General features: G+C 40.7%; 1 protein-coding gene across 5 annotated transcripts; it reads right to left on the reverse strand.

Moving 5' to 3' along the window:
* Positions 1 to 9,611: 9,611 nt before the first annotated feature.
* Positions 9,612 to 149,671, reverse strand: FAT1 (FAT atypical cadherin 1). 5 transcript variants are annotated; one of them, XM_063664389.1, is made up of 29 exons: positions 149,302 to 149,671; positions 129,145 to 132,427; positions 85,172 to 85,486; positions 61,469 to 61,530; positions 58,306 to 58,635; positions 57,746 to 57,956; positions 55,454 to 55,593; positions 50,137 to 50,412; positions 49,805 to 50,015; positions 40,188 to 44,255; positions 39,487 to 39,683; positions 36,575 to 36,728; positions 35,494 to 35,727; positions 33,756 to 34,145; positions 32,315 to 32,529; positions 31,699 to 31,836; positions 28,578 to 28,721; positions 26,282 to 26,479; positions 25,082 to 25,883; positions 24,804 to 24,935; positions 23,195 to 23,352; positions 21,821 to 22,283; positions 19,811 to 19,964; positions 19,518 to 19,628; positions 18,374 to 19,005; positions 17,522 to 17,659; positions 16,973 to 17,023; positions 12,165 to 12,200; positions 10,927 to 11,028 (listed from the first exon to the last, which is right to left on the reverse strand). In XM_063664389.1, exons 2-27 carry the CDS (start codon positions 132,407 to 132,409, stop codon positions 16,983 to 16,985), a joined length of 13,179 nt encoding a protein of 4,392 aa, XP_063520459.1. In that variant the 5' UTR covers positions 132,410 to 132,427; positions 149,302 to 149,671; the 3' UTR covers positions 10,927 to 11,028; positions 12,165 to 12,200; positions 16,973 to 16,982. The 5 variants fall into 5 exon arrangements, with proteins under 5 accessions (XP_054340216.1, XP_063520458.1, XP_054340217.1 ...); XM_054484241.2 differs by lacking the exon at positions 16,973 to 17,023 and having other exon boundaries at positions 9,612 to 11,028; XM_063664388.1 differs by lacking the exons at positions 16,973 to 17,023; positions 149,302 to 149,671 and adding an exon at positions 146,634 to 146,815 and having other exon boundaries at positions 9,612 to 11,028.
* Positions 149,672 to 288,358: the final 138,687 nt, after the last annotated feature.

Genomic DNA, 288,358 nt, shown 5'->3' on the forward strand with positions numbered 1-288,358 from the left:
AGCCTAATGCCTTTCATGAAGAGCCGTCAGAACACATAGGGAATGCCAGCTGGCCAAAGAGAAAGAGCCCCCGCGTTGACCTTCAGAAAGCTACTGACCCAATGCAGTAGACTTGAGTCAAAGTGGGGATTGTGGTGACAGGGGAGCCCATCAACCAGAAGAGGACGGGAGGTGGCACGTGGGGGGGCGGGAGGGTTTTCCAGTGGGCCTGATGGACAGCAAACCTACGCCTTACATTTACCCGAGTCACTGAGAATTGAATCCAAATTAAAGCAAATTTCACAAAGATGATTCCATTCTGGTCTAGACTGTGTTTTTCATGGAAAAAATTCACAGGCTGGGCGCAGTGGCTCACACCTGTAATCTCAACACTTTGTGAGGCCGAGGTGGGTGAATCACCCAAGGTCAGGAGTTCAAGACCCGACCTAGTCAACATAGTGAAACCCCATTTCTACTAAAAATATAAAAATTAGCCAGGCGTGGTGGCGGGCGCCTGTAATCCCAGCTACTCGGAGACTGAGGCATGAGAATCGCTTGAACCCAGGAGGCGGAAGTTGCTGTGAGCTGAGATTGCGCCACTGCACTCCAGCCTGGGTGACAGAGCGAGACTCTGCCTCAAAACAAAAGAAAAAAAAAAAAACACCAGGCACGGTGGCTCAGGCCTGTAATCGCAGCACTTTGGGAGGCTGAGGTGGGTGGATCACCCGAGGTCAAGAGTTCGAGACCAGCCTGGCCAACATGGTGAAACCCTGTCTCTACTAAAAACACAAAATTAGCTGGGCGTGGTGGTGCCTGTAATCCCAGCTACTTGGGAGGCTGAGGCAGGAGAATCACCTGAACCCAGGAAGCGGAGGTTGCAGTGAGCTGAGATTGTGCCATTGCACTCCAGCCTGGGGGACAGAGTGTGACGCCGTCTCAGAAAGAAAGAAAAAGAAAGAAATTCACAGGAAGAGACAGGGAGGCAGGATTATCCAGAGCTGTCTATAGCAGAGCTTCTGTGCACACAGCCTGGTGCTCCAGCCCTCCGGGCCGCTGGAGCAGACTGGGCGGTTGGGAGGAGCCCACTGTAACCACACTACTCTGAAATCCCTGGTTTAGAGCAGCCTAGGGCCTTTATGTCATCCACGATGCCATAAAAAAGTTTTCTACATATGCCAGGACATGGAAAAGGTGGAGAAAACATCGGCATGGAAGTAGCAGCAGAGGACTACATCAGTGTTAAGGAAATCTGAACACAATCCCGAGTTCCAGTGCTGCAGTTCTAGAATTTTGTTATGTGATAGGTAGTACTTTGAAAACAAATAATCCACACATCTATAAATCTCTTCGGAAGAGGGACAAAAATGAATAGACAAAGATGTCATTGTTGTGAAAAAATTTAAAAAAATCTTCAAAGTAGCAAAATAAAATAGGTAAATAAGTTATAGTAAATTCATGCTATGAAATAGCATACAGGTCTTTAAAATGGAATTTTTCTGAAAAGGACACGTACTTTAAGGTGAGAAAAGCAGGGCACAAAATTGGATACAAGATACAGATTTTGTAAACCACACTCAGAAAATAAAATCAGATTACTGCATGCAAAATAGTGTTTCTGGGTGATATGATTATAATCCTGTATTTTTTCAAAATAGTTTGCTTTTTTCAACTTAAATATAAAATAAAATATAAAAATGAAAACGTGATAATTTATTCAACGGCAGTTTTAAAATGTAGGATTGCTTGTATCCCAGAAATCTTAAGAAAATGTGTCTAATCATTTTGTTTCTACTTTATATACTTGTAACTTACATGGTTGGGAATACAGTATGGATGTCCTTTTCTAAAAAATTAAAATATATACAACACCATGAAGGACTTCCTTCTAGTGCAGATGACTGACAAAATGAAGAGAAGATGCACCTGTTCCAGTGATGTCTAGTGATTTGAACAGAAAGAAACTGTGAAGAACCGGGAATGTCATCCTGAGATATGAAGGGGACTGTCTGAAATCCATGTGCCTTTTTGAGATAGTTTCGTATCATCTCCTGCAAGCAGAAATGCTAAAAAGCAGTGGAAGGAAGCTGGGGTTTTCCCCCTCGTTGGGGAGTTTAACGTTGTCCCCAAAGTTTATTTTTCCCCAACTTTATTAAGGTATGATGGATAAATAAAAATTGTGTGTATTTAAGGTGTACAATGTGATGATTTGATATGCATATACATTGTGAAACGATTACATAATCTGTCTAATTAGCATATCCATCCCCTCCCATATTTACCTTTTTTCCTTGGGGAACACACTTAGATCTACTCTCTCGGTAAATGTCAAGTATGCATTATTACTAACTATAATCGCTATGCTGTACATTAGAACCTGCTCATCTTATCCTTTAACCAACATTGCCCCATTAGCACAACAGATTAGAGATTCAAATCTCTTATAATGCTTATATTTAGACATTTTAGAACTCTAAACTTAAATAAAAAAACAATTCTGCTTAATAAGAGATTTATCCCCGGATTATTTGAAGACACCAGGAAGACAGAGGTCAGGGAAGGGAGTGTGGCCCAGGGTGAAGGTTCAGTGAACACCTGCTAGATGCATGCAGGAATGAACATGCCAACAAGGCTTCCCACTGAATGCACCCAAGTAGAGGACATGAGAATGCATTCTCTGTCCGCAACATTCTTGGCTTAACTTGCCACTGACTTTAGCAAGCAGCCATGCATTCCAGTGATGCAGTTTTAATGGCCTTTCATTTGCTCACATTGGCTGAGCTCTGTGCAGAGTGGATGCCACCTCCTTCCTTCAGCCCTGCCATCATGTCCCCAACTGTCCTCCCCCAACCCTCCTCCACTCCTGTCACCTCAGTTCCCACAATATCCTTCCTTCTCTTTTTAGCAGGGGATGGTGAGAGTTTTTCCCCACCCCATCTCGAAACTAAGGACTTCAGATTGCATCTTGGCGTTGCAGTTGAAACATCCTAAAGCTAACCTGTAAGCTTGTGGCAGCTCCTGGGAGGTGGCATTTCATAGCTCGGTTTATTTGCCGAGTTCCCTACACTCTTAGGTATCAAAGAATCCAGATGTTCAGTTTCTCCTAATCCCTGTTGATACCCTGCCTACTTTTTTTTTTTTTTTTTTTAAATAATAGCTAGCCCTGATTCCTATATGTCTGAGGATTACAGCTATTTTTTAAAATTTAATTTTTAAGGTTCTACTAGAGATGGGGTCTCACTACATTGCCCAGGCTGTCCTGAACTCCCAGCCACAAGTGATTGTCTCACCTTGGCCTCCCAAAGTGCTGGGATTACAGGCATGAGCCACCATGCCCAGCCCTGATTTTGAGTTATCAATTAATACCAGCATTAAAGTAGGTGAAATTCTATGACAGTTCATTTGGCAACTCAAAGCCCTGCTTTCCAAGAGCTTATTCCAGCGCTTTCATTAAAAGGGGTAAACTGAAGCTTTTGAGTTCATGTCACCCACATTAGCAATGTGTGCGTGGGCGCAGCCTTCTTCAATCGCTACCTTTTTAGAATGAGTCCCTTATTTCCTAGGCTAATGCTTAGTTTCTTTGCGAAAGTGCATTCAGACTGAGGTAGCATCCACTTTTAATGCTTCTGTGCATTAAAAGTTGTTGCAGGAAGTCAGGGACCCCGAACAGAGGGACCAGCTGGCACCGCGGCAGAGGAGCATAAATTGTGATTTCATGGACATTTATCAGTTTCCAAATACTAATTTTATAATTTCTTATGCCTGCCTTTAATCTCTTAATCCTGTTATCTTCGTAAGTTGAGGACATATGTCACCTCAGGACAACTGTGATAATTGTGTTAACTGTATGAATTGATTGTAAAACATGTGTGTTTGAACAATATGAAATCAGTGCACCTTAAAAAAGAACAGAATAACAGCGATTTTTAGGGAACAAGGGAAGATAACCATAAGGTCTGACTGCCTGTGGGGTTGGGCAAAAAGAGCCATATTTTTCTTCTTGCAGAGAGCCTATAAATGGATGTGCAAGTAGGGAAGATATCGCTAAATTCTTTTCCAAGCAAGGAATATTAATATTAATACCCTGGGAAAGGAAAGCATTCCTGGGGGGAGGTCTATAAACAGCCGCTCTGGGAATGTCTGTCTTATGCGGTTGAGATAAGGACTGAGATGCGCCCCGGTCTCCTGACGTACCCTCAGGCTTACTAGTGTTGGGAAAACTCCGCCCTGGTAAATTTGTGGTCAGACTGGTTCTCTGCTTTCAAACCCTGTTTTCTGTTGTTTAAGATGTTTATCAAGACAATACGTGCACTGCTGAACATAGACCCTTATCAGTGGTTCTGCTTTTGCCCTTTGTCCTGTTCCCTCAGAAGCATGTGATCTTTGTTAGACCCTTATTAGTAGTTCTGCTTTTTGCCCTTTGAAGCATGTGATCTTTGTACCTACTCCCTGTTTTACACCCCCTCCCCTTTTGAAACCCTTAATAAAAACTTGCTGGTCTGAGACTCAGGTGGGCATCACAGTCCTACCGATACGTGATGTCACCCCCGGTGGCCCAGTTGTAAAATTCCTCTCTTTGTACTGTCTCCTTTATTTCTCAGCCAGCTGACACTTATCGAAAATAGAAAGAACCTATGTTGAAATATTGGGGGTGGGCTCCCCCAATAAAAAGTGGCCCCCAGAGGCTAATGCAGCTTATGGAAAAACATTTGCTGTTTCTGGGCACTGGGAAAGTCTACCTCACTTTTCAGCAGGTTGAGTAGGATGGCTCCACACACTCTAGAATAAAAATGAACATGACAAGCACAATCACTTCAATTTATTCTTCCCATCAGACAGACAAAAACAAAAACAAAAACAAAAAAACCCCCTAAATTTTAGAGGTAGAATTAAGAAAAATAGAAATTTAAAAGTTTAAATATTTACTAGCCTTTTTTCTGTATATCTCTTCCTTTAAGCTGAACCATAATTTCCAAGGGTACCAAATAAAGATTGTGACAAATAGTTAAGTGGTTTTGAAATCTAGTGTGTGCGTGTCTCATAGAATCCAGGTGAAACACAGGGACATCAGAACTCGTTCCTCTTGTAATTGAAAGTTTGTAACCTTTAACCAACATTTCCCCATTTCCCCCAAGGGATTAAAGATATTTAAATCTTTTATAATATTTATGTTTAGGCATTTTAAAACCTTAAACTTCTTAAAAATGATTCTGCTAAATAAGGGAATTATCCCTTAGAAAAAGAACAAGGACTGGCCAGGCGTGGTGGCTCATGCCTGTAATCCCAGCACTTTGGGAGGCCGAAGCAGGCGGATCACCTGAGGTCAGGAGTTCAAGATCAGCCTGACCAATATGGAGAAACCCTGTCTCTACTAAAAATACAAAATTAGCCAGGCGTGGCAGTGCATGCCTGTAATCCCAGCTACTCGGGAGGCTGAGGCAGGAGAATCGCTTGAATCCGGGAGGTGGAGGTTGTGGGGAGCCAAGGTTGCCATTGCACTCCAGCCTGGGCAATAAGAGCAAAACTCCGTCTCAAAAAAATAAATAAATAAATAAATAAAAATAAAATAAAATAAAACCAAGAACCAATGAATAGTGCCAGTTTTGGTAGGTAGAAATTTAAGATGGCCTCAAAGAACCCATCCCTGTCCTGGGGTACATGGTGTAATTCCCCCCGCGAAAGTGAATGGGACTTGTGAATGTGATGGGAATTCCCATGGCTAGGTTACTAACCAGCTGACTTAGTTACTCAAAGCGAGACTTTATGTCCTGGGTGAGCACCTGACCAAATCACGTGAGCCTTTAAAAAGGGATCAGGCCCTTCCTGAGATCAGGAAGCAGATGAAGATGTGAGAGGGCTGAGGAGCTAGGAGCTGACTCAAGAGAAGCTGTCAAGAAAGTGGGGATGGGCCGGGCGTGGTGGCTCACGCCTGTAATCCCAGCACTTTGGGAGGCTGAGGCAGGTGGATTATCTGAGGTCAGGAGTTCAATACCAGCCTGAGCAACATGGTGAAACCTCATCTCTACTAAAAATACAAAAATTAGCTGGGCATGGTGTCGCATGCCTGTAATCCCAGGTACTTGGGAGGCTGAGGCAGGAGAATTGCTTGAACCCGGGAGGTGGAGGTTGCAGTGAGCCAAGATTGCGCTATTGCACTCCAGCCTGGGTGACAGAGCCAGACTCCATCTCAAAAAAAAAAAAAAAAATTGGGGCCAACAAGAAACAGGGAACCTCTGTCCCACAGTTAGCAAGAAAATGAGACCAGTTCTACAACTGCAAGGGACTGAATTCTGCCAAGAGCCTCGTGAGCTCCCCAGACTCAGATGAAACCACAGCCTAGCTGACAGCTTGATTCCAGCCTGTGAGAAGCTGAGCAGAAAACCTGGCCATGCCATGCCCGGGGGTTTTCATCTCTGCAATGAGAAGTAATAAATGGGGGTAATTTGAAGCCGCTAAATGTATGGGCATGTGCTGTGGAGCAATAGAACACTGATACCCCAATGTTCTTCCAAACACTGGAAACCGGTGGTGCGAGCACATTCCAGGCTTCCAGGTTCAGATGGCGGAGGGCTACATTCTAGCCCCTTTCTTCTGAAAATCAATCAAACAATAAATGTTTAAGTAAATAAAACATTATTTTAAAAAAGGAAAATGAATCTGAAACAGGAAATGGGGGAAAAAGTTAAAAAGCAACTCCATTGTCAATGCTTTTAAGAGGCGTTGTTAACTGTAAACCACGCTCCAGCAGACGCAAGGATTGGGCAGCAGAGCCTGGAGGCCACGGGAACAGGCCCCTTTGTCACACACGGAAGGCAGTGAAGAATGGGGTGAGTGGCAGGGACGCTGTCTGAACTGCGTTCAAGCTGTTAGAATGCAGATTCTCAGCTCTATCCTGAGCTGCCTCGATGATGAAATAGACAAAGAGAAAGAAGCAGGAATGTTCTCATAACCCAGAACTAGAGGACTAAGGGAATGACAAATCTCCAGTCCCCTTATGTGGCCAATTTCAAAATAAGAGCAATGATATTTCCCAGGCTGGAAACAGAAGGTCCTTCCTCGGAAGAAACTGAAACTCTTCAAAGACAAGACAAAGAAACTGACAAAGCAAGCTGGCCCACAATGTCACAGAGAAGTCCAGGAGCTAAGGAGCAAGCCACGGCTTTCGGTCAGCTTGGGTGCCTCATTAGGCTCAAAATAAGCCAGAGGAAAGCCTGCAAGGTGAAAGGGGAGCAAGCCCTCCTGAAAGCAGTATTTAAAAGCCGCCCAGGGGAAAACCAGGCAAAATGGAAGGATTTATTCTAAAATACATTTAGCAAAAATGAGATACTAGGGAGCTTCAAAACAGGAACAAATGCCTGTGTAATATAGAAAAGGGACAGTCAGGACCAGACCAGTCTCTTAAACATTAAAAATGACAGCAGAAATAAAACTGGTAACAGAAGGAACAGAAAATAAAAGTGGAATGAATCCCAGAAGGGGAATAAAACAAAGATGGACAATAGGAGTTCAATCAAAAAATGAGAGAATTTAGCAAGTCAAGCAACCTATAGTTATGAGTCTTGACAAGAGAACTGAGATCACCTCCTTTGAGAATTAGAAGAACTGAGAAAGCAGAAGGGAAGAAATGATCAAAGAAATAACACAAGAACAGTCCCCACAACGTGGGTTTTCATTAAAAACTGAGTAGCAATCCCTGGAAAAGGCCCATGCCGAGACACATCAGCAGGAAATCTCACAATGTTGTAGAAAAGTAGCATGTCCCCAGAAGAATAACCCCAAAGATTTGTGAGAGTAATATTAGGCCACGAATAATGAACTGGGACTAGGAATGACACTGGACTTTTCAATGTTAACATTTGAAGCTGGAAGACAGTGGGTTCCATGACTTCAAGATTCTGAATGTAATTTACCTCCAAACCAGAAATCTACACCCAATCTATCAAGAGTAGAATAAAGACACTTTCAGAAACACAGTCACAAAAAATTACTTCCCATGCAACTCTTTCTCAGATAATAACAGGATATGCTCTATCAAAACAAGAGTTAGGCCAAGAGAAAATTATAGAGTCCATGGTAAGGAGAATATTCCGGAACAACAACTATAGATGCCGAAGAGAACAAAAAATGGAGTCTGGGCCACCAAGCTGAGGGGTTCCCTGAGGAGAATGACCGAGGCAAAAAAAGGAGCAGACAGACTTCCTGCTGTGACCATGTACATGACAGGCTGCACTTGTGTTTTTCTTGGGCGTTCTCACACTCCTCCCTTTACAGTAGCAGCTCATCTGTCTGCCTGGAACGGTACCCAGAGAAACCACGTGGTATTCTTCCTCATCAACTTCAGGGTTGGACTCAAGTGCCGCTTGCCACTGAGGCCTCCTGTCTTCTCAGAATGTCCCTTCCCATCACAATCTCACACATTCCTTCCTCAATCACAGTCTCTCTCCTCAGAACTCACTACTCTAAACACTACCACGTATTTCCCGATCATCTCCTCCCACCACCTGTCCACCAAATGTAAATTCCAAGATGACAGAGGATTTTTGTCTGTCTGTTCAGGCAAAATAATATAGTATTATTGAGGGAAAATGTTTTCTGAATACACGAATAGTCACAAGTTTAAAAAATGAGTAAAATAAAAAGACAATTGTTAAAGAAAAGAAAGTTGCTAAGTAAATGAAAATAAACATCATATACTGCTTGGCAGAGCAGTGAATACTTACATAATCAAAATAATGGAAACACTGTATATGGATTAATCCAAAAATTCTAACTGATGGTAGAAAAACAAGATCAGTGGAGGTCTATTAGGTTACACGGTCTTCCTCCAACATCATAGGGAGCCAACAGGCAATTTCTAAATTTAGTGACTCAAGAAAGAATAATATATACATTTGAAAATATGAAACGAAGAATGAGAAAAACAGCTTAAGGAGTTGTAACTGGGTGCAGCAGGTTGCATGGGACTGCTGTTTTATTATATATATTTTAGCTCTCTTTGATGTTTTTAAACTATGTATTTATATTATTTGACAAAAAGGCATTTACTTAAAGGGAAAACATGTTTCTCCAAAGTTCTAAGAAAGCTTAATTGTTTGTCATTCATATCATAGTGGTACATAGTAAGTACTCAATAAATGTGTTGGAAGTAGGGATGGATTTTGACTGTATAAAAATATATAAAAAATAGCTTCTGGATCTCACATTAAATCATACAATACTGTGTAAGTTGACAACAGAAAGGTATAATGCTTCATAGAGAAGCATTTTTGATACAAAACATTGACAAAGGTGAAAAACAGGTAAGCATTAAAATTACAACCGATAAATTCATACTAATTAAAAATGTATAAAATTTTCTTGGTTTTGTTTAAAAATATTAAAAAGTTATGCTTTTTACTTTTGTGGCTATAGTTTTGAGCCGTATCAAGTAGCTGTATATTGCCACCTGGTGGCTAGCTCCGCATGGACAGCCCGGCTTTTGGTCAGGGTAGAGAGGATTTTCACATTTACGCCTTGTCCACTAAAAGCAAATACATCAATATCCACCCTTCCATTCATCCATTCTTCTATCTCAGCCATTGAATCCTGAACAGGAGTATCAATGGGAAGGAAAAAAGAGGCATAAAGCTCAAGTATTTTATTAATAATTTATTGTCAGTAAGAAAGACTGGCTAATGGTAGTTTTCATTAAAAACCTTTACAAGACCATTGCATCACAAATATACAGACACTATAAAAACTGTGTCATGGTGGTTTTGGTTCTAAACAGGTATGCAGAAGGTCCCCGTTACACTTTCCAATAATGAAAAATGTTTGTAATTCTAAATACAGCAACCCATGTAAGACACGTTCATGTATCTGATCTCTCCTTCACCCTATGTATAGCTAGAAATGAATGACTACACTGAAATGTACTAACAAAATGTCATACTTCAGTGGAAAAAGACAGAGTGAAGCCCTGGTTACAGTAAAAAAAAAATCAGGGTGCTAGATAATGGCACTAACACCACCAAAATTCAGTTGAAAGAAATGCACAAAATATCTTGGAAATCTAGTTAAAACTATGAAAAATCAAATCTGTACATAAAATTTACAAAAAAAGAGGAAAATTAAAATAATCAAATCTATATAAATACATGAATCATGCTGACAACACAGGACTGATTTTTCGTTTGATTATTTTAACACAGACAGATGTAAATCCCAAAAGACGTTGGAAAATGGCACAGCCGATGAAAACCTCACGATGACAGTAGTTGGGACACTGGAAATGGCTAGCACGTCCAGAGGCGCAGGATCCAGCGCAGCCATGCCCATTCGGCTCACCAAAAAAAGCTTGGAAGCACTGCTGCAAAGAACAGCGCTGATTACTCGTATCATCTCTAGGTTCACTAAAGTCAGGCACTTTGGGGGGAGTTGACAGTCAGACTTCCGTGTGCTGCTGGGAATCCAGGGGCGGGATCGTCAGCTCTTCCAAGTGGCCGTCGTCCCCGCTCTCATAGTCACTCATCATGACCTCGGACTCCACTTCGCAGCAGGCCGACACGTCGGAGCAGGAGGCCGTGGAAGCGTACACAGACATGGGCATGCTCTCGACAGCGGGCGCCTCGAAGTGTCTTTGATACCCTGGCGGGTAAGGGACATGGGATTCTCTACAAGTACTATTCTCACCAGTGCCTTTTGTTTGAGGTTCAGACATATCGAGGGGATAAAAATTGGGCAAATACTTATTCAAGTTGAACCTCTGCCGGTTTCTTGATGAAGAACCCAAGCTACCTGCGGCAGGCATGTCTCTAGGAGGGTGGATGGATTCAAACTGATCGCTGAATTCGGGCGGTAACGGTGGTAGCTCATCAGCTGCGGGGAAGTCTTCTGGGGGTGGAGGAAAATCACTTTCGATGTCGTAGCCTCCAGGGTAATAGTCTGTATCGATGGCGTTTGGATCTGCTGAGTACAGGGGTGTCTGCTCATCAATCACCTCATAGTTGGGGAACTCTTGTATGTCCGGCAGAGGAACGCTTGGCATCCAATCTGATGTATCCCAGTGATACCCTTGGTAGAAAAGAAAAGAGATGTCAGTGTGTTTTCTCCTAAGCTTTTGTGCCATGGAAAGAGAGCTCAGTGTATCAAAGACACAAAGATGCAACTGCATTTATGCCTTCATTCAAAGTTCACCACTGGAAATTCCTTGTCTTTGCTTTGAAGACATCCCCCAACCCACTCCAGTTTAAAGACCCCTAGGAACTAGGCTCTATTTCTAAAATGTGGACTTACAGTTTTATGTATGCAACTAACATTCAAGGAAACAAAAGGAGTCCTATGAGAAATGGGATGCTAGCATCTAAATTATATACATTTTTCTACAAATGATTCTAACCATCCTTTTGACTTTTCTTCTGTAATGTAGAACCCATTGCTCTACAGGAAGAAAAGTATTGATCCAGGCTTAAGACATTAGTGAAATATCCAGTGTCACTTCATCTGTACTACTTCTCATTAAAAAAATACTGCAACTTAAAAAAATTTTCATTTCTATTTTTTGTAGAGACAGGGTCTCACTATGTTGCCCAGGCTGGTCTTAAACTCCTGGCCACAAACAATCTTGCCAACTCAGCTTCCCAAAGTGCTGGGATTACAGGTGTGAGCCATCAGGCCCAGCCACTGCAACTTTTTAAAGTAATAAAAGTAACCTTTAACATGCTAAAGTTTAGAAAATAAGCTTCCTTCATAATAATGTAGCAAGTTTAATATTAAAATTACTATTTTTCATTAACCCTCAGGCAACAAATTAATATAGGTATGTATCAAAGCATGCCAATTCAAGCAAAATACAATTGAACAAGCGTTGCAAGATTGTAACAGTCTCTGATACACTGTAACAATCAATCTGTGTTACTTCCAAAAGGGCTGTGATCCTTTTAGACTATATAAAGCATCACTATTTAAAAAAAAAAAACCTTCCAATTTTGGAATAGTTTTTTTTTTTCCTCCTTAGGATTTAAAAAATCCTTGGAGAGGCGGGAGGTTAGGCAATCCGTGCTTCGAATGCAATGCACACACACATGCAGCCGTGTACTTAGTTACTGCTGCAAACACTAGGCGACCCAGCGTAGTCAGTCGGCACTGGGGCAAGGCTTGACCCATTGTTTTTAGTGAATATCAATGAATAACTGGCATGCATAAGTCACCTCTTGGTTTGTTGAGGTCAGGAGCAGCCAAAGATTCTTTTGGTGGCAGAGTAGAAAAAAAAGAAAACATTTGTAATTAAAACAGACGGCTGAAAAGGCAATAAAGGTAAGTACACAGAACAATGAAAATTGCTTACAAAGGCCCAATCAGCCATACAGCATGTCCTTACGCCCGTATCTATGACAATTCCAAGTGGCTGAGAAATGTATGTACCACAAATAAAATGGAATATGGAAGTGGAGGGAAAAGACCAACGAATGATGAACCAGAGATTTGGCCAGAAAACTCAAATATTACTTTCTTTTCCTTGTTTCTGACAATCACAGCCTGAAAACACAGAATTTCCTTAGGAATAATTAAAATAAAACAAACAGGCTCTAATAAAATATAAATTGATCAGATTACATAGGTGATACTCCAAATACATCTACAGCTACATAATGCACACACTTTATAGCACATTGCAACTTCAAAGGACATTAAATTCAGAGGAATTCATAGGCAAACTTAGATACTTAAAGACAGATGTACAAGCTGAAGATCTCTCCAAACTGTATGTATTCTGAATATGGTTTAATATTTACACTGTGAGCCATTCCCTAAAGAGACCACAGCCACACTTACCCCCATGTCTGTAATTACACTTGCCCTGCCAGGGCCCCGCATCTATACACAGAAGCCCAGCAGGAAGTGTAACCAAATGCACGTAAATCCCACTATCAGTTAGGGCCATGAGACGCCGGCCCTGGCCCTGGCTAACCTTCAGGTTCTCTCTTTGAAATGGGGTGAAAATCCCTTAGAGTTGTTAGGAGGATTAAACAGGATAATGCAGGTTAAGCACTGTTAGAAACTATCAATAACTGTGAAAGTAGACATCACAGTAGAAAAACGGTCACATCTGTGATTTTTTAAACAAGGCTTTCTATGCATTCAACAGTGTTATAATTTGGGACAAATATTTGATTGATAGTTCACTTCTAGAAATTTCAATAATTTTAAAAGACTGTGGTGTCTCTAAAAAATGAATATGCCAGCATTTAGGTAACATGTATCTACAGAATCATTTTTAAGTCTAGTAACAAAAGCAGCAATTCCTTTAAACAAAAAAAGATCAACAACTTTTGTTACTTAGGCACTAGTAATAGCTTTCAACTTTAAATTCAATGTGTACTTCTTGGATATGCCAAAAAATATTTTTCAATGAAGGAGATTGCAATGAAGGAACTGTTGAAATTCTGCTTCTATAAACTTCAATAATATTTAAAACGCTGAAGGTCATCAGTTTAACAATAAAACTTCACTAGACAAAATACAGATACGTTTCTGATTCGCCAAGTAAAAACATGGTACTTCTTAGGAAAAGAAATGTAGGCGTCATCAGTAACTGTAACGATGAACACTGGAGCATCTAAGCCTCTTCTGCCTGATAGCAAATGGGGCCCAGAGCTATCCTCCCTCCTCCTCAACTTTGACAGCGTCATGTCCTAGCATGAAGGATCCCCCCGAGCTCTATGATGACGTCTGTGTACTCCATGGCCTCTGTAAGCAGCTCTCAAGTGGGATCTCTAGACCGGTACCATCAGAGCTACCTGGGAACTGGTGAAAAATGCAAATTCTCAAGTCCCAACCCAGACCTATTGGATCAGAAATGCTGGTGCTGAGAGCCAGCAATTGGGCTTTTAACAGCCCTCCAGATGATCTGATTCACATTACAGTTTGAAAAGTGCTAGCCTGTGCCTTCCCCATGTGATGAATTTCAGTGCACTAATGAGGGGCTATTTTAATTTAAAATAATTTGGGGAAGGTGCTCAATGTCCTTCTTACAACTCTGAGCAGATAAAGCTTCACATTAAATAATTTTCACTAAAAATAGGAAAACATGCTTTTACCATGCTTTACACCCTTTTCTTTGATCATACTCAGGGAAAAACCAAAAGTGAAGAGTCTGTTACAGGTTAATTATGAAAGCTTTACATTATTCAAGTCTTATTCCTGTACATATGAAAAAGAATTTTTGTTTCAAAAAAATTTTAGGTAAAATTACTTCTGAACTTTTTTTATATTGCACCACCTATAGATAAGCTCTCAAGATCTCACGGTTACTTCTGATGTCTGTAAATCACTATGAATGGTAAAAAGGAACAAAGACGTAACATACATCGAAATATTTTTTGCAAAGCACTCATATTACATATATACATACCTGCATAAAATAAAAGGACTCAACCTCAAAACCTCAAACTCACAAACTCAAAACCACAAACTGTTTTTTCCTACCATTGCAATAGGCAATACGGCCGTGCTCTACGACACAGCTGCTGCAAGACACAGACACAAGCACGAGCACTTACAACTGTACCTTCTGTGCTCACCGTGTCAACCACAGCGTTGACAAGGTGCATTACGGTCACTATGGAAGCTTGCAAAAAGGTACAAAAGCAGTCAATTAGGAACATCTTCAGTTAGTTAGAAAACAGTGCATGAAATAAAGTTTTGTATTATACCATTTCTACCTCAGATTCAAACCGATGAGCGCTTTAACACAACTACATAATGAGGCGTGGCCTCCTCACTGTTAGTTGTGTGTCTCAGAGACTTTTCTAATCGAGCTATATATTTGTTATTATTAATCAAAGGAATAATGTAAACATATTTTATTGGAATTTAGACAAAAAAAATTTTAGCTTTAAATTTTTTCACAATTACAATTATGGATCATGCCAGGCCAAAACGATTCTCATTTTAACATCTTACAGGCAAGACTCGACATTCCAAGACTACAATCTGTGGTTCGCACTCTTCTGGCTGCTTAATCACTCACATATTGTCCTCAAAAAAAAAGAAACTGAGGAGAAACATATGCAATCTAAAACAAGAATGTTTTTGTCCCTGTTCTGATTGTTTTCCCTGCAAATTTCTCCTCGTCTGTTTGCAGATGGACTAATCGCTGGTGAGCTAATGTACCAGCAGAGGAGGACACTCTGCCCGTCTGTTTCCTGTGTAAATTCCCTTTTCATTTGTGTATCAGATTGTTTTAAAATAACTATGCCAAGGTAAATATGTACGCATGTGGTAGGCAGAAGGCTGGCCCTCAAATAGTCCACGTCCTAATCCCAGGAGCCTGTGAATATGTCACTACACATGGCAAAAGGGACTTTGTTGACACAGTTCAGGTAAGGAAATTGAGATGAGGGATTTCCCTGGATTATCTGGGTGGGCCCAATGTAATCATAAGGGTAATTTTTCCGAACAGAGGCTTTCCCAGTTACGGCTGGGGGGAGCTCTGCTGACAGAACGGTAGTCAGTAAACACTGTGTTGCTGTCTCTGAGAGATGGAAGAAACCAAGAACCAAAGAATGTGGGCAGCCTCTAAAAACCAGGAAAGGAAGGAAAACAGGTCCTTCCCTCGAGCAGCAGAAGGGAATGCAGCCCTACTGATCGCATGATTTTAGCCCTGTGAGACGCAGGGGTTGGGCTTCTAAGCTACAGAATGACAACCACGCAAGTCTACATTGTTTTAGGCCACAAAGTTTGTGGTAATCTGGAACAATGGCCCTGGAAAACTGGGAATACGACGCAGGAACAGACTCCCAGCAGACTTTCAGTTTACAACTGATAATTACATTATGGTAATGAGTAAAATAAAAACACTCCTGTATATATGTTTTTTCTCTGCATTGTATTATCTGGAAGCTAGTTTTCATAACTAATTTGACCATAACTTATTAAAAGCACTTGGGATTTTTTTTTTTTTTTTTTTTTTTTTTTTTTTTAAGACAGAATCTCGCTCTGTCACCCAGGCTGGAGTGCAGTGGTGTGATCTCAGCTCACTGCAAGCTGCGACTCCCAGGCTCACGGCATTCTCCTGCCTCAGCCTCCCCAGTAGCTGGGAGTACAGGCGCCCACCACCACGCCCGGCTAATTTTTTTTATATTTTTAGTAGTGATGGAGTTTCACTGCCAGGACGGTCTCGATCTCCTGGCCTCGTGATCCGCCCACCTCGGCCTCCCAAAGTGCTGGGATTACAGGAGTGAGCCACCGCGCCCGGCCAATTGGGACTATTATTAAGAAGACTGATGTTTCAACAACAAGAACTAGAAAGAAAATGCTGATAAAATTCTGAAATGTATTTATAAAGAGCATTTAGGGGCCAAGATATAAATTGTTACATAAACTGGAAACAGGAACTTCTTAGAATTAAAATTGATAAAAGGCATAATTCTATCCTGTTGGTTTAACAAGCAAAGCTATGTCCATACACTCTATTCCTAATCAACACAGGTATATTTTGATATCATATATGGTTGATTAGTAATATATATACGTACTTGAAATCAGAAATGATAGCACATAGTTATAGCTATCTTTAGTTTGAAAAACGACTCTGCAATAGATAATGACTATATGGATTATGGACTATATGATACATTATGGACTATATTACTCTGGATTGAATAATTATTAGTGGGGTTACCTTTTTCCACCAATAAAATATTTGAAATATATAACATATTAATATGTTAACATATTAATAATGTATAACATATTAATACATGTTTAATAATAAACATATTACATGTTTATACAATAAAAAAATTATCATTAAACTTACTAATTCTGAGATTCAAAAATTTCCACTAAAAACTACATTGTATTACTGAATATTGACAATTTTCTCTACTGGTATGTGTTAATATGGCAAAGCTAGTTATCAATGCAATTTACCCTATAGGGAAACCAGATCAACATAACTGGTGGCAAAGATCCCACTGTCAAATTTCTTCATTAGAAATATAATCAAACTTACTAGCAATCTCTTAAACTGTGCTCTGGCAGTACGTTCTGATCCAAATGGGAGCTGGGGCCGCAGTGGGGTTGGGGGAGGAGACAAATAAAACCTTGTAATACCAAAGGTGCTACTGAAATCGAACATTTCAGACTATCACATCTCTTCTAAGAGGGGGTGTGTGTGTGTGAGAGAGAGAGAGAGAGTGTGTGTTTGTGTGTGTGCTGCGTGGTTAAGAAAGTTGTGAGGAGGATTTCTGAAAAACCCACAAAACTGGGGTGATATTTACTTTGTGTAAAAAAAGCCAATATAAGATTAGTCAATCAGATCCTTCAACGAATATGTTGTTCTCTGTTACTGACAAGTTCAAACATCTATTCATTACGAACAGTTTAGCTATTTTTCCCAGCAGACCTTTATGCAAGTATGTATGGTATTGTTTAAAAGTGGTCCAAGAAAAATGAAAATATGGTGAGGCTTTTAAGGGTAGCTAGTGCGTCTACATTGTGAGATAACACAGTAACACAACAAGCAAGCAAAGCGCAGTGTTGCAGCACACTGCTGCCTCACCATTGTCATCGCACGATTCAGACTGGAAGGAGCTCAGGGACTGCACTTCAGACAGGCTTTCCCGGGCACTGTACGGCTGGGAAGGTTTTTCCTCTAGAGGCTTCTTGGAAAGACAGGGATCGAGATCCACCACTTTTGCTAAAAGGAAGGATGACAAACAGTAAGTATATGGGCCAAGACGGTTTTGTTCATGGCTGACTCCTGAGACACACCATGCATTACCCAACGATGGCCTGAGATTTACTGAATAAATGAATGACTGAAGGAAAAACAGAAACACCTTACAAACTCAAACGAAGAAATAAAAAACACCTTGCACAGAAAGACCTCCACATCATCTTAGAGATTATTCATAGAGTAGAAATCGCCCATAAGCATGCCTATGGGTATCATCAGACAGTAAAGGCTGCTAAAATTTTGTTTTAAAATAATATGTGCAGCTTTAAAAAAAAAAGCATCAAATATAGGTTAGGTCACTAATATAAATATTTCCACTTCTCCAGGTCATATTTTTAAAAAACCTAGCATGAAAATGCTCCCGATTATTTTTCTGACATATTAATAAACTCAAAAAAATTATAGATGAGAACCTTTATCAATTATAAAATGAAATGATCTCTCCAGAATATTAACTATACCTGACTAGATTCAATTTCTTAATTAAAATAACATCAAAGCCACAATGCTAAGCCAGCAATCAGGACATCCAAAAGAGTTTCAAATCATCATACGGATTTCAGTCTGCGCATACTTGTCTCTAATGAAGAGTACACACATTTTGACTGGACAGAACTTGCAACCTCACTGTTTATCTCAAGTGACATTTTACTGAGATGAAAAAATGGCTCTTACTGTCATAGTCAAAGTCCCAGCTAGGCTTCTGGATGGAGTCGCTGTCAGAAGGGGAGTTTGAAGGGGGTGGGGGAGGCAGGTTTGGCGCCACGCTGCAGACCGCCACTGCTTTTCGGTGCCCGTGCACAGACTCGGGGTTAAAAGTGCTGAATTCGGGATGCTCTGGGATAGCAGATCCTTCGAAGGAATTTCGGTCAAGATTGTTTCTCGAGTCACTTGGAATACTCGGAGTGTAGGAAATAGGCCGGACAGGCACCTGGGGTGGTATGTCTGAGTAAATGTTCTTATTTAGCTTGGAATCAAAATACGGTCTTTGCAAGAAAGCCGTAGCGGGTCCCAGGTGCTTGTCTTCAGGTTCAGCCTGATGCTTCTTTTTCCGACTAATCATCTTACGGCAGAGAACAAACACCACCACAAGTAAAAATATCCCTGCAATAAACACAACGATTCCGATTCCTTCTGCCAACCCAATGTTCCACGGCGTGGACACGTATTGGTTGGGCGCAGCATCCTCGCAGTGACGTCCCCTGTACTCGTGGCTGCAGTTGCAGTGATAGGAGCCATGTGTGTTCTCACAAAGGGCCCCGTGCAGGCAGGGGTTTCCAGAGCACTCGTCGATATCACTCTGACACCTGCCAAGAAAGTCAGGAATGAGGAGAGACCTGTGTAGCGTACGCCAGCGTATGCCAGGCTCAATCCTTAGAGACTGAAGACTAATCCCTCCTTGATGAGCTATGTGAAGATCACACCCAGATAAAAGACAACTAAAAAATGTAACGTTGACAACCACGAGAAAAGACCTTCTGTGGAGAAAGCAATCATGTGATCGCATGCTTTCGACGTGGATTTGGGAAGGAAACATATCAAGCCAATATTAATGGCCATTTTCCTAGGATCCAACACACTACTACATCAACCCCACTAGCTAAACATTAGTTTTTTTTCAAGTATTATATATATTATATTCATCTGCTTGATAATTCATTTTAAAGAGTGAAAAGATTATGAATTATATAAGGGGCCAATATGAGGATTATCAAAATCTGACATAATGTAGTTCAAATCACTGAAGGTCTGCTGCATCTGCCAGTCAATATGACACTATGAAAAGGTATGAATCTAAATTTTGAAGGAAACCATTTACCTTTCTCCCCTAAAACCTGAATCACACTGACAAACGGCGCCATCCAAACTGTCAAAGCATGTTCCACCATTCTTACAGGGTTCATCTTTGCAGTATGGACTAAGCTGACACCTGAAGAGTAAGGAGAAACAGACATAAACCTCACGATCCTATTACAAATAAATACAGCAAAACAGAAAGCAAAATAGAACACATTAGCAAATTAACGTGGAGACTTTTTACATGCACCATTGTATGTTTAAGAAGAATTTTATACTACAATTGATTATGAATGTTAAGAAAAATACACATACCTCTGACCAGTATATAATCCTCTACACTGGCAAACAAAGCCTCCGTTGTCGACAACGCACGTGCCCCCATAGAGGCATGGGTTGGAGGAACACGGGTTCACGCTTATCTCACAGTGGGTCCCTATGTACAAGGCACTACATTTGCAGTAATAACCTAAATCGGCAAAAAGGAACAAAAAAGTCCTATCACTCAATGACTCTGAAACCTGGTCTTAATTATATTGCTTTTTATCTTTATTCTCCGAGGTCTGTAAAAGCTCATAGAATTCTCACTCTCTCTGGGAAAATAGTTGGCTACATCTTCCACTGCTGGTATAACCAAAACACCCAGAATTGAAGAGAGAACTCAGTTAGCTTTAGTTCATCATAATCTGCATTAAGATCATTAGGTCACACATATAGAGGAGGAAAATACAGTTCTTTACTTGAGTGACCATGTACATAGATAGCACCACTTAACATCTCAATTTGCAATTCACAAGCATTTAAGGATTAAATGAGAAAATAATGAATGTGAAAAGCACTTTGAAGACTATAAATTACCTTTCAATATTTTTACTTTTTGAGACAGGGTCTCGCTCTGCCACCCAGGCTGGAGTGCAGTGGCGCAATCTCAGCTCATTGCATCCTCAAACTCCCGGGCTCAGGGATCCTCCCACCTCAGTCTCCTGAGTAGCTGGGACTAGAGGCATGCCACACGCCTGGCTAATTTTTTAAGTTTTTGTAGAGATGGGGTTTCCCTGTATTGCCCAGGCTGCCTCACTCCTAGCCTCAAGCGATCCTCCTGCCTCAGCCTCTCAAACATGTAGATTTAAGAAAGGAGATCATCACATCTGTTCAAAGCAGTACAAAGAATGTCGACTCCACTTTGTCAAGTCTGTGACAGGTGGTGTGGCAGATCTTCTAACTGCCTGCCTTGAGGGCATACCGCAGCACAGTGCTTCCCCGCCCCTCCAAAGCTGGCGTGGCTGTGGGTTGTAGTGTGGCAGGCCACTTCTAACTGCCTACCTTGAGGGTACGCCACCACACAGTGCTTCCCCGCCCCTCCAAAGCTGGCGTGGCTGTGGGTTTTTCTCAGGATGAAGAACTGTGGTACCCTGGGCCAGGGCCTTTAGGAGCCAAGGGCACGGCTGCCACGCTCCTTTACTCCTGCTTTGGGACCATGGGAGTACATGTCAGGAAAGCACCTCTCTCAGCCTCATTCCTAAGTGACAAAATGAGGACGGCTTCCTTGCTAACCTGGTTTGGACGTGTAACTAATATGAGCACAGTATAAACCAGAGTGTTTCTGTGGGGATGGCCTGGCCCACTCTATGCACACAGAATGCAAATACACTTTCCTGAGAGAACAGCAGAAAACTAAAGCTTTGGAAATCCCACTTAATGACAGTATTATTTTTGCTCTGTTCATTATACCAAACTCTATTTGACATGACAACTGTCATTTTCCTAACTGCACCCTATTATTGGTAAGTGGGCCTAACAGAAGTCCAGGGTGCAAAAGACACAGAGTACCCCACTATGCCAGGGCTTCAAGACAGACAGATATGGCAACACTTCAGAAGGGATCCAGGGCCTTCTGGAAAATCATACTCCCAACTATTATTGCCAGCAAGAATCTAGCAGACCCTCTACGCTGAGCCATTAGATAAAAGGTGATACAAATAACAAAGAAGGGCTAAGTGGTACGAATTCTAAATTCCCCTGGGTCGATGACTATGGAGTTAAAGAAGAGTTCTGAGTCACTTGGGGTGCCTCCTGCTCGGGCACTGGGACGGCACTGCAGGCGCTCAGCAGCGGGAGCCACGGCACCTGCAGCCTGGGCACCAGAAGAGCACCAAACCCAGCTCTGCTCCCGTATGAGGGATGCTGCTCAATTCCAACACTGAATGCAGTGTCTGACAAAATCATCTGAATCAAAAGAGAAAAAAACAAAAAAAAACCTGGGGAGCTTCCCCTTAAATGTATACACGTGCACCATTTTAAAGATGGCAACATTACGGAGCCTACCTCCAGCAGGTGACAGACTGCAAATGCCTCCATTCTGGCAAGGGTTGCTGGCGCAGTCTTCCGTAGCCGTCAGGAAGCAGCCTGGAGACACATCCACCGACTCTTCGATGTGTGCATAGCTTCTGGGTTTGCTGTTTAAAGGGAGCTCCTGCCCATTCAAATAAATGGAGTCCAGACAACCCCTGAAACCATTACCAACTTGAGGACTTCTTCCATGCCTTGTTCCCTGCTGACGGACATGGCCACCAAAAAACACATAGTTATCCAGGTTCAGGGTTTTCAGAGTCCCTGGGGCTGTGCCTGATGCAGTATGAACTTGGTCTAGAACCAAGCGAGCATAGTTTCCATTCACTTCCAGGGCCACTGCGTGCCACTGCCCATCATTGACCTGAATGCTCTGAACAGAGACAATTCCAGGGCCACTTCCACAGTCAAACTTGTACTGCAGCCTTCCATGATGAATCTAGGATAAAAACAATGACTGTTCACATTACTCTCATAGAACCTTCAGTGAGAGTACCTGATCACAGATCTACAGGAGAGGGCTTAGGGAGTGAGGGTAGAAGTCAGGCCTTGCATTGACGTACTACAGAGCACAGATTCATTTGTCCACCGCACAAATCATTAAAATGCGTCTTTTAGGAATATCAAGTTATCATGCACATCCACAAAGCATCATGGAAGCAAATAATTAACTATTAACTGAACACATAAGCATTAGGTAATATCAAAAGTCAAAACTGAATAATGTTTTTAAAAAAGGTGGGCAAGATACGTAACACCTGAAACACATGTAGGATGTCTCTATAAACTATAACAGTTTTTTTTTTTTTTGGAGACAGAGTTTCACTTTTGTCGCCCAGGCTGGAGTGCAGTGGCGTGATCTCAACTCACTGCAACCTCTGCCTCCCCTGTTCAAGTGGTTCTTGTGCCTTAGCCTCCCGAGTAGCTGGAATCACAGGTGTCCGCCACCAAATCTAATTTTTTGTATTTTCAGTAGAGAGCAGGTTTCGCCATGCTGGCCAGGCTGGTCTTGAACTCCTGACCTCAAGTGATCTACCCGCCTCAGCCTCCCAAAGTGCTGGGATTACAGGCATGAGCCACCACCCCCAGCCAACATTATTAAAATGTGGCATCACCTAGAGTTTGAATGTTAACTGTCACATGGACCTAAATCTCTACGTCATGGCAGAGCAAAAAGAGCTCTTCATCCCACAAAGTCTACAACTTGTACGGGCAACAATGAATTATTTAAATGTGGAATTCAACCATTTCACTTACTTTATTATCTGTGCAAATTAATAATCTGAATATAAAATGAAATTTGTGGTTTGAAAGTCTTCCACTGAGATGCAATACTGTGGAGAAACATACCTCCAAGATGCTATAGTCAGTTCCTCGAGCGTACATGACAACTGCATGCATGGAATACGTTCTGAGCCTCATGGTCAGTTTCATCTCTAATTTGTTTTCATTTTCCGTCAGACGGTATTTCACATAGCTGTTTCCAGTCAGGGTCATAGATGAACTCCCTGTGAATCACAAAGAGGAAAAAATAAACCAGAACAAAGTTTAAGCATGTTTTTTAAAGTATGACTCCCCTGCACCCCTCGAGACTGATTTAGGGTTTTATTTAAGATGATAACATTTTACTATCCAATTCTGTGGGAAAACGACTATTTGCTTAATGAAAAGCCCAGCATGACTGGCTCTGTGTTTAGAAAGAATAAATTTGACAACTGCATCACAGAGAAATGAATTCTAAAGTAATGAAAGATTAAATATAAAATTATTAGAAGAAAATTTCAGAAAATAGTTATACATAGCCTCAAGGTGATTTAAGAAACCTTCTCAAGCAAAATAAAACAATCCCCATTCCCCAGAGAAGACGCAAATGTCATCAATCTCCACAGATGGCAACTGTTACATAACATTATGTAGGACTGACTAAATAACAATTGAATTTCAAAATGACAAGAGGCATACTTAACAAATCAAAAGATAATGTAAATACAAATGATATAAAGACAGAGGTAACTGCAACACTGTGAATGTTAACACTCCTAATACACAAATAACTCTACACGTCGATACTAAGAAACAAATAACCCAGACCATCATACCACACCAACAGGCAGAGACCACAGCAGCGGCAATACTGATAGGAAACAAACAAATGAGATGAAAACTTTTAAAGTAGCCAGAGAAATGCCAATTAAAATAATAATTAGATATCACTTCACACCCATCAAATAGATGGTGGGGAATTCGTTTTATAATCGAAAATGTACAATGATGTCAAGAGAATGGAGAGTGAAACCTTCATACATAACTGGAAGAAATAAAAATACGACTTTTTGGAAAACTAATATAGTGATACAAAAAAATTTAAAATGTCATTGATGTTTGATAGCAAATTCTAGTTTTATAATCTATACACTGTATAGAAATGAACGTATCAGTATATAAAGATACATGTATAAAGATTTATCTGAAAGAAACAGGACAACTTGAATCTTTACACATAAGAACAATGTTGAATAAGTACAGCCATGCTAGAAAATATTATCCAGCTATCAAAAAGAATCAGGTTTACAGGTACTGGCTCAGAACGATATGAAAGGTGCTCTTTACCATACTGCTAAGTGGAGGGAAAAGGCAAGAGGGAGAGAACTGTGTGAGATATGATCACTCTTGAGTTTCTAGGAAAATTAAACTGCTACATAACGGCGCTGCGCTGTTAGCTATATGTCTATATAATCATTGAAGACACAGGAGGAGGAACACCAACTATGAACCAAGGGGTGTGCTGTAATAAGAGGAAGCAAAACTTACTACTGTCATTCTTTATTCATCTCCACATCTGTCTTCTTACAATAAACATACTTTGCAACATTTTTAGACTCCAATAAAGAAGAAAATGGTAAGAAACAATGAAACTGATTTTTAAAAATAAAAGTATACCCAATCATTCAACTCTCACCTGGGCACTGACCAAACCTGCCGCCGGGACAGACACAGGTGTGTTTCTCCTCCCGGGGATCAGACACACATTCGGATCCCTCAGGGCACGGATTATCTTCACAGCCATGGTGGACAGGTGGGCATCTTCCCTCTTCATTCAAAGATAAGAGGGGAGAAAGGGAAAAGATAATTAACAGACATTTCAAGAACATCACCTTTCATGTATAGCCATCAAAGGCTTCAAAGGCCATCTGAAACAATCTGTGACACCGACTTTCATACACTCACGTGCAGTACCTTTGCAGAGACACACCGCTGCCCTGTGGTGGCGGGGAGTCACAAAACTCAGTCTGGCTGTGCTGTGTGTTGACATCACACTTTCATCCACAGACACCCTTTCATCGCAGAACTTCCAGGGGCAGTCCAGTCCTGCGCAGAGTTTCTGGAATACATTCAGTATCCTAACTCCAATGATTTCCTCAATGTCAGTCACAGAAGAGTTAATCTTGTGCAGAAGTTGTTTTGTTGAGATCTGAGCACTACCTGATTTCTCTACAAAAAGTAAGACGTCCAGATGTGGGTGAGGTTCAGAGGACTGCAAACTAACAATCTGTATGTCACTCCTCCTCACACCCAGGATGTTCCGTAAAGCTCGCTGGAAGTTGCGCCAGTAGTCACCAACAAATTCTTCCGGAGTGAGGTTGGCAAAGCGGATAGCGATGGTGTGGTTCAACATCTCCTGTGTGACTTGTCTGATATGCACTGTGATGTCGGCCACCGTCGTGAACTTCCCATCCGTTACGCTGACATTGAGAAGGTACTGCCCTATGTCTAGCTTTTTGTGTGCTATCAGCTTGCCCCCTGTGCTGGAAACAGAGAACAGGTTGTCCATCTGAGGGTCGAGACTGTAGGTTAGAGTATCATACACGTCCTGGTCTGTGGCATGGATCTTCCCAATGACGCCACCTGAGTATTCTTCTCCAGAAGCGGTGATGAAAATCTCTAGGGGCAAAATCGCAGGGGGATAGATGCTCTCCTCAATGACCCTAATGTCAATGTATGTCAAAGATGACAACTGAGGCTTTCCATTATCTGCCACCTGCCAGAAAAGAAAAACAAAATCACCTTTGTCTATGGCACTGTTTATAACTTCTTTAATAAAAACATTTGTAGATACCTATTTCTCCACACAAAAAAACTGGTAGATACCCATTTCTCCACACAAGAAACGTATCAAAGAAAAGGACGAATTTCTTTATAACACTTCACTAATTCACACTGAAACCCAGCTCTGTCAATAACTATGACAAAATAAACAATGAGCTCCTTCAAACACAGCGGGATAAAAATGGAAGGTATGGCAAAAAACAAAGACAGCAATTCCACCAAAGTTTGTTTTTGTATGAAATGTAAGCTGTTCAAATAGAAGAGGGGAACCACGCCAAGCAGCTCTTCTCTATGAATCCACAACCAAACCATAAAGAAAGCCATTCATACCTTCACCTGCAGTAAGTAATGATCTTTCTCCTTCCTCTTGATAGCAGACGAAGTCAGGAGGACTCCTTGCTGGTTAACTTCAAACGCCTTCTCATCATTTCCAGTTACAATAGTAAAGAAGAAGGGTGGACCATTATGGGAAGAATCCTCATCTGTTACTACCAGCTGTAGCACGCTGAAGCCCACTGGCTTATTTTCCTGCACAAGATTAGAAACAAAATTAAACAAAAATCCTGGAACACAGCCAAATCTATATGGGACAGACACATGAGTTTTCTATAATATAAAATACATACAAAACAAAGCCTTACTGCTCTATCCGAAAGGAAGAGAAGAGAGGTGGAGACGGGAGTGTGGTGGTGAGGAGGAGGGAAAGGAGAAGGGGTGTAGCAAAAAGGGAAGAAAAAGTAGGCTGAGGAAGGAAACATGGTAAGAAAGGATGTGTGAGGAGGAAGAGGGAGGAGGGGAAGCAGAAACGAGGAGGAGTGGGGGACAGGAGGAAGAGCAGAGAAGAGTAGGAGTGTAGGAGAAGAAGAGAACTGGAGGAGAAAAGGAAGAGACGACGCCAGGCGTGGTGGCTCACGCCTGTAATCCCAGCACTTTGGGAGGCTGAGGCAGGCAGATCACCTGAGGTCAGGAGTTCAAGACCAGCCTGGCCAACATGGTGAAACCCCGTCTCTACTAAAAATACAAAAATTAACCGGGAGTGGTGGCGGGTGCCTGTAATCTCAGCTACTTGGGGCTGAGGCAGGAGAATCGTTTGAAGCCGGGAGGTGGAGGGTGCAGTGAGCTGAGATCGTGCCATTGCACTCCAGCCTGGGCAACGAGTGTAACTCCATCTCAGAAAAAAAAAAAAAAAAAAAAAAGAGGAAGAGAAGAAGGAAGAGGAGGAGTGGGGAGGAGGAGGAGGGGTGATGAGGAGGAGTGGCGACGAGGTGGAGGGGCGACGAGGTGGAGGGAGGAGGAGAAAGAGTGGAGATAGTGAAATGGGGAGGAAGTGGAGTAGGGAGGAGGTGGGGGGAGGAGGTGGAGCAGGGAAGACGTGGAGTGGGGAGGAGGAAGAGGAGGAGTGGAGAAGAGGTGGAGGGAAGAGGAGGAGCGGGGAGAGGAGTGGGGAGGAGGAAGAGGAGGAGGAGGAGTGGAGAAGAGGTGGAGGGAAGAGGAGGAGTGGGGAGAGGAGTGGGGAGGAGGAAGAGGAGGAGTGGAGAAGAGGTGGAGGGAGGAGGAGTGGGGAGAGGAGTGGGGAGGAGGAAGAGGAGGAGGAGTGGAGAAGAGGTGGAGGGAGGAGGAGGAGTGGGGAGAGGAGTGGGGAGGAGGAAGAGGAGGAGGAGGAGTGGAGAAGAGGTGGAGGGAGGAGGAGGAGTGGGGAGAGGAGTGGGGAGGAGGAAGAGGAAGAGGAGGAGTGGAGAAGAGCAGGAGGGAAGAGGAGGAGTGGGGAGAGGAGTGGGGAGGAGGAAGAGGAGGAGGAGTGGAGAAGAGGTGGAGGGAGGAGGAGGAGTGGGGAGGAGGAGTGGAGAAGAGGTGGAGGGAGGAGGAGGAGTGGGGAGAGGAGTGGGGAGGAGGAAGAGGAAGAGGAGGAGTGGAGAAGAGCAGGAGGGAAGAGGAGGAGGAGGAGGAGTGGAGAAGAGGTGGAGGGAGGAGGAGGAGTGGGGAGAGGAGTGGGGTGGAGGAAGAGGAGGAGTGAAGAAGAGCAGGAGGGAAGAGGAGGAGTGAGGAGAGGAGTGGGGAGGAGGAAGAGGACGAGTGAAGAAGAGCAGGAGGGAAGAGGAGGAGTGAGGAGAGGAGTGGGGGAGAGGAGGAAGAGGAGGAGTGAGGAAGAGGAGGAGTGGGGAGGAGGGAAGAGGAGGAGGAGGAGTGAAGAAGAGGAGGAGTGAAGAAGAGCAGGAGGGAAGAGGAGGAGTGGGGAGGAGGAGGAGGAGGGAAGAGGAGGAGTGGGGAGAGGAGTGGGGAGGAGGAAGAGGAGGAGTGAAGAAGAGCAGGAGGGAAGAGGAAGGTCAAGATGGGGAGGAGAGAGCAGAGTAACAGCACCAGCGGCAGCAGGTCTGATGAAGCAATAAGCTCTTAGGAATCCTAGAACAGTGAGAATATCCCAAAAGTCAAAGCACGGAAAGAAAAGAGATAAAAGCTTGGCTTTATCTTTAAAATGCTCATCTTTTAATATTGATAGAGACTTCTTGAATTCTATGTTTCCCATTTTTCTAAAAAGAAACCTTTGGATAAGAAAGAGAAGCAACAGAGGCCAACGGAAAAGCTCATTTCAAAGAACCCCAGGACCCCCTCGGCACTCGAAGCCCACCTGGATAATGACACTGTAGTTTCCCCTGGAGAAGATGGGCGCGTTGTCATTAACATCGGACACATCGATGTTCACAGTCGTCGTGTTGACTCTGGGTGGACTGCCATTATCAGAAGCTTGAACCGTGAGTGTGTAACCTGAAATCTTTTCAGGCAAAAGACAGAATGCACGTTCATTTTCTCAAGGCCGACAGAGCTCCAATGAGGAGTGTCCTCCTGAGAGTCCTGAAGGGCAGGTCCCAGTGAGCTGCCACTATCTGTTGCATCCTGCCTGTGGGCGATGCCCTAACCCCCTACAAACGACTGCATGCCAGTAACACACATTTCCCAACAGCAAGAATTACCAATAATGATTAGATTCTCTGATGCCTCTTAAATATGTACTTGTTTTGTAAAAGTGTTTCATCTTGCAGTTCTATTAACAGAAATTAAGACATAAAAGTAATACAAATGATTAGGACAAAAAGTTAACATATCTCAAATGCTGTTGCTTCGGTAAAATGGCAGCAGCCTTCCTTAGGGCCCCAAGTTTGCTCTCAGTGGAAGTAGACAGACAGGAGCTGCCTCCCGCACCTTAGCACTGACTCATTTCCAACGCCTCAGGACACTCCAGATCACCCTCCCCCTCAATTCCACACTCAGATTATACCCAGCTGTCTAAATCCCTCAGGATTAGCTTGTCATGACCTCCTACAAAAGATAGAAAGTGAGATAGCTTCTTTTTCAGGGCAGTTCCCTATAAAGCTCTGTCTTCTAGAATGAGTTGTGGGAGAAGCCGGAAAGCTGGCTAGATCCCAGAGTATGTTCTACAGAACGTTAGTCCTGCAAGACGCTCCAACGAAAAAGAATTCTGCTGGCACATTAGCTTGGGAAATACCACAGGCTAGCTCCTTTGGTATCTCACAATGGACAGAAGTATATTAAAGGATCTGGGTTTTTCAGTCAAAGATACTAAATTTATTCTGCCCCACAGTGGGGGCAATCCTAAGCATGCCTCCCAAATCCTTAGAAAGTCCCTCCTCAACATTCACACATCAAAAGAGAAATTAAAGAATTTAATGAGGTATCTCATCACTATCTCCCCCCAAATTCCTTTAATCTTAGATACACCCATTATTCTTCTGAAATTTCATTCTTTGTCATCACCAGTATCCTTCTCATTCCCAAACTGAAGGCTTCTTTTGGTTCTCCTTCACAGGCCTACCTCTCTGAGGTAGTTCCTGCTCAGCTTCCCTTCCTGGACATAAGTCTGCACAGATGAGTGAATGGATGGATGAATGGATGGATGGATAGATGGGTGTTGGGTGGATGGGTAACTGGATAGATAGGTGGGTAGATAAATGGGTGAATGAATAACTGTATAGATGGCTGAATGAATGGGTAAGTGGATACATGGGTGGGTGGGTGAGCAGATGGGTAACCACATAGATGGGTAGATGGATAGGTGGGTGAGTGGATGGATGGATAACTGGATAGATGGGTGGTGGGTGGATGGACACGTGACTGGATAGATGGATGGGTGGGGTGGACGGATGGGTAAGTGAATAGATGTGTAGATGGGTGAGTGAATAGATAACTAGATAGATGGGTGGGTGGACAGGTCGGTGGGTGGATGGATGGATAACTACAGATGGGTGGGTGGATGGATGGGTAGGTGAATGGGTGGGTAGATGAGTGGGGAGATGCATGGGTGGGTGGATAACTGGATGGATGAATGGATGGATGACTGGATAAACGGGTGGATGGATACTGGATAAGTGGGTGGGTGGATGTTCAGCCTTGCTGCCTCTCCTCATTCGTTCATATTTATCTCAATCCCTCATGTCACTTCTATCAACATCTCCAAGGGCAAGTACCATATCTACACTTAGGGCTTTCTAGTCTCTAAATCTGACTAAAATCTCCACACACTGGCTGAGTAATTCTGCCTGAATATGCTATTTCCCTTTAAAAACCAGCACACTGAAAACCACATTCATTAGCCTCTCCCATCCCTTACCCGTTTATACCTCATAACTTTTCTTTAATGGTACTACCCAGTCAAAGCAAGACCAAAAAATCAGGCTGCCTCTGACACCAATGCTTTCTACATGGAGCCATATCTAAGCTTTGTGGATTCTAATTTTTCCTTTGCAAATAGTTTCTTCATTTGGTATTCATAGACACCAAAATCCACAGGTGCTCAAGTCCCTGATATAAAATGGTGTAGTATTTGCACATAACCTATACACATCCTCCCAAACACTTTAAGTCATCTCTAGATTATAGTACCTAATACAGTATCAATGCAATGTAAATGGTTGTTATACTGGGGGTGGGGGTTGTATTTTTTGTTGTTGTTGTATTGTTATTTTTTATTGTTTTTCTTTCTTTTTCTGGAGGCAGGGTCTCACTATGTTGCCCAGGCTGGTCTTCAACTCCTGGGCTCAGTGAATTCTCCCACCTACGCCTCCCACGTAGCTGAGACTATCGGAGGAGGCCACCACACCCGGCATTTTTTCTTTTCTAATACTTCTCGATCCATGGTGGGTTGACTTCACGAATGCAGATAGAGAGGAGCAACTGACCTTCCTCAGCTCCCAAATGCTCATACCCTAGTGCCTGAGGCATCAGGTCCAAACCTCTGGTCCTGGTTTTCTATGTGGCCAATACCCTGTGTGTAAAATACCTTCCTATTTTATCTCACTCTACTTTCTTCGTATGATTACTCCAATACAACTAGGTAAAGTCCCCTAAATATATTTCTTGGCTTCTATCTGCATGCCTGTGTCCATGCAATTCCTCACTGGAAATTCCCTTCTCTCAACCTCTATGATTTTCCAAACCTCTGCTATTATTTAAAACCCAGCTTCTAGCTTTATGAAGTGTCTCAGAACACTGGAACCAACAGTAATTCCTTCCTGAATACAAAGCTTTGTTATCCAAACTTCATCCTAGCATGGAACACATTTCTCACATTGAGATCTTCACAGTGTCATTGCTTTTCGAGTGTTTACATGTTGCCGTCAGTTCTTGAGGCGGTCTGTCCTGCTCATACCATGCCCAGCAGACAGGAGCACAAGGCATTTCTAGTTATTGGTGTGGTGATTTGTAAACAATGTCAATCAACCTTTTTCACTTACCGTTTCTCGGTCAAGAAGTTTGGTCACTTTGACTTCTCCCCTGACGGGGTCAATCGTGAACGAGCTTCCCTGGTTGCCGTCTACAATTGAGTAGTGGATGTGGCTGTTGGCAGGTCCATCGGCATCATCGGCCATAACCTAGAACACACCATACTCCTGTTTAGGAGACAGCTAAGAAAAGGCCTAAACCTATTACACAAAATTTGTGATATTAATAGCTTAGCTGTTTCTTTTTTTGTTGTTTTTTTTTTGAGATGGAGTCTTGCTCTGTCGCCCAGGCTGGAGTGCAGTGGCACAACCTCGGCTCACTGCAAGCTCCGCCTCCCGGGTTCACACCATTCTCCTGTCTCAGCCTCCCGAGTAGCTGGGACTACAGGTGCCCGCCACCACGCCAGCTAATTTTTTTTTGTATTTTTAGTAGAGACAGGGTTAGCTTAGCTGTTTTAACACAATTATTCATAACAAAGTCAGCAATTGGTTGGCCTAACAAAAGACACTTTCAAATCTCCAAAATATTTACAAAGGCCGCTACAAAAACTAGATTGATTTTACTAAAAACTTTTGCAAAGATCCAGAAGATACACAGTTTTCACTGTAATGGGGATAAAATACACACCGTAATGACAGATTGCTCAAGAACCGCATCTTCACTGATGACTGTTGTGTAGGTGTCTTGGCTGAACACAGGGGTATTATCGTTGATATCTGTTACATTAATGTTCACAGTGGCAACGTCACTCAGTGAAGGCGTGCCTCCATCAGTGGCTTCTACTGTTAGGTAATACTCATGAGAGCTTTCATAATCCAGATTCTCAATGATAAATACGGCCCCTGAATAGAAATCAAAATTACTTCCAGCATTCTGCAATGCCACCACATTCTTCCACTATGACTGAAATAGATGAATGCTTTTGAGTACATTTAGTTTTCACTTCAAAAGTTTACTTACCATTTATGTATGTTTCCTATTTTCTTAATTCAACAATTAAAAACTATGAATCTGCCCATCCCTGGATCTTTCTCTTAATTTTCATGATATTATTCATGATATTTAAATTGCTTTCCCAGTCAACACCACCTACATCTCTGCTTATTATAAACATGATGATTGTATCATCCCTTCCATACCATAGCTCACTCGACTTCACTCTAGTTTAATCAACAAAATAAAAACGTAAAAATTCTATTGTGTCTTTTAGTTTCATTTCCTGTCTCATCTTTTTAAAATATTTTCCTTCTCATATTTTTAAAATGGAGATTTATATCCTTTTAACTTCTAGATAACCCTTTATTTACATCCTCTCATTTTTAAAAATCCCTTTTTTAACAATTCCTTTTAAGATCTTTCACATCATTCTAGTCCTAAAGAGCCCTAAAAATAATTTTATTATATTATAAATATAAATTTATATAATTTATATTTATATAAGTATAAATTTGAATGGAGCAACTTTTTACACTGTTTTAAGACTTAGAACTATTTTAGGCCACAGGTTAGCAAGATGATGAAGCATTCATGCAGCAGGAGTCAGCAGTTCCTATGCCTTTTGAGCTTGTTGGCAGTCTTTCCCTAAGCGTGATTCAAAGTACTCCAACTGTTATAGATAACTAGCATGATAATGAAGTCAACTTAATATATTATCAGAAGCCCACTACAGAAACTAAAATAAAAAAGACTGGAATTACTATTTCACTTGGGAAGTTACCATCCATGAGTTTGATTACATAAGGACCTCTACTATCCCCTATTCTTATCTTTACTAACTTGCTATACCTTACATCTCAACTAAACTAATAGAACATGCCGCTTTGATTTTCTAAGTTAATTTGCTTGTATTTTATAATGAACATGCCCAAAATGCATTAAGTAGAACTATAATCTGAAGTCTTCCAAACAACATTCAATCCCACTGTAAACAACTAAAAGAAAACTTGATTTACCTTTTTTAGAACATCTACTGACAACACAGGGTCACTTAATATAAGGCAACATGGTTAAGCAAATCTAGTCTTTTTGGTGGAATGAAGGGTTTCCTCTCAGATACATGGTAGGTTACCTGTTTTAGAATCTATGCTGAATTTCCCATGTTCATTTCCACTTATTATTGAGTAGGTGATTTCTGCATTTGCTTCAATATCCCGACTTGCTGCATACACTTGAAGAACTTCAGTTCCAACAACAATGTCCTCAGACACGGTGGCACCATACTCACGGTACTCAAACACAGGGGGGTTGTCATTTATGTCAAGAACTGATACAACCACAGTGCCAGTGGCAGTCAGCCTCCTCGGCAAGCCTTGATCCACAGCTTTCAAAGAGAGGGTGTATACTGCCTGGAGTTCTCTGTCCAAAGGTTTTTCTAACTGAATAATTCCAGATAATTCGTTAATGGAGAACTGCCCATCAGCAGAGTCAATCAGTGAGTATAAAATCTTCCGATTTAATCCTATGAAGACATAAAAACATGTCAAAAGATTTTAAATAAAAAAGTTAAACACTTTTTTTTTTTTGAGATGGAGTCTCCCTCTGTCGCCCAGGCTGGAGTGCAGTGGCATGATCTTGGCTCACTGCAACCTCTGTCCTCCAGGTTCAAGCAGTTCTCCTGCCTCAGCCTCCCGAGTGGCTGGGGTTACAGACACGCTGTAATTTTTGTATTTTTATTAGAGACGGGGTTTCTCCATGTTGGCCAGGCTGGTCTTGAACTCCTGACCTCGTGATCCACCCACCTCGGCCTCCTAAAGTGCTGGGATCACAGGCGTGAGCCCCCACTGCACACAGCCAACACATTTTTTTTTTTAAGAAAACAAACAGGTAGAAAATTTTTTTAGAAGGGTAAATGCTAACATACATTATTTGCAAATTTGTATGACTATGATCTTTAAAAAGTAAACTTTTTAAATTAACAACTTACTCTGTTAAAACAGATGTAAATATAATTTCACGGGAATCTAGCTTCTTAGACTATTTCATATAGGAGCCAATACTATAGTACCTAACAAACCTTTACAAATCAAATCGGTTTATCATTTAGCTTTGGTGACAAAGATCTGAAAAGCAACATTTTTGCTATTCTTCTGAAATTTCTCAGAATCACAAGATGAGTATCCCTAAACTGAAAATCTGAAATTTGAAATGCTCCAAAATCTATTAACTTTTTGAGCGCAGAACCGATGCTTTTAAAATGCTCATTGGAGCATTTCGGATTTCAGATTTTTGGAGTTGGGATACTCAACTGATAAGTACATAACGCAAATATTCCAAAATCTGAAAAATATCCAAAAATCCAAAAATACTTCTAGTTCCAACTATAATAAATAAGGAATACTCAACCTGTGGTATGACTGAAGAAGTTATTCTCTGCTATCAAATGCTACAAATATACATTCTATAGTCCAATTTTCTCTAAAAAAATTTTGAAAGATTTGTAAACCTATAACAATAAAGCATTTGCTTCCATTATGTTCCAATGATGCTAAAAGCTCTGTCACCAATGGTTTATTTACAAAATAACACATCACTAATTAATTCAATGGGATACGAAGATCAGTTAATATTCAGTAACCAGAATTTTAGATACCTCACAGCAGTAGGTTCACTGGGCACAACTCTGGAACTTTAAATATTCATTAAAAATTAATTAATTATTCTAAAGATTTCCTTCCACAACGAGGAAGGGCTATGGAACTTGCATGAGGTGGAGTGAGTGGCACAGGCTGAATCTGGGGTGTGTTTTGAAACAGAGGCTCCTAGGATCTCAGTGAGCAGCGTCGGGCAAGAGCATCCCCGGGAGATACCTGTGTCAGCATCCGTGGCCTGCGCTCTTGTCAGCAGCGTTCCAGGCTCTGTGTTTTCAAACACGGTGACGGCATAAGGATCGGCAGAGAATTCGGGGGCGTTATCGTTCACGTCTTCTAGCGTGAGCACAATACTGGCTTGGCAGAATCTTCCTCCTCCATCTGTGGCCCTGACGAGAAGATGATAAACAGCTTGCTCCTCACGATCAAGGGGGGTTGACGTTCTCAGTTCACCTACAAACAAAAACAAATGGACTCACTTGTAATTTAAGACATGACCTGCAGTTGTACATCTTATTTCCTCCCCTTTTGTCTTTCAATTACTTAGTCTGAGTATTCACAGCCTTCCTCTTGAGACCAGTATTATCAATGACAGATTCAACAGCTGCAAGAGGCAGTGAGCTCCAAGTCTCTAACCCTGCCAGGTGCTAGCTCTTTAAGTCCTGCAGATCTGAGGCCAGGGCCTCTCACCTTGTGTATAAGATTGCACAGGTGAAACCGCTACCTAATTAACCAAAATTTAAAAAATGTTTAAACTGACTCAAAAATTAGATTCACATGTTCACAATTAGTTCTTTAGGAAGAAAATAAAAAGGCTTAACAGGAAACCTGGTCGATCCCAATTTTACCAAAATACAAAAGGAAACAACTCTATTTTAAAATAAATAAAATACCATAAATCATTTTGTTTATGAAAATTCTAAATTATGCTAAGTTATAAATTTATGGTCACCAATTCAAGAAAATATGCTATTTAAATAAAATGGATAAAAAGCAGAAAGCTTGAGTTATACTTTAACTTCTGAGGGTTTTTTTTTTAAACAAGTGGTATAAATGCCTTCTAAATTTTAAATCCTTCGTTCAATTAGGTGATATTCTTGCTGTTTTTTTAAAAAATCTCACCTCGAATTTTACGCACTAAATTGCTGGTAAGATTTCTAAGAGAGGTCAACTTCAGAGCATCAGAATACATTTGAAAAGGGCAAAATGTAATTTCAAATTTTGTATGTGATCTAAAATCACCCACATATATGATACTGTTGGAATATACAATTTATTTTGACCCAAACTCCATCATTACCTGTGTCTGGATTTAGTTTGAATTTTTCTGCACCTGAACCCAATAACGTGTAAGTAATTTCAGCGTTAGAGCGGATGTCTGCGTCTGTAGCAGAGATCTGCATGATCAATTTTCCAGGAAGGACGTCTTCAGGAATAGTGTCTGAATATAAAGTCTGCAAAGAGTTGAAATAAAAACGTTACATAAAAACATTAACAGGCAGCACAAACATCAAGGGAATAACGGAAAAGAAATCATTCATCTTTGACCACAGAAAACATGGGAAATGACTAAAGATAAAATCCCAAGAGCTTTGAAAACGATTTTTCTCATAAAACATAAAACACATGTGAAACAAGGAGGAGTCGTGGAGCAGCCACCAGCTCCACATCCCTGAAAGAGCCTGGCCTGACGTTTAACCTACAAAATGCTATTATATGTCATTAAGCTGATTTCATATTCAAATCCCTATGAGAAAACGTAAGTACTAATTGAAAATATAAGTAGTGCTCTGTATTTACCTAAAAACTACAGAGAATAAATACCTGTCATATCATAGCTGCTTATTTCCAAATACAGGAATTTATTTTTTGCAAATGTTCCTAACATAAATAACTGCAGTTGAGAGAGAAGCAAGTTTCATGTTACAGGAGAAAACAAAGATTCTTGAAGACCACAGAAGAGACTCTGATGAAGGCTCAGCCCCTTCTACTGCCCTGCGTGATCCTGGTGCCCTGTCTTCAGCCCCTTCTACTGCCCTGCGTGATCCTGGTGCCCTGTCTTCAGCCCCTTCTACTGCCCTGTGTGATCCTGGTGCTCTCTCTCCTCACATCTGCCCTCATGCTCAAACACGGTGAACAGTTGTTTCCAGTTCCAATTATTTAGAAATCCAAGCCATAAATTAAAACCTAAGACAAAAAGATTAAGATTCTGTTGATTTTCTTAATCTGAACTCAGCTACCAGTGAAGTACTCATAGAGAAGTACTCCATGAAAAAGGACTCAGGAAAAAGGGTATTTCATAATAGGATGAATTTAAAGGCTCTAGTGTCCCAGTCTTATTCCTGAAGATGATACAGTATTGTATCGAAATAATATCAAAGGACTAAAAAACAACCAAAGACACTTAGTCGCTGTAAGAGAGAGAGAACGTCGCACCCCTCCTGAAAATATAAAGTACAAATAAGAACCGGAATTAACTTCTCATCCCTCAGAAGTTCCCCTTCCCCTCATGACTGAATGTAAGCGTTCTTCCATCTTAAGTCTTTCCCTGAGAACAGCCCTATCACTTTCCACAGCCACAAGCATCTCAGACTCACAGAACCTGTGGTGGGTTCCAACTCCTCCATCCTCTTCACAACCACATTCCTCTCTACCCAGCCTTCTCCTGGCCCAGCACATTCCTCCTCCCTGTCACTCTCAGCCTTCTTCCCTGTGCAGGTCTATTTCTTCATCACTTTACTCTCTGATCTGCCATCAGGCATCCATCCACATCCTGCTACCGAGACCGCCACCTGCACAGCATCATGGGACCCAAATGGTCTGTTTCGCATCCCAAACATCCCAGCTCCACTCGCCACCCTGCCTCCCCAGAGTCCTCTTCTCCCCAACCCAGGGTGGCACTGCACTGGTGTCCTCCTCTTCCTTCCAGCTCAGCCCCCTTCTCCCTTTGGAAATAGCTCTCTCTTCTTTTTCCCCTTTTTGTTAGTATCCTCTCAAATGAAGTCAATTTTCAGCTATCCAGAGACAACGCCAAGTTTCCACACCTTTCCCTAATACCCATCCAACATCTCACCATCTCTCAATGTCTAAAAAACATGGTCAATTGAATGTCTCATTACCTTAGCAAACTGGAATTGGAACTCAACACGGAACTCCTCTACAACCAGCCCCCGGCTCAGACTCCTCTTTGCCACGGCCTTGGTCGCTCCCCCTACTCATGTAGAAAGTCAGGTCAGGTTCGATGGCATGCTGGACGGCTGTCACACCAGATGGTCTTCCTCGGTGGTGGCTTTGGTCCTTTCACTCCTTCCCCACCTCTGCCTTTCCAGGGCCCCCTTGCATCCACTCCTCCCTGTCTAAATAACAGGCACGATGCTTCCAAACTAAGCTTCTTAAGGAACTCGTCTCTTGTCATCTCTACCTTACCGATATAAAAGGCTCCAAAGTCCCTATTTTCTCTAGGATCAAGTTCAAATCCCCTGGAACGACCGCCACCGCCCACTGTAATCCAGTTCACCCTTTTCCAAGACTCTCAGCGTAGACTCCCCACTTCTGGCAAACTCAGTGGCTACTCCCACAATCCCTCCTCACACCCCACGGCCCCTCCCCACCCATTCCTGACAACCCAGTTACTGCCCCCCGAAGCTCAGCCAGCCCTTTCTCTGGGCAGCCCTTCTCACCCTCTGGCCCCAGGGACCACCCCTGCTCGAGCCACACGGCCCTCACCTAACTTGGAGGGAGCAGCCCTTCCTATGTCTACTTTTAGTTCTCACTGAATGGTGAGCCATGCAGATGCAGGAAGCACGCTGTCCACCTCTGAGCTTCTCTAGCGTGCAGAAGAGCAGATGCCCCCAAAACAGTGTCTCACGGCACGTCAGCACTTTGTTTCCCGGCAGATCCTTCCCCCAAAACAGCTGTATCCCCATATTAAGAGAATGCCCTCATGAAAGTTTACAGAGCATTTTCAGTGTTAGACGCAACTGGAGTCCTGTCCATAATTTAGTTTTCTAGAATGAGGCTTTTGATTTATTTAGCATTCCCGCAAATAGTTCTGAAGCTTTTCCAAGTCTTACCCCATTTAACACCTCTGCTTAATCAGTAAGTGATCATAAAACACATGTGAATTACACCACAGCGCCAAATGATGGTCTCATTGAAAGAATTAAGAAATTTAAATTCATAACACGCAAATATAAGGGAAGAGTTGCTTACCTTTTCACAAACTGGACTGTTGTCATTTGCATCCAGAACTTTCACTTCAACTATCGCTTTTGAAGAGAAGGTGCCATCAGTTGCTGTGATAGTAAGAAGGTAATTGTCCCTTTTTTCCCTGTCTAGAGGTTTCTTCACATATACCTTCCATTCATTCTGTATATTTTCAACAGCGAACTGTCCTAAAGGATCCCCTCCTATTAAATCAATGGAGGAAGATGATAGTCAAATTTGTTGAAAGGATAAAAATAAGTAACAGAAAAAATAAACTGTACAAAAGATGTATAATGTTATCATTTAAAAGAATTGAGTATTAAAAGAATTAATTTGGCATATATTAGCCTTCCAACTTACAAAAACAAGGGCAGCATTAAAATGTATAAACATAGCATTAAGACTACTAAATAATCATTTAGCCTGCATTAAAACTATAGATGTTTTTAATTATATTTATTATACACTAAGTATAAGGTTCAAAAGAATGAGTCACAAAAATCAAACAGTCTAATGAAACAACTGGTAGCTTTGCTCAGGTAACAAGCTTGAAATGAGGCTCAACAGATGTTATTTCTAATTATTATTTTAGATATTTTTAACTAAAATCATCCCTTAAATCCCCAATTTCCATACAATACAGATCTTATACTTTATGCTTCTAAAAATCATTTTAAATTAAACCGTTTGGTTTGAATTTTTTTTACCTGTTATGAAATATGTAACTTGTCTGTTGATCTCTTCAGAATCAGCATCCGTGGTACTTAAGATGGCAATCACCCCACCTGGGGGGTCATCCTCACTCACAGTCCCTTTATAGATCTCGGCCGTGAATCGTGGTGGACTATCGTTGACATCGGTGACGGTAACGTCCACAATGGCTGTGGAGGATAGCTGAATCTTTTCACCATGATCTGATGCAACCACTTTAATCTGGTAATTGTCTCTCTTTTCATGGTCAAGTTCCTTTAAAGTTGTAATCCAGCCCGTTTCCATGTTAATGGCAAAGGATTCAATGACTTCCACACTTTGTGACTGATCCAGGCTATACATAACTTGGCCGTTGGTTCCTGAGTCAGCATCAGATGCCCTGATCTGAATTACTCTACTTCCCCCTGGCAGGTTTTCAACAATGAATGCCTCATATGGACTAGATTCAAAGACCGGGCTGTTGTCATTTGCATCTTTCACTTGGATACTAACATCTACAGAAGCCACCATCTCATGGTCATCTTGAGTGCACCTGGCCAGTATGGAAAACTGATACCACTTAGTTGTCTCATGATCAAGACTCTTCTCCAACTTCAGTCTCCCGCTCTGTCTGTCAATCACAAAGGACTCATCCCTATTGCTTTCTGGAGTCTTCCCTTTGACCAGGCTGTAAAGAACAGTCCCACTATGTTCTGCTTGGATGAGATCTATTTCTGTTCCAATAGGCATGTCCTCTGACACTGTATAGCTATAGAAAGGTTCTGAAAATTTTGGAAGCTGCCTTTCTGGTGGAAGGATTTTAACATAGACGGGAACAACAGATTCTTTTGATGGAGACCCATTATCCACAGCTCTAACAAAGAAAGTGAAGAATTCATTTTCCAAGCCAATGAGGCTCTCCTTTGTAGTGATTACGCCAGACAGTTTGTTAATTTCCAAATTCTCTTTTACACTTTCAGAGTCTGCTTCAATGGCATAGGTGATGTCGGCATTGGAGCCCTCATCGGCATCACTTGCAAGAACTTTAATGACTGAAGTCCCTTTAGCAGCACTGGATCCGATATTCACTTCGTATTTGGTTGCTCGAAATTGTGGTGCATTGTCATTGTCATCTGTAAGGATGACATTCACGGTGCAGAAAGCAACTTTTCCTCCAGCATCCTTAGCCATTAAACGGACTGAGATCACTTTCTCCGCTGGGGTTTCTCGATCAAGTTTTTCCAAAGTAAATATCTGTCCTCTCTCATTTATGTAAAATCTGTCTTTGGCAAAGTCATTTACAATATGGTAAGTAACGTGACCATAAATACCAGAATCCCCATCCGTAGTTTTCACCTCCATCACCAGGGTATGTAGGGGAGCATTTTCAGCTAGTTCCACTTCATATTCGTTCTGAAGAAAAGCAGGACTGTGCAAATTGCCTCCAATTACAGTTACATGAACCTGGGTGGAACTTCTAAAAACTCCATCAGACACTGACAGGTTAAGACTGTAAAATGGCTTCAGGGCATGCCGGCGCAGGTTGGAGAGGGTGATAATCCCTGTTGCACTGTCAATGACAAAATGTTTATGATCACTGCCAGACAGAATGGAATACTGCAACTTGTCTATGTCTGAACTGTCTGCATCATAGGCTTTTACACAGGTCACAAAATGCCCATGAGGGGCGTGCTCGCTAATTCTGGCTTCGTAAATCTGTTGTTCAAAGAGTGGTGGATTATCATTGAGGTCAGTAACGTCCACCGTGACAATCACATCACTGCTCAGCGGGGGCATACCACCATCAACAGCCCTCACAAAAATCGTGTGCTGCCGGGACTGCTCGTAATCCAGGGTTCTGAGTAGTGAGATGAGGCCAGTGCTGCTGTCTACATGAAAATGATCATGACTCTTGCTGAGATTCCCAAACATCTGGTATGAGATTCCTCTATTTGGTTCTGAATCAGAATCTGTGGCTCTAACTTGAACAACAGATGTTCCAATTACAGATGCCTCAGACAGGGTTGCCGCATAAGACTGCTGAGCAAACACAGGAGGGTTATCATTGATGTCCTCTACTATGATGTCCACAAATACTTCAGCGTGAGCGCCCGTCAAGGAGTCAGTTGCGCGTATGCTCAATTTATATGCCGGGTGGGCCTCAAAGTCCAGAGGAGCTATGACGTTGATAACTCCAGTATTGAAGTTAATAGTGAACTGGCCGAAAGGGTCTCCGTCTGTGATGCTGTAGAACACTTTCAAGCCTTCCGGGCTGTTAGCCTGCACGTGGACCACAGGGCTGTGCACCTGGATGTTCTCTGCAATCTCTGCACTGTAGAAAGGTTTTTCAAACACAGGCATGGCTTTATTCATGACAGTGATCGGAACGATAACTTCTGCTGAAAAGGCCGGGTTCCCTCCATCTTTTGCAACCACTGTAACAAGATATTCTTTATTTAAGGTGTCAAGTTCAAATTGCTTTTTCAGTGAAATTTCACCCAAGGGTCCAATTTGAAAGTGTTCATGATGTTCCTTGAGGGAGTAATGCACTTCCCCGTTTCTGCCACTGTCTCTGTCTACAGCAGTGACATAGCGAATGACATGGCCCACCTCAGTGTCCATTTTAACAACGGCGTAGTAGGGAAGGTTGACGAACACCGGTGCATTATCATTTTGGTCTTCTACAATGACCTTCACGACAACATGGGCCACTGTGGTAGGCTTATGTTCCTCTGTCACTTCTACAACCACATCAAACGCCTCCTGCTGCTCACGATCGAAGGCTATACCAGTGGTTGACAGAACTCCTGAAGTGCGGCTTATTTTAAATCTGCGATCTGGGTTGAGGATGTGATAAAACAAAGGCTCATTGATTGGATTCCCAATAGCAGTAATGACAGCTAATGTTTTGGCCTCGGTGGAATTCTCTTTCACTACTGCAGAGTAGACATCCTGGGTAAACTTTAGGTGACTTTCTTTGCTTTCTTTCACATTAATTTTGACAGAGGTAAGGCCGGCAAACCTGCCATCGGAAGCTCTAATGGTTAGCTCATAGCGGCTTCTTAACTGAGTTGTGTTTTGGACAGTGAGAGTGCCAGTCTTGTAGTCCATAGAAAACTTCTCCCCAATGTTGCCTTCGGTGATGGAGTAAATCAATTGTGAGAATGCACTTGAATCGGCATCTGTAGCATTTACTGTGATGACTTTCACTCCTTTGTACGTTGGCAACAAAAGAGATGCTTCATATAACGGCTTGGCGAACACGGGAGGGCAGTCATTAATGTCAATTACATGTACTGTTACATTAGCTGCATACTCAGCAAATAAACGTGGGGTTCCCATGTCATGCACTTGGACGGTGAAGTGAAAAATACTTGTTTCTTCATAGTCCAGACTTAGTACTGTATGAATAGCACCAGTGCTAGAATCAATAGCAAAATATTTATGTACAGATGGTTCAACAATGTGATATACAAGCAAAGCATTTGAGTCTTTATCAGCATCAGTTGCTCGAATCACCAGTGGGATATTCCTGTCTGTTAGGACCACGCTGTTAATTGAGGCTGATTCACTAATGAGTCCTGTATATTCTGCCTGCATAAAAACTGGCGAGTTGTCATTCTCATCCTGCAGGTGAACTAGAACCGTTGTATTAGTGGACAAACCAGCCATGTTAGTTCCTTGTATTATCAATGTGTAAATGGGCAAAGTTTCAAAGTCCAGGGCTTTCTGAGTGATGATAGTTCCAGAATGTGGATTAATATCAAAAGCATCCCCTATATTTCCATCTTTTATTTCATACACCACTGATGACTGACTATGGGCTGTAACCATCCCAACAAAACTCCCAATGCTGACAGTTTCACTAATTTCAACAGAATATTCTTTTGAGGTAAACTTCGGAGAGGCGTTGTCAGCAATTGTGACAAAGATACGCACAGAAGTTATTTCACTCATCGGTGGACTGCCCTTATCTGTAGCTTTTACCATTAAATCATACTCCACTTGGTTATTTCGATCTAATTCTTTAGCAGTTTTAATAGAGCCCAAGACAGGATCAATCATAAAAGAATTTCCAATATTTCCTGGAAGGAGAGGAAAAAATACATGTTAGAGAAAAATACAAGGAGCAATAGTAGTAGTTAGAGAAACAGAAACAAAGGTATCCTCAAAAATTATATTCTGAAATTAAGCAGAAACTCAGGGGATGTCAACATTTGAATGGAACCTTCAACTTGTTTTATTTTTATCCACCTAAAATCATGTATACTTTACAGAATTTTGTCCATAAATGATGAAAAACAAAAAACAGAAGAAATAACACTCTGCTTAGCGAAGCCAAAACTCCCTCTCTGGGCTGCACTGGGAATGTGTGGTGGAAAGACAAGGCTATCCTTCCACAAAGCAGTTGAGTGAGTCACTTTCCAGGAGTCCCTCAAAACATTTCTGGACCACATGTGTATTTTCAACGGTTATGACTTACAAATTCTTAAGATTTGCATTCATTACGAAAGATTTTGATTCAATAAGAAATTGACATCAAGCTTCAAGAGACAATTGTCCATGGATAAATGTGTGTAACCCACCCCACTACAGGTTTTGAAGATTGCAACATTCCCTTCTTCTCTTTTTCAGGTCAACTTATCCTCTAGGTCAGTGGTTTTTCCCTGGGGGCGATTCTGCTCCCTAGGAGACATCTGGTAATGCCTGCAGACATTTTTGGTTGTCACTACTTGTCAAAAGAGGGTGCTCCTGGTGTCTCGTGGATGGAGACCAGGGGTGTTGTTAAGCATCCTACAATGCATAGGACAGCCCTGCACAAGAAAAAATATCTGGTTCCAAATGTCAGCAGTGCTGAACCTGAGAGGCTGCTCGAAGATAGAGTGTTTTACCTCCTTTCTTTGGACCTTTTCAGGCTATACTACATGTATCTTTAGCTGCAACCACAACTCCAGAATATTGTACAATTTCGTATCATCGACTGAATCTTCAAGGAAACAAGCAGTTCTCTACAGCCCTTTTGGATAAATCAGGGTGGCGTTGCAGGCTCTCAGGTTTAATCCATCCACGAGCCCCCCATCCTTTTTCTGTTTCATGAACAAGCACCCAGAATTCACCATCCCTGTCATAGCACAGAATTTATTTTCCCCAAATGAACTATTTATTACACTTACCTAAAACAAAGCTCACTTGCCACTTAACTGCTTTCTCAGATTCTTGCTCTAGGTTTGCCATGAGTGTGGCATTTCACAGACCAGAACTACTCAGTGTGAGCTGCACACCAGGGATTCACCAAGCACTTCGTTCTCCACATCATTAACAGTAAACACTTCTTCTACAGTCTTCATTTCCTTCCTTTCATACATTTTCCAAAAATCCACGGCCATTTTTTAGAGACCAGATCCAGCCTGGTTTTCATTAAATCTCACTGGCTCTGCATCCAGGCCCCAAGGCGGCGCCTCAGTCTGCAACAGGGCGGAGGCCCAGGATTTCTCGAGGCCCTGACGCTCTGAGCTGAACCCTGGCCGAGAACTGGGTCCTGCTGCCTCTGCCAGGCTTTTGAGACACTAATTTCCGGCCTGTCTGTATTTATGAGTCAGTGATCCTAGGTCCTTCCTGATTGCATTTTTGGCCGTCGTCAGAACGCCAAGATCCTTTTCTCATCCCACCTGTACATTACCCTCACTGTCTAAAATTGTGACAGACTGCCTGGCCTGACACAGGAGACTGGGGAAGCCACGGTGACTCTCTTCATCCCCGCCCCTCAGACTTCCCTATGTCTGTACTCACCAGCCGACCCACCATATTTTATATTCATTCTTCTATACCCATTTCTCTCTTATTTTGTACAGGATAATCTTATCTTGCCAATGAAGCTTCAAATATGCAAGGCCTCATGTGGAGGAATGAACAGACTATCTGCTGTGGAGGAGGCTGGTGGTGCTAGAACACACTGCTTTCTGCAAAACTTGCTCCCTGCCCTCCAGCCAAGTGGGCATCCTCAATCAGGAGAGCACACTCATCTCAGAGCCCCAGTGTCTGATGCATCCTCTCCTGGAAGAGTCTTCTCCCGCTATTCTTACTGTTCCTGTCTGATCGCCCTGTGTTTTTTTTACAGCATGGATTACAACCTTGCTCTTTATCGGCCATGCAAGATTCAGAAACATCCTTTATTATCTGGGGCACCATGACTGATGAACACAGCTTGAAGCATGTCACTGATAACAAGGTTAAACAGGAACCCAGCTCGTGATGTGATATATGAATCCCACATACATATAGATTAAGGCAGAAATCATCAGATTTGCAGACGGGAAAGCAGCATCGTGTTTATGTGAAGAAACAATGAGGGCTGCTGAGTGACAGAAAGTGTCCCTGCCTGGCCTAACAATAGGTACACAGACACTGAGATGCACTGGTGGTGTTGAACGACTTCCTAAGGTGGCAGAAAAGGTCTGTACGAGGCTGGGGGCTTATTCACTGACTTTAGCTACAATATGAGTGATTTTTAAACAACTTTAAATTGTTCCCTGTATGGGAACAGGGCAATTATCTAGACAAACAGGCTAATCTTTACTCTTAAGCTATTAAGTATATTACACAGAACTGTGAAGGGGAGTCTGTTTCTTCCCCTGCGGACACACTCTGGATATTCAGCTGGGGCCCGCTGACTGGTAGAGTGGCACCCTCTGTTGACTCTCAAGGCAATTATATTTAACTTAAGTTTGGGGAGGAAAACCAATTCTAATCAATAAGTATATTTATTTATGGAGTGTCTTCTATTTCCAGGTATTAAAATGGTTTAGAAGTAGTGCTCTAATAATCTACTTTTTTAAAAAGATGTAAGAAGAAAACACACAGACCAGAGTATGGCACTGACATGTCTCCAGCATATAACTCAACGGTTACTGAAAATATCTCTTAATTAATTCCTTTTTCCCTGAAGACTCCTAATCAGACCAAACCTTTTACTCAATTAATTGCTGCTAATTAAACATGCAGTGTTACGTACTGAATTTATAACTAGTCTTTTTGAACTTTAAATGTAATCTGACACAAATTAGAAGCAGATAATTATGAATAAACTTAAATGAAAGGCATTTGTATGAACATTTTATAGTTTGTACTATTCCAACAGATATCCACCTCCATCTCCAACACATGCACACACCCCCTCCACAAAATTCTACTGCATTTTAATGGTAGTGGTCTCCTACAAAGTAACTGCTGAGCATAATTTTTATATTACCAAAACTATAAAAATAGCTTCTTAAAAGTCCTAATTCTATGCCAGAATAGGCCATTGGTATTATCTATTCATGGAGGAGGGAGTTCCATTCTCCAAATACCAGATCCCTAATCCTCTCAGTCATTAGAAGCATTCAAAGAATGCACATGCTTCTACTGAGACACCAACAATCATATTTTAACCACCCAGTTGTTGAAAATTATGTGAAAGCTAAGGGGAAGTTTAACATTTTCTCCTACATAAACCCAGTCAGTTTGTCTATGACAGAATTACTTTATTGAAGTACTCAGGCATGCACAAATGGAATGCACTGTTTTTCTAACTGCAAATTTCTCAACCAGTGGAAAAAAACTTCATCTTTACTCAAGGCACTAACTACACTACATTTTAACACTGCAATCACAGGCAGTGTATGAGATATTTGTGACTAATGAACTCAATTTGGTTATCTTAAGGGAAACAAATGAAATTTCAAATATGTTAAACAAACATAGTTTAACCACCTAGAACACATCAGTAAGTTTTTTTAAATTACTCTCCATTTCCTCAAATTTTGATTACATGATCTATAGTTAATCTATACCTGTACCAATTCTAATGCCTAGGAGAGACAATTTCTAAATATGTAGAGCTACAGACTTAAAAAAAAAACAAACAAGTTAAATGGAATATTTTAATTCTCTAAACTTGCTACGAAGAAGACTCAAAGGGACTACATTCCTTGTACTAACAATGGCACTGAAGAAAACGGAAAACTGTAAACTGTCTTCTCAACATTTCATCAGTTTCAGAGGATCTGGCATGAGCAGGAACAACCTAAATCAATGTGACTTCTGACTGTACAGATTGTATGCTCTAAAGCAGAGCCCTGTTTCTATCAGGGGTGGAACTTTTACAAGACACGCATTGTGGACCCAATGGCAACGCCCACCTACCATGCCCAGGAAGAACACTCTCAACATGGCACCTGGCACATAAAGTGAGCTTCACCAGCCCACAGAATGAATGAATGAATGAATGAATGAGGGACCAACATGGCACCTGGCACATAAAGTGAGCTTCATCAGCCCACAGAATGAATGAATGAATGAATGAATGAATGAGGGACCAACACGGGACCTGGCACATAAAGCAAGCTTCATCAGCCCACAGAGTGAATGAATCAATGAATGAATGAGGGACCAACATGGCACCTGGCACATAAAGTGAGCTTCATCAGCCCACGGAATGAATGAATCAATGAATGAATGAGGGACCAACATGGCACCTGGCACATAAAGCAAGCTTCATCAGCCCACAGAATGAACGAATGAATGAATGAGGGACCAACACGGGACCTAGCACATAAAGCAAGCTTCATCAGCCCACAGAGTGAATGAATGAATGAATGAATGAGGGGACCAGCACAGCACCTGGCACATAAAACAAGTTTCATCAGCCCACAGAATGAATGAATGAATGAATGAATGAGGGACCAACATGGCACCTGGCATATAAAATGAGCTTCATTAGCCCACAGAATGAATGAATGAATGAATGAATGAGGGACCAACATGGCACCTGGCACATAAAACGAGCTTCATCAGCCCACAGAATGAATGAATGAATGAATGAATGAGGGAATGGCAGTGGAAAACAGACCAAAAACATCCTGCTATTCCAGGACTGCTTCCTGGTGGTCCCCCTTGTTATCCCGACTCTGGATCTCTTGGCTTCTGGGTCCCAGAATCGTCCAGGCCCACAGCTCCAGCTGTTTTTTTTTCTGCCCTTGCTGCCTCAAGCCCCAATCCAGCAGGCCCCAGCTCTGGGGTCTAGTCCTCAACCCAGTTCCATGAGGGAAATTCACCTGTTAAAGGCGAGTGGCAATAATCCAGGTAAATGTGGAAGGGGTGGGAGGGGCATGGCACCTCTTTCTGAGGTTTCAGCCAATTACAATGAGATGAGTCAACACTGTTATGGAGCTTCCTGCTCTGCTCAAGAGAAAATACTCGCTGACAAAAAAGTGAAACGTTAAATTACTAGGCAAGCATCTTCCTAAGTGTGTTTAATTTAACCAATATTATAGAAGAAAGTGTGGTTAAAATAATTTCAGAAATACTGAAATGGTCAAATAGTTTCCTTTACTATGGGGCTTCTCAGAGCCTTGAACTGTGCTAATACTGTGAATCCCCCAGAACTTTCCCCAAACTCTCTGATGGGCTAAAAGTTAAAAAAAAAAAAAAAATTCCTCTTTCTCCTAACATGTAAAATTGTATCTAGAGATCAATTTAAGCCATTTTTGCAGATACACAGAAATGCTTCAATACCCAGAACTGATTTTGGAAAAGTAGAAACAGACTTTTAACAACTGCAAATTTAAAATGCCACTGAATGCTCCAAAAATACCTGACTCGATCGAGTACAGCACTTCAGCATTTTTCCCTTTGTCCTTGTCCAGAGCCGTCACCTGCAACACAACTGAGCCAACGGCTGCCGATTCATAAACCCGCCCTTTGTAGGAGGAAGCGGTGAACCACGGGGCGTGGTCATTCGTGTCGCTGACATTGACCACAATCCTTGCAAAGTTGCGTTTTACAGGCACATCTTGATCTCGCACCTAAAAGAATTGACACATTATCAATCCCATTGGTGTTTTCCTCATAACTAATTAAAAATCACACTCAAACACACAAAGCCTCAGGACCAAATGGTGGGAGGAGAGCGGGTAGAGGGCCTACCATGACTGTGAAGGTGTGCTGGTGAACGGCTTCATGATCCAGTTTCTCAGAAGTATAGAGAGAGCCGGTTGCAGGATCAAGACGAAATTTCTTGAGACTCAGTGGATCTCTACTGCTCTGCAGAGTGTAGATTAGTTTGTTTTTCTCATCCTGATCCACAGCACTGATTTGCAAAATTTCTGTTTCTGGTGCTGTATCTTCAGGAATAACAACTTCATACTTTGATGTAGAAAACTGAGGACGATGGTCATTTGTGTCTATTACTTTGATGAATACCTGTAATGGATGACAAAATGACTCATACAATATTTCCAATTATGATGTTTTAATACTTAAAGAATCATGAACGAAAGTCACGTACATTGAAACAATGATACTGTGGCAAAATAAAATACAAATATGAGAAAGGCGACAAAAACCTAGAATCATACATTTCTTAAAACATTTCTCATTGGTATATTACTTATCTAAATATGAGTAAGATAATGATGACCTTTCTGCATTCTTATAACTAACTCTGGGACAAAATATGTATACTTTTCACACTTGCCACATCTTTACGTGGGCTTAACTTCTCTTATGCCTCCACAGAGAAGGTATCTGTAGATTACTCATGTACAGGTAACAATTTACTTTACCAGGATTTATAGAAGACTAATTTCTTAAATCAGATTTGAATCTGCAACTACCAACCCACTGAGGTAAGATAGATGATTACACTATCCAAATTTCTCATTCTCATCTTTGACATCCCAAGCCCCTGATCATAGGTTTTTTTAATACATAAAAAGAAAAAATAAGAAATGTGTTTAGGAATCACTGTATTTCTGTGATCATAAACCTACATCTATGTAGTAAATACGTTTACTCCCTAAAAGCAATTTAGTCAATAGATTGAAAAAATAAAATCTCTTAACTATATCTACATAAAGTAAAAACCTTTAGAGGAAAAAAAGCAAATGTTAAACTTGGTACTAAGCTAAATTAGAAACAAACAAAACTTTGACAGTAAGAGGATTAATTTTCATAATGAAAAGACCTATGGATTTGGCACAGCGGAAATCACTGCTAATTATAAAACATGCTTTAGAGTTTAAGAAGAAGAAAACTGCGCTTCGCGGGGGCATACGGAACAAAGGGATCTGCTGGTCCAAGCGGCACAGGGGGCCAGGGTCCCAGGCAGAGTGGCCAACCACATGGTGCAGGCCATGGACAGAGGCCTTCCGTGAGGGCTACATCCGTGTTCTCACAGAAGACCAAGATATCAAGGATGTTTTAGTTAAATAAAACATAACATTACATTTTGTATGAATTCTAGATGCCTCCACCAAACCATGGAAAGGCTGCATGTGAAAGCTATGTAAACCTTTAAAACTACAGATGCCTCACTTTTACAGGTCAATGATGATCCAGAAGGGATGGCTATAAGGGCAACTACCATAAATTAGATTATATATTCATTTCCACTATAAATGTAAACATTACTTTTCCCATGTAGTGGGTACTGAGCAGAGAAGTTTAATCCTGCTCCAAGCTCAACCATTATTAAGTAGAAAGAACTGAAAGTCAAAGCAATTCAATTGAAACACACTGATTGTGCATTTCCATGCCCAATGCTTGCCTGGGTGTGAAATCAGCGTGCAATAGTCTCTGCCCTCATGGAGCTACCAGGCTCACCAGGCAATGTTCTGCACATGCACAGCTTAACCATGTCTCATATATTTTCAAGTAAAGTTTTTAAGAGTCCAGAGACTGGCTGAGATGTTCAGAAAGCCCTTAAGAGGCAGATAATGCTTTCCTGGGTACATTTTTGGTTGGCAGGTGAGTAAGTATGAGGAAGGGCTGTGTCAAAGACATGAAGGCAAGCAGTGGGACGGAACATCCTGCCTTTCAGAGGTTGGAGAGGACTTGGAACTAAGGGGTGATACAGTAAAGGAGCAAGAAGAAGGCAGAGTCAAATACGCAGAGCCTCTACTCCAGAACTGATGTGGGAGGACTACACAGCTCCTTTTGGTCAGAGGAAACTCGCTTCCAACAAGAGTGGCGGGGATGAAGAATGGCGACTGGAAGGTGAATTGAGTGTCAGTGGGACAAGAGCCCAAACCAGTGCTGATGTGCAACAAAACTATGGCTTTCTGAGTGCTTACTGGGTAACAGGCTCTCAGAACGTGAAGAACAAGCACCCTGCGGGTCACCTCATCAACCTTCCTAAGACCGCCAAAAGGATGATTACCACCACCCCCGCTTTGCAGATGAGAACATGGACACACAGAGTTACAGCTATTTGCCCGTGGAAAGGAGTACAAGAGGTGGAGCCAGGATTCAAACCAAGTGATCTGCTCCAGAGGCCACGATGCTGATGCTCAAGAGGAAGTGAAAGAAGGTATGAAAGCAAAGTTGTTTGAATGAAAGAAAAGAAGGTAACTGGATCTGGTAAGTTACCTGGAGATACAAGATAAAGCCAAGTGACTGGAATCAATGGCGGTCAGCATCCTAAGCGGCACACGCAGGACAGGAAAGCTGGAGAAGAGCTGTTTCCGCGGGGCACTGGCAGTTCTCCCACTGTCCTGCCGCCTACCTCTGCTGGAGGCTGCCCACTTGACCCACCAACACTCACCTAAACCTTCTCAAATTGGCATCTGCTGCCCCTGACCTGCATACACAATGGCTGCTCTGTTGACTTCTGAGTGTTACTTCCAAGCCCCAATCCATCCCCGTGGTATCCTAGTGTCTTACCTCCCAGCTGATCCCTCTGCTCTTCAATCCATCCCTGCGGTATCCTAGTGTCTAGCTGCCCAGCTGATCCCTCTGCTCTTCAATCCATCCCTGCAGTATCCTAGTGTCTCGCTGCCCAGCTGATGGTATCCTAGTGTCTTGCCGCCCAGCTGACTCCTCTGCTCTTCAATCCATCCCCGTGGTATCCTAGTGTCTTGCTGCCCAGCTGATCCCTCTGCTCTTCAATCCATCCCTCTGGTATCCTAGTGTCTCGCCACCCAGCTGATCCCTTTGCTCTTCAATCCATTCCCGCAGTATCCTAGCGTCTCGCCACTCAGCTGATCCCTCTGCTCTTCAATCCATCCCCGCAGTATCCTAGTGTCTTGCCGCCCAGCTGATCCCTCTGCTCTTCAATCCATCCCCGCAGTATCCTAGTGTCTCGCTGCCCAGCTGATCCCTCTGCTCTTCAATCCATCCCTGTGGTATCCTAGTGTCTCGCCGCCCAGCTGATGGTATCCTAGTGTCTCGCCGCCCAGCTGACTCCTCTGCTCTTCAATCCATCCCCGCAGTATCCTAGTGTCTCGCCGCCCAGCTGATCCCTCTGCTCTTCAATCCATCCCCACTGTATCCTAGTGTCTCGCCACCCAGGTGACTCCTCTGCTCTTCAATCCATCCCCACGGTATCCTGGTGTCTCGCTGCCCAGGTGACTCCTCTGCTCTTCAATCCATCCCCTCTGTATCCTGGTGCCTCTCACTGCCCAGCTGATTCCTGTGCTCTTCTCCAGGTGACAGCTGCTGCACCTCCCACCCGCCCCCGCCCAAATTCGTATTTCCAGGTTCTCAGCTAAAGAGGAAAAATAATCTAAACACAAATCATTCCCTTTGTCCCACACCTTAACAGGTCAACCTGGGCTCACTGTTCTCTTATAGTCTGACTGCCTTTCTCTGCCAGCAATTAGGATAGCATCTAGAGCCTATGACAATGGCCCAAAATAAGTTACAGAAGTATAAAGGAAGCAATGAAATTTAAGATATTTTGTGTTTCCAAGAAGGAAAACTAGAATATATTTCCTGGGTTTTATAGGAATTTTAGTTGATGCACATGATATTTCATGCTAAACTTTTAACTGCACTAATTAAAAACATAATTATTGGGAAAGAGGTGCGCTGTTTATTATCCATTGATGTATGGTCTTTAGCAATAAGAATGCTTGGCAAAGAGGGACATCTCCACTGTTTATGAAGCTCCTTTTGTTAGATTTCTGGGTAGTCGATTCTGTGAACTGGTCTACAGTTATACCCCTTAAATCCTTCTCTCAGAATTATCCTATTAGATTTATTACAATTTATGATGTTTTTATTCTCATTTTTGTGCTCTAAAATTTTACAAGGGCTTATGTTTAGAGAGAGAAAATCAATAGATTTTGCTTGTCTCTAGAATGAGAACAGCTACCAACTAAATTGAAATTTTAACACCATACTAGAACTTTTACAAGACAATCTCAAAATGACCCCAAAAGCATACAACGTACATGTATCAATTTTATATATACTAAAAATCACAAGCATTTGGAGAAATATTTTTGTAAATGGCTTTAAATTATCTACCCATTTATTAATCGAAAAGACATCACAGACTATAATTTTTATCTTTTAATGCAGCTAAATGAGTTAGCAGATGATCTATCTTGCTTAGTACTTAAAACTGTATAATCTAATGCTAGAAAATTGAAACTCAGATGCACCTTGTTCTCTGACATTTAACTTCTTTCTTTTTCATTTAGGCCACAGTAGGTTGTAAACAAGCCTTTAGCTTCTGCCATCCTAGTGTAAGCTCCAAGAGGGCAAGATTGTTGCCTCTTCTGTTTCCTACTATTCACCTTCCAGAATGGTACCTGGTGTGTAACAAGTGTTCAACAAATACTTGGTAAATAAATGAGTGAATGACACTCTGCTTGCTTCTGAAACCTCAGGATGGTTCTTCTATCTAGGAATATTCCTTCTGTACACTCCAAACGGCCCACACTGAGAACCAAAGAAAAGTAATAAGAAAGAAGAGAATTTAAATTTCACTTACAGGATTTTAACACTTAAGTTTGAAATCCCCATAAGCTGGCCATCTCAATTACCAGATAGGAACAAATAAAGGTGGTAAAGGAATTATTAGAACAATTTTATTAGTTATTTTATATAGCCAGGAGGAATCCAAAAAAAGTGATTTAGAAGATTAATCACTTTAACCAGTTTTACTGAAAATGATTTAAACAATTCATTCTCAACAGTGATGTACTTTACATTAATATACTTTAAAATGAGTATAAAATTTGAAGATTTTGATGGTATAACGTTGGTTTGGTTTGGTTTTGTTTTTGAAATCTTCTCTCAAAATTCTCAAAACTGCTTGATTATATGCAAAACCTAAATTGGGATACAGAATTAATTTTCTTTCCCTAAATAAAAATTCTTCGTGTGCATGTATGTAAACTTCTGATTTTTAGACCCTCACAGGGCAGAATCCACCACTCATATTGCCTGTGGACCCCCAAATCAGAACGTTATCTCCATCCTCCTCTGACAAGCACGTCATTAGTAATTCACTTACCTGAGTGAGGATAGTGGTGGTTCCATCTGTAGCCTCGACTGTGAGGTTGTAGTTTGACTTCTGTTCTGCATCAAGAGGTTTGGCAACAATGATGGTTCCAGTCCCCTTGTCCACATCGAAGTGACTGTCGTAGTTGCCACCTGAATTGGGACAAAAAAAGTAAAAACAGGTCACAAGATAATACTCTGTAGTTTATTTTGTGGCTTTCTCATACTTAATGGCACTGAAAAAACTTCCAATATACTAGCAAAGAGCTTCCAAGGAGGAGCGTTTTGAAAGAAAAGAGTGGCCAATTAGAAAGGCAATGCTTGTTAAGGCAAAGTGAACCCTAATTGTCCAGGAAGCAACTAAATGAAAGAAAGCAAGAAAGCAACTCTGAAAACAAAGACATTGCTAATATTGCCAATGAGTTACTTTCAATTTGCTTTTTCAGGGGTTCTGAATTTCTCTTCAATTTGTATCTCAGTAGTTATATGAACCATCACTGGGCCGTTTAAAAGTTTACTTACAAAACTTTTTGATACTTCGAGCAAATTGGCCTAATAAAATAGTTATTAAAAATCAATGTTAACTCTAAAAAAAATTGTGGTTGTTAACTTCAATTAGTCCTGGCTACTATAAACTATTTGAAAAGAATTTTTTTTCTCATTTTTGACAAACATAAAGCCTAATGAAACAAAAGTTTCTATCCTACTAATATTATCCAAATATTTTTGATAAAACTCTCTTTTCAAATCCATTGACCTAGATATAAAATGAAATGGGATGAAAACAGAGGTTTAATGTCATGATGAAATTCTACTACTAAATCTAACCAAGAAACAAAACAACACACACGACATCTTAAGAGAAACCTAAAACCACGGAGCTAGGTGAGCATTACGTGTCAACATGCTGGCGAGTGGGATGGGTGACCATGCGCACACTATGAAAAAAAAAACAGCGATGGAAGATAGTCATTGGAAACAAAAAAGTTAAAAAAAAAAAAAAACAAGGCTTTTATTTTAGATCTCATAATCTGAGGCAAATTATGTGATCTCAGCAGATACCTTCTGCTGTACAGTTCAGGTCACAAGTCAACTGAAAGATGCAAAAAACTTCTCTAGCAAGCGTGTCTCCTGGCACAGCCAAAAAGAAGCAAGCGTGCATGGAAAGCAAGCACAGAATAAGATCAATCAATCAAACCAGGTCCAAGCACAGCAAGGTTACACAGCGAGGTCAGGTACTGCACAGCAGCAGCCTGTTGATCTGGAAATGTGATAAAAGTTAACGGAATGCAAACAAACGGTTTTGAGCATCGTTAACTATGAAAATAGTCTCTTTTTCCCCTTCCCTTGAAAGTATGCTGTAAGGGTTTCATAGGTGCTGATGACATCAATTTCACACAATCACCAAATTGGTAACACAGCCAAACCATTTAGCATGAAAGTTCCAAAGGTAAGGCCTGGCCTGACACGCCCAGTGGTCTGGGTCCATCAGCTGCAACTTTTGGGGGCTTGGGGGTAACATGACTAAGGGGCAGAAGAGGAAAAATGGACATAAAGTCCCCCCTAGAGAGATGAATTGCAACAGAGACTCTTGTTCTTAAATACCCTTATAACTAAAATGTGAGGAAACAATAAAAAAAAAATCTAAGATGCCAAACTCTAATGTGAAATTTAAAAAATATGTTGAATAGGGTATTACACTCAATGTCTTATCTAAACTACATGACAAATAAGAAGAAATGGCTTTAGCAAGTAAACTTTATTGGAGGATGAAATAATCTAATGAATCCTCCTTCCTGTTGAAAATGAGGTAATATAACACTAAAAACCCATAGCTGGTACCGTAACTTTAAAGGTATACAAATCAAAATTTGTAAGCTTATTCCCTATTAAATATTGACATGTGACAGTCACACAGGCATAGTTATTTTAAATGTTTCAATCATATTCACTAAAAATAACAATGTGCCATAGGTTATGTATCAATAAATAAACATTAAGAAGCTGTGCTTCTGGACCAAAACATTCAAGGCTTTTGTCTGTAACTCTTTGATGAACTTTTAAAAAATTTTATTTTTATATCAATAACTTGGTAGAATAGAGCACCTATTTTAAACAAGTTTAATATATGCTATATATTGTGAAAAATTTTGCAATCAAAATATTATAGTTTAAAGCAAATTCTCCACCTGTCGATCTTATTCCCAATTTTAAATCCTGAAATGTGCCCAAAACTCGTCAAACCGTATGCAGGTTCTCCTCAGTGTAACCCATAAGGACAATGAAAACAAGGGGGAATGCTTACCAGTGATGTCAAACCAAAGGGGTATGCCAGGAGGCTCCACAGATATTACTCCAATCATGTGAGCAACGGGGTCACTCTCCATCACAGTAAAGGTAAAAAATGATTCTTCAAATGAAATGGGCTCCGGGGACGGTTTGGGCTTGGAGATCCATTCAATATGGAGTCTGGTGGTTGATGACTTTTGAGGGCGACCATTGTCAACTGCCTTAATCTACAACATTTAGGCAGAGGGGATTAAAAACAGCAAATCAGGAGTTACAACCCAGAAATGAACGAAGCACAGACTGGTTTGGTCTTAAACTGAGCCAATTTCAAACATTTCACATTTGTATACTGTGTATTGAATGCCTGATAAAAGAACAACGATTTCATGACCACATTCGACATAAACAAGAAGCACCCTGATTCTTAAACATTATCCGGCATTGCCTAACGGGCCCATTAGGTCACAAACACTTCAGCCGTTTGCAAAACAGAAATAAAGTTACTAAAGAAGAAATACAAAATAAGGTTTACAGTCACAACATATGAAAAATTACAGTACTACAATCTTAACTCACTGAAAGAATATCATATTCTCCAGCTGCTGAAAACCTCTTGGACGACACCACTCCAGTTTTTGGTTCGATGAAAAATTTGCCGTGCTCATTCCCGTCTTCAATGCTGTAGGAGATTTCTGCATTGGGGCCTTCATCCTTGTCGGTGGCTATAACGCGATAGAGGGGCTCCCGTCTGGCATTTCTTTCTCGGTCTGGCTTTTCCCGCTCAGGGAGTCTGATTTTGTAGAACTTTTGCAGAAACTGAGGTTTGTTGTCATTTTCATCAAGGATTTTCACAATGACTCTTGCAATGGTTGATTTGGGGGGACTACCATTGTCTGTCACAGTAACCTGTTTTTTTAAAGTTAACAGATTAACATGTTAAGATATACTATATAAAAAGTGAGTATCTTCTTCCTAATGCTACTCCGCATGTGTGTAAAGCTCTACATTTCGCAGGGCACGATGACACATACACAGCAGCTCTTCCCTCCAACAACAGCGCTGTAAGAAGGTGAGGCAGCACCTCCCGTCTCTACAGGGAGAGAGTCAGGGGGCCGGGCATAGCTAAGAAAGAAACAGCCGCACCCCTGCGTGCCCTCCTGACCATGCGGGCTCTCTTCCCGCACTACTGTAAGTGGAAAGTGAACCTCACCCAAATGTTAAGGTACCAAAAACTTAATACCTTTAGGCCACAGAAGAGATACCTGAAGATTCTGCTTTACATATTTAAAAATTCTTCTTAAAAACAATACACTCTACATACTTAAAAATAAAATTTCCATATATCATGTTAAAAATGTTAAACTTCATCAATAAAATACGCTAAATTGTCATTTTAAAGTATGTGTTAAATAAATAGTACACCTTTTAATACTAGTAATCACCATTTTATTTTGGCTGTTTTCCTCTACATATGTTTTATAGGAGTGGACCTAAACATTTATATTTAAGACCAACTCATTAAATAAGATTTTCAGTAAAACGAAGGTAAAATAACTTTCATTTTAAGTAAACTATCCATATGTTCTTATATTCTATTTAGGAAAAAATATCAGAGTCTTGGGGACTGCACTGATGACTGTTTCTATATCCCTAAGAGACCATTTCACCCTTAAATCAAATGTTCACGTTTACGTCAATAGGCACATTAAATGTAACGACATTAGTAATGCTTATTTTCCCCTCATCCACACCCCCACCTTCTTCCCAATGAATTACCAAAACACTAAAAACAGTCAAGGAGACTGAAGTCTGGCAGTTGTAAATCCTGTTTATTAATGTGTGACTATATCCCGATGGTGCTTGTCAAAAGTATTTAAATAGTTGCTTTACTTTATATTATTTACCTTCCTAAGCTTTTTCAAAATAAAAGATTACTATTTTAATTTTAAACTCTCGAAACATTTCCTTTTCATCAGTTTGCATATGAGTTTTAGAAAAACAAGAAAGAGAAATACAAGCAAGCACTATGTTTTTTAGTATTCATCACCAAATTGTTCCTAACTTTGGGTTCAAGAACCAGTAGCTAGTCACAGCTTTCAACATGTAATGGAGACAAACTATCTTTAAGACAGCCAAATCAATGCCAGCACTGGCTCTCAAATACACCATCCCAAAAGGACCCTACTGAAAAATACACTAATTATGTATGTTGAAGGGAAAATTTATTTCCCACCAATGTCCAAACATTACTTTCAAAGTGCTATATATCTGGTATCTGCTTCCACCTAGCCTTTGATATTCACTGAGAAAAGAGGGCTCTGGAGTGAGGTATGCAATTAATGTGAAATTTGAAAGGACTGGAGCAAAATGTCAATGTAACTACTGCTCTCCTATCTTCCCATCTGTTTATCTTTGTCAGTAACTGCATTCGCCCCTTCTGTCAATCCTTGTAGTGACAGAATGAAAATTCAAAACTCTGCTCTATCATAAAGAAAATGAATTCAAGGGAATTTTACACCCTATGAACTAAAAACTCAGATGTAATACATGAAGCAACTCCTAATGGGGATAGCACTGTGGCTGTGAAACCACCTTTTCCAGAGGGTATTCCCAGTTCCCAATGCGCACACACACACACACACACACACACACACACACACACACACACTGCACAACTATATAAACTAAGTATTTACTGACAACGTTAAGAAAATTTGACCAAGGATAAAATGAAATTAAGCAAGCAGCATTATAAACAGCAATATTAAGAGAAATTTTCAAAAGTTACAGTTTAGAATTTTGTCACTTATACTGTTAGAGTGGAAGAAGAGCACTGATAACTCAATTAAACAAAGGCAGGTGGCCTTTTCCAAGGCTGGCTCTGATAATGAATAACAGCCTTCCACACAGGACAGACGGATGTCTCTACGTCCCCTCTCCGCGGTCTGCCTGTCTCTCGACCGCTTCCTGATGACACGGCCCAGAGATCTCATCAACCTGATGTCCATGTTACACTCCACCTTCCCTCTCCAAATTACTCGTGGTCTTTTTCTGCAATGTATTTACTGTTAGCCAAAAACCAGGTGACCAATACATGATAACAAGCTGTGGGTTTTCTAAGGACTAAAAGGCATTGTAAATTATCCATGAGAATGAGAAGCCTTATTAGAACTTTCTAGAAGAGCACACCTGAGCCTTCAATCTACTTTTACTTTTGAGGTATTTAAGAAGCACAAACTAAGTAATTCATAGTTTAAAGTGCAAAAGTAATGCAATTGTTTAAGAGCAAAAAAATGAATCTGGAAACAAATTACCTCTAGTTAAAAAGGTTGAAATAGATCTATAAATACCAACATAAATATATCTCAAAAACATAATAGTAAGGGGAAAAAAGATGTATACAGAAAAATGTCACTTATGTAAATGCAAATGAATTCCAAGTGACACTGTTTACAGTTCTGTTTGCCCCCTGTGTGTGCGCAAGCATAAAATACAAAGATCTGAATGGGGCTCATGACAGTGGCCGTGTATTCTGGGAATGGTATTGAAGGATAAAGGGCACAAGAGCTATATTCATTAACAATTTCTTTATATTCCTTTTTCCTAACAACCAGTAAATAATATTAATACAACAAAATATTAATAGCTAAGAATACCGGTTAATGGGAACAAGATTGTTCTTTCCCATGATACTTATAACTACGAATCTTTAAGTATTAAAGATAAAAAAAATACTTACCTCTAATATGTGTTCATCTTGCTGTTCTCGGTCTAGCTTCCTTGATGTAGTTGTGATGAGACCTGTAAAATGATAACAGTTCATTAATCCTCACAAAATAAGGTCAATTACAAAATATTGCAATTAAAATCACACTCTTGGCCAGGCATGGTAGCTCATGCCTGTAATCCCAGCACTTTGGGAGGCCCAGGTGGGTGGATTACTTGAGGTCAGGAGTTGGAGGCCAGCCTGGCCAACATGGTGAAACCCTGTCTCTACAAATGTTAGCCAGGCATGGTGGCGCGTGACTGTAATCCCAGCTAATTGGGAGGCTGAGGCAGGAGAATTGCTTGAACCTGGGAAGCGGAGGTTGCAGAGATCACACCAATGCACTCCAGCCTGGGCGAAAGAGTGAGACTCCATCTCAACAATAAAATAAAAAACAAAATCATACTCTTGTAAAAGTCTGAGCAAATTTCTTCTCAAGAAAAAAAGAAGAAAGAAATTTCTTACTAAAGAAATTTAATTTCCAGGTATGGTTATTTTGTCTACAAACAACAACATACTTTATACTTTCTCACTTTAATGACGCATACACATATTGGATAAATGACAAATAGTAATAAAGTGGAAAAACTCAAATCAGTTACATTTTCTATTTGTTAGTGGTTTCAATACACATTTTGTCAGAAAAGATTTTTTAAAAGTGAGATGAAGTTATCCAGGATTTCAATCTCATCCATCCCCTTTAATTGCTTAAGAGATAACTGAGAGTTGACAGAAATAACTTCTATAACTATATTAATAAGGGCTATTGAAAATAAAATGTTAACTCTCATTTATTATCTTTGAATTATCCACTCTCATAAATAAAGAACTGTTATAAAAAGTAATGTAATTTTCCGGGTAATCTTGCTCATTTAATTTCCCATAAAAGAAAATTAATGATTCTCAAATTCCATATTCTAGGAAAAAAATTTCCTATCAAACTAGAATATCTATGAGTTTTGACCTCTCTTGAGAACTTTAATAACTGCTCAACTGTCAGCATATGTTGGAACTAGAAGGCAATTATAATTTATAAAATGTATTCTTATGCTTCACCTAAACCACAAACAAAATTCCCCTAACCACTAAAATGTCATCCCCAATCTGTGTTGACGGTGAACAGGTGCATCCAGGATGATCTGCACCTCCGACCTTAAAATCAGGTGGAGGCTGTGTGGCAGGACAATCACCAGGGCTGAATGTTCTCCACCCAGCGCTGTGGTTTTTTTCCCATATGGAAATACCTCAAATAATTCACATTTAAGAACAGACTTTATTAATCTCATTTATTTTCTCCCATAATCTTAACTAATTTCACAGAACTATCACTTAAGGGATACTCAAAATGTTTCTCTGCAGCAATAAGTGAAAGGCTTGTGTTTTCACTTAATTCAAAGGTTTCTTTTTTCCTTAAGTAGTTACTAAGAATCTAAATCAACATTATTTTCCTCACAATTCAACAAAACAGTGTTCTCTTTTTAACAAGGACAACAGAAGACTATATCATACCTCCACACTGGGGTTTTCCCAGATCATACGCATAGATTAAAAGGGGCTAATGGGAAATGCTTCACACTGCTTACGGGTGTAAAAATGATGCTTAAATGCGGCACAAGCTTAATTTTCATTAGTCAAAAACCTTTTAAGTTAATCTCTTTTTTTCCCCTATCAAAAATGTACCACCCTCTCCTAACTGTGGTTGTAAATAGTTCGGGAACGACAAGGAGCCGCTTGATTAGTCCCACATCTAATTATTGTAATGCGTCCACCACGAAGTTGTGATCAATGGTAACATCATGTGGAACAGCAGCTTGACACGTTCCCAGGAAAATAGTATTCTTCTGTAGAGCACTTAATCACTCACCAACAGCACTGCGCAAATACTTGTGAGCAAATACAACTCCCCACTTTACGATTTACTTACAGCACGCAAGAAGGCTAACGAAAGCCGTACCTGTGTCCATACTACCAACTCCACGTAAAAAGGCCGGGCGTGGTGGCTCACCCCTGTAACCCCAGCCCTTTGGGAGGCTGAGGCAGGCGGATCACCTGAGCTCAGAAGTTCGAGACCAGCCTGGCCAACACGGAGAAACCCTGTCTCTACTAAAAATACAAAAAGTTAGCCGACATGGTGGCACACACCTGTAATCCCAGCTACTCAGGAGGCTGAGGCAGAAGAATCGCTTGAACCTGGGAAGAGGAGGCCACAGTGAGCTGAAATTGCGCCACAGCACTCCAGCCTGGGCGACAGAGCAAAACTCTGTCTTAAAAAAAAAAAAAAAAAAAAAATCCACATAAAGCCAAAAGGCTACCTGACCACCTCCTTCCTGGGTCTGAAATTATTTGCATGTTCTATATGCCTCAAATTAATTCTCCTCCGTTAACTCAGATGGACCTTTAATTTCATCCCAATGCAATGAATGGTAATACCCCTTTCTTTCCACTTCAGCCTGACTGCCCTGAGTCACTGCCTCACCCTTCAGTTTAAACTGATGCGGGTTTAAACTTTTAAACTCACTGCGGGGCCTGGCGTGGGTTCCTGCTGCTGGATTCTCCAAGTCCTAGTATTTCTTCTATCATAATATTACTCCACAGTATTACAGCCCCTCATTTAAAAATTAGTCTTCTTTTCTGTACTGGAAAACTTAGGAGGACAGAGGCTGTCTTTCTTGCATAGCTTGCTCACATAGCTATCTCTCCGTCATCCTCAAGAAACACTTAAATGTGTGAACATGTGAATTTCTCAAAACTACGAATGAGCAGAATTAAAAATATGTGCTAGAGTGACAGAGATCATAAACTACTGTAAACCTGAAAATGATACAAATTCACAGCCCCTAAGTGAGACAACAGTGAACGCGTTAGTACATATTTATAGGCACGGTGTGCCAGGTGCTGCGATGGGTGGCTAGGTGCTGCCGGCACCCTGCAGGTATTTAGAAGCACAGACCTGAAGTGCAGGGAAGAAGCTGTGGGCATACAGACAGGTGTGACTCAAACCACACCCACAGAAGTGAGTATAATACTAAAGAGGACAGTGGGCCTATAAAAAAGGTAAAGAAAATAGCGGGCTGATCTTCAACCTAGGAAGCAATCTGCTGGAAGAGAAGCTTCGTGTCCCAGAAGCCCAAGGCAGACGATTTTAAGGAGGACGTACTTTGGAGAAGCCTGGAAGAAAAGAGAAAGTGGGGCAGGAAGTAGATCAGAAGTATTACTTTTACGAGAGGAGATTGTCTCACATGTAACTGTAAACTAGAGAGAAGATGAAGATATAGACTTCCACTAACAAATACAGTCACCACTAGCCTCCTGAGACCAGTGGAAAAAATTAATTAAAATTCAGTAAAGTTTACACTTCAGTTTCTCAATCACACTAAGCCAAATTTCCAGGGTACAGCAGTCCCCAGGGGCTGGTGACGACAGCATGGAGCAAGGCAGATGCAGAACGTGCTCCCCATGGCAGGAAGCTCTGCTGGACGGCACCGGTCTACACAGAAGGCACAATTCACAAATCGAGATCCTGCAAGAAACCCTGCAAGGTGGGTTTACTTTTCTGCAGAGAACACGTAAGATATTTCAGACTGACAAAAACAAACAAACAACAACAACAACAAACTTTCTTTCTAAATTCACAACACTTAGCAAAAAGAATCTTAGCAAGGCTGCCGTAGCGCTTTTCCCTAATGCCATCTCCAGAGAGAGGCCGTGCATGAGTGTCCTATGGGGGTAGCACCAGGTGATGCACCCCCTCTGTGAAAAATTACGATAAAATTAGGGTTCCTGTGGGATTTTCATACAAAAGGAAAAGAGAATTTCCTAATGACGTAATTTAATACTAGGCATTCTGGATGTCTTTTAGAGGTGCACTTTATCTTACAGCAATCAACCACACTGAGTGCCCAACCCCCAGGAATGCTACCCGAACCCCCTGCACTCTGGCCACGCAAAACAATCTACTGAATGTGTTCTGTGTTCACGCTCATTCATGCCTCTGTGAGCATCACTCCTGCTCATCATCCCTCCGACCCCCGCCCGCTTGAAACATCTACTTCAAACTTAACTCCAAAGTACAACCGCTCCATATACCCACTACACGTTATTAACCTAGTAGGTAGTAAGTGTCCTAGTAAGTATATCCACTTCTTTCATTTTCGACATCTGTGCTCATCTGCAATATTTTTTGCCAAATCCCAGAAAGATATGTACTTAAAGGAAACTGTACAGAATTTCAGAACTAGAGAGAAACCTTTAAGATTATCAAGTTGAGCTGCCTGAACCAAAGAAAAGTTAAAATTTTCCAAGGCCACTAGTAAGTCATTAACAAAGCCAGAAGTAGGATTTCGTTCTCTTGAGGCTCAGATGAGCGTTTTTTTCTCCCTATCACACCTAACTGTGTAATTTGCTGCATTATAGTATTTCAACTCTCTATGAACTCTGAACTGTGACTTTCATAAACTGTAAGGAAAAAACTAGGAATGATTCATCATCAGTCATTTAATAGGTCCAAAAAAGCAAGTTAGGAGATAAAAGAGGCAAAAGCAGAAAAATGTATATGCAACTGTTTTCTTTTTGTAACTTTGTGTTTTATCTTCCTCTTCTGCCAAGCACTGATAATTAAAAATAGAAAGGAAGAAAAACCAGAAATTTTTCTTTCCTTGGTCCAGAAAAACACTGCATTCTATATAATAAAACTATGATAAATGTAGGTGGGCAGAGACAGCAGACACAGTATATTCTCACCAATGAGCAGTTACCAGTTCACCCCATAAATGTATGCATAATGCAGGAACCAAAGTTTATGGCACTTGATGAACATCATTAAAAACACTCATGGCCTTTCAACGCCACTTAAGACATTTAGAGATGAGTTCATTTAGAACAGACAGAATGTCAGATCAGCTATGATGTTTCAATATAAAATTGTACTCTTTGACATTTCTTATAAATCAATAACAAAACCATCTCCAAACTTCTCAAAATTCAAGAGATAAAGTAGACTTCGCAAAGTAGATAGACGTAAAAGTGAACATCAAAGGACTAGTAGGTGAAGACAGTCATGTGACATGGTCCACACAGCTGGAGCGATGAAGGCATTCAGTCAACTGTGTTGTAATGTCCACTCAGAAAGTGGAGATAAGACAGTCTTGTTTGCAAGAAACCAGGATGAAGGCCAGAAGTTGGCAAAGACTACTTTATATGTGATAAACAATAAGACAGGATAGATTGTAGGGCACTGACAGAAAACACGGCACAGGAGCTACACACAGAAAACAGGAAGCAGGAAGAAGGCTCTTGCCAGCAACTCTGTGTTCCAGGAAAGTGTGGACTTGGTTGGATGAGAAGACATGTGGTCTAGTCATTCGTGCTGCTCCAGCAGACAAACCACCCACCATTGCCTGACATGTGAGTGAGGCCACTGAGGACCAGCCAGCCACCAGCCAAGCTGGCACAAGAGTGGAAGAAGCACCCAGCAGAACCCTAAATTATGAGTTATTTCAAGAGCGGAAGAACTGCCCAGCAGAACCCTAAATTATGAGTTATTTCAAGAGCGGAAGAACTGCTCAGCAGAACCCTAAACTAAATTATGACAGTTATTTCAAGCCACTCAATTTAGACAGCCAAGGTATTATGCTTTAATAGATATTTCATTACATATATATATATAAAAATCTCTCTAAGCCTGTAAAAAACTGAGATATATCCACATATGTATATACGTATATCTTCGCATATGATGTGTCAATATGTGAAGATATCTCCATTTTTACAGGCTTAGAGAGATTAAGTTGCTTACTCAACGTCATTTAGCAAAGTATTGAAGTTGGGGGTTCAATAAATCTAGGAAGTCTACATTAAAAGTGAAAGAAACCAGGGACGGACTGAAGACTTTGGTTCTACAAAAAATAAATTTCAACATCAGCACTGCAGGTAAAAATAGATGGCATAATCCCAGCACTTTGGGAGGCCGAGGCGTCATTTGGCCAAGTATTGAAGTTGGGGGTTCAATAAATCTAGTAAGTCTACATTAAAAGTGAAAGAAACCAGGGAGGGACTGAAGACTGTGGTTCTGTAAAAAATAAATTTCAACATCAGCACAGTGGATAAAAATAGATGGCATAATCCCAGCATGTTAGGAGGCCATGGCAGGTGAATCACTTGAGGCTAGGAGTTCAAGACCAGCCTAGTCAACATGGAGAAACCCCATCTCTACTAAAAATTCAAAAATTTGCTGGGTGTGGTGGCATGCACCTGTAATCCCAGCTACTTGGGAGGCTAAGGCATGAGACTCACTTGGACCTGGGAAGCGAAGGTTGCAGTGAGCTGAGAGCAGGCCACTGCAATTGAGCCTAGGTGACAGAGTGAGACTGTCTCAAAAAAAAAAAAAAAAAAAAAAATATATATATATATATATATATATATATATATATATATATATATATATAAGAAAGATGGCAGCTAGAAAAGGAAAAAAATAGGATTTCTGAATAGAATTCAGGTTCAACTGCAACAAGAGAGCAAGCACTTGCGATCTGTAATAAGAGTGATTGATGACCCCACACTGTAAAAGACAGGGTCCTGGCTCTAAAGGAAGGAATCTCTGCAGCCCTGTGTTCACCTCACCCGGCGGGAAATTTACTTGGAACACTTTTCAATTACTCTACTAGAGAATAAGCAGAGGAAGGGAAAAGATCAAGGGAAAAAGGTAAAAATCTGGTCACCCGATACCTTCCTTTTACTCTGATTATTTTCCTCTACCCCCTGCAATGATTTTGGCCTTTCCACCCTTTTATTTTACAATAATTCATGAACCACAGCCATACACGTTCTAGAAAAGCACTGTCCAACAGAAATTTCTGTGATGATTTGTGTGTTCTATAATTTGCACTGTCCAATATGGTAGCACCTTGTCACATGTGGCCACTACGCACTTGAAATGGAGCTAATGTCACCACAGAACTGAATTTTAAATTTAAATAATTTAAATTTAAATAGTCACCAATTATGTCTGATCCTTTATAGCATCTCCAATTTCAAATGCTGCCTGTCAAAACTAAAAACTTTAACATCTGCAATATTCAAAATCTTTTTCTGTGGTTAAAATCTGAAGCAAAAATATTTATCTAAATCCAAATTTTTGTAGACATCTGTCTTAATCCTACATAGAAAAAAAAAAAAAAAAAGTGAAACTTTCCTGGATTTTGACTGTGCTGATACTGCCCTGCCATGCTCCTGTCCACCGTTCTCTGTTATGAGTCTCCACTTAGCTCAGCGGGCAACGAAGAGGCCTGCTTTAGAATTGCTGGTTTACTGCTTCACCTGAACACGTACCAATCAAGAGGCTCTGCGCTTAGCTGTGACTTGGACAATCATTACTCTACTAGTTTGTTTTTACTTGTTTTTCCTAAGCACTAAAAGTGACTAAACTAAATCTATGTTCATAAACAGTAGTGATGTCATAATGTTTACGATCTCGGTCACCCACTTGTTCAGTCTGCACTGTCATTCAACTGCTCAGAATGCTGTTCCCAAATGTCACCATGAGAGACATATACAAAAGCCTAAGACAAGGCTCTTGTCCTCAAAGGCATACAATTTATTTAAGGAAACAACTCCCACATGTAAAAGGCAGAGGTGAATATTAAACTATCCTCTCATTGTTCGCTTTTTAGCCACCACTAATTACGTGTTTCCCAAGACCCAGCTCTGGGGTGGGCATTTCATATGCGTCACTCTCACTGGATACTCACAGCAACCCTAGAAGGGAGCTACCAATATACTATCTTTATTTTTAAGATATCTGAGGTTTAGAGAGGTAAAATCATCGCCAGCTAAATGCAAAGCTGAGATTTGACCCCAAGTCTGTCTGATTCCAGAGTCCAAGCTATTAATTCACATAGACAACTCTAAATATATCAATCATATTTAATACGTATAATGATTATACAACAAAATTATTCAGCGATCTCACTTTCCTCTAGGATTAGAATGTTCTCTCCACCAAGCCCAGCTCCTTTTGCAGGAAGGAGTCCTCTGGGCTCCATCCCTTTCTCACAATGTTTTATTAATCACAGCATTATTGTGACGAACCCTTGACTACAGGCATGCACTTCAGGTACATACCATTTTCACCCGATGATTTCTCCAAAACACTTTCACAGATTCTACTCGATACTAAGTTTAAGAACTGTAATCGTAGTATATTTGTTGGTAAAGGAAGTGTCTAGTTTAAGTTTTAGGGGTCTTCAGTGTAATTTCTTCAGGAGTTGTTACTACCAGGATCCGGAAGTTAGAGTTCTACCCTTCAATTCTGACTGTGGCAGGGACTGCTCCCAGGGACATTCAGCGTGCTTTAAGAATCAGCAACATTAAGGACAATTACAATAAAACACCTGTAATACACTCATGGGCAGACTGTGAAACTTACACTGCTCGGGTAACTTTTAGACAAGGAGTACTATAAAAACCAGCAAGGCAAGGTGCTGATGAGACATGCATATGTGTGTACAGAAGAAATGTGTACACACACTCCTGCGCACAGAAGTTGTGACACGTTCAACTCTGACATATTACTTCTGGCTACTCCTGGGAAATGGAACAGGTAGCTGGAGGGAAGAGAGGAGAGAGGAGGAGAACTTCGTTTTATACACTACTTTATTGTGGCAATCTTTAATCTTTAATGAGCATATTACTCAAATAAATTTAAATATTAAAACATTTTAAAGCTGAGAGTGAAAACACAGAAATATCTGATGGCTGAAAACTAAACTTAGGCTGGAAAATCTCAAATCAATTATTTTTTAAGCCTTAAATATATATACTAATATATGGCCATGTATATAAAAAACTCAAACTCCTTAGAAATATTAAAGTGGCATATCCTATATGATTTTTTCTAATGTTTTTGAGTTGCAGCAAATTTTTAATGAAATGGATGATGGGTGCTAAGTATCCTCTTACCGTAAAAATAAAGTTTGCTAAAGCCAGAGGGTCTTTCACGATGCTCTAGCCCAAATCCTGTACCTTAAAACATGAGGAAATGAGGTCTAGGCATGTGGAATAATTTCCTGAAGGTGAGTCAGCAGAAGAAACTTTCCTACCAAGGAAAGTGATCAGAAGGCTCTACTGCTCGAGCCTTTTCCTGCAGAGGTGTGCATCGGGATCATGGGGTATGAATGCCAAATCCCCCTTCTTCCCGCCCCACGCCAGAGCCACCAAATCACACTCTCCACTCATGAGGACCCAGCCTGTACCATCTCATAAAGGTTTCCCGGTGATTCCATCCCATGCTGACCTTCTCAGTACAGGTGCTGACAGAAGTTGAAAAAAATTCATTCTTATTTTAACAGTTTTATTTTCAGTCATTATAATAATTTCTACTGGACATATTCTGGAACAAAGCATATTATCTATTTCTTTAAAATACTATTTGAGATGCAGAGAAACACAATAGGACTATGGACATATGAGAAATACACAGTATTTCTCAAGTATGGTTCTTAAGTACCATAAGAAGTATAATTAACATTGCAAAAAATGCAACAAAGAAGTGGCCTGGAGAGCCCACCTGAAGATTCCACCTGTTCTTCAACCGCTTATTAAGTCCTAAAACATCACCCAGAATCTTCCTGACAAGTCTGCAACCACCGACCAAATCATTAAAGCCTGTTAGAACATAAATTAAATGAAATGTAGTCTTTACAACATTAAAAAAAAAATAAGAGGAATCTAAATGGCTATATACATTTCCATTGAACAGCATATTTTCCGTCTTCTTGGAAATACCTTTGTGGTGGATTGAATGGTGGCTCCTGCCCAAAAGATACGTACAACCCTGGAAGCTGTGAGTGTGAACTGATGTGGATAAGCATCCCTGAAGATGTAATTAAGAACCTCAAGATGAGACCACCTTGGATTTATGGTGGACCCTAAATTCAATAGCAAGAGTCTTTTTAAGAGAAAGGTAGAGAAGATTTGAGTCAGAGACCCAGGGAAGAAAGGCGTCTGATGACAGAGGCAGAGACTGGAGTGGTGCCGTCACAAGCCAGCAGGTGCCTGGAGACTGGGAGGAGCGAGGATAGGTCCTTCCTTAGCGCTTTAAGAGGGAGCCAGGCCCTCACGGCACCTGGAATTCAAACTCCTTGCCTCTAGAACTGTGAGAGAATCCATCTCTGTCGTTTAAATTTATGGCAAGTAGCCTTAGGGAAATACACCTTTTTTTTTAAATTAATGTCTTTATTGAGGTATAACTGATATACCAAAAACTACATATGTTTAATGTATACAATCTGATGAGTTTGGATACACACACTAATACACCTTTTTATTTGGATAGCAAATTAAAGTACTGAAAAAATATTTTCTAAAATAATTGGGTAACACTGGCGAACAATTCCATAATTCAGAGATAACCATTTTTATTACTTTCTGTATTTTGTTAGTGTCTTCACTTGAAATGTTTTATGGCTTGGTAGGCTTGTAACTCTACACACGAGACAAAAAGCAGAGGATTAAGCAAGTAACTCAGCTCCAAAGGTGATCTGGGATGAAACAAAATTCCCAAGTGGAGTCATGCTTTCCCTCAGGAGGAGGAGAGAGCAGGATGCCTCGGCTCTGGAATGGGACTTCCTCAACATCTCTGGCTGAGAACCACAACTCAGCTGTCTTTTGTTTTCAGTTATGAATATATAAAATATGACACAAATTATACATCAGTTCTGAGTATATTATTTCTCATATTCTTTCCTCTCCATAATAGAAGAAAAACTCCCTAAATATTGACTTAGTAACTCTATTCATAATTATACATTCTAGCTTAATGCCTGTAACACACAAAAGTTCCAACTCTAAAGCTGTTTCAACTAAGGACCAAGACAGAACAGACTCTTTGATTCTGAGTAAAGCAAATAGCCTCTCTGTCCTCAAGAGTTCACTTCACCAGCAACAGGGGCCTCAGGGTACAATGAGTTAATCAAAATTTTTTTTCAAAAATAATTTGCCTAATGTTATCATTAGTCAGAAAAACTTACCTGTGCTCACCCTGTGTTTACCCAAACTGTCCTTTCGATTTTAACCGTACCTCTTGCTTCTCTTATACAGCAGCTAAGAAAGAACAGTAAAAAGGCCTAATACCAGGAAAAATGAACATAAATTACATAAATAGGGAAGACATGAGAGGTCAGAGATTTAAGTAAAAGTGCTTTAGAACTTTATAGGACATGTGTTACAAATCTTGGGCTCCTAAAAATTGTTTTAAATGTCCATGATTCAGTGTTGAAAGAGAGCTTGCTCTGAGTTAGGTAAGCTACCAAAGAACTACAGGGACCAACCAGATGCATGGAAAACAGAGAGGGCAACACCACTGGTCCAGGGTCAACCAACTGCACAGAAAACAGAGAGGGCAACACAATTGGTCATTATTTTGATTTTTACAATGAAGTATTAAATAAATAATTAACAAATAATTTACTATTATTAAATAATTTATTATTAAATAATGTATTTATTAAATAATTCATTTATTAATTGATAAATTATTTTATTTGATACTTCATTATTAATAAATTAACAAATAATAAATTTATTATTAATAAATTAACAAATAATAAATTTATTAATAATAAATTAACAAATAATAAATTTATTAATAAATAAATTAAGCACCATGAGATACAGAAATAACAGACTGTAACTGTGCAACTCCAGGTAGCACCTGACTGTCCCTTTGTAAACACGTCATCCATGGAACATTCTAGTCTACGGATCTGTACCCATCCAGCTTAAATAAAATGAAATGGCTCCAGAACAAAGCTGTGTATGTGACTTAGAAGATCACGGTGCAGTCCTGAGAGCTGTACAGTGGGTGGACAGAGGCGCAAGTGAGCGGGAGTGACAGAAACTACATCAAGGGCAGCGTTTGTCTGTGTGAACTGCTATGCCTCCTCTTCCAATGGGCGAAAGGGAAAATCCTTCAAATGTGGCTGCTTTTAAAAATCTTTCACGAGTATCATGCCTAGTTCTGTGGTGGATACAATAATGAATGAAGGTGGTCCTGGCCCATAAGGACCTGAGCCAACACTGGATACCCCCGAAACACACACCAGAGCCAACACTGAACATGCAGAGCCAACAAGCCGACTAGCCCACTGACAGGGAGGCATCACGTCCTCCGCTTCTGCAAAACACAGACTGCCTTGCTGGCCATGAGCAAACACACAACTTCTCCTTCACTTATCACTCAGCATCCAGCCCCTCAGAGGTCTAGACTGTGAGCTCAGAGATCCTCTGCAGCACCGCACTGTCTTTATTTAGGTGGTGTTCTAAGACCGCATTTCACTACAGCCTGCTGCGACGAGCTCTTTTGGCAGCTGTGGCCATCTCAGCAGCTATTGTTTGTCACTGCAGTACTGGTGCCGACAGGATTAGGCATGGAGCCAAAAATGGAATTCTATTCATAGACTGGCAAGGCTGGAAAGCAGCTCAGAACTCATTTAGTTCAAACTTTCAGAGTTCCAAAGAAAACACTAATAAAATGAATCAAATGACTAGTCTAAAGTCACACGGGGAGTCATTCAGGGAGCCTGTATCCTACAGTCTTCAGACGTCTCTTCTGGTTTCAATTCTATCTCACTAGCTGTTTCTTGTTGAAAATTGATGGCATGAAAACATAAGATCGACAGCAAAACTCAATTTACAGGGAATTGCCTTCAGTGATCCTATAAATGTCAGATATAGCAGGGTCAGAAAAAGAGGATAGGGTACACAACCCATTTTATAAGGTTAACATCATGCTGACATAAAAAGACTAATCTCAGGCACCCAAATGCAAAATCTTAACTATAATTTTAGCAAATAATACTCAGCAGCTATAGAAAAACCAAATGCTTCTGACAGAATTTATCATAAAGATTCAAGTTAACCAATTTGCGGAGGAAAAAGCTTGTCATCATCAACATCGGCAGAAATGTACTGAATAAAATTTGACTTCTTGCAAACTTTAGGGATGATATACTTCACTTATTTTATAAAATAATAATGAGCATGAGAAAGAGATAGGAAAAAAATCTACAGATTTCTCCTTAAAATATCTGCATATCTTGGTAAAAAGACTGCAAATAGGTAATTTTTTTTTAAAAATGAATTCCTGCCATTGCAATGCGACTGGCCCGTCCTTTCCTTCCTTTGCAGCTATCAAATGTTACCGGAAACCCTTGGAAGTTGTTTGCAGCTTTAGCTATTTCCTATTGCACTTTGTTCAGTATTCGTTCCAGCCACAATAAAATGCCATTTACTTTGGTTCAGAAAAAAATAGTTGTAAAGTGTTACTGGACTAACACATGATGAGCACCCAGTACACCTACTAGCTAGTCTACCATTTTGTAACTTTCCTGCATGCTTTAGGGATTACCACACAAAAACTATACATCTCTACCCAATCTGCAAACACAAATCACATTTCCTATAGTAAACTTTCCTGCATGCTTTAGGGATTACCACACAAAAACTATACATCTCTACCCAATCTGCAATCACAAATCACATTTCCTACAGTAAACTTTCCTGCATGCTTTAGGGATTACCACACAAAAACTATACACCTCTACCCAATCTGCAATCACAAATCACATTTCCTACAGTAAACTTTCCTGCATGCTTTAGGGATTACCACACAAAAACTATACACCTCTACCCAATCTGCAATCACAAATCACATTTCCTATAGTAAACTTTCCTGCATGCTTTAGGGATTACCACACAAAAACTATACACCTCTGCCCAATCTGCAATCACAAATCACATTTCCTACAGTAAACTTTCCTGCATGCTTTAGGGATTACCACACAAAAACTATACATCTCTGCCCAATCTGCAATCACAAATCACATTTCCTACAGTAAACTTTCCTGCATGCTTTAGGGATTACCACACAAAAACTATACACCTCTACCCAATCTGCAATCACAAATCACATTTCCTACAGTAAACTTTCCTGCATGCTTTAGGGATTACCACACAAAAACTATACACCTCTACCCAATCTGCAATCACAAATCACATTTCCTACAGTAAACTTTCCTGCATGCTTTAGGGATTACCACACAAAAACTATACACCTCTACCCAATCTGCAATCACAAATCACATTTCCTATAGTAAACTTTCCTGCATGCTTTAGGGATTACCACACAAAAACTATACACCTCTACCCAATCTGCAATCACAAATCACATTTCCTATAGTAAACTTTCCTGCATGCTTTAGGGATTACCACACAAAAACTATACACCTCTACCCAATCTGCAATCACAAATCACATTTCCTATAGTAAACTTTCCTGCATGCTTTAGGGATTACCACACAAAAACTATACACCTCTACCCAATCTGCAATCACAAATCACATTTCCTATAGTAAACTTTCCTGCATGCTTTAGGGATTACCACACAAAAACTATACACCTCTACCCAATCTGCAATCACAAATCACATTTCCTATAGTAAACTTTCCTGCATGCTTTAGGGATTACCACACAAAAACTATACACCTCTACCCAATCTGCAATCACAAATCACATTTCCTATAGTAAACTTTCCTGCATGCTTTAGGGATTACCACACAAAAACTATACACCTCTACCCAATCTGCAATCACAAATCACATTTCCTATAGTAAACTTTCCTGCATGCTTTAGGGATTACCACACAAAAACTATACACCTCTACCCAATCTGCAATCACAAATCACATTTCCTATAGTAAACTTTCCTGCATGCTTTAGGGATTACCACACAAAAACTATACATCTCTACCCAATCTGCAATCACAAATCACATTTCCTATAGTAAACTTTCCTGCATGCTTTAGGGATTACCACACAAAAACTATACACCTCTACCCAATCTGCAATCACAAATCACATTTCCTATAGTAAACTTTCCTGCATGCTTTAGGGATTACCACACAAAAACTATACATCTCTACCCAATCTGCAATCACAAATCACATTTCCTATAGTAAACTTTCCTGCATGCTTTAGGGATTACCACACAAAAACTATACACCTCTACCCAATCTGCAATCACAAATCACATTTCCTATAGTAAACTTTCCTGCATGCTTTAGGGATTACCACACAAAAACTATACACCTCTACCCAATCTGCAATCACAAATCACATTTCCTATAGTAAACTTTCCTGCATGCTTTAGGAATTACCACACAAAAACTATACACCTCTACCCAATCTGCAATCACAAATCACATTTCCTATAGTAAACTTTCCTGCATGCTTTAGGGATTACCACACAAAAACTATACACCTCTACCCAATCTGCAATCACAAATCACATTTCCTATAGTAAACTTTCCTGCATGCTTTAGGGATTACCACACAAAAACTATACATCTCTACCCAATCTGCAATCACAAATCACATTTCCTATAGTAAACTTTCCTGCATGCTTTAGGGATTACCACACAAAAACTATACACCTCTACCCAATCTGCAATCACAAATCACATTTCCTACAGTAAACATAAAATAATTCTATACTAAATACAGTATTTTACATGTAAAGAAGCGAATAAAAAACAACACTGTATAACGCCGTCCTCTAAAAAGCATACGAAATGGAAACTGAGTAATTTGAGTATAACATCTCAACACAGAATAAGAGAATAAAAATTGGGGAAATGATAAAGACCTGCTAAGTATACTTACAGCCAACTGTTCGAGCTGAAATTGGGAGCTCTGAAAACTTCTTATAGGACACATCAACACAAAAAAAAGTGTGAAAACCTCAAAATCTAGGAAAATGTATCTTCTAATGAGAAACAATTACTTCCCAATGTAGAAGAGATCTAATAGTCTACTAACCAACTTGTGAAATCTTATCTGAGATCTCAACCTTGATAACTGATACTCTAATTGCTCTTCTTTAAAGAATAATTTTGTTATTAACCAAGAGAAGCAAAATACAAATAATCCTTTCTAAGCACTCTTGCTTAGAGCAATGGGAGGGATTCAATTTTTACTTCAGAAATATAGAAGTCTATCCCTTCAAAATAATTTTAAAAATCAGCAAACAATGAAATTGTTTAACTAGTCCCACTAGTAAATACGTCCACTCATCAGGAGTCAGGAAACCACGGTAGCTTGTTTTTGTGTGGCTGGCTAGTGAAGAATGGCTTTTGCATTTGTAAATGGTTGAAAAAAACTTTTGTGATACATGAAAAGGACAGAAAATTCCAATTTTATTGAATTTATTTCATTTATTTACAAAGTTTTACTGGAACACAGCCGTGCTCACTCATTTCCATATCATCTACAGCAGCTTCTGGGCTACAGTGACACAGCTGAGTGGTATGACAGAGACTGTATGGCCCACAAACCCAAAAGCCCTGTGTGGCCCTTTATAGAGACAGTTTGATGATCCCTGTGGTACATGCTTCATAAAACTAAGTTTAAAAATCTAGTGTTACTTAAAAGTTTCCCATTTTTGGTCTGATGGCACCACAGAAATAAGATTAGCCTGAAAAGCAACTATTATATGAAACAGAATCCCTCAAAAACCCTGGTTAAGGAGATTCACTGTTTATTAAGGAGGTGTTTACAGTACATACATATTGATAGCACTTCTAAACTTAAAAAGGCATCTTTTTCTGATTTAAAAGCAATACCTAACCTTCCACTTCTAGTAGGGGGATCAGATTTACGCTTTAACATAAAACCACCAAGAAGCAGACAAAATGAATGCACTGGCAGTTGAAAGGACACTAGACATCAGGCAAAGAAAGACAAGGATCCCTGAGAGAAACAGAGGAGGGGAGACCCACGATCGCCGCAGCTTGCTGCCTTGAGACAGTTTCCAGACAGCTATGCACCCCTATGCGATGTCCAAGAGAAATGAAGTATGTGTCCACAGAAGGGCTTGTACTGAATGTTCACGGCGGCTTTATTTACAAACAGCCAAAAACTGGCAGCAATACAAATGCCTATTACTAGGTGAGTGGATAAACAAATTATAATATTTATCTATATAAAGGATACTCAGCAATGAAAAGAAACGTAGTCTTGATACACACTAAAACACGCATGAACCTCCAAATAAACATGCGAAGTGTAAGAAGCCTTACCAAAAAGAGTATATGCCATGTGAGTTCACTAATATAAAATTCCAGGAAATGCAAACTATTATTTACTGCTAGAAAGCACACCAGCAGTTGACTAGAGATGGAGTTGGGAGGGTTGGGAGGGGGAATACAGAGAAGTGTGAGGAGACCTTTGGGAATGATGGGTGTGTTCATTGCCTGATAGTGGTGATGCTTTCTCAGGTGTAAAAGCTATGTCAAAGCTTATCAAATTGTAGACTTTAAATATGTGCAATTTGCTGTAAGTCAATTACACCTCAAAAAAGCTTTTTAAAAATAAAGATCAATACTAGGTTTGTAGCAAAAACTTGAAAAATATCAAACATACAGATAAGAGAGTAAGACCATGGTCTCTTCTAAAGGACGCACATGTCTAAAAGTAACACTTCAAAATTATTAATAAATGCCAATTGTAAGTTGCATATCAACTCCCCCCAGTTCAAAGCAATAACTTTAACTAAAAAGACTCTTTGCAAGGGTGGTGTCGATTTCCCGAGGTTGTTCGTGAATAATGAGTCATGAGAAGCTCACACTAGTCTCTTTTGTTTGGGACTCCCTTTCTTCTCTGTCCTTGACATACCACAAAGCTGTGATGCTTTTGTTTGCAGGTGCTGCAGCTGCCAAGGCTCCAAACAATCTGAATTCTATGCTGCTGTCTCTCTTCCACGTTGAGCAAGTGCGCAACTTATGTTAAAAGAAGCACGTTTACCCTATAACTGATAATGGACACAGTCAAACAAAAAATGTTATAAAAATTAGCGATGTCAACAAAAGTGTATATATCACAAAAGGAAAATGGATACGGTCTTTCACTTGTATCTCCTAAAAATGAAAACCCACTGCCCCGCTACTTGCAAACAATATAATAAGAATTGTCTGAAATGCAGACAGACAGTTCTTGGCACCATAATTAAGCACAAAAACCTTGAAGAGAAAAAATATTCAAAAAGGTTCACTCAAACTTGTTGTTTAGAACACAAAATTCATAAGATCACTCACTAAACCCACTCCTAGGAAGCTTTCTTGTTGTGACTTTTAAAATATTTTGTTACACTATGACAAAAGGGGAAGGAGAAAAAGATATTGAGGAGATGTCTCCCTCTTTTCCAGAAAGATTTTTATTTAAGTTTATCCAAAATGTTGCAAGGCACTTTATACTGACTCAAAAAGAGGTCACTTTTATTAATAAAAAATCACAAATATTCTCTTTAACCCTTATTCTGGCATTCGAGGTTTTCCACTGATGGTAGCCGTCTCCCATACACTTATCTCTTGGTCTCCAACTCACCATTCCTTCAAATTGCCACCGACATGAAAACATCTCCTACCTCCTCTCCATCAATCTATTGTTACCATCTTCACAATCAGCCCAGCACCCGTTCCAAGGGGCTCATCTTCCCAACATACCCACTGCCAGTTTCCCACTTCCAGCAGACCCGTGAGGGCCCGTGCCGTGCCTCCACTGGACCCGTGAAAGCCTGTGCCACACTGCTGCACACACCTGTTCTTCTTGGTTATTTCACTTTTGTAGATGACGAACTTTCAAAGATTCGGTAAAAAAATTTCAAAGTTCGGTAAATAAATACGGCCACGCACTGCATAACAACGTTTCAGTTAACCACGGGCTGCATATACGATCGAACCGCACATATACCTGTGGTTGTGCAAGATTAATACCATATTTTTACTGCACCTTTTCTACATTTAGCTATGTTTGGATAAACAGATGTGTTAGAACTGCCTGCAGTGTTCGGTACAGGATCATGGCATACAAGTCTGTAGACTAGAATAGGCCATCCCATACAGCCTGGGTGTGTAGTAGGCTAGACCATCTAGGTTTGGGTAGGTACACTCCATGTTGTCCACACAATGAGAAAATCGCCAGATGACGCGTTTCTCAATGCATCCCTGGCATTCAGCCTCGCATGACTGTACCTGATGCATAAACAAATGCTTGAAGTGATGATAAATGTAGGTATTCTCCAGCTCCTGGACGTTTAGGATAATCACCAGGGTCCCAAATTCATGTTTCCCACTAAGAAACAAGTGGGCCCACTTTATTCTAGCAAATGTGTTTATCCAAAGGCACAAGTTTATCAATCTACTAGATTCTTGATTGTCTTATATTCATTAACAGAGCAACTGTAACACCCACAAGAGGAAGCGGCTGTGGCACCTGTCCCCTGAACAACCCTGGGCGCTCCTGCACTCTACACACAAAAGCCTCAACGGGGGACAGAAACACCACTAATCACAAAACTGAAGGACCTGGAAGTCAGTTCGCCCCAAGATCCCAGAGGGAGGGCCTCACTATGGTCCAGATCTCTGGATTTCCAGCCCAGTGATTTCCTTGCTCAGCCGTTAATCATTAAGTAACATGATTTAGGGTCTCCAGGTGGCGAGATGGGTCAGTAACTCCCAAGCACTTTTTCCTACCAGACGGACTTTCATCAGCCTTCACAACCAAGCCGCCATGATACTGACCTACCTGGGAACAGTCCGCTTTAAAGGTTGTGAGAAGACGAGGCATGTGCACTTCGGGCCCTGAGGATCACACCCCAATTTTCTGCTGAGTTGGGGGAAGAGAAGCATCTAGAAACAGATCTTATGAAGCTATATTTACTATATTATTTAATAATTCCATGCTAAAATACAGTTCTTTCTTCATCTTCAGAGACTTTAGGTGATCTGTGGAATGCTGAGACTTCTTTTCTAACCATATAGTTTTTAACATACTTCACAACAAATACTGCTGTGTACTAACTATGGTTATCTTCCACTATTACTTGACTTCAACTCATAAGGAAAGAAAGCCTCTGTGTGCACTGCCACTGAATTTCCTCCTGCCGCCCTGCCAGCGGAGTGCCTGTGCTCCCACCAGGGCTGGGGTGCTGGCTGTGGACACCTGGAGAGGGTTTATTCCTTCTGAAGACAACAGCACAGACGTCTCTGCAAACACCTTTTCTTTAGAGTTGTCAGAATAGAGAGATTTAAAAGGGAGAGGCAATGCCGTATTAATCATGTTTCTACAACAAGGCATAACACCATAGCAGCCACATCATCATTTCTGGGGTCCCAGGAAGAACCAAGGGTTTTCAAGCCTCTCCACAGCAATGCTAAGCTGTATAATCTCCTCGGTTTCTTTCTCCTCCTACTCCTCAAACATATATTATGCCCAGACCTATGCCATGTGTTCAGATATCCCAAAGGATATTTATTGCTTGCTCATCTATCTCTTCACAGAGGACTTACTCTAATCTAAAAGAGAGACAGAAGACACAAGAAAAATGAAAACACTGCTTACTCTAATTCATCAAACAAATTACTATAGGGGTAGTTCTGGTCTTGAATTGCCACCTGAGATATGACATATACATGCGTTGTGGGGAGGAGTGCATATTTGTTTCTGTCCATGGTTCCTGGCTCGTAACTCCCATAACCCCTGTTAGTCTTTGGTTATAATGTTGTGGCACTTTTTGCCTCAGGAAACAGAATCTGCCACTCTCCTTTCACCTGCCAAGGCAGGACTCCAATCTGACTGTGCGTCATAAGCCCCTCATTCCAGAGAGGGTCTCGCTCCATATGCTGGAGGCGGAAACGCTGCAGACAGAGGCCAGGAACAATCTCAAGAGACAGGCCTTTGTCAACCACATGTTGACACAGCTGTCCGTGTGTCAATCATGCCTAGGCAATGAAGTCTCCATAAAAGGCCCAAGAAAGCAGAGTTCAGAGTTTCTCGCCGCCGAACATGTGGAGGCTACAGGAAGGTGAACAAGAACTCATCCAGGTGCTGGGAGGGTGGTGCACCCCGACTCCACTGGGACAGAAATGCCCGTGCGTGGGACCCTTGCAGACTTTGCCCCCGTGTATCTCTTCATCTGGCTGTTTATTTGTATCCTTTAAAATATCCTCTGTAATAAACAGGTAAATGTTAAGTGTTTCCCTGAGTTCTGTGAGCCTCTCTAATAAAGTAACAGAACCCAAAGAGAAGTCATGGGAACCCTCACTTGGAGCTGGTCGGTCAGGAGTTTCAGAGGCTTGGGCTTGAAGAGAGGTTATGGGAACTCTCACTTGGAGCTGGTCGGTCAGGAGTTTCGGAGGCTTGGGCTTGAAGAGAGGTTATGGGAACCCTCACTTGGAGCTGGTCGGTCAGGAGTTTCGGAGGCTTGGGCTTGAAGAGAGGTTATGGGAACCCTCACTTGGAGCTGGTCGGTCAGGAGTTTCGGAGGCTTGGGCTTGAAGACAGGTTATGGGAACCCTCACTTGGAGCTGGTCGGTCAGGAGTTTCGGAGGCTTGGGCTTGAAGAGAGGTTATGGGAACCCTCACTTGGAGCTGGTCGGTCAGGAGTTTCGGAGGCTTGGGCTTGAAGACAGGTTATGGGAACCCTCACTTGGAGCTGGTCGGTCAGGAGTTTCGGAGGCTTGGGCTTGAAGAGAGGTTATGGGAACCCTCACTTGGAGCTGGTCGGTCAGGAGTTTCGGAGGCTTGGGCTTGAAGAGAGGTTATGGGAACCCTCACTTGGAGCTGGTCGGTCAGGAGTTTCGGAGGCCTGGGCTTGAAGAGAGGTTATGGGAACCCTCACTTGGAGCTGGTCGGTCAGGAGTTTCGGAGGCCTGGACTTGAAGAGAGGTTATGGGAACCCTCACTTGGAGCTGGTCGGTCAGGAGTTTCGGAGGCTTGGGCTTGAAGACAGGTTATGGGAACCCTCACTTGGAGCTGGTCGGTCAGGAGTTTTGGAGGCTTGGGCTTGAAGAGAGGTTATGGGAACCCTCACTTGGGAGCTGGTCGGTCAGGAGTTTCGGAGGCTTGGGCTTGAAGAGAGGTTATGGGAACCCTCACTTGGAGCTGGTCGGTCAGGAGTTTCGGAGGCCTGGACTTGCAACTGGTGGGAAGAAGGGAACACTCTTGGGAACTGAGCCCTTAACCTGCAGAATCTGAGGCTGTCTCCCGGTAAAAAAAACAACAGAATTGAATGAGAGGACTCCCAAGGTGTCTGCTGCTTGGTGTGCAGGGAATCTTACCCCCAGCCCCCCAAACAGACACTTGTTCCCAGAAGTCTTCTGTGATGACGATTGTTGAGGTTTGGGTTAGTGCGCAGGGAATCTCCCCCCACCCCAGCCCCCCCAAACACACACTTGTTCCCAGAAGTCTTCTGTGATGATGATTGTTGAGGTTTGGGTTAGTGCGCAGGGAATCTCCCCCCACCCCAGCCCCCCAAACACACACTTGTTCCCAGAAGTCTTCTGTGATGACGATTGTTGAGGTCTGGGAAGAGGGTAGGAAAACATCTTTTTGTTCACACTCACACTGTGTCAATCAAGGCTTTTACTTCTAGATTTCTCTCTCTGGAGGTCTGGGACTGCCAGTAGAGAGGCATACATTCTGGCCTCCAAATTCATCCTCACAATTCTTAAATACTTCTGACTTTCTTATGTTTGACAATGCCTTCTAATTTTTCAGCACTTAGTTCTTAGCTCACTTTTGCTTTATTTCACAGGGAGGGTGAACGCAGTACCACCTGTGCAGTAAAAGGAACAAAGATGAGAAGTTTATAAAAATTTTGGAGGAGGATTTTGAGGTCAAGGAGCTATCTTCTTGGAAACAGGAGAGTCAGTCACAGACATCGATGGAAAAAAATGTTAGAAGCAAAAGGCCTGGGGTGTCACTCCAGGAAAGTAACCACTTCCAATCTGAAAACTGTTTAATCCCAATCCCTTACCACTTGCAGATACAGCACTGCTCTATGGAAAAAAACTTAAAACATTAAAAAACTAGCCAACTGTGAAATAAACTCTTTTAATATTCTTTACAAAAAGCCGACTTAGGACAATTCAAATTCTTAGCAGCAGTAGAATTTGCTGTAAGTTTAAGATATATCACTAATTTAGGAGCTATTACTGAAATAACAATGTTTGCTTTTTAACCTGAAAGTGAAACCCTACTAATGAGCATAACTGTAAAATAGCTTTATAAAAGCAAACTCAAAGTTTAAAAAGCACATTTAAGCTAATTTTTTTTTTGAGATGGAGTCCCGCTCTGTCGCCCAGGCTGGAGTGCAGAGGCACCATCTCAGCTCACTGCAAGCTCCGCCTCCCGGGTTCCCGCCATTCTCCTGCCTCAGCCTCTGGAGTAGCTGGAACTACAGGCGCCCGCTACCACGCCCAGCTAATTTTTTGTACTTTTAGTAGAGATGGGGTTTCACCATGTTAGCCAGGATGGTCTCGATCTCCTGACCTCGTGATCTGTCCACCTCAGCCTCCCAAAGTGCTGGGATTACAGGCGTGAGCCACCGCACCAGGTTAGGCTAAATTTTTATCCAAAATAAAGGCTTATTTTGAATAATTCAAAAGGAAAACAATTTATCAAGAAACAAAAGTATGTAACAGATAAATGCTAATTCTTACTTTTCCCCCTAACAGAAGAGCATAAGCACGAACATTTCCTATAGTAGTATTAACACATACCTGTTTTAAGATGTATTGAAAAGAACCCTTCTGTGAACATTTCATATAGTAGTATTAACACATACCTGTTTTAGGATGTATTGAAAAGAATCCTTGTGGATTTCCACTTGTAATTTTGTACATGAGCTTGTCATTAGAGCTCGAATCTGGATCGAATGCCTCGATCTGGACCACAGATACATCTTTAGGAGAATTTTCCATGATTTCTGGGTAATAAACAGGCTCTGATGTCTGTGGTGCATTGTCATTGACATCCTCAACCTCTATGTAGATCTCTATAAACGATGAAAGAGGCACGACACCCTGATCGGTTGCAAAGACTGTTAGCCAATAATGGGAGGTCGATTCACGGTCCAGTCGATCTGACGTCTCTATGACACCTAGAGAGAAAAAAGAAAAGCGTAAAGCAGCACGTCAACAACCAAAACTGCCAGCTTGAGAAAGTGTCAACAACTCCTGCTTACTGAGGGCTTTATATGCCTCTTACTAGGTGCATAACCTTGAGCAAGTTAACCAGCCTTTCTGTGACTCAGCTTCCTTTCTTCTAAAATAGAGATAATAATAGTATATTCAACTAACATACATATAATGATTAGAACACTTGGCACATAATATAGGCTATAAAAGTATTTGTTATTAGAATCAGGTGTCAGGCACTAAATGGAGCACTTTAAAAATATTATCTCACTGAAGTCTCAAAATAGGTGAGCACTAAGAGATCATCTAACGGCCCAACACTTCATTTTTCCATAGGTGAAGTTTATAGTTGGTTGAGAGACGTGCTGACTTCCCTGGAGGCTACTCAGGAAGCCAGGGACAACACCAGAGCCATGGCCCAGATCTGAGACCCCACAGTCCAGCACCCCCGCTCCCCACACTGCATCCCTGTGGCAGCCACTGTCTAAGGAAAAAGGCAGGAGCAGCATCCTCCAGACAGCTCGGTCTGCACACATACCCCTTCTCACAGTGGCTAAGGGAAGAAAGTGCAACCTTCAAAGTCCACTATAAGGGGCTGCTCAGATCTCCTGAGTGTTGAGGTCCTTTTATTTCTTTCAATCGCCTCAAACAAATGGGAAGACAACCAGCATGCTATAAAAATATAAACTCTCCAACTACATTATAAACTCCAAAAGGGCAGAGGCCACATCATTCTTAAATACCAGTATCCCCAGCACCTTACACAAAGCACAATAATGTATTAAATACACAAGTGAAATACCTAAGTATCTTAAACAGGGTTGGTATAGAAAAGTCCTCAACTGGGACCCAAACTAGGATACATTTCTTAGTAAGTCAACTAAGAAGAGATGAAATTACATGATTACAAAGGAGAGGGTTAGAGTATCTGTAACGTTTTGGTCCAGCCACTGAAACCGGTCAAAACTTAACTTCAAGCCAGGATTTACCTCCTCTGGGGATAAGAAGTAGAAATATCCATTTCTCTTTGGCAAGTCCCACCTTTTTATTCAATGGTGCAATCTCGCCCTTTGTCTACCAAAAACATATCACTGCACTTTTTCTCATGCATTGATCACTCGGAACTAATGATACTTTCAGTGTTCTTCTACACCATGGTACAGGCTGGACTCTGGAAATGCCGAAGCTCTAGAATCATTGAAGTTTCCCGTTAAACGCAAAATACTGTGAGAAAAATAACCAATGATCAATTTCACCTATGCTCAGCAATGAAGCATTTGGTTGAGAAAAATACACCGTTGCAATTCGTAATTTTGATCACACGAAATTAAATATTAACTTATTCGAGATTAATATCAGAAAAACTCATTTTCTGAATGAATGAAAATTATATCTAATACTCCCAAAAGGACTGACAACTTGAAAATAGAAAACTTAGCTAAATAAAATGTGAAATTATCATAAAATGAATCTTCACTGCCATTCAGAAACATTATGATGATTTGTTATTGCTTCATTATTTCATACTGAACCTTCAGAAAGGGGGTATAATACTGCTTCTAGAAACATGGAAGAAACCTCAGAACCAAATGGTATTTCTAGTTCTAGATCCCTGAGGAATCACCACACTGACTTCCACAATGGTTGAACTAGTTTACAGTCCCACCAACAGTGTCAAAGTGTTCCTATTTCTCTACATCCTCTCCAGCACCTGTTGTTTCCTGACTTTTTAATGATCGCCATTCTAACTGGTGTGAGATGGTATCTCATTGTGGTTTTGATTTGCATTTCTCTGATGGCCAGTGATGATGAGCATTTTTTCATGTGTCTGTTGGCTGCATAAATGTCTTCTTTTGAGAAGTGTCTGTTCATATCCTTCGCCCACTTTTTGATGGGGTTGTTTTTTTCATGTAAATTTGTTTGAGTTCATTGTAGATTCTGGATATTAGCCCTTTGTCAGATGAGTAGATGGCAAAAATTTTCTCCCATTCTGTAGGTTGCCTGTTCACTCTGATGGTAGTTTCTTTTGCTGTGCAGAAGCTCTTTAGTTTAATTAGATCCCATTTGTCAATTATGACTTTTGCTCCCATTGCTTTTGGTTTATTGTGGCACTATTCACAATAGCAAAGACCTGGAACCAACCAAAATGTCCATCAATGATAGACTGGATTAAGAAAATATGGCACCTACACACCATGGAATACTATGCAGCCATAAAAAAGGATGAGTTCATGTCTTTTGTAGAGACATGGATGAAGCTGGAAACCATCATTCTCAGCAAACTATCGCAAGGACAAAAAACCAAACACCGCATGTTCTCACTTATAGGTGGGAATTGAACAATGAGAACACTTGGACACAGGGTGGGGAACACCACACACCAGGGCCTGTCATGGGGTGCGGGGAGCAGGGAGGGATAGCTTTAGGAGATATACCTAATGTAAATGATGAGTTAATGGGTGCAGCACACCAACATGGCACATGTTTACATATGTAAACCTGCACATTGTGCACATGTACCCTAGAACTTAAAGGATAGTAAAATAAAATAAAATAAAATAAAATAAACCTCAGAACCAAATAAAAATGAGCTAACTGGTTCCTCCGTATGGCAGACAACTGGAGATAAACTCAAACATGCTTCCCTTGTTCTCTAACGCAAGCATAATCCACACACACTCAATTGGTCTGCTAAATTAGCAAAATTATATCTGTCTGTAGGCTCAAATAATAACCTTTCCCAGTTTCTCTGATTCATCACATCTATCCACAGATACAAAGACGTCAGGGGATAACAGAATGTTCTCTCCGGGAGGATTACACATTAACAAAATGTACACAACTCCTCCTGTGTGCTGCTACTTCATTAAAATGCAATAAAATTCACTTGACAGGTGAAGTATTATTAGAAAATCTCAAGAAGACAGGTATGCGGTGCTTTTATCTACCTCTTTTGAGTTCTAATCCTCCAACAATTCATGCTTCTATCCACTGTTTTAAAATGTGCCCCTCTAAATATGACATAGAGGCATTTAAAAACAGTGATAATTACAGAAACAATTTGCTCAGTGTTTACTAAATGCCAGTCCCTGTGATAAGTGTCTTACATGCATTATCTTATATAATCTTTACATCCAATCTGCCTAGGTATGTGATGCTATTAACTCCATTTCACTAATGAAAAACTCAGATTGAGAGAAATGAGGAACTTTCCCCGGGCCACAGTGAATGGAGTGTGGATACCACAAATCTCGTCTTCAGCGCCAGCAATATCCTTGTTAGTCCTATGGCTGTTATGACAAAAGATTAAACAAAACTTAATGTGGTAATTTGGGAAAGATGAGTCAAACTTCCTATTTCACCCATCTGTTTTACATGTCAGTATTCAGCAGGAATGTATTAAATGTTCACTCATACACAATAGCTTTCTCTAATCTCAAGGGAAAAAAGAAATATGAAATGGAAGTATATCACCCTCACATCTGAGGTTTGCAATCACAGATAGAAACAGCTATGATTTTCCATCATGCCCTATTTCTAGTTCGGGCTATAAGCGTCCAGACTGCAGTGTGCAGTTCTGAGATGGTTTCTGCTGGTCCCTGCCGACCCATCAGATGCACAACCAGGGGGTGGGGGACAGCCATGTCCATCAGGAGGGGATTGTCAGACTCCCCGGTAATCTACGGATATTACTAAAGGTTAAGACTGAGGCAACAAAGCGGCTCTATTCAAATATGGGAGAAAACTAGGATTGTGTAATTCGCAATTAAAATAGTAAGTATGAATGAGATGCTGGATGTCCCTATTTCATGAATTCATGACAGTGTACTTTTATAATGTCTATCGTGATTGCTAAGACAAGCTTCTGCTTCGATGCATTTTAATTATTACCTCTTTGTAAGATAAAAAATTACTGAATACAACTTACGGAGAACTATAAAGTTCAACTGCCAAAGGGAAAGGACGGCATGCCGAAGAATCTTATCTTCTAACCAAAATCCTCAGATTCCTCATGTACACCAATCACGTCACTAGATGCTTTACGTGCATTAAATCATTGAAAGAACATGGAAATTGCATGATTTTCATCCCAGCTTTACACATGAGGAAAGAGAAGCTTAGATCCGTTAAGAAACTTGCTTAAGTCCTGGAGTGACGAGGAAACAAGGCCAGAGTCAACAGCTAACTGGTGGGATCCGGAGCTGAGCCGGACAGTCTGACTCCAGCCCTCAGGGTCTTCTCCATAGAGCGGTGGGCTGTTGCCACCATCAATCAACAGCAACATTGTTGGACACCAAAGGTGCTGGGGACCTGGTGGGGCTATAACCATGAGGAAAGGCCACAAGGAGTTTCCCAGTGTGGAAAGAAGGGTCTTCTTCATGCATGCAGGACAACAGAGGGGAGAGGATCTGAGGACTCTGCTCAGAGTTTTGGGGTTCAGTACCTAGGTGCTATTCTAGTCACTGCAGAAAACCTTCGTACACGCACAAAGTGGGTGGAAGGAAGCCTTAAGTGTGCCAAGTTATTTTGTTTTCCGCTTTTTAATCTGTCAACCCAGTTGCATGATACACTCCTCAAGAGCCCTGAGCAGAAACTTCCAAAGTGGACCTATCGCGCTAGCCTGAGATCTCTAGGTCAAAACCCTGAAGTTTCCCATCTTGAATCGGGGGCAGGACGAAGGTCCAGGATGGCTGAGTGAGAGTCTAGATAATGCGCAAAGAAAGACCAGAGGTAGAGCTAGCCTTCGCCATCTCAAAATCAAGCATTAGACTGGAAACGCCTTCAAAACCCTCCAGTGCAACTCCCTTGTTCTTAAAGAACGTTGAAATGATTTGTCCAACTCCAAGAAGCTAAACAGGTGTAGTTCAGAATCCAGAATGAAGGACCTCCTTAATCAGGGGGTTCATCACGATCCAAACCATTCTTTAAGGGAGTCCTGGTTTCTGCAGGGAGTGACACGCCAGCTGTCTCCAAGTCTGACCGAAGCTGCCTTTACTCGTTAAGTCATTAGGAGTTCTTGTTCCTACACTTTTAATCATCCTTTCATCAGTCCTTCCTAAAGCCACAACTGGCATTTACAGATTACAGATTGATTTCTTCTGTAACTTTAGCAGTTACCTCAATTCCATAGAGAGAAACAAATTTTCACATTTCCATCGGGAAGACTTCTAATTAGTGCCTTTAACACAGAGAAAAGCAAAAATAAAACTAAAGACATCCAGCCATCACTGGATGTGTATCAAACCGTGGTCACTCTCAAACCTCCATCCCAGTCTATTTCTCTTAATCCATGAATGTCTACCAATCAACTTTCAATAAGTACTTTTTTATATAGTGGGTTATAAACTCACCCTGGAGACAAAAGGAACCAACAAAAACTATAGTTTTTACAGGTGTTTTTCTATTTACACATATTCGCTACCTCACCTTTTTGGGCACCTATGTATATCCACCCCCAAACTCTTCTCTGCGGTCTCCCTCCTGTCTTCAGCATCTCCTTCTCTCTGCGCTCCCCTCCTTCTACCTTTCTGAAAGCAAACACAGTATGCAGCCAGAGGGTGCGTGGGCCCAGGCTGTGAGGAGGGATGGCTGCAGCCCAGGCCTTCCACAGGATTCCCTTCAGCCAGATGCCAGGAGCAACAGAGCCTTGAGAGGAGTGACAGGGAAACTCCGTCGCCACTCCCGTCAGGAGGTTGCCATGCACACGCAGTGAGAGCGGTTGTGATGCTGCTGCATGATGCTATGACGCAAATTTGGAGCACAGAAGACAGGTTTAGACAGGCTTGTTACGTGTGCCACTCAGCAGTGCCATCAGAAATCATGCCTTTATCTGAATGAAGCATCACAGAAGGAGTCAATGCCTAGCTTTCCAACCTCGAGAATACAATGAAGTTGTTAATAACCTGAAAAATCTCAAAGAAGCCGGAAATTTGGAGTTATTAAGAAAGAATATTTATCATTCCAAACATACTCTCCAGGATTTCAAAACCACCACCAGATGTCACTATGGAAACTCATTTTAAATATGCATCCAGTGGAGAACCAGACTGAAGGGGGAAAAATGTAATTTCTAAAAGAGCTTGACCAAAATAGTTGAAAATAGAGCTCACAGCAAAATTTCTTTATGGAAGGATTCATTAATGTCCACTTATTTAATTAAACGGATACTGATGTTGTCTTTCCACAGCCTGATTATTCAAAGGTTATAGGGTTGCTCCAATAAATGGTTCAAAAGTAAATCAGTTTCCAATAGTAACTCCTACTCCCCGCCCCTGCTGGCCCCTGCGCTGTTAAGGAATAGTCCTTCATCAGGAAAGGCCGGCATTCCCTCCAGCTGACACAGGTGGAACAGGACTCTTGCAACACAGTAATTTTTAAGGCAAAAATAAAGTTATAGCTATAATGTTTGCCAAAAATAATTTAACTGATTCAAATTCCCATGGCCACAGAATACCTTTCCTCCTAGAATTTTCCTATTTTAACAGGCCTTGGCCTCCAGTCAAGCCTTAGTGCCAAGGCTTTCAACAAAGCCTCGTTATTTTTGACTCTCAGAAACACTTATCATCAGCAACAACCCAGCAACATAAATTTGCAAACGCTACCCTCCTTTCTCATATGTCACATACTTAATTTTTTAAGCTTTTCATACAACTGCTTAAGGCAGCAATTGTATTAAAAGCTGCTTTGTTCAATCACAAGAAAAACTTAAATGTGAGATATAATTTTAACGATATTTTCCCTGCAGGCAACAACAGACTAGAAACTCTTTTCTCCAATTCAATATCCTTAGCGTAAACAGGGTAACTCTTTTGAAAATAAGCATTTTCTCAAATATGAAAACAATACTCACGGAAAAAGAAGAGACATACCATCAACACACTAAGAGCCAATATCTCTGTTGCTGCAATTAATCTATAAACGGTTATTCAATTATTCCTGCTAATTATGCAAAGACTAAACATCTCAGAATTGTCATATTAAATGTTAATCACTAAAAGACATCAATTCTTCCTTAAAATTAAATTTTAAAAGTAGATTGTAAGCTTCCTATTAGAATGCAAACTTTTTAAGGACAAAGAATTGTTATGTGTTTGGTTCAAGGCCGGGTCAATAGTGAGTGCTTAATAAGCAGGTGCTAAAAAAACGATATCCATTACAGACAAGGAAAGGATGAGAAACAGTCACAGGCAAGAGGAGACGAGAGCGACATACTAAATGTCATGTGGGAGCTTGGACCACAGAAGGTACCTTAGGTAAGAACTCAGAAAATCTGCATGTATTATGGACTTTAGTTAGTAACAATATACCAATACTGATTCTTTAATTGTAACATCTTACATACTCATGTAAGACGTCAACAACAGGACAAGGTGGGGCAGGGACCAGGGAGTTATGTGAGCATCTACTTTCTGCTCCATTTTTCTGCAAATGTTTTATTTTTTTAAAAAGTTGTCTATGAGAGCTCATAATATGTAGATTGTTTCCTTCCTTCAATTAAAAACTTTTTTGAACTTACCTGTTTTTAATCTTTTTCATTAAATACTAGATTTAGACCGATGTTAGTATTTCCACATCTTGATGATACCTTGAGAGAGCCTAATGTGTGTATAAGAAACTTTACATGTTAAAGGCTAAAGATTTAAGTAACAATCTAACTCAAAATATAATTTACTGTAAATTAATTAAAAATATTACTTGTTTTGCCTATTATATACAAAGAAAAGCTATAAAACGAGTTTAATATAAAAAGCAAAATTTCTGCAATTTAGCCTTTCTTTAAAATAACTGGGCCGGGCATGGTGGCTCACGCCTGTAATCCCAGCACTTTGGGAGGCCGAGGCCGGCAGATCACCTTAGGTCAGGAGTTAAAGACCAGCCTGCCCAACATGTTGAAACCCTGTCTCTACCAAAAACACAAAAAATGAGCTGGGCGTGGTGGCAGGCGCCTGTAATCCCAGCTACTTGGGAGGCTGAGGCAGGAGAATCACTTGAACCCAGGAGGTGGAGGTTGCGGTGAGCTGAGATCATGTCATTGCACTCCAGCCTGGGCAACAAGAGCAAAACTCCGTCTCAAAAATAAAAATAAAAATAACGATACCAGTTTGACATGCAGTATTATCTCATAAATCAAAACCTTTGATTCTTTTAGAAATAATACAGTAGATCGTGCGTGTGTGTGTAAATATACATTTAATGTTCTTGCTTCTGCCATCAGCTGGTAAAGTTATGTTACTGCTGTGGACTAAAATAGAACAAGAAATGAAAAAGGAGGAGTCTATTGGGCTGAAGGCATTTAAGATTCTAAAATGGCTATTCAGTCTACTTTCTCAGGGAATGACACAGGAAATGCTTTCAGAACTAAAACCAACACTTTTTACTGTCCTTTCACCTGAAGTTTATAAGATATTACTATTTACTTCACTGGTGTTGCTAATCATAAAACATAAGGAATATGTAAAGACCAATATTTAATGGTTTATTTTGCAGAAAAAGGAGAAAAACAAGTTCTAGTACTTTTAAAAATAGAATGTTCTATTAGATGTGTATACATATATTAATAAATAAAATTTTAATCATTAGAGACCACTTCTACAAATACTTTATGCTTTTGATAATAAAGAAAAGTCAAAATAAGTAAAAGAAAGTAAGTCAACCAAGAAGCATCCCTCACGGGCCAAACTGCTAGGCAGTATACTAGTGTACCGTACAGGTGCCTCTCTGCCCCCTTACAGATAAAAATAGACTAAATCATGTATAATTTCTTTCTTTCCAGTTTAACTGAAGCCATGTCACTGACCACTATGACCCAATCTTTCAAAACCAGTGATGTGCCATGAGTGCCATTTTGTGAGAAGCCTTTTGTATTTTGAGCAAACTCAGTGGCCTGATGATGACTGACAGGGATGGCAACATAACAGCATATATGGACCCATGATATAGCAGAGAAGAACTTCTTATACATCAGCTCATTTACTCCTTACAGCAACCCTAAGAAGTAGGTAATGTTATCATATCCTATTTCACAGAAAGGAAACAGACAATACAAGCAACTTGGCGGAAGTCATACAATTCATTAGTGGGGAACTGGAATTCAACCCTAAAAGTCAGGTTCCAGACAATTGTGCTAAATGTTTGGAGTCCCTGGCTGCCCTTCAATTGGAGGGAAGATTAAGGGGCAACTGAACACAACCTGCAAATTTCACCAGAGAAGTTGTGACTTGAATGCAATCCAGAAATGTAGCTGCCAGATGCCGTTTTCCCAACATTTGAAAATCTGGGCTAAAGCGAATTTCATTGTATCAGAAGGGAAAAGGAATGGACTTATTATATGATGGTACATACACACTTTAAAAAAGAAGATGTGTACTAATTACACAGAAGAATGTCAGTGATACAGAAATTGAGTGAAAAATATAAATGCATAAAAGTATATAAAATATGATGTTTGTTACTGCTGTTCAGAAAAAATTTTTAAACACACATACACAATTATATGTGCAGAGAAAAAAGGTCTGAAATAAACAAGGTGATCAGCAGATAAATCCATCCAATGAACAGAAACTTTTTTAATCTGTAAATTTCTGTGACCATGGATTTAAAAATCTATATTTAAAATGTATACAATAAAAGTCAAATAAAACAATACCTGCAGCCCAGTATCAGAAGGTTTTATGTACAGAACCTTCTTGTTTTATTTTTCTGTCTTAGATGTACTTTCACTTTTAAGTATTTGTTTAAGTTGAGCAGATGTATGACAATGGATATTCTGGCAGCTTCGATAACTAACACTAAAGTATTTATGCATGTAACTACTTACACAAAGCTTTAGTCTAGGAAATTCTATAATCACTTTGCCCAGAATTAGATCATAAGTTAATGATAAATGGAAAAGCAAAAACACAACTGTCACGGTTTGCATTATTTAGATTGCCTATTTAAATCATTTTAATTAAAACATATACCTATCAATTCTTTTAATTAAAATTGCACAATAACTTTAAAATCAGCTGAGGAAGCTTTCTGACTTGCAAACTTACTAAAACGTATTATTAATTAAGTACATAATCAGATTTTAAGCATCATGTTTCAAGCCCAGGGATTTCTTTAGCTCTGCAAAGAGTCATTCCCAGGGTAAGCTCTGCTAAACCATGTTGTCCCGCTTTGTTGAGGAATGATTCCAAGTTCTGACTTCCCTGTCAGAATCACTGATATTGTCAATGACGGCTTTTGTGGATAAGCTCTCCTGTTAAAGAGGATCACCCTTGGATATCAAAACTTATCATCTGGACACCTATTAATTGGATAAAACTACATCCACAAGACAGCCTTCGGAGGCATTAGGATACAGAGGATATATTTTACCTACCAATGGCAATGCTTCTAGAAGTTTGTTTTAAATTTTAGAAGATATGCAATTTCAGTGTTGATTACTCTTCTCCCCTTATACAGACTGGATGCAGACTTAGCAAAAGCTTTAATATGCCATATTGTTTAATCTTCACAATTAGCCCAGTGGTCTCTCCCCATTTTCCATATTCAGAAGCAGAGACTTAAGGCTCAAAAGTCACTGGTCTAAAGTTATTTACTCAGTAATAAAGTAACCAATGAATTAATGGATTACCTTACCAGTTAGTCATCTTAGAGCTCTGCATCTAACAACTTAGCCTGAAAAGTTAAGGAAGTCATCCTAAGTTATCCAACTTTGGTTAGCAGATAAGCCAGAACCCCAAACCTGGCTGACTGGCTCCAGAGTCCACACATAAAACCACAGGGTACTATCTCTATGAGATGCAGAGCTGTGATTCAACAGCCAGGTCTGACTCTCATCAATCAATCACTGTTAGTGGAAAAACAGGCAACACATCCACCAAGGTGGACCAGCACTTGCCTGTGGTGGGAGAAGCGATGGAACTTTAGTTGTAACAACTAAAGGAAGGCCAGACAGATCCTTGTACAGAGTTCAAGAACTCTGTGTGACCAGGCCCATTTAGGATAAAAAAGAAAAAAGGATATAAAAAAAAATCCAACACTGCCCTCTATTTAGGAAGTTACTGTGTTTATCATATCTTCTTTATGTATTAAAATGTGGCCAGGTACAGTGGTTCACACCTGTAATCCCAACACTTTGGAAGGCTGAGGTGGGTGGATCACTTGAGCCCAAGAGTTCAAGTACAGCCTGGACAACATGGCGAAACCTCGTCTTTACAAAAAATACAAAAATTAGCCAAGCATGGTGGCAGGCACCTGTAGTCCCAGCTACTTGGGTGCCTGAGGCAGGGGCATCACTTGAGCCTGGTAGGTCAAAGTTGCAGTGAGCCGAGATCATGCTGCTGTACTCAAGCCTGGGCAACAGAGTGAGATCTTGTCTCAAAAACAAAAACAAAAACAAAAAACCCGCATAGGCTAAATTAACTGAAATATACTAGGTGTAAGTAGGTATAAGGCATTATACTAACAATACTGAATCTAACTATGAGAATATCATAACTGAGCCTTGAATACTGTTATTAACTATAAAAAACTGAGTGGTAGGTGGCAGATCTAGAGCTCTGAACTGTAAATCAGCTGTAAAAGTTTTGTGACAGATCAACAGAAATGTTTTAAGGAAAAACCCTCTTTAGGAAAGAAATCTCATTTAAAAAAAAAAACAAAAAACTAGCCTCAGGCGTGGTGGCGCACCCTGTAGTACCAGTTACTCAGGAGGCTGAGGCAGGAGAATCGCTTGAACCCAGGAGGCGGAGGAGGTTGCAGTGAGTTGAGATTGTGCCACTGCACTCCATCCTGGGCAATAAATAAAAAAGAAAGAAAGAAAGAAAGAAAAAAAACAGCCAGATGTAGTGGCTCATGCCTGTAATTTCACCACTTTGCACTCTGGGAGGCTGAGGTGGGAGGATCACTTGAGCCCCAGAGTTCTAGACCAGGCTGGGCAACATGGCAAAACCTGTCTCTATTAAAAATACAAAAAATTTGCCAAGCATGGTGGCACACACCTGTAGCTTCAGGCTGAGGTGGGAGGATCACTGAGGCTGCAGTGAACCATGATCACACCTCTGCACTCCAGCCCAGGTGACAGAGTGAGACCCTGTCTAAAACACACACACACACACACACACACACACATACACATACACACACACACACAATTAATTTTTAAAAGCTGTACCTTATTTTTCAACAAGGGACTTAATGTTGTTTGTACTGGCTTGGATCTTAACCTGGAACCTGGCTTTATTGATTTACACCTGTTTTAATTCATTCAACACAGAATGAGTTCCTACCACGTGCCAGGTATGCTACAAGGTGCAAAAGAAACAAAAAGAAGAGCAAAATGGGATCTTACAAGAAGACAGTTAAATAAAAGAGTAACTTATTCCTTGGACCAGCAGAGAGAGAAGGAAAAGAAGGGTACCTGTTTGAGAGGGGAAACGTAGTATTTTAACAACTAGGTACTTTAATAATTATTTTCCATTTATTGTATAAGTATCTTTTACACAAAGGCCAAACAAATCCTTTCTTCAGTTATGAGTTCCTGCTTGAATTTTATAATGCAACATGTAATAAAGTGATTTTAAAAAAATAAATGTCAATTCATTCTGTGAAAAAAAAACAAAAAACAAAAAAACAGGGAGAAGAGGATATGCAAGAAAAATGGTGAGTTATACAGATGAGTTAATTTTATCTTCTTTCTGTTAATATTTTCTAATGTTTCTAGAAGAAATATATATACATTATATAAAAATTTTTTAAACCAACGTGTATGAAGGGTTAATCTGAAGCATATAAGGAGAACTTAAGGAATTTCAGAAATGTAAAAGCAACCTTTAAAAGTTAAGAGTGACTTACAGGTTTTCATTGGCTGAATAACAACTGCCTAAAGCACTTGTACTGCAAAGTGTGTTCCAGCATGAAGACAAGGCACTATTCAATGATTAAAATGTCAGTTGAGATGACTAAGCCTCATGCCAAACTCCTTAAAGCACTCCCTTGCTAAAGAAGGAATGGAATGAGATTCCTCCTGTTACAGTCAAGCACTACACTGGTCACTGTATAAACAGAACTCTCTCCAAAGAGACAGTTGTCTCTGGAGTCCTAGAATGCACACAGCTGGTAGAAGGGCCAGTTTTCCTGTTTCTAAGGTTTGTTTAGGCACCTGTAAACAGATTATAAATACAGAAAACCGCAACTATTGCTCTCAAAATAAAACCTAAGAATCATATGCAATTCAGTTCTACAAAAAGGAAGGTGTGTTTTACATGAACTGAATGCCGACTGAAGCAAATAAAAGTCCCATTGACTTTTTGGTCCCTGTGGCCATGCACTGTATGTATAAGCTGCCCCCCTTGCCCATCCATTCCCAAGTAGCATTTTCCTTTACTCCAGCCTCCACTTTTATCAAATTTTTAAAAACTTCTTTTTCTATTTTTATTTCAATTACAAAGCAGTTCTTAAATTTTAATTCAAATCTTTAAACTTTAAAAATTGCAAACTGAAGACGAACTATTTACAAACAGTATTCAGCTACTTCTAATATGCAATTTGCTGCCAAAACCAATACCTGTAAGAACTCAGAAACTTAAGTTAGGCCAAGCTAACCTAACCATGAAGTGATTCACGGACACTGATATCTAGGAGAAACTTCAGGTATGTCCTTTTATGCTAACGCTTCATATTAAATCAAACATCCCTATCTAATAATCTAAACGCACTGCAAGATTTGATGTTAAACCTTGCTAAGAATCTTTGTTAAGGCAAAACATCAATTTGTAAATGCATATTAATCCCATAACTTGTCTGTTTTCTAAATTCAGGGGTTTTTTTTTAGGAAGAACGGTGTAACACACTTATATAACTGAAGATTTCTAATTTTATATTTTTTTTGAAATCACAAAAGAGGGCACACCTGTATGTATCAGGATTCTAAAATTGAGAGGTAAGCAATCAAAACTCAACAAACCTCCTACAATACCCAGTATATGCTCAGAAACTGAACAATCTTAACCAAGATTTCTTAGTGGTAACTGCGGGGCAGACAAATGAAGCATTTAATCTGCACTATTTTATGCAAACAGGAAACAAATCTCACAAAGTACTCTGAAACAATTAAAACAGGAGGAAAAGGGATTACTGCTAATTCATCACTTTAGAAACTATGAAGACAAATCTTGCTGGAGACATTAAAAGACTATATAAGAATAGATTGGCAAGTCTCAAATAACTGTCATGTATCTACATTACTAAAAATTAAAGCACAGAACTGAAACAAGAAAAAATGAAAAATAGAGAATAACTGTAGTAGTTTTTATATTATCTCTGTCCTTAACTTTCTCTGAGAGCAAAGTTGTTAATTAAGAGAGCTGTTCTTTAACAAATAATAAACATTTCATTTTAAAGTGACATTTTCTTCTTTAATACTAACCATTAATAAAATAAAGTGGTAACAGAAGATGTAGAATATGAAAATAAACATGATAGGGATATCAAGCAGTTGTAGGTATTTGAAAAGTGTATATTCAAACTAACCACTAGAAAAAACAAATTCAAAAACACACAAATGTTCATTATAACACACTACTTGTAATTAAGTAGCAGGGTGGTTACTAAAATATATGTATCAGAGAAGATAAAAATATAAATAAATAGCTAGGCCCAGTGGCTCATGCTGGTAATCCCAGCACTTTGCGAGGCCAATCTAGTAGGATCCTTGAGCCCAGGAGGTGGAGGCCAGCCTGGCCTACTGTATTAATTTATTATAATATAATAATAAATAAATATTTATTATTGTAAATTAATGTAATAGAACATTATACAATATGTCATATTATAGACAAATATATTCTATTATCACTATTTTATACATGTATAGCTAAGTAAATATATTACATATATTGTCATTACTATCAATTATTGTATATTACTGACATTATGTATTATGTTATTAATATATTATTACTTTTATATACATATTATATACATAAATATATACACATAGGCCTGCATATAAGAAATTACAGGGGAATGGCAAGGCTGTGGAGAGACAGGAACGCTTTTACACTGTTGATGGGAATGTAAATTAGTTCAACTATTGGGAAAGATAGTGTGGCGATTCCTTAAGGATCTAGAACCAGAAATACAATTTGACCCAGCAATCCCATTACTGGGTATATACCCAAAGGAATATTAATTATTCTACTATAAAGACACATGCACATGTATGTTTACTGCAGCACTATTTACAATAGCAAAGACTTGGAACCAACCCAAATGCCCATCAGCGATAGACTAGATAAAGAAAATGTGGTACATATGCTCGATGGAATACTGTGCAGTCACAAAAAGGAATTACATGTGCCCTGTAATGTCTTCAGTGACTGGAACAGTAAAAGTACCTTTTGTTTAAAAAAATATTTAGGCTGGGCTGGGCACGGTGGCTCACGCCTGTAATCCCAGCACTTTGAGAGGCCGAGGCGGGCGGATCACGAGGTCAGGAGATGGAGACCATCCTGGCTAACACAGAAATACAAAAACACTAAAAATACAAAAAAAAACACTAACACTAAACAAATAACACTAAAAATACAAAAAAATTAGCCAGGCGTGGTGGCAGGCGCCTGTAGTCCCAGCTACTCGGGAGGCTGAGGCAGGAGAATGGCATGAACCCAGGAGGCGGAGCTTGCAGTAAGCCGAGATCGCACCACTGCACTCCAGCCTGGGAGACAGAGACTCTGTCTCAAAAAAAAAAAAAAAAAAAGTGGGGGTCGGGGGGAACCCCACACATCTGGTGTCAGAAGCATGTTCTGAGAGTCTAATTCAGGAAACTGAGTTTGTTTTCTATCCATAAGCAGGAAGTATCTCACATCTTATTTAGAAAACTGTCTGCTTTTTCCAAAACCTAAATACAAATTCAACACGGGAAAAAAAAACATAGCATAGTACTTAAAACACTGTTGCCGTTCCTAAAGCTCAAATATTTCCAGCTCATGACAGTATCAGATACACAAGTTCAAAAGGAAAAGCATGTTATCAAGTCTACAGTTTAAAAGATGATTTTTGAAAAATGACTTTGTGCTAAACTCTTGGATTGAAATTGCCTTTTCATTCAGCAATTTATGAAAGAGGTGGTGAAGCAATCATATATTTTTTCCCACTTATTTTACTGCATTGGTTGGTTTGCTGTAGCAGGCTATTTGTTAAAATCTGAAACTCAAAAAATTTTTAAAAGGTGCCATCTAAAGAACTACTTCATAATTTTATAAATTCTCAATCAACCATAATTCAGAGGCCCAGTAAACTAACCTGTTTACTGCTAACTGTACGCATTAATAGAAGATCATAAGTATCTTCCAATGCTTTCATTACATAATTAGAACAGGGAAATATCCCAACACGACTGCAAATTTAAAGCCTCAATTAATTTAACCTAATACTGAAGACATTTTACAGATGTTCCCTTGATAAGCCTATTTTGAAATAATGCTGGCATATCCCTGGCTTTAATTATTGTCTTTAAAAAAGAAATACAACTCAACAGACTAACACAATCTGTTCAAAAGAGACACGCAAAGGGGTACCTCTGTTCAAAAGAGACATGCAAAGGGGTACCAGTGTTGAGAAGCAAAGGCTAAGCCATCCTATTATGTTCTTCAATAAGATAAAACTAACAAATTCCAGTAATATAGCATATAACATAACCATGAAATCTGACTATGACTGAGTTTAGCATTGTTGATGACGCCACTGTGAAAACACTGAATAGGCTTTAATTACACACGACCATTTCTGTAATGTTTCTCTCTTTAGGCACCACTCCTCCCCTGCGCCTCTGGAAGGGAAGAAAAACACTCCCAAATACCTTTACAAAGGCACACATGGTGGGCAGCCGACCTCCTACATGAACACTACCTAATAAAGTTCCAAGACCACCGTAAGTTCTAAAGCATGGTGTTTGGTTATCTTAAATAATCAAACCAAAGAATCAGCAAAGAACAAGAGTTAAAAGAGCAATAAAGATCATCTAGTGCAACCCTCTAATTTTACGGATAAGGAAGCCAAGGTCCAGGGAATAAATGACTTCATAAGTTATTAGGTTGCAGAGCTTGAATCAAAGCCATAACTGGAACCCAAGTCTCTTGAAATCTCAGCCTATGTTCCAGAGTGGCACCTAGTAGAGAGGTGCATGGTTGCATTAACACAAATCTCGTAAGACTGAAATTGGCTTTTCTGATTGGTGAGGGAAATGACTCACATTAGGAAAAGCAAGAGTCAATGATACTATCTCAGAGTTAATGATCTGCCAACCAAACCCTAAGAAAGCTTAAAAAAACAATTGGCCCTATCTTAACATGGTATCAGTGACTTTGACCTAGTCACACACCCCAATCACTGGTCAAGAGTATTACTGAATTATTTCGTAATTAGAAAGGGAAACAAGAGTGAATGTAGGTTTTATTCTCAAAGTCTGTTACTTCAAAGTACTGGTCTTATAATCAACCATCCTTACAGCATGCCTGTTAACTGTCCCAACTCAGCATTTTAATAAATGTGTGACTTTGGCAATTTATTATACCCTCTATATTTACTATTTATATCTATATTTATTATTCCTCTTGTTTAAAAGTGGGAGATACATGGGTTATAAGAATTACCATAAAAATAAAGGTATGTAATCTATTAAATCTATTTTGATGTTTGAGAAACTAAAGCAAAACCAAGATTTAGAAAGATTCTTAAAGAGGTATGACACCTTAATCCCTAACCTCTGTATTTACAAGGATGCCATTATTCAAGACAGAAACTGGCTACTAACAGAAATCACAGGATGATGAAAGCGGTGTTCGGGATATAACTTAGAATCACTTATTGTAAAGACCAGGTGACTATTCCTTATCAAGACAAGGGACCGGCATTAGCAGTGCTCTAAAGTGAAATACACACATAAGTGCAGCACAAAAGAAATTTAGAATCCATAGCAGCATTGTTCACTGAGACACATCAATGAGTTATTTCAATTGACAGTATAAAACATTTTTGACGTGCACAGTATGCATCAATACCACTGATGTGGCAGTGAGGTCTGCCACAAACTTTCCCTCCAGCCCCAAATGAAGAGCTACTTTTATAAAACATTTCAAAGTTTCATTCAAATATGAAAGGACAATAAAAACTAGGAAAAGTCAAATTAGGAATTTCTGGGACACAGAAAGGAACATTAGTCCACCTTTGCCTCCATAACTATCTTTCCTCACTTATTTTCATTACATTTTGTCACAACTACTTTTTCAGAACTGGTTACAGAGCTAAAAGTAAAGACTAACCAAGTTCAAAAGAAGTCATTGCTAGAAGATACCATGATTACCAAAATAAAAGTAAAGCATAATAGTTCGTGTTTAGTCACCAAATATATAAAATTATTAGTTGTCATGTGGAGGAGATAAAGGATGTTGGATAATCTCCTTATCTAATGGCTGGGAAGAAAACCTAGGTTGCCACCCAGATTCAGGACTAGGAATCAGGCACCTCCTAAGATTTCTTTCAAAATATTATTACTTATCTTCTGAATTGCTAAAAGTTGTAAATGTTAGCCGGGCGCGGTGGCTCACGCCTGTAATCCTAGCACTTTGGGAGACTAAGGCGGGTGGATCACCTGAGGTCAGGAGTTCGAGACCAGCCTGGCCAACATGGGGAAACCCCATCTCTACTAAAAATACAAAAATTAGCCGGGCGTGCTGGCATGCGCCTGTAATCCCAGCTACTGGGGAGGCTGAGGCAGGAGGATTCCTTGAACTCGGGAGGTGGAGGTTGCAATGAGCCAAGATCACACCACTGCACTCCAGCCTGAGCGAAAGAGCGAGACTGTTTCAAAAAAAAAGAAAGTTGTAAATGTTTCTAACATGACGCGTATGCATGAAGACAGACTTTTTGAACTAAAAACATGCTTCTGAAAGAAAACAACTGCTTTTAATGATTTGTTTTTAAAGTAGTTAAAACAGCAATCTTATTTCAAGGGTTTACATCCAAAAGAAAGTCTGTTAGCAAAGAGGACACTGGGTCTGGCAGGACATGGCCACTTAAAGAAGCAGCCCGGCAGATTAGAAGAGCATCTTCCTTCTTTTCCCCATGTCATCAGTGACTACAAACATCACTGAGAGCCCCAAGGGGGAACCAGGCAGAAAGCCTGGACTGGGATAAAACCTAGCGATGGGACTCCGGGACAGCAGGACAGTCAGCAGCAGGAAAAATGAAGAGCGTGTGCCACAAAACAGGGAGTCCTCTCCTGTGGTAAGGCAGGGTCACTCCCGTGTAAGGGGCCCTGGACTGACTGCCCTGGTATTCCTACCGTTCTCTTCAGCCACAGACCACAGCCTCATGTCCTGGCCACGCACCTACCTTACCGACCTCATCCCAGACCTTCCACCATACAAGCTTGTGTTTCGGGGCTACTATTATTCCCTCTGGTTAAAAATTGTCTTCAAATAGTTGGCTCTTCGTTCTTGTCATTCAGGTGGCCACTCCATCTAAGGAGGCCATGCACATCCTGCAAAAATCCTTAACACATGCCCTGATTTCCTCCACAGCACCGCTCAGCTGAAATTGTGTGTGCTTTTCTCCGTGTCTCCGTGTTGACTCGTGTCTCCTCTCTCCAGAAGAAAAGCTCCAAGAAGGGCACAGCCCCGTCTACCTTGCAAACTGTGGAGTCCTGGGCACCTAGAGCAGGTTCTGGCATTCCAGAGGCGGTTAATAAACGTCAACTACCAAATGAATGAATGCATGGAAGGGCATTCACCCAAGCCTTCTCTCACCCTCTCAAATCTTGCCTCTGTGAAATTCTCCGAAAGTTTTGCTTTCAAAGGCCACTCATGATTTCTCCAAAGCCTTTTTCCTTCCGGGACCTACAGCAGGACTTGCAGCTGCTGATCTGCGGCCCCTGGAGCAGGCACACTTGCCACTCTTCTCCCTCCCGCTCATTTCCCCACAACCTCCTCCTAGGGTTCGAGACTAGTCCAATAAACGACTTCTCCCTGTGGTCATGGACCCATCAAGGATCATCAGAATAGAGAGCTTCATTCTGCTCTCTCTGGAGTTATTATTAATCCTTTTGGGTATCAGAGATCCCTATGAAAAATGTAAAAGTGGTTAAATTCCCTCAGTGACCCTTCCAAAAAGATTCAGAGGGAATTTTTTTTTAATCACAAAATATTGCATGTAGTAGTTAACAAAACTGAGTTTTTCAGCTGTTTTCCAATAGCTACAAAACAGTAAGATTGCTACTTCATTAAATCCACCAAGCCAACACACAGGCATTACATAATTCACTTATGCAAATAACTGAATAAGTAAATTAACAGTTTAGATAGAACTATAAACATATGCTTACCTACCGAAGAAAATAAGCCAGGATTTTTCTTGTTTACTGTATTTAAGAATGTATTAAATCTGTAAGAAATTATTCATTACATAGGAGTCTTAACTGCCAACTCAGGTCATTATGAACTATGGGTATTTGACAATATTCTCTTGTTTTTTAATCATCTCATCTAGACTGAATCTCCTCTCCAATTATAACTATATCCAATCCCAGATGAAGGTCCCATTTCACAGTTATAGGAATGCTTCCGTGCTGGACCCTGGGAAGGGGATGCTTTAGAAGGGCCAGGACAGTACCCACGAGGGGGTGAGGGTACTCTTGCAGATTTCCTGCCGACTCTCATAGGAGACTTAGGACAATGAACTGTGCTCCTCCCCGGGATGCACCTTCCTCCACCCGAACACTGCCATGCACAGAAAGTGGAAACGACACTCGGCCCATTTTCAACGGAATGAAACAGCTACCACATTTCTTTAGGACACTTTAAATAATTACCATGTATTTTCTAAAGCAACTAACATTCCTCTCACAAGTGAATGACTGGATGTTAATCACTAACTTGGGGGATAACTTTACCCCACTAGTATTAATGTGGCACAGTGAAACACTTTCAGGCACGTAATACAAACAAGGTAACAACTGTTTTAATTTAACAAATTTAAACAAAAAGGGTCACCTCTGGATAGGGCGTAACATACTAAACAGAGGAGATGTGGTTTTCAATTGCTATTCTGTTTAGTTTTGACTAACTGGAAATGCTCATCTCTTCTTATTTCGGCAACTCCTTTTATGCCCACAACCAAGTCATGAATTCAGGAAGGAAGCAGGCAAGTCTGATTTGTGCATGAAACATTATCTAAAGGGAAGAAAGTCAACCAGTGCCCTCGCTAATCCCTTGGGCAAAAAAGGTAAAGTATACAGCCACAGTCTCAAAGCCGGAATGACACAGGAGTAACCAGGAGCGCACATTCCTGCCTTATCTGGCGTTACTTTGATTCACCTCACCTTCCTTTGATGACAGGAAGGGCACTCCAAGGGCATTACACTGAGATCAAACAAAGCATTCCAGAAAGGCAAAGGCTCTTCTCACAGGGAAAGGAAGAGTAAGTCTTACATTTCATGAATGAATAAGCTGTAATGAACCATTTCTATATCCTTAAATAAAATTTCAAATAGCTGATAGGATATGGAACGGCAGAGAACGTTAAACCACCACCACAATGCGAGCAACTTAGCCAAACTCCTCTATTTTTCAGGAACACCATAAAATATATGAAGGTTAAAAATTCCTATCTCAAATGAAACATGTTCACTAAGATTTTCTAAAATTCACAGCAGAGTTTTTCTAACCAGCATATGTGGCCTGGGGTTGCTTTAGTGTTTCTGATTATATTCCTTAGGTAAGGATTACGCAGTCAGTATTTTTTGACTCTGGTTAACTTTTCCTTTGAATGCATCTCAGACGTTCCTTTAACTTTTCAAAGCACTTAACCAGTGGTTATTTTCAACCTGCATAACGCTTTCTACATATGGTATTCTACAATTAAAACATAACTCTGATTTCTATAAAACCAACATACATTTGGTTACTGTAAAAGACAGTCAAGACATCTGTAAGAGACTCGTATTCCCTTCAACTGAGGTGAGCATTGTTCTCTCTACTAAAAAAGAGAATACTGGCAGGTCCTGAGCTTTGCTCTATCTGGTAGGTTGCATTTGTAGATGAGTCCGTCGCTAAGCAGCCAGCAAGTTGTAAGCACACCAGTTGTGAGAATCTGTATAAGGAAATCTAATTCCCTCAGTTAAACTCTCTACACCAAAGTAAATTCATCAACCTCAGATTCCTACTCTAAATTCTTGGACTCTGACTCACTTATGACAATCCTGGAAGCTGGAACTCAAATATCTATGGGCAGTAAGCAAATAAACGCCTGAAGAGCTGTAATCAACCAACTGTTCCATTAAAACAGACAACTACTGTCTGGTTTAGAAAAATAATGGATTTCTTACTTCCAGATGATTAAAGATGCATTCATTTGGTACTGCTGCCTTTAGAAGAGTTCCCCATGGTGCAGGAAGGCAGAAAGTTTGTGCACCATAAATATTTGTGAATTTTCACCCCCCCCAAATTCTGACGAAAACATGTAGAGATTTTTTTCCTGCATTCTTCCTCCACATTCATCATTTTATTGGTAAATCAGACTCTATATTGCAGTTTTTATGAGATATCAGAATTATGTAAGTATGCAACACTAAGCTAACGAAGAATAAAATATCTGTAAATTTTTGAATGAGTGTTCTTTTTTCCAAGGGCTCAATGAAAGCATCCTGGCATAGTTAAATCAACATAGTAATCTCATAACATCTGGGCCTGATCTGTTGAAATGCAACCCTCTGCCTCAATACAAATCTCATTTTAATATTTAATTATTGAATCTATTGCCTAAAGTCAGCAACTTTAAACTGGTTTGCTTAGCACTGCTTTTTTTAAGCTGTTCTTTTCCCAACTGCATTGTGAACAGAACCCCGTGCCTTTTATCGCCTCATACTCTTTTCCAAGTTCTTAACATGAATTACTAGCTGCCAAGGAACTGCTTATTGCCTAGTATCACATCCTTGATAATCTCTTCTCAGATGATCCCATGAAACAGTCTATCTGTTTGGATCCAACCACTACACTGCTGATTATACACTATGGACACAGGTGAGTGAATTAACTCACAGGGATACTTGGGAAGGAAAAGAGAACTTATATTCTTGATTTCAACAGCAAAATTACATTTTTAATTTAATTTGACAAGGCTGATAGCAGCTAAAACGAAAAATTCAACTACTTATGACTTTATAAAGCAGCATCTAGCCAATGAAATGAAAAGTGAAAGCATATTTTACAGTCTGTCCATCCCCCATTAGCCTTTATCTGACATGCAAGAGACACTTTTTAAAAAATTAATTAATGTAAAGAAATAAGCCTCAATATGCACTGGGGACAAAGATCTAGAAAAGGTAAGTTAAATCAGACAATATGATCCCAAAAAGGTGGGTTATAAAAACCAGAATTTTTAAACACACGACCAGAACTACAGCCACAAAACAACCACTGTTTCAATTATGACAGTTCCCTGACCGAAGTAGTATTTTTCACTCATAAATCTGCCATCATTTTGATTTCTGTTTCTAAATCCAAATATTCAGTGGCAGCAAGAATGCAGAGAAATGGGCACTCACAAACTGCTGATGGGATGTCCAGTTCTCATAAAAAAACAAAAAAAAAAAATAGCTTTTAAAAATTTCATTACCTTTCACCCAGCAATTTCACTTCCTGTTATTTATGCTAAGGCAACAGAGACACCCACAAACAATGAACTTACATGTTCAAAAATTGAGTATTACCACACAAACAGGATGAGTACCCCAAATCAAAAAATCTCAAATGCTGCAAAATCTGAAACTTTGGAGCACCAACATGGTGCACTGGGCATTGTGGATTTCAGATTTCTGGATTTGGGATGTCAACTGGTATAATTCATCTATCTAAAAATCCAAAGAAATCCAAAACACTTCTAGTCCCAAGTATTTCGGATAAAGATGCTCAACTTCTATTAGTCTGTGCTGGCACTCCATGTTACTAAAAATCACATTCTTTAATACTTACCAACCAGAAAATGTGCTGGATATAGCAAAGGTAGTCAACAAAACGACACGTTCAGTATATGTTTTATGTTCCCCATTTTTACAAATCCCGTACCTGGCACTGGAAAGGTATGTTTGTGTAGGTACATGAGTTAGGGGAAAAGTTCACCAGTGTTCCAGGTAGTAAAATTTTAGTCATGTTTTCTCCTTTCCAGTAGTCTACATTTTCCCAGGCTTCTACAATGACTATATACTGCCTTTTTATTGGAAATAAAGAACATTTTTTTAATGAGGGGAGTTCGCTACTTCTGTCCAAATGCTATGGAGTCTCAAAGCTAAAAAAAAAAGCCAACACTATGTAATCATTTCCAAATTCCCTTTTCATGGCCTTAAATGGGACTTCTAAAGCTAAGCAGATGCCCCAGCAGGAAATAAATTTGCAACTCAACAGAGGCACCCGCAGAGATATGGCAAGATGCACCTTCAGTGGCTTTGGCAATAATTTCCTTTCATTATGTGTGAAGGAATCTTCACTCTCCAGTGCTTTTCAAGTCAAAGAGAAGCCTGTAGAAGTTAATAGTCCTTAATATGTATCTGCTCCCTGAACTGATTCCTGTTTATAAGGTAATCGCGGACCCCACGTGGTCCTTTCACGGGGGCTTCAGCAAATCCCCTGCAGTGAGATGGCCCCTGGGCAGCTCTGTTTTCTGCAGATCAGGCTGTGACCTAATCAATAGGGTTCCAAGCAAGACAATCCCTACATTCAACAGCTCGGAAGAAATGAAGGGGGACAGAATTCAAGCTTTATTGACGAATTCCATTTACCTGTCACAGTGATGGTCCACCCAGCAAGAGTCCCCCCCGCAAAAAAAAACACACACCCTTCAGCTGCTACAGTAGACTTTCCAGTCAGCAGCCAGCACAAAATAAACATATTTACTTAAGCTTCAGTCACAACTCTTGACATGAAACTGATGAAGCCCAAATGAAACAGGTATATCTGTGAGACACAAAGGCAGCAGCGACAATGTGGCAGGGTAGGTTTTAATAATCTGTATTCATTTAAACCCAATGACACAAAAAGTATCATAATAAATATAAAGCAGAAAATCACCCCAGCGTGCAGATCCCAAAATTTACATGGAAAATTCCATAAACCTGAAAATGACCTTTTTAACTCTGAAAAGAATAAACACGCCATTGAATCAACAGAAAGGTCAAGTTTACAGAAAGCAACTACTTTTCAAAAAGAAGTGTGAAAAGTATGGGTTTTGAATTAATTATACACGTTAGCAATTTTGGAAGCCCACAGGAACTTTACAGTTAATCAATAAAGATTTCACTTCACTTGGAAATGATGGACCTGGTCTAAATAAATCTTTTGGAAAATCACTCTGTAAAAATATCACTTTAAGATGTCATATACTTTCACATAAAGAAGATTTGTATCTTGTACGTCAAATCAAATTTGAATTATGCTACAAATCCAAATTATGCCCCCCAAAAAGCTATTTAAATGAGGTAACTTCAATAACAAATGTTTATCCTCAAAAGACATATGATTTACTCAGAATTTTACACAAGCTATCACTGGACATTTTTTTTTTCTTTTTGCATTCACATCCAATGACCTATCATGGACAATTTTTAATTGGAAACGAAGTTCTGATTTTAAATTAACTTCTGGGCTGTTTTTCCACACTAATGAACACAGAGCAGGAGGAGTCCAAGTCAAAAGATTGCAAAATGAGCTCAGACACTCGCTTAACATCATGAGAATTGCTTCACTGTAATATTTTTAAAGCCATGCCAGGATCTAGGCCACCAGCCTCTTCAACAAATAAATTTTCAGCAACACCAGCATAATAGGCTTTTAACGTCCTCATTGAATGCCCTTAGCCCAGGGTATCTGGCACCCACCCACACCAGGCTAATTCAACAGGCAGAACTACTTAACTCTTCCACCTCCTTTCCCACAAGGGCATGCACCCCCGCCACACGATTAGACTCGGCACATCACCTCACCTGTGCAATCAAGCCTTGCTTTGTTGGTGGTGATCTCTTAATATCCACAGGAAAATTAACACACCATGTAACTCTTTAAAAAGACAACCGCACTCACAAGCCCATTAGAAGATCTCATACCTACTTTTTCCCATCTCCCAAATGAAGGGAAAGAGTAACTTTCCTACCATTTTTTCTCAGGTTTTAGTAGCCCCTTCCTCAGTTACTATTCAATTACATTTTCCCTATCTCTACAGGATAGCTATAAATAAACAAAAAACATGTTACTGCATTGTGTTACAGAAAAGTGTAGTAGAATTCAAAGCTGTATTTCTCTAAAAAGAAACATTTTAAAAGAAGAGCAAATACTTGAGACTATAGAGACAAATACTTGTTAGGCATGAAGCCATTATCTCAAGTTTACTATTCATTAGAATGCTGGTAATTTTGGACAGTTGAGGAAGTAAAAACAATCAGAAACAAAACCATTCCCACCAACCCCAAAAGATTCCAGCATAGGTGATTTGCACAAAATTATAACTAATCAAAGTGAATGATCAGAGAAGTATCTCTAGATCACTTATTTCGTGTACGCCATTCACAAAAGAAAATCTAATAGCCGGCATGGTGGCTCACGCCTGTAATGCCAGCACCTGGAGGCCGAAGCAGGTGGATCATATGAGGTCCACAGTTGGTGACCAGCCTGACCAACGTGGTAAAACTCCGTCTCTAATAAAAATACAAAAATTTAGCTAGGTGTGGTGGCTCACACCTGTAATCCCAGCTACTTGGGAGGCTGAGGCAGGAGAATCGCTTGAACCCAGGAGAATCACTTGAACCCCGGAGTTGCAGTTGGTGGAGATCACGCTACTGCACTCCAGCCTGGACAACAGAGTGAGACTCTGCCTCAAAAAAAAAAAAAAAAAAAAAAATCTAGTAGCCCACTATCCAAATTTAAAGTCACAAATATCTTTAAGGCAGCTGAACTCTACATAAGTCTCTAAACTTGCATTTGAAATGGGGCTAGTCGAAAATGAAATTTGCTGTAAGGGTGGAATATACACGATTTAAAGACTTCATAGGAAAAAATGAATGTTAAAGGTCTCATTAATACTTATGCTAATCACATGCTGTAATTGTACTTTTTGATATGCTGGACTAAATAAAATATATTATTAAAATTTCGCCTGTTATATTCTTTTTTATTGTGGCTACCAAAATATATAAAATTACATATAAAGACAGTCCTATTGGGCAGTGCTACTTTGACCTGTTATACTAACTCCTTTGATTTAAAAAATAGCAAGTAACAGTAAAAAGTGGCAGAATTTGCACAACTGTGTTAATATAAATTGTAAAAATCAGTTCACCTTTCACATATGACCACCTGTATCTAAAAACACTAAACTTTGGAATATTTCTAGTAAGTGGTTTCATGGTCTACTCTGGGACATGAATCACTGTTGTGTTTTGTTTTAGTTTATACAGAGTACACTGTGCTGATTAGGTGCCTCTAATGCAGATTCATCTCTAACACCCAAAGAAACAATTTAAGACTTTTATTCTCTTAGCTAACATGATCTTCTATATACTATATCCAAGACGTACTGTTTATGAGAATATCACATTTTAAGTCACCATCTCTACATTAGGTTTCTAACAAAGTTTGTCAACTAACTTGCTACAGAATCTTCATTTCATGAGAAAATTTTTTGTTAGAAACAAGGCCACTGAGCCAGGCGTGACAGGCATGATGGCTCACATCTGTAATGTCAGCGCTTTGGGAGGTCAAGGTTGGTAGGATGGATCACTTGAGCCGAGGAGTTCGAGACCAGCCTGGGCAACATAGCAAGACCCCACCTCTGCAAAAAAAGTAAAAAAAATTAGCCGGGCATGGTGGCATGTGCCTGTAGTCCCAGCTACTCAGGAGGCTGTGGTGGGAGGATTGCTTGAGCCCAGGAGTTCAAGGCTGCAGTAAGCCCCGATTGTGCCACTGTACTCCAGCCTGAGAAAGTGAGATCCCATCTCTAAATAAAAACAAAATAAAATATTAAAAAAACAGAAACAAGATGATTCGTTTTGATATTTAATGATCACTGAATCTTTCTACAAGCAATAAACATGTATGCTTTACTGTGGCTACTATTTTTTTTTTACCTATAATAATGATTATTTTTATGTGGTTCTTTTTCTAATCTCTTTGACGAGAAGAATGGCAGCTGGGACTTACTACTTCTCTAAAAATCTCTGTTAAAGAAGGCCACAAGTTTGTTCTTTTTATCCCCCCCATGTATATGTCAATGTGTTCAAAGACATCCACTCCCAAAATTTCCAAACAGAAATAATGTCAAAATGCTTAGTGAGTCAATACAGTTACACGTTCCTATTTCAAATCCTAAGATTTCTATTTCAACTTACCACAGAGCACTTTCCTATTAACTGTTGCACATATGTCCCATAACAACTCTAATATAAGCTAAATTTAGCATAATACTAAGTGGTATTAAAATACATTTTAGGTTATTTTTAAAACATTTCCATTTAAGCTGAAACTTAAGCAGAGACGTCAAAGGGCTGCATGAAACCTAAAGATACCAAATCAACACTCCTATATTCTCTCCTCATTTCAGTGTCTATTTCCACAGCCCCCAAAGTCTTCCATGGACTTCCAATTCCCTTTCCCCAAGTATTCCATTCTCTATGGGACAGCAATAAATCAATGAGATAGTCTATGACAAATTAATTAGCAGGAAGTGGTGCTAATGAGAAAAACGAACATCTGCAGGCCGAAGTCTATCGTGAAGAACCCCTTGCTGCCCTTTACCAGACACTCCGTCTCTCCACCTTTCACTTTAGAAGCAAAATAACTGGAATTCTCCAATTCCTATGGGGGTAAGAAACTTCAGAGATCTTTGTGATAGAAAATGAAGTAGGAAGAAAATGGAAGAGTGTTGCTTTGATATCTTCAGACTTCAAGCATCCCCTGATATCTCTGCTTAGGTTCTAGTTTAAATGGAAATGTGCTAAAAATAACTTGAAGATCTACTGTAATGCCATTACATGTTTGAACAGTATGACAAACTTAAAGTATCACTGACTATGTAAGACAGAAAAGTTTTAAGACCATATTGATATTTTCACAATTTTCACAAGCCTTTATATAGTAATGCACATTTAACATTCAGAAGGGATTCCCTCAAAGGGAAACGCAATCGGGTAAAAGTGCCTCTGGAAGAAGGAACATGAACACAGTACTCGGCAGCTCCTCTCAGCAAGGCTAGCCTACCTCCCTACCTGTGGCTGGATGAACAAACTGTGTCACAGCACGTGGGAGATGACAGTGGAGGAGTTCTGAGCCTTGGCCCAGAGGATTTGCTGCTTTCCTCGAGCTCCCGGAACCCCAAGACCACCATGTGAACAGGTCCAGGACAGGCTGCGGGATGATCACAGACACAGGGCCTAGGGGCTGCTGCCTGCAGCGAACACCCAGCCACCTCCCAGGAGCAGGGCCCTCGAGCTCAACAGCAACTGATCAAACATGAGTCAGCCCGTGGAAAACAGCCAAGGAAACACCCAGCTGAGCCCAGCCCAAATCGCCCACCCACAGAACGGTGACCCAAATAAGTGGACGCTGTTCTAAGCTATGAGGTTTTGGGATGGTTTCTTTCTCAACAAAAGGCTAAATGCCATTCTCTGTAATTTCCTTCACAATACTTAATATTGGCCCACAGACAATAAAACGCTTCAGTTCAGCTCTGGATTTGCCTACACTTATTCCACTTGAGTTTCTCATCTATTTCATCTAACCTAACAGCCACCTCCAAATTACTCACAAGATTCAACCTCTCCCAAACTCAACTGGCCTCTCATCTAACCACCATCTCCCCACTCTTTATAACACTCAACCTCTCCCAAACTCAACCTGCCTCTCATCTAACCCAACCACCATCTCCCCACTCTTAATACTCAACCTCTCCCAAACTCAACCTGCCTCTCATCTAACCCAACCACTATCTCCCCACTCTTTATAACACTCAACCTCTCCCAAACTCAACCTGCCTCTCATCTAACCCAACCACCATCTCCCCACTCTTAATACTCAACCTCTCCCAAACTCAACCTGCCTCTCATCTAACCCAACCACCATCTCCCCACTCTTTATAACACTCAACCTCTCCCAAACTCAACCTGCCTCTCATCTAACCCAACCACCATCTCCCCACTCTTTATAACACTCAACCTCTCCCAAACTCAACCTGCCTCTCATCTAACCCAACCACCATCTCCCCACTCTTTATAACACTCAACCTCTCCCAAACTCAACCTGTCTCTCATCTAACCCAACCACCATCTCCCCACTCTTTATAACACTCAACCTCTCCCAAACTCAACCTGCCTCTCATCTAACCCAACCACTATCTCCCCACTCTTTATAACACTCAACCTCTCCCAAACTCAACCTGCCTCTCATCTAACCTAACCACCATCTCCCCATTTCTCATAACGCTCAACCTCTCTCAAATACAACTTGCTATAAGCAGATTTCTACTCAAATACACAGTGAACAACTTCCACAATGGTTTCCTTTCCTTCCTTTAATCATCCTAAAGAGTTACTTTTAAATAGAATAATGAAGTTAACTGAACTAGCTACTGATAATTTTCTATTTATATGAGTGGAAGGTTTAGAATCAGAGTTCCTAAGTAGCAAGAAGAGGAGACAAAGAACAAATGAGTTTTAAAAAACTTTTACTTAGATGTAGTTACTAAAATAAGAAAACTACTTTTAGTTTACATACATATTATTTTTCTTAAAAGAGTCTGGTCACTAAATTTCCCCCCATTATTCAACCAGGCTTTAAAAGAAAGGGTTTGGTTTTAAGTAAATTGCACCTCTCCACAGAAGTAACCAAGACACTTAAAATACAAAACAGGCCAGGTACAGTGGTTCACGCCAGTAATCCCAGCACTTTGGGAGGCTGAGGCAGGCAGATCACCTGAGGTCAGGAGTTCATGATCAGCTGGCCAACATGGTGAAACCCCATCTCTACAAAAAATACAAAAATTAGCCAGGCATGATGGCGGGTACCTGTAATCCCAGCTACTTGGGAGGTTGAAGCAGAAGAATCGCTTGAACCCAGGAGGCAGAGGTTGCAGGGAGCCAAGATCGTGCCACTGCACTCCAGCCTGGGCAACAGAGCAAGACTCCGTCTCAAAACAAAAACAAAACAAAAATACAAAACAGCTTTTTTCAAAGGATAGTTGGGTGCACTCAGTTTAATCCAGAAAACCAACAGTTTCAAAAATAATCTGTGAATCTCTAGAAGTAACTATTTTCTTAAGTTTTAAGAAATTCATCAATAATGATACTAACAAAAATAGATCCTACTAATCTGAACGTTTTTTAGAGTTCAAGTTTTTGCTGAATAATGTGCAATGTCAATGGATACTCATCTTTTATACTTAAAACGAAATACTTTTCAATCCAGAGGATGATACAGGCAATAGCACTACTCTACAGCCCAAGGACACAACACATAACTCAGGTATATTCACCTGGAAGGCCAGCCTCAGAATCTAGATACTCAGTCTCACAAAGGAGGCTGCTCCTAGGTAAGCAAAGCAGAAAACAAAGAGGAACCCGCATTGCTACTAAACTGCTTTGTTGTTCTTATTCTTGTAATTTTGGAAGGTATGGGAGACAGGGTGTCTCAAGTGGAAGAGCAGCCTTAACTATATTAAAAAGGACAGATTTAAAAGGGCTTTCCCAACAATAGTTATTTAGATAACCGTTTCCCTTTAATATTTTGTTACAATCTATTTCATTTTAAATTTTACGCATTCAACCAGTATTGGCTGGATGCCTAGATGCCAGTCAGTTCCTAAGTAAGTGATACAGACACGGACAGAGTCAAGTTTCAGCCTTATATTCTGGTGGAAGTCAAATGACAAAAGCAGATTTTTTAAACATACTGAAATAATTTTTAGTATGTACTATATATAAAACACACACACACACACACACACACACACGTTTTTGAGACGGAGTTTCACTCTTGTCCCCCAGGCTAGAGGGCAGTGGCACAATCTCGACTCACTGTAACCTCCAGCTCCCAGATTCAAGCAATTCTCCTGCCTCAGCCTCTGGAGCAGCTGGGACTACAGGTGTTCGCCACTAGGCCCAGCTAATTTTGTATTTTTAGTAGAGACAGGGTTTCACCATGTTGGCCAGGCTGATCTTGAACTCCTGGCCTCAGATGATCTGCCCGCCTCCACCTCTCAAAGTGTTGGGATTATAGGCAGGAGCCACGGCGCCTGGCCACAGGCCATAGAACACTTATTTTAAAAATCACTGAACTTAAACTCAAAACTTGATACTTTGTAGATATGAAACTTCGTGTGACTTCTTTCTGAAATCAACATTCTGCCAATTAAAACCACATATGGATATTACTCATGTTCATACTTTCCTAATCAGTTTCCATCTTCTAAATGAGCTTGCCACACTATGAAGAAAAAACACTTCTTTTTAAAATTTTTTAGATCCTTAAAAAATAACTGATTTCCATTTTGTTGCCTCAACCAACCAAACAAACTTGGTATTTACATGACAAACCCATCTTTTTTCACTTAAATATGTAAACACCTTCAGCTGGGCAACGAATCAAAAGAAGAGGATCATGTGACAAACATGTACAGGATCTATTAAAAGATGAACACCCCCTAAGCAGGCAGCTACTCGGTACCAGCCCTGTGCCAAGCACTGTGATAAGAGGAACACGGATGTCTGAGACAGTCTAACGTCAAGCAGCCCTAAGAATAAAGAGGCAAGTAGAAAAATTAATAGAAAGCTAAAAGCAAACCAGGACCCACAAATGCATTTTGGAGAATCTTTTAACTAAGAACTTATGGCAGGGCTATTTTCCATACAGGTCAAAGAACATACGGCAAGTCCATTTAAATAAAAATTCTGGACTGGGCACAGCTGCTCATGCCTGTAATTCCAGCACTTTGGGAAGCCAAGGTGGGCAGATCACTTGAGATCAGGAGTTCGAGACCAGCCTGGCCAACACGGCAAAAACTCATCTCTACTAAAAATACAAAAATTAGCTGGGTGTGGTGGTGCACACCTGTAATCCCAGCTACTTGGGAGGCTGAGGCAGGAGAATTGCTTGAACTTGGAGGCGGAGGCTGCAGTGGGCAGAGACTGAGCCACTGCAACTCGACTCCGGCCTGGGCAACAAAGCGAGACTCTGTCTCAGAAAATAATTAATTAATTAATTAATTAATTCTGTCTGCCAAGGGAGCTAACTTTATCATTAGAGGCCTGAGTTTCCTGACAGACTACCTTAATAAGCAAAGGAATACTAGTGGTGTGGCATCAAGGGTTTTCCATGGTAAGCTGGCAAAACTGAAGACCAAAGCCTGGCCTAGAAAGCTGCTTAACTTAAATAAGATACCGATGACCTTGGACAACACGAGTTTGAACTGCACAGCCCCATTTACACATGAACTCTTTTCAACTGAAGGCAAATCAAAAATACAGTATTCACAGCATGCGAAAGTGCAGCATCTGTGGAGGGCCGGCCGTGGGACCTCAGTATGCAAAGATGTGGGTGTGCACGGAAGGTCCGGAAACCGATCCCCATGCTCTCTGAGGGACGACGCACACTATTCATTGTATCTATTTTATTTGTGTTGTACGAGGGATGACTGCACACTATTCATTATATCTATTTTATTTGTGTTGTATGAGGGATGACTGCACACTATTCATTATATCTGTTTTATTTGTGCTGTACGCCTCAATGGGGAGACAGAACATCTGATGAAACAGGTGTATAAAGAACTACAGGTTCTTATTTCACTTGGAAACAGCCTTGAATGATGGTTTCTCCTAAATCATTTCAGGCACATGAACAAATATACAGAAAAGTGATCTGTCCACTGTAAAGGTTTATCTAGCTCATTTATAATTTTTACGCAGGTTTTCTCTATTACATTAAGCACCATATAATGTATGTAGAAATACTTGCAGGTTGTAAGGCCTTATAAAAATGCTTGTCACTATCACTGTCATCACTGTCATCATCATCATCACCATTATCCTTACCCGCTGGTCCTCCTTTATGAGAATTTGTGAGGACTGACAACCCTGGAACCTCCAGAACAGAAGATCTCAAAACCAGGCCTCCAAGAAGACTGACAGTGCATGAACACAGGTTCGGCACTTCACTGAGCCCCTTGGTATTGAATCAAATCACTGTCTCTCTGAAGAAAGAATATACAGCTTTCAACAGATTCTCAAAGTTTCTGTGATACCAAAACCATTAAGAACCACTGTTTTGGAGGCCTACAAATAGGTGTCCAGGGTGGCAGAAAAGAAGCTTCGCTCAACCTTCACAACTACAATTACTGTATGTCACAATCTATTTGCTCACAGAACAAATGAGGGCTGCTTACTGCTCTACCAGCCACTGTGCTTAGAAGAAGGTAGAAAGATGATTACACTGGACTGTGTTCTTGAGTTCACGGAGACAGACTGAAGTCACACACAGGCCGCACACTGAGTCATACACTACAACAGAGGAACATACAGGAAGTGCCCCTGCAGCGAAGAGAAGCAAAGGCTACCTGGCTCTAAGGAAAGGTTTCCCCGGAGACCCCACGATGGCTTACCAGACCAGCCTAACCATTATGCTCTGAGTGCCTGTTATACACATCAAGCATTGAAAGACTTAGGATGCACCCACAAAGAGCTGACAATCTAGAGGAAAGGCACATGTCATAAACAATTATACTAAAGTAATACTGCAGTAATATTTTTAAGTACATAAAAGATAAGAAATAGCTCCATGTAACGAAGAGGGCTGTCAAGAAAGCTTTATTAAGCAGAGTTATGAGATAATACGAGCTGACCACTGCATGCCCAAAGGCAGGGAGACAGAAAATGGCAAGGCACAGAGGGGCAGATGGCTGCACAGGGCAGGGGCTGAGGCACCAGGGCTGCACAGGAGCCAATGAGGGAAGCACAGGTGATGTTAAATGGGAGAGCAGGGAGGCCTGTTAGGGCAATGTGGCTCCACCAAGGAGAGATTGGACCCCGTGCGATGGGAGACAGTGAAACGGGTTAAGGAGGATTCTGTGACAGATGGAACACCTCAGCTCAAGAATCATGTCTGTATTATCAGAATGCCTTCTAATGCATCACACCACAAACTACATCAACTTGCATGCACTACTTTACTTAAAAAATGCAACAGAATATTTCAAAATTCAATGGCACAAAATCGACGTGCATCATAATTTCCATCATTTGTCTGTTTATAATTTGGCACAGACATGAACTACATGAGCAGAGTATAACACCACCTAATTCTACTCACTAATTATTGTGACAATCTAATGAGATAGTCTATGGAAAGAGCATAAAACAGGGCCTGTACACGGCAAGTACTCACTAAACATTAACTATAATTACATGCTGATGATGATGAAGAAGAAAAAACTTACCAGTGATAACAATATGGTTAAATTATCACAAACTAGAAAGCAGTCTTCAGAAACTACATAAATAGTTGAGTAACTTTTATTTAAAAAAAACAAAAAACCAATTGGTTTAAAACTAAAAAGACTGTATTAGTAGACTCTCCCCAACATGAAATGAGTAAGACATTCTAAAGAATCCCATTCAACAGGTTGAGCCACTTGGAGGCCTAGCAATGGACCGAGTTCAGCGTGGTATCAGATATTCCAAGGAGATATGGTATTGTTGAACTGGAAAGGTAAGTTAATTGATAAGACTGGCCCTTGAAGTATATATGTGAATAGTTTCCTAGACTTACTGTCACTGCTGTGAAACTGGAGAACTGCCAATTCAACAAGTACAGGCATGTGCCCTTGAACGGCAATCTTTCCAAGTCCATTTATTCCTAGTAACAAAGACAGAAAAGATTGTGCTTTGTGGCACTATGTCTTGTATGGTGAGCATGCACTATTTATAAGCAGCGTGGTCTGCTGTTTAAAAAATAAAAAAATGCCAGAAAGGCAACTGCAAAATAACAGTACACAAAACACACACTAATAAATAAAAACGTGACAAATCCAGCCCTACAAACTAAAATAATCCAAAAAGTAAAAACAATGGGAACTAAATGGTAAGAAAATCTCCAACGTTTAAACTAACACCTAAAGCTTAAAATCTTTTCAATTTTCATAGTTGTACAAGGTAGGTAATATGGAAAGAACAGACCAGGTATTAAGTGAACATTAAACCTCTACACACACAGGTCACTCAACAAATCACAAACACCCAACCCTTAAACATCCTTAGGACACAAAACAGTTCCCTGGCGAGGGGGATGGTGAGTATGCTTGCTCTGGCTTTCTCGCCCCGTACCAGATGCCCAGGAGGACAGCTGCTGACGCCGAGGCACCAAGGAGGACAAGGTAAGGGAATGATGGCCTCATGTAACTCGATGCAGAGGGAGGTACAAATCAGGTTAGCTTCGGCTGTGCAGGCGTGAAAGCTGGGACCCTAACCACCATCTCAGACATGGTTCCCACAAAAAAAGCCTTCCAACAATTAATGTCCTGTCCAGTTCAGATGGGCAGCATTTTTACCAATGAAATCATACTTTTACAATTGCAAACACAAATATGACACCTGTCCGTCTCTTCAACGGCCAATGAGACAAGGGAAGCTACCTGCACTCACCTGGATTCACCCACGCCTTTGCTGGCATGATCTTGACTTGTCGAATGCCACCGCGACGGAATTCAAACACCTGTCCTCCTAATTGTGCTAAATAGCAATATGTCATTCAGAGTAAAAATGCTGGAAGATTCTTACATTCAAGACTCCTTCAGGACCAAGCATCGAATCTAGGATTCAAGTCTGCAACCCGGCCTAACCCAGCTTAGCACAGAAACCCACTTAACTAGTCGTTTTTGAACAGGCTCCCTTACAGCATCTGTAGATCTTTCTTGAAAGAGTAAGAGGAGTAAAATGTGGTTCTGGCACTTAGCACCCAAGAAGTCTTGGGCAAGTTACTTAACCTCTCATACACATTTCATCCTGTAACGTAGGGATAAGAGTCCACCCCAAGGTTGTGAGAATTAAACGGACTGGCACACACAGAATGCTGGGCCCAGTACCCGGCTGTGACACTCAGTGTCGTGGTTGTTACTACACTGATGCTCACCACCAGTGTCATTATCACTGACAGCATGAGGACAAAGCCGGCCTGTTTGACGTAAGCTGTTTCCACCACCCCACACCTCTGGGTCCTGGCCCCTGCACACTCTGAGAATTCCATCACAGCACTGTAAGCATCACCATGTGCTGCTCCACAACGTGGGATGGCCCTGAATCACGGTCCCCCGAATTCCCATCCCACAGCCTTTCCAGACTAGACTTGTTCAGTCAGTAAAGCATCAACGTGGTAAACATCATACAAATCACTAAAGAAAAGCTGAGTCTCTGTTTTGTTTAGTAAGAAAATGGAACTTCCTTAGGATTTCGACTACATCCTATTTTCACCTTAACATCTTCCTGCTTCAAAGAAGGACCCTTCCCCTGGTAGAAATTATTACCATGCCCTGCTTCACTCAGAATCACACACACACAAAAGACTTTTATCCCAGAACACAGCAACAGCACACTGCGGTAACATCATTTCTGCCAAGACGCAACTTCCAGTCTCCCTGTGGCTGGGAAATGAGTTTCTTTCCTCTTAAGCTTTCCTAGGAGGAGAACAAAAAGAGCCAAGAGGACAGCAGCTGCTGCCACTTCAGGGAGGAGTCAGCAACACAAAAGCCCTTTCAACAGCACATTTTTTAACTCTCTGCCGGGCCTCCCACCAGTCTCTAATCAAGTTCCTGCTGCCAGGAATTCTAGCCCCAGCTCCCACAGGGCATCAGGTCCCACCACAGCAGGCCAGGCTTCCAGCAACCACCCAGCTCTCAGCCACTTGCAGACCCTTTAGTCAGGATCTGGGGCCCATCAGCCTCCTCCACATTCCATCTCCTGTCACAAGAGGACATGCAGCAGGAGCAGGGGTCCCAGGATGTATGTAAAATATCCTACTTTATATGAGGAAAAGGGTTTCTAACTTGAATGAATAATAAATAGCTGAAATATTCAGAGTTCTGCAGAACTAGACAGAAGCTCCAGAAACATTTTCCCTGACTGAGGTCAACAATCAGGTTAGCCTGGGCCAGAATTTCCTTCCGTTCCCACTGTAGAAATGCACTCACCTTGTGTGCACCTAAGTGGGGAGGCCAGGAGCCGACCTCCACACAGGTGACACAGAGATGAGGCCAGGAGCCAGCCTCCACACAGATGACACAGAGATGAGGCCAGGAGCCGACCTCCACACAGGTGACACAGAGATGAGGCCAGGAGCCAGCCTCCACACAGGTAACACAGGGATGAGGCCAGGAGCCGACCTCCACACAGATGACACAGGGATGAGGCCAGGAGCCGACCTCCACACAGGTGACACAGGGATGAGGCCAGGAGCCAGCCTCCACACAGGTGACACAGGGATGAGGCCAGGAGCCAGCCTCCACACAGGTGACACAGGGATGAGGCCAGGAGCCAGCCTCCACACAGGTGACACAGGGATGAGGCCAGGGGCCAGCTTCCACACAGGTGACACAGGGATGAGGCCAGGGGCCAGGCTCCACACAGGTGATACAGACATGAGGCCAGGAGCCGGCCTCCACACAGATGACACAGGGATGGGGCCAGGAGCCGACCTCCACACAGGTGACACAGGGATGAGGCCAGGAGCCGGCCTCCACACAGGTGACACAGAGATGAGGCCAGGAGCCGACCTCCACATAGGTGACACAGGGATGAGGCCAGGAGCCAGCCTCCACATAGGTGACACAGGGATGAGGCCAGGAGCCAGCCTCCACACAGGTGACACAGGCATGAGGCCAGGGGCCAGCCTCCACACCGGTGACACAGGCATGAGGCCAGGGGCCAGCCTCCACACAGGTGACACACGGATGAGGCCAGGGGCCAGCCTCCACACAGGTGACACAGGGATGGGGCCAGGAGCCGACCTCCACACAGGTGACACAGAGGTGAGGCCAGGAGCCAGCCTCCACACAGGTGACACAGAGATGAGGCCAGGAGCCAGCCTCCACAAACGTGACACAGGGATGGGGCCAGGAGCCGACCTCCACACAGGTGACACAGGGATGGTGCTCCAACACTCTCCATCGTGTGAATGAAGCCATTTTCTCTTAAGAAAAATGTCCTCATTTCCCCTCCTGTATTTCATGAATGCTGACTTAAGTTGTGACAACGGCTGAACTTCCATATTAATTCATTCCCAGTCTTTTCATCAAAACGTAAATTTCAATCCTGAAACCAGGACTGGAATGCTAAAGTAACACAGCAGTAATATGTTTAGAAATCTGCTCTTATCTCAATGAAAAACATGGTCTCCCCAAATAAGTAGAGTCAGAAGGGGAAACACTCGTCCTGGGCTGCTTTGTATACTAACATAACAGCCAAAAACATAACCAAACTACTCTAGACTGAAGGTCAAACACATTCCAGGGTATCCTGTACGCAATACACACATCAGGGAACAGACCTCAACCCAACACTGCTTCAACACCAACTTCTATTCACAATTTTTACAAAATCTTCTGGCCAGGCATTTTTCTAGACATTCCCTTAGTTTTAAAAATGAACAAAAAGCTGCAGCATTTCACTGGTGCTCAATTAATAATTAACTTGGTAAGTACCCATCAGCTAAGAACACTACACCAAATTTATTCCACACACCCACAGGACGGATGCCCCAGATTTTATTCTGCTTAAATTAGAGGAAAACCTGTTGAAGCTTACAACAAAGCAACAGAGAATGGATCTGAAGTAGAAGAGGGGGTTGGATGCTGAGAAGCATGTCAGGCAGACCAAACCCCGAATGTGGGATTACACGTGCTTCAAAGAGCTTTACTCCACTAAACATCTTTGATAAATCTACTTTATAATCCTCACTGTAGACCTTACGGACAGCAATCTGAGGAGGAGAATCTTAATTAGAGCTCTGGAAACTGGCTCTCTAACGAGACCGACTTTCCAAATAATTTTTCACATGGCCCTCTCCCCTTCCGAACCTCACATGGAAGGGCAGGCACGCGGCATGGATGTGTCAGAACAGTTCACCAACATGCAGAGGCCTCTCCAGGAAGGGCAGATGATACCGCGAGACCTGCAGAGTCCGCGCCCGCCATCCCCGCTCTGCCACTACGCTTTCTCTCGCGGCAAAGCCATTTGCGGAACATGCACAGAACACGGAGCTAACAACACAGAGCTAACAGGACTGTCCATTTGGTGACAGATTTTTAGGTAGTCCATAGAATTTCTACTTCTACAAAAACAGAAAACTACTTTTCAGAGGTTGTTTCCAATTTAAGCAGATTTAAAGAGAAGAAAAGGGAAGATCTTAAAACAGAACTTCATTCAGCTTGCTGGATAGGTTCTCTGTTCTGTGAAAGGTATATAAATCATACACATATTTGACTAGGTTGAAATAGGTAAAATATGACAAAAATTTGGTTATAATACTCAACCAACACTAGTAGCTTTAAGTCAAAGACAAGAAGCAAACAGTTACGTGGACAGGTTGTTGGTCCCAGAGCCACAGCACTCCTGCACAGGCTCATATTAATTAGCGCAATATTAAATGCCCCAGAGTTAGGCAAAGACGACCCTGGCGGACATGGACAATGGACAGGGAGTGAAGTTCCAGCAAGCACCTGCCTGGCCTGCGCGGCACACTGAGCTCTAGTGCAGTCTCCGGCGGCCCCCACGGGTGTTCCTCAACTGCCCATCTCTTCACCTGACACGCATCTTTCCACACTTCCTTCATGTCCTAGAAATTAGTTAAGACACACTCCATGTGAATAATTAGCATGCCTAATTTTAGCCAACAAAATATACTGATTTTTCCTAAAGGAGTTTCTACACTGTGATACCAATTGTCCTGCCAGGAATCTCTGAAGAAATAACTTGGGCTGATAATTCTTCTGCCAAAAAATGTGTCTTATAATGAAAACGAGGTCCAATGTGTAAATATTATTCTATCACTTTTATTCATTTCCAAAAGCATATAAACATAAGTCTACTGTACACTACTTACTTTCTCTGTAAAGCAAGGACCACACAATAAACGACCTACAAATTTCCAGCTTCTCTCTCACCTTTAAATCTCAATATTTACACAAATGTGTAACAGTTTCTTATACACTTACCAACACCACTGCCCACAATCCCAACACCTCCCTGCCCTCCCACTAAATTACTACTGGAAAAGTCTGGCACTGCCCTTTCTGGAAAATACCATAAATCTATTTTGGGACACCACCTCGTTTGGCTGGTTGTTTCCTTATTTTTTTTTTTCTTGGTAGTAAAAATATCCCGACGTCTTAAACGTATAGGTGAAAAATACTAGTTTCGAAATGATTCCTTAAAAAGCAACAATAAAAATACTCTTCTTCACTTGAAAGAAAAAACCCAAAAGGCAGTGTTCATACAAAGTCATGAAGAGAATTTAAATTAAGGTTTTGGTTCCATTTTCTGTCTCAACTTTAACTTTTAACAATTCTTTATAGGCTTTTGAAACCTACCTTGGAGAAGGAAAAAAAGTAGAAATAACTGTTCTTCAAAAATTTTACAGAAACAGTTTGATTCAGCTTCAGTTACTAAATTTGGGGTATTTTTCTATGTTGAAACGGTACCTGAAAATTCTAACTTATATTGGACAGACAAAATGAAAAAAAAAAAGACGTTCTACTCTTCAGAGGATTACCAAATGCTGTTGATTATCCTATTTTCTCTTGAAATAAACTAATTATGGGTATTTTAGATAGTGATATATAGTCTGTAGACTTAATACATAGGCCATATGCTAGTGGCGCATAACCAATAGAAAAAGAATTCCTCTCATTAATAGAAGCACAAAAAATATATTACAACTTCCAAAATAACTTTTTTTTTTTTTTTGAGACAGAGTCTGGCTCTGTTGCCCAGGCTGGAGTGCAATGGCACAATCACAGCTCACTCCAGCCTCAACCTCCTGGACTCAAGCCACCCTCCCACCTCAGCCTCCCAAGTAGCTGGGACTACAGGTGTACCACCAGCTCAGCATTTTTATTTATTTATTTTATTTTTTTGGTAGAAACGAGGTTTTGCTGTTACCCAGGCTGGTCTTGAACTCCTGGCCTCAAGCAATCCTCCCACCTGCACCTCCCAAAGTGCTGCGATTACAGGCATGAGCCATCGCACCCAGCCCAAAATAATGTATTTCTAAAACAGCAGTTACATTTTTCACGTGCTACACACCTATTAGATGGCACGGATCCCAGGGTGGGTGTTGACTGAAGACTCTTCTGTTTTTTTTTGTGTGTGGTATTACTGAATATATAAAGTTCAAAGGTAATTTTTAAAAAGTCCCTTTTAAAATGCACAGATTCATAAAGTACACATGGGTGAGATTAGTAAACAAATTGAGCCCCACCTATTGCTGATGAGTGCTATGATCACCCCTTTTCTATTTCCACTATCATTCTCAGAGGGCAGGCCATGAAAAGCCAACATATTCACTCATTTACTTATGCAGTCTTTTAACATGGATTGAACAGCTTCTATGTGCCAGGCGCTTTTTGCCAGGTGCTAAAGACAGAAGATGCAGGGGCTAAAAGCCTGCCCTGAAATACTCACACTCCACCAGGACATACTGACATATAACTACGATATCTGTGCAGCAAGACTGAGGTATGTACAAAGTGCAACACATGTACTTTCTAGCTCGGACTGCTGCCTTGGAGGTCCTGGTTTCAGAACCTTCAGTATTACAACAAAGCACTGCTACCATGAATAAACCTACCACACGTCAGGAGTTTTCCCGTGTTATTTCACTTTACTCTCACTTAAACCTTCCGGTATTTCTAAGTGTCCCCATGTAGAAGAGGAAAAAGTGAGTTCTAAGAAATCATTTGCTTGTCCAAGATCACCAGTTAGCAACTAGAAGAGACAGGATTCCAAGCCTGGTCTTTTCAGTTCAGCATGCTGCTACCCTGCTTCTGCCTCTCGACCCAAACCTAGACGAGGTACTAAGTGAAGACCACATTAGAGAAGTTTCGGCACATCATCTCTGCGTGCACTGGGTAACTTTGCCGGTGTGCAATAACCTCTGAATGGCATGCCAGATGGTAGCAGTAGTTGTTCTAAGTATGAGCCTGCAAATATACTGACTGAAAAAAGTTGGAAAGGCTTCTCAAAGTTAGAACAAAACCATAATGATACTTTTGATAATAGAGTACAAATTTGGAGATCAGTATCAGTGGTAACAATTTCAATGTATCCCTGGTCTTTTACTCACTTTACGCCACTTAAATCATTCAGGCCTTTTGTTTCCATCTTCATGGCTTAATGAGAATAAACACACAGCAGCCGGGCCAAAAAAATATTCACACGCACTTCTACACCGAGCCCAAAGAGCAACCGGGAATTTTGAAGAAGCTGCCACAGGGCAGATGGTTAAAAAAAAAAAAAATGGAAGAGAGCATCAAATGAGAGCAATAAAAACATATTTACCTGTCTCTTCACCTATTTTGAAAACACCAACGCCAGAACCATCTCTAATGGAGTAGTGGATCTCCCCATCTCTTCCGGCGTCCTCATCATGAGCCGACACTGTCATTACCAATGAACCAATAGGCGCATCTTCTTTCACGGTCCCCTTTTCCACAAAGCTGGAAAACACGGGTGGGTGCAAGTTCTCATTCACATCAACCACCTCAACTTCAACATAGCAAGTAGAAGACAGAGAAACTGGCTTTCCCTTGTCTTTGGCCCTCACAGTGAGATTATACACTTGCTTCTTCTCAAAGTCCAACTGCTGGACGATTCTAACTGCTCCACTGAGTTTATCCACATCAAAGTTTCCTTCTCCGTGGTCCATAAGGCTGTATCTCACTTGACCAGACTGACCTAAATCAGGATCGTGGGCTTCTAACCACATGATGACAGTTCCTTCTGGAAGATCCTCTCGGACTTTCACACGATAATTAGGTGGAATAAATTTAGGTGGGTTGTCATTAACATCTTCTAGTGATACTTTCAAAATGACAGTGGAGAACAGCTGAGGCTCTTCTCTGGCTTGGTCCCTGGCTTCAATCTTTAAGTAGTGCTCATGCTGTAGCTCTCGATCTAGAGGGCGCGTGATTTTAACAACACCCGTCACGCTGTCAATTGAAAATGCATCTGTGTCTGTAAGAATTGAGTATGTCACGTGTCCGTTGGGCCCTAGGTCTTTATCTGTGGCTTCAACCTGGATGATTTCACTATGTACCTCCTTGTCTTCACTCACTTCCACAAAATAGCTCTCCTGTAAAAACTCGGGTGGATTATCATTGGCATCGACAACCACGACATGTAGGAGACGCCACGCAGCCTTCTGGGGTATCCCAAGGTCATAGACGGTTACATTCAGGGTGTATTTGTCTGCTGTTTCACGGTCAAGAGGAGATAAAATTTTCAGCATTCCTGTTTCCATGTCAATCATGAAGCAACTATCCTCATTTCCTCCAGAAACAGCATAGACCAGTTTTCCATTGAAGCCAGTGTCAAGGTCAGTGGAATTCATGAAAATTACACTGGAACCCACAGGCTGGCTTTCCTTTACCTGAATACCAGTCGGAAGAGTGCTTCTAAACTGTGGTATGTGAGCATTGACAGAGTGAGAATCAAAGAAAATATCCTCCACCTCTCCCTGGTTGTGTAATTTATTTGCCTGCAGGAGTTTCTCTGCCAGCATTTTGGCAACACCAGTCTCTTCACACTGCAAGTTTACCAGCTTGCGACTGGCAGCCACTGTTATGTTGATATATAGCGGTGTGGCAAAATTTTCTCCATCCGTAGCTGTGATTCTCAGACTGTGAAAAGACACCTTTGCAGCTAAGCCATCCATTAGTGATTGCTTTAATGACAATACCCCAGAGTTGGGGTTTAAACTAAACAAATCCAGTTCATTTCCAGCTTCAATCTGATACTGTACCAGCTGAAGTTCATCTGCATCAATAGCAGAAACAGTGGTTATTTGCTCTCCCACGCCTAGATCTCTGGGAATTGTCCCTTCACAATTTATTTTCTCAAACAAAGGTGTGTTGTCATTCAGGTTATTGAGAGTAATTGTAGCAAGGACTTCGACTTCCCGGCGGTACGGCAAGCCCCAGTCTGATGCACGAATCCTCAGAGTATAAACCCGAGGCATCAGTTCGTAGTCCAGGTTTTCTGACGTACTCACGGCACCAGTGAAATGGTCAATCGCAAACGGCACATGATTTAAATTTGCGATACTGTATGTCACGTACCCATTCTCACCCTCATCAGGGTCTACGGCACTCAGGCTCATGACAGTAGTACCAATGGGCACGTTCTCATCAAAAGCAGCTTTGTACGCTGTCTGGGTAAATTCAGGGGGATTGCTATTTGCACCTAAGACTTTCACCAAGACCTTGGTGGACGCTTTTCTGTCACTTGTTGTTACTTCAAGTTCAAAATGGGCTGCCTGCTGTCTCTTAACTGGTTCTAAAATAGAAATGAGACCAGTGTTGTAATTTAAACTGAATTTAGCTTTTCCGGGTGTACTTTTAAAAACATACCTCAAATGGGAATAACCAGGAATGGCCTTCACCATGACCACAGGTGTGTTGGGAGGAGCAAATTCACTTATTTCTGCTCTGTAAACATCCTTTTCAAACTTGACTGGCCCGGCTTTGAACTGTGGAGAAGTCACAGGAATTACTTTAACAGAAGAGAACTGGGGTGGAGTTCCTTTATCTTTAGCCTGTAGTGTGAGATTGTAGCCGAAAGGATGACTGTCCCAATCAATGCCACCGACGGCTTTGATTTTATACTCCTTACTCCCCGGAAAGGACCTCACTGTTCTGAACTGCTGGAGAAGGTCACCTGCCACGATGCTTAAAGACGCTATGTCACCACTGGCACCCTGATCGCAGTCATCCACTGTCACAATTGCATATGCTGGGTCCCTGTCCAGTTCTGACGGTGACAACGTCACTGCTGTTATCACCGGAGCACATTCATTGGCCTGTTCGATGTGCACCGTTAGCCTGGCCATGCTGCTGATGCCACTGCTCCCATACAATTTCATTCCACGGTCCACAGCGAGGATTTCCATCTCATAGAGCTTGGTCTCTAGGTAATCAAGTCTACCAGTTAACACTATGACACCACTGGTTGGGTGAATAGCAAACATATCTGTTCGATCTTTAAAACTGTAGTAAAATTCCCCGTTGGTTCCTATGTCTGCATCTGTGGCGCTGACTCTTGCAATACTGGTCCTTATGGCTGTGTTTTCAGGTAAAGAAACGCTGTATGAGGTGGGTGAGAATAACGGTCTCAAGTCATTTGTATCCAGCACCTGCACCCTGACCTTTGTTCGCGCCTCCACATTAGTATTTTTTTCAAGTGCTTTCACTATCAACGTGTAGTGATCCTTCACTTCTCTATTAAGAATAGCTGTATTTCCTCCTTTGGTCCTTATTCTTAGAAAGCAAAAGTCTCCGAGAATGTACTCTTCAGCTTTGAACAGATTTTCACTGTCTCCGGAAACAATTTTGTACCTTACTTCCCACAATGGATGTGTAATGTAAATACCCATCTTGACAGGATGCCCCACGTAAGTCTTGGCTGCAGAGTTCTCATGCACGGTGACGTTGTACTCGAGGTGTGTAAACTGTAGAGGAGTCTGTTCAAGTCGTTGGCTGCCATCACTGTCTCCAAAATGTTGGAAGAGGAGGAGCAGAAGCAGGAGCAAAGCCAAATGTCTCCCCATTGCTTAACTGTCGGGAATCTGAAACAGAAGAAATCAGAATCGTTACCTTGGGGAAATAAAACAAGCGAAAGTGTGTACATTGTTTTAAACCTTTCATTAAAAAAAATATTTTCCATACACATGGAAAACAAATAAATGCAACCATTTTGGATTTTTTTCATGTTTTCCAATATAAGTATCAACATTCTTGTAAAATGTCTTGAATTACTAAGCTTAACAAAAACTTCCTTTTCATTTTTGAACAAGGTCCTATCTTTCAAATTTAAACGACTCAAAAATCTTCATGAGTATCAAATGAAAGACTACTAACTGTAACAACTAAGTTATATTTTTATATTTAAATCGTTAAGGCAAATATAAGCAATTGTTAAAAAGTAATGAACATTGTTTACATTTACTTACATACAATGAATTAAATGATTAAAAGCTGGCAAACGTAATGCCCCTACAGTATTGTGAGAATGTAAAGCTTCTGACAACGAATTCAGAAAAAAAACAAAAACCAGCAGTGGTTTTACATGGTGCCCCATAACAACAGCTTATAATCTCATTTCAAAATTTATCCTGAAATTATATTATTTCTGTATAAGAATGGTTAAGTTCACTCCCTACATAATGTAAGGGTTTATTGTCTCATTTCGCTCTATATAACTACTTAAAAGTATTAAAATAATTATATCAAGTCTGATACTTATCACCAACATAAGCCCCAAAGAAAGGCGATTTACAAAAGAAAAACCAGAATTCAGCAGCCTGATGTCAAACAGCGTTTTTCCTCTCTAAGTCAGTGGAGCAAACCTTACCAACTATATCGATGTTTTATCACCGCTGCTGTCAACAACCAGCTGTTCACAGAATGTCTCCCATCTTCAGGGCATCGAACAACCTGTCACCCCGGGCCCCCCCATGAGAAGATGACACACACACACAAAAGCTAAATCTTCTAAGCTAACACGTCAAGGGTCAAATCAGTCTAATAATATATGGTGGCAGACCCTGCAGGACAGTCCCTGGGTGACTGGAGGAGGAAAGAGAGAAACTGAAGAAATGAAGAAAACGTTGCCTTTAACAAATGACAATTGGGAAACTGGGGGAAGTCCACTGGGCTGAGGTCTCGCCAGGGAAGCAGGACAGTTATTTTCAGATCAACTGTTCCCCTTTGCCAACAAATTCATCTTGTAAATCAATGCGGCTTCACAAAGGACAGCACTGTCATCTTGCAAAGTGACTCTCAAATTAATATTCACAAAATGTGAATGCTACCAGAGGTAAATGAATGGCAAACTGGAGGGTGGGTTTGACAGCCCAGTTGAAATTGGTACAACAACATTAATTTATAGTATCTTAACTTAGCTACTGCCAACTCTGCCCCATAAGTCATTGCCTTAGGGGGAAAAAAAGACCTGATGTGCTTAAAGCAATTAAAGCTTAATTGATATTGAATCAAGTTCAAGTTGGCCACCCTGACTTGTTCTTTAGCTATGATGCCTTCTCCTCTCCAGATAAAGTCAGAAATTACAGATTTTTGGCTTCCAGGAGAACAATTATCATTTAAACAAAATAAGAAAACAATTTTCTCCCAAAACTCTCTCTTTAAGTATCTCCATTTAGTCAACAGTTCTAATACTCAGGGAATTTGAATATTATAAAATAATCTTGTAATTTTATCAAAACAAATGAAAAGTTCAATTCAACCTACAGGTATGGAGGACCTTATTAGACAGAACCTTGCATGGTGTTAAGGAATAAAAGACAACGATCCCAATCCCAAGGGATTTACAAACTAGAAATAAAAATACATATAAAGAGGCTGGGCACAGTGGCTCACACCTGTAATCCCAGCACTTTGGGAGGCCAAGGCAGGCGGATCCCTTGAGCTCAGGAGTTCAAGACCAATCTGGCCAACATGGTGAAACCCTGTCTCTACTAAAAATACAAAAATTAGCAGGATGTGGTGGAACAAGCCTGTAATCTCAGCTACTCCAGAGGCTGAGGCAAGAGAATGACTTGAACCCGGGAGGAGGCAGAAGTTGCAGTGAGCCGAGATCGTGCCACTGCACTCCAGCCTGGGCAACAGGGCTAGACTCTGTCTCAAAAACAAAAGAACAAAACCAAAAACACTTCGATGATGTTTAGCAAGCAGTCTTTTGTTTTAGGAGACACATTATGTTTTAGGAGACATTTTTACCATCATCCACTGCACAACAAAGTATTATACCAGGATTCTATTGCAAGTACTAGAAGTATTTTTTGCTTAATTCTACATATAAAGTTATCATGCAGCCATTAAAAGGTAACAGAGCACTCTGTAAGACAGCACTAGCAATATTAACTGGAAAAACCAAGCTGATCCTATTTATGTTTATTTAAAAAAGAGGAGAAGGGAGGCAGATAAAATGTACCCACGGATATACTTAAAAATGGACAGAAAAGTCTAGGCAGACAAGCAACTGTTAACAGTGGTAACTTCTGGAGAACTGGTAGAGAAACAACCAGCTGAGGGAATGATTACTGGGCATTTTTCTCTATTATGGTTTTTTTAGCACGAGTATGTGTTATCTTTATCATCGACTCACCCCTTTCATTAATTATTTAATTCCTTTTACATATGTTTAATGAGCATCTACTATGTATCAGGTGCAGTTCTAGATGCTGGGGATTCAAAAGTGAACCAAATTACCAACAAGTCCTGATGGAAGATACATTTCCTGGCCAGACACAGACAGACAAGTAAACAGAGTATATCCGATGCTGATAATTAAGTGCTAAGGAGAAAACTAAAGCAGGGCAAAGAAAGACCACAGTCAGGAATCTGAAGGAAAAGAGGGAAACCTAAATTCAAAGGGTCAGGGCTTACACTAGTGACATGCTGGGCAACTCTTAGATTCTTTGGGGTGATATAGAGTGTTCAATATGATTCTTGGTCCCCACCAGTTAGAAGCCTGTGGCATCCCCCTCATCACCCAGCTGTGATGACTAAAAATCCCTCTATCTCGAGACATTGCCAAACACCCTCTAGGGCAGAAAGTCACACCCCACAGAGAAGCACCAGATTAGGGAAGCCAGAAACAGACCACGTGGCTGGAGCACAGCGGTTGAGGGACAGCGGTAAGGCCGGGGCACATCCTGGGAGAGAACCTATCGTGAACGGGGTTCTTTTTTTAAAAATAAACCTTATTTTAGAATGCTTTTAGATTTACAGAAAAGTTGCAAAGAGAGCTTCCCCTACTGTTAACATCTCACTTTGGTACCTTATACTAGATACAACTAACAAACCAGTACCGACACATCATCATTAACTACAGTCCATACTTCACTCAGATTTGCTCAGATTTTACCCAAGGCTTTCTCTCCATCCCAGAATCCCTTCCAAGACACCACCATACATTTAGCTGTCATGTCTCCTAAGGCTCCTCTGGAACGTACGTTTCTCAGATTTTCCTTGCTTTTAACGATCTGGACAGTTTTGAGAAGTACTAGTCAGGTATTTTGTAGGATGTCCCTCAACTGGAATCTGATGTTTCTCTCCTGATTAGATTGGGGTTATGTTTTGGGGAGAAAAGCCACAGAGGTAGAGTGTCGTTTCCACCACACCGTAGCAAGGGGTAAAATCAACACGATTTATCGATGTTGACGCTGCCTCTGACCGCGTGACTGAGGTAGTGTCCGCCAGGTTTCTTCAGTCAGGTTACCTTCACCCCTCTCTGTACTGTATTCTTGGTAAGGAAGTCACTGCATGTAGCCCATTCTTAAGAGAGAGAGAGTTTCGCTACCCAAAATATTTATAATTCTTCTAGAAACTGATTTGTCTATCTTCCTCCATTTATTTATTCAATTTTTTTTTTCTTTTTTAGACAGAGTCTCGCTCTCTCACCCAGGCTGGAGTGCAGTGGCGCGATCACGGCTCACTGAAGCTTTGAGCTTTCCGGGCCCCAGTCTCAGCCTCCTGAGTAGCTGGGACTATAGGTGCACCTGTAGATGCAGACTGACAGAATTTTACATACTCAGGAACTACCAGCACGCCTGGCTCATGTTTGTATTTTTTATAGAGATGGGGTTTCACCAGGTTGCCCAGGCTGGTCTCAAACACTCAGGCTCAAGTGATCCGCCCAACTCGCCCTCCCAAACTGCTAGGATTACAGGTGTGAGCCACTGCATCCAGCCTGAATCTTTTTTTTTCTCAAGATCCATATGGACTCATGGATAAAGGACGATTTTTAGGACTTTAGAGTTTAGTATAAATCAAATGAGAAGTCCCTCAGCTGATTCTGAACAGAGGAGTGCCATGGTCTCAGTAAAATGGAAAAGCCTGTGGGCAGTCAGGGCAGAAGCTGGAGGGTGACCAGAGCAGTCAGAGCCTGCAGCCACAACACAGGTGGAGCGCGCGTGGGCTAGGGCCCAACGGGGGTAGGGGGCAGACTGTGAATCTATTTCAAGGTTGCCTGATGCACTGGAGTGGGGAGAGGGAGGGAAAGGAGGAGAGAGCAGTACCAGAGAAGACGCCAAAGACTGCTGTGCTAGAGAACAAGGGGGCCAGGAATCGAGAGGAGACAGGAGCAGAAGCAGCCCCGGGGAGCAGATCGGGAGGTCAGTTTTGGAAGGGTAAGATGGGAACAGCTACCGGCTACCCAAGTAAAGACTGTGAGTGGGCAGCAGATATGTGGGAGACTCCAGCCGGCAGATAGAAATTTGAGAGTTGTCTGAATATGAAAGATGGTATTTAAAACCACAGAACTGAATGAGATCACCAAGGAAGAGAGCAGGCAGAAGAAAAAAATCCAAGAGCAGAGCCCCAAGATTTGAAAGGACCAAATGGGAGGCCCTGACAGGGGAGATGGCGGCCACTGAGGGACGAAAGGGAACCACAGCACATTGGTGTGATAAGAAACAGTGAGTAAATAAAGATTTTTGTACAGCTGAAGCCTAACATTAGAACTTGGAGTTCTATATAATATAAATACTCACTAATCCAGCTGGGCGCGGTGGCTCACGCCTGTAATCCCAGCACTTCCGAAGGCCAAGGCAGGCAGATGACGAGGTCAAGAGATCGAGACCATCCTGGCCAACATGGTGAAACCCTGTCTCTACTAAAACTACAAAAATTAGCTGGGTGCAGTGGTGGGCACCTATAGTTCCAGCTACTTGGGAGGCAGAGACAGGAGAATCGCTTGAACAAGGGAGACAGAGGTTGCACTGAGCTGAGATCACACCACTGCACTCCAGCCTAGGTGACAGAGCAAGACTCTGTCTCAAAAACAAAAAAAAATACTCGCTAATGCGCCACGCTGCTTCCCCCTCCATTCCCCCACCAGAAGGCTCTGGCACCGCTCCATCCCCTAAGACACACAGACCATGCCCAACACATCAGATTGCTACTGCTGTTCTCTCCCCATGGTGTTCCAGGTGCTCAGTCCCACCACAGCCCCTGCCACCACCCACTCATCCCCAACTGGATGCCCAAACATGCAATTACCTTCCACATCCTACTCACCAGTTCTCACGGGACACAATACAGCTGGGACGGACTTGTGGACCACATTCCTAACTGAAATCTTTGAAAAACCTGAATGTACTCTGCAAACTTGGCTAACAGAATGCTACTGTGAGTAGAATAAATTAATTAAATGAAAAAATACACTTTTTGGGAGATATTGTTAACCGTGCAGTAATGTAACCAAGAACCACGAATTCAGGTTTCACTATAAAAACCACCCCGATCAAAACAATGGCTGTGGCTCTTATGCAAAACAAACAGTAAAGCTGAAGGGGGGAAAGACTCAAACACCATTTCATCTAAAAAGGACCTTATCGCCTAGACTCCTTTGCTTATGGAAATTAAACTCCAAAGACCATCTGAGCCAACAGCTACACTTTGATATTTAGAAGGTGATCACACTACTTAAACTCACTGTGATTTGGGATTTCTAAAATGCATTTTCCAAAGCAAAACCAAAGAGTGTTTACTTAGTTCAGCCTTGAAGGAGAAGGGCTCCCAGTCCAAAGCTTAAATATCTTTAGCATAGATCTCTGAAAATCTACAAATACGGCAGAAAAATAACTTTTCCAGTAAAAATCAGATATTAATATCTTCATACTTCTTCATTAGGGAGACCTTCACGTAAAATGCTTCAATCAATTACTGTGACTGCACATTCTTCACAAAACAGAACACAGCCCCTGTGCTGAAAACGTTTAACTGCATATATTCAAGTGTTCAGATGACCTCAAGCTCAAGTCTTCGAAGGGTTTCCACAGAGACAGGACATTAGGTGAGACACAGCATCATACAATGCATCAACTCTGTTAAACGCTGCATATTTATTACTGAGAGGTCACAATTCTTACAAGCACAAGTAGTCATTCTAGCCTTTACGGAACAGGACAACATTATTAAACTTTTCATTCCACATGTTATGATAAAAACACAAAATTATTAAGTTAAGAACTTTGTGTTCTCCCTCACTGTGCTCTTCTCCGCTCTCATTTTCTATCAACATAGTGAAAGTGTCAGTAGAATTTAACTCATGATTAAAATTTGGACTTGAGTTCAGTTCAGTGTCACATTTTTAAAGTATTTTTAAGAGATCTCTAAATTGCAAGCATCTTCACCCCCCCACCCCCGAGACAAGGTCTTGCTCTGTCTCCCAGGGTGGAGAGGAGTGGCACCATCATAGCTCACTGCAGCACCAACCTTCCAGGCTCAAGTGATCCTCCCACCTCAGCCTCTGGGGTACCTGGGCGTACCACCACGCCCAGCTAATTTTTTGTATTTTTGTAGAGATGGGGTTTCACCATGTTGCCCAGGCTGGTCTCGAACTCCTGAGCTCAACTGATCGACCTGCCTGGACCTCCCAAAATGCTGGGATTACAGTCGCGAGCCACTGTGCCTGGCCGGCAAACACATTTTCAAAGCAGGATCATGCAGTTGTCAAGAGATTACGAATTGTAAACGAGTTTTCTTTTGTTTGTTTGTTCGTTTTGAGACAGTCTTGTTCTGTCACCTAGACTGGAGTACAACGGTGCAATCGTGGCTCACTGCAACCTCCACCTTCTGGGTTCAAGTGATTTTCATGCCTCAGCCTCCTGAGTAGCTAGGACTACAGGCATGCACCACCATGACCAGCTAACTTTTGTATTTTAGTAGAGACGGAGTTTCGCCATGTTGGCTAGGCTAATCTCGAATTCTTGGCTGCAAGTGATCCACCCACCTCAGCCTCCCAAAGGGCTGGGATTACAGGCATGAGCCACTGCATCCAGCGTTAAATGGCTTGTTAAAAATACTGTATATTAAAAAAAATGTTGGCTGGGCGTGGTGGCTGACGCCTGTAATCCCAGCACTTTGGGAGGCCGAGGCGGGCAGATCACAAGGTCAGGAGATCGAAACCATCCTGGCTAACACGCTGAAACCCCGTCTCTACTACAAATACAAAAAATTAGCTGGGCGTGGTGGTGGGCGCCTGTAGTCCCAGCTACTCAGGAGGCTGAGGCAGGAGAATGGCGTGAACCTGGGAGGCGGAGCTTGCAGTGAGCCGAGATTGCGCCACTGCACTCCAACCTGGGCGACAGAGCGAGACTCCTTCTCAAAAAAAAAAAAAAAATGTTAAATGATTTCTAAAATTTCAGACATTCCAGATAAAATTTACAACAGGAAAAAAAAACTCTCGATTTTTCTAGTTCAATTATCATAGCCATGTCGGTACTTTTAAAAGCTTTCATCCTTAACACTGAAATACTAATGAGTAGATCCTGTTTATTTTCTGGGTGTATACTAATTCTTTTCAACCCATCTTCATATGCTTTTCAGTATGAACGGAGGAAGCTATGACCCTAGAAACTGAGCAGCAGCCTTAGGCTTGGTATACGTAATTTAATTACTTCTGCTAACTCCATTTATATGTTGTTATCTTTGACTGGGGCTGCAATAATCTGGTAACTCTAGCAAGACATACTTTAAATATTGCCTTCACATGATCAACAACTGGTTCCAATTTAACCCTGAGAATGGTCTTTACTGACAGTGACAGTGTGGAACTACAATCTGACTTTTTCAGAAAACTTCAGCATGTACATGATTTAATCAATCCAAAATAGATTCCTGAAGTGTCCTTGCCCTTAAGAAAGTTAAACAGATGTCCTATTTTTCAAACAGCCTCTATATAAAACCTACTTATCTACATGAACCTATAAAACATGTCTGTTGGCATTATGAAGATGACGGGTTCTAGTTGTTCTGTGCTCCCGGGAACAAGAAGACAGGACAGGTAGGCAGCGGCTGTGTGTCTATTTCTGGCAGCGTGAGGCATTCCTGTGCTATTGTCTTCTTTCCCCTCTCTATATATTCCTTATCCTCCAACCACTTTCTCCTCATCCACATTCCAGGACAAACTTTGCCCAAGGAGAAGCTCAATAAACAGACTGTTTACCTCTTGTGAATGGAGATCATCTCATCTAATGTATTTTTCTCCACAAACAGAAGTAATTTAAACGACATCTTGGCAGAGTAGCCAATAATCAACAATGGCCACTTCTTCCACTCCCAAGTTGGTAAGACTTTATTTTATACGTTGAATTGGGCTCCCTGTATAATCAGATTCGGTCAACCCTTCACTAAATGACGGACCAGGAAAATGAATGTTCCGTGTACAGCAAGAAAACGGAAATCTTCAGGGAGAAAAGTCCATCTTCCCTCCTCTTCTTAAAATGTTCTCTTCACCTGTTCTCTCTTCTTATACCTCAGAAGAGATGCCACCCACCCTAGCTGCAAATAAAGATACTCTGATGCCACAAAATCCTGACTCTTCTACAGCTCCTCCCACTCCTGACTCCTTGTGCAGAATCCATACACACACACAGGTTCTTCCCCTACTTAAAAAATAAGCTTGGCCAGGCACGGTGGCTTACGCCTGTAATCCCAGTACTTTGGGAGGCTGAGGTGGGCAGATCATGAGGTCAAGAGATTAAGACCATCCTGGCCAAAATGGTGAAACCCCGTCTCTACTAAAAATACAAAAATTAGCCGGGCGTGGTGGCATGCACCTGTAGTCCCAGCTATTCAGGAGGCTGAAACAGGAGAATCGCTTGAACCTGGGAGGCGGAGGTTGCAGTGAGCCGAGATTGCGCCACTGCACTCCAGCCTGGGCAACAGAGCCAGACTCCATCTCAAAAAAATAAAATAAAAATAAAATAAAATAAAATAAAATAACTTTATTGAAACCTTCGCTTCTTTCAAACAAACACTCTTATTCTTCTCTTTTTTTATACAGGCAAAGATAGCAAGAAAAGGAGTTTGACAGCATCGCCCTGGCTTCCTTAGAACTCCCTCTCCACTAAACGCTGCTCCACAGAGATCCTGCAGGTCCACCCTGGCAGAACAGCTGTTCCTGCATCACAAGCTAATGTCAAACCAATTACCTTTTCTCAGTGCTCATCCTCCTTGATTTCATGACACCTTTGACACTACTCACTCCCCTCCCCAACACTCCTGATCCTTCATACGGTCAGAGTCCCCCAAAACAAAGAGGCAATCCACAGGTATGAAAAATGAATGACAACATTCTCCTGATTCTCTTCCATACTCTTTTATACTCTACACTGACTCACCGAAAACTCTGGCATTACAAACTTGTCTTCCAACTCTTCCTCCACATACATTTATTACCACCCTTAAAGATCTCATCCACTCTGCCTCAAATCATGAAGGATCAGTGCACCAAATCTGCAATTTCAGCTCTAACCTCTCTCAAACACCTCGTAACACTCCTCCTGAAATACCAACAAACCTAAGTTATATGATTGGCCTTCACTATAGAAGAGTTCTGCATCCATGGATCCAACCAACCTCAGGTTGAGAACGTCTTTAAAATAAACAATAAAACAGTAAAAATATAAATAGTACCCCATTTTATATCAGGGACTTGAGCACTCTCAGATTTGGGTATAAAATCCCAAATCTCCCTTAGAGACCAAGGGACAACTATATAGACTTTTCATCCTTTCACCATTGCAAAATAACAGCTCTTCCAGTGTATTTTCCAATCACCACTTCCCAAATCAATCAAGTTTGCAAACTAACAAATCAAACAAAAAGGAAGGGGTTGGGAGAACATCAAATGTGGAACCTAGCTCCAGCTTTGTCACCAATCAACTGTGTGAATTCAAGGAACTTGCTTAATCCTTTCAACTCCATGTATTTGAGAAATTGAAGGATGGACTAAAATCTTTACAGCCTCCTGGCTCTCAAACCTTCATTTCTCAAAAGTTATCCAGACTTGACATTTCTTTCTCAATTTCTCAGAATGGTTCCCTTTGCATTTCTGCTACTACCACCTAGTCAGAATGGGTATTTTGTTCATGCAGAGTATTCCTACAGTCTTTTGGTATTCCTGCTTTCTGCCCCCAATCTCAGTCAACCTATTCAAACTGCTTTGTGACATTCTTCTTTAGTTTGAAAATATTCAGTATTTCCCCTTAGCCTGCTAAGTATATTATTCTTAACCTTGCATTAAAGACCTTTGATAATCTAACCTCTAACTAATTTCCTAATTTCCCAACACTACTTCTTATTTCAAAACAAAAAGGCATACTTCCCAGACTTGCAACAAGTTCAGTGACCAAGCTGTCTTGAGCCAATAACACCACCTAGTGGTGAAGGCTCTAAACTAATGTAACATCTTGACCTCTTCCCTTGCGAAAGATAATGCAAACGTTACTATTTTCTTTGCTTCCTGCCCTCCAGTCCTCACATACAGCTTATTTGTCTTTACCTTTCTCTTCAACATTTCTTTCTTTTCCTCTCCTCTTAACCTCTGCCTCATAAAAACAATCCTCCCTTTTTTAATAAGATTATTTAAGTCATAGTCAAGATTATCTATGTTCTACCTAGACAAAAAAAAAGAAGCCAATCCTTTTCCTAAGATAACATGGTATGGTGAGGTCTTCAGAATTTCTCTCCACTCATCACACCACAAGCCACACTACGCTTTCTATAACTTGCTTTGCACACATCATATCCTCTGCTTGAATTGTTCCCCTCTGATTCACACTTCCCTCAGAACTCACATTATCCTAAATCCACCTGCCCCAGATCCCCCAGCTCACTGAGGTGCTGCTATGGACCACCTTGACCTGAATGGATCTCTTATCACACTGGTCTATAAGAGACTGTGTACTTGTCCTCTCCCTGATCAGACTACAAGCTGCTTGAGGGCAGGAAACACGATTTGTTCAGCACTAGATGTTTTGTCTGGCCCAATGTTTGACACAGAGGAGGTCCACTATTGTTAGATTGGTAAATGGACAGATGAATAAAGCATTAACAGTGAGAAATGGGAGGCAGGACTGTGTTGGAGAGGGGATATCGAGAGGGATAACATAGGAAAATAAAACATCCATCCTTCTCAAATTAACAGAAAATCCAGGCACAACCACGAGGCTGGTAACAACACTGCAGGTGGCTGCTCTGTAGAGGACTCATTTCCAATAGCTCAGAAAGAGGTCACCACCCACCTTACACTGCCTCAAAATTGGCTATAGATAATGCCAGATCAGTGTCTGTGTTGCAGATTATCACAAAGCTCTAACCTTAATATTCTATGAAGGATACAGATTAAATCATGACTAATTTTCCTAAGCAGTGTATAGAAGACTTTATTATTTTTACTTTATAGACTTATCTTCACATACATAATGAACCCTTGGAATTAAGCAAGAATTCAGGCAATGTATTTAAATCTGGGACTTACAGTAAAAGACGACTTAAAAAACTTAAAAGAGTGAAATATGCGGATTCCTCATCAGAATATATTTTTGAAATGAAAAGTTCCCCTCAGATATGAGAAAATGGCAACTTCCTGATCTTAATTGATGTATATCACTCATTTCAAAAACTCTTCTCCAGTGTCTAAGGATAAATAAGCACTTGCAAACTGAACAATTAAGTGAGACCAAAAGATAGAGTTTGGCTTCAACTTCTACATAATTTGGTCAAAAGAACAATTATCTAGCGCAAATCCCACTCATAAAGATTAAACAGCACATCCAGCCTTACCGCTCCCTGCTATTAAATCAGGTCCTTTAGGCTACAAATTATGCCACTGAGACAGAACCTAATGCAATAATAATGTACTAATTTGATTTGGCTGATTGATTCTACGTAAAATCAGCCAAACTTGGGTGGCAAACAAGCGGGTAAAGTGTTAAAACATAATCTCTAAGATCCTATCCACCTCTAACATTCAAAGAAACGACTGCTTCAAAGGGACCTCAAAGCAAAGTCTAAAGGCAGTGGAAAGGTAGAGGATGATCAGGGGAATGAAAACAGAATTAGTTTGTGCATAATTTTTAAAGATTTTTCTTCTCTTCTTTCTTTTTCTTTTCTTTTCTTTTTTTTTCCCCCAGGCTGAACTGCAATGGCACGATCTCGGCTTACCGCAACCTCCGCCTCCCGGGTTGAAGCGATTCTCCTGCCTCAGCCTCCCAAGTAGCTGGGATTACAGGCATGCGCCACCACACTCGGCTAATTTTGTGTTTTTAGTAGAGACGGGGTTTCTTCATGTTGGTCAGGTTGGTCTCGAACCCCCGACCTCCGGTGATCCGCCCGCCTCGACCTCCCATAGGGCTGGGTTTACAGGCGTGAGCCACCGCGCCCGGCCATAATTTTTAAACATTTTTCTGTTGGCACCTGTCCGGACCATGGATTTAAATGATCTACTAACATGATGAGAACCCAACGGGGATAGTTCCAGTGACTAATTAAAAGAGACAAATGAATATACAGGTGGCCCGAAATGATTTTATAAAGTCCTCTAACAACCACACTTCTTTTCAGAGGGCCAAAGAATTTGGCTCATTTAAGGTGTTCATTTTTCAAAAAATGGTTATACAAATGCAAACTTCATTCAAATCAAACCTTACCTTGAGCTTGTTAAATGCCATGTTTAGCATAACTCAATGCTTATACCAATTGTTGTTTTAAAAAATTACATAGTGTTTTAAGTATTTTTACATCTTAAATACAAAGGAATAATTTTAATTGTGGAATCAGAGCTGTCTTCCTAAGACAAAAAGACAAAGACAAATATCACAATTAACTATTAACTGGAGAAACACCTTTTCAAACGTCCCTGTAACAACTGGATGTGTTGGACAGCATAACCAAACTCATTAAGAATAGTGTGAAAAACATCACCATTACCTAGTTCTCACACACAGATACCTTCTTAAACTATCGAAACCTGTATCTGAATATATGAAGCATTAAGAATCTGCTTTTGAAAAGGAAATGAATAGCTGAAGGTCATTTTCTTTTCAATCTTTTCTCATACTAATAATCACTGTTAATATCCACTTAAAAAAATAATCGCCTCTATCAGGCACCCGGGAATTGCTTAGCAAAAGCCACTTAATGAAATCACGGTTCAGACAAAAAAAAAAAAAAAAACAAACTTAACTGCATAGAAAATATTTATGAGTTTACTTTCCTAACTCATACAATTGCGTCCTTGTTTCCAAAGCCTTGCAATTCACATCAGCGGGAACAAAAAAATCTAACACACAGCAGAAAGCTGGCTCTCTAAAAGAAAGCACCGAGTTTTTTTTTTTTTTTTTTTTAAAGGCAATGAAGGACCAAAACCTCTTTCTTTTAAAAAGATCTTAGAAGTTCCTCCTCCAGAGAAGACAGAAAACACTGACAAACCGCACATTGTGCAGATGTTCAGCCCCGAAATGCAGCCTCGCAGCCCTTCACTCCGCAGTCCACCGGTTGCATTCGCAGCTCTGGGCAGCGCTCCTGCAGGGCGCAAACACCCAGAGACCCAGAGACCCAGGGACCTGGCAGCCCCGCGCAGGCCTCCCGCGTGCACCGCTCAGCGAGCGGGTCTTTCGCAGACGGCGGGATGCCCCAGGAGACCGCGAGGCCGGCGCAGCCCGGCGAGCTCCCGGAGGGAAGGCGGCGCGTCAGAAAGGATCGGACCCCAGCAATGGCTCCGGACCGGCCCCGCGCGGTCGCCTCTTTTTCCCGCTCCGCCGCCGGGACCCCCCTAGCCAGTGCTGAATTTCCCAACTGGGAAGGACCGAGTCACTCCAACCTCCGGGAGGTCGCGCACTCATCCGTTTTCGGCAGCGCCGGAGCCCGAGCCGGGGACCGGGCGGGCACCCACTGAGTCCGCACCGCAGCGCGCTGCACGCTCTCGTCCCCGCCCGCCGGCCCGCGCCCCAGCGAACTTACCGCAAAGTTGGCCCGAACTGGCGACGGCGCTCTCGTGGAGCTCACCCGCCGTCTCAGCGCGCCCCCGAGCAGGGACCGGGCCTTCCGGGGGCCTCGCCGGGCTCGCGCGTCCGCATGGTACCTGCCGCGCGACCCGCTCCCGCACCCGCTCCCGCACCCGCTCCCGCGCCCGGCCGCCCAGCTCGGCGCCGGCGCCTCACGCTCCCCGAGCGCAGGAGATCCCTCCGCCCCGGCCCCGCCCGCCGGCGCCGGCGCTCGTTTCTCGGGCGCGGAAACTCGAGCCGACTTTCCCCGGCTGCCGGCTCGGGGCCCAAAGAGCCCGAGTCCCCGCGAACGCCAGGTCCGTGCTGGGAGACGAGAAGGCGCCCAGCGGGGTCTAGCGCGGCTCCGAGGGGCAGGGCGAGGCTTGTGATGCCGAGGTTAGTTACGGCCAGCCACAGGCGCTGTGCAAGGAATTGGGGAATGCTCCCTGCCAAGAAAGGGAAACGTTAGTTTAGCTTAAAAAAAAAAAAAGAAAAAAGGCTGGGGCCTAATGAGAAAGCTTCCCAGAGGCATCCCTTTAGCTTTTCCACAGCCTGCTGGGAGTCCCTGAATCTGCATTTGAATGGCGCGGCTCTGGGTCCGCGAAGGTTTTGTGGGCTGAAGTCGTCCTCCAGGTCTCCAAAGGAATGCAGCAGGTCGGCCCCTACTTCCTCCTTCAATCCACAGAGTCCCCAGAAAATGGAAACGCTTCCCCCGTGACCTTTTTCTGCCGAGTTAGACCCCAGGCCCTCCCCGCCGCGGGCGCCTGGCCTCCCCCGCTGACACCCCGGACGCCCAGGCCTGCGGGACAAAAGGCAGTCGCGGCGTCCCGCGGGCTTCCTAGCCCGGGAGTCGGCCCCAGGGGCCCCAAAGCGTGACCCCAGGCCGACAACGGCAAGTTCCTAGGCAGAAGGGAAGCCCCAGCGCCGAGACGCCCGCTCCGAGAACTCCCCGCGCCGGGCGCCCAGCCTGAGCGTCCCGGGCGCGGAGCCCATCCCCGGCGCGGGCAGGGCTCCAGCCGCAGACTCGGCGCAGGGCGGACTCGGCCGAAGCCCGGAGGGCCGGAGGCGCTGGGACGCAGCCCGGACAAGAGGGCGGACTTGATCTCGGAAAGTTTGTGGGACTCAGGCATTTTAACACTGGGAAGACAAAGAGATCCGATTTCCCCGGGACCGGTGAAGGGAGCTTGGCGGGGAGGGGAACGGCAGGGCAGTCAGGTGTGAAAGAGAGAATTTCCTGGGTTCAAAGTTAACGCAGTCACCTTATAAGCCATCTTAGAGGTGACCGGAAAAAAAAATAATAATAAAGGTGTCTAGCAGGTTGTGGCTGGGAAGGAAGAATAATGCCTGCAAGATGAGTGTGCCGATTCGTAGCTCTATATTCCCTGCCCACCGGTTGGAATACACAGATTCACACATCCAGCAAATGCAAACTCCATCATCCAAAGACGTGTTTGCCCCGGCCATAATTGCTCAAAGTGTCAATTTCATACATGGAACACCTCGAAAGTGCGTGACCTGATCTCCAAGCCCAACCGGCTTGTGCCGCTTGCCGAATTGTAAATCTCAGCAAAACCCAACCACACCGGAACTCCAGCCGTTTCCTGGGAGCGAGGGAGCGGGAGTAGTGCTAAAAGGGGAAAAGAAGAACAGTAAAAGACGTACAAAGATACCATTCCCTGACGTAAAATCACGGGATTTTTTTTTTAAATGGCACAAAAGAATTCCTGGAGAAGATCACCATTAATTAATAAGTAATAACGCTTCCTAGGGCTTACTAGATGTTTTACATCTGTTTGGGAATCCCGATTTTCCAGGCTCCCTGAGAAATCCATCTGCCTGGAAGAAGTTGCACTTCGTCGCCACAGGAGCCGCCGAGAGCCAGGGATGGAGATTTCAGACTTAGGACTGCCACGATTCTACTGATCCTTAAGCGCCAACAGAAGAAATGGACATGCCTATTAGCTACCACAAATCGAATTATTTTCATATGAGAGAGAGAAATGTGGTTCCAGTTCCACATTTGTCCTTTAAATAATCGACCCTCCCTAACTCTGTCCCCAAAGGCTCGTGGAAATTAGGGAGGGGGTTGGGGAGACGGTTCCAGAAACAAAACGCTTTCCTCCAGCACGGCCTCTACATCCAGTTCACCCAAGCTGATTTTTGTAACTCATATAAAGAATGGGCCCGGGTGGGTGGTCAGTGAAGACTGGGGTGAGCAAGCGCCCACGTCGCCGAGCGCCGGGGAGGTCCAGGTTCGCCTCCGCGCAAAACCCGGCAAGGAGCGCGCCTCGCCAGGTGCCCGGACTAGAGGGCGCTGCGCCCCTGCAAATCTCGCGGCCCCGATGCGCCCTCCCTAGGCACCATTGCTATAATAAGTTACATTCAAAATAATGCACAAACAGCATCGCCTCTCAAGTTCTTTTGAACAGTGCTCTATATGTGTTTTATGAATTCCCAAAGCTATGCATACTAATCTTTCATCGCCGAGCCGCACAAAGCCAGAGGGATGCGCAGCTCCTGGAGCCGAGAACCCGTAGGGCGCACACGCTTCCTCGCACTCGCTTAGAGCCACACACCCCACGTAATTTCATTTACGTTTAAACTTAAATGCCAAAAGGCATGCACGATTTGAACAAAGAACTCACCAGTCTAGCCGAGTCCTCGGCCCCGGGCTCTAAAGTCCCCGGCAGCTCCGTGATCCCCCCGCGGTGTAGATATGTGTTAGGAGCCGGGTTTGAAGTACCAACTTTGCCTCCCTGGGATCTTCAGCATGTCCCTAACCAGAGTGCCAACGTCCGTGCCGCCGGGACCCAGGCGGCCGCATCTCCGGAGGCTTCCGACCAGGGCAAACTTAAGCATCAAACGCAGGCGAAAAGAGAGTGCGCGGGGCCGGAACGAGGGCCCGGGAGCAGCCAAGTTTGTCAGGACGTGCCCGGGCAGCCAGCCGCCGAGCTGAGGAGTTGCGGCCGGCGGCTGCGGCGACTCGCTGCCTCTTTCCCCACTCCCTCCCTCTTGGAGGCGGTGGGGGAGGGGAGGTGACGTCAGCGCCCCGCCTCGCCCCCCGCCCCGGGCGCGGACGGGATTCTCCGGCTGGGCGCGCCACCCCGGCCGGCAGTCGCAGCCGCGGGCGCGGAGGCTGCGGGGGGTCCCGGCCTCTGCGGTCCCTCTGGCCGGCCGCAGCTGTGGCGCGGGTGAAACGCCTGCCCTCCTCCTTCGGCTGCGTCTCCCGGGCGCCGGCGAGCGCGGGCGTTCCTCGCACTCAGCGCCTGAGCCGCCCGGAGCCCCGCTGCGCGCACTTCCCCGGCTCGCGGAGCCCCTCCGGCGGCGTTTCCCACGCCGCGGACTGCAGGTGATGCTCTTCCTCTTCTGCAGCTGAAATTCGTCGCGACGTGTCGTCTGCCAGATTTTTGCTGGGCGGAAGCATGAACAGTCTCTGCAGACTGGCCTGGACGACTTGTACTTTGTGGCCCTCCAACTTCTGGATGTGAATTTTTTTTCACGACTTATTATGCTCTTCGTGGTCTTTGTGTTGAAAATCACGGAGCTGTATTTTTATTTTCACATTCTTTCCCAATGCTCCTCTTGTCTTGACCGTACTCTGAAGCTTATAAGGTTCTGAGAGGAGGGGGCGAAGGGATAGGGGAGGAGCCAGTTCCTAACGTGTCTTACCAGTCATCCGTAGTGATGGGGCTAATACACAAATCACTGTCTCCTCCTCGAAATAATATCCATTTAGATAAATGCAAACACTGAGGTTTAATTTATAAAGAATGCGTCGTCTTTATGTAAGTGTCCAGCCTCCAGGAAAATATCTGCTGTGGAATATATTTTTAATGCCACTAAAGTACCAAAACATCTCCCCGAACAGCGTGAAATTCCGAGGGAACCATTTCTGTGAGTTGACATTGTCCCCAGAAGATTGTCATTAACATTCAACATCCTTGCAAAAGGGGGCTAGGGGCGGTTCTATAATATTTGCATCCGTTGGTATAAATATGTTCATCAGTTTAGCTGGTCGTTCTTTTAAAAGGTCAAGAGCAAAATTCTGAGCACAGAGGAAACTGGGCAGGGAGCTAAACAGTAAGGAGAGAACAAGATTAGGTGATTGGAATGTTGTGTGTGTTTAGCCTCGAAGTCATAACTTGTCTAAATGTCAGTGTCCTCATCTGTGATATGGGACTAATATCTGCTTCATGTGGTAAAAATGTATTCATGTGTTTATCCATTCAAAAAAAAAAAAACACATACTGAACTCTACTTGCCAGGGAGATAACAGTTATTCATGCAGGCAAAGCATTTTTACTGAGCATCATATGAAGTGTCTAGCACGCACATCGTAGGTACTTAAACAATATTAGTTTTCCTGCCCTCCCGCGCTCCCTTCCCTCACTTCTTTGCAGTGTCTCAGTTTTTAATCCATAAAATCAGCATCATCACCACTGATTCAAGATTCTGCCAGGCAGGTCTCCAGACTCAAGTCAGGTCTCCTGGACTCAAGAGATCCTCCTGCCTAAGCCTCTCCCTCAAGGTACATTTTGATTTGGAAGGGAGGAGAGGATCCAGGGAGCTAGGACACGGAGGGATATAGGAAGGGATTTTAGAGCTCCTGCAGACCCCGAGGGCAGCTAGAGGGTGCCAGATTCCTGAGGAGGGAGGAGGCTGGCTTGAGAGGCCAGCCTGTCAGTGCCCAGCGGACTTCTCCTGCTTCCGTTTCAACTACACAGGCTCTCTCCTTTTGTGTCAGTAGTTGAAATTAGAAATTGACCACATATTGCAAGTCCTCAAAATGATTCACAATAAATTCACCCCGAGAGGCTTCTGGTTGAAGTCCATTTGGTTTGCTATACTAACTTTAAAGTTGTCATAAATAAACCAAATTACTTATATTAAAAAAGATAAAAATGACAAATGACAGGAACTTATGAATAACAATTGATGATATTAGTCAAAATAGCTAGTTTTCAAAGTGAGATGGGCAGAAAACTTTTAACAAAACCTCTAGAGCTGTGCTAATGTATGTAGCCACTTGACACATGTGGCTACTTTCATTTAAACTAAATTAAAATGTACTTCCTTAGTCTCACTAGCTACATTCCAAGTTTCAGTGACCATGTGTGGCTAGTGACTATTGTATTGATTGGAGCAGATCAAAGAACACTTTCCTCATGACAGAGTTTCACTGGACACCTTGGTCTAGACCTTTAAAACCACTGCTGTTTTATGGAAGGCTACATCAAGTATTAAAATTTCAGTGTATCCAATACTGAGTCACCTCTGAAGTATAAGGGAGGACCCAGAATCATGGAAGGGTTCATTCATTCAGCAAATATTTATCAAGTACCAACAATATGCTGGGTGAAAATATGTAAGACCCAAGATTTAATGAGGTAGGTGTGTTTAGTGATTAAGAAATATTAACATGGCCTTTTAGTTGTTTTCTGTCTTTGCTGACTAGTAAAACCAGGGGAAATCATAGATTTAAAGCAGGAAACAGCTGAGACATTTTTTGGAATAGCCCTAGGACCAAATACTTGTAAGTAGGCTTGACTGACTCCTGGCATCCCACCCTCTCTGCTGCTTTCACTGCTTTCTCATCTGCCTGCGTGCCCACTGCGGCCTCCCCTTCCTGGAGGTGAGAGGAAGTATCAGCCCTCTCCACCTCACCTACGCCTTGGAATTATTTTACCCTTTGCATTCAAATACAGCTCTTCTCCGGAATCAGCTTCTACTCTCAGAGGGAGCCATTAGAACATTACACACCTGGCTGGGCACGGTGGCTCATGCCTGTAATCCCAACACTTTGGGAGGCTGAGGCGGGTGGATCACCTGAGGGAAAGGGTTTGATACCAGCCTGGCCAATATGGTGAAACCCCGTCTCTACTAAAAATACAAAAATTAGCTGGGCATGGTGGCGGGTGCCTATAATCCGAGCTACTCGGGAGGCTGAGGTAGGAGAATCACTGGAACCCGGGAGGCAGAGGTTGCAGTGAGCTGAGATGGCACCACTGCACTCCAGCCTGGTGACAGAGCGAGACTCCGTCTCAAAAAAAAAAAAAAAAAAAAAAAAAAAGAACATTAGACACCTAGTCAATCTGATGGGAATCAGTGCTGGTTAACTATGGGTATGAGTATGTTATAATAATATCCTTCCACCCTTCCCAGGGCGTTATAGCAAGGGCTTTCTTAAAGCTATACTTAAAACATGAAATTTCTGATGCCATAACCAGTCACTTGGGAAGGTATCTGGAGGTATTACAAATCACATACTATTGGCTAACAATTTTAAAAAAAGGTACAAAGTATACTTTCATTTTAAAGACAGATCCATAGTGGAGTAGGGCAGCTATAGACATTCTGTCCCTCAAATATAAGATAAACATCCCCAAGTGGTTTGGGAACAGATGTTGCAAGATAAATATAATTTTTGTGATGTTTTTCTAGCTCAGTGATTGAAGGATTCTGAGTCTAACTTTTTGAACAATAGGCAACAAGTCGTCCAGCAACTTACTGTTGAAGCTACTTTCTCAATAGAAGTATGCAGTAGAAAGAGCATTAGACTTGAGGTTAGAAGACCTGTTTTGAATTTTGTCTTTGACATATATAGTTTGAATTTATTTGGTTATAACTGAATTTTGGAAGTCTCACTTTCCTCTTTAAAGATAGATCTCTAAAATGGACACACACACACAAAATCTACCTCACTGGTTGTGAGAGATACCAGTGAAGAATAATTGTGGCTGAGCACAGTGGCTCGCACCTGTAATCCCAGCACTTTGGGAGGCCGAGGCGGGTGGATCACCTGAGGTCAGGAGTTCCAGACCAGCCTGACCAACATGGCAAAACCCCGTCTCTACTAAAAACACAAAAATTAGCTGGGCATGGTGGTGTGTGCCTATAATCCCAGCTACTCAGGAGGCTGAGGCAGGAGAATCACTTGAACTCATGAGGCAGAGGTTGCAGTGAGCTGAGATTGCGCCATTGCCCTCCAGCCTGGGCGACAAGAGCGAAACTCCATATAAAAAAAAGAATAATTGTGACTACAATATCATTATTCTCCTCAAATTTACCTACTGTGTCTCACCCTGCCACTCCCATCTCAGCTATGAAGCTCTGTAGAACCAATGGCCAGTAACATGTATTTACTGCCAGTTATGCTCCGGACTTGGTCTCAGCTTCTTTATATGCATTATCTCATGTCATTCTTACAAAATCCTGGGAAGCATTAGCAATTAATCCCCTACCCCGATTTTACAGATGAAAACTGAGGTTTGAGGTAGATTAAATAACACACTGGGTCACCTTTCAGACAAACCTAAGGCTGGCCGCCTCCAAAGCAAACACTCTTGCCTGCTATAGTGCACTAGCTCCTCATAGCCTGCACCTCATTTGCACCCTTCAGGAACCATGACAGTTTTACACTAAAGGTCAGCAATGTTGTGGTTTAAGAATTGGCCTAGGAGGGGAGCAAAAAACTATCAAATAATAGCTGCAGGAAAATGCTCTCTTGTAGCAGCTATGAGTTTGGATAAATAATTGTGTAAGAGTAGGTCCTTTAATCAGAGTGAGAACATCAGTGATTGTGTTTAGGAATACATACATAAAATACATCCATTATTTGTTTGGATTACATATTTTCATATATATATATGCATACTGTTAGACACATTGCTTTTCAATTCAAAAATTATAGTCTGGCTTTTAACTTGTTTAGGCTGAACAGCAGAAAAATACACACCAATGATTCTCAATGAATCCTGACAAGGACTATGTTACATGATTTCATGACCAGCATTTCAATTTAGACCTTGCTTTTCTCTTTCCTGGACTGGAACCACTAGTGTTTTGTTTTTTTCTCTCTCCAATTCTCCTTTCTCTCCATTTCTGTTTTACATATGACAACAAGTAATTTTACCCTTGGAATATTCCCTCTATCTATACTTCTTTACTATTAAATCTCATCCCTTTTCCTGGTAGAATTTTTTAGTCACAAAAGCTAATCTTATATAGAAACTTTAATGAGGCATGGTGATATATTCTCAGCATCCATTCTCTAACAGATCATCTATCTAAACCCATCAGGGTAGTTCTCTATTTCTTGTCATGGGCATGTTGATCAATGGTATTCAGTGAGATATTAAAGGAAGTTTCTTGGAGGCTTCTGGAAAAAAAATTCCTCCCTCCTAAGAAAGAACCACAAGAGATATTATCTGAGAAAGAAATTTTTAGATACAAAATGATTCAGTCTTGCAGACTATTGTTCTATCATAATGGCAGACAAAAATAAGGACGGCATGGTTGGGACTACAACAGTTATCTTGATTAGTGAGGATGAGGCCTAAACCAAGGAAGGCAGTTGAAGGGCCTCGATGACATTGAATGAACCATCCCTGTAGGCCATGCAAACTAAAGACGTGTTTTTTGTTTGTATGTTTGTTTTTGTTTTGTTTTTAATGGGAGAGCATAAGTTTCCATATTGTTTAATCTGAGTTGTGTTGGGATTAGCATTACTTGCAGTTGACATCATCTATTTCAACTAAGCAATCCCTTTTAAAATATCCTAGGAATTATTTTAAAGAAAAAATAAATTGATGTACTTCAGCTCATTGGTCAGCAGGAATTGGGCCTAACTCCAGTGATAAGATTGAAGGATTCTTGAAGCTTTCTCTTAATGGTGAGTATACTAATCTGCTTGGGCTGCCATAACAAAATGCCATCGAATGGGTGGCTTAAATAATAGAAATGTATTTTCTCATGTTTCTGAGGGCTAGGAATCCAAGATCATGGTGCCCACAGTGTCGTTTCTAGTGTGGCCTCTTTTCCTGCTTTGTCGGTGGACACATTCTCTGTGTACCCTCACATGGCCTTGCTCCGTGCCTACAGAGAGAGCAAGCTCTGGTGGCTTCCTCTTACGAGGACAAAAGTCCTATTGGATTAAGGCCCCACCCTTCTGGCCTCAGTTAACCTTAATTGCCTTCCTAAAGGCCCTGTTTCCAAATACAGTCACATTGAGGGTTAGGGCTTCAACACATGAATTGGGGAGATGGAAGAAAGATTCAGTCCATGACAGTGAGAAAGAAGTTTTTAGATGCAAAACTATTCAGTCTTGCAGACTATTGTTCTATCATAATGGCAGACAAAATAAGAACATGAAATTTTATTTGTTCAACCAGAAGATTTTTCTCCACTCCCACTGCTCTTTCCTCAAGTACCCAAAACCTTCTAGTATATTTTCCAATTTTGTAAAGGAACTCCCGGAAGTGAATATTAACTCAGATATCCAATACTTACTAGAGGATAAATAGTCAGCTGGAAACACCGACTGTCAGCAAATCTATGAACATTTGGAATTTGAATTTCTTTGTACCTGTAACTGTCAATATCAAATTTCGAGCCGAAAAGTGAAGTCAGCTTATATTTGTTCACACTTTGCCCTTTATTTGAAATAGAATCATTCAAAAAAAAATTAAGACTTGTGCCGTGTTGGCCGGGTGCGGTGGCTCACGCAAAAAAAATTAAGACTTGTGCCGTGTTGGCCGGGCACGGTGGCTCACGCCTGTAATCCCAGCAGTTTGGGAGGCCGAGGTGGGTGGATCACGAGGTCAGGAGACCAAGACCATCCTGGCTAACACGGTGAAACCTCATCTCTACTAAAAATACAAAAAAAAAAAAAAAAAAAAAAAATTAGCCGGGCGTGGTGGCTTGCACCTGTAGTCCCAGCTACTCGAGAGGCTGAGGCAGGAGAATCGCTTGAACCTGGGAGGCGGAGCTTGCAGTGAGCAGAGATCGCGCCACTGCACTCCAGCCGGGGCGACAGAGCGAGACTCCATCTCAAAAAAAAAAAAAAAAGAAAAAAGACTTGTGCCGTGTTAAGGATGAGATTCTTTAAGTGGGTTTGGTTGTTTTGCATGTTTAGGAAGGAACATCGCTTGCCCCTGCCCCCACCCCCACCCCATCCTTTTCTATGCAACAATTTGTGAAATATTGCCTCTCCTGTGTGGTTAGGTGTATGAAAGACCCAGAACAAATAACAACCTTTCCCTGATTTTTTTCCCTCTGCTAGACGTTTGTTCCAGAGTAGAGTGAAGCTGGAAAGGCAGGCTGTGTGTTCAGTGCTACTGAGACAGCTGTAAGGCACTGCAGTGGGGGTCTTAGGGTGGGGAGAGAGACTGGGCTCAACTCCAAACGCAAGTAGGAGAACTGGGGATTTATAGCCAGGGAGCAAAGTGGGGAGGGTCTGTGGATGGAAAACAACTACAATGATACATCAGGAATGAGAGGAGTTCTGGTTAAAGCGACTCACAGGATTCTTGCTGCAAGGTCAGTGCAGGTCCAACAAGGACAGACATCAAGGTCACGGCCTGGGGGGCTTGCAGGAGCCAGACTAAAGTTTGGCTCAGGAGAAAATCTTTGTCAGTAGCAGGCTCTTTCTGTTTTTTTCTACTGTCTTATGATTATTTTGTCCTGAAAAAGCAATGAAAGGAGAGGGACATTTGTTATTAATCAAGCTTCTGAGACCTTTTGAACCTTAGCTGTAACATTTGCAGGTTAACATTATTCGTCTGTGTCATCGATTTATTAGAAACCAAATTGTTTAAGGGGGTTGGGGTGGGGCCTAGATGGGTAAAGGTAGAGTGCTGTAGAGAAAAGGTATTAAAAGTCAGGATTGAGGTGAGCGTTCTGCCATAACATTTACGGGCTGTGTGTAAACTTCGCAAATTACTTGGCTTCTTAAGTGGCAATGGGGGATTAGCTAAAATATGATTAGCTAAGACGCTAAGCTGAGCCTCAGGGCTCCTAACTCCTGATCCTCACACTTTGGTGTCATCTCCCCCATCTCTTATCCACCAGGGTCTGTGTAATAGAATAATACAGAAAGGACAGGATGTCACTTCTGAGATTAGGTTATTGTCTTAGTCCATTTTGTGCTGCTGTAATAGAATAGCACAGACTGGGTAATTTACAATGAACAGACATTGCTTGGCTCATGCTCTTGGAGGCTGAGAAGTCCAAGACTGAGGGCCCAGCATCTGGCAAGGGCCTTCTCTTTATCAGCATTCCATGGTGAAAGGTGAGAGGGTGAGAGAAGGCAAGAGAAAGAACAAGAGGAGATTGAACTTGTGTTTTTATAAGGAACCCACTTCCTCCATAATAGCATTAATCTGTTTATGAGGGTGATGCCGCCATGCCCAAATACCTCTCCCTAGGCCCCACCTCCCAACACAGCCACATTGGGGATCATGTTTTCAACACCTGAGCTCTGGAGGACACATTCAATCCACAGCAATTATAAAAGACACCGAGGTCTCTCCTTGCTCTCTCTCTCTCATAGTCTCTCCCGTTATTCACTCTGGGGAAATTCAGAAGCTCACGTGATGAGGAATGGAAGGCTTCTTCTAACAGCCACATGAGTGAGCTAGAAAGTGGGTCCCCAGCCCTAGCTGTACTTTCAGATGACTGCAGCCCCAGCAGACATCTTGACTTGTGCCCTCATGAGGGCCCCTGAGCCACATCACCCAGCCGACCACGCCCAGACCCCTGACCATCAGAAATGATGGGAGTTAACAAATGTTTGTTGTTTAAATTGCTATGTTTTGAGGGAATCTGCTACTCAGCAATTGATAAAGAAATTTGGAATAAATTATTACTGGCTATTAATAAAATATTATTGGCTTTCTACCAATAATGTTATGAGGATGAGAAAACACTTGGTAAACCATTAAGGACTACCACGAATGTTAGAACCCTGTGCATAGACTGGAAGAAAATGTATAGGATAGTTCTAGCCAAAGACTCTATGTGATGATGGGAATGTTCTATCTATGCTGCCCTGGGTGGCACTACTGAGTACCTGACATGTGGCTAGTGCAAAGTGAGGAACTGAAGTTTTAATTTTATTTAATTTTAATTCATTGAAATTTAAACAGTTATATGTGGCTAACACCTACCATTTTGGACAGAGCAGGTCTAGAGACTTTCTAAGCCAACAAATGACTTGCAAAATCTGGTCAGTGAGAATACAGCACATACAGCTTGTGGGCATGTTTTCTTCTCCCATTGTGACTTTTCTAAAGGAAGACTTGTGTTATTTATGAGGCCCAGAAGTGATGGATTGAGTTCCATTGAACAATTATTTCCTTCCTTGTTTAAAAAAGAACTATGCATTTTGTAAAACTGGGTTTTCTGAGACCTCAGATTTCTCTTTGTATGTACATGTTCAATTTATCAGACATGAAATTATGGATTCAGTGGACCGTCTCACCCAACTGGCTAATTTTCATGATTAATTGAAGAGGCATGCAATGCAACTGTGCCCAGTTTCCTTAACCACACTGGGCACTGCTGATTCATCCACCTGGTGGATGAGAACAACTTAAAACCTGAGGGCTTGTTGGCCACACTCTATTTATTCAATGATGTCATTTGGCAAATATGCAACACAAAATACAGCTTGAATGGCACTAAGTTACTGGTGGTTATAGCTAAACTTGACTAGAGATAGGCTCCAGTATATGCAAAATTGTATTAGAGCTTATAGGATAGCACATATTTCATGCTGTTATCAGAGTAGGGAGGTTGATCTAGATTTGCGTATTCTTTTTTGTTGTTGTTGTTTTTTCTCAGACGGAGTCTCGCTCTGTCACCCAGGAGGCTGGAGTGCAGTGTTGTGATCTCGGCTCACTGCAACCTCCACTTCCTGGGTTCAAGCAATTCTCCTGCCTCAGCCTCCTGAGTAGCTGGGATTACAGGCACCCACCACCAAGCCCAGCTAATTTTTGTATTTGTAGTAGAGACGGGGTTTCACCATGTTGGCCAGGTTGGTCTTGAACTCCTGACCTCAGGTGATCCGCCAGCCTCAGCCTCTCAAAGTGCTGGGAATACAATGATATATGTTGAGTTGTGTTCTGTAATAAAGCTAACGGTCACTTCAGTGTTGACGGCATCCCATCCCTCAGTCATGTCAAGTCATGCCTTTATTCTCAAGCTTGCAGTCACATTATTACAAGGTAACCACAGCTGCTCTAGACATTCCTCAAGGCGGGATGAGGGGCATCGGTTATCTCCACTCACGTAAAAAAGAAAAATTGCATCCTTACTGCACACTATAAACATAAACATTTTCTTGATGAATTAAAATGTAAAGCTGTAAGGTCAATTGTCAAATGATTTGGAAGAAAATATAAGAAAATAATGTATTTGGGACTATGGAAGGATTTACTATGTAAAACACAAAGTGTTTTTAAAATGAAAGAAAAGATTGACAGATTCAATTACATAAAAGTTAAGAACCTCTATTAAAATGTGAAAATACACAGACTGGGAGAATATTCATACAATACTGTATTATTCAAGCAATACTATATTATTGTGTGAATACTGCGGACCACCTGAGGTCAGGAGTTCGAGATCAGCCTGGACAACATGGTGAAACCTCATCTCTACTAAAAATGCAAAAATTAGCTGGGCATGGTGGCATGTGCCTGTAATCCCAGCTGCTGGGGAGGTTGAGGCAGGAGAATCACTTGAACCCGGGAGGCAGAGGTTGCAGTGAGGCGAGATCGTGCCACTGTACTCCTTCCTGGGAGTACATCTCAAAAAAAAGAAAAAAAAAAGAAAAAACAGGCAAAGATTAGATAGAAAAATGGAAAAAAATCATGAACCTATATTTCAGGAAGAGGAAATATGAATAGGGATTGTACATGCAGTGGGTTGAATGGTGACTACCATAGGGACATGTCCTAATCCCCAGAACCTGTGAATCCTTTTGTGGAAACAGGGTCTCTGCGGATGTAATTAAGAATCTTGAAATGAGATCATCTTGGATTATTTGGGTGGGTCCTAAATCCAATGACAAGCATCCTTAGAAGAGCCATCCCAGGGAGAGACACATGGAGGAGAAGGCCACCTGTAGGCAGAGGCAGAGACTGAGGTATGCAGTCACAAGCCAAGGAGCGTCTGGAGCCAGCAAGAGGTGGAGATGCAAGCAAGGATTCTTCTGAGAGCCATCAGAGGAAGCACAGCCCTGCCAACACCTTGATTTTGGATTTCTAGCCTCCAGAACTGTGAGAGAATAAATTTTTGTTATTATTAAGCCACTCAGCTTGTGGTCATTTGTTATGGCAGCCCTGAGAAACTAATATAGTGTGTAAGAATAAATCATTTATTTTCGAGACAGGGTCTCGCTCTGTCACCCAGGCTGGAGTGCAGTGGCCCAGTCACAACTCACTTGCAGCTCCTCCAGCTCCCCAGGGTCAAGTGATCCTTCCGTCTCAGCCTCTGAGTAGCTGGGACTATACGTGCATGTCACCACACCTGGCTAATTCTAATATTTTTTGTAGAGATGGCTTTTTACTATGTTGCCCAGGCTAGTTTCAGACTCCTCAGCTCAAGCAACACATCTGCCTCAGCCTCCCAAAGTGCTGGGACTACAGGTGTGAGCCACCATGACTGGCTGAGATAATTAATTTCACTAGCTGTTAGGGAAATGTAATATCCTCTTACAAAAACTATATTGGCAAAAAAATCAAGATGTCGTATCACAGGTGGTGAGGGTATGGGTCAACAGGAACTCATACAATACTGGTAGGACTGGAAGTTGGTGCAACTACTTTGGAAAACAATTTGATATTACCTTATAAAGATGGTAATATAATATAAAGATGCATGTATCTTATAATTTAGCAATTCTACTACTAGTTTTAGGAGACCCAGGATAAACTCTAAAACATGTACACCAGGAAATATCTTTAAGAAAATTCATAGCAGCATTGTTGATAATAACAAAAACTGGAAAACACTCAAGTATCTAGCAACAGAATGAATAAATAATTTATACCGTATTCCCATTATGAAATTTACACAGGGAAAATGAATGTACTGTTGTTACATGTAACAATATGAATAATTCTTAGAAGTATAAGGGAGTGGAAAATACAAATTGCAGAAAATGTGCCCAAACCAGCAAAACTAAACAATATGTTGCTTAGGGAAATATACAGAAGAGACAGCATATTTGCTTTTTTTTTTTTTGAGACAGAGTTTCACTCTTGTTGCCCAGGCTAGAGTGCAATGGCATGATCTTGGCTCTTCGCAACCTCTGCCTCCCAGATTCAAGCAATTCTCCTGCCTCAGCCTCCCCAGTAGCTGGGATTACAGGCATGCGCCACCATGCCCAGCTAATTTTTTTTTTTTTTTGTATTTTTATTAGAGACAGGGTTTCTCCTTGTTAGTCAGGCTGGTCTCCAGCTCCCAACCTCAGGTGATCCCCCAACTCGGCCTCCCAAAGTGCTGGGATTACAGGTGTGCACCCAGCCCCATAATCATTTTTTAGAAGGATGAGGAGAGATACGCAGGAAGGGGCTATATTCTAGTCCTGAGATGAGAAATGGGTTTCTAGTAGCTGGTATTTATTTTGTACATAACTTAAACATATTTTATATGTTATTTAAAATATTTATCACTATTAAAATATCTAACATCAAAACAAAACAAGGCCGGATGCAGTGGCTCATGCCTGTAATCCCAACAATTTGGAAGGCCAAGGCAGGTGGATTACCTGAGGTCAGGTGTTCGAGACCAGCCTGACCAACGTGGTGAAACCCTGTCTCTACTAAAGATACAAAAAAATTACCCGGACATGGTGGCGGGTGTCTGTAATCCCAGCTACTTGGTAGACTAAGGCTGGAGAATCACTTGAACCTGGAAGGTGGAGATTGTGGTGAGCTGAGATCGCTCCACTGCACTCCAGTGTGGGCTGGACAGAGTGAGACTCCATCTCAAAAAATAAATAAATATAAATAAATAAATAAATAAATAAATAAATAAATAAATAGATAAATAAATAAGATAAAAATAAATAAAAGGAGAATGCTGGAAAATTGGACAGGGCCTCATCGAGACCATCTGTAACCGGAAAGCTATCAGTGTGTCAGTTTAATACCCTTTTGACAAGTATATGAAGAAACAGAGTAGCAGAATGGATATAACTTCCAGCCTAGAAATGGAAAGGAAAATGCTCTGCACGTGTGTGGAAGTGAGAAGAGCTGTTATTGTGAGTAATAGAGAAATGGGCTATAGATCAGCTGATAAGATAAAAGTTTTATCCATCACAAAAAAGTTTTTCTAGATGCTTAAAATCACAAGAGTCATGCTTTGCGTAAAGATGAATTAGTGCGATGAAGAGGAAAAGGCCCCCAAGTGCTCTTGGAGAAAAAAACAGAAGTTGCAGAGGGTACAGCTGGAATGCCTGCTTAGGCCTTTTAGCCTGCAGATCCATGTTGCCTGGTCACCTGACTGTGTCAGCTGTTTTCAATGAGTGAAGATGAGCAGAGTTCAATTTCTTACCTGTGTGCTTGGGTCTTTAGTACAAAACCTCAGGGCCTTGAGAGGTTTGCACATTCACTGACTGGCTGTAGGGAATTATCCTATTTGAAGCGCACCATCTGTTTCCAGCTGGGACCCTAACTGATACAAGCAGGCCTATTAATTATCTCTCTCAAACCAGCTGTTGGCAATTGTGGGCGTGGTTTCTTGGCAGCAGTTGCCATCCCCTCTTTGTCTGTATTCCTTGTAAACAAAAGTGTCTATAAAGCAGCAGCAGTTTTCAAAGGTGGCCTCAGACTTGTGAGAAATGCCAATGTCTGGGCCCCACCCAAGACCTAGTGAATCCCACATGTTGGGGTTGGGGCCGGCCACCCTCTTTAATAAGCCCTTCGGGTGCTGACGATAAGTGCTACAGCGAGAACCATTAGCACAGGGAAATGGGGAGGAACAGGCAGCAGCTTGATGCTAGTAGCAGCTGAATGTTTAACACAGCCTGAAGGGACGAGGGAAGGGAGGCGTTCCTAGAACCCAAGAAGAAAAAGTCAGATTGCGCCACCTTGAGAAAGCAGCCACGTGCCAGTGAAGGACACAGCCAGCCCCAAGTAGCTTCCCAGGAAACAAATACCATGTCTTCACTAGGCTCCCTCCCTGCATCTCCCATCTGGGCTCCCACTGAAGCAAGGAGGAGGTGCATTGATAGGAGCAGCTCGACCCCCTTAGCAGACTACAGAAGGGTGGAAGGTAGAGGCAAACGAAAGGTATTAGGCCCTGCCATCCCTGCCTTTGGTTTAGCAGCCCACAGTCAAGATTAAGAATCGAGGGTGAGGCGATGGCACCAGAGACAGCAACATAAACGCTGAGTGCTTGTCCCATTTTCTGATCTTATGCTAGGAAGAGCACCGTCTGAGTTGGATGACTGATCTTTACAGAATTTAATACTGCAGAAGTGGAAGAAGTGAGGAGGGAAGCTTAAAGACTAGGGAAAACATACTTCCTGTGGAAGGATTTCATATGAGGCGAGTCTCAGGGAATCATTATGCCATCATCTTAAGTGACTCAAGGCTGTTTCAACAATCTTCTAAACAGATTACTTTTTTGGAGATTAATGAATTGAGGGATCCTGTGGAAGAGAGTCGTGTTAATGAGATCATCATCTAATTCTTCTTCTTCTTTTTTTTTTTTTTTTTTTTTGAGACAGAGTTTTGCTCTTCTTGCCCAGGCTGGAGTGCGATGGCATGATGTCAGCTCACTGCAACCTCCGCCTCCCGGATTCAAGCACTTCTCCTGCCTCAGCCTCCAGAGTAGCTGAGATTACAGGCACGTGCCACCATGCCTGACTAATTTTTGTATTTTTAGTAGAGACAGGGTTTTGCCATGTTGATCAGGCTGGTCTTGAACTCCTGACCTCAGGTAATCCACCTCCCTTGACTCCCGACCTCAGGTAATCCACTCACCTTGGCCTCCAAAAGTGCTGGGATTACAGGTATGAGCCACGGCGCCCAGCCCATCATCTAATTCTATAGTCCATACCCTCCCCACATTTGGCAATGATGGGGGAAAATCCCTAAAATGATTGTGATAATTACTCTAGTCACAATAACAGAGCAAAGGTAGCCCAGGGTCTACTACCTTGAGTTCAGGAAATCGCCTGGTAGCTTATTGAGGGGATAAGCATTCACTACGTTCCTTTTGTGGATGAGTTATTACCAAGCACCTAGAACTGTGATAGTCAGGAGGAGCACGCTTTGTATCTTCCAAGAGGATTTTCCATGTAAGGGGATGTCTGAGGACGTTTTGGTACTCCTACTAGCTTTCAGTACTTTGCAGAGAGATGATAAACCTACAGTGTAAGCGGATAATACCACCACCTTTGGGAGATGTTATACGAGCTCTAGCAACAGTTCCCTAAAGTCCTGTGCATTTCACATAATGGCTACAAATGATCTCAGGAAAAAATAGGACCCCGTTAATTATTTTCTCAGGACCCCCTAAATTATTGATAGCGTAATATTCCAAGACTGGTGCCACCACCCCCTGGAGTCAGCACCCAGGAAGGAAGGCCTTCTTGGGGTTCAGTATTCATTTATTTTTGAGACAGGGTCTCTCTCTGTCATCCAGGCTGGAATGCAGTGGCATGATCTCAGCTCACTGCAACCTCTGCCTCCTGGGCTCAAGCCATCCTCCCACTTCAGCATCCCAAGTAGCTGGTACTATAGGCATGCATCACTACCCCTGGCTAGTTTTTGTATTTTTTGTAGAGGCAGGGTTTTGCCATGTTGCCCAGGCTGGTCTCAAACTCCTGGACTCAAGCAACTCTTCCACTTGGCCTCCCAAAGTGCTGGGATTACAGTTGTGAGCCACCAAACCCGGCCTGGGTTCAGTATTTAATGTGTCCTATATGGGCATAGCACCTGTGTAGATAAGCCCATCAAAACCTCATTGCTGAATCTTTAGTTTAATAAAAGTTACTGTTTCTTCACTCTTAACATTTCTTGATTTTTTTTTTTTGGAAAGCCTCCTTAATCATGTCTCTTAATGCCTCTCTGAAATAAAGTGCATTTTGATTAAATAGCCATAAAATGCATTTACATGTGCTTCATTTGGCAGTGGCTCTCTGATATCATATTGCTTGGGTATGAAATGAAAGGTTCTGGAAATGAGTTGAGTACTTTGACTGCAGAAGCCTAAATAACTGGCCTACCTCTGTCTATTTTTTGTTTTTCTTTTTTGAACTTATGTGTGTCATCTCTGGTCTATTTATTTCTATTGTGAAGAGGCAACTTTGAGGTTATGCTGTAAATTTAAGAGACTGAGATAAAGGTTGTATAAATATATGTAAGAGGCATCCATTTTCTGGAAATGTTCTAATTCCAAGATATCCTATTTGGGTAAAAACATATCCAATATGCCTTTTGATTGTGTATATGTGTTTTGAAAAGGTTTAGCTGTGGGAACATTCTAGATTCCCTTTATGTCCAGATATTTCCTGTTGGATAGTTATTTTTGAATAGTGGTTTTATTTTAGTGTGTGTTTTAAATATAGTGATTGTATTAAGAGGGATAACTTTTTGGTAGACTTTAGTCTGCCAAGTCAAGTGAATCCATTTCTGAAAATCTTCAGGATTCTTTTTTTTGAAGCTTAATGTTCTTCTGAAAAGGATGAGAAGTGTTTGAATTCCACTATGTGGGCCATCTTTGTTTGCTATTGCAATATATTTCAAATGTTTATTCTGTAAAACTTCAGTATTTTCACAAACTTCAGTATTTTCACAATTAGCTACGGGAATATTCAACAGGAAGCAAGAGTAGTGGTGTAAACATCACGGAGGTTAGACCAGCGAGCATCTTCCTCTCATGTGCTGCTCCGCCCAGGCTGTGCACACGGGACACGGTGACTGTGATCCAGACGCTTCTGGAAAAGGAACAAGGCAGGCGCGGGATCCAGGAGAGTGGCCATGAATACTTGCTATGTTCATTAAGCAGCAGTTCCACAACTAATTGTTTCACTGCGATCATTATCTTGGCATGCTGCACTGATTCATTTTTGGACACGATTACATAGCCAAATGTAGAAAGCTAATCTGAAATACCCACTTAAAAAAAAAAAACCCCGAATAATCCATGGTGAATGTTTTTATGCATTTTATGAAATTACCTTCCAGTTTTATTTTAGGCTCAGATCTGACTCTTGCTTGGCTAGGTTCATATTGCATTTTTCATGTGCCAAGACTCCCTTTTTAATGCATCTACCTGGGAATTATTCGTGGAAACTTCATGGAAAGATTGTTTTGCTGAAGAATACAAATGATAGGGCAAGAACATGGGCTTTGCCATCAGATACACCGAGGTTAGACTGCCACTTGGGACTTGGGACAAGTTACTTAACAGTTCTGAGCCCCAGTTTTCTTATCTAAAAATGTACATAATAATAGTTACCTAATAGGCTCGTATTGACCGAACATATATAAGCACCTAATAAAGTCTGAGACACAGCAATTACTCCAACATAGGTTCCAACTTTCTCCATCCTTTATGTATTTGTTACCTATTGGCTGTTGTAAAACGTATTCAAATTCTATTTGAGCAATAACCTAAAAGTCTTCTTTATATCTTTAAAAGGCATAGATTAGATAATTGTTATATAGGAAATTTGATCTCCTGGCATAATACAACTCTTCAAGCTGAACTCTAATAAGCTTTCTTCCATAGATGTGGGTCTTTCAACTATCTTATCCCTGTTATCAGTGTTTCAGATAGGGCCATTTGGATGCAAATTAGCCAGAAAATGAACTCGGGAGAAGTGTTCATTTAGAGACCAATATTGTAGTACTCTGATTCAAAGAACTTTGTCACAAAATGGGATCACACAAAGGTCAGTAGTAATAAGACAAAAACATAAATCAAAGTAGAATCTTCCTATAAATTAATAGCAGTACACTCAGCTATCATCACATCAATCAGAATTATTTATTAAGATGTCAATAAGTAGTATAGTATCTCTTGGTTTCTTCATGTTTCATAGTTTATGCAATTGCAAATACTTTATAATGTAACCCTTTGCAGTGTAAAAAGAATCCCATTGTTTAATAAATATCTATTCACTTTTCCACCTTCAGGACATTCAGGAACACATATACGTTCTCACTTTGCTACTGATCTTACGATGTTTATTGCTGTTAATTCTTTATTCTTCTGTGCTTGTGGTTTTTGGACTTTATCTGACATCAGAACCACCCAAGGGATTGTTGAAACACAGGTTGCTGGTTCTTCCCACCCACTCAGATTTTCAGAATTAGGAGGACTTGATTGGGGCCTCACAATCTGCATTTCTCACAAGTTCCCGGGTAATGCTGATGCTGCTGGTTCAGAGACCAGGCTTTGAAATGCCACTATTCGAGTCCTACCAAGTCTAGTGTTCTAAACATATCATTTTAAACATATAATTATGGGGAAGTTTTTATGACTTGGTTGAGGTAGAAGAAGATGATGTATTTGTGGAAGCGAAAAGGTGTAAGGTGTGTTGAGAAATGCTTAACAACCAGCTCTGGAGTGGGGGGAGGGGAAGGGAAGCGGAAGGGAGAGCTCTCATAACTGTGGTGTAGATATTCCCACCACTGCTGACCTCAGACTATCAACGTAACATCTGCATGCGGAGCTGGGAAGAGTGTTTTACACAGTCGCAGCGATGAGCTGGTGGTTGCTGGTTCTAGCACACCGGTGAAACAAGCTGTGGTGTTATTACAAAAGCAAATGAGAGGAAGAGATGGTAATGAGCATTTGTTTTCTAAACAAGCACAAATAAACCCTCACAATAATTGATGTTTAGTAGGCTACAAAACAAGCCTCAAAAAATACCAAAGTATTAATAGAATATTGACTATTTTCCTTATATAATTGTCTTGCTGGACCCTTATTAACTCCAACAGGATGGCACCAGGTTTGAGAGACCCAGAGCCAGCAAATCAAATAGAAGGTTGATTGAAGGGGACTTACATACAGGGCAGTGCAGTGATGGCAGGTGGATGGGAGAACTGCTGCCACTGAAGGAAGCATGTGGTTTATATGTGTGCAGCAAGCGTGTGGTTTATATGCGTGCAGGAAGCGTGTGGTTTATATGTGTGCAGGAAGCGTGTGGTTTATATGCGTGCAGGAAGCGTGTGGTTTATATGTGTGCAGGAAGCGTGTGATTTATATGCATGCAGGAAGCATGTAGTTTATATAGCACCTTCACTTAGCACCCTTCCCCTGCAACCTCCATGTGGCAATCGTCATTTAACCCAAAAGGCCTCAATCCCTTCATAAAGCCCATGTTCCATGGGATGCGCTGGGGCTCAGATGTTCCTCACAGATAAGGAATGAATTTCGGAGTTCAGCACTTTGGGATTCCTTACTTCAGAGCTCCACACACACATTCAGGTGTGTCTGCCATACAGCGTCATTCTCAGGTGTGTTAAGTTATTGCTGTCAGGTGCATCTACCATGCAGCAATGCAATTCACAAGATAACTTTTTAAAATTTAGAAAGCAGATTCTGGTTCCAAATAATATGGAGCATGTACACTCTACTTGATGTCTCTCCCACTGAACTGCAGCCGTAAAACTAAGACCGAATGCGTGGAGCAGCTATTTGAGGATCCTGGAAAGTAAATAGTAGGAGGCAGAACACAGAAGATCAGAATTCAAGTAGCATGTAACTGGTAGTGAGTTTACTTTTTTTTTTTCCTTCTTTCACTCTCCCTGGCCAGCTCTGGAGTAAGGACAGAGAGCTCCAGAAGAACACTCTAGTCCAGCTTGAAGAGTAGGAAAGGGAATATATAATTCTTAGGCTATGGAAATTTCCTGTTTTTCTTTTCCTTTTCTCTGTTCCCTCATGCCCCAGTTTTATTTATTTTTATGAAGTCATGCTCTGTTGCCCAGGCTGCAGTGCAATGGCACAATCTTGGCTCACTGCAACCTCTGCCTCCGAGGTTCAAGCAATTCTTCTGCCTCAGCCTCCCGAGTAGCTGGGATTACAGGTACCCACCACCATATCCAGCTAATTTTTTTGTATTTTTAGTAGAGACCAGGTTTCACCATGGGGGCCAGGCTGGTCTCGAACTCCCGACCTCAAGTGATCTGCCCGCCTCAGCTTGCCAAAGTGCTGAGATTCCAGGTGTGAGCCACTGCATCCGGTCCCTCATGCCCCAGTTTTAGAGATGAACTTATCTCCAAACCACGATCTTGTTGAGAGAAAAATAAATGTTTTATGTTGTAAGCCTCTGAGACTTGAGGGTTGTTTATTACTGTAGCACAAGGTGACTAATGCATATCAGTTCACTGCAACATTGCTTAAATAGTGATGTTTGAAAATGACATAAATGTCCATTAAAAAAGATGACTAAATACATTGTGGAATATTCAGATGGTGGAATAAAAGGTAGTTATATTGAATGAACAAAGGCCATATATGTCAAAATATGTAAGTATTAAACATAATGTTTATTCCAAAGCTTTCTGGAGAAGGCTAAATACAGTATAATAAAACATAATTTTACAAAATGTCAAATACTGTTCTGTATTACTTATGGATACATATGTAGTGAAATTGTTAAAATGTAAGAATAATTTATTTTTTTTTGAGACATGGTCTTACTTGTTGCCCAGGCTGGAGTGCAGTGCAGCAACCATCACAGCCTCAAACTCCTGGGCTCAAATAATTCTCCTGCCTCAGCCTCCCAAGTAGCTGGGACTACAGGCATGTGCCACTGTGCCTAATTTTTTATTTTATTATTTCTTTTTTGTAGAGACAAGGTCTCGCTATGTTGCCCAGGCTGGTCTCAAACTCCTGGCCTCAAGTGATTCTCCTGCCTCAGCCTCCCAAAGTGCTGGGATTATAGGTGTGAGTCACCACACCTGATCTAATATATTTATATTCAGAAAAGTGGTTATGTCTCCAAGGGGAGTGAGAAGAATGAGATTGATGAGTAGGTAACAAACCTTCTTATCTGTAATGTTTTGTTTCTTAAAAGAAGAGGAATAGATGTCAAGATTTGACAAAACTAGATGATTTGACAAAACTAGATGATACTGTGTACCACTCCGTATACTTTTCTGTATAGTTGGAGTTGTTCATAGCACGGCAAAACGTATTTTAAACAAAGTAACTTCCTTTAGTAATCTTTTGGTGACAACTTATTAGCTCCAGCAGTTTTCGGTGTTGGCAGATGAGTGAGGCTGGGATTTTGAGAGTCTCACTGATTAAAAAACAAAACAATAGCAATAAGCGTTCAAAACCATCTGCAGCTTAGGCTTATATATCCAGCACAGACAGACATTGAGTTGTGTAGTGACAATAAGGATTCAGTACCCATGATTTCTTTTGTTTTGAATGCAGATTCACTTAATTGGATGGAAAATTTGATTATTTCTGTAAAAATGCTTGAATAGACTTGAGAGCTTACACGTGAAGCTCAATTTTTCTTCCATTTTAAAAAAATGGAGCCAAGAAAAGAGAACAGCCGGGGTGGGTAGGTGTGATTATTTCAAAACTTCATCCACTTTCCTCCCTCCCCTTCAATAGGAAGATAAGGGTATGAGAACTGCTTCTAAAACCCAGTTGTACCACGGAATAGTCTGGAGAGCTTTAGAAAGGTACAATTGTCCAGGCCCCATCTCAGCTCTTACTAAACCTGAATTTCTCAAATATGAAGCAGAGAATCTTTATTTTTACAAAGGCTTCCTATAGTTACTGTCAATTCCAAGGAACCAAAATCCCCCAAATCTTTTTTTTTTTCCTTAACTTTTATTTTAGGTTGAGGTGTACATATGCAGGTTTGTTACACAGTTAAACTTGTGTCCTGGGGGTTTGTTGTACAGATTATTTCATCACCCAGGTATTAAGACTAGTGCCCATTAGTTATTTTCATGATCCTCTCCTTCCTCCCTCCCTCCACTCACTAAAAGGCCCCAGTGGGTGTTGTTCCCCTCTGTGCGTCCATATATTCTCATCATTTAGCTCCCACTTATATGTGAGAACATATGATATTTGGTTTTCTGTTCCTGTGTTAGTTTAAGGACAATGGTCTCCAGCTCCATCTATGTTGCTACAAAGGACATGATCACGTTCTTTTTTTATGGCTGCATTGTATTTGATGGTGTATATGTACCACATTTTCTTTATCCAGTCTACCATTGGTGAGCATTTAGGTTGATTCCATGTCTTTGCTATTGTGAACAGTGCTGCAATGAACATACGCGTGCATGTATCTTTACGGGAGAATGATTTTATATTCCTTTCGGTGTATACCCAGTAATGGGATTGCTGGGTCTAATAGTAGTTCTGTTTTTTAGCTCTTTGAGAAATCTCCATACTGCTTTCCACAATCAAACCTCCTTTTCTTGATTTGCCACTCACTGCCGGCTGCGGTCCAATTAATTTACTGTATAAAAAAATAAGCAAATGCTAAAAACAAAGCAAACCAAGCCATATCAAATAATAACACTATCTATAAATTGATTTGTGCATGTGTTATAAACTTTGGTGAATCTGTTAAGAGGAGAGAAAACCAGTTACAGAGTTACCCTGCTGAGCCCTGGATTCTGAGTTTTATTTAAGAGTGAATTATGTAAAGGATTTCCTTGCAGCTGTGCCAAGAGCATTGCGTTCCCTGGTTTGGAAGCTTTCTGTCAAAAGTGTGCACCATAACTCTTCTGTTCAAGGTGTTGGGTATGAAAATGCAAAGCTTAGAAGAGCATTGTTTTGTCAGCTGATGTCTTTCAAACTGAAATTATTGTAACAATAATGATTTTACAGGTTTTTAAGGAAGGTATTTGTGTGCTCTTAACTGAAAATGTGTTGTGGCTATTTATTGAAATATTTATATTTATCATTAAAACTTAAAACTTACATGCTAACTTTTTATTGAGGGGTATGTGTGTGTGGGTGTGGGTGTGTGTGGTGTAACCCCAGGGAAGCGAAAATGAGGATAAAAGAAAAAAGAGGCAAAGAAGAAGGGAAGCAAATATAAAAGAGTACATCACTGACCAGCTGGAATTCTTCTAGAAAATGCAGCTGGCTGCCAGGTCAGCAGCGATATCGTCTGAGAGGTGACATGAAATCATTGCATCCCGGAACAATGTTAGCAAGAAGGAAGGGTAAATAATCGGCCAGCCCCTTCCTCTCTTCTCCTACTGGTCAAAGTTTGCCTCACTTCCTGCTTCTCTTGCTGGGGCCCTTTGGGCAGCCTGACTAATAGAGCCTCAGTATGCCAAGCACACTAGTGTGCAGATGCAAGTTACGGCCCCCCTGGCTGCAGCCTACAGCATGTAGGCAGCCAGGTGAGCAGGTGCGCTCTAGTGATGATGGGCAAACTCCAGGTGGGAGGACAGAGGCCTACAGTCCAAGGCATGAAATGAGGTGCTCGGGTCACGCCAGGAGTGAATTAGAGGACTGGAAGCAGCTGCTTCGATGTGCCTGACCGATAAGTAGGAGTGTCCTAGAACTATTGGCCTCCACCACGAAGCGGGTAATGAAACTTAATGAGCTTTCTTAACCAAAGCTCCCTGTAGCTGTGGTCAGTGCCAGCTGGCCTTCCTGGTGGGTCTTCAACAGCACTGAGCAAAAGACAACGGCCAAGCCAATCCAGGGAGGCACACACCGAGTGCAGACGGTGTACGACATGATACTCGGTCATCTTATCATGCCAGAAAGAAAGGAGGCTGCCAAACTTGGTTCTTGTCAAAAGGACACAAGAGCCAATTTGAGAACTCCTGTTGGTCAAAAACGGGGCAATTTCAGCAGCAAAGAGAATAAGTGCAGTGGATTACGACATATCAAATATGTGAAATAAAAATTCAGGAGACAATAGTGATATTCCAAAAAATGAATTGAAGATAAAACTTTAGAAAGGGAAAAAAAGGCATCTATCTTGCCTTCCCTGTACTTTCTCTCAGGAAAACCAGATAGTGGATGAGCAAAATTCCTTCCTTGTAATAGAATCCCAGTTTACAAATGCAGGAGGAAGGAGAGCCTCTTTGAAACATTAGGTAAAAGGTTGAAGAGAAACCTTGTAACGGTGGAGCAGTCTGACAACACCTGAGCCCAATGATGAATCTTGTCCCTAAAAGGGGGATAGACAGCTGCACATAGGATGTCTTACCTCCTATGAAGTATTAGAGCCTGAAGACTGAATCTAAGCATCTTGATCCACCAGTTTATAGAAAATGTGAGGGATTGAGGAACATGTTAATTGACTCACTAAGGATGCAATCTCCCAAACTCAGAATAAGGGAAATCCTAAAAGACAAAATAACCCATTTTTGAACAAAGGGCATAGAAAAAATGGGAGTAGGTGAAAGGAGAGGGGAGAAAGTAAAATATTTAAGGAGACTTAGAAAACAAACTGAATACAATGTTAGGATCTTGTTTGGATTTTGATTCAAACCAATTTTTAAATACGTTTTAAAGAAAATTTGGAAAAACTGAACACAAATTAAATGTTAGATGTATTAAAGATTTATTGCTGACTTTGTCAAGTGTGATAATGACATTGTGATTATCTATTTTCTTTTTTTATGAGATGAAATCTCGCTCTGTTGCCGAGGCTGGAGTGCAGTGGTGCGATCTCGGGTCACTGCAACCTCTGCCTCCCAGGTTCAAGCAATTGTCCTGCCTCAGCCTCCCGAGTAGCTGGGATTACAGGCACCCACACCACACCCGGCTAATTTTGGTATTTTTAGTAGAGATGGGGTTTTACCATGTTGGCCACGTTGGTCTCGAACTCCTGACCTCAGGTGATCCGCCCACCTCGGCCTCCCAAAGTGCTGGCCTTACAAGCATGAGCCACCAAGCCCGGCCCTTTTTTAAGTCTCTGTTAGATAAACACACTGAAGAACTTATGGACAAAATGATACGATGACTGGGATTTACTTTTAAAAATTTATAAGTGGGCAAAAAAGGGGGGAGGAATAAATGAGAAAATATGGACAAATGTTGGTAGTTTGTTGAAGCTGGGTGAGGATACATGGCATTCATTATGCAGTACTGTCTACTTTTGTGAATGTTTGAAAATGTCCATAATCAAAGGTTAAAAAATTAAAATACATGAACAAATTCTTTTTAAGCCAACAAAACAAGCTTCCCCAGTGGGTTTTGATTAATCAAATAGCCTTGGGACCCAGGTAGAGAGGACCTCAGAACAAAGCAGAGGTGAGTGCAGAGAAGCTGGTACTATCCTCTGGGCCCAGCAACCCTCTTCCCCTAGAATCTCAGCCCTTCTACTCTCAGCTGCTTTTCCACTCCCAGATTTGTATGTAGGGCTCACAATCTCAGGGGTGGGCCCATGGTACAGAGGAATTCAGGATGCGGAGAACGTGTTCGATGTTACAGCTTGTAGATCTATTAAAATTCCTCTGCAGATTTGGGAAAAAGATTAATGAGTGTTAATATTTAGCTCTGTTTCCATGAGAAAGCCTGTGGAAAAATTTTTAAAAGCATCTATAGTAACTAATCCAGAAAATAAATCAAATTAGTCACTGTCGAGGGCTTGCATTATAGTCTAAAATAAGAGAAACTTTTTGATGAGTGGCTAGCTTGTGGTATATTTTATGGCACAAAGTTTACTATTAATTATTTCAAAGTTAGTTTAGCTTGTACCCTAGGATAATATTTTGCAAATAGCACCAAGCTGGACGTCCTGAGACCTGGGTTTTGATTTTAGACCTCCCACTGATAAGCTGTGTGACTTTCTTCAAGTTACCCTCTCTGGGGGTTAATTTTCTCATTTCTAAACAGAAGAAGGACTAGATATTTGAGGTTCTTCCAGCTCTAATATCCTATTTGTCTATGAATAAAAATGTATTTACTCATTTGCATGCAGTATTTCATTTACACCTACAGACTCAGGCATGAAATGAGGTGCTCAGGACATGCCAGGAGTGACTTAGAGGACTGGAAGCAGCTGCTTCGATGCGCCTGACTGACCAAGTAGGAGTGTCCCAGAACTATTCATTTACACCTATGCATACACTGTTTCATTTACACCTAACAGCAACATTATGATATAAGAAACTTTATTATTCACACTTGGCAGACACAGAAACTGAGAATTAGGAAGAAGGGGTAATCTGACAAAGAGATTCTCAATAGATGTTGAAAAATGAAAGTTTAGGTGTGGCCCAATTTTGATTCTCCGTGGAAATATCCAGCCATGGACTTTTCATGTGTGCTGTAGAGTTTGTTAGTAGTTGAGGCCCAAAGATTTTGAAGCCTTTTAAAACTCTGAAACATTAGGAAAGTTTGGTTTCTCTAAATGTTATGAAAATTTTGCATCTCAATACAAGCCATTTATAACATATAAGAACATTTCTACAAAACAGATTCTTTCCAGCTGGATTCGTGTATGTATGCATGTAAGTCAGTCTCCTAAAATTTCAAGGGCAGTAATGAATCAATAGTATCTCTTAAATCTGAGATGTCTGATAAAACACAGAAAGGTATATACATTCTAAAATATCAAGTTGATTAACAAATATTTAGTGAGCATACCACTATGGACTTTTTTGTTCCAAATGAATTTGGGTCTTTAATGTGGTTCATGAGCTACCTGGATAGGATCAGAGCCAGTTCCCATCTGGATGCCCAGGACAGAGCCTGTTCCCTGTCTCATTTCCAAGGCCATGGCCCTATTAGACCACACACAATGCAGATTCTGTAATTAGTATCTTGGCCTCCATGAGAAAGTTCACAATGTCAAACGGGATGTGGGGCATGACATAGAATCTTACAGGTACTTGGTGAGTAAACATTGAATGAAAGCTAACATGAAAGTATTCTCCTTTTGAAAAAACAGACAAGTTTAAGTCCATTTCAGCAAGCGAGATTTCAAGTGGCAATAAATGATGTTAATTATAAGGGCAAAAAGTACATGGTTGCTCATGGTTTTTCTTGTGCCCAACCAGACCTGCACTTTCTTAAGATTAAATTTTCAATTTCCTCATGACAAAGAAAGTACTGATACTAGTTTTTTACTTTTTTTTTTGAGACGGAGTTTCACTCTTGTCACCCAGGCTGGAGTACAATGGTGCAATCTCGACTCACTGCAACCTCCACCTCCTGGGTTCAAGAGATTCTCCTGCCTCAGCCTCCCGAGTAGCTGGGATTACAGGTGCCCACTACCATGTCCAGCTAATTTTTGTATTTTCAGTAGAGACAGGGTTTCATCATGCTGGCCAGGCTGGTCTCAAACCCCTGACCTCAGATGATCCACCCGCCTTGGCCTCCCAAAGTGCAGAGATTACAGGTGTGAGCCACCGCGCCCCGCCTACTTTATACTTTTAAAAGCACTTTGATTATATCTCATTGGATTTGTATATGTTTTTCTTTTTGTACAGAAAAACTGGAATGGATTTTTTATGTAAGTTATTGAAAGACATTTTCATGTAAACATTGACTTAAATTTTACGTGGAGATGAACAACTCGTTTTGTTTGCCTTTTTGTAATAGTAACTTCTGGCTAAAAAGAATAGTTGCTTTTACAAGTAACAAAAGAAATAAAAGTGTACTTTGGAGGCAGCTGTCACTTATACATTTTTTGAGGAGTCCAGGTTGTTGGCTAAAAAGATATTTTTTGGGGAAAACTTCTTTTACACAAATGCTGCCTATTTAGGTCTAAATGCTGTGATGAAATGGAGAACTTTGAGAACTAAAAGGCATGCCACCCTGTTTTAAGTTGTATGACCAGGAAAATAAGCCTTTACCAAACTGTTTTCTAATTCACAGTGCATTTTAATAAGCATAATTCAGTTGTCCAGTTCTCAGCAGCATCAAATAGACAGCGACACTGTAGGTGGCTGATTAATATTTTATGTTTATCTTTAGTAACTAACCATGTCAATATGTGAAGATGTTCTGAAAGAAAAAACATATTCAAAACAGACTTCCTTTGTTATGCAATTTCTTTGGTGTATTTTATTTTTAAGAGTGTTTATGTTAAAGCTTTTAAAATGTTGTACAATGTATTCAAATAGTAGTAGTACCTCACATTTAATAAACTTTATATAAAAGTGTAAGGATGGGAAATCACTGGCTCAAAAACTGTTTGGGGAAAGTTTCTTTCCTATTATCACCTGCTATATTGCAAATATCTTTTTGAGTATTATTTAAATTGTTTAACCTTAATATACTTTTGAATAAACTAGCTGAGTCCAGGTCATTGCCTTTTACATTTCTCAGAGTTTTTCCAGATTTTCCTTTATGTTGGCAATAATCATGTTATTTTCTTTCTTTTGTACTATCATGTACCACTAATGTATATTTTCCCAACTCCTCACAAAGAGCTAGGTGTATGAAAGCTTCATTTTTCTGGTCATACTTATTATTTAGTAGAAGGTTTTATCTTTCTTAAAGGAAGTAATGTCAGTCAAAATCATCATTTAGATGATTCTCATGAACTCATTAAAGACAGAGACCATATTTTATAAATATTTATAAAATATTTAAGACATTTAACAACTGATAAGGCTCAGGCACCAACCAATCAGAACAGACGCTGGCCATAAAGCTGAACAAAGTCGTGCAGGCTCACTTTGGGGCATACGTGAACACTTCAGTGTCTTGTATGGAGAAAGTGGGAGGGGCAGAACCTAGGGAGGGGCCATGGCGGGGTGGGGACACTGGCAGGAAGCCCATAATCGTGACTAGATTCCTGTGTTTCCTAAACGTGGTGCTACTGACATTTTGGGGAGCAATAATTCTTTGCTGTTGGGGGCTGCTGTCCTGATGTAGGATGTTTAGGAATCTCTCTGGCTTCTACCCACTAGTTGCCATTTTCACTTCCCCTTCAGTTATGACAACCAAAAAATGTCACCAGATATTTTCAAATGTCTCCTGGGAAGTAAAATCACCCTAGTTGAGAATCACTGTGATATACCCTCTGGTGCAGCAATATTTCCATATTCTAACAGCCGTTACATTCCTACCATCACCACAAGGGTCTTGAACTGGTGCCTGCTTTACAGAGCTTAGTAAAGATTTGTCAAATAAATGAATGATTCATGTAGTCAGTCAACATACTGGGAATAACCTTTTAGGAAAGGTTGGCTCATAAATTATCTCTTGTATTTGGAGTGTGGGTACATCTCGATTTATGACTACACAGGTGTTTGGTGAGAGACCCTTCAACCTATTGACCACAAAGCTTGACACCCTGGGAGCCTCTGAAGCATGAAGCCTAGAGCTCATTGCTTGCAGCTCGTCTCACTTTGTACATGCTCCTCAGTTCAATCCATCCACTCTCATGGTTTTTACTTGTATGCAGATAAATTCTATCCTTGTATCTCTATCCCTCAACCCCTGTCTGAACTTAAGCTGCAGATCTACTGGCCCTGTGTATATATTTACCTTACACACAACATGCAGAGAACTGAACTCAGCTTTGGTCTCCCTCCACTGCCATAGGGCAAGCTTCACTTCCTGTCTTGTCTAACTGAATTAGATAATTATTACCTCATCCTTGGTGGTAATCTGGATAACTCTTTCTCCTGCAACTCCTACATGCACGTAATAGTCAGAAAGTCCAGTGAACTTAACCACCAATAGTTTGGATTTCTTTCCCTCTTCCTTGCTTTCTGTTTCCTGGACTAATTCTAGGCTCCTGACTGGTCTTCCATAGTGTCTTCTATCTCAAATCCAAACCTCACATGGTTCCACCATCATCTATCAAAATGGCAACACCATATTGAAATGCTTCTGTTTTCCAAGGGGTAAAATCTACACTCTTTGGCACGCCTTTCTAGGTGTTCCACAACCTGGCCTCTGCTCAGTGGAGGAGCCTCCACACTGGCATTTCATGGTCTAGCAATTTTTTTTTTTCTAATTAAAGTTATGGGGTACATGTACAGAATGTGCAGCTTTGTTACATAGGTATACATGTGCCATGGTGGTTTGCCACACCCATCAACCTGTCATCTACATTAGGTATTTCTCCTAATGCTATCCCTCCCCTAGCTCCCCACCCTCCAACAGGCCCTGGTGTGTGATGTTCCCCTCCCTGTCTCCATGTGTTCTCATTGTTCAGCTCCCACTTATGAGAACATGCGGTGTTTGGTTTTCTGTCCCTGTGTTAGTTTGCTGAGGATGATGGTTTCCAGCTTCATCCATGTCCCTGCAAATGATATGAACTCATCTTTTTTACGGCTGCATAGTATTCCATGGTATATATGTGGCACATTTTCTTTATGCAGTGTATCATTGATGAGCATTTGGGTTGGTTCCAAGTCTTTACTATTGTGGATAGTGCATGCTCCAGCAATTCTCAACAGCTATTAATATGCTGTTACCATCGACCTGCTCCTCTGACCTGGAACACCCTCTTCACCCTGTGTCATCTAATCAACTCCTCATCCTTCCATGCAGGTGACACCTCTTCCGGGAAGCTTTGTCTACCTTGTTTATCCTGGGTCCAGGAGTGCTCTCATTTGTGGCACTCTGGGCCTTCCTTGAGGAAGCATTATCACCCTGGGGTGAATGATCTGTTTAACTGTTATGTGGTTTGTCTCCAGGGCAGAGATTATGTCCTATTCATCTTTATATCCTTAATCCCAGCCATAGTTGCTCAGTAGATGATGCTGACGTGATCTCAATTTTGGGGGAAAATTAGATGTATATACAGACACAGAAAAAACGACTGGAAGGATACCCAGGTAACATGACTGGATACTTACAACATTTTACTGGAACTTTCTCCCACTTTGGCCACAAAACATATCAGTGTGAGGTTTACTCACATTACTATATTACATAAGGAAATAAAGCTGCTTTTCAAATTTTGGGTAGGCTGGAAAGGAGTGGGTTCAAGGGGGAGAAGGAAAGCACAAAGACCATGAGTTTTGCTAATTCTAAGACATTAATCCAGGACTCTCCAAACCTACAGCCCAATTTCTACTGAGAATTTTTTTTTTGTAGAGATAGAGTCTGGCTATGTTGCCCAGGCTGGTCTTGCATTCCTGGCCTCAAGCAATCCTTCAGCCTTGGCCTCCCAAAGTCCTGGGATTACAGTTGTGAGCCACTGTGCCTGGTCCTACTGAGAACATTTTGAAAAGCAGAATTGAAATCCAATTATAACAGCTCCTCTTACTTCCTTTGTAAATTACGAACATGCCCATCCCTCTTTCCTCACCACTTCACCACCACGTCCCCTCCTCTCTGCAAAGCTTATTGAAATAACAATTATGTTTTGTAATTTTCCTTTCCTGTTGCTTTCAGGACTCAAGCTCTGTTGAGGACATGAGGCCAGCAGATGGGCATAGTTTTAAAGAAGTTATAGTATTTGAGTTGAAATTCCCTACTCTGTTAATTACGGCCCTGAAGACTTCTTGTCACAAATGCAAAATTTCACAACCCCCTGACATTAAGAATGTTGATACTCAGGCCCTCGTGCAGCTGCTTGCTCATGAGGCCAACAGATGGGCATACTATGTTTTTTGTTGTTTTTTTTTAAAAAAAAAAAAAGGACTGCAATGCCGAGGTTGGAATTCTCGAATCCAGGCACTGAGGCTCTTACAGCTCAGTGCACGGTCAGGAGTTGCACTGCCTCATGGTCCTTTGGGGCCCTTCCTGCCCGCCCAGCTCTGCACCTGGAGCCACTGGGAGAAGCGTGTTAAAAAGCCACAGCTGACTTAATTCATGTGTTATGGGAGACATTCCTGGCATTGGCTTATTACCGTGATCCTAACCCTGTCCTGGTGAGATTCGAAAAGAACACTTAGGAAGGGGAACAAAGACAATAAGACAATAGTGTGGAAAAACACATAATAATCCTACTTTTTTCTTTTTCTTTTTTTTTTGAGACGGAGTCTTACTCTGTTACTCTGGCTGCTGCACAGTGGCATGATCTTGGCTCACTGCAACTTTTGCCTCCCGGGTTCAAGCGATTCTCCTGCCTCAGCCTCCTGAGTAGCTGGGACTACAGGCACGTGCCACCACGCCTGGCTAATTTTTGTATTTTTAGTAGGGATGGAGTTTCACCATGTTGGTCACGCTGGTCTCTTAACTCCTGACCTCAAGTGATCCACCTGCCTCGGCCTCCCAAAGTGCTGGGATTACAGGGGTGAGCCACTGTGCCCGGCCTTAATCCTATTTTCATATTGTTACTGCGCCATGGCAAATCAAATGTAAAAATCAGCAAGGATCTATTTTATAGTCAGTCAACAAACAAGATAAGCACTACAGACTCTTTTATTTACAACAATCTTTCAAAAGAAACCTTTCTTCTCCATCCATGTGCAAGTTAAGTAAGCTTGAGGAACATCACCAAGAATGGGATGGTGAATATATGAATGGAATAGCTGCAACCTCAAGTCAGTTGAATTTAATCACTAGAGCAGCTGTGTCCCGTCTTCGGTACCATAGTGGGGGGGTGTGTTAGTCTGTTTTCATACTGCTGATAAAGACATACCAGAGACTGGGAAGAAAAAGAAGTTTAATTGGACTTACAGTTCCACATGGCTGGGGAGGCCTCAGAATCATGGTGGGAGGCGAAAGACGTTTCTTACATAGCAGCAGCAAGAGAAAATAAGGAGGAAGCAAAATTTGAAATTCCTGATAAACCCATCAGATCTCGTGAGACGTATTCACTCTCGCGAGAATAACGCGGGAAAGACCCGCCCCCATGATTGAACCACCTCCCCCTGGGTCCCTCCCACAACCTGGGGGAATTCTGGGAGACACGATTCAAGTTGAGATTTGAATGGGGGCACAGCCAAACCATATCAGGGGGAATGGGCATGACTCAAGTTCAAATCTTTTCTCCAGTAGGGTACTTATTAGCTATGTGACTTTAGGTACATCACTTCTCCTGAGCCCCTGTTGACTCACACGTAAAACTGGAGAAATAGGAACCCCCTCACAGGTCTTGTTGAGCTGAAACACTTGAGTTTAACTGGAGCCTCCTGACGCTGATTCAGTTCGTTCATCATTGGTGCGCGCCGTGTCCCGTGAGCCTGCGCTCCGCCCTCGGGCCCTTCCGGGCCGCTTGCTTTTCATCCTCCCTGGTGGGACTCGCCCAGAGAGGGCTTCATTTCAGCTCCGCGTCATCTGTGATTCTGTAGCTTCGGGGATCCTCTTCTAAACTGTAAGGGTGTTTTAGATGTCTATCATTTATTTTTATTTTCTGTTTAGAAGGAAATGACAAACTATAGTTTGCATTTCACTTATTTATACGTAGATCCATTTCCTTGCCCAACACACTGATATTAAATATTTATGGGAGTAAAAAAAAAAAAAAAAAACCTAGCTATGAAGAAAGTCCAAAGATAATGAGACGAATACGGAAATATTTATTGAGCATTGCATTGATATTAATTGGGACTTTAAAACATATCGACAAAAAGAACCTCCTCACAGCTTCCACACGAAAGCGGGCCTATCTGCCAAACGCTTCCAGTGTTTGTGGGTGGCTACGTGCACATTGCTTTAGTTAATAAGGAATTTAGTGCAGTGAAGGAGGAAAAAAAGACATTTCAGTAAATCTTTTGTTCTTACTGATTCTAGAACAAGCTGCAGCAAGCCCTACCAGTCCTTTCCAAGCCTGGGCGTATACTTGGCTAGGACAGAGAACCATTTCCTCGCCTTCCCTTAGTCACCCGACGAGGGAATTGTGGGGTTAGCTCAGAGGGCCTAGTTTAAGGAAAGGAGCTCAGAATCTGTTGCCTTCGATTCTTGTGGACTGAATACCAGCAAGATCTGCTCTCCGGACACAACGCTCCTCATGGGGAGTTCATGACACTGGTGCCTCTTCAATCCGTTTTGTCCCTAGAGAGTAGACTACTAAATAAAACTCTCTAGATTCTATAAAACTCGAAGCCTTATAAAAAATAATGGTTGTCTACAACCACCTTCTTACTCCTATTCAACCAACACTCCTGTGCAGGTCTGATGTTTCAACAATTTTGAAGGCTACAAACTAGTCTCTGGGTCCCTACCCTTTATTATTATTATTTTATTTACCTGTTACCTACTCCAGGGCACACAGCCCCCATTCTACTCACCCTACAGCCCCCGTGTGTCTGTCTTCACCACTGCTGTTAAATGCTGGCTCCTGGGTGCACACTGAGTCCAGCGGTGTGTAACCTAATTTGAATTTTAAAGTCAAAGGGGATCTGAGGTACTCAAGTATTATGCATGAGGTTGGAATTGCGAAATGGAGGGTTTTTCCGTTTGTTGCTGGCATGTGAAGCACTAGCAAGCTGGTATGAGAAAGCATTTTATACTGGGATGGAGGGGAGGAGGGGTGGGAAAATGGGATCTTCTGACTAATGAAATGACTAACTACAGACTTACTAAATGTTGGAATGCATGGTTGGATGAACTGAATTGTTTTGAGGACACGATGGAATTGAATGAAAACTTAGGACTGATGTTTTTTTGAAAATGCAGAATGCATGGTGCTGGAATGTGACATACCCAGGTTTGTCCCATCATCATTCCAGAAGGCACCACTGCAAACGATGTGAGTTCCTTCTTCCCTACATTATACATCTGGTTTCTTTCTCCCCATCTTCCCTTCTCGACAACTTCTATCAGCTTTGGCCACACACTCATCCAGAACTAAAACAATACAAGCACTGAAATACATTTTCTTGGTTGTAGAGAAAAGTTTGGTCTGAATATGGCACAGTGACCTCCATATGTGCTACCTTTATTCATACATTCAATGTATAATATTAATCATATATTGTGTGTTATAAGAAAAGGCTTTCTTTGAGATCTCCATCTGAAACCGATTGTAAAATATTACGTCATATTCAAGTGCATTCCCCTTGGGTATACCCATGCCTTGCAGGGCCTCAGATTCAGCAAGTGACAGAGATAGAGGTTTGTTTCTCTAATTGTCCTTTCATGGGTTGAGGCAATAACAACAACATTAACCAAATAAAAGCTAGCAGTGTTGAAGGCTTTCCAGATAGCAGGCATTGTGCTAAGCACTTTATATGGATGAATTTATTTAATCCGAATGACATTTAATCTGCATGACAATCCCAGAGGGATGGTACTAATAGTCTACTCATAAGAGATATGCACTGAAGCCTGTGCCAGTCTTAAACTTGCCTAAGAAGGTGCCAGATTATGTGTTCGGTCTTTGCCTGAGTCCAAGAACAGTTTCTAGGCAACCAAATGCCAATGTCAGTCCTCATAGGGATCCCTACCAAAGTTTGACCCAGGGGCCTGAGGCCAGCATGGATTTGCCAGAGAGTTGATTTAATCCTATTCATGGGAGCTGAACACTTCCTTTATTAAGAATAATGGATTAAAGCAAGAAAACAAGGAAAGTTAAATTAGATCTAAAAGTCTCATAAAATAAATACTGAGCATGAACCATTGAAGGCCAAACATGTCATAATTAATACTAAATGAGTATGGCAACACATTTCTGAAGTATGCTTTGTTTTAGTATCCACCTTAATTGATTCAATTTAGCACTTAACATTTGCTTTTTAAATTTTTTTATTTTTTTGAGTTGGGTTCTCACTCTGTCACCAAAGCTGGAGTGCAGTGGTACAGTCACGGCTCACTGCAGCCTTGACCTCCCGGGCTCAAGTGATTCTCCTACCTCACCACCCAAGTAGCTGGAACTACAGGCACATGCCACCATGCCCAGCTAATTTTTGTGTTTTTTGTAGAGATAGAGTTTGACCATGTTGCCCAAGCTGGCCAACTCCTGGGCTCAAGCAATTCATCCGCATAGGCCTCCCAAAGTGCTGGGATTACAGGCATGAGCTATAATGCCCAGCCTTAATTTCTAAAATAAGAAGTGAATTGATGTGCTGAGGACTTGTTCTAATGATGTTTTCACTTAGCTTTTTGCTATTCAAAGCTAACCCATTAAACAAAGTATTTAGTGAAGAGCATGAACTACAGATTTTATCATAAACTGAACTGCCTGAATTTCCTTATGCATTTGAAAACTGTACTGCTGCTGTAAAAGCTATGTGTTTTGACCTTGGCTAATCTGGTCTCTACTTGCACAACTTTGCTCAGTAGGAGAATTCAGCCTTGGTTAGTGAGGCGCATGGATTTAGGTGATGGCACACAGACTTTGACTCAGATGACTGAGCAGATACAGGTGCAATTCAGAATTATGGATTGAAATGAACAAGGATTTGTTAAAAACTTTCAAACTTTGAAGCTGAAGATTTGGCTTTCACTCATCATTGCTAAATAACATATTTCTCCTTAGCAAAAACATATATTGAGTGATAATTTTGGTTGATATTTATCACCAGCCTCGCCTCACCTTCTACCTGTCCAAAAGTCCTTTGAAGTCTGCACAGTAAAAAAAAAAAAAAAAATGAAGAAAAACTGGCCAATTGTGAATCATTATTTAATTATTCATGAGGTATATAGAGTATGTCAAAGAAAGAGATGAAAAATGTTTGCTGTATTCTGCCTGAGAGACAAGTATTATCCTGGGGGAGTATTTGTCATCAGATAGAGAATATAAGACAAGAGGAGTCATATGTTGTGGAGCATGGAAAGGAAAGGGAGGTAAATTTTGTCTTTTATGGACTGAGCGACACTTGGAGACATGCCATGAAACAGAGGGCTAGCAAATGTCACATAGAACCCGAAGATCACAGTGGATTATTAACATCTGCCCTTTTGGATTGTTCCCTGACATCTGCAATGTTTGCAAAGGCAAAACTTCTACTTGCAGGTGAACATGAAACTCCCACTGTTTAAGTTTAGGGCATTATAAACATTACAAGGTCTACTTTAACAAGAATAAGATATGGTACAAAGAGCTAATCTTGGTCGCACCCACTGACAGGCTAGCCTAAATTTTGACTTTAGCAAACTTTCTAGCATTGGGTTGCAGAGAAATGAAATAGGGTTAGTGTTCTAATCTTAGTAACTATTTTAATAATAGTGATGACCTGCACTAATTGGGTGCTCACTATATTTCAAGTAGGAGCGTAGCAGTAGAAGGGTCTATGGACCTGGACATTGTGGAACCTCCTATAAAGAGTCTGGGAGACCAGAAAATAAAGTATAAAAAATAATAGCCTGGAGCAACTTGACTCCCAGCCTGCTTATAGGAAGCAAGATGTCTAACTGTTTCAACTATGTCACAAATTTTCATAGGGTAGTTACAGATTATAATGTGTTTCAAAAGAAAAGAAAGTTTTGAAATCCAAAATAATTGCATACTGATTTAATCACTAATCTTGATTAAAATTTCCCAGCACTTTGGGAGACCGAGTTCGGCGGATCACTTGAGGTCAGGAGTTTGAGACCAGCCTGGCCAACATGGTGAAACCCTGTCTCTACTAAAATTACAAAAATTAGCTGGGTGTGGTGTTGGGCACCTGTAATCCCAGCTACTTGGGAGGCTGAGACAGGAGAATGGCTTGAACCCGGGAGGCGGAGTTTGTAGTGAGCTGAGATTGCGCCATTTCACTGCAGCCTGGGTGACAGAGCGAGACTCCATCTCAAATAAATAAATAAATAAATAAATAAATAAAATATATAAATTCATAAATAAATAAATGAACAAACAAACAATGATTTCCATTTCAGGTATGGTCCCACTCTCTCTGTGTGATTTGTAAACAATAAGCTTCTGAGTACTGATAATTTGATGTTGATGGGCTGAACAAAATTAGCATTTTGGTCCCTAATTAGAAAAATGAACACCTGCAAGAAGGAGAATAGAAATGAATTGTTAGATTCTCATTTCCAGAGAATATAATTGTGTAGGGAGGAAAAAAATCCAAAGGTAATGGTTACAAATCAATGTTTGGTAGGTTTTGAATTGTTTTTGAATCTTGTCTTTAGTGTATTATTTGAATGAGTGTTCTTTTTAAAACAAGTAATGGTAAAAATAAAAATATTGAAAAACTTTCAGCCCAGGCAGAGAGGGAGGGTCTTTCATTTTCTCACAGTATTTTTTTGTTTTTTTGTTTTGAGACAGGGTCTTGCTCTATCACCCAGGCTGGAGAGCAGTGGTGTGATCATAGCTCATTGTAGTCTTGACCTCTTGGGCTCAAACAATCCTCCTGTCTCAGCCTCCTACCATCATGTCTGGCTTTTTTTTTTTTTTTTTTTTTTTTTTTTTGGTAGATACAGGGTCTCACTATGTTGCCCAGCCTGGTCTAGAACTAAATTCAAGCAATCCTCTCGTCTCGGTTTCCCGAGACAAGTGCTGGGATTATGGGTTTGAGCCACCATGCCTGGTGCAGCATTTTAAAACAGCCTAGATGTATTCTCTTAATAAAGTAAAGGAAGAAAGGGTGCTATTAGAAAAAGAGAAATCAACCTTGAGGTCCATAATTATTATGAAATGGCTGTCCCTCAAAACTTAGCAGAAAAAAAATTATAAGTAGTAATCACTTGTAAATTATTTATGTTTTCTAATGTGCTCTAACTTTCCATTTCTGTGCTTATAAACTTTGCTTTTACAATCTGTTTGTGTTTATTTACTGAGTTACAGAATAATGAATAGATATTATTGTGCAAGTGGCTTAGACTATAGTAAGCTATCCTTTGGTTATTGTTGGCATACTACAACATTTTTAAGAAAGGGGGAAAAGGCTCAGTGGATAAAGTTGTACGTGTTTGATGTCCTGTTGTTGCCTAGGGCTTTAGCAACCCTGAGTGTGCCCAGTTGCCAGCACATTTGGATTCCTGAGGGGTTCTTACCAGTGGCTGGTGGTAGTCATAGCATCTGCCAACTTTCTGAAAGCGGATGTGGCCGGTGAATGTGGGTGTGGCCAGTGAATGTGGGTGTGGCCGGTGAATGTGGGTGTGGCCGGTGAATGTGGGTGTGGCCGGTGAATGTGGGTTTGGCTGATCTGGCCATGGCTCTACCTCAAATTTCCAATCATGCAGACAGATGTGCCTGAGGCATCGATCGAGGAGGGAGACTGCAAAAAGGAGCTGCAAATGTTGGTGTTTTTATGTAGTTTATGTTCCATTCCCTCTCACCCCATGTAAGCCAGGAGAGAGAGCCATTTCCTACTCTCTTGTAAATTTCAGTTCTTTTCCTTTTAGAAAAAGAACATATTTTGAGCTACCTTTTATGTAGATATTTTAAAAAATGTAATATACCAGAAGCAGTATTTTTTCCTTGTATTAATGATTAATATGAATCACTACATGATTGAGGGAACACCATAGCCTGTTTATTCATCTTGGAGACTGTCACGGCTGAACTGGGCTAATCATGTTTGCTTTTTGTAGCCCCGTGGTGTGGTTAGCCTTTTGTCTTCCTTGTAATGTGCTAGGGTGTGCTTGCGGCCTGTGTCCTGTCCTCCCTGCAGACAGCTGAATGACAGGCCTTCACCAGCACTCTCTGTATGCCCTGCACTGTGCCCTGACTGGCCAGGAGCCTAATGGGAAATGGCCTTCAACCTCTGCACCTACGTTCATGAAAAGCCATTGCTCTTACATAATCAAAGTGCTCAGGCTCTCGCTGATGAATCCAGAGACTAACCACGTAATCTAGAAGAAATTCATCTTTGTCCCCAAGGCTCCAGGCATTTGGCAATTATTGAACAGGTGGTAGATACTTCCTTTGTTGACAGGAACAAAAGGCAAAGGGCCTGCCTAGAAGGTTGAGGAGCTATTAAGGAAGGCTGCCCCAGGACAACTCTCTAGCAGCAGAAGTGAAAGAGCAGGAAGACCCTTGCTAAATCAGTGACTGGGAACACTCGCATTTACCATCCCAGAGATCAGATCATGTTAGGGAGCAGCTAGCAGGATCCCAGCTTATCTGGTCCTTTCTCACCCGGCTACTGCCTTGATTCTTACCTGCTACCCTGTGGGGAGAGGTGGCAGGGTGGGTTGGCTGATATGATCTTAGAGTTATTTACCTAGATGGGGAGAGGCTTTTAAAACATATCTACAATGCGGCGGGGTGTGGTGGCTCACGCCTGTAATCCCAGCACTTTGGGAGGCCGAGGCGGACAGATCACCTGAGGTTAGGAGTTCGAGACCAGCCTGACCAACATGGTGAAACCTTGTCTCGACTAAAAATACAAAAATTAGCCGTCGTGGTGGCTCATGCCTGTAATCCCAGCTACTCAGGAGGCTGAGGCAGGAGAATTGCTTGAACCCGGGAGGCAGAGGTTGCAGTGAGCCAAGATTGTGCCATTGCACTCCAGCCTGGGCAACAGAGCAAAACTCTGTCTCAAAACAAAACAAAACAAATCTATAATGCATAAGATTCCACAGGTCAGGGTTGTAGTCAACCCTGTGGTATAGAAAATTGTGACCTTGAGAAGCCTCCTATTGTTCACCTAATGGTGTAGGGATATTTGAGAGGCCAACTTTTATTGTGTATAGACTTGAATCATTAAATGGTAGTGTTAGAACTAGAAAACCAGAGACAATTCAATCACTTTAGCTTTAGTTCCTAACCAGAAAAATCACTTTGCCTGGCGATCTGCATGAGTTTTGCTGCTGTTTTTGCTAAGAAGCCTGTGGTGGCAGCACCACGCAGGTCGTCTCACTTGATCCGATCTTATTTATCAGTTGGATCTTATTTATTCCCATTCACAAATGTGGCAGCCGAGAAAAAACTTTGACTTTCTCTTGTGTAAAGGCCCATGCTCGTTCCACCACTGTGAAGGCTCTTGTCTTGAATGAGGGGATACAACAAGAAAGAAACACATTGAGATTCTCTTTTCTCTTTTGATACAGTGTCTCGCTCTGTCGCCCATGCTGGGAGGCAAGTGGTGCAATCACAGCTCACTGCAGCCTCAACCTCCCAGGCTCAAGGAATCCTCCCACCTCAGCCTTCCAAGTAGCTGGGACAGCAGGCATGTGCCACTATGCCTGGCTAATTAAAATTTTTTTTTTTTTTTTTTTTTTTTTACAGAGATGCAGTCTTATTATGTTGCCCAGGCTGGTCTCAAATTTCTGAGCTCAAGTGATCCTCCCACCTTGGCCTCCCAAAGTGCTGGGATTACAGGTGTGAGCCACTGTACCCAGCCTGTTTTTTCTTTAAAATTATCCAAATTTTTATTTTAATCTGGTTCCATCTACAGAAAAATATGATCTGCTGCCTACATTTTCTCCTCCCCACTCCCCATAGAACCGCTGCCCAGAGCTAGTCCCCACGTTAGGGGGCCTCCACTTCAGGAATATTACTCTTTGCAATCTCGTATTTGCAGCATTTTCATGGCTGTTTCTCAGCAGAACTTGACTCCTAAAATGAATTACATAGCCAGCTTATGGTCCTTTGAAAGCTATACATGTGCTAAAATTAATATGTAAGAAAGTAATTATATAGAAACTCAGCTGATGCTATTGGATGGGATTAATATTGCAGAACGTTTCTTGTTCCCACAAAATTTGTTCTCCCTTTTGTTTACACTAATCCAGCTTAGCCAAAGGGCAGCCTGGCCTCACTGGGGCCATATTTCCCATCAGCCACCAGCCAGGTTTGATCACGTGACTGTGTTTTTACTCTTAGGATGTGAGTGGAAGTAATGGGCAAAACTGCTCTATCCCGTGTCCAGAAAGAAATTGCTTGCCCTCTCAGGCAGGAGAAGGAAATAAAGGGCATTCAATTAGGAAAAGAGGAACTCAAATTTTCCCTGTTTGCAGATGACATGATTGTATATCTAGAAAACCCCATTGTCTCAGCCCAAAATCTCCTTAAGCTGATAGGCAACTTCAGCAAAGTCTCAGGATACAAAATCAGTGTGCAAAAATCACAAGCATTCTTATACAGCAATAACAGACAAACAGAGAGCCAAATCATGAGTGAACTCCCATTCACAATTGCTTCAAAGAGAATAAAATACCTAGGAATCCAACTTACAAGGGACGTGAAGGACCTCTTCAAGGAGAACTACAAACCACTGCTCAAGGAAATAAAAGAGGATACAAACAAATGGAAGAACATTCCAAGCTTATGGGTAGGAAGAATCAATATCGTGAAAATGGCCATACTGCCCAAGGTAATTTATAGATTCAATGCCATCCCCATCAAGCTACCAATGACTTTCTTCACAGAATTGGAAAAAACTACTTTAAAGTTCATATGGAACCAAAAAAGAGCCCGCATTGCCAAGTCAATCCTAAGCCAAAAAAACAAAGCTGGAGGCATCATGCTACCTGACTTCAAACTATACTACAAGGCTACAGTAACCAAAACAGCATGGTACTGGTACCAAAACAGAGATATAGACCAATGGAACAGAACAGAGCCGTCAGAAATAATGCCGCATATCTACAACCATCAGATCTTTGACAAACCTGACAAAAACAAGAAATGGGGAAAGGATTCCCTGTTTAATAAATGGTGCTGGGAAAACTGGCTAGCCATATGTAGAAAGCTGAAACTGGATCCCTTCCTTACACCTTATACTAAAATCAATTCAAGATGGATTAAAGACTTAAATGTTAGACCTAAAACCATAAAAACCCTAGAAGAAAACCTAGGCATTACCATTCAGGACATAGGCATGGGCAAGGACTTCATGTCTAAAACACCAAAAGCAATGGCAACAAAAGCCAAAATGGACAAATGGGATCTAATTAAACTAAAGAGCTTCTGCACAGCAAAAGAAACTACCATCAGAGTGAACAGGCAACCTACAAAATGGGAGAAAATTTTTGCAATCTACCCATCTGACAAAGGGCTAATATCCAGAATCTACAATGAACTCAAATAAATTTACAAGAAAAAAACCAAACAACCCCATCCACAAGTGGGCGAAGGATATGAAGAGACTCTTTTCAAAAGAAGACATTTATGCAGCCAACAGACACATGAAAAAATGCTCATCATCACTGGCCATCAGAGAAATGCACATCAAAACCACAATGAGATACCATCTCACACCAGTTAGAATGGCGATCATTAAAAAGTCAGGAACCAACAGGTGCTGGAGAGGATGTGGAGAAATAGGAACACTTTTACACTGTTGGTGGGACTGTAAACTAGTTCAACCCTTGTGGAAGTCAGTGTGGCGATTCCTCAGGGATCTAGAACTAGAAATACCATTTGACCCAGCCATCCCATTACTGGGTATATACCCAAAGGATTATAAATCATGCTTCTATAAAGACACATGCACATGTATGTTTATTGCGGCACTATTCACAATAGCAAAGACTTGGAACCAACCCAAATGTCCAACAATGATAGACTGGATTAAGAAAATGTGGCACATATACACCATGGAATACTATGCAGCCATAAAAAATGATGAGTTCATGTGCTTTGTAGGGACATGGATGAAGCTGGAAACCATCATTCTCAGCAAACTATCGCAAGGACAAAAAATCAAACACCGCATGTTCTCACTCATAGGTGGGAATTGAACAATGAGAACACTTGGACACAGGAAGGGGAACATCACACATGGGGGCCTGTTGTGGGGTGGGGGGAGGGGGCAGAGATAGCATTTGGACATATACCTAATGTTAAATGACGAGTTACTGGGTGTAGCACACCAACATGGCACATGTATACATATGTAACCTGCACATTGTGCACATGTACCCTAAAACTTAAAGTACAATAAAAAAAAAAGATTAAAAAAAAAAAAAAAAGAAATCGCTTGCCCTCCAATTCTGGTCTTTTTTCTTCCTGAAAGCTGGATCATGGATGTGGCACTGATTCAATGAGGTAGGCAAAGAGAATGCCCTAAGGCAGCAGTTCTCAATTTGCCATCCCCTGGATCCCTAGGGACCCCTGGGGCAGTTTCAGTGGGTCTGAATTGTCAGAACCATTTCAATAATTGTACTAAGTTGTTGTTGGCCTTTTTCACTGAGATGACCTTTGTGCTGATGTTGGCAATGCTGATTCCTTCAGTCAAGGCGGTGACACCAAGTAGTCCCTGAATTCTTCACTGCTGTACACCCACAGAAGAAAAGTACCAGTTGCACTTAAAAATATCCTTGATGAAGCTGTAACAATGATTGATATTATGAAACCCAGAACTTTCAGTACCTGGCTTTAAGTAGTATGTGTAAACATATAAGGAGTATGCATAAAACCGTTGTGTGTATGAAGCATAAGGATTGTTTGGAAGAGAAGTGCTTGTGGAACTCTTCGAGCTGAGAACTAAACCATTCTTTTTTTTTTTTTTTTTTGTAACACCATTTTACTTGCAAAAACAACTGTTAGACAAATCCTGGTTATTCAGACTTGGGGGCTTGGCAGACATTTCCTTGGAAATGAGCGATGGAAGCCTGTTGCTTCAAGGAAAATAACTGATGATGTTTGTTGCCAGAGATAGAATTCAAGCTCTATCAAAAGGAAATCAGAACTGGAAAACCTGTATCTGCTGCTATGAGCTTGATAGCTTCCCAATGCTCCATTTAAAGACTTTGCTGGAGAGGATGTGGAGAAATAGGAACACTTTTACACTGCTGGTGGGACTGTAAACTAGTTCAACCATTGTGGAAGTCAGTGTGGTGATTCCTCAGGGATCTAGAACTAGAAATACCATTTGACCCAGCCATCCCATTACTGGATATATACCCAAAGGATTATAAATCATACTGCTATAAAGACACATGCACACGTATGTTTTTTGCGGCACTATTCACAATAGCAAAGACTTGGAACCAACCCAAATGTCCAACAACAATAGACTGGATTAAGAAAATGTGGCACATATACACCATGGAATACTACTATGCAGCCATAAAAAATGATGAGTTCATGTCCTTTGTAGGGACATGGATGAAACTGGAAACCATCATTCTCAGCAAACTGTTGCAAGGACAAAAAACCAAACACCGCATGTTCTCACTCATAGGTGGGAATTGAACAATGAGAACACATGGACACAGGAAGGGGAACATCACACTCTGGGGACTGTTGTGGGGTGGGGGGAGGGGGGAGGGATAGCATTAGGAGATATGCCTAATGCTAAATGACGAGTTAATGGGTGCAGCACACCAACATGGCACATGTATACATATGTAACAAACCTGCACATTGTGCACATGGACCCTAAACCTTAAAGTATAATAATAATAAAATTAAAAAAAAATAAAAAAATAAAGACTTTTCTGACGTGATTGGTGTTACTATTAATGAATTTTTTAAACATTGTGTAATACATTTTCCAAATGCCAAAGGTATGCCCAATTCATGGGGAAAAGACACATTCAGGTTGCAACATAAACCAATTTTCCTGTGACAGAATATGAGAAGTTCATGAATATTGTTTCGGATAATACACTGCAACCAACCTTTAAAAAACGTACCTCTTGTTAAGTTTTGGTGTGGTATTAAATACGCATATCTACATTATCCAATAAGTCTTCTAAAATGCTTCTCCATTTTACAGATACATGACTGTAGGAAGATAGATTTTTTTCGTATAATTAACCACAATAACACATCGGGATGGACTGAATACAGAAATAAGTATGAGAATTCAGCTGTCTTTTATTAATCCAGTCATGGAAGACATTTGCAAAATATAAAACAATGTCACTCTTCTTACTGTGGTCTGTGCTTTGGAAAATATAGTTTTTTTTCATAAACATCTGTTTTAGTCATGTTAACATTAATGGCTTAATTAATGTTTGTGGTAAGCTGAGCAATGCCCCCCCCCCCCAAAGACATCCTCTTCCTCATCACTGGAAACTGTAAATATGTTATTTCATATGGCAAAAGGGATTTTGTAAATGTAATAAAGTTAAGGATCTTGAGGGGGAAGATATTCTGGTTTATGCAAGTAGCTACAATGTAATCAGCATGATCCTTACAAGAAGGAGACAGGAATGTCAGAAGCAAAAAGAAAAAAAGAAAAAAAAAAGGGGGAAGTAAGAAAGAGCTGGAGACTGAGGGATAAGGATGTGCTTTGAAGATTGAAGAGGTCATAATCCAAGTAATACAGGAAGCTTCTGGAAGCTGAGAAAGGCAAGGAAACCGACTCCTCTGCAGCCTCCAGAAGGAATTCAACCATGCTGATGCCTCGACTTTAGAGATCTGACATCCAGAACTCTAAGCAAATCATGTTGTGTTGCTTTGAGCCCCCAAGGTTGTGGTAATTAGTTATGACAGAAATAGGAACTGAGTATAATGTTGTATTTTAAAGACTCAAATGCTTTAGTTTTCATTTTCACTGGATGAATACTGGTAGATATAACACATACAAACAAAAGTTCTGTGGAGTCCTCAGTAGTTTTTTAAAGTGTGAATTCTGAGACCAAAAAGTTTGAGAATTGTTGCTCTAAGAAGTGGTAGATTTCCAATTCTATGAAGAAAGTCATTGGTAGCTTGATGGGGATGGCATTGAATCTATAAATTACCTTGGGAAGTATGGCCATTTTCACGATATTGATTCTTCCTACCCATGAGCTTGGAATGTTCTTCCATTTGTTTGTATCCTCTTTTATTTCACTGAGCAGTGGTTTGTAGTTCTCCTTGAAGAGGTCCTTCACGTCCCTTGTAAGTTGGATTCCTAGGTATTTTATTCTCTTTGAAGCAATTGTGAATGGGAGTTCACTCATGATTTGGCTCTCTGTTTGTCTGTTATTGCTGTATAAGAATGCTTGTGATTTTTGTACATTGATTTTGTATCCTGAGGCTGCTGAAGTTGCTTATCTGCTTAAGGAGATTTTGGGCTGAGACAATGGGGTTTTCTAGATATACAATCATGTCATCTGCAAACAGGGACAATTTGACTTCCTCTTTTCCTAATTGAATAACCTTTATTTCCTTCTCCTGCCTAATTGCCCTGGCCAGAACTTCCAACACTATGTTGAATAGAAGTGGTGAGAGAGGGAATCCCTGTCTTGTGCCAGTTTTCAAAGGGAATGCTTCCAGTTTTTGCCCATTCAGTATGATATTGGCTGTGGGTTTGTCATAGATAGCTCTTATTATTTTGAGATATGTCCCATCAATACTTAATTTATTGAGAGTTTTTAGCATGAAGGGTTGTGGAATTTTGTCAAAGGCCTTTTCTGCATCTATTGAGATAATCACGTGGTTTTTGTCTTTGGTTCTGTTTATATGCTGGATTACATTTATTGATTTGTGTATATTGAACCAGCCTTGCATCCTAGGGATGAAGCCCACTTGATCATGGTGGATAAGCTTTTTGATGTGCTGCTGGATTCTGCTTGCCAGTATTTTATTGAGGATTTTTTTTTTTTTTTTGCTTATATACTTGATTTTAGTTACTAATTTTTTCAAAACAATGACTAACTGAATTAAGCCAGTTTTACAATTTTCACTGTGTGAACATAGCATACTATATGTTGTGTATAATGGGTATATTAGTTAATAAAGCTATCTGTAAATGTAAGGCCAGCTCACCCTTGTTATTATTCTGCCATCAGTGAGCATTGTTTATAGCATCTTATCTATCATTCTCTGATTTCATCCTTTGCAGTGAGTTTGGGTTTGATTCATTAACCTTGGAATCTCATCAAGTTGTCCCTCAGAGAAAGGGACTCTAACCCATCACAATATGCAGTATACTTCTGTTCTTTTACAGGTTTCTTACCACTTTCTAAGTGGTGCTGATGTCTGTTTCCTTGACAACGAGGTAGGGTGAGCACTGAAATGATACAGAGTACATGTCAGGTGTATTCGCAAAGTGACTTGTAGTTGTTCAGAAAAAATATAACAGAGCAACCTTGTCTTGTGAGCAAAGATGCTAATGAAGGAGCTTCACATTGCAGGTGGTTTCTATGGAGCCAAGAGCCAGATACACATGACACTCAACACTGGCCTATTACATTTTTACATTTGTTTACTACTACTGTTCATTTCTTTTCCCCCAGTTCTTTCTTTTTTTTTTTTAGCTTTATTTTATTATTATTATTATTATTATACTTTAGGTTTTAGGGTACATGTGCGCAATGTGCAGGTTAGTTACATATGTATACATGTGCCATGCTGGTGCGCTGCACCCACCAACTCCTCATCTAGCATTAGGTATATCTCCCAATGCTATCCCTCCCTCCTCCCCCGACCCTGCAACAGTCCCCTAAGTGTGATGTTCCCCTTCCTGTGTCCATGTGTTCTCATTGTTCAATTCCCACCTATGAGTGAGAATATGCGGTGTTTGGTTTTTTGTTCTTGCGATAGTTTACTGAGAATGATGATTACCAATTTCATCCATGTCCCTACAAAGGACATGAACTCATCATTTTTTATGGCTGCATAGTATTCCATGGTGTATATGTGCCACATTTTCTTAATCCAGTCTATCATTGTTGGACATTTGGGTTGGTTCCAAGTCTTTGCTATTGTGAATAATGCCGCAATAAACATACGTGTGCATGTGTCTTTATAGAAGCATGATTTATAGTCCTTTGGGTATATACCCAGTAATGGCATGGCTGGGTCAAATGGAATTTCTAGTTCTAGATCCCTGAGGAATCGCCACACTGACTTCCACAAGGGTTGAACTAGTTTACAGTCCCACCAACAGTGTAAAAGTGTTCCTATTTCTCCATATCCTCTCCAGCACCTGTTGTTTCCTGACTTTTTAATGATTGCCATTCTAACTGGTGTGAGATTGTATCTCATTGTGGTTTTGATTTGCATTTCTCTGATGGCCAGTGATGGTGAGCATTGTTTCATGTGTTTTTTGGCTACATAAATGTCTTCTTTTGAGAAGTGTCTGTTCATGTCCTTCACCCACTTTTTGATGGGGTTGTTTGGTTTTTTCTTGTAAATTTGTTTGAGTTCATTGTAGATTCTGGATATTAGCCCTTTGTCAGATGAGTAGGTTGCGAAAATTTTCTCCCATTTTGTAGGTTGCCTGTTCACTCTGATGGTAGTTTCTTTTGCTGTGCAGAAGCTCTTTAGTTTAATTAGATCCCATTTGTCCATTTTGGCTTTTGTTGCCATTGCTTTTGGTGTTTTAGACATGAAGTCCTTGCCCATGCCTATGTCCTGAATGGTAATGCCTAGGTTTTCTTCTAGGGTTTTTATGGTTTTAGGTCTAACATTTAAGTCTTTAATCCATCTTGAATTGATTTTTGTATAAGGTGTGAGGAAGGGATCCAGTTTCAGCTTTCTACATGTGGCTAGCCAGTTTTCCCAGCACCATTTATTAAATAGGGAATCCTTTCCCCATTTCTTGTTTTTGTCAGGTTTGTCAAAGATCAGATAGTTGTAGATATGTGGCATTATTTCTGAGGGCTCTGTTCTGTTCCATTGATCTATATCTCTGTTTTGGTACCAGTACCATGCTGTTTTGGTACCAGTACCATGCTGTTTTGGTTACTGTAGCCTTGTAGTATAGTTTGAAGTCAGGTAGCTTGATGCCTCTAGCTTTGTTCTTTTGGCTTAGGATTGACTTGGCAATGCAGGCTCTTTTTTGGTTTCTTATGAACTTTAAAGTAGTTTTTTCCAATTCTGTGAAGAAAGTCATTGGTAGCTTGATGGGGATGGCATTGAATCTGTAAATTACCTTGGGAAGGATGGCCATTTTCACGATATTGATTCTTCCTACCCATGAGCATGGAATGTTCTTCCATTTGTTTGTATCCTCTTTTATTTCCTTGAGCAGTGGTTTGTAGTTCTCCTTGAAGAGGTCCTTCACATCCCTTGTAAGTTGGATTCCTAGGTATTTTATTCGCTTTGAAGCAATTGTGAATGGGAGTTCATTCATGATTTGGCTCTCTGTTTGTCTGTTATTGGTGTATAAGAATGCTTGTGATTTTTGTACATTGATTTTGTATCCTGAGACTTTGCTGAAGTTGCTTATCAGCTTAAGGAGATTTTGGGCTGAGACAATGGGGTTTTCTAGATATACAATCATGTGGTCTGCAAACAGGGAAAATTTGAGTTCCTCTTTTCCTAATTGAATACCCTTTATTTCCTTCTCTTGCCTAATTGCCCTGGCCAGAACTTCCAACACTATGTTGAATAGGAGTGGTGAGAGAGGCATCTCTGTCTTGTGCCAGTTTTCAAAGGGAATGCTTCCAGTTTTTGCCCATTCAGTATGATATTGGCTGTGGGTTTGTCATAAATAGCTCTTAATATTTTGAGATACGTCCCATCAATACCTAATTTATTGAGAGTTTTTAGCATGAAGGATTGTTGAATTTTGTCAAAGGCCTTTTCTGCATCTGTTGAGATAATCATGTGGTTTTTGTCTTTGGTTCTGTTTATATGCTGGATTACATTTATTGATTTGCGTATATTGAACCAGCCTTGCATCCTAGGGATGAAGCCCACTTGATCATGGTGGATAAGCTTTTTGATGTGCTGCTGGATTCTGTTTGCCAGTATTTTATTGAGGATTTTTGCATCAATGTTCATCAAGGATATTGGTCTAAAATTCTCTTTTTTGGTTGTGTCTCTGCCCGGCTTTGGTATCAGGATGATGCTGGCCTCATAAAATGAGTTAGGGAGGATTCCCTCTTTTTCTGTTGATTGGAATAGTTTCAGAAGGAATGGTACCAGTTCCTCCTTGTACCTCTGGTAGAATTCGGCTGTGAACCCATCTGGTCCTGGACTTTTTTTGGTTGGTAAGCTATTGATTATTGCCACAATTTCACCTCCTGTTATTGGTCTATTCAGAGATTCAACTTCTTCCTAGTTTAGTCTTGGGAGGGTGTATGTGTTGAGGAATTTATCCATTTCTTCTAGATTTTCTAGTTCATTTGCGTAGAGGTGTTTGTAGTATTCTCTGATGGTAGTTTGTATTTCTGTGGGATCGGTGGTGATATCACCTTTATCATTTTTTATTGCCTCTATTTGATTCTTCTCTCTTTTTTTCTTTATTAATCTTGCTAGCGGTCTATCAATTTTGTTGATCCTTTCAAAAAACCAGCTCCTGGATTCATTAATTTTTTGAAGGGTTTTTTGTGTCTGTATTTCCTTCAGTTCTGCTCTGATTTTAGTTATTTCTTGCCTTCTGCTAGTTTTGAATGTGTTTGCTCTTGCTTTTCTAGTTCTTTTAATTGTGATGTTAGGGTGTCAATTTTGGATCTTTCCTGCTTTCTCTTATGGGCATTTAGTGCTATAAATTTCCCTCTACACACTGCTTTGAATGTGTCCCAGAGATTCTGGTATGTTGTGTCTTCGTTCTCATTGGTTTCAAAGAACATCTTTATTTCTGCCTTCATTTCGTTATGTACCCAGTAGTCATTCAGGAGCAGGTTGTTCAGTTTCCACGTAGTTGAGCGGTTTTGAGTGAGATTCTTAATCCTGAGTTCTAGCTTGATTGCGCTGTGATCTGAGAGATAGTTTGTTATAATTTCTGTTCTTTTACATTTATTGAGGAGAGTTTTACTTCCAAGTATGTGTTCAATTTTGGAATAGGTGTGGTGTGGTGCTGAAAAAAATGTATATTCTGTTGATTTGGGGTGGAGAGTTCTGTAGATGTCTATTAGGTCTGCTTGGTGCAGAGCTGAGTTCAATTCCTGGGTATCCTTGTTGACTTTCTGTCTCATTGATCTGTCTAATGTTGACAGTGGGGTGTTAAAGTCTCCCATTATTAATGTGTGGGAGTCTAAGTCTCTTTGTAGGTCACTTAGGACTTGCTTTATGAATCTGGGTGCTCCTGTGTTGGGTGCATATATATTTAGGATAGTTAGCTCTTCTTGTTGAATTAATCCCTTTACCATTATGTAATGGCCTTCTTTGTCCCTTTTGATCTTTGTTGGTTTAAAGTCTGTTTTATCAGAGACTAGGATTGCAACCCCTGCCTTTTTTTGTTTTCCATTTGCTTGGTAGATCTTCCTCCATCCTTTTATTTTGAGCCTAGTGTGTCTCTGCACATGAGATGGGTTTCCTGAATACAGCACACTGATGGGTCTTGAGTCTTTATCCAATTTGCCAGTCTGTGTCTTTTAATTGGAGCATTTAGTCCATTTACATTTAAAGTTAATATTGTTATGTGTGAATTTGATCCTGTCATTATGATGTTAGCTGGTTATTTTGCTCGTTAGTTGATGCAGTCTCTTCCTAGTCTCGATGGTCTTTACATTTTGGCATGATTTTGCAGCGGCTGGTACCGGTTGTGCCTTTCCATGTTTAGCGCTTCCTTCAGGAGCTCTTTTAGGGCAGGCCTGGTGGTGACAAAATCTCTCAGCATTTGCTTGTCTGTAAAGTATTTTATTTCTCCTTCACTTATGAAGCTTAGTTTGGCTGGATATGAAATTCTGGGTTGAAAATTCTTTAAGAATGTTGAATATTGGCCCCCACTCTCTTCTGGCTTGTAGGGTTTCTGCCGAGAGATCCACTGTTAGTCTGATGGGCTTCCCTTTGATGGTAACCCGACCTTTCTCTCTGGCTGCCCTTAACATTTTTTCCTTCATTTCAACTTTGGTGAATCTGACAATTATGTGTCTTGGAGTTGCTCTTCTCGAGGAGTATCTTTGTGGCGTTCTCTGTATTTCCTGAATCTGAATGTTGGCCTGCCTTGCTAGATTGGGGAAGTTCTCCTGGATAATATCCTGCAGAGTGTTTTCCAACTTGTTTCCATTCTCCCTGTCACTTTCAGGTACACCAATCAGACGTAGATTTGGTCTTTTCACATAGTCCCACATTTCTTGGAGGCTTTGCTCGTTTCTTTTTATTCTTTTTTCTCTAAACTTCCCTTCTCGCTTCATTTCATTCATTTCATCTTCCAGGGCTGATACCCTTTCTTCCATTTGATCACATCAGCTCCTGAGGCTTCTGCATTCTTCACGTAGTTCTCGAGCCTTGGTTTTCAGCTCCATCAGCTCCTTTAAGCACTTCTCTTTATTGGTTATTCTAGTTATACATTCTTCTAAATTTTTTTCAAAGTTTTCAACTTCTTTGCCTTTGGTTTGAATATCCTCCCGTAGCTCGGAGTAATTTGATCGTCTGAAGCCTTCTTCTCTCAGCTCGTCAAAGTCATTCTCCGTCCAGCTTTGTTCCATTGCTGGTGAGGAACTGCATTCCTTTGGAGGAGGAGAGGTACTCTGCTTTTTAGAGTTTCCAGTTTTTCTGCTCTGTTTTTTCCCCATCTTTGTGGTTTTATCTACTTTTGGTCTTTGATGATGGTGATGTACAGATGGGTTTTTGGTGTGGATGTCCTTTCTGTTAGTTTTCCTTCTAACAGGCAGGACCCTCAGCTGCAGGTCTGTTGGAGTACCTGGCCGGCCATGTGAGGTGTCAGTCTGCCCCTGCTGGGGGGTGCCTCCCAGTTAGGCTTCTTGGGGGTCAGGGGTCAGGGACCCACTTGAGGAGGCAGTCAGCCCGTTCTCAGATCTCCAGCTGCGTGCTGGGAGAACCACTGCTCTCCTCAAAGCTGTCAGACAGGGACATTTAAGTCTGCAGAGGTTACTGCTGTCTTTTTGTTTGTCTGTGCCCTGCCCCCAGAAGTTGAGCCTACAGAGGCAGGCAGGCCTCCTTGAGCTGTGGTGGGCTCCACCCAGTTCGAGCTTCCCAGCTGCTTTGTTTACCTAAGCAAGCCTGGGCAATGGCGGGCGCCCCTCCCCCAGCGTCACTGCTGACTTGCTGTTTGATCTCAGACTGCTGTGCTAGCAATCAGCGAGACTCCGTGGGCGTAGGACCCTCTGAGCCAGGTGTGGGCTACAATCTCCTGGGGCACCGTTTCCTAAGCCCCTCGGAAAAGCACAGTATTCGGGTGGGAGTGGCCCTATTTTCCAGGTGCCATCTGTCACCCCTGGAAAGGGAACTCCCTGACCCCTTGCGCTTCCCGAGTGAGGCAATGCCTCGCCCCTGCTTCGGCTGGCGCATGGTGCACTCACCCACTGACCTGTGCCCACTGTCTGGCACTCCCTAGTGAGATGAACACGGTACCTCAGATGGAAATGCAGAAATCATCCGTCTTCTGCGTCGCTCACGCTGGGAGCTGTAGACCGGAGCTGTTCCTATTCGGCCATCTTGGCTCCTCCCAGTTCTTTATTGAGGATTTTTGCATCAATGTTCATCAAGGATATTGGTCTAAAATTCTCTTTTTTGGTTGTGTCTCTGCCCGGCTTTGGTATCAGGATGACGCTGGCCTCATAAAATGAGTTAGGGAGGATTCCCTCTTTTTCTGTTGATTGGAATAGTTTCAGAAGGAATAGTACCAGTTGCTCCTTGTACCTCTGGTAGAATTCGGCTGTGAATCCATCTGGTCCTGGACTCTTTTGAGCCCGCATCACCAAGTCAATCCTAAGCCAAAAGAACAAAGCTGGAGGCATCACGCTACCTGACTTCAAACTATACTACAAGGCTACAGTAACCAAAACAGCATGGTACTGGTACCAAAACAGAGATATAGATCAATGGAACAGAACAGAGCCCTCAGAAATAACGCCACATATCTACAACCATCTGATCTTTGACAAACCTGACAAAAACAAGAAATGGGGAAAGGATTCCCTATTTAATAAATGGTGCTGGGAAAACTGGCTAGCCATATGTAGAAAGCTGAAACTGGATCCCTTCCTCACACCTTATACTAAAATTAATTCAGGATGGATTAAAGACTTAAACATTAGACCTAAAACCATAAAAACCCTAGAAGAAAACCTAGGCATTACCATTCAGGACATAGGCATGGGCAAGGACTTCATATCTAAAACACCAAAAGCAATGGCAACAAAAGCCAAAATGGACAAATGGGATCTAATTAAACTAAAGAGCTTCTGCACAGCAAAAGAAACTACCATCAGAGTGAACAGGCAACCTACAAAATGGGAGAAAATTTTCGCAACCTACTCATCTGACAAAGGGCTAATATCCAGAATCTACAATGAACTCAAACAAATTTACAAGAAAAAAACAAACAACCCCATCAACAAGTGGGTGAAGGACATGAACAGACACTTCTCAAAAGAAGACATTTATGCAGCCAAAAAACACATGAAACAATGCTCACCATCACTGGCCATCAGAGAAATGCAAATCAAAACCACAATGAGATACCATCTCACACCAGTTAGAATGGTGATCATTAAAAAGTCAGGAAACAACAGGTGCTGGAGAGGATGTGGAGGAATAGGAACACTTTTATATTGTTGGTGGGACCGTAAATTAGTTCAAGCATTGTGGAAGTCAGTGTGGCGATTCCTCAGGGATCTAGAACTAGAAATACCATTTGACCCAGCCATCCCATTACTGGGTATATACCCAAAGGACTATAAATCATGCTTCTATAAAGACACATGCACACGTATGTTTATTGTGGTACTATTCACAATAGCAAAGACTTGGAACCAACCCAAATGTCCAACAATGATAGACTGGATTAAGAAAATGTGGCACATATACATCTTGGAATACTATGCAGCCATAAAAATTGATGAGTTCATGTCCTTTGTAGGGACATGGATGATACTAGAAACCATCATTCTCAGTAAACTATTGCAAGGACAAAAAACCAAACACCACATATTCTCACTCATAGGTGGGAATTGAACAATGAGAACACATGGACACAGGAAGGGGAACATCACCCTCTGGGGCCTGTTGTGGGGTGGGGGGAGGGGGGAGGGATAGCATTAGGAGATATACCTAATGTTAAATGACGAGTTAATGGGTGCAGCACACCAGCATGGCACATGTATACATATGTAACTAACCTGCACCATTGTACACATGTACCCTAAAACTTAAAGTATAATAATAATAAAATAAAAAAAAAAGAGTAGATGTTAAGGAAAGAGGAAGAAGAGCAGAGCAGGAAAAATAAAAGATCCTTAAAAAGGATCTTGGAACATTTTAACCTCAGTTAATTTCCCATTGTAAATAATTTTGTTTCCATTTTGTTACGTTCCCCAAATTAGTAATTATGATTACATTTTGCTGAATCAAAGGCATCATTGATTGTATCATGCACCATGATTTTACCTACTCCAAAGAAAATAATGCTGCCAATTCCATGACACATCAACACATAAGATGCATCCCAATTCCAGAAATGTTAAAAAGATTTAAGTGTATCATGTAATCAATTAAATGTAATATTATCATTTAAAAAAAATGGTAAAGCAAGATGGAAGAAACATAAGTCTCTGAATGAGTTCCTAAGCTCAACTGTCTTGCCAGGGTAGACTACGCCCATCTTCTGGACTGTTATGTGTGTGAGAAATAAACCTCTATCTTATTTTAAAAACTGTATTTAGGGTTTCTTTTTACAGCAACCCAACCTGTACCTAACTAACACAATCAACTGATGCTATCCTTAGATTCTCTTCTGAGATTAGCAGCCCACTTTAAAACCATTTTCTTAATTGATTTAATGAAGACATAAAAATCTCATTGGATTTTTAATGAAAAAGGGCCAAAATAAAATTAGTAATAGTTTTAGGAAAATTTATCTTTTTCCAGTTAAACCTTTTTTCTTACTAATATTGAGATGGTCTTTTTCTGCCTTAAAGGGAAAAATGGCTTTAATAGGATTTTCTTAGTCCTTCGAGTACATGAGAATTTTTCTAGTGATTACTGGTGTGATCTCTTGCTGTTAACTCTTCTGTTAATTATTGCCACTGTTTGGATTTATCAGGAAATTGAAATCATTTTGAGGAATTAAAATAATTATGCTTCTGATTTTGCCTTTTAATGTAGTTTTATTTTCTATTTTTAAAATTTCTAATGACTTGACAAAGTAGGTTTAGAAGATACCATTTCCATTTGACCAGTGAGGATATGCCAGGAATCCAGAAAGCGTAAGAGACTTGACTGAAATGATATATCTATTTTCTGGCAGGGCCAGACCAAAAACCAATTTTATACACATCCACTAAAAGAGCACATTTTTGTTGACAACATGCAACTGGTTCATTTCAGAACATTTGGTAGGTTATTAACTGGTAACAGTTTAAATTAGAAATAATTGATTCTCCACATATCCAGTCTATGTAAATAGCTTTTGAAATGTGTAACCTCATTCCTGTCAACTTTCCAAGACATGATATGGGCAGTGAATATAAGTAATAATCATTAGGATCACAATTTAAGCACATTAGCGAATAGTGCCATCATGTTCTTTACTGTGCCATTTACCTAAGACATCACTCAGGGTCCAGGAACAATAAGTGAACAATGCAAAGCCCAGAAACATGACGTCAATGAAGTAAAAATAAGTTAGAAGACGTACACAGTTAGAGAGACCACCAAGTCTGTATACATAAAAGGATGCAGTGAGAATAGACAAGATGTCACACCACAGGGCATGTCCTTTGTGAGAAAAAGCTGAGAAACGCAGAACAACCATGTTTGACAGAACTTGCATATATTCACATGACACATGACGTTGCGATTATTTTCATCTGACAGAAATAAGTTACATAAGTAGGACATCAAAAGGAGTGTGTAGCTTTGATCTCATTTCTAATTAATTGCACCCGGAGAAGATTCAGATCGCACAAGCGAGGGATAGTAAGTGTTACTTATGTAAATAATTAATAAGCATCTATGATCTATTGGGCTTTAATCTGTCCTTCCAAAGGGGGGAATGTTTTCTACAGTTCAGCCAGTAAGAAATAAACTTGTCATTTCACTCTCTTCTCCAAGCTTCTTTCTTTACAACTTGGAGATTTCCTCAAGAATGAAAACACTTCTGTTATTTAATTTTGAATGTTCTAGAGCATGAGCCACAATTAAGTTTCTTTTTGAAGATACTTGTGGCAATGATTTCGTGTTGTTGTTGTTGTTCACTACCAATGTCTATTCTCTTCTTCTTTCTTAGACGTAGAACTTTAGTTGGGAAGGGAATGTGCAGCAAGGGACTACATTTTCTTAGCTCCTAGCAATGAAGCTTGTCGCTTGTCCCTTGGACACACCAAAGAAATATAAATGGAAGAGATGTGTTTGTTTCTGCCTAACTTCCTTAAGAGGATATTTTTGTCCCTGGACAACGAATGATGTCCAGAGCAACCCTGAAAACCACTGTTAAAGATGGAGGCGCTGTCGTCACCCTGGGTCCCCGAAACACTGTAGAGTAGAGCTGACCTCTGACAAACCACGCTCACTTCAGACTGTAACTTGAAGGAGAAATAAACTCCTTTGTTCTTTATTAGGTAGGGGCTCTGCTACAGTTTGGCTTGCTCATACGTTGTTGAAGAAATTACATTGTATCAAGCAGGAGTTTTAAGTTATTTCTGATCCTCAGGGATAATTTATAATACCTAATCAATCTCTTCTGCTTCTGTGGAGTAGGTGAAATCTACCTATAGAATTGGATCGTGGTGACATACCACAATCTCTGTTCAGTGTAAGATTGTGTTGAGAAGCGGAAAAATAAAAATTGGGGCCATTCTGTACAAGCACCCTTAAATTCTCTCCCCATCAAAATTTCTCTCGAAATATATTCTTTCTATATTCTTTTCACCCAGAATCTTTACATTATGCCCTCAGCCACTGGCTCCATTGGTTTTCCCTCCTCTGTCTTGGGTATCATATCCCTTTCCTTTGTCTTTTCTACTCAGCTCTCCCGTGTATTCTAAAGCATCTTCATTTAGTCGTACCTTCATCTCAAACTACCACCTTATCTTGTTGCTTTCCTTATTTTTCTCCTCCTTTATCCTATCTTATCTTTCTCAAAGTTTTAAAGCATATTCAACCCTTCCCATTCCAGTTTCACACAATTAGTTTGCCAACCTCATCCTTATACAGAAACTTCTTTCTTTCTTTCTTTCTTTCTTTTTTTTTTTTTTTTTTTTGAGAAGGAGTCTCGCTCTGTCACCCAGGCTAGAGTGCAGTGATGCTATCTTGGCTCACTGCAACCTCTGCCTCCTGGGTTCAAGCGATTCTTCTTCCTCAGCCTCCCAAGTAGCTGGGATTACAGGCAGATGACATCCTGCCCGGCTAATTTATATTTTCATAGAGATGGGGCTTCACCATGTTGGCCAGGCTGGTCCTAAACTGTTGACCTCAGGTGATCCCCCCGCCTCGGCCTCCCAAAGTGTTGGGATTACGGGCGTGAGCCACCTCGCCTGGCCGCAGAAACTTCTTTCCTTACTTAGTAGCCATAAATCCAATCATGTCTTTTTGAGTGTTAATCTTTTGGATGAATTCTGCAGCACTGATGGCCGTTATCTTTTTCTTCTACTTCTTGGTTCTTCTTTTGTTCTACTTCTTTGACCATTCCTTCCTTCCTTTGACTAGTCACCTGCAAGTGAAGTGACCATCTCTCCATTTCATTCCTGCCTGGCTCAACACATTTCTGTAATTCCTAAATTCTGTCTTTAATTTCTTTTAACTCTCTTTCTCTTCTCTCCCTTGACTCTTCTCTCTACTACTATGCATTCTCTCATGGGGGTGGAACTCCATCCATTATGTATTTATGTTATATATTTATATGAATACCCTACCAATAACTCAAGCTCACCATCCCCAAAATGGAAATTGCGTTCTTCTCACCCAAACAACTTCTTACTCCACATACCTGTGGAACAGACTCTTCTACATTTCTGTTGATGCTACCATTGTTTTCCTCACACCCAGGCTTGAAATTTTAGAATAAATTTTAACAAGTATCCCTATTTTCCTTCTCAACAGTTAACTATGTGCTATGTCTGCGGTTCTTTTGTCTTTTTGCTTCTACTTTCGAAATAACCCTCCTATCCATTCTTGTGTTTACCTTTCTCCCACTAACACTTCCATGCAGGTCTTCATTCTTATTTTTCCTGGGCTTTTGCCATATTCCTCTCATCTCTACATCATTCTTTCTTCAAACCCATTCATAAACCACTGTCATAGTAATTTTCCTATTGTCTGAATCTTAGTTTATTATTTTCCCAACCAAATAATCTCCAGAAGCTCCCTATTAACTTAGTAAAGTGAAGACACTTCGGCCTGATTTCAAAGGTCCTTTGCATTGTCATTTCAAAATGCCTTTTAGCCCTATTTTGCACAAGATATGGCATAATCCAGCCAAATTTGATCCCCTCATCTTTCCCGAGTATGTCCTGTCCTTTCCCTCCTGCGTGCCTTTCCTTATGTGATTCTATTTCCTGGAATGTTATTGCCCTTGCCCCAACAGGATGAATTCTTACTCCATCTTCGTGCTACCTCTTTCATCAGATGAAACATCACCCTGGTAAACACTACAGCAAATTGTCTGAATCACTCTCATATCACCCTTCAGTGCTTTCTGAGTTAAGTGTTATTTAGTGCAATAGAAAAAACAGTAGTTGAAGTCTAATACTGCAATTACTGGCTCCAATCTGGGCTCTACCATTAAGTGAGCAGGTTATTTTACCTGCTGAGTCTTCATTTCCTCCTTTATAAAATGGAGATAGTGATACCTGTTCTAGTTCAGAAGAATCTCAAAGAATCATATTAGATCAGGTATGTGGTGGAGTTTGGTGAATTGTTAAATACTTTACAAATACTCATTGTTATGATTATCACCCCAAATATATTTTTTCCTAAATATGTTTTAAGCTTCTTAGAAATAGGAATAATGTGCTGTGCTCTTTTTTTTTCTTATTTGCTATAATGATTACCAGAAAGAACTTGTAGATAGAACTTACTTAATAAGTATTTGCTGACCACCACCAACAAAACAACGTGATAACCGAAAGTTAAGGTAAAACCTGCCTACATAATACTAAGCACATGTATGTAATAAAATAGAGTTACAAGAAATTTTACTTTTTATAAGAATTTTACTTTTCAATAGTTGAGATATATATATATATACATATATCAACTATTATATATATATATATTTTTGAGACTGAGTTTCACCCTGTTGCCCAGGCTGGGGTGCAGTGGCATGATCTCGGCTCACTGCAACCTCCACCTCCCAGGTTCAAGCAATTCTCCTGCCTCAGCTTCCCGAGTAGCTGGGATTACAGGCATCCACCACCATGCCCGGCTAATTTTTTGTATTTTTAGTAGAGATGGGGTTTCACCATGTTGGCCAGGCTGGTCTCGTACCCTTGACCTCAGGTGATCCACCCACCTTGGCCTCCCAAAGTGCTAGAATTACAGGCATGAGCCACCACACCTAGCCTGTATTTCTTAATATTCAAAATGACTACATACTTTAGTGTACAGAATGAAGGAAAAGAAATGGATGTAAATGTGCTATCTCTCAAATATTAAAGTACATAAAATATTTGATACATAGAAAGAAATGATTTCCCTCATCTTTAAAACAGAACAAAGATTAAATGCAGGTGGCAATGCCACAACAGAACATGTCAATTCCTTTGGAAGCTTAGGTCGATGGTATTCATTATTTCCAGGCAAATTTGTGCAAGTGAAATCATCAGGCAAGCATTTGTTGATATTGCACAGTGATTTGTATAAATCAAAACAAGAACACCTCTGTTCAGACAATTAATTCCTCTGGAAGTTGATTAGAACAAGAGAATTTTTAAAGAGGATTAGAAGACAATCTTCAGCAGGAGGCAAATTGACATATAAAAATACAGTCATTAGCATTCTTTTGGGATGAATAAGAGTTAGACAAGCTAGAAGAAAGAAGGCGTTCTGATCTCTGCTGAGGGGCTTCAAAATTAAATGCTGAAACCATCTTATCAAAGAGTGAGTGCTTTATCTATAATTGTTTTACTAATAGGGTTTTTTCAAACAAAATAATTTATAGATCTGTATCTCCCCAAATGAAAAACGAAGTATTTTTGTCCAAATGAGTGTATATTATTACAAGAAACTTGAATTTTTATTTGGCTACTTTTTTGTCTAGCAACATGAACCATATTTAACATTTGTAACTCAGGCTAGATGAGTAACTGCTGATTGACATCAAAGTCTCTCCAATGGCAGGATTCTCCCTCCCCTCTTGCCCCACCCCGTCTTTCCTCCCGACGGGCACATGCCTGCCCAGTGGAAGGAGACACTGCAGACTCTTTCCTGCACGCAAGGACTGCTGATTCTAGAAGCCCCATGTGCTACCTGGACAGGGCACCTCTACCCATGAGCTTTCATCTGCTTTTCAATAGCAGGCTTGGAATTTTCTGGAATCTCTGCTGTGACTTGCTGCTATCAGGAAGCACCTCCATCATTCCCCTCCGTCGTTCTCTGCTTTGCCCTTCAAAGTAGCACCAAAACCACAGCGAGTCGGGAGCAGGGAGACGGTTGTTTCTCTTCCTCAGCAGTTCTAAAGGAAACCTTTGTAACAGACTTGTAAAGTGTTGACAAAGTTGTTAAAACTAAAATGAAAGGAGGTTAGAGGAAGTAATGAGAACACCAGACTCTGAAATCCACCTAGAAGGGAGTTGGTAGGAGGGAGGTCTGGGGCCTGTTTATGAGCTCACTTTTCCATAAACTGCTAGAATAGGCAGATCGCCCCCACCCGGCCTGGCACATGGAGCCCAAGGTCCCCTAGTCTCCTCCCCAGCCCCTTCCCCTGAGCTTAGATTCGGCCTTGTCCTCTGAGTAACACCACCTTTCTGACATGTTTCTCTAGGTCCAAGTCCCCAGCGGTGCGGGTCTACCTTATTTTTGGGAGGGTGGAGGTGAGCAGTGGCTGTGTCTTTGAAGGACGCTGAAAACAATTCTCCCAAGTTACAGGCAAGTGACAGACAAACACTCAGGCACCTACTTCCCTGGAGGCGAACCCATCTGGGCCCCCTTCTTTCCCTGTTTGGGCTTGTTGGAGGATCTTCCTTTTATGTTGTATTTTTACTTGTTTTTTTGTTTGCTCTCTAACTGCACTCATTGCATCCTGGATCGGAGATTCGGCATTTGCTCTTACTTTGGGCTTCCCATTACATATGCATTTTGCAGTATATTGAGCTGGTCACGTGCAAGCCCCAAGCCTTGGCAGCTTCCAGTGTACCCTGCAAAGCCATAGGGTCTGAGCTCCCAAAGACCGTGGGAGTCCACCTCTTGCATCAGCATGACCTGGATGTGAGACATAGAGTCAAAGGAGATCATTTCGGAGCTTTAAGATTTAATGACTTCCCCACTGGATTTCAGACTTGCATGGGACCGGTAGCCCTTTCATTTTGGTCAGTTTCCTCCACTTGGAACAGGCGCATTTACCCAGTGCCTGTGCCCCTGTTATAATCTAGGAAGTAACTAACTCGCTTTTGATTCTACAGGCTCATAGGTGGAAGAGACTTGCCTATCTCAGATCAGACTTTGGACTTGGACTTTTGAGTTAATGCTGAAATGAGTTAAGACTTGGGGCACTGTTGGGAAGGCATGATTGGTTTTGAAATGTGAAAAGACGTAAGATTTGGGAGGAGCCAGGGGCAGAATGATATGGTTTGGCTCTGTGTTCTAACCCAAATCTCATCTTGTAGTCCCCACGTGTTGAGGGAGGGACCTGTCATCTTCACGCGTTGAGGGAAGAATGTGATTGGCTCATGGGTGCAGTTTCCCACATGCTGTTCTCGTGCTAGTGAGTTCTCACAAGATCTGATGGTTTTATGAGAGGCTCTTCCCCCTTCCTTTCCTGGGTTCTTGTCTGCCACCATGTAAGATGCACCTGCTTCCCCTTCTGCCATAATTGTAAGTTTCCTGAGGCCTCCCCAGCCATGTGGAACTGTGAGTCAATTAAACCTCTTTTCTTTATAAATTATGTAATCTCAGGTAGTATCTTTGTAGCAGTGTGAAAATGGGCTAACGCATGAAGTATTCAATATAAAATTATTTCACAAACAGAAATATGGAATTTTGTTTGGAAGAATTCTATTGGAATATTTAGACTCAAAATAATATATTGGGAAGAAAATGCACACATATATACAAATATTCCATATGTTTTTAATACAAGTTCCTTTATTTTCTAACTTTGAAGTTGATACAATTCTCGGGGACAAAAAGGTGTTAGGTCATTCTTGATTTTCTATATGGAAACTTTTCTCTTTTTTTGAGACAGGTCTCACTCTGTTGCCCAGGCTGGAGTGCAATGGCATAATCTTGGCTCGCTGCAACCTCTGCTCCTGGGTTCAAGTGATTCTCCTGCCTCAGCCTTCCAAGTAGCTGGGATTATAGGCGAGCACCACCGTGTCTGGCTAAGTTTTGTGTTTTAGGAGAGATGGGTTTCATCATGTTGGCCAGGTTGGTCTTGAACCTCAGGTGATCTGCCCACCTTGGCCTCCCAAAGTGCAGGGATTACAGGTGTGAGCCACTGCGCCCGGCCAGGAAACTTTGCTTTAATAATGTATTGGCTCAGATTGCAAGTCATTAATTTATTTGTTCAACAAATGACTGTTTTACTACTGCCTTGTAAGTGCCAGACAAATGTTAGGCATGTGTAGGTTTGGGGACAAGGGGGATAGATTAGGGATGAAATAATGATCTAGAAGACATCCGCTGTGCCATGAAGGACCCATCATTTAACAGGCCACAAGAGGAAAGAGACAGTCATGTAATAAATCATTTTACTTCAACTCATTAAGTGTTTCAATAAAAGTAGACATAAAGTCCTGAGGTGGCAATTACTAGGGATTGGCCAACTGTGGCTCAAGGAACCAGGAAGTGCCTTATGGAGGAGCCTAATAATTATGATGGTTCCGCTGTACTTTGTACTGTTGTTTAAGATTCATGCCCAATCTAATACCTGATGACCTAATCTTTTTATTGCTTGTGGCTCTCCTTGAGGAAGATGATGAAGAGAGGTGAAAACTGCTTCAGCCACCCTCCCACTGAGGACTGATGCCCCGCCTTATTTTCCTTAAGTTTCTGTACCATGCCTCCGACAGAAGAGAAAGTTTATCCCTGGAGAGGCAAGTGGAGATGAGGCCTAGCATTCCATGTGGAGATCCTGGATCCCCTTCCTTTTGCCCAATATAGACCTGGGGAAGAGTTCAGGCAATTGGAGAAAACAGTATGTTTCCGAAGGCAGAGCTCATTCATCTGGGAAACTGCCTCCAGGGGCTGGCTATGCGTGTCATGCTTGTCTGAGGTGGCTACTCAGAGTGGCCATGGTAGGCCCTGTACTCCTTTGCTAGAATTAGAAGCTTGCAGTGTGCGCATCATCTGTCTCTCACTGCAGTTTCTGCTAAAAAATACATGTCTTTCTTAGGCGGTGATATTTCCTGAAGTACTCTTTCCAAAATATTGTGCTCATCTGGATCATCTTCTATTGGACCTAGGACACTGCAGTGCAAATGAAGGCAATCTTGAGCTTCCCATATCCTGAATCAGTCTTTTCAAAATATGGTGCCCGTCTAGATAAATCTTACACACTGGACCTCAGACAGTACAGTGCATATGAAGGCAATCTGTCCATTGCCATATCGTGAATACCTCAATCAGTATTATCTCTAGCTGTAGAGATCCCCATTTGAAGCCCATATAAACTATGTATATTTAGGCTGCTAAGATAGACATATCATTTGCCATCAACTTTCAGAAAGACTCTTTCTTCTCTTGTATTTCTTGTGATGAGAGTGCGGCCACACATCTGCTAGCCAGGCTCCAGGGCTTTTTACTCACTCCCTTCAAGCATATTCAGGGACAAAGCACAAGAAAGAGTTTTCTGACAGTTTGCTTCTCTGCAATCTTTGACAGCTACCTTGGCTTGCTGGGGCTGGATTTTGAGCTGCCTTTTTTTCCTATGAAGATGTAAAGTTTGTCTTTCTGTACAGAGGACCAGTGTTTATCACATTTTTTATTTGGCCTTCCATTTGTCTTTCAATACATTTTCAATCTTTTTCTCCAACCAATCCAAATTGTTTATTTTCCTCCAAAAAAGAAGATAAATGCCTTACCTAGCTTGTCTTGTCTAAGCCTGCCCCTTTCCCTACTGACAGTACTTCAATTGTTAGCAGGACGTTTATGTTTCCACAGGTCTTTTTTGAGTCATGGGCGACAGGGTTTGACGTGGTGAGATAGCTGCTATAGCTATTCAGGAAATGAAGACATTAGTGAAATTCCTCTCATTAAAAAATAAATAAATAAAAAAGAAACAATATTTTAAAAATTGTGTGAATACAGAACTTATTTATTAAAGCTAAACAGAAGTACTTTCAAAAAATCATAATCCCAATTAATCTATATTTACTTTGGCTCTTGTAGACACGTAACGTGATAGTGTGTCAACTGTCAACTTCTGCTTTTCACTCTATTGGTATTTTACAGTCATTGGATCAAAATATTATTTATTTTTAATATCATTTAATGTTTAAAAATGTAGGCTTAGCATCAAAGGACTAGAAAACTCTCAGCACCTGTTTCTTTTCTCTTTGTATTCTGTTTCCTATTACTTATCTACATTTTCAGTGACATATGTTTTAAAGGAGTTCACCAGTTTCTCTTCTTAGGAACTAAGGATAAACTCCTTGATAATGAATTCTGGTCCTGTCTTCTCTTAAAGTAACAATTATGACTAAGTAACATCCCTCAGAAGATACTATTTTATTCTTTTTTACCTTTTTTCCTTTTACTTACTGTTATGGATTGAAAGTTTATGCCCCCCACAAATTCATATGTTGAAATCACCCTAATACCTAATACCTAATATGATGGTATTACAAGATGGAGTCTTTGGGAGGTGATTAGGTCACAAGGGTGGAGCCCTCATGAATGGATTAGTGCTCTTACAATAGAGAGCCTGGGGAGCACCCTGGACCCTTTTCCACCAACTGAGGACACAACAAAAAGATAGCCATCTATGGACCAAGAAGCTGGCTTTCCCCAGAACCGAACCAAACTGACACTCTGACTTCCAGCTTCCCGAAATGTGGGATATAAATTTCTGTGGTTTACAAGCTACCCAGTCTATAACACTTCATTATAGCAGCCTGAGATAGGATACTTACTGCTATGTGCATTAACTATAACAATATGAGAAGTGGCTACAGGCAATCAGTTCATAGTTCACTGTTATTCCCATGAATGGGATCTGAGACTGACAATTGCAACAGAAAGAACATTTCCATTTCTACCAATACTTCAGCCACAGCCCTGAATCCCTGTCCTGTAGCAGTTCTCAATATAGTTATAAAACTGTATTTCAGTTAGTAAAAATGACACCACTCTTCTGGTGGCTGTACTGGTATTGCAAATGTTTCCAGTGTAAAGGAGATTACAATTATACCCAGAAATTCTTAGAGAGCTGTCCTGTGTGAACTAAGGAAGCATCATTGTTTATTGCCAACACAGATACTGCTACAGGAACGCTTCATCATATTCCAGACTATATTTTGACATCCCCTTCCCATTCTCTCCAATTTGCTTCCTTTTCCCCATGAACATTTGTCTTGGGTCATGGCCCTATTCCTCCAAGTTACTGGTAAGCAAATTATAAATAGATAACCAGATAGGCTAATTTGAGCATTAATATTAATCTAACAAGTTTCTCTGTCCATATAATACCTGCATTTTTAACCAAAGTTTTAGGCTTTCAAATCAGATGAATGACCAATGAGAGAATATTAGATACTCATATCCTAATATTTATATTTATATATCCACAGAACCTTTAAACCTTTAAAAGGAATGAAGAAACTTGGCCTTAGAGGAAGCTCATACTCACTGCTACTACGGACTGCATACCTTCCTTTCCCTTTCATTCCTTCATTCATTCCATCGTTACTGTTTCTACTTTGCGTTAAGCACCGTAGCAGGCATGTAGTCATGAACAAGGCAGTAAGCTTTTAAAAGTAAGAGGTTTCCCCCTAATATATCAAGGACCTGAGTTCCTTTTACCTTCCTCCTCCACCGTCACAATGTGAGTGTCCTCATGGGCCTAAATTGTCATGTATTCCCTTACATCCAGACTTCACTCATGAGCTCAGACAGAAGGGAGACGAGGGGACAACGTGCCAAAGATGAAGGGCTGTAGACACAGGCCAACTCAATCTCTCTTTAAAAAATCTTTTTGGGGCTGGGCACGGTGGCTCATGCCTGTAATCCCAGCACTTTGGGAGGCCAAGGGGGTGGATCACGAGGTCAGGAGATCAAGACCATCCTGGCTAACATGGTGAAACCCCATCTCTACTAAAAATACAAAAAATTAGCCTGGCATGGTGGCACGTGCATGTAGTCCCAGCTACTCGGGAGGCTGAGGCAGGAGAATCACTTGAACTGGGGAGGCAGAGGTTGCAGTGAGCTGAGATGGTGCCACTGCCCTCCAGCCTGGGCGACAGAGCGAGACTCCGTCTCAAAAAAAAAAAAAAAATCTTTTTGGTAAGCCCCACTGGAAGACTTCCAATGACCTGTTATTGGCCAGAAGTGGGTCACATAATCACCCCAACACAGAAGGTGAGCACATTGCTACGCTGAACAAAATCTAGATTCTGTGATTATGAAAGATGGGGAGAGTGAATTTGGCATAGGAAACTAGCCGTGTCTGCCAAAGCGATGGAACTCGACTGAAAACTGGGGAAGGCAGATTTTCTTCCTTCTTCCAGCTCTATTAAGATATATTTGACAAATAAAAATTGCATATATTTACAGTGCACAATGGGATGTTTTGATCTATGTATAGGCTGTGAAATGATTAAATGAAGCTAATTAACGTATCTGTCACTTCATATACTTATCTTTTTTGTGTGTAGTGAGAACGTTTAAATCTACTCTCTTAGCAGCTGTCGGAATACAATACATGATTATTAACTATGCTCACCATGTTGTGCAGATCTCCAGAGCTCATTCCTACTGTCTAACAGAACCTTTGTTCTCGTTGACCAGCATCTCGCCTTATCTCCCTCACCTACACCCCACGCTGCTTCCCCAGTTCCTGGTAAACACCATTCTACTCTCTGCTTCTATGAGTTCAACTTTTCTAAGATTCTACAGATAAGTGAGAGCATGTGGTGTTTGTCTTTTCGTGCCTGGCTCATTTTACTTAGCACAATATCCTCCAGGTCCATCCATATTGCTGCAAATAACAGAATTTCTTTTCTCTTTTTGTTAAAGCTGAATACTATCCCATTGCATGTATACATACCACATTTTTTTATTGTGTATATTTAAGGTGTACAATATGTTTTGATATACATACACACAGTGATGTGATTACTTCACTCAAGTAAATTAAAATAACCACCATCTCACATAGTTACCTTTCCCTTTTGTGTATGTGGTTAGAATATCTAAAATTACTGTTGTCGCAAATTTCTAGTATACAATTCAACATTATTAACTGAAGTCCTCACGGTGCACATGCGAGCTCTAGGTACATTCTTCCTATTTAACTGCAGCTTCGCACTCTTTGATCTACATCTCCCCATTTCCCCCGCTTCTCAGTCCGTGGGAACCACCGTTCTTCTCTGTTTCTATGTATTGATTTTATCGCATTTTAAAAATGTGTTCATCCAGTGATGGATGCTGACGTTGATTCCTCAGTGTCTTGGAATTCCATATCTTGTCTATTATGAGAAACTCAGCAATGAGCATGGGAGTGCAGCTATCTCTTCAGCACACTGATCTCATTTCCTTTGAACATATCTCCAGAAGTGGGATGGCTGGATCATATGGTAGCTCTATTTTTAATTTCTTAACGACTTCCATACTGTTTTCCATAATGGCTTACTAATTTATATTCATGCCAACAGAACACAAGGATTCTCTTTTATCTACATCCTCACCAACACTTATCTATCTATTTATTTTTGAGACAGAGTTTCACTCTTGTTGCCCAGGCTGGAGTACAATGGCACAATCTTGGCTCACTACACCCTCCACCTCCCAGGTTCAAGTGATTTTGCTACCTCAGCTTCCTAAGTAGCTGGGACTACAGGCACCTGCCACCACGCCCAGCTAATGTTGTAGTTTTAGTAGAGATGGGGTTTCACAATGTTGGTCAGGCTGGTCTCGAACTCCTGACCCCTGCCTGCCTCAGCCTCCCAAAAGTGCTGGGATTACAGGCATGAGCCACCGCGCCTCAGCCCACTTATCTTTTTATTAATAATCACTGCCATTCTGACAGGTGTGGGGTGATATCTCGTGGTTTTGATTTGCATTTCCCTGATGATTTGTGATGTTGGGCACCTGTTTACATACCTGCTGACCACTTGTATGTCTTATTTTGAGAAATGTCTATTAAGGTCTTTTGTTCTTTTTATTCGAGTCATTTCTTGTTTATTTGTTATTTTAGTCTGTTCAGGTTGCTCTAACAAAACACCTGAGACTGGGTAATTCTTAAAAAGCAGAAATTGATGTTCTCAGGTTCTGGGGAAGGGAAGTGTTGGCTCAAGGTGCCAGCATTTGGTGTCTTCTGAAGGCTGCTTTCTCTGCTTTCAAGATGGTGACTTGCTGCTGTGTCCTCTGGAGAAGACAAACCCTGTGCGTATGGCAAAAAGTGGAAGGGCAAAAAGGGCTACCTGTTTCCCTCCAGCTCTTTTGAAGGCCCTGATCCCACCCAGGAGAGTGGAGACCTCACGGCCTAATCACTCCTAAAGGCCCCACCTCTTAATACTGTTGCATTGCGGATTCAGTGCCAACACATGAAATGTGGAGGGGCACAGACATTCAAACCACAGCTCTGTTTTCTTGTTTACGTCTTAAAAATGATATTATTACCAATGCTAAGAAAAAATAGCCAGGCTAAAGCAAGGGTTGGGGTGAAGTTAGGTTTAAGCTGAGAGAACAATCTGGAATAGAAGTAAACACTGAGGTGAAGTGGAGCTCGGTACTTAAAAAAAAATAAAGAAAAATGAAAATGATGCTGGTAGAGAGAATAGCAACGTTCAGCTAAAGCTAGGCAAAGCCTTTCTTTCATGCAATATTAAGACTTTTGTATTTGAACCCGTGAATAACTGGAAAGTGTTGACATACTATAGTGGGGAATTGGCTTGCTGAGTTTTGCTTTTTTTTTTTTGAGACAGTCTTTCTCTGTCACCTAGGCTGGAGTGCAGTGGTGCAATCTCGGTTCACTGTAACCTCCGCCTCCTGGGTTCAAGCAATTCTCCTGCCTCAGCCTCCTGAGAAGCTGAGACTGCAGGCACGAGCCACCAAGCCCAGCTAATTTTTGTATTTTTAGTAGAGATGGGGTTTCATCATGTTGGCCAGGCTGGTCTCGAACTCCTGACCACAGCTGATCCACCTGTCTTGGCTTCCCAAAGTGCTGGGATTACAGTCATGAGCCACTGCACCTGACCTGAGTTTTGCATTTTTCAGAAAGAACATTCTGGATCTTTTGGGTAGAGGCTAAAGAGGGCAGAAGATAATATAGAAACAGTAGTTAGAAGCTTCCACAGAGGCATGAGATGATGTTAGTGTGGACTGGGCTTGAAACAGTGGGATAGAGAACTGTAGAATTCTTCAGAATGACAGGACCAAGTGATTGTTTAGATGTGTGTGTAGGAGAAACATGAGTCCCGTGAATAGAAATGAAAGGCCCAGGGTGAATTCCCAGTGCAATGGTAATAGCATTGTGCTGAGATGGGGGACTCAGCCTTTGGGGAGGGTGGACAATGATGAGTTCCATTATTGACATCATGTTTGAGGGGTCTGCTGGGTATCGCAGAGCAGTTATCCAGTGCACAGCTGGACATTAGGGCCTAGAAATCAAGACAACTCTAAGAGAAGGACTTGGGGGAGGATGTTTTGGATGTAAAGATCATCAGTGAAGCTATGGGAATGGATGAGATTGTCTCTGGAGAGTGGATAGAGTGAGAAGCACAAAACAGATCTCCTGGATTTTGAACTGAGAAAATACTCAGGTGGCTGGAGGAGCAGAGAGACGTTGAAAAGACAGCTCCAAAAAGAGGACAGAGATGTGAGATAGAGTTTCCAGATGAATCATGTAATAGTGTCTTGTTGCATGTGAAGGAGTGTGCGCATGCTGCAGGAGATCTCATGAAATAGCAGGTGGTACTGGCCCAGCAGGGCAGAGGAGTTGGCCCCGCCTAGGCAATGTCAGGCAGAATGCAGGTCAAGGCACTTTGTTCCCAGCCATACAGAATCTTCAATACCAAAAGTGCCTCTGCCTATCTTCCATTTCCATCACGAAGGAGACAGGCAGGCCCTCGCTGAGACTGTGAACTCTGTGAACTGCTGGAGTGAATTGTGCCATCCGCCTTTAGCTTGTCCTTTCTATTTCTTCACCTCCCCTGGTATCCCTGCCCCTAGTGCAGCTCCTATTTAATAGTTAGCTACAGAGATTCCTCTCGAGTAAACTAAGACAGGCAATATTTACAGTTATTTACTTTTTTTTTTCTTTTGGAGATGGAGTCTCACTCTGTTGCCCAGGCTGGAGAGCAATGACGCGATCTTGGCTCACTGTAACCTCCGCCTCCCGGGTTCAAGTGATTCTTCTGCCTCAGCTGGGATTACAGGCACCCACCACCACACCTGGCTATCTTTTGTATTTTTAGTAGAAATGGGGGTTCACCATGTTGGCTAGGGTAGTTGCGAACTCCTGACCTCAGGTGATCTGCCCGCCTCGGCCTCCCAAATTGCTGGGATTACAGGCATGAGCCACCACACCTGGCCACGTTATTTACTCTTTACACAAAATGTGTTTATGCCAAAGTGTAATTTTGCAGGTTAGAAAATATTTCTTAAATTTCTTTAATAATGGAACACCAATATTTATTTTATTTTAAATTTGTAAATGAGAACAGTAGGTTATTGGGACAATGGGGCCTTTGAAAACAATTTACCTTTCAAAGAATGCTCAGGGCTTTGGGTAAGAACATATAAGAAATGTTCCTTCCCAGCCTCCCCATTTGCCTATAGAGGTTGTGGTCTGCATGCAGGCCTGAGGGGCTTAATGCGAGGCTCTCGGCACACATGGCCAGCTGTGGCTACATTTTACAGCCATCCCTTTGCTCTATCCCCTCCTTGCTTCCCCACTTTAGCTCTCCTCGTCTTTTCCTCCCACAGGCCATCTCTGTGTCCCAAGATTCCCAGATGCACACTTCAGAGAACATTCTCCTGGAGTTTTTCTCCTCTCACTACTCCTTTGAACCCTGGCTGGAACTTCTCACTCTTCCAGGCTGGGAGGCTGGCCTACTGCTCCAAGGATGCCTGGACTGTGAGAGAGAGGGGAGGCACTGGGCAGAAACGTAATGCCCTTTATAAAGCATGAGGAATCTCAGGTTAAGATCTGGATATGATGGCTGAAAGGGGAGAGAGGGAATTACAGTTAATGAGAATTGCATCAGAAGATTTTACCTGCTTACATATGGGCAATTTGTGTGTAGGTGGGTGGGTGTGACTGGGGAAAACAGGAGATCAGGTAGGGTGGCTGGGAGAGTTGGTGCCAGGTTGACCAAGATGAATTTAAAAAAATGCATGGTTTCAGATTTTACATATTAGCCTTGGATTTTGGATATTAGAATATAGAAGAAAAGCAAAACTTTGCTGAAAGTGAAATTGTTTTGTCATTAATGTAAACTCTTTTTAACATATATGCAGAATAATTATATAGATTAATATGTTTGCATATTTTACTGTATAGACAAAGAAATACACATATATCTAACATATATGAGTTGCCTCCATGCACATATTACACCTTTGTTCAATTAAGAAATTTCATATTTGCTGGAACTACTACCTCGTTCTCTGCCTTCCATCAGGAGCTTTCTTGAACTGTCATCTTTAAACACCTGATTTTCAAGGCATTGTCTATGGAAGGCACCAAAGCAAAGGTCCGCCTTCTTTTAACAGGTCTCTAAGGTCCACCTTCTGTTAACAGGTCTATGATCAGACAGTCTGGGTTGCTAACAGGCTACGCTCATGTTTTTTTTGAAGTTGACTTGCTTGAGAAAGTGATATAAAAGCTAAAATGAATTATTAAACTCTTTTTTTTTTTTTGTAATCTTAAACAACCTAAAAGAGAAACAATTCACAATGTAGAAAGAATGCGGAAGAGGTTCCTCAGCTCTACAGAATGGTTGCCATGGAGTGGACCGTATTTGCCTTTTGAAAGCCAGTCTTTCAATTGCATTCATCTGTGACAATAAATTTAAGGCTTACACCAGTGAAGAGAGTGGAGAGAGAAAAATGAAACCCTTTGCCAGAGCTAGGCTGGACAGCTGCTGGATTTTTGTAAGGGATATAAGAGTTTACAAGAAAGTGCCCCTCAAAGAATGAAATGCTTATATGAACATTCTTTGTCGATGAAACTCTAAGAAAGACCCACTGCTAGAATCCTGTAAACATCCATGTGCAGAAACAGATGCAGGCATAAGTGACACTATTTCAAGTCATCTAATAGATCCTTGAAAGCAAGAACAGTGCAATAAAAAATCTATTTCTATTTTCCTTTATAAATAATTCATTTCTATATTTCTCTTTTCAAATAATGCCACGACTGTCCACAGCCTTGAAACTTCCAACCCCCTGAGAAGACCTGGACTGCTCTCCTTGATGAACTGGTGCTCCTCATCTCCCAGGGAGTGGAACTGAAACTATAGCCTGGAGGTTAAGCTCTGGGTGCTTTGAAACAGGACAGATTTCCAAGCCCCTGTCCAGGATTCTGATTGAGCTGGCCTGGGATGAAAACATGGATCTGCATGTTTAACAAACAAACCCCTGGATTTTTAACACAGGGGATTTAGGAAATTATACAAAGTAAACACTCTCCCAGGGCTAATCTTGTTATTAATTAATTATTGTCAGTTAGAAGCATTTCTACATTGGAGATGAGGAAAAAACCCAAACTTAAAGCATCAATAAAACTTTCAAATTGAAGATTATTTTTAAATGTTTTTCTCCTAAATTTCAAGTCTGCTATTCCAGATAGTATCATTCTCATAATCAAAATCATCAAGTCATCAAAAAAATAAAATTCTCATAATCGAAATTTAGTGTTCTTCATTCTACTTAGAATCAGAGAAAGGCTGTGAACAGCAGGTAAGACCTAGAGTCACTACAGCGTCTCATTGTACCTTCTGGCTCCAGCTCCAGGACTGAACACACACAGCCAATGTTCAGAATTATGATTCTGGAATTCCACAATGTTCTGGCAGTTAAATAATTGTGGGTGTCCTTAATTATTTCTTTAGGCTGAATTCCTAAAAGTGGAATTTCTGGGGCAAAAGCTAATGTTTAATTTAAAGGCTTTTGTTTGTATTGGCAAACCAGAATATTAAAAATAATCATAATCATAATAAAACCAAACTTATGAATGCTTACAGTGCACTGAGCTCTGTGTCTCAGTCTTTATGACAGCATTTCAGATTTAGTGTTATCATCATACCCATTTTAAAGATGATTAGAAAATAAGGCTTCGTTGGGCATGGTGGCTCATGCCTGGAATCCCAGGACTTTTGGAGGCCAAGGCAGGAGGGCTGCTTGAGCCCAGGAGTTTGAGACTAACCCGGGCAGCGAGACCTGGTCTCTACAAAAATAAATAAATTAATCATAATAATAAAGATAAAGAGGCTTAAAGGACTTAAAATATTGACGAAGGTCATATAACCAGTAAGTAAGAAAACCAGGAGTGGGACTCAGGCCTTCCTGATACCAAACCCTCATTGCTAATCAGTAGCTGCCTTTTGAAAGGTTGTGCTAACTGGCTAATTGGCACAGAAGCATATGAGAATTCCTGTTTCCCCACACCTTAACCAACTTTGGATGTTACTTTTCTTTTCTTTTTTTTTTTTTTTTTTTTTGAGACGGAGTCTCGCTCTGTCCCCCAGGCTGGAGTGCAGTGGTGCCATCTGGGCTTGCTGCAAGCTCCGCCTCCTGGATTCATGCCATTCTCCTGCCTCAGCCTCCCAAGTAGCTGGGACTACAGGCACCCGCCACCACCCCAGGCTAATTTTTTCTGTTTTTCTTTTTTTTTTTTGGTATTTTTAGTAGAGACGGGGTTTCACCGTGTTAGCCAGGATGGTCTCGATCTCCTGACCTCGTGATCTGCCCGCCTCGGCCTCTCAAAGTGCTGAGATTACAGGGGTAAGCCACCGTGCCCAGCCTACTTTTCTTTTAAATTTGCTAGTTCAGTGGGACCAATTATTTGTTTAAGAAATGAACTATTTTTTTGAAAGCAGTTCTAGAATGTGGGTTAAGCAACTCATATTTATACCCCTATGCAGACATTAATTCCTTCCCAAAGATTTTCTATCATGTAGTTGCAAACTGAGGCTAGATTTCAGGCTTTATATACTAGGTGGCAGAATGGTTCTCAGACCCTTTCTAGTGCCATGTTTAGCTGAACCAGGTGGCACGGTGAGACCGGGAGTGATGGAGAAGTATCAGTCACTGACTATATGAGTTGGAGGAGGAATTGTAATTGACCTCTATATAATACGTGTATGACTTCTGAGCTCAATTTCTTCCCAAAGGGATTCAATATTGCTTTGAATATTCAATACATATAAGGTGGAGAGTTAAAACGAAAAGAGAAAGAAATGCAGTTAAACAGAAAGATGAATAGATATATATCTGAGGTAGAGTTCGTTTACTGGATCAGCTAAGTCCTAAATTTAGCTCTGAGTTCTTGACAAAGGAAACACAAAGATTTCTATAGTTCCCACTGTCCTCCCCAGATGGAAATACAGGAGCTTTTCTGGAGAGAAAACTACTGGTGATGTCCATCCAATAGGGCTCGAAAATAAGGGAAACCAAGTGAAATTATAGACAATGCCTTCAGACTTTAGGGTTTTAAACAGAAATCGGCTTTTAAACAAGGCTTAAAAGGAATATTTTTCATATTTGACATGAAACAGATATACTTTTTAATAAAACTATATTTGTTAAAATTGTCTAATAAAAGTTTCAGAAAATGAATTGATAACCTACTCCAAATGGGAAATAATTGCCCAAATGATTCAATTTCTACAAGGTTCAATTTCTTTTTTTCTGACCCATGAATGTGTGGTGTTCCATAATCTAAGTTGTCTGTGGTTAAGTAGGACACTGAAAATGTTTTTAATATGGGTCATTCATGCTTTGAAACACATTATTTCTTCTTTTTTTAAATTTTACTTTACAAGTGCAGAACGTGTAGATTTTTTACATAGGTATACGTGTGCCATGGTGGTTTGCTGCACCTACAACCCGTCATCTAGGTTTTAAGCCCCTCATGCATGAGCTATTTGTCTTAATGTTCTCTCTCCCCTAGTTCCCCACTCTCCAACTGGCCCCAGTGTGTGTTATTCCCCTCACTGTGTCCAAGAAACATATTATTTCTTGAAGCTTTTAAGTATATCCGAATATTGGAAATTCACACAATTTTCTCCAATCACAGTTCATCACTTGTACATAAAATCTACCCTCCAGAAAAGATTTTGCTGTGCAAAGCTATTCTTTGAGGACAGTGTAACCGAACTATATTAGCTTAGCTTAGGTCTTAGGTATACTTTACCAAAGACTAAATTTATTCTCTACATGGTCAGAAATTAGAGTGTCAGGAATCACCATTTTATCTAATTTCCAAAATGAACTCACAATATTTTCACTAAACTTTATTTCACTACATTTTGATATACGTTTACATGTTTATATTTTACAGATAGATGCTAACTGAATTATTTTAAAGACCGATATTATTCCTTAAAATAATATCGGAAACTTTTGACCCAATAGTTCAATTTCTGGATATCCATTCTAAAAACATTCAAAATATAGGCAAACATTTTGATTGTTACTAATGCTATTTGTAACAATGGGAAGCTATGAACTCTGAATACCTGATTGTATGGAAGTATTTAACTATGGTACACTGGAGTGTTGAGCTATTGATCCACTTAGAGAATATTTAGAATATAAGCTCCTTGAGGAAGATAATCTTGTATAGTTTGTTCTCTCCCATATCTCCAGTGTGAAAAAGTGTTCATCATACACATGCACTCCACAAGTACTCGTGGAATTGATGCCCCAAAATAGGGGCTTAGCTCAGGAGGGTTCTTGGCTTTGCTCAGGAAAGAATTCAAGGACATGCTAGTAGTGTTAGCAATCTTTTATTGACTGGTACTGCTCCTAGTGGAGCAGGGCTAACTCATAGGCAGTGGGCCCAGAGTCAGCAACATATGGGCTGTTGGCAGCTATATTTACACTCACTTTTACACCCTTCAATTCTGTGCAAACTCAGGGGCAGGTTAATGCAAATTGAGGAGTGGGTTATTCAGGATGTTCCAGGAAAGGGATGGTAACTTCTGGTTTGTTGCCATGGCATTTGTAAACTGCGATGGTGCTGGTGGAAGTGTCTTATGCAACTAAGCAATGAGGGCAGCCAGGGATCAGCCTCTCTGCCATCTGTTGGTTTCTGCTGATTTCTTCAGTTTCTCCTCTCTGGACGAGATCCTGTTTTGGTCAGCAGGGTTATGACCAGAAAGCAAATCCTGCTGGTCTCTTACCTCAGAATGAATGTGTATTTCATTATTAGCTAACTTTTACCGAGCTAAGCTTAAGTAGGTGCCTGGCATTGGTCTAAGTGCTTTAAATGCATTAATTCTTTTAATCCTTACAACACAACCATAGGGTAGCTAAAATTATTAGCTTCACTTTACAAATGAGGACAGTGAGACACCAGAAATTAAAGAATTTGTTCAGGGTTGTACAGCTATAAGAGCTTTCACTGGTGTTTGAACAGATGCATTTTATTTTAGTGTCCAAGTTCTTGACAACTGGCTGGTTTGATAATGTATACAAAAAGGGTAATTTGAAAGAATAGAGAACTGTTTTCTAATCCTTTAACTTGGTTTTTTGGTTGGACTGTGAAATATTCTTTGGCATAACCAGAGAATTCCCTATGTCCAAGCTATGGCTTATTATGAAGGATGAGGAAATGGTTTTAAAAAGCTGAGCCTGGCTGGTCACTGTGGCTCATGCCTGTAATCCCAACACTTTGAGACGCCAAGGCAGGAGGATTGCTTGAGGCCAGGAGTTCAAGACCAGCCTAGGCAACATAGCAGGACCCTGTCTGTACAAAAAATTTAAAAATTAGCCAGCAACAGTGGCATGTGCCTGTAGTCCCAGCTACTCTGGAAGCTAAGACTCGAGGGTTCCTTGAGGCTGGGAGTTTGAAGCTGCAGTGAATTATGATGGCACCACCACACTGTAGCCTGGGTGACAGAGTGAGACTTTGTCTCAAAGAAAAAAAAAAAGAAAGCAAGCTGAGCCAAATGGCTACAATTTTCTGAAATAATATGTTAATGTATTCCATATTTACCTCTTTCACAGCTGCCTGGAGGTAAAAACAAACTACTATAGCAGAATCCAAGTAATGATTCACCGTCTCCGTGGCACACGCTATGGAAATCCCAACCGGCTCTAATTCTTTTCAATTCCTTTGGGGGCTGCTCTTCGGGGAGACTCCATGAGGTGTTTGGATTTTCCTTTGGGGGCTGCTCTTCGGGGAGACTCCATGAGGTATTTGGAGTTTCCTTTGGGGGATGCTCTTCGGGGAGACTCCATGAGGTGTTTGGATTTTCCTTTGGGGGCTGCTCTTCGGGGAGACTCCATGAGGTATTTGGAGTTTCCCTTGGGGGATGCTCTTCGGGGAGACTCCATGAGGTGTTTGGATTTTCCTTTGGGGGCTGCTCTTCGGGGAGACTCCATGAGGTATTTGGAGTTTCCCTTGGGGGATGCTCTTCGGGGAGACTCCATGAGGTGTTTGGATTTTCCTTTGGGGGCTGCTCTTCGGGGAGACTCCATGAGGTGTTTGGATTTTTCTTTGGGGGCTGCTCTTCGGGGAGACTCCATGAGGTGTTTGGATTTTCCTTTGGGGGCTGCTCTTCGGGGAGACTCCATGAGGTGTTTGGATTTTTCTTCTGGGTCCTTCTTTCTCTTTGTTGTGATTAATTCCATGCAGAGGGCTCTGCTGAGTGGCACTGGCTGAGAGCTGCTCTTCATGGGCCTCTGCCTACCAGGCCTCCCCTGGGCTTCCCAGCAGTTATCGGTCCAACAATCTTTGTGGCAGTCTAGGGCATCACAATTCAGACCTTGACTTAAACTACACTCTTGCAGAAATGAGAAAGCAGTGCTGTCTGGTCACGCTTTTATTTTTTTATTTTATTTTATTTTTTTGAGACGGAGTCTTGCTCTGTCACTCAGGCTGGAGTGCATGATCTCGGCTCACTGCAACCTCCGCGTCCTGGGTTCAAGTGATTCTCCTGCCTCAGCCTCCCGAGTAGCTGGGATTACAGGCGTGCGCCACCACACTTGGCTACTTTTTGTATTTTTAGTGGAGACGGGGTTTCACCATGTTGGCCAGGCTGGTCTTGAACTCCTGACGTCGTGATCCACCAGCCTCAGCCTCCCAAAGTGGTGGGATTACAGGCGTGAGCCACCACGCTCGGCCTGGTTGCAGTTTTGTTCTGAACGAGATTGTAATAAGCAGCCTTGGGTTTTGGACATTGTTCTATTGCAGTTCCTTTCCCTAGGTCTTAGGCATGGGCCCATGTCAAATCCTAGGCTTAACTTAACACAGGCTCAAACTGGGGTTCATGCTATGCTAATATCAAATATGTGCAAAGCAAAAATGATTGACTTTTTCAGATATTCTTGACAGTTTGGGAGGGTTTCAGTGTGCTGTCCCCTTAGCGTTGTGTAGGGTAGAAGCAGGAATATCTTTTCTCACCCATCATTAGGTTCAGGGCTGAGGCACCTATAATAAAAGGCAGATTAGCAAGAGAAAAGCATACACATTTGTTCAATATAAGTTTTATGTGATACAGAAGATTTCAGAATGAAGACCCAAAGAAACAGGAAAATGTATGTTTTTATGTTGAGGTTTGATGAACAGTGGGCTTCATGCAGAAGTTTGATTGGATAAGAGGTGTGCTCTAATGGCAGCAAACTGGGAAAACTTAGCAAGGCCTGTTTGTTCAGATCCTTCTCTGTCCTCAGAGATAGGAACATCACTTTCCTCTGGGTATAGGAGAGTATATCTCTCATGAGAATTCGTTTATGGCCTGCATCAGGCGAGGAGAGTGGGAGAAGGTCAGAGAGACCTTCTTGCTTCTGTTTCCTCAAATGCTGCGATATTTCAGGGGTAGTGTGTCCTGAACTCCATAACTTGAAATGGAGAGGAAAATATTTCCCTCTAGAAAATTAAGCTATAAGATCAACTTGTGAATTAATCATTTCATGACAGGGAGAAAGGAAAATTACTTCTGAGTTTGTGACACTCTAACTGCTGTGAGGGTGGTAATACATTAAAAAAACAGTAGCAATTATCATTGAAAAGAGAGATTGGGCAACATTGGAAGACTAGAAAATGAAAATTAAAGAAATAATGGCGGCCAGGTGCGGTGGCTCCCACCTGTAATCCCAGCACTTTTGGAGGCCAAGGCAGATGGATGACAAGGTCAGGAGTTCGAGACCAGCCTGGCCAATATGGTGAAACCCTGTCTCTACTAAAAATACAAAAATTAGTTGGGCGTGGTGGCAGGTGCCTGTAATCCCAGCTACTCGGGAGGCTGAGGTAGGAGAATCACTTGAAACTGGGAGGCGGAGGTTACAGTGAGCCGAGATCACACCACTGCACTCCAGCCTGGCGACCGAGGAAGACTGCGTCTCAAAAAAAGAAAGAGAAATAATGGCAGAGCCAGGAAGGACAAGGACAAAAGCCTTTGGTCAACAGACTTCAATTATTTCTATCCTATTAGCAAAGACATTCCTAATGAAGAAAGATTCCAGAATGTCTGTCTGCACGGACTATTTGACCCCACGGGCAGCAGCATGCTATTCGTGAGATTGATGAATCGGATTATCGTGCCTAATGTCATGAAAAATTTAATTCAGGTGCTTCCCCTCTTTCTCATTCATGTGCTTTCACATTACAACTCTTGCTACTGCTGCTACTACTATTAATATTTTTAAATGCTGAAGGCGATAAGCATTCATGTACATTATTTCATTTAACTCGCAGATCAATCTTTGGAGGTGAGGACTGTTGTCATAATTATCTGGGTGAAGAAGCTGAGGTTCAAAAATGTGAGTCCAGATTTGCATGACGATGTGTCTCTGAAAAAATAAGGGAGGATTGATGGGACGTGAACTACTCTTATAAAACAACTAACTTCTCCTTTAGGGGTTAGGTGAATTATTAGCATTACGCATCCAACACTATATGTTCACGTAAGCCAAATAATCGCTGTATTCCAAAATAAGATTTTATTTTCTCTTAATAAAATTGGATTTTTAAGGAATAAGTTTTACTTCTTTTCTTGGTTGTTATTTATTGTTTTAATAATGGTAGAAAAGTATATAGAGTATAAAAAAATCAAAAGTTGATTTACTATGGAAATTGAACTAATGTAGCTAAGATTTATGGTTTTCACCCTCTCAATTCCACATATTTTCCCTTCTTTGGCTTATGGCTCCTTTCTGTCTCCACACACTTCATGATTCTTGTGTTCTGGGTTCCTGTACAAGGTTAAAATTGATTTTTTCAGAACTTGCAATAAGAATTTATAAAAGATATAACTCCAAAGGTGGCATTTCCAACTGAAGTGCTTAGCTTATATCTGTTAATTTAATATCACAAACTCTTTTCTTTAGCACAAAAATTTACTTCTTAACAGAGGATGTGTGAAGGACAAAAAGAGTGCTAAGTTAAATGGTACCATTGCTGCCATTGTGTTCTTGAGACATTCATACTATATATGGAATGTAATAGCCACTATTGTTAACTCCAAAGTGCATTGATGTGAGGGAAGATCTCTTAACATTTCTAGTATGGTGGTCGTCCAAAATGTAAGCTTTATTTACTAAGTTATGTATCTACAACTTACTAACAGTAGAGCATATGATTTTCTCTTGTTTTTAGTGTTACTTTGGCTGCATTATTTGCGGCTGTTCAAGGTGTGTTCATTGTCCTCAATTTGATATCTTGAAAGGCTCCATACAGATTGTACTACATAAGTTCTCTCCTAATCCTATGCATTGCCAAATACTGGTCTCATGAGAGAGAAAAGCTTTCAAAATCTAGATTAGTGCAAGAGGTGTCTTATTTATATATTCAAAATGTTTTTCAACTTTTTTTTTTTTCTTTTGGCTGATTTCTCTTTTCTCTTTTCTTTCCTTTTTTTTTTTGAGAGACAGGGACTCACTGTGTCACCCAGGCTGGAGTGCAGTGGCGCGATCTCAGCTCACTGCAACCTCCACCTCCCGGGTTCAAGTGATTCTCGTTCCTCAGCCTCTTGAGTAGCTGGGACTACAGGCGCCTGCCACTACATCTGGCTAATATTTGTATCTTTAGTATAGAATAGGTTTCACCATGTTGGCCAGGCTGGTCTTGAACTTCTGGCCTCAGGTGATCCACCCACCTGAGCCTCCCAAAATGCTGGGATTACAGGCATGAGCCACCACGCCCCGCCAGCATGTTGCTTTCTATATAGGGTAACAATTGTTACTGTTGTTATAGTTACCTAATATGGCTTGGGGATTAAGGTGATTTTGGATTTAAATTCCAAAAATATATTTCTAAACTATTATGCAGTATTGTTAAGGAATATTCATAATCAGGCTTTAAATAAATCACTGTCAGCCTCTATTACTTAAGTGCGCAGATCTGCTTTCAGTCACTTGCAGGTCATTTGGTATTGCCAGTACCTGGGACCTGGTGTGCCCTAGGACCTGGCATGATAGGTGCTGCTAGAATGCCAACTGGGCAGACTTGGGTTCACCTGAGAGCAAGATTACGGATGGTTTGGAATCAAGTATTATGCAGCACCAGCAGTTTTCTTCTTGAATATATCTTAGAAAGGACATTTTGAAAGTTTTTCTTGGGAACTCTATAAAGAAAGCTACAGCATTAGTAAGCCCCATATATCTTAGGTCCTGTTTTATTATTTGCCGAGAAACTGACCACTATGTTAAAATAAACACTATCATACCCTCAGGAGTTTCTGCTGTTTCTTTAGAAGTTTAAGGTAGGAGTGAGGATCTCATTAGACCCAATGAGTTGGTTTTCCTGTAGCTATTCTTGTACCAATGACGAGACATGTAAGTAAACCAATTTCCTAATTTCAGGAAATGTTTGTTCCAAAGTAAGATAGTCTTTGCTCAGTTTTTGCTCAACGAAGTTTTCCTTGAATCTTTTTTCTCTTCTCTCCCTTCCTTCAGTAGCTCCTAACCACTTAATGAGTTGAAGACTTCAGTCTGTCTTGAAATAAGGAAAGTTAGTATAATGCTGTGGAATGTAAATTAAGTTTTTTTTCAACTTGAAAGATTGTTCTTTATTCTGGTATTGTACTCTTTTCACTATTTTATGGCTGGAACATCCTTTTCTAAAAAAATATGATCATTGCTAAAATGATTTTTTTCTTTTCAAAATGTTCTTACCTGACCACAAGCTTTAAAGGTTGGCAACTGTACATTAATCCCCAAATTTATATTTAAATTCTTATTGATCTATGAAATTCAAAGTCTGGCAACCATAGCTATAGACAAAACCTATAACTGTTGTAATATTTACTTCCAGATTTCCTTGGGAGAGGATATACATGGCAACAGACACTAGAAATATTTTCAAGGATATGATGGATGATTTTTCACAACAGATTGGTGCTGAGTCACCACCTCTCAAGTTTTCACTTAACTGTTATCTTTTATCCAGCATTTACCCCTGCCACATGGTAATACATCACCACTTTAGTACTTTCACATTTACTCTGAAGATAGTTACCACTTGGGTCAAACTCCAAGGAAAGAGGCTATCAGATTTGTTTTGTCTTGTGGTTCTCATCTCATGTCAATGGGTGCTTTACAAATGCTTTTGCTTGAGCCTGAATATGACTCAAGCCACAAACTTAAGAGAAGTTTTGAACACCTTCTTTCAATTTTTAAGTAATTATCTGAATAGGAGTAAAACCAAGTTGAAGAATTTCACCACAAAGTTTACTTCTGAGTTGTGGTTTATGTTGAATTAGGGATATTTTTTTCTCTTTGGTTTTCAGTAGAAGAAGATTACTTGGTAAATCTAACTATCTGCAGAAAGAGGTGGGGATTTTCCATCTCAGACACTCCATTATGATGGTGTTAGATCCTTTCTCCACCTAGCTGTTCAGTGTAATGCACAATGAAACAATAACATGCATAATTTTGCCAAATGCTAGTGTTGGAAGAGGACTCTTTTTGGTATGAACAAATTAGAATGAATTTATAAAGTCTGAGTAAACAATGTTATTTCCAAGTATAAAATGTAATTCCTAACTATAACAGGCAGAAGGGAGTTATCTAATCTCAATTTTCACATAGATATTAAAAGCACTAACAGATTATTTTGTTTATACACCACTGTGCCTTATACATAGAAGGCACAAAATAATATCTTTGAATGACTGAATGAATTCTGTTTCTATCAATCTCGTTTACCAATGAAAACCCTATACAGAGTTGTATTATTTAAAATGATACATTATTTTCTGTCAATATGAAACTATAATTTGCCATATGCTTAAAAGTCCATAGAGAAACAAATAACCATAGCTATAGACAAAACATGGTATGTTATCCATATTTCAAACAATTTGAAGTTACCTTATTGTCAGAGTTAAATAATATTAGTTTGATATTCATCTTAATTTTTTCTGTAATTAACATTTAAAAGGCAGCTATATGAGTAGTAAATTTTGAAGTAAACTTATAATAATATGATGTAGTCCTAGACTCGAGCAAAATTTTATCTTTCAATTTTCTTTTCTACCCACAGTTTAGGATAGAAGTGTCTTTAGGGTCAGTGTCTGGAGTTACCACAAATCAAAAAGCAACATATTGAGTTAATTCTTAAAATCAGAGGTAGAATATCATTCTGGAGTTATAGAATTAGAGAAAGAAGATCTGAGCTCTAATTCTGCTCTTTCTTCATAAAATAAGGCAGTCGAGACTGGGTGCGGTGGCTCACGCCTGTAATCCTATCCTATGCTGCTGATCATATCCTATGCTGCTGATGTATCACGTTATATGGCAAATCATTGGTTAGATGTCAGCCTACTATTTCAGGAGCTCCTTAATTCCACAACGGTATTTACCTTGATACCTCCAGCCCCAGTCTAGTGTGAGGTACACAGCAAACCTTCAGCAAGTGTTTATTGAATGAATAACTGAATAATTCAATGTTATAGTAAGGCTTCTCAGCTATATGAATGCCTTTACTATTCATATAGCTGCCTTTTAAATGTTAATTACAGAAAAAATTAAGATGGATCACAGTAAAGATTTTCTAGACAAGAGGATGTAGTATCTGAGCTAGGTAGTAAGGCATTAGCACGTGTTTATAAGGCAAAGCCTCTCTGCAAAGGTAAGAACCAGCAAGGCATACTGGGAGCAGGGGTGGTGGGAGAGAGGCTAGAAGCAGCCAGGAGGGTCTGGAGGGAAGTTGGTGAGGGCAGAGACTGAATGACTACGGGCAGAGGTACAATTGTAATTTGTTGGAAACTAGTGCTCGGTGTAGCCAAAAGAAACCCTCATTTTGACAGAAAAGTCCTCTTCAGCAAGGCACCTTTTCTTCTGCAGAAGGGTGCTGCTTGCACCTGTTACAATTGCAAGAGCACACCGAACAAAGGAAGGAAGGGGTTTTTAACCCTAACACAGTTCCTGTTTCTGTGTCCTTCCCCTATTGGCTGCGGTTGGACAGCACAATCTAAGCTGATCCCAACTGACTTAAGTTTAAATTTTCCCAATAGGGTAAACTCGGGTTTTAAAGGGGGGTGGGGGGGAAGACAAAGAAGAAACGGTTAGGCTTAACAGAAGAGGGATAGGCTTGTTTACAACTTATGACCAGGAAGTTGAGTCTTTGAAGAGGAACTCAGTTGTCCCAACAGAGTGATGGAAGCCAATGACAGGTTTTAAACAGGAAGAGTATCACCCCTCCAGTAGCGCTGTGGATGGTGGTTTAGCGTTGAGAGATTCCAGAGGTGGGAAGAGCTACTTGGGCAGACACTTCAAAAGTCCAGGCTAGAGCTAAGGGAGAGCTGGGCCCCCGTGGATGTTGGAGGTGACCAAAGGAAGCAGATGGTCACTCACCTGCTTGTTGTCCTGACACAGAAGACTGTAGCTTTACGTTTGTATTAACTGGGAAGGATTCTTTCTAGAAAAACATTTAGACCTTAAACCATGAAAATTATGGCCAGAGGATTAATAGAGAAGTCCAAAAGTTATGTTCACAAGAGGGAAAAAAATGGGAAAAAGAAGGCATGATAACTATATCCTTGTTAATTAAGTTTTGGAACATGGTAAAAAGCCTTCCTTACTGTTTTGCATATGTCAAATCTGTCATAATACATTTTTTCTGAAATAATGAAAATATCTTTCTCTTTAGTTGACTTTATTGGACATGAGCTGAATTATCAATGTCAACATTTTTGTTGTTGGTGTGTGTGTTTGTTCATGACAGATTCATTTCACCTTGTGACTATAAGAACGAACATTCACAGAAACATTTCTCAGGGGAGGCAGGGTGAGCTTGCATAGTAGGTAAGTTTTAACAAGCAGCCTACAAGAGGAGTGGGGATAAGTTTATTAGGTTTGAAAATAGAATGTAAGTGTAGGAAGTGGAGCACAGAGCTGTGTGTGTTCTCTGTGGTGGTTTCTGCATAAACCCTGGGCAGAGACACTCTCCCCTTCCTGGGGAAGAAATGGAGAAGAAAGACGTGGAGCTTGGTCCACTGGAACTCAAGCGAACCTGCCCTTCACACAGAAGACCCAGAGAAAGTGTTATTTGAATAAAATTTATGTAGGATTGTGTAAAGGATTTTAAGTTTTAAAGACAAAATACAAAGTCATACTGGAAGTGAACAAATAACCATCGATCCTACACTTCTCAAACTTTATTAAATGAAACTGCTTAGTTTTCTAAAAAAAAAAAAAAACTATTGATTACTGCTAATCAGACGGTGAATTTTCTTCTTTAAGCTAATACTGGAATTCTATATTTAAATAAATTACTTATAGCTATTACTTTTATTACCAATAATTGGCAAAAATAATAATAAAGAAGCATCTTATTTTATATTATATCCCATATATATATTAACTATGATGGAAATTTAAGATGTATACAAAAGTGGATACAGCATAATAAACCTTAATGTACCCATCCTCCAGTGTCAACATTTATTATTTCATTACAATCTAGTTTCATTTTACCCTCCTTACTCCTTCCCTTATTATTTTTTATTTTAGTATTTAAATTATTTGTTATTATTTGGAAGTAAATCCTAAGCATCCATTATCATTTCATCCTCAAAATTTTAGCTGTGTCCCTAAAGATGAAAATTCTTAAAAAAAAAAAACAACTCAACATAACCACAACAATATCTTTATGCCAACAACAATACTTTTATGGCATTTAAAGATTAACAATAATTTTTTCATTGTATATCTAGCCAAGCCTCGCATTTCTAATTCTCTTAAATGTCATGAATATATTTTTGCTTGTTTGAGTCTAGACCCAAATAAGGTATACACACTGTAATTGCCTGCTTTCTTCGTCTTTATTAATCTATAGATTCTACTTTACTTCCCTTTTTCCCCTTGAAATTTACTTGGTTAAGAAACTGGATGGTTACCCTGTAAAGTTTCCAACAATCTGGAGACAGGGAGTTGCAGTCCCATGAAGCGATTTACCTTGTTCCTTTGCTGTTTGTGTTTTCTGAAAATTGTATATAGGGATAAGATCAAATCCAAGTTCATTTTTTCTTTGGCAAGATTTCTTCCTAGGTGAACTTGTGTTCTTTAATTAGGAAACCTAATTAAACACAACCTCTGGTGTGCTGTCTTGCTGTAAAATTAATGCAGTTGCTGCACAATGCTTAGATCTTCTTGTACATATTATGATTTTAAAGGTTTTGATATAAAAACTATTCAAGTGGATAATCTCAACAACCAAAATTTATTCAGAAGGGATAGGTGCTACCTGAGATTAACAACAACAAAAACACTTTTTAAAAAACCGTGAATGCAAATAATTCCTAATGACCACATCAAAGCTTCATATCATTTATCCAGATAATATGCCAAGAATCTGCAAGCACCTTGACAAGGAAACTTCTTTATGTGTAATATAAATCACCAATTGCTACCTTATTTAAAAACTGGATGATGATAACAGCTCTGTGACTCCATAAATTTGAGTTTCTAATATTATGCAGAAGAACATAAAACCTGTTTACGCATTATAATGCAGCAATAATGTATCTTCGCAATCATTGGCATAACTAAATCCACTAACTTGCCTGTAGCATGCATAATGACAAGTTTGCAAAATGCTCAGAATTTTAAATTTTGATTCACCTGCGTTCAAATCCCTGCAGCAATTAAAGAAAAAACACACATATCAAAGCAACAAATCCTTTTAACGGAGCAAGATACTGTTTTCAGGGAGAGTGTTTTCATGTGCCCTTTGAGGCTCTAAACCAGAGTCAAATAGGTAGATATACCTTCATTAATCATTTTGATCAGGACTTATTTTAATATAAAGAAGATGGATGTGGAGGTAAAACATTTTGATCAGGACTTATATTAAAATATAATCCACATCTTCTTTAAAATAAAGACTCACAGAAATTCAACAAAACACATGTTTAGTTTAAGCTGCCCAATGGGTTTTTTCCCATGCTTTTGGCTACTTTTGTGGATGCAAAATATGAAGTGAAGAAATGAGACATTTATCAGAATCAGGAATTGGCAAACTTTCTGTAAAAGTCTAGAAAGTAAACATTTGAAGCTTTGCAGGCAATTTGGTCCCTGTCAAACCTACTCAACTGTGCTATTGTATCAGGAAGGCAGCCTTAGACAATATGCAAATGAATGAGCAAGGATGTGTTCCAATAAAACTTTATTAAAACAGACAGTGGGCCAGTTGCAGTCTGTGAGTCACAGTTTGCCAACCCCTAATCTGGTTAATTTAAGACAATCTTATCGTCTATTGAAGAAAGTATTTTTTTTCTCTAAATAATTGAGGTTGGCAGCCCCTATTAATTAAGTTCAACTGAAGGTAGCTTAATTCTCCACTTCATTTGGTATGTGTAGACACAGGTTTTGTTATATTTTTAAAGCAAGACCTTTGAGAAGGCCAACCACCTGCATTAGTTTATTAGAATTAATGAGGGATAAGAATGTATTGTCCTATGTAAAACAAAAGAAATCTTCCAGAAGAGGCTTAGTACTTGCAGGAAGCCTCGTACATTTTCACTTGGTTTTATAAAGGAGCCACTTCAAAGTTAAAGAGACACCAGAGAAAACAGAGTAAGAAGAAAAGAATTTATTTGTCAAGGCTAGAAATCAATCATTAACTGTAACATTAAACATGAACTTTGTATTCCTGTCGCTTCAAACAACAACAACAGCAAAATCTCACAATTCATTTGAAGTTGACAACTCACTTTGAAGAAGTTGTATAAATTGTTCCATTGTCTGAAATTAAAAATAAATGTCAATGTATCTTACATTTGTTTACAATGAACTTTTCTTATAACACTGGTTATTCAGTTGTATAAAATAATTGTGTCTTACAAAGATAATTCCACAATCTCAAGGATTTAAAAATACATTTTAAGATATAACATTTAGGCTGGCGTGATCCCAGCACTTTGGGAGGCCGAGGTGGATGGATGACCTGAGGTCAGGAGTTTGAGACCAGCCTAGCCAACATGGTGAAACCCTGTCCCTACTAAAAATACAAAAATTAGCCAGATGTGGTGGCGTGTGCCTGTAAACCCAGCTACTCGGGAGGCTGAGGCAGGAGAGTCGCTTGAACCTGGGAGGCAGAGGTTGCAGTGAGCCAAGATCCCACCACTGCACTCAGCCTGGGTGAAAGAATGAAAATCTGTCTTAAAAAAAAAAAAAAAATTTAAACCCAAATGAATGTGTTCCAAAAGGAAAAATATTATTAGTTTCAGCCTCATATTTAAAACAATATGTATCTAAAATTTGTATTAAATTTTTCAAGGTTAGTTTTTGTCATTCCATGAATCAGGCAGAATCTAAATCAAGGCAACTTTTTATTGCATTTTTGAGTTTGTAGGGAAATATAATCCAAATTCAGTAGTGGATGTACTAGGAGAATACATTGTAAGTTGTGATCAGTTGTGACTAATTGAAACTGAGAGATTTATATGGAACTGCACTTATTAGGGCAAAGCTATTGTTTTCTTTGCCAGGTAGCAAAAATATGTTTTTTAAGCTTACACTTGTTTCCAAAGGACAACTGGAAAGTTGTCCACGTTGTTTTTCTAATGTTGCAAAGACAATTTGCAAACATTCAACAAATTACCTAACTCTTGCAGTTTGCATTTTCCCCATTTCTATGAAGTGTCAAGTGTTGAAAATTCCTCTACAGTCCATAGGCATTTTGTTCTGGCTCCAAAGAAAATTATACTTTTGAAACATAAGGAAAGATTTTACAATGTGTATCTTTTCTTTCAAATGAGGCTTGACTTTTAAGCTTGATGTTTGAAAACTTGAAGATGGACGACGTTGATAAATGATACTTTCATATACAGAAGGAAGAAAAGGAATTGGAGAACAAGCTTATAACTGCAGTTTGTAAAATCTGCTAATAAGCCTGCTAATGGGAGACAGATTAAGGAATGTATTTTGCCACAGACTTATCCCTATAGCAGCTACAGCAAAGAATTATGATTTGGGCTTTTAGTTCCTAAGCTACAGTTTTTGTAATGGAAAAAACAAGCGACACAGGTTACTGAGTGATGGACAACGGTGTGTTTGTTAATTATATTTATGTATTCACAGAGATGTTCTTTACTTCATCACAAAACTGCATTTGGATGTAAAACAGCATTTTCATTTAATGATGAAACTGTAAATACGTAATATGGCCCCAGCACTTTCTCTTGCTTGTGTGCTTGTGATCTCATCACAGCCATGCTTGTTTTGAGGGAATTTCTGGCTGCCTTTGCTCATTTGTATGGTCTTAGATCTGATGACCTTTAAATTTATGACCTAGTAAATTATCTTCCTCAGCTTTGGAACAAAAAGAGATGGGCCAGTAGTTTTAATCACAAAGGAACCTGGCAATGACCCTGCTAATAGAATACAGATTCTACAATACGTGCTGCAGCTAGTCACCCTTATATTTACTTACATTTTGTTTTACCTTAAAATATTACCGACCTAAGAAATATGACTTTTAAAGCAGTGTAATGAAAAACAGCTCATATACACATTAAGTCTGAGAATATTCTCATGTATCTTTTTTTGTGGAAGCATGTCTATTAATATTTTTAATTAAAGATACAGTGCAGCTTTTTGAAATGCGTTGTGTTTTATGAAAAAACAAGCACATGGTAGTATTTATGGGAGAACTACCACTCATGTTTTTTTGGAATGTATGTCTTAGTAGAATATGTATATGACTGTCTAAATATATGTGTATACACACACACATATGTATATGTAAATAATCTTTGAAAATTGCTGCAGTGTGTAAGCATTTCAGGTTTAACTATATTGTTCACCTGAAACAAGTGAATAAATGTAAGTGCTGACCCCGTAAAGAGTTAGATATCCCTGATAGGAGGAATTTCTGACATAGTGTCAACAAGTTCTTGCAGATCCAGATCAAGCCAGCTGCAACTGGGGTAACAGAATCCTTTCACGGTGTTACGAATGGATGATTTTCAGTTAGAGGCTATTAGTTGAGGATTACAGTGCCAGGCAAAATGATGAAGTTCAAGTACTTTGGAGAAAAATTCATCTCTGTGTTGCCATTTACCTTCTAGACATTCTGAAACAAATTTGGCCATGAGCTAGAATTTCCTGTAAAATTTTAACAGTTTTAAAGGAGTGTCTTACTGCACAAAAAGGAATGCCTTGGCATGAGAAAACATTTTTGGAAAAGGAAGAATCATGGGAGATTTTTATCAAATAATGAAGAACTAGAAGGGAGGTGGGACATTGTGGTTTGAAAAAAACGGCTGGCTTTGGTAGGTTAAAACCTCTGGTATTGCCTTTGGAAAGTTGTTCCAGATGAACTTTTTCCACAGAATACTTAGGTAATAAGTCAATTCTCTGGGTAATTAGTCTGTGTCTACATACTTACATATACAGTCAGGCATCACCTAATAGCAGAGATACGTTCTGAGAAATGCAGCATCAAGCAATTTTGCTGTTGTGTGAACAGCATAGAGTGCACTTACACAGACCTAGACGGCACTGCCTCCTCCACACCCGGGCCCTATGGTACAGCCTGTTGCTCCTAGACTATACACCTGCACAGCAGGTGACTCTACACTCTAGGCCATCGTAATACAACGGTTTGTATTTGTATATCTAAACGTAGAAAAGATGCCGTAAAAATACAGTATAAAAGAAAAAGTTGTACATCTGTATGGGGAACTTACCACGAGTGGAGCTTGCAGGACTGGAAGTGGCTCTGGGCGAGTCAGTGCGTGGGTGGCGCGTGGGCGTGAAGGCCTCGGACATGACTGTGCACCACTGTGGACTTATGAACGCTGTACACTTAGGCTGCACTAAATTATAAAACAGTTTCTTTCTTCAATAGTAAATTAACCTTAGCTTACTGCAGCTTGTTCAACTTTATACACTTTTATTTTTAAAAAACCTTTTGATAACACTTAAAACACTTTTAAGAACACTTAGCTTAAAACACAAATATACCGTACAGCTGTACAAAAGTATTTTTTCTTTGTATCCTTATTTGATAAGCTTTTGACTGTTTAAAATTTTTTATTTTTATTTTTACTTTTTAAATTTTTTTATCTAAAAACTAAGACACAAACACACACATTAGCCTAGGAATGCATGGGGTCAGGATCATCAATATCACTGCCTTCCACCTCCAGATCTTGTCCCACTGGGAGGGCTTCAGGGGCCATAACACGATAACACGCATGGAGCTTCAGCTCCCATGACAACAGTGCCTTCTTGGATACCTCCTGAAGGGCCTGCCTGAGGCTGTTTCACAGTTAAGTTTTTTTGGTAAACCCGTAAGCCAGTAACATAGTCATTTATTATTATTATCTAGTGTTATATACTATATAGTAATTGTATGGGCTAGAATTTTATACAACTGGGAACACAGTAGGTTTGTTGACACCAGCATTACCACAAATACACGAATAAGGCAATAGGAAGTTTTCAGCTCTATTATAATCTTATGAGACCATCATCATATATGTGGTCCGTCGTGACCTGAAGTTCTTATGCGGCATACGACTGTATTTAGTTTGGGAATTTTTGTAGGATTTAGCAGATATATTTATTTATTAATTTTTAAAAACTATTGAATTTCATTTTAAAAGTGCACATATTCTAAATGTATACAGCTTGATGAATTTTACAATTTTCACTGTAGTATCCAGTCCCTACATCAAGAAACGTATTACCAGCATCTGAGGACCTCTGCTTGTATTTCTTTTCTCCTCATCCCTATAGTAGCCACTATCTTTATTTCTAAATTATAGATTAATTTTGACTTTGTTACCTTATATGATTTATAGAAAATATATTATTTTGTATCTGAATTCTTTCTCTTGACAGTACGTTTATTAGATCCATCTGTGTTACTATGAGTAGTTTTCTGTTGTTAAGTTTCATTGCTGTATGTATTTTATTGTGTGAATATATCACAATTTTTCTATTCATTCTTCTATTTCTTGGGTAGTTTTTAGTTTTAACGATTATGAGTAGTGCTACTATAGATATTAGTGTACATGTTTTTTGGTGAATATATCTATGCACTTCTCTTGTGTAGATCTCTACCTTTAAAAATATATATATCATAGTTATTATAAAAGAATTTGCCAACTCCAATATTGAAATAATCTGTGGGGCTGCATCAATTGTCTTATTTTTTCTTCCTGATTATCGATCATATTTTCTTGGTTCTCGTATACCAAGTAATTTTTGATTTTATGCTGCATATTGTGAAGAAAATAATTACAGAAGTTCCAGATGACTTTATCTTCCGCCGTTGTGCAGGCAGATAGATATAGAATAAGAGGATTATAAATTCAATTCAATCACAGATTGAATTGGGTTGGGACTGGGTTGCAGTGTTATTAAAATTCAGTCTATATCTTACTTGCTGCTCTTCTTCAAATATGGTCCTCATGGTATTTTGAGTGGAATTTGTCAGTTGTTCTTCTTTTTAGTCCAAAAAGACTGCAAGAGATCCAGATCTGTACTTTGAAAGTTCCCAGCCCAGCTCTCAGGCCAACTTTCCCATGAAACTTCAAGAAATGGCAAAAATCTCAAGACAGACTAATCATGCCCTTGAGGCAGTTCTCTCCCCTGGCATGAGTGTTTCTTAAACACTAGGAAACTGCAGGAGATCCATTCTGCCTCTGAGGACAATAGGCTTAGCTTTACAGCCTCCTGTGCAACCTCAACATTCAACAAACGTCCCAGGAGGTAAACAGTAGTGTGTTTCTGGCTCCTCCCTTCCAGTTTTCCGATTTGTCCTCTGGCTCTATGCAACTGCTAAATGCTTTGGTGGCCTTTGTTTTCCAAGATAATGATCTCTGATTGGACCATACCCTATACTAAACCTGAGGCTAGAATCAGCAAATACCCTTAGGGAACAAAAATGACTATCAGCAGATCTCCTCACAACAGTTCTTCATCTCTGGAATTTTAGTTGGTTTACTCTTTGTTGTTTCCATAGCTCTCTGACATCTTTATAAAAATATTGTTTAAAAAATTTTTCTTCTGCTTTTGCAGCAGAAGCATTGGCCTCTCATAACCTACCACATCTTCTCAGAAGTGAAGACCAAGTAAATTAAATGTTAATGATATGTTGCATTATATAATCCTTTATATTTTAGAAAGTAAATATGACATCTCAATTTGTATTCTCACAGCAATTCTATGAACTAAGCAAGATGTGCATCAATCCTTCTAGTTTATAAATTAGGAAACTAGGGTCCAAGTAATTCAATCTTGTATGAAAGGTAAATCTGCCAAGAGGTAGAGGAAAACCTTGTGTCATCTAATTTTCTAATGTCCAGTTGGTTATTTGCTGCATACCACACTGCAATTTTTTTTCAGTTACTTAATTAACAAATAAAAATTCTATACATTTATTGTGTACCACATCTACTTTTAACAAATAAATATAGACATAGTCAAAAACACATGGGCAGATATATATATATCAATCACAGACTTGAGACCAATGACAATTTTCTACATCTGTTTTTTGAGTGTGATGAAACAGGAGAGGTCCCTGCCCTCCCCCACCGCAGAGGGTGGATGACAGGGGTGCGGCTCTCTATTCGACCACCACGAGCTCAAACCCCTTGTGGGACAGGGAGCACACAGACGGCCAGGTGCAGGAGCCAGGGTGAGCACTTTGGGCCGCAGCCCCGTGGTAGTCTCTAGGGCTGTGTGCTTGTGACCCCAGGCCCCAGTGTTAGAATGCTCTTTTAGCTCTGTCTTCCGCAGATGGCTTAAGTGTTAACCAGGTCAGTGACCCCACTGCCTTTCTGCAAGGGCAGGCAGCCTGTGTGACAGCTTTCTATATCCCAAGCTCTTGTCCAGCATCCCAGAAGAATCAGGCCACACATGAACTTGAAGGATGAATGTGGGGGTTTTATTGAGTGGTGGAGGTGGCTCTCAGTGGGATGGATGGGGAGCTGAAAGGAGGATGGAGTGGGAAGGTGATCTTCCCCTGGAGTTTGGCTGTCCAGCAGCTGAATTCCTCTCTGACTGCCCCCCAGCTGAATTCCTCTTGTCGTTCAGACATTCCTTCTCTTCTCTCTTTCTCTGCTGCACTGTTCATCTGCTTGCCTCCTTTTCTCCTAGTCTGCTTCTGAAGCCTGGGGTTTGGGGTTTATATGGCTACAGGATAGCAGGGCATGGTGGGCCAAAGGACAACTTTTTGGGCACAAAAACAGGAATGCCTATCTCCATTTAGGGCTGTGGGTCTCCAGGCTTGAGGGTGGGGCCTTTGTCAGAGAACTGCCCTCTTCTACCCAGTATTTCCCTGTCTCTATCCATATCAGTGATACCAGTAAAACAACAACAAAAAAACCTGGAATGCCACATGCATGATGGGACCTGCGGGACACTGAAAGCCATACCTCTGCCCCCAAATATTCACCCTGCTTTACTGTCATGAAGTGTGCCTGGAATATCGTCATTTTAGCCTGTACCTTTGAATTAAGTAGAGTCCTCTTGAGAACCCTTGCAGAACCAGCAGATATTCCTGTAAAAAAACAGGTTCTGTTTTTTATATCATGAGAATGAAATTGCTACAGGATGGGAACAACACACCATAAGAGGAGAGCTAGGAGGGTGAAGTGCATAAAGGCAAAATGAGGGATAATGTACACATTTCATCACATTTCTGAATGGAAGCCAAAGTGCAGGTAAACTGCAAACAGCAGGATGCTCAGAGAAGACCAATATGGTGAGGGGTCAGTTAGCCATAAACTTGTAGATGTTACAGGTAGAAGAAGCCTGACAGGTTGAAAACTTGTCTAATCCAAGAGAGAAAACTGGCAACCTGAGAGCCAGATGGTGTGGCTGTGTGTGTTTGGGTTCTCAGTGGGATGACTTTTAATTTGACTGGGAATGTCTTTAGGGGTGCAGGAGCTCCTCAGTTTGACAGTCCCCAGTACTTCCTCTTATCTTTTGTTCATTGATTTTCCTCTCTGCCTCTTGAAAGTATTTGAGCTTATAGCCCTTGACAAGTTAAATCATTTTATTTTTTATGTTTTTGAGATTGAGGGTCTCGCTTTTTCACCCAGGCTGGATTGTAATGGTACACTCATAGCTCACTGTAACCTTGAGCTCCTGGCCTCAAGCTATCCTCCCACCTGTCTTCTCTTGAGGAGCTAGAACCCCAGTTCATGCCACCACGCCTGGCTTGTCATTTTATTTTATACATGAGATCCTGAGCCCAGAAAGTGGCATGTCCAGCTTAATGAAACATGCCCTTCTTGTCATTATTCTCTGGAAGCACCTTCTGAAATTAGTTCACCACCTATTAATAGTTAATTTACCCACGGTTAGTTTACAGCACGACATGCTCTTTTTTTATACTTTTCTTTCCACTAGACTGCCTCTTCCTTCCTTCACCCATAAAAGAACAGACATTTTAGCTTCAGTTGATTGATCTAAGGCCAATGGGTAAAAATGTGAAGCAGATTTCAACCTAACTATAATGATTAACTTTCTATAAATTTTGATTGTCCTAAAAAGGAACAAGTGGTTTTGAAATAGTACAAACTCTCACTGGACGCAGTGGCTTATGCCTCCAGTCCCAGCACTTTAGGAGGCTGACTCAGGAGGATAGCTTGAGCCAAGGAGCTCAAGACCAGCCTGGCCAACATGGTGAGACCCCATCTCTACAAAAAATACAAAAATTAGCCTGGCATGATGGTGTACACCTGTGCTTTGAGCTACTAGAGAGGCTGAGGTGGGAGGATCACTTGAGCTCAGAAGGCGGAGGTTTCAGTGAACTGAGATCACCCACTGCACTCCAGCCTGGGCAACAGAGTGAGATACTGTCTCAAAAACAAAAACAAAACAAAACCAACAAAACAAAACACAAGCTCTGACATTGGAAAGGTTCAAGCCAAAGTTAGGAATACTGAAAAGAAAGGGAATTCTTACATCTGATGAAAAGTTAACTTTGAGATCTTTACATTTTCTTCCAAGTTCAGAAACATATGTAAATCCTGACCTTTATCTGTAGAGTCTGTAAAATTAGCATTTGTACTGGTAGCTGTATTCATATTTATATCGGAATCCATCTGTATTTCCAGAACTATACCTATGTAACTCTAGCTCTGTTTCTATCTGTGTGTACCATGAAACATACTAACTTGTTTGTGCACTCACATGTTTGTTGAACATAAATGCATCTAGTATTTATTATGATTAATGTGGTATTTTAAGTGACGTTGAGGTTATAGCAGTAGACCTCAACATGATTAAACCACTAATAGCTATGTCCAGTAAGATTGTCAGGATTAAAAGACAACGCTTTAGAATAAACCAAAAGTTAAAAGAAGTTGATGATCCTGTTAGATATTTTTTATTTATTTAACCTGTGAGTTGGCAAGATATCCTTATAGCATGTTTTCTAGGGTTCAGACCTCAGAACCCTTGGATTCCAGATGGTTGTGATAATGTGTGTAAACTATTGTTGATACCTGGACAGAGATTCTAATAATAGAATTGAATTCAGAAGAAACTGTCTTTGATTTTGTATATACTTAAATAAGAAACTGTAGAGGGTGGAAACGAAAGCTTTTGTTTTCATGTTCTGTTTTCTTTTTCTTTGTGAAACAGAGAAACAAAACACTTTTTGTTCCTTTGTAGAATCCTCAGCTAATGACATGTTTGGAGATCCATAAGGCTAGACAATATGGCAAGGCTAATTAAATTCTTAGAAACTTTCATTTCTTTGAAATAGTGTGCCAAGACATAGGGTGGTTTGCAAACTTATGACAATTTGGAAGCAACTACTCACTTGGCTGAAAATTTCAGTAGTTTGTTTTCCTACAACTGATGTGGCAGATTGTAAGGGAGAAAGGAGGAGTAGAAAGAGGTGGTATCAATCCTCTAGATCGAAGCCTCCAGCAAACCAAACATTATGGAATATAGTGTAAAATTCTGATTTGTTTACCAGTTCCTATGGGAAACGTATCTTACACTCATGTATGGCCTCATGAGACAGCCATTCTGTTTCTAAATAGATGTAAATATTGGCAAATTTCATTTTAATATCTTGCTACAAGTAGGAACTTTATTATTATTATTATTATTTTTCAGGCTAGAGTGCAGTGGCGCAATCTCAGCTCACTGCAACTTCTGTCTCCTGGGGTCAGTGATTCTCCTGCCTCAGCCTCCTGAGTAGCTGGGACTATAGGTGTGTGCCACCATGCCTGGATAATTTTTGTATTTATTTTTTGTAGAGATGGGGTCTCACCATGTTTGTATTTTTGTAGAGACGGGGTTTCGCTGTGCTGGCCAGGCTGGTCTCAAACTCCTGACCTCAAGTGATCCGCCTGCCTTGGCCGCCCAAATAGGGGATTACAGGTGTGAGCCACTGTGCCAGCCTACAAGTAGGAACTTTAAATTGTGATAAATATTTCTATAAAGTAGACTTAAGTCGGTGTCATATCTAAGAATCCATTACTAAACCTAAGGTCATGAAGATTTACCCTCAGGGTAAGTGTTTTATAGTTTTAGCTCTTACATTTCAGTTTTGTACATTTTGAGGTAATTTTTATATATGACGTGAGGTGAGAGTCCAACTTCATTCTTTTGCATATGGATATCCAGTTGTGTTTTAATACTTACTATCTTATAGGGGAAGGAAGCAAACTTATTGCCTCATAAGAAAGCTCTTTCTAAATAGCTGTAATTATTAGCAAATTTCTAACATTTTGCTACATGTAGACCTTTATATCTTAATAAATATTTCTAAGAGGTAGGTTTGAATTATAAGTGTTGGAATTTAAGCTTGTCTTCTATCAGTTGAGCGTCTTACACATTTTAGGATGTGTAGTAAGTTAATATATTTATTAATAGTTTTTGGCCAGGCACAGTGGCTCATGCCTCTAATACCAGCACTTTGGGAGGCTGAAGTGGGTGGATCGCTTGTGGCCAGGAGTTCAAGATCAGCCTGGGTAACACAGCGAGACTCCCATCTCTACAGAGAGAAAAAAAAAAAAAGTTTTTATTAAGGAGAGGTCGTTGGTGAGGCAAAGTATATTGAGAGAGTATGCACTGACTTTTGTGTTCAAAATCAAACTGCTACTACACAACTGTGTGACACTAAGGAAGTTACTAAAATACTCTGAACCTTGTTTTCTTCTCTATCAGATGAAGACAATAGTATCTATCTCATATGATGTGTTATGATGATTAATTGTGATAAGGTATGTAAAACTGCCCGGAAAACAACAAGCTCAATAAATATTAATTTGGCCAGGTACAGTGGCTCACGCCTGTAATTCCAGCACTTTGGGAGGCCGAAGTGGGCAGATCACTTGAGGTAAGGAGTTTGAGACCAACCTGGCTAACATGGTTAAACGCTGTCTCTACTAAAAACAAAAATTAGCCGGGTGTGGTGGTGCACACCTGTAATCCCAGCTACTTGGGAGGTTGAAGCAGGAGAATCACTTGAACCTGGCGGGTGGAGGTTGCAGTGAGCTGAGATCGGGCCACTGCACTCCAGCCTGGCTGACAGAGTGAGACTCTATCTCAAAAAAAAAAAACAAATTAATTTATATTACAATTGGCTCAGCTCCAAGTAAAATTCATTTTTGTGATGTAGATCTTCATATATTATTTTTTAGAGCAGCTTTATTGAGGTATACCTTCTATAAGTACACATATTATACTAAACTGTACATATTTAAAATGTACTATTTGATACATTATGATATACATATGCACATGTGTATATATATCTATATACATATAGACTCAAAACACTCGTGACCATATCCATTACCCATGTAAAAAGTTTTGTCTCTTTTTAGTCACTCTCCTCCCCACCCTGACTTTTAATCCATTGATCCACTTAATCCATTGATTCCACTTTTTGGGGTATTAAACATTAGCTGGGCGTGGTGGTGTGTGCCTGTAGTCCTAGCTATTTAGGGGGCTGAGGCAGAAGGATCACTGAAGCCTAGAGGTCAAGCTGTAGTGAACTTTGATTGCACCACTGCACTTCAGCCTGGGCAACAGAGCAAAACCTTGACTCTTAAAAAATAAAAAAATAAAAATAAATAAAAATAAAGGTGCTATGAACATGTACAAGTCTCTGTAAGAACATATGCTTTTTTTCTCTTGGGTAAATATCTAGGAGAGGAATGGCTGGATCATATAGCATACATATGTTTAACTTTTTAAGAAACTGTAAAAATGTTTTCCAAAGGAGTTGTACCGTTTTGCATTTCCAGCAGTCATGTGTGAGTTTTAGTTTTTCTGCATATTCACCATCATTTAGTATGGTCGGTGTTTAAAATTTTATCAGTTTACGTGAGTGTATAGCAGTGTCTCACTGTGTACTTTGCTAATTACTAAGAATTTTAAGTTGTTTTTTTTTTCTTTGAGACAGAATCTCACTCTGTCGCCCAGGCTGGAGTGCAGTGGTGCGATCTCGGCTCACTGCAAGCTCCACCTCCCAGGTTCACGCCATTCTCCTGCCTCAGCCTCCCGAGTAGCTGGGACTACAGGCTCCCGCCACCACGCCCGGCCAATTTTTTGTATTTTTAGTAGAGACGGGGTTTCACCGTGTTGGCCAGGATGCTCTCAATCTCCTGACCTCGTGATCCACCAGCCTTGGCCTCCCTAAGTGCTGGGATTACAGGCGTGAGCCACCGCGCCTGGCCTAAAAATGTTAAGTTTTTATTCATGTGCTTATTTGTCATTTGTGCATCTTCTTTGGTGAAATGTCTGTTGAAACTTTTTACCCAATTTTTTACTGTTTGCTTTCTTATTGTTTTTTGAGAATTCTTTATACATTCTGGATGCAAGTCCTTTATCACTTATATACTTTACAGTTATTTTCTTCTAGTTTATAGCTTGTCTTTATTTTCTTACTGGTATCGTTCAAAGAGTAAAAGTTTTAAATTTTGACGTGGTCACATTAATCAACTTGTGGTTTTTATTGTGAGTGTTTTGTGTAAGCAATTTTTGGTTAGTCTAAGGTGACAAAGATTTTCTCTTAGGTTTTTACGGAAGTTCTATAGTTTCAGGCTTTACACTTAGGTCTACGATCCATTTTGAGCTAACTTTTTTATATGGTGCAATGTATTGATTTAAGTTTCTTTTGATGAATATAAATATCCCAGTTGTTCCAGCCTCATTTATTTCAAAATACCAGTCTTTCTCCACTCAATTGCCTTTGCATCTTTCTCAAAAATTAGTTGTCTATATAGGGGTCTATTTTTGCATCTTATTCTTTTCATTGATCTATTTGTCTATCTTGATGCCAATAGCACACTGCCTTGGTATTGTAACTTCTAAGAAGTTTTGAAAATAGGTAGTGTAAATCTTCCAAGTTTGTTCTTCATTTTCAAAGTTGTTTTGATTACTCTAGGCCCTTTGAATTTTTGTATAAACTTTTGCATCATCTTGTAAATTTCTGCAAAAGAGTCTACTGGGATTTTTTCTCAGATGTTGAATCTATAGTTTTATTTGGGGAGAATTCAAATCATAATAGTATTGAGTCCTTTGACCCATAAAACAGCACATCACTCCTTTTATTTCTTTAATTTCTTTCAATAGTATTTTGTAGTTTGCAGTACACAGGTATTTATCCCAAAGTATTTCATATTTTTGAGGTTATTGTTAGTAGTATTGTTTGTCAAATTTCAGTTTCTAATTATTCATCATGAGTATATAGAAATACAGTTGATTATCATATATTAATCTTGTATCATGCAACCTTACTATCATCATTTATTAGCTGCAGTAGCTTTTTTATAGATTCCATTGAATTTCCACGTAGATAGTTTTGTCATCTGTGAATAAAGACAGTTTTACTTCTTTCTTTCCTGTCTGGAATTGAAAAAAAAAAGTTTTTTTTTTTTGTTTTTTTTGTTTTTGTTTTTGTTTTTTCATTATTGAACTGGCTAGAACCTGTAGAACAATGTTAAACAGAAATGGTGAGAGCAGATGACTTTGGTATAGTTTTCTCCATGTTTCTTAAACTTGGTTTTTGTTGAGCTTCTCAAATCTGCTTATAACTCAATCAAATTTGGAAATATTTTGGCCATTAGTTCTTCATTTTTTTTGTTTTGTTTCCCTTTCTCTCTCCTCTCCTTCAAGGATTCGAGGAAACATATATCAGGCCTTTTGATATTGTCCCACAGTCCTTTAATACTTTTTCACTTACTTATTATTTTGATTTTATTTTCAGGAATTTATGCTTCTCTGTCTTCAAGTTCATGAATATTTTCTTCTGCAATGCCTAGTCTTTTTTAAATTCTATTTAGTGAATTTTTTAAAAAATCCTTCCCTTATGGGGGCAACACCCTTCTGAGAGTAAGCTACCCAATGCCTTGGATTTATAATATTTTCTGATATGGCTCATAGAAACAGGAACTATTTCTGCTTCTGTGACAGGGCTTGGCACTGTTTCCTTTAACCTTCTAATGTTTATTCCTCTGGTCTTGGGTAGTTTGATCATTGAGTATTATTCTGCTGAATTCTCCAGCGATGGGCTTTACAGATTTCAGTAATTCTCTCTGGGCAGCACTTGGGCATCCTGCGAAGGATTCACCTTGTGGATGATACACACTTTATAAACCACCTTTTCTGTGAAGGGCCAGATGGCAGATATTTTAAGCTGTGCAGGCCATATGGTCTCTGTTGCAACTATTCAACTCTGCCATTATAGCCTGAAAGCACTTGCACTGTGTACATGAATGGACATGGCTATGTTCCAATAAAACTTTATACAGTAAAACAGGTGGTACGCAAGATTTGGCCTGTGGGCCTTAGTCCATTGATGACTGTGACTATAACTGTGACTGTGTGTGTGTGTCTGTGGGTGGCTGGGTGGGTGTACATGTTTTGTATTAATAGTTCCTGTGTCCTAAATGGGATGTGACACAGCCTTATTCCAAATTCAAAGCAGAAAAAAGAGCCTATAGTTATTGAAACTTTTCAGATCGGCGTACACTGACACTTGCTTTCATTATTTTTGCTCCTGTTTTTGAAATGCTAAGTAGTGAATCGTTTAATGCTGACATTTAAGCTAATTGCTCTTTAATGTACATTTGACATATGAAGCAACATATTGCAATCTAAAAATAATTAAGATAAATCATTTGCTTATATTGCTGTGGCAAAGACAAACCATTTTTCATCTCTCTCCCTCTTTCCTAGTGTTTAAAGCAGGGTGTCTTGAAGTCAAAATGGAAATGGTACTTGCCGCCCCCGCTTTGTGGGGGCAATGGATGGAGGGGCCGCAGCAGCTCATGGGAAGCTCTCTCTGTCATCAGGCAGCCTCCCGATGGGCTGCCTTCCAGGCTCTGTGCTTCTGAATTCCTCTGCAGCGGTTGGCAGGCGGCCAGTGTACCGTGAAGGATTAGATTCTGTCTCTCTTCCTTTTACACACACCCCAAGAGGATTTCCTTCTTCAACTTTTAAAAGACTGGCTTCAACCAGCAAATCCAACAAGTGGGCCCATTTGTGAATTGAGTATCTTGGGAATTATGCTATACAAATAGGTCACAGTTGAATAACCAGTATGTGCAAATTGATTTTTCTCTTTGGGTGGGGGAGAAACCCTCCTAGTTCTCTCTAGGGAAGATTGTATCACCATATAACAACTGTCACAAGGGCACAAAAATACATTTTTGAGTAGAATGAGTCATCTGTTTCTCTGGGTGCTTCATTTTTAGTTATAAAGTGCGTTGATCATATTTCAAAAGCCTGCTGTATGTTCTTTAAAGAGACCCTTTTCTCCATTTGTGCTGAGCAAGTAAAGATTTCCAGCTTTATTCAGTGTGATTATATATTATGAAACCAAAAGGCTATCAGTTATTCCTATACAAAGGCATTTTGTTCATTTTTGGTAAATACAGATTTGGGCATGTGCCATTTTCCTATATCGTAATTTTTCATGAAAAGAAGTAAAATTTATGAACAGATTTGTCACACTGAGTTGAATTTACTTAACACATGTATAAAGTGTTATGTGGAAAAAAAACACACTAAAATTCAAAGCACTTTTTCTATCCTGTCATTCAACAACAATCATCAACACAGAAGACTTATGAGACCAAATGTGTGAGAGTGTCTCCCACACTCAAAAGGGTGTCTCCTCACACACGCAAGGGTGTCTCCCACACACGAAAGGGTGTCTCCTACACACAAAAGGGTGTCTCCCACACACGAAATGGTTTCTCCCACACACGAAAGGGTTTCTCCCCACACACGAAAGGTTTCTCCCCACACACGAAAAGTTTCTCCCCACACACCAAAGGGTGTCTCCTACACACGAAAGGGTTTTTCCCCACACATGAAGCGGCAGACATCCGCTAAGTGTCCCCTGATTCAACTCAGTTCCAACGCTGTCCACCTGGAGACAGCCTCAGACCCCATAAAGTGAAGGCTCCGTCCCACAAGACCGCCCCTGACTTCAGAGGCCAATCAGCAAGTGCAGGTGGTTTTCCCTGTACTTCGAGCCCCCCAGCCCCCCACCCCGGCTATAAATCAGAGTTCCCACAACCTCCTCCTCCGGTGCAATTAATTTGCTAGGGCAGCTCAGAGAACGCAGGGAAATACGTTTACTGGTTACTATAAAGGATATTACAAAGAATGCAGATGAAGAGATGCATAGAATGCGTTATGGCGAAAGGGGCTGGAGCATTCGTGCTCCTCACCCACACTGGCCTGTTACTCTCCAGGAATCTCCATGTTATTCAGCTATCTGGGAGCTCCCTGAACCCTGTCCTTTCAGTGGTTTTGTGGAGACTTCATTGAGTAGGCATGACAGATTAAATCATTGGCCATTGGTGATCTACCTTCGGCCCCTCTCCCCTCCCTGGAGATTGGGGGGTGGGGCTGAAAGTGCCCCCCTCTAATCAGGCTGTGGTCTTTCTGGTGACCAGCCCCATCCTGAAGCTACCTGGGGGCTGCCAGCCCTCACATCACTTTGGAGATTCTAAGAATTTTAGGAGTTGCATGTCAGAAAATGGGATCAAAGAGTAAATATACATCGTGGGTGTCTTTGCTACGAAGTAAGCTCTATGGTAGCTGGGACAGTGTATATCTTTCTGGCCATTGTATTTTTACAGCTAGATGTATCCAACACATAGTTTATATCATTAAATATTTGTGAAGGAAATGAATGAATGGAAATAATTGACCTTGCAGGCTGCAGTGACTGAATAACTATTGAACAAAGGTGGATATATTTACAGAAAATAGTAATTTCATTTTTACAGTGTTTAAGGATGGGAGTCACCTCTGTTGACTAGAGCTTAACTCTGCAGTTTAATTTTTTAAGAAGGTCTATGGAGGTAAGACAATGAATAAAGAACATTAAAAAAATAGAGCTATGTCTATGAACAACTTGGGGAAAATTACAATAATGGGGAGGTTGGTGAAGGAGGAAATGCATGTGATTGGCTGAGATAGAGCAGTCTCTTTTACTTAAGGTCGCTTGCCTTTTTTTACTCTCTTTTCTAAAAACAATGTCAAGACTCCCAGCTCAAAATGCTAATTTGCATTTGGTTTGGAAAAATATTCCTATATTTTAAATACATGAATTTCTACAGTAAGAACCATTAGAACATACAGAAATTACAGCCAGATCAGTATTAAGCTTTTGCCACACAGTAAGTTTATAACTGGTAATACAGACAAATCAGTGCAACCAAATTTTTTAGGGGAGGAATTTAGTAAACTTTGTTCTCAAGAAATGGGAGCTGTCATTCAGAAGATATTCTGTCAGTTTTCAATTTCCAAATGCTTGTGAATTTTAGTCCTTTTTATGGTTGTTACTAGTTTCTATCTTTATTGAATTGTGGTTAGAAAACATAGTTTGTGTTACAATGGTTCCTTGCAATTTGTTTTATGGACCAATTTTTGTAAATGTGTCTGAAATGAATGCATATTATTCAGTTGTTAGATGAAGGAATCTATGTCCATTAGATATCTTCCATATATTTGCTGATATTTTGTTTTTACTTTCACAGAGAGTGGTGTATTAAAAATCTCCCACTATAAAGGCAAATTTGCCACTTCTTGTAGTTTTTTTTGTTTTGTTTTTTTTGTTTTTTAGCTAAACTATTAGCTGTGTAGATGAGGGAAGCTATAGGCTGCTGGTTGATTGAAGTCTCCAGCAGCTGTGATGTGGGGCCAGCATACACTGGCTTGAGAGGGCTGATTGCACATGTCTGTTCCCAACTCAGTGTCTAGAGATTTCACGTCAGAAGCTGGAAATTGCCCTTGGTGGTAGTATGTATACCATGGAAATTAGCAAGTGTCACAAATCAAGGCTATTTCCCTCCACCCTTCAGAGCACCAATTTACCAGCACACCAGTGCTTCTGTCATAATAAAGAGATCCTCCTTTTCTCTGAAAATGCTTTTTGCCTTATAAAATACTTTGATATAAAAATAGTTATACAAGATTTCTTCTGATTATTTGCTTGAGTTGAGAGCATGTTTCTCTAGGAAGAATTTGATTTGCTTCTGCCGGATATCTGGATGCACTATCAAGCAGGATTACTGTTTAAATTTAAAATATCAGCTGATTACCAGAAGTGGTAAAATGAGACAGATGGGAACCAACTAGCAAAGCTGCATATGCATCTCCTATGACCCAGCAATCTCTCTTGAAAGTGGAAGAGATAGATAGGCACACATATGCTTACCCAAGTCACGGCTGCCGAGATCACAATAGCCCTGCACTGGAAGCTGGCCAAGACCCAGCAACAACGAGGGAAGTCAGAGAAATGATGGTACAAATTCTCAGTAGAAGACTGTATAGCAATGAGAATGAAAGAGCACCTACTACACACAGGAATTTGGATGAATTAAATGAATGTAATGTTGAGAAAGAAGCCAGATGCAAGAGAGCAAATATTGCACGACTTCACTGAGATCAAGTTCTTAAACTAGCAAAAATAAAACCTTTGTTGTGCAAAATCAGGATATTGGTTCCCCTTTAAGGAGTAGAGTGGTTAGAAGGGGCTACCCAAAGGGCTTCCAGTATGTTGCTAATGTTTGTTTATTGATATTGGGGTATTCAGTTTGTGAAAATTCATCAACTTGTTCACTATTATTTTGTGCCTCTTTCTGTATGTGTGTATTGTTCAATCAAAAATGAAATTAACTTGTGGTCTTTGGGGATTCAATATTAATAATACTTCAGGCTCCAAGCCCACATAAATTCTCAGACCCATCTGAATTCTTTGGCTGTGTACTTTGAGGGAGATATTCTTTCTTTCCTCTCCTCTTGGAACCAAGGTGGGATAATATAGGTTTACTGCCGTCTGGCTTTACTGAGTGGCGTTCTATCCATTAGCTGTCTCACCCTGTCATTAATGCTATAGCTTTCTTGAGTCCTGGTTTTATGCAGGGATCTCAGACCTTGTACAGACATAAAACCAAAATTCAAGGTCACCTGAAATTGGTAGACACACCCAGGTCGACTGTTGGCTTAAATGCTGTTTACCTCCCAGGACTCTTGCTTTTGACTTTGTTTCTGATCTTTAAAGATTTAAAAAAATTTTTTATTTTCCTTATTTTTTCCAAGTTCAATCATTCATTCATAAGAGTGGTGTTAATATTTCATCTACCGCTCTTACGTGTTTTATGACAGGAAGTTTTAGACCTCTTGCTGCAATACTGTGAGATACAGAAGTCTTCCCCCCAAGGTTCTTTCTCCCTATATTTTTAGGGGAAGAAGGAAGAAAAAGTGAGAAAGTGAGTCACAATCATTCAGTTTTGCTCATTACTATCGATTCAGTTGGTACAAATTCCTATTATGGTAGAGGCTGATAATACAGGAAGCTGGAAGATAAGAATTTAGTTCAAAGAATGTGGTAAACTTTTGAACTGGTAAAATCCTTTTGATCTGAGTCCTAATGGTCAGTTATCTCATCTGCAAAATGGGAGTGGGGCTAGACTAGCTATTTCCTGACTTTGTCTTTCATGTTCAAAATTAGCAAAGTGATTTTAACAATAATCTTAGGATCCCATGGAATTTTATCTCCTTTAATAATTAACTAATAAATTAATAATTAAATTGTTTAAGAGTTATAAACTAATAATTAAATTGTTTGAGTCATAAATGTTCTCTTATTTGTTCATGTGAAGTAATATCTTCTATTATAATTTAGCATTTTATAGTACTTAAAACCATTATTTTGCAGTGTCTATAAAAAGATACATTATTTTGCAGTGTCTATAAAAAGATACATTATTTTGCAGTGTCTATAAAAAGATTGGGAAATGGTGGTGATACATTTTGAGTTGAAATTTAACCATCATCACAGTAGCCTAGGCTGTATTACCAGATTTATGTTTCTCATTTACAAATTGTAAGCACTTTTTCCCATGTGTGTATGTGTGTGTTCCTATTTACCAAGTTGATACATGAATGATAAACAAGGATTATAGTAATACAGTCATAGAACAATGAAATAGCTCAGGAATTTAAGTAAAAATAATTTTTTTAAACTACTAAAGTTGCAAAGGGCATATAGTGACTGATATAAAAAGAATTAATAGACCCAATTTTTAGAAACTCAGTAACTACCTTTTTTTCCTGCACAAAACAAACATTCCACGCACAGATGTAGGGGCTTCGATTCCATTATTTTGCTGTTATTTCTGTGCGAGAGTCAGTCACGAAATTTCTGTTTCCATCGTACTTCAACTCAGAATTTTGTGCTGTTTTACAAAGCCTACGTACTTCTATAACGTTTTGTTTTACCTCCTTGTCCCTCACTGTTTACCTTGGCTAGTGTGTAAAGCTTTTTAACTTATGGCCATGTAATCAAGTTCATTTTAAGGCTGAAGCAGGTAACAAGTTGCCAGAAATATTATTTTTAAGTGCTTTATAGCAATGATCTACTCATTACCTTTATTATGGCATTTAAAAAATAACATCTAGTAAGAATCCAAGCATGGAGGTATGAGAGATCTGGATCGTTACCAGGTAGAACTGTATGAAATTGCAGCTCAGAATGGTTGAATATTGTCAATGATATATAATTCTACCTGATGCTGTCTACATAACTCTGGGCAAGTTTCTTCATGAGCTTCGGTCTTGTCTGCTCTAAGTGAGGATACTGCTCAGAGGATGAGTCTGAGGCATAAACATGGTGATCTATTTTATTGCCTTCAAACCATAAGGCATCATAAATATATATTGCCTTAAAATCATTATGCATTTGGTAAAGTATTGTGACTTCTCACTTGCATTTCACTTTCATCCTATGGTATTAGTTTCACGTGGAAATGAGGTTTGGATCGGGCGATAAAGACGTGAGAATATTGGCAAAGCAGGGGTTAGGATGACACACACATACACACAATCTAGGGCAGTGAAGAAGTCACCTCTTAGAAAAAAAATTAATAGAATCTGGGAGATTTTACACCCAATTTTAGAAATGACTGCGCTGGTCACTTAGACATTTGCTCTTTTCATTATCACCACCTCCGCCTTCTCATTCACAGATAAAAATGACAAATCCACTCCTGGATAAAGGAAGTTTCCAAAACGCGCACAAAGGAATCAAAATGTTTTCTAGAACTCACCTGTGCAGGGAGTTGCTAGAGGCCGCACTGTCCTCCTGGTGCCCGAGGAAGCCTCTGCCCGTCATCTGGCAATGGTCTATGGCAACACTGCTTACACATGGGCTCTGAAATGCTTACGGATGAGTGGTAAGATTTCCTTATATCATTATAAAAAAACTAAAGCCAAAATAGAAATTCAGTGAGTGCAAGTGGGTCAGTATTTGAAAAAAAAATTATATACACACCCACACCAAAATGAAGCAAGCTGTAATCTGTTTAGCAAATGTATTGAACTGCATGTGTTCCCCATACATTAGCAAGTCTGAAACAATACCTCTGTGTTAAACTAAAAGATGGACATCAGGCAAGCAGGCTGCACCTGCCCCTAATGGAGCTGAGGGAAAAGACACACGAGTACAGAAGCTGTTGGGAGTGTTTACGGAATTGGGGGCTGGTGGGCGTCTCTGCAGAAGGAGAGCAGGGCCTGTGAAGCGGGTGGCGGGAGCCGTGGAGAAGGGCTGCTGTTGGGATGGAGGCCAGCTGCACGCAGGGTGAGGACGAGAGAATGCTGCTCAGGCTCAGGGAGTTTTAGCTTGTGATGTCACAGCTGGCATGGGCATCACAGATTCCCAGTTTCATGTCTTTGATAAATAATGGCTCAGTGGTTAGTACCCAGCCAGAGAAATTCCAAATAAACAACGTTTTGCTGCCTGTGACACTTCTTAAGATGACCACCGAAAGCACACTCTTATGTCTCATTCAGTCAGTGCATTGCCTACTAATATGCCTCGTATTAGTCACTGAGAAAAAAACTCAAATGGCTTGTAGAATGGACATCTAGGAGTCTTGAATATGTCGTATTGACATTCCTAATAGTTTCATGCCAAAGACTATATATTAATATAACAAAGCACAAAACATATTGGGTTGGAAATGATAGTTGCTTATTTCAACTTGTTCGTATATCATTATATGGAGTACTGATTGAATATACAGAATTTTGGTTAGCCCCTTTCATATTTATCAGTAATATCTTGAACTTCTATTGCCCTTCAAACAAAGATTGTGTTTTTAAAAAGATAAGCAGAGAAGGAATAATATAAATGTGAAATGGGTTTTATGTCTTGTTTACCCTTAACCTAAGTGTCGCACAGGTAGAAACATAGCATTTGGAGTCAGAAAAAGCCAAGTTTGAATTTCAGTGCTACCATTTTATAATGATAATGAAAATAACATTGAGGTAATATTTATTGAATGCTTACTGTATGCAAGGCAGTATGTATAGGGCGTTATCTACTGTCATTATCTGTATTGTCTATATTCTATTACCTATATTATCTATAATCTAATTGTATTATTATATAATCTATAATCTTATTGTAACCCTAAGATGTAGGTGATTAGAAAATGTATCTGTTCCCATAGCTCCAGCTCCCATCTCCTCAAAGAATTCCCTGTTTGCATCTCTGGGTCCTATCCCTTTCCCAAGCTCCAAGCCTCCATCTTGGCTTGACTGACAATGCTCCACCATTCCGTCAAACACAGTATGTCCGATATTAAATTATCACCACCCCAATGCCCCCCCAAACTAGTTTTCCTATGCCTCAGACATTCTTACTTCTATGAAGTGTGCCTTATTTGTATAAAATGTTACCTGTCCCCTAGATAGGCTTTCTTCCTTTCCTTCCCCCTGCATATTCATTCAATCACTAAGTTTGCAATATTTCTTATCTTGATCCTCTCTTTTCTATTCCTGCAGCTAGGATGCTTAATAACACTGCCATTACTGGTCCCTCTTTAGATTCTTGGCCATGAAAATCAGTGAAACCCTTCATCCTGCCTGGATATAATGCTACATTTAGTCAACTCACCTCTCCCTCCTCCCATTTCACACCTTCTCTCTTCTCAAACCCCACTTATCTGCTGTCCTTACCACCCACATGCTATGGTCTGAGTGCTTGTGCCCCCAGAAAATTCACATGTTCAAACTCAACCTTCACTGCCATAGTGTTAAGAGGTGGGGCTGTTAGGAGATAATTAGGTAGCTTATTAATAGGATTAGTGCCCTTATAAAAGAGGCCCAAGGGAGCTGCTTTCTCTTTCCACCACGTGAGGATGCAGTGAGGAGGTGCCATCTATGAATTAGAGAATGAGCTCTTTTGATGCCTTGATCTTGGATTACCCAGTCCTTAGAACTGTGAGAAGTAAGTTTCTACTGTTTATAAGCCAGTCTATGGTATTTTGTTATAGTAGCCCAAAGGGACTGACATGACATCACTGGGAAAATAGGAGCAGTCGTAAGAGAACTTCATCAGCTGCCACCCTGTGTTGCTCCATTATCATCTGTAGCGTATATGGTGACTGCCTATTCTACTCTGCTTCCTATCTAAAACCAAGACGGTTGTTCCTGTGGTAGGCAGAGAGGTCTCCCTTAAAACCCCCATGCCCTAATCCATGGGACCTGTGGCTACATTGTTACACGGCAAAAAAGGATCTTACAGATGTAATTAAGGTTACACACGAAAACAGGGAGATTATCCTGGACCGTCCATGTGGGCTCCATTTAATCACATGAGCCTCTAGAGCAGACACTTTCTATGCCTGAAAACAGAGAGATGCAGCAGAAGTCAGCAAGATTCAATACCCGTGCAGGACTTGATGTGCTATTGTTGGTTATCACGGAGGGTGTGATAAGGAATGTGGGAGATCTTAAAGGCTGAGGGAGTCTCTTTGCTATCATCCAGCAAGGAAGCAGGGACCTCAGTCCTACAAACACAAGGAACTGATCTTCCAACAACCTGAGAGAGTTTGCAAGTGGATTCTTCCCTGGAGCTTCACATAAGAGCTCAGACTGCTCAACACCTTGATTTTGGCCTTGTGGCATCCTGAGCAGAGGGATCAGCCAAGTCTTCTCAATCCCTACAGAGCTTCAGAAACCTTGAGATCATCAATTTGTGTTTCAAGCTGTCAAGCTTGTGGTCATTTGTTATGGTAGCTGTACAGAGCGAAAATAGATCTCGCTTCTGTTTGTTTACTCAAGGACATTGAACCCCTGTAATTCTCTCCTCTCTCATGCATCATCAGCTTTTCTTCTCTGTTGACTCATTCCTTATCAGCTCATGAAATATTATTTCTTGCATCTTAAAATGTGCAAGCAGATCTTTCTAGACTGTGTTCCCCTCCAGCTACTGCTTTATTTCCCTGCCATCCTTGAACAGTTAAAACTCCTTAAAGGAGTTGCCAGTAATATCTCCCCTTCCCTTTCCAGTTTTCTCTTCCCACTCCAATAGGGCATTTAGCACCTCACACGGCACCCTTACAATCTTCTTGAAAGAGCCATCAGTGACCTTTATGTTGCTAAATCCAAATGTTCAACTCTAAGTCCTCATCTTACTTGACCTATATCCAGCATTTGACTTAATTGCTTCTTCTCTCTTCCTTGTAACGCTTTTTCATTCAGCCTCCAGAACTCCAAAATTCAATTTCTTCCCCATTCACCACCTCTATTTCTCAATTTATTTTGTTTGGTTTTTCCTCATTTTCCTGGATTCTTTATATTGTCACAGCATTTGATCCTGAGACCACTCATTTCTTTGATGTCCACAGCTAGTCTTTAAATACCATCCATATAGTCAGCTCCAAAATTTGTTTCTCCAGCCTGGACCTCTACTCTGAACTTGTCTGTCTCAATGCCCACTTACCTTTACATTTGGTTGCCTAACATTCATCTCAAGTGTAACAAGTCCAAAATCCAACTCTTATTTTTCTCCCCAAAACCTGCTTCTCACACAGTCTTTTTCTACCTCAGTGAATTATAATTCAATCTGTATGCAGGACAAAATGACCTTGGAGCCATCTGCATAGGATATCTCTTGTGTTTGACTTCCTATCCTTTTAGCCCATCATTTCCTCTAACCACTGTTGCTGCAATGAGCTTTACACAGGTTCTCTGCAGCAATTTGGCCTCACTGCACTGTGTATATCTCACTTTCTTCCTTGGAGCCTTTCTGACACCAGAGCCTGGGCTATTTGCACTCAAGTATGCCTAACTGGGGAGATGGAGTCAGTGGCTAAAGGTCTGCTTTCTGTGCCTCAGGTGCAGGACAAACGGCTCCTCTAAGATCTCAGCTGTCAAGGCCCAACTGGCATCAGCTGTAACCAGCTGAAGACTGCATCCCTGTGTTAGCTTTTTCCTTGTTCCTGTTTTCCTTTCTCTACTCTTCCTTACCTGTTTCCTAGGATCAATTCCCCAAATAAAGCACATGCATACAGCTTTCTGTTTGGTACCAGAAGTGACTTAGAATTCACTTCTGGTGAATTCAGGATGAGGACTTAGAATTCAGGATGAGGATCAGGAGCTGGATCATTCACAGGCCAGAGAGCAATAAGAGCACCACTGCTGTCAGAAGGTCAGGGAAGCCCTTCCATGCAGGAGCAGCACAGTTACTCTCAGTGAAAACCACAGGCTCAGGCTGGCCAACCGTCACATCAAGGAATGCTGGGAAAGCAAAAGTCTCCAGGGCAGTGTTTATAGAGACTTTTATATCCAGTGGTGCTAGAAAAATCCATGATGAACCCCTCAAGGAGTGTTACAGCATAGCCTACTAGAGGTCTGGAGCAAGACCATGTATTCTGCAGCAAAGAAATGCTAGCTGTTGGGAGGGTAGCTATTGCAGTGCTGCTGGGCCCTACTAGAGACTGAGCACCTGATCATGGGACATTATGACTGGGGTGACGTCCATGGTGAGCTGGATATTATCAGTCCAGGTGGATGCAGCAGCAATGTCTCTTATGATGGAAATGGTACATTTCCGATGAGCCTCAAGTAGGCTCAGGAGCCACAGGTGAGTCACATTTAATATGTGACTCAGAATCCTTTGTTCTCTATGTTATAACTCCTTTGTTATAGCTATGGTCTCACGGGGGCTCCCTATGACCAATCGGCAGAGGAATAACAAAATTAGGCCTGGGTCCCAGGTGGATCAGCTCAATATCTTGGTGCTAGCTATAAGTAGACTACAGCCATACTGCTGCTCACTTAGGGATGGCCTTACAGAACCACGATGAAGGACGATCCTCCCAGTGGACAAAACTGCAAGCAGCATACCAGAATGCTAGTATTATATGGAGCTTTAGGGTAAATATAGGCTTCAGGGCAGTGGTAAATAGCTTGGCCAGTTGGTCAAGGGCTTAGAAGGAGCAAAATTAGAAAACTGGAAATAAGGAAATCCGAGGAAGAGGCATATCGATCCATAAATGGGAATGGGCACAAAATGTGTCCGTCTTTGTGTCTTAAGATAATTCCCATCAGAGAGCATCAACACAGAAGAGCCTTGAATAGCCCGTTGGGCATCATGACTGATCATGCAGGCAAGACAGCTGCAGGCCTTGACTACCCCATTCCTGTGCAATGGGACTATGAGTAGTGTGGCCATTGTGGCAGGAAGGGGGACTATGCATGGCCCCAGGCTGACCTAGCTGCTGCCACTACTCAGTGCCCAACCTGCCAGCAACAGACGCTAATGCTGCGAACCCTGTGAGGAGAGGCCAGCCACTTGGTTGAAGTGTGAGGGGAGGCCAGCCACTTGGTTGAAGTGTGATCATCGAACCCTCTACTCTGGCAGGGATAAACATTCTTCTTTACCAGAAATGATGGAAAGTCTGGGTTTGGGTTTTCCTTGTTTGCCTGCAGTGTCTCTCCCAGAGCCACCATCTTAGGGTGGCATTTCAGAATACCTGGTTTACCAGTATTGGTTTTTGCAACAGTGCTTCAGATCTAAGGACCCCCATCTGCTTTTGTTTTTTTGCAAAGAAATGCAACAGTGGGTATGTAACCTTGAGGTCCCCTGGATCATGTACAAACACAACCCAGGAGCCCCTGGCCTCATAGAAGGAGAGGGAAATGACTTATTAAAGACTTATGTAAGGTACCAATTTGAGAACACACTCTACAGGATTGGGTTGCTGTCTTCAGGGTGAAGTTGTATTTATTGAAGCCATGATCAATATATGGTACTTTGTCTAACAGAATACACAGATTCAGGAAACAAGGAATAGAAGTAAGATTGGCTCCATCACTCCCAGTGACTCATTTGCAGAATTAGTACTTCTTATTCTTGTCAATTTATTGCTCTACTGGATTAGAGGTCCTGGTTCCTAGGGTAAGGGTGGAGATGCATTTCTGGATGAAATGATAAGAATACCACTGAACTTGAAACCATGACCACTGCCAGGTCATTTTGAATAGTTCATGATAGTGGATCATCAGATAAAGATGGGAGTTTTGTGTTTGTTACCATAGAGAGTCAGAGTTGCTGCTACATAACAAAGGCAGGAAGATACATGTCTGGAAGCCAGGAAATTCAATGAGATGTCTCCATGCTTCCATGCCTTCAGTAACTATAAATGCCCAACAATGGTAAGGCAACTAAATACTCCAATTCTTAGAGATGAAGATCTGGGTTACTTCACCAGGTCTTCAGCTTAGACCTGCTGAACTGGTAGCCAAGAATGAGGATATTGAGAATGAGTCCTGGAGGAGGGATCAGCTGGAGTAGTGGGTCAGAAGCTTCTTCCACCCTTCCTCCCATATTCTTCCTGTGTTAAGTCTGTGGAAGAGACTGTGGTCAGCTCATACCCTGAAGGTTCTTGGCAGACAAGTTTTAATGGAAAGCCTGAGTGGGTCTGGGGAATGCAAGGAGAGGATTGTGTCTGGCCATTCTTGTGCCCTCACATTCTCTTGGACCATGGTTCAGTCCAGTCATTTGTGTAGCAACCAGCTTTTATAGGGAGAAACTGACAGCTCCTTCTCTTGGGCACACTCCATATCCTGGATAGCATCTGATAACAAATACATAAATAGGTCTGTGTGTGTGCAATGGGAGTCCAGGTGGCAGGTGACTGGAGGGAAAGTGGAGGGAAAACTCGTCATCATCACGTTTCCTGATGTGTGTAAAAAATTCAGGGTAATAAACCAGGTCATATAAGCAATTTTAACTTTCAAATAGCCAATAAAAAAAAATTTGTCAAAACAGGTTTTGTTTTTTGCCAATTCTAAGATATCAGCAGGAAGAAATAGCCTAAAACATTTTTCTAGAGATATTATACCCATAGAGTAATCTGTTTGTCTTATTAGGGGTTAAATTGGTTTGGCAGGGAGTTTATATATTTAGAACTATTCTTTTGGCCATTTGAGCACTACTCTGACAATATTTGCTTCTCAAAGCAAAAAAATCTCAGTGTCTTCTTTTGCCTCTTGCCTAAAAACTCAGCAATTAATTCATTTTAGGATGAATTATTCTTGAAAGAAATGATAATTCCAAAGTTAGCTGGGGACATTTTGCCTCTTAAAATATAGATAAAATTGACATAATTCCTCCTTTCCAGAGAAAATGGAAAGGGCAAGGCCATCTCTACGATTTCTGAAAATTCCTTTGGTTATATATTCTCATATTCCCTCCACTCCTCATTCTGTGTCCACTAAATGACTTCATTCAGGATCGTTTCACTGCTGTGCGCTTTGGTTTTGAGGTTCCTGCTGACCCAAACATGGAGCTCAGCACTTTTCTTTCATCTACACCCAAACTCTTTTCAATATATATGTGTGTAGAAGATCTCATTGAAGGCTGAGTATACCGCTACAGCAATTAAAAAGCTAAAAGTTCTATCCTAGGCGTTCCTCTAGAAGTCTCCTGTTTGATTTTCTATCCCAGGCTAATGTTACATGGCTTGTGTTCCTATGGTAATACTGTGTGGCTTTCCTCTCCTCCTGCTCACACCCTTCCATCTCTCTGACTTCCAATTCTTTATTTTAAGGCAAAGCATGTTGGTTATCTAATATGTTAAGCATTTGATGAAAAATTGGCTATTTTACCTAATTTACAAAAAGAGATTACAAAGTAAACATAAGACATGCAAAAGAAAGATGGAAGGTGTGTGTGTGCATGGGGGGGAGGTGCGAGGGGTGGGGAGAGAGAGAGAGAGAAAGAGAGAGAGATTATTACGATTGGCAAAGATAAAAACAGTAGAAAGCATCCAGTATTAGTATGGAAATCAAATCAAAAACAAATTCAGAAATTTTTTTAAAAGTTGAAAGCTGCATATGAGAATAAGAAAAATACTCATTAAAATTTTATTTTCGACTATTTAACTTCAAATATTCAACTTGGTTGATTAAAAAAAAACAGACTTACATCACTGAATTGATCTAATCAACCAGTTTTCCCTAGTGACATGCTCACAAAGTCTTATTACCCAATTCAGTTACCTGTTTCAAAGATGAGGTGGCAAAGACGATAATCCAGGTAGTAATATCAAACTTCTTACCAACTAACCTAGTCAGCTTAGGTGAAAGAAGCATTTTCTTCAATTATCCAGAGAATGATCTTTTCCATTTTCTTGCATGGTTATGCAGAGTTTGAAGAATTTTGACTTTTAGATAGATTTTATAAAGTGACTCTTTAAGTAAGCTTATATACTGTGTAGTCAAATGTTACTCGTGTACAGAACTAAGAGCCAGAACTTGCTTCAAATCTCAGCTCGGACACCTATAAGCTAAGCTACGAAGCAAGCTGTTTATGTAAACCTGTTTCTTCTTCTGTAACATGAGGATAATAAACATAGCTATAATACCCCACAGAATTGTGAAAATAAACAGGTAATGCATGAAAACCCCTCAGCAGAGTGGCTGGAACTTATTTTAACTATTTTTTAAAATTGTCCCATTTATGTACGCCACAGCTAAACTCAAGAAAAACAATGATCACTGAATTTGTACTATGAATGTCACCAGAAATATAACTTAATAAACTACTTAAATACCAGTCTTTGAAATTATGTCAACAGAGACTAAATTCAAATATTTAGGCATTTGTTCTATTTTTAAAAGGCATAAACACTCACAGTGTTATAATCATTTCTCCACTTATTTTTCTTTTTATTCAAAATGACTAGCTAGCTTATATGCATATTTTAAAGTAGCTGAATAGCTCAGGAAAAACAAAATTTGCATAACAAACCGAATTGTGCACCTTTAAAAGCAACTGTACAAAAAATATGTATCAGAAAAAAGTTTATTTAAATGCACTAAATGTTCTTTGGCTTCTTTATTGGATATTAAAAATTTTATTTTTGAAAATACAATTAATTTACCATTATGTATAAGAAATGAAGCGTATCTTTTGTTCCAATTTTTATTCATACTTTTAACATATATAAAAAGAATTAGCTGCTTTTAATTCTTAGAGGTACAATGTTTGAAGAAATGTTTGTTACACTGGCAACTGAAGACGTTTAGAGATTTTATATGTATAAAATTTAAAGAAATTATAGATCAAAGTGAAGTGAATGATCAAACTTTTAAAATGAACAAATAAAAGTAGCCCAAGGATGAACGGAACAAAATGTGTTAGAAAAGTATTACCACCAGATCCCTAGATAATATATGAATGTAGGATATATTTGATTGTATAATTCTAAACATAAATTACATTATCTTAATCATTTATCTTCCTAGAATTTTGCAGGCAATTTAAAAATACTGAATTATTTACACTATACTCCCTAAAGCAGAGATAAATTAATGGTCAAACTTTGGGAAACTAATTTTGTTCTGAGGCTGATGATCTCATATAAATAATAGTTTCTAAGTGTATCAGTTTAGAGAGTTTGCCTTTGTAATCTATTAAAGAACACATTTTAGATAAATGTAAATGGAGATTATGGTTGCATATTATTAAGGTTCCTGACAAACACTAAGAATCTATGATAAAAATCATTTCCAGAGAATTCAAATATTATTTCCTTGAAGAACTGAATCCTTATGATAAAATTAGCACCTCCTCTTTCTCTTCCTCCCTTTTTTTCTCTTCCTCCCTCTTTTTTCTCTTCCTCCCTCTTTTTTTTCTCTTCCTCCCTCTTTTTTTCTTTCCTACCTTTCTTTTCCTATTTTATGTCTCCTTCCGAAAAGATTCAAATCATTTGCTCTATACTAAATGCTCTTGGAAAAAGTGAACTTTTGCTATCCATTGTGTTAGACAGCCATTATTTGCTAAAGGAATTGGGGGGATTTTATATGCAAATAATTGATAAGCACTGGTTTACCCCATCAATGGAAAAAAACAAAACTGTTGTACAAATAAATGAATTTTATTGTAATTATTAGCATACTTGTTTGCTAATAATGCTAATTGATGTGAAGTCACTTGATTCCTCACTACAATGAAATAATGAAGAAATAAAATGTCCTGGGAAGATGTGTCTGCATAAATATTATAAAGGAAGGGGAAAGAAAGGTTGGGGCATTAGAGCAAAGCCTAGGTTCTCACCTTGACCGTGATGTTCTCTCACTGAATGACCTTGAGCAACTCACCTACCTTGTCTGGACTCCAGGTTCATGATCTGTTAAGTAAGGAGGTAGGAATTCATTTTCAAGCTGTAAAGATGTCATATAGAGGCAGCCTAACTACCAAAAGGAGGCTTCACTCTGGCATGTGAAACCTAAAGTAACTCATTGGGCTATTTCCTGTAAGAACTGCTAAGGAGGAGCCAAAGTGTCTCAACGAGTTCCACCTCAAAACTCTGTTCTTGCAGGCTCTTATCTTCACACGTTCATGAAAGGCACTAGGCTAAAGGAAGAGATTCAGGGAAGCAGAAAATGAGAAAATGGCAGCACAAGTTGCATGGTTAACCTGTCAACCGAATAACTTACTGTTGGACAATTGGAAATGTGCTATCCACTGCAGCTAACTGCATTCTAATTGGTTGTAGTTAGAAATTTTTTACTTAAAAAAAAGAAATTTCCAAGTTGATTTATAAGAACTGTGTATTAGGACATGTGCCTTATATATTTTTTGTTTTAAAATCCATTGTATATAAGGATTATTTGGGGATAATTTTTTCTTATTTATTTGTATTACATTAATTCATTTGTAATACATTAATTCATTAAATCTTCTCAGAGGAAGCATGAGACCTTTTGTGTGTTTGAGAAAATACATTTTTGTATGTAATGGCATGTAAGTAAATTAAAAATTAGTAACACAAACCAAGTGGAAAAGTACATCAAATACAGGATTTGTGATTTCAGAGCATACACTTAGGAGTCTATGTTTTGTTATTTAACGAGTATTAAAACATAAATTACAAGTACATTGTGGTTTCAGATTAACACTGTATTTGACTTGATGACATAGCGATCTGTTCACATAACAGCATATAGTGTAGTGCTTGACATGTAGTTGGTGAATGAATGAATGAAAAAATGAATGAATGATAGGAAGTCCATTTATATCAGAGTCATCCTAGTAACTAAATTAATGACTGACCATAAAATGTCAAGTTCCCCATTACAGTGCAATGATTACCATTTTACCACCATAGATCCTGAGATTTGAAAAGTTTTGTCTACTAAACATGATATATTTATTTGATAGCAATTTCTTTTTCTCATTTTTAATAAAAGTGACATGGAATAATAGTACTGACAGAATTGATCACACAGTAGCTTCATATTTCTCCTATTAAGGTAACAGTGCAGTGTGGTTAAGGACATGGATTTGTAGCAAAGAGCATGGGCTCTTAACCCGCATGCCTTGGTCAGAACCCCAGTTCATTAGCTGTGTGGCCTTATACATAAGTTCTTACAAACTGCTCTGCATCTCAATTTCCTCATTCTAAGAGGAGGATAATACTTGTGCCAAATTCATGATTTTTTTAATGAATCCATGAAAAGCACCTAGAACAGGGCCTAGGACATAGTAAGCACTCAAAAAATGTTGGTGATTCCACGCTATGAGTGCTAACATGGATTATTCCCAAAGCTCACCGGAGCACCATGAAGCCAGGCTTGTGCCCAAATTACAGATGAGAAAACTGAGACCTACTGAGATTAAAATTGCTTAATGTAATAGATTGGCTCAAGTCTACAGCTAAATCTTGCTCCTTTTCTCTTTCTCTCCCTCTCTTCCTCCTTTCTCCCTTCTCTTCTCTTTTCTCTCTAACAGAAATCTTGATCTGCAAGAGATAAGCAGTGTTGCCACATTACATTAATACAATCCCAGGCAGAATCAATGCTTGACATTTCAATTAGCTTGTGCAACTTTACTGAAAGTGAACTTATGATTTCTGTTTAACTCTTAGAAATACTGAAAATAGCTTAAGGAGCTCCATTTCTTTCAGAATAGGAGCAGTGATATAAGGGAGCCTCCAGTTGGCTATTTCATAATTCTTAACACTTCAATTTGTGGTAAGTCATTTAAATGTTGCCATAAATAGGATTTAAAGGGGGGGGGCGGAAAGTATTTCTGTTTTTTAAATGGCAAATTCTTGATTTTATGTTTTTTCACATATTAAGAAAACAGGTATTTTCAGAAGTTAATACAAATGACTTGCAATACAATGAACAGAAATTTTTTGCCAATGATGACTCATTTCATAAAAACCCAGAACATTTATTCTTTCTGTTCCTTTTTCAGAGAAATAGCATAAGCACCATGGCCACTGCTAGTCCTAACATTAACACTGAAGTTTATAATCCATGTTTTGCCTTTTCTGGCTGCGGCTGTTAGTATCTGGCTGGAGGGGCTCCAGGGCCACACACAGACGGCGTTCATGTATGACAGTGTCTTTTATGGAGTGGGGTAAAGAGGGCCACACTCTCAAAAAGAGAGGGGTGGGAGAGAGGGAGGGAAGCCACAGAACACCCCCATGACCCCAGCCACCCACGGAACTGGGAGAGGGAGAGTCACCGCTTGGCTGAAGGCTTGAGGAAAGCAGAGACGGAATAATGGATGACACTATGAAATTAAAATAGGGTGACTTGAATAAGACATATACGACTTTTTTTTAAAAAAGTGGAACCTACTTCTTCATGTCTCTAACTTTCCTGAGTGGGAGTTTATCAACCCTGTCCTTACAACTCACCACTTGTTCCGGGATATAAGAAAATACCCTTTACCTTGAGGCCCTTCCCAATCTATCCAAGTCCACTGTGGAAATTTCTTACCCGCCACCCTCCTGCCAGGAGACACTGTGACGCCCATTTCCCCAGGACCCTTCCTTCTGGACTGCTCTCTCTCCTATGCTGTCTCTCCACCCCGCTCCATCTCCCTCCCCCTCCTCCTCCTCCTCCAATTAGCTTGTGCAACTTTATTGAAAGTTCTCCCCTCCCACTCTGCCTCCTTCTCCCCTCCCCAGTCCTCTCCACTTTCCATCTCCTACCCCCTCGCCTTCCTCCCGCCTCCTTCTCCTCCTCACTCCCTCTCCTTCTCTCCTCCTTCTCCCTCCCCCTCCTCTTCCCCTCCTTGTCCTCCCTCTCCCTCCTCTTCTTCCCCCTTCTTCCCCCTCCCGCTCCTCTCCCTCCCTCTCCTTCTCCCCCTTCTCCTCCCTCCCCTCCTCTTCCCTCCCTCTTCTCCCTTCCTCCCCCAACTCCTTCTCTCCTCCCTTCTTTCTCCCCTCCCTTCTTTCTCCCCTCCCCATCACCGCTCTTTTTGGTGTGTTGCTCACTTTCTCCTCAGTTTGTCCAAACCCTTTCAGTTTTCACTTTCAGGAAGTGTTGAGGTCCACACCCAACTCAGGCTCTCCATCCCTGAGGGGAAGCACGTGGCTGTCCCCTTTCGGTGGATTTCAAGCATCCCTGGCGCAGGTGCAGCAGCCTTGCCCTGGGCTCAGTAGCAGCCTTTGGGGTCCCAGTTGGCAGGCAGCCCTGTTTGCTGGGGGTCCCTGCCGGAGCTGCTGGTCCCTGGAGCTACCCTGTGAGTACTTTTCTGTCTTGGAATAAGATGTTCAAGTGCACAGGTCACGGGTAAGGACGGAGCCATAGATTAATCCGTCCTCTCACCGTCCCGAGGAACCCAGGATCTGGCACGGTCCTCGGCATGCTCACGCTCGAGTGAATGAGCGAGTGAACTGACAGGCTCGGGGAGGAAGAGGCTGAAGCACGCTTCACTTGCCCGCAGTTTTGTGAGGGCGGGGTCTGCAGGCCGGAAAGGAATTCTTCACCCCGGAAGTGAATGCTTGTCGCACGCATTAAATAGCCTGATTTGGCTGTCCCTTTCCCCACCGGTTTTGCTGCAGTCATTCTTTGGCGATAAAAATTTTAGAAATGTGTTTTCTGAAATGTGTGTATTTTTTTTTTTTATACTTTAAGTTTTAGGGTACATGTGCACAATGTGCAGGTTTGTTACATATGTATACATGTGCCATGTTGTGTGCTGCACCCATTAACTCATCATTTACATTAGGTATATCTCCTAATGCTATCCCTCCCCACTCCCCCACCCCACAACAGGCCCCAGTGTGTGATGTTCCCCTTCCTGTGTCCATGTGTTCTCATTGTTCAATTCCCACCTATGAGTGAGAATATGTGGTGTTTGGTTTTTTGTCCTTGCAATAGTTTGCTGAGAATGATGGTTTCCAGCTTCATCCATGTCCCCACAAAGCACATGAACTCATCATTTCTTATGGCTGCATAGTATTCCATGGTGTATATGTGCCACATTTTCTTAATCCAGTCTATCATTGTTGGACATTTGGGTTGGTTCCAAGTCTTTGCTCTTGTGAATACTGCCGCAGTAAACATACATGTGCATGTGTCTTTATAGCAGCATGGTTTATAATCCTTTGGGTATATACCCAGTAATGGGATGGCTGGGTCAAATGCTATTTCTAGTTCTAGATCCCTGAGGAATCGCCACACTGACTTCCACAATAGTTGAACTAGTTTACAGTCCCACCAACAGTGTAAAAGTGTTCCTATTTCTCCACATCCTCTCCAGCACCTGTTATTTCCTGACTTTTTAATGATCGCCATTCTAACTGGTGTGAGATGGTATCTCATTGTGGTTTTGATTTGCATTTCTCTGATGGCCAGTGATGATGAGCATTTTTTCACGTGTCTTTTGGCTGCATAAATGTTTTCTTTTGAGAAGTGTCTGTTCATATCCTTCACCCACTTGTTGATGGGGTTTTTTTTTCTTGTAAATTTGTTTGAGTTCATTGTAGATTCTGGATATTAGCCCTTTGTCAGATGAGTAGATTGCGAAAATTTTCTCCTATTCTGTAGGTTGCCTGTTCACTCTGATGGTAGTTTCTTTTGCTGTGTAGAAGCTCTTTAGTTTAATTAGATCCCCTTTGTCAATTTTGGCTTTTGTTGCCATTGCTTTTGGTGTTTTAGACATGAAGTCCTTGCCCATACCTATGTCCTGAATGGTATTGTCTAGGTTTTTTTCTAGGGTTTTTATGGTTTTAGGTCTAACATGTAAGTCTTTAATCCATCTTGAATTAATTTTAGTATAAGGTGTAAAGAAGGGATCCAGTTTCAGCTTTCTACATATGGCTAGCCAGTTTTCCCAGCACCATTTATTAAATAGGGAATCCTTTCCCCATTGCTTGTTTTTGTCAGGTTTGTCAAAGATCAGATAGTTGTAGATATGTGGCATTATTTCTGAGGGCTCTGTTCTGTTCCATTGATCTATATCTCTGTTTTGGTACCAGTACCATGGTGTTTTGGTTACTGTAGCCTTGTAGTATAGTTTGAAGTCAGGTAGTGTGATGCCTCCAGCTTTGTTCTTTTGGCTTAGGATTGACTTGGAAATGCAGGCTCTTTTTTGGTTCCATATGAACTTTAAAGTAGTTTTTTCCAATTCTGTGAAGAAAGTCATTGGTAGCTTGATGGGGATGGCATTGTATCTATAAATTACCTTGGGCAATATGGCCATTTTCACGATATTGATTCTTCCTACCCATGAGCATGGAATGTTCTTCCATTTGTTTGTATCCTCTTGTATTTCATTGAGCAGTGGTTTGTAGTTCTCCTTGAAGAGGTCCTTCACATCCCTTGTAAGTTGGATTCCTAGGTATTTTATTCTCTTTGAAGCAATTGTGAATGGGAGTTAACTCATGATTTGGCTCTCTGTTTGTCTGTTATTGGTGTATAAGAATGCTTGTGATTTTTGCACGAAATGTGTGTTTTTTACAGAGCCTTAGGGTCTGTGGAGTAAATGAACCACATGAAACTACTAAATAAATCAAAATGGCAACACAGCTTTATGGAGTATTTTTATGGTTATCTAGTTCATTTTGTCCAAGTTATGTATGAGTTTGGAGGTGGATCTGTAAACCTCCCACCACCAGCAACTTTTTTCAAAAAATGAATTTTTTCCTTATAGAAGTAGTACATATTCATGGTAAAATCAAACAAAGAAACAAGAATAAATCGAATGAGACAGAGGAAGAGAGATGAAAAGTAAAATTCCTCTTCCAGCCTCATTCCCCAGAGCAGCAGTTCTCAACTGGGGAGGATTTTGCCTCCTAGGGGATGTTTGGCAATGTCTGGAGACATGTGGTTGTCTGTGGGGAACCACCACTACTGCCATCTAGTGAATGGCCCAGGGTTGTTGCAAAATAGCCCACCACGCACAGGACAATCCCCCACTGGAAAGCATTATCGGGAGCAGAGTGATCATAGTACCTCTACTGCAGACCCCTAGCCCAAAGTGACTACGACGGTTTGCATATTCTTCCAGAAACTTTAAAATATGTATGTGTAGTTTTTCCACTTTTTTTTTTTTTTGCACACAAATGGACTTTTTATCCTCTCTAATTGGAAATGGGCTTTTTTTCACTTAATGTTTCAAGTCTTGGTTATTTTTTGGTTATTTTTTACATATTGATGCATACAATTTACTTAATTATTATTATTATTTTAGAGACAGGGTCTCGCTTTGTGACCCAGGATGGAGTGCTCCTAGCTCACTGCGGCCTCAAACTCCTGGCCTCAAGTAATCCTTCCCCTCGTCTCAGCTTCCCAAAGTGTTGAGATTACAGGTGTGAGCCACTGTGCCTGGCCATAGCCTAATCTTTTTTAACTGTTGATTAGTTTTCAGTTGGCTCATATATCATAACATACGTAGCCTTCAAAGATAGCTAATTTTGTTGTCTCTAACTTCTCATTATGATAACCAAGCCTGTTGGGAAGGGGTTACTAAAAGAGAAACTGCACAAAGGGCTGGATTCTTCCTTGGCACTTTTGTTTTTGTTGCTTTACTTTTGCTCAAAATCTGACTTAGAGGCTAAATTCACAATGGGAGGTTGATTCTGTTTCTTTCTTACAAATCCCAGTTCCCTCTTGATTGTATCACTCAGGAGCCTGGGAAGAGGAGGGAGGAGTGCCGGTTGTCTGTGCTGTGCCACTGTGGACTGTATCCTGCAGACATTTCTAATGCCGAGCTCAGTAGCCAGGAAGTCATGTCAGCTGTGGAAATGTTCAGCTTAGGAGTTCACCATATCTGAATCGAATCCAAAACTTTTTAAGAACCTGGATTAAGTAAAATATGCTAGGGATTCAGGCTGTCCCTTAGCTTAATAAAGAATGGACCACTTCAAAGCCAACCCTTCACTGTCTAAGTGTTTTTTCTTTTTTCCCCTCTGTGTGAGTTCAGTCTGTTGACATCTTTTGCTGTTTTTCTATGTCGACTTTCATTTTGGGTTGGAAAAGTGAGGCTCATGCATTTTATATGGCAGTTATCAGAAGCACATCTGATTCAAAACCACACAGTGTAGCTATTGATTGTATAGCGATGTTGGCATGGATCATTTAAGGTAAATGTTATTTTCATGACCCCAAAGAGGAGGCTGTCACAGAGCAATATTATGTAATAATTTCCACCTTGCACGAATGCAATGACCCCAAGAATAACACATTTTAATTCTTAAACTATGTGGAATTATCTATTTCAGCTCACTTCAAGCAGCATGGAATTTAGTTTTATTTCAAATTAGTGTCTGCTACTTATGTGAAAACCTGTCAAAGTTTATAGCCTGGGAAACTGCTTTAAAGTAAAAACGAATGCTTTAAGTCTCAACATTCCTTTGTTAAAATGTAAAAATACAATGGGAAAACTGCTTTCTATTGCTCCTGGTTTTAAATATTTGGAGCTCTCTCGTTATGCCTTGACCTGTTACAGCAGGCAGCACCCTCCACATAAACAACTTCCTCCTTTTTCCACAGAGATAAAAATGAGTCATGCTGGTCACCACTCTTCTAAGGCCTCCCATGTAGATAGACAAGGTTATTTTTAATGTCCCTCATGGAACCTGTGGAGTCTCGTGGATGGTGGTGATGAGCGGGCCAAGAGTGGCCGCCTCCCTGATGTCCCTGCCGTGTGTCCCACACAGGCTGTGGCATGGGAGACAAAAGGCCACGCTGAAGTCCACAGGGCTCTAAGGCAGCCCCTGCCTCCTCCGCCTGTGATTTGCTAGTGACTGTGAGTCATTCACTCATTTCTTCCATCTGATAAAGCTAGTGGACATGAAGGGGAAATGGCAAAGTTTTCTTATCATCTTAGGAGCCAGAAGCCAAGTCTACTTTCAACTGCTTCTCCGTTAACTCCTCTGTCAGGGAGCACTTACGAGGGCTCAGCGTTTGGAAGAGAAAGTGCCTGATTGTGTAGACACCACAGCAAAGGGGGAAGAAGGGAGTTAACACAAGGAAAACCTGTTAGAAAAGAGCAGGAATGTGTTAGATGTTTTTCTCACCTGTCATGCTCTATTTCCTTACCTTTGAACAATTTCATGTGTTATACCTCATGGCAGACCTTAAAAGGTGGGTTGTTCAGTGATTTCTAAGAAATAACTATGTTTTTAAAATTCCTTTCCCTGGGGATTAAAAGTTTAAGAAGATTCTCAACTCAAGACACACCAAAAGCTCATTCAACCACATCCCCACCCCCCTACCTCCACACCGTCTCTTTTGTACATTTTTTTTTTCATTTTAGAGACAGGATGTCACTCTGCTGCCTAGGCTGGAGTATAGTGGTGGGATCATAGCTCACTGCAAGCTCGACCTCCTGGATTCAAGTGAACTTACTGCCTTGACCTCCCAAGTAGCTGGGACTACCGGCATGCACCACCATGCTCGGCTAATTTTTAAAATGTTTATGGAGATGGGGTCTTGCTCTGTTGCTCAGGCTTGTCTCAAACTCCTGGCCTCAAATGATCCTCCTGCTTTTGGGTCCCAAAGTGCTGGGATTGCAGATGTGACCCACCACACCTGACCTGAACATCATATTTTTTAGGTGACTTCCTCCACATAGTTATTTGTGAATTATAATATTGTGTGGCGATATTATCCAAAAAGTATTTGTTTTTATTGTATTTTGCAATCCCTAGGACATATTAAATAGCTCAAGTGATGGGATGTCTTCTTAAAATTCTATCTCATAGTCTAAAATGGTGACTTGCACATTAGTTAGCCTCATTAAGTCCTGGACGAATGGCAAATGCTATAACTTCCTGTCTCACTTCTGGATATCACAGTGTCATCTTAAAAAAAAAAAAAAAGGAGGACAATCTCTTCATTCTCCACTTGAGTGCTAAGGGAACTGAGTTCTTAACAAAACAAACAGAAAATCATTTCTTTGTGCAATTCAGGCCTTTTAAGTTTACATGCCTAGAGAGTTGCGTAAAAATAGTGCAGGACTGAATCTTCCAGTAAAGTTATTTTTTCTAACGGAACAATTTCTGAAAATTGGGACTGAAATTATAGTTTGCACATTGTAATGCATTGAAATTCCCTTCTACTTTACTCTAAATAGCATTGTACTGTATCTAATTGCAGGGATGGAATAAAATTACCACAGAAGATTTCAGAGTCTCATTCTTAAACCAAAATGTTGCCCATTACACGTGGAAACTGAATGGGGAAGAGTCAGAAACAAAGGTGACATTAGACGAGTGAATGCTCCGTGGGTTGTGACTTTTACTAACGGAAAGGAACAAATTTTCCATTTTGTGTATGTGTATACATTGGAAATACGTATACATATGCTATTACATGCATGTATATAAATCTACTTATTGTTTAAGTTGACCTGCATATGGTTTAATTTTGCTGCTAAAAGCTGTGTCATAAGAATATATTCCTACAACCCTTTTAAAATTAAAAGCTATTCAGCCAAAGGGAACTTAAAAGGAAATTAGTTTTTTTTTTTTTGCCAGAAGCAGATCAAAATTTCCATTGTCAGGAACCGGTTATTATTTATAAACATAATTACCAGCGATGTCCTGGAAAGAGAACCTAGGGGAATTGAAATTTGTCTTATTTTTTAAAATGGCCCCCAATTTATTATCCACCCCCTGAAACTATTATCAACTTGTTTTTCCTTAATGTGCAAATGTCCCCCTGCCCCAAATTTCTCCATAACAATTTCTCCCTGATGCTAATTCTAAGACTTCACATATTTTCTTGCCTATTTGCCGAAAGGGGCTGGTGTGAGTATATGCTGTCTCTCTGAATGCCACAGATCTCTCATACTTGGCTCACATTTTGTGTGTTTTCATAACAATCTACCTGTTGGTATTCCTCACCTCTTGATGTACTGATATGGTTATATACACACTTTTCAAAGTTAACATCACCAATTGTTAATGGGCCAGCCTGCCCTCAGGGGCTTCCTGGTCAGATGGCCATCCTTCTGTGGCATTTCTGCCAGAAGAGTGCATATTCTGAATCTAATTAGGAAGGAACTTCAGACAGACCCCATCTGAGGGACATTCTACAAAATACCTGGCCTTTACTCTTAAAAAACAACAGGGTGAAGCACCAAGAAAGGCCACCTAACCATTCCAGATGAAAGAAGACTGAAGAGGCATGACCTGACTCGCATGCAATGTGTGAACCTGGCTCGGATCCTGGACTTGGAGGAAAAAGCTATAAAGGATATCATTGGGACAATTGGCAAAATTCAAATATGTATCATAGATAAGATCAATGTCAATGTTAATAAGATAGTGTCCATGTTAAATTTTCTGATATTAATAATTGTACTGTGGTTACAGAAGACAATGTCCTTGTTCTTAGAAAATATGTCCTGAAGTAATTTAAGGGTAAAGGGGCATGATGCTTGTAACTTCATGTCATATGATTCAGAACATCTATCATCTAGCTATCTATCTATCTATCTATCTAACTATCTATCTATCTGTCTATGTATATCATCTATCTACCTATCTATCATCTATCTATCAAATGAGAGAGAGAGAGAGGGGAGTGGGAGAGAGATATTGATTCATGAAGATGGGGCAAATGGTAGCAATAGTAAGCCCGTGTAAAGTGTACAGTAGACTTCATAATATTTTTGCAGCTTTTGGTAAGTTTGAAATTATATCAAAATGAAAACTTACTAAAATAAATAATAAATATATACTTTACTTAATTATATTCTTTAACTTTCTTGGGGAATGATTTATGGCTTAATGTTGTAGGGAATAATAATCTTTATATATATTTTTTCTAATTCTATTCTTGGAGTCCGAATCTCATACCAGAAGAGCATCAGCTTTTCCAAAACGTCCTGCTATAATTAATGAGGAATCTGGTGCAGGGTTAATTTTGAATGAAAAATACTTGGGTTGAATGATAGCACCAGCTGACGAAAGCACTAATGTGATTCCATGCAGGCAGAACACATCCAGCTGTGGAGGCCTGGGGGAGAAAAATTTGAAAAGAAAAAGTTTTATAAAATTTGTGTAGCCTGGAAAATAAGGGATATTAATTACTGTTAAATAATTTTGGAGGCAAAACTAATTCTTAGTAAAATCATTGAAATCAAAATGAGAATACAAGTATAAGAAATGTTAAAATGTATTTAATTCTTTTAGCTGCAGTCTTTTGTGCTATTCTTTAGCCTTTCTGACTTCTACTTTCAGCAATGTAATTCTCATTGTATTTCACTTATGGCAAAGATCTAAGTCTGAGCTTTTTGACCCATTAGGGTGTGATGACTAGGAATATATCTGTGTGTGTGAAAGAGAGATTTAAAAGACATTAGGCTGGCGCAGTGGCTCACATCTCTAATCTCAGCATTTGGGGAGGTCGAGATGGGTGGATCACCTCAGGTCAGGAGTTCGAGACCAGTCTGGCCAACATGGTGAAACTCCATCTCTTCTAAAAATACAAAGAATTAGCCAGGCATGGTGGTGGGCACCTGTAATCCCAGCTACTTGGGAGGCTGAGGCAGGAGAATTGCTTGAACTCAGGAGGTAGAGGTTGCAGTGAGCTGAGATTGCACCATTGCACTTCAGCCTGGGCAACAAGAGCAAAACTCCACCTCAAAAAAAATTCATAAATAAAAATAAAAATCAGGAAATTATGTGTGTGTCTGTGTGTGTGTGTGTGCATATGTTTGATTTTTTTTTAATTTAGGAAGTATGTTGAACTATATACAAGGCATTGCACTAGATCCTAATGGAGTCTAAGGATACAAATACTAATAATATAAGATCTGTATTTTGTAGGAATGTAAAGTTTGAAGTTATGAGTGGAGGGAACAGGCAGTTAAATAGGTTATGAGAAGATTAAGATTCTGTGTAGGGCAGTAATGCTGTAATGAGCATGCAATACAAGGGGCACTTGGAAATGAGTGGTTATTCGGGAAAACTTTAAGGAGAGTTTTAGGCATAAAGAATAGCAAAGAGAAGACAAAGAAGTGAGAGAGAAGAGGTCAAGCATCCTCTTAATTTCTACTTTCCTGACTCCTCCAAGGAGGTATAATCAAGGGATTTTGGATTACTATATCTGTAATTTGAGTTCTAAGCTGTTAGCAGTAAAATTTCTGACAGTCACTCTCATCATGTCCTTTCTGAGGTCTGGGCAGACTTATCCCAGAGTTTTTCTGGGTCTGCTATATGGTATAGGTATGACCTCTGAAGCCACTTAACTTAAACTTTTCTACCTCATGACATCCATACCTGCTGCCCCGCTGGGGTTCCGGGGAGGTCCTCTGAGACCAGTTCAGCCAATGAATTGAGGAACCATCTCTTCTTTATTACAAATAACTTAATGAATCTGGTCGTCATCCTGGTGTGCTCCGAAGGAACCAAGCACTAAGATGCTGCAATATACTTCACCCGTGGAGGTCATCATTTAGAAGGTGCCCTGTCATTATCTCTTTAACATTGCCTCTTCCACTGCTCTCCTTTTTGGAACTCTGGTTGAAAATATGGTAGACCTTTCTGCTTTATTCTTCAGGTCTCTTAAACTCTTTTTGATAGTTTTCTCTTTTATTTCATTAGCTGAATTCAGGATAGTTTCTTTGGATCTATCTTCTAGTTTACCAATTATCTCTTCAACTGTATCTATTTTATTTAATCTGTTCATTGAGTTTTTTAATTTCTAAAACTTCTATTTGATTTTTTTTAAATACGCTTTTTTTTTTAAAAAAATACTCTCATGTTCCTGGCTCAGTTTTCAAGTTTCTTTTTAATTTCTTTATGGTTAGAAACATAATTATGTTATATTCGGGATCAAAAAATTCCAATAGCTGACGTTTTTGTTGTTCTTTTCTGCTTTCTGTTGTTTTGGTTGACTCTACTGTATGTTTTCATGTTTCCTTGATGTTTTGTGACCTTTTTTAGTGGGGAATGATATTCTTTTTAACTGTGGAAATTCATTAGCATCTAGATTGAAGTAATGTTCCTCTGAAGAGAGTTTGCATTTGCTTTTTTCAGTCATCTTATGCACAGAAACTCTTCAGCTAGATTGTTTAAAATAAAATTCTCTGCTTTAAGGTTTCTGAATTACATAGGTAGGTGAATTTGAACTTCAATTGTGTCAGCTCTCAAGATCTCTTCTGCATTTCTCTGAGGTTGCAAGAGGCAAATTTTTGTGCTGTCTACTTCTGTGAAGTGGGCATATTTTTCATTTGTCCTAAGGCTGAGAGTATGTAGATCTTTGATGTCCCAGCAGCATGTAGAGTATCCTTCTATTTACTTTCCCACCTTGGGCACATATTTATCTCTTGTCCTTCACACCTGCTACAGTTGTCATGGTGGAAACTCAATGTCTTCAGGGCTCAGCACAAGTCCTAGAGGGAAAGCTGGCATTGGCACATGCTTAACTTTTGAGTTTCTGCTTTCACTTCACTTTTGATCTCTGTGGGTTTTATATATATATTTTTTTCCAGCTCAGCAATGCAATTTTTTTCTTAATTCAAAATTTTAGTCATTTTTGTTGGCAGATTCTTCCAGAATATCTGGTCTATAATAGTGCCAGAAACGAAAGTTGACTCTAAGCTTTCCAGCAGCCAATGAGGAGAGAGATATCTAGTCAATTGCATGGTCACAAGGGCCAGGAGAAAAATGACTCTCAGTTGCTTTGGAGGGATGCAACAAGTTTTGGCACTGAGGTCAGACTGTGATATTTCTCAGTAGCCATTCCAGCATACACTGTAGTCTCTGCTATTGCCTGGATGGCGCAATAGAGCCAAGCAGCTGCTTCACCAGGCTTCATAACCAACACCCGTTGAGATTGTCAAAGCAGGGTGGTATTTGAGAATGAAGAAGATCCTGGAAGACAAATTACTCTTTTCACTTTGTGTTATACATGTAAGATGGGTCACAAAGCTAGGTAGCTTTTCCAAGACGCTTCCAAATGCTTATGCCTTCAGCTTTCTTAGGCATGCCCAGACAGATTGGAATCTTTTATAACCCAGGCACAGAAGGTAATTCTTCACTTAGGCAGCACAGAGTTGGCCTCTAAATGACATAGGTGGAATAAGTCTACTATAATGTAGTAAAACTGAGTCAGCATCTTTCACACCCTTTTTATGGCACAGTCCAACCACCATAAAAACATGTCTCTAGATAAGTTGAAATCAAAGATCAAAATGTTTTGCATTTAGAGGATACCTTCTGTAATGATTAACCATTATACATTTAATATCCTGTTCTAGTTATATTTTAGTTTGATTTGCTAGTAAATGAGCTTGTAGAGTGAAAGAATACTTACTTGGTTAGATGGAACTACTAAAATTAAAGAGATTAACACTTATTAAATACATCAAAAAGTCTTAAGAGTTTTCAATGAAACTTGTCTAGAAGACATGTTTTCTAGAATAGTGAACAGATTATATGGCACATGGAATCCTAGATTTTTCTTTCAACTTAAATCAAAATGTGTGGAAATATTAATAAAAAACCTATTTGTAAGGCAGTGCTACGTGAATCATATTCTGAGAACAGCACTAAAAACATGGTTATTTAAAGTTTTAAACCTGGGAGAGTTGAGAGGAAGAAAAACTTTTATATTATGAAATAAGAAAAGTTTAGTGAATTGGTAAGACCAATTACCAAGAAAGGATTTCTGGGAGGCTGGGGGAATAAACTTTAGTCAAAAGAGAAATGACTGCCTTGCAATTTCAGCTGGATTTTAGTAAAGAAACAAAGGGTCGAAAGCAATTGTGTGAGTTCTCTTATCCTCTATAGTGAAAAGAGAACTAACATTCTTAGAAGGCATTTTCTGTCATTTCTCAGAAATAATAAAAAGTACTATGAGGACTTCATGAAGTGAATTGGAAAGACTGAAATTGACCATCCCTTTTTGGTTGGGACCCATGCTGAAGAAATGCCTTTCAAAACAAATTGGTGATTCTGGCCACATTGTGAGTTTAGCAAAAACTCTTGCCTAATTCTGAAACTTTTGGGTTCAGTAAACTAACTAAATTAATACTCTCTGTGTTAATTTTTAACCCACCTATTGTTTTCTCTTTCATATAGCATATGTGATAATAGCAACTGTAAAGGCATAGTTGCATCTTTGTTTTTAATGGTTTCTATAGTTGTTTTCTGGTTTCTAACCATGTTCCCCCCACCAGACAAGTTTTCCCCAATGACATAAAGGCTACATGGCAGAAAGAATATATAGATTCCATTGTGTGCTTTGTAAGTAGGAAATGACTGTTTTTAGGTTCAGAATTTTTTTTCCCCTCACAAATAAGAAACCCTGTTTTGTCAGCTAGAATAGCTCTGTTCCCAAGCACTAGAATCTAGTGTGAATATTCAAACAAGTGAATACATCTAAATCTATAATTTTGTTAACATTTTGAGAAAGAGCTTGAAGCTCTTTTCATTTCCTTTCTCATTTCAGTCAGTTGGAATTGAATTAGTCCCAATAATATTCTCACACTGGTTTCTCACTGGCTTTTTTTACGTGAATGTGGAAAACACATAAATATTGGTCTATCCAAAGAAACTTTAGACAATGAAAGGAGAATAATTAGTCACTTTTAAGGGTAGGAATGACATTGAGTTTGGAACCTAAGTGTTCACATTTTTTAAAGGGGCAATGGAGGTGACTATTGATACTAAAAAGCCCTGGTCTGTTAGTTTCACTATTAAATAGCAAGACAATTTTTAAATTGATGAAGTAAAGTAATGTGAAATCCCTCAGTTTGAATTTTCATGCAAGTTATAAAATTTCATTGGGTGGTAGTTTATTTTCCACATTATAAAATTTAATTTAAATCACTTTTCCCCCGAAGCTTTGGGTGTAAACATCAAGATTCGCCTAATTTATTTTCTATTTCAGCATTATATTCTCCAAATTCATGACTTCACATTACACACATGATTTTAGATTTCTCAGAAAATGTTGAAAGGCACCCATCACATAGACAACACAATATTCAAATGACCACTCATGCATTGGTTCAGGTGTAAATGATCTTTCAGTGCTGACTGATTGGTTTAAAGGTTTTAATAAATGAAAACTTACAAAGAATCCATAAGTTCCATCCCTTTTATTGGGTTGATCCTTCCCACATTGTGGAAATCTTTTCTTTAGGGCATGTAGTTTCATCAGGAGTCTAGAAGGGAGTCTGCAGTCATTGGGGAAGCTATGTTTTTTGTTTGTTCAGCATCATTTCCCATCCTGTTCCTTCTACTCCTGCCCCATTCCTAGTGGTCCAGATGGTGATGTCAATCACAATGACCTGTCCTCACTTCATCGGTGAGTACGTGGCCAAGCCTAGCTGCTGGAGTGCCAAGTATTGATTCAGGAATGTGCATATGACCCCAGAAAGATAAATTGTTGTCTTCCCTGAGAGATTGTCATAGGGCTTCTAATGGGTAGGGGAAGTCTAATTCCATTGTGGCTGCTAGGCCAGACAAATGTGCACCTGGGGCTGATTGAGGTCATTCTATCTGACACAAACACACAGAAAGAGCTTGCCTATAGTTTAGCAAGCAGAAATAAGCATAGCTGAAAGGTGGAGAAGAAAAGAGGCAGAGCTCTGTGTATATTGTTTACCTCTGGGTCCGTCCATGTTTAAAGATATATTCAGCTCTGGACTTCCCAATTATAGTCACTATAGTCCCCCTTTCCTTAAGCCAGTTTGAGTTGAGTTTTTAACATGTCCAAGCAATAAGGATCTCAACTAATGCAGACTCTATTGCAGAACTTCTTGTGAGTCCTGACCATAATTCTGCTAAGTTCTTTCTCTTGCTCTTTCACTTTTTCTTGTTTTTTCTTTAGTATTACCAACAACCGATAGACATTCTGAAGTTTTTATGCTAACATGAACAAATTCCCCAGAAGAGAAAGAGTGATTTCATACTGCACTTCAAACATAAATTCCCTGCTGAGAACAACTGAGGTGCTCGTAGTTACCCACGGCCTTGTGTAATAACTTTGGGCATAATGCTTTCATTTACAGTTACTGTTGTGTAGAATTGAGAGCACCCTGGGAGTTAACCTGCAGGACAATGTAAAGAGGAGCATATATTCTTTCAAGGCACTTGTAGCTGTCATTTCGTTTTTTGAGAGTTATCAATGGAGGTATTGTTGCAAACAGCTGTACTGTGAAGGCATTTAAGCCAGTTATTACTGCCTGTGGTGTCTGCACTCACAATGCTGCAAACACTGAAATTATGATTTACAGAGGTGAAAAATGTAAGTTTTGTAAGATCTAGCTGTATAACTGGCTTTGTCTCTTCGTATGATTGGACAGATTCTTTTGTAATGATGAGTCTCAATCTGCTTGTAATTCTAATGAATTCAAAAGCTTTGGCTAGAATATATCATAACAGATACTAATACATTAATTTAGACAGCAATATGGTAACACAAATGTTATTTTTAATGTTTTTAATTACAGGTCCTCCTTGACTTATGATAAGGTTATATTTTGATAAACCCATTGTAAATTGAAAATATCATAAATTGAGAATGCATTTAATACATTTAACCTATGGCACATTATCGCTTTGCTTACTTAAATGTAC

The sequence above is a fragment of the Pongo pygmaeus genome, chromosome 3 (assembly GCF_028885625.2).
Source record: "Pongo pygmaeus isolate AG05252 chromosome 3, NHGRI_mPonPyg2-v2.0_pri, whole genome shotgun sequence".
Classification (NCBI taxonomy): Eukaryota; Metazoa; Chordata; class Mammalia; order Primates; family Hominidae; genus Pongo; species Pongo pygmaeus.

What these genes read in the sequence shown, in the direction of transcription:
- FAT1 (XM_054484241.2), bottom strand. Translation starts at nt 132,409, where the DNA reads ATGGGGAGACATTTGGCTTTGCTCCTGCTTCTGCTCCTCCTCTTCCAA. An exon ending in AAGATGAACACATATTAGAG is followed by an intron (nt 58,636 to 61,468) that starts GTAAGTATTTTT and finishes TTAAAAAAACAG; the next exon opens with GTTACTGTGACAGACAATGG. An exon ending in ACTACAGTGTCATTATCCAG is followed by an intron (nt 26,480 to 28,577) that starts GTGGGCTTCGAG and finishes AATCTTGTGCAG; the next exon opens with GAAAATAAGCCAGTGGGCTT.